This window comes from Mauremys reevesii, linkage group 9 (assembly GCF_016161935.1).
Source record: "Mauremys reevesii isolate NIE-2019 linkage group 9, ASM1616193v1, whole genome shotgun sequence".
In the NCBI taxonomy this organism is placed as follows: Eukaryota; Metazoa; Chordata; order Testudines; family Geoemydidae; genus Mauremys; species Mauremys reevesii.
This window is the reverse complement of record NC_052631.1, coordinates 37,115,420-37,403,777: the sequence shown is the minus strand read 5'-3', so window position 1 is coordinate 37,403,777 and position 288,358 is coordinate 37,115,420. Positions and strand designations below refer to the sequence as shown.

General features: G+C 41.3%; 1 protein-coding gene and 2 long non-coding RNA genes across 4 annotated transcripts; all 3 read right to left on the bottom strand.

Annotated features, from left to right (window-relative positions):
• Nucleotides 1–76,222: 76,222 nt before the first annotated feature.
• EPHA4 (EPH receptor A4) lies at nucleotides 76,223–200,429 on the bottom strand. Its single transcript, XM_039488402.1, has 17 exons — nucleotides 200,281–200,429; nucleotides 197,674–197,741; nucleotides 192,525–193,188; nucleotides 145,892–146,047; nucleotides 129,969–130,307; nucleotides 102,887–103,011; nucleotides 101,628–101,787; nucleotides 100,277–100,388; nucleotides 92,714–92,772; nucleotides 90,626–90,739; nucleotides 90,224–90,409; nucleotides 85,889–85,950; nucleotides 85,182–85,391; nucleotides 82,481–82,630; nucleotides 79,511–79,704; nucleotides 76,907–77,062; nucleotides 76,223–76,624 (listed from the first exon to the last, which is right to left on the bottom strand). The coding sequence occupies exons 1-17, from the start codon at nucleotides 200,369–200,371 to the stop codon at nucleotides 76,510–76,512; spliced, it is 2,961 nt and encodes a 986-aa protein (XP_039344336.1). The 5' UTR covers nucleotides 200,372–200,429; the 3' UTR covers nucleotides 76,223–76,509.
• Nucleotides 200,430–200,608: 179 nt separating this feature from the next.
• LOC120371505 lies at nucleotides 200,609–205,603 on the bottom strand. Its single transcript, XR_005584414.1, has 3 exons — nucleotides 205,526–205,603; nucleotides 202,969–203,045; nucleotides 200,609–201,580 (listed from the first exon to the last, which is right to left on the bottom strand). It is a non-coding gene; the product is annotated as an uncharacterized LOC120371505 (long non-coding RNA).
• Nucleotides 205,604–239,362: 33,759 nt separating this feature from the next.
• LOC120371504 lies at nucleotides 239,363–284,897 on the bottom strand. 2 transcript variants are annotated; one of them, XR_005584412.1, is made up of 4 exons: nucleotides 284,839–284,897; nucleotides 276,355–276,448; nucleotides 250,495–250,537; nucleotides 239,363–239,494 (listed from the first exon to the last, which is right to left on the bottom strand). It is a non-coding gene; the product is annotated as an uncharacterized LOC120371504 (long non-coding RNA). The 2 variants fall into 2 exon arrangements; XR_005584413.1 differs by lacking the exon at nucleotides 284,839–284,897 and adding an exon at nucleotides 280,937–281,049.
• Between the last annotated feature and the right edge of the window lie 3,461 nt (nucleotides 284,898–288,358).

Here is a 288,358-nt window from a genome sequence, read left to right as displayed (position 1 = left end):
AAGACAAGGAACATTTTTCCCCTTTGAACTTCTGACCTTTTCACACACTTAGCTACATATACTGCTTGTCCTTCCACCCTTCTTTTAAAAAGCCTTTCTGTGTCCCTGGTAAAGATGATTTCTTCTTACTTATGGTTTTAGATTGAAAAGGATCATCAGAGTTCTTAAAAAACTCATAAGAAAGAGATAAACAACTGTTGGACTAAATATGTGCATGCCACTCAGAACAGATCAAATTCCCCTACATTACAGAGAAGATTTGGTGTGAGCTCTGAAGTGATTATGCAGATATGAGAACTATGTCGCTTGGGAAGGGTTGAGTTGGCCTCATCCCTTTCTGACTGAATATTAATTGCTTTATAAGAGCAGCAACAATATCTTATATTTATATGACATCTTTCATCCCAAAGAATCACAGAAAAACCACCACACACTAGTTTATGACAGGAAACGGAGAAGAGAATAATGTATCCAATTGATACTACAGGGAGATTTGAAGGAGAAAGAATGTGCATTTGGAATCAGGCCAGGACAGTGGGGTTAACCCCTTACTCTTTAAAAAAAGTTCCATGGGATATTAACAACCATAAGTGCTCAGGACCTCAGTTTTATGTCTCATCTGAAATATTGTATTACATCGTCAGTTAATTCACATCTACCTTTAAATTTTCTTAATTTTTATTGTTTATGTTTTTCAGGCAGCATGCAAGTAATTAAAAATTGGTATGCAGTGAGTCAGGATGTTGGTGAAAACCACTTGACAGGCATATTTGTATTTTTTTAAAAAAACATAGACTGCAGTTTGTGCTGGGGTGTGTGTGTTTTCATTTATCATGACTCAGTGTGATATAGTCATAAGTTCTTTATGCTAAATTGTATCTGATAAATGGAATAATTAAAAAAAGAAATCACTGTCCTTGACACAGCCATGTAATATGCTAGTTTTTTAAACACTCCCTACAATATTTTCATAGCTGATTCAATATTTTCAATGCATATTGTATGATGTGGCTTACTGGATACAAGTGGAATCTGAGTGAGAGTCTAGAGATGGCTTAATTAGTGCAATGACATGTTTAAATACTGACAAAATGCTAGCTGTTATTAACTTTGTTTCTGGATCAGGTATGAAATAACACAATTAGAGCTAAGTGAATAATGGATTCTTTTGGTACAACAGGATGAACCAAAAAAAATGGTTTGATTCAAACTGAATCCCCCTCCCCTTTTTCCTCCCCCCAAAAATGTTTGACACATCAAAAAACTCAAAAAATGTGTTTGGAGTCAAACAAAACATTTTGGGTTGACAAAAAAAACTTTAGTTTGTTTTTAATTGATTCAGCCATTTTGTGGTGTCTTTCAGTGTGTGTATGTGCACACGTGTGCTCAAATTGGCCAAATCTGAGAACAAAATGCCATTTCAAAACAAAAAGTTGAAATGAAATGTTTCAGCCATTTCAACACAAAATCAGTGGTTTTTTTCAGCTGAAACTATTTGTCAAATTCAACCCAAACTTGCAAATTATTTTGAAGCCTCCAAAAATGCATTTTTCAGCAAAAATTCCATTAAAAAATTTGTCAAGCTCTACTAACACTAGATTTCTAGATGCTCAAAGAAACCATCCTTTTTTCCCCTGTGTGAAAGCATCTTGCTTTAGTGGTTTTCTATTGTAAATCCATAATTCTTTCAATTTCCCCAGCTCACTCATCTAACATCGTACTGACAATATCAAAGGATAAATTCTGCATTGCCAGTGACCTAACAGTTCTTTCACGTTTCAAATTTCTATGGGTTATATCATACTATCAGTTTTTAAGATAAACTCAGTGAAATAAAAGGACTCCTTTAAAAAGTAGTAGTATAATATGGCCCAAAGATTGTATTAACTGAGACTTTGGAAATTGTACAGTTTGGAGTATGGGGAAGCTTATAAATCATAGAAACTAAAAGATTGAAAAGACCTATTGGTCCTTCCAGGTCATGACACCGATCAAGCCTTTCTAGTATAGTATATTCTCTAGCCTTTCCAGTTAGACCAAATCAGTGTATTACCATTAAGATCTCTCATCCTAAAATACAGCCCTTTCATGACTAGTAAAATTATTTTTTAAATGGCCAGCACTTCAAAATGAGCTATTTAAATAGCTGAAGCTATTTTGGTTCATTAGGCTAAACACAAGGGGTAATTTTTTTCAAAAGCTGGAAAATGACAATTCCATTTTGTGACAACTTTCGGGGTTTTGTTTTCATTCTTCATTGGAAGGACATAAAACCTTCTGAATGATTTTGCAAAATGGAATAGGGTCAAAAAAGTCAGGTTGTCTATTCAGGTCTCCCTCAGTGGTAAGCTGGAGCTGGTTCCCACAAGTTCCCAAGAACCGGTTGCTAAAATTAGACCACCGTGGAGAACCGGTTGTTAAAGGGCCAGGGAGTGGGCAAAGAACTCCGGTCCGTGGGCTGGACCATCCTGTTGCTCCCAGGATCCTCAGCTGGGAAGGCTGGGGTACCCCTGGCCCCTCCCCCATTTCCTCCCCCAGCTGCAGCATGGCCAGCCGCCGGCACCAGCTGGGCGGCTCAGCTGAGCTCCTGAGTCGTCCTGCTGCTTTGAGCTGCAGGCAAGGTAAGGGGGGCTACAAGCTCCAGGGCCGCTGGTGGGGGGCAATTTTCCGCAGGCCCTGCAGGGGCTCCTGGTCCCACGAGTATGTCTCCCCCCGCCCCGGCCCCTCCCCCATTCCCCCTTAAATCAGAACTTTTTATAGGGAACCGGTTGTTAAGATTTTGGCAGCTCATCACTGGTCTCCCTCCCTCTTTTGAAGTGATGTCACAATCCACTCTGGACCGCCTATCAAAGAAGAGAGGAAGGCCTTCCTATCAAAAGTCCTTCATTGAAATTGATATGACTCCACAAAACGGCTCAGCTTCGATAAAACAGCTTTTAAAAACAATAATTCAAAAATGTTCTAATCAGTTTTACTTGGGACCCTACATCCCATTTGACTTTCAGTGAGTCTCAGACTCCTAAATTCCTAATACCAAGTTTTCCTTTAGTGACTAGTGAATTTTGGTGTCTAAATTTGTTCAGCATACATCTTGAGACACCTCGAAAAGGCCTAATTTTCAGTTAGTGTGTGCTCAGAACTCTCTGAAAATCAAGTCTCTTCAAGATGTCTCAAGTCAGCCTCCTGAAAATTGGGGAACACACAAATCACTAGCTTTTGAAAAGCTTGGCCTAAATTACTTCTGAAAATAGGACTTGGCCTCCTAAGTCCTTTAGGTGCTTTTGAAAATGTTCCTGTAGGGTCCTTTAGCACATTTGAAAGAAGCTCCTTGGATTAAGGAAAAGGAGAATTTACATTCATGATTCTTTTGGCTGGTATGGTCTTTGCTTCATGTATGTCTGCCGGCCAAATTTGCATACCATAGTGCAGGGGTGGCCAACCTGCGCCTGAGAAGGAGCCAGAATTTACCCATGTACATTGCCAAAGAGCCACAGTAATACACCAGCAACCCCCCGCCCCCCAATCAACCCTGCTGATCAGTGCCTCCCCCTTCTTCCCCATGCCTCCTGCAGCATGCAGGATGCTTGGAGGGTGGTGGGGAGAGCAAGGGCGTGGCAGGCTCAGGGGAGGGGGTGGGAAGGGGTGGAGTTGGGGCAGGGTCTATGACAAAATCAGGGGTTGAGCAGTGAGCACCCCCTCCCCACTGCCCAGCACATTGGAATGTTGGCACCTGTAGCTCCAGCCCCAGAGTTGGTGCCTATACAAAGAGCTACATATTAACTTCTGAAGAGCTGCATGTGGCTCTGGAGTAGGGTGACCAGACAGCAAGTGTGAAAAATCGGGATGGGGGGGGGGGGGGTAATAGGATCCTATATAAGAAAAAGACCCAAAAATCGGGACTGTCCCTGTAAAATTGGGACATCTGGTCACCCTACTCTGGAGCCACAGGTTAGCCACCCGCGCCATAGTGCATTCCTAGTGCCAGGGCTCTGTTATCAGAGTTCAGTTCTTCTCTTAATTCCACTGCACTTCCTGTGTTAGCTTTATTATCAGGGCTATGCATGCATATAATGTATGAGAATCGGGCACTGACTGGTTTTATTTGAAGAGCTTAATTCGAAACAATAAAAAAGATAGGGTTTCTGAACTTAAAAAAAGAACTTAAAGTCAATGAGTAAAGTTCAAGGGAGGTGAAAGCAAACATTGCACAGAGTTAAAATGCTAATATGATATTTTATTTATACATATTGTGAATGATGCTCACAAATCACACTTATTACAGTCAGTCACTCAGACTTATCAGATCAATGATGGAATGGCTAAATGTCAGAAAAATATCATGCTAATTTTAAGTTTCATCTCATTTGGTAGGACTTAAACAAACAAACAAACATGCATACATCAGCCAGGCTAGTATCTCAAGATACACAAGTGGGAGTTTACCCACTAGGCATTTCCTGTGCAGAAGTGGGGTTTAGAAAGCCTCTCTCTTTCCTAGGACTCTGCAGAGGGCTCTCCGTGGAATCAGGAACCATGCAGGGTGAGGTGACTGAGTAATGTTCTATTGAGTGGGGCCAATGACACACAGTCCCCTTTCTAGACCTGTGAAGTGTACCTTGGAAAATAAATACAAGAAAAGGCTCTAGTATTTGCTGTGTGGAGGACTTCTTTACCGCACCATGTCTCCCCAAGAAAGCCACAGCTGGGGGAAATCCCTGGTAGCATGAAAGGAGTCCCTGTATAGATTTCCAAAAGCAGCAAAGAGTCCTGTATAGATTTCCTTCCTCTTAGCCCCTTCTTCAAAGTTTTTGCTTTGGGTCCAGTCATGAAGCCTGTATTCAAGCAAATCTTCCAATTAAATCAATGGGAGGATTGGCCTGAGTAAGGACTGCTTGAGTCTGGTCTGCAGGATTAGTCCCATATATGTACATGTACCTCCAGCACATGTATATTATTTCAAGTAAGGGAAACTACAGTGTATATGCAAAGCAGTTGCATTCCTGCTACATAACTGCTGTAACAAAAACTTTCTGATTGCATCTGTGTACGCGGACAAGCATTGCAAATTATTTGAAGCAACAACTTCATTTTCGTTATCAACATTCTGAGCTATTTATACTTAGACTGATTGTTATCCTGTATTCCTTGCCAAGAAGTGTTTTGAGAGCCCTTTAGCCATCTTTGCTCAGCTCTTCAAGATTGTTATGCCAGCCTAGGTCAGATGCTGAAATATATAAACAGTCCTTTTGTGCTTGAACTTGAAAGAGAAAAATCAGTCATCTGTATATGATCTGTGTAACAGCAAAATGTAATTTTTCCCTCTGACAATGTTTATGGTTGTTAAGTTATCTTGATTGCCAAGAGAAATCTGTTTTCTGTGGCAGGCTTCTCTAACTTAAAATGTCAGACACTTTTTTTTTTCTTTCCATTTTAGTTTCTGCCTCCCCTTTCAACTAATTCACAAATTGAGTTGACTATTAGCTGGGTTAAAAAAAAATAAACAATTTCCTGAAAATTAAAAGTCTGGCACAATACTACACTAAGAGTCCATTTATCTTTTCTCTCTCTTTTTTTTTTTTTAAATAAAGCTATGCTGCAATTTCTGGCAAAGTTCCCACTTCCAGAAAGGAAGGTCCCCAAGGACATTTGGCACCTGAGCCCATCTCTTCCTGGATCCTGACTCTGTTACTGTGTTTAATCACACACAATTAAATTGCCTGTTAGTAGAGAGCTTATTATTATTTGTATTTATTACTGCAAAATAGAAAGAGCACAAAAACAGCTGTATATAAATGATATCATGAAACTTAGCCCAGTGACTTTGTAAGCTATGGCATGAATTCAAAAGAACTTATTCACCATACATATTAATTTTGTTACTCCCTTCCGAGAGGAGCACCATATTTTTCTCACATATATTGTATGCATTCACTAGACTGACAAGTAATGGAATAAGGTCATCTACATAGATATTTCGTGCAGGACATTGATTTAGTGTGACTAGGCCCTGTCTCAGATATAATCATCTCACTGTGTAAACTACCTGAAACTTTACACTGGTCTGCAACAAATCATGCCAAGACTATAACCTTATCTTGTTTAATCTGTCCCCTAAAGTCAATACATTCTGCTCCTTGCCTTCTTTCTTCACATCCAGGTGGCAGTCAACACCACTGCATGTGGTGCAGCTCTTCCAATCCATGACTTGATTGGGCTTTCCAGTTGATCTAAATGATGCATATTCTAAATGTAAATACTGTTTACTTTCTTGGGGCTCCAAGCAGCACTAACAAAATTACGACCCACATTGGCTCATCTTTCATGGCGTTTGGGAGAAATAGCATGTGAAGAATTGTGCATTTGCAATGGTTTCTAAAGCACTGAGCAGTTTTGGACATGGGGCTAGTGGACCATTCAAAAGTCTTATTGTGACATTTCCTTTCTTTTAACCACAAGTCTACTCACTAAAGGAATATAATCTTCCTTTTAGTACCAGTTGTGCCAATATAGAGCCACTTTGTCAAACAGGTGGTGACACTACAATTAAAATTCATTCTAGTTCAATCATTCATAAATCAATGCATCTATTCCACATAAGCTATAATGTCATTTCATAATGTGTACTGTATTTTGCAGTTAATAATACCATATTCCCACATGATTAGGGAATCACATTTTTCACTTTATTATATTTTGAATATTGTAGGATTCCCCCCCCACACACCCCTTTATTAAATTATATTGCATTAGAAGAGTCTGAAAATCCTCTGATGCATGAACAAGGACACAGTTCCAGCTGTTTTGTTTTTCTTTTTTGTAACATAGATGATTTTATTTTAAAAAGTACATGTAGTTCACTTTATGTTTGTCAGGATACATCATTTGTGATGGGTGGACACTTCACTGCAAAGCTTTGGAAAAAGATTTACGTCAATAAAACCAGCTTTTGCATAGTTCAGGTGATTTAGAAATGGGATATAGGTCTTCAAGTTACCAGCTTAAATCTAACACACTCCAGATAGCCATATCAAATCATAGCAATGTAGAGCTGTAAGGGACCTGGAGAGGTCATCAAGTCTAGCTCCCTGTGCTGATGTAATGCCGACAGACCCCGGTCGTCAGTGGGCAGGATCGAACCTAGGACCTCTGAAGCTTAGTGCATGAGCCTCTACTGCATTAACTAAAAGTCAACTGGCTGTTAGCAGAATCATTTAATTCTCTCTCTTTAAATGGTATTGGCACCACTAGATAGGACAGAACATCATACCCAGGAGGTGTGGGGATTACATACTTCCCCTAGCTGAGAAAGCACATCCCAAGCTTCAGAGACTTCCCAGTTGATATCCCAAAGGAGCCCCCTACTTGTAATGCTGACAGACCCTGGTCACCAAGAGGCGGGATTGAACCTGGGACTGCTGGAGCTTAGTGCATGAGCCTCTACCGCATGAGCTAAAAGCCAACAGCGGACTCATTGAACGAACGCGCACGCACGCACACGCACACCCTCTACCTACCTCTCAGTGGTCTCAATGCATTAGATGGGACAGAACACCACACCCAGAAGATGTGGGGTTACACTGAGGCAGGACCAAATAAACTTAGACCATTCCTGACACATAGAAGAACCATAGTGGCTAAAAGTCATTACCATTTGAAAGCTGTTTGGTGGCCTACATGAAATGAATGGGTTTCCTAACAGTTTCCTGTGCAGGCAGGTGTTCACATGACAAAAATCTACCACCATAATTGGTATCTTTGTTAGTCTCAGAACAGTAGCCATGTGTCTGATTCTGAATTCACTTACTGCTGTAAATCAGGAGTAAATCCACTGCTCTTACTATAGTTATGTTCGTGTAAGAATTATTTGTATTGTACTTGTCTCCCAACTGAGATCAAGTCTAGGTGCTGTATAGACACATAGTAAGAGACAATGTCTGTCTATGAGTGCTTACAACCTAAATGGACATGACATCTTTATCTTTGTTATGAGTGTCCCAGCAAGGTGGATCAATATCACAAAATTGCTTGCGATAGAGAGGCTCCTTGGTGCAACTGACAAAGGGTTTGCTTTTTTGGTGTGTGTGTTTCACAAGCAACTCCTGTCTCAGACCTGACAAACTCACTATGTCTAATACACCGCTTTCATGGTATTTATCCATGAAGGGTAGCATTTGAGGTCTCTACTGAAAGCTTGTAACTTATCAATAGACAGTTCCAAAGAGGATGGATCTAGACTGTTCTCAGTGGTAGCAGATGACAGAACAAGGAGTAGTGGTCTCAAGTTGCAGTGGGGGAGGTTTAGGTTGGCTATTAGAAAAAACTTTTTCACTAGGAGGGTGGTGAAGCACTGGAATGGGTTACTTAGAGAGGTGATGAAATCTCCTTCCTTGGAGGTTTTTAAGGCCCGGCTTGACAAAGCCCTGGCTGGGATGATTTAGTTGGGAATTGGTCCTGCTTTGAGTAGGAGGTTGGACTGGATGACCTCCTGAGGTCCCTTCCAACCCTGATATTCTATGATTCTATGATAATCATTGTCAGATGCGCAAACAGGTAATATTTAAGAAAGAATGGAACTATATTGAAAACTCTGCCTTACAGTCTTGGAGAAAAAGTTAGTCACCAGAAAAATCAGATGTCTCCGTGGAAGCCGTTAAAATGGGAGACAGTTGTCACCCACCCCCTGGTTAGCCAGTGATGTAATGCAAGGTTTACTTGTCTACCCTTGCCCCATCCCAGAGCAGTCAACGGAAAACCATTAAGACTACCGCATACAGTTGAAACCACTTGGAGGCAAAAAGGAATATTATAACAGACAAGGGATCACTTTGTCCATGAATGAAGACAAGAATGATTCAGTATAATGGAGTGGAGCAAGACTTTCTGCATCCATCCACTGAGGAGACAACTTGTCAAGCAGGGGTATTTCATGAAAGACTGGATCCTGGTTCCCGGCAAGCCAGCCAGCTCTGCAACAGACTGAACTTTGGGTGAATTGTGTGGGGCGGGAAACCTCCTTTATTAGATAGAAAAGGTAGTTATTAATAAGCTTAGTCTCTAGTTCACGTTTTATGATTGTTTCATATTATAACCATTTGCTTCCATCACTCCCTTGTTTCTACTGCAACTGCTATTCTGTCTTCTTTTGTTTTATTATCGGTACTCACAAGTCCTTTGCATTATGCAGGAGTGGTGATTTAAGATAAAACTGGTAAATTGGGGGTACACTGTTCCTTTGGGAACAGCAGCTCTGGGAGATCTAGGAGTACCCAGTGTTGGGGCTGGATATCACAGGGGAACAATTCAAGGGGACTCAGGTGCATTTATTGTTAACCTGCAAGGCAAAGATAGGGCTGGCATAGCCTGGAGGAGAGTGGCATTAGGGAACTAACAACCAGTTACTTCAGGCAAGACTCCCTCTTACTGGAAGCAGGGAAAAACACAGTGATTCAGTCCTGGTTACCCCAAGAACCATCATATTACTGCATTCATATAATTTGAACTTAAAATCTCAACGAGGACCCAAGCTGTGAGGAAAGCTGGTCCATGTGCCACCACCTGATAGATATGCTGCTGTCTGAGGAGGCTGGTGATGGTACTGTCTCACCTAATCAATACAATAACATTTAGCTTAAGAAGTAGGCAGACATAGTCCAGGTGATAACATGGAGGACCAGGAAGACTTATTAGAAACATGGAGCAACTAAAATAAGTTATTGTACAAGAGGAAAAGACTGAACCATTGTTCATGGTGGCACTTGGCCTCCTTAATTACAGTCCATTTGCGGCTGAAGAAGTGGAGAAGGGAAACAGGGACTGGAAAGAGTCCATTACTCTGAAAATAATTGTGTGAGCCATTAAGTCAACCAAGGTGTTCAGATCTTATGGTGATGGGTGCCACATACTTCAGAAAACAGACCTTGCTGGACTGCCAGAAGAATGTGGTATGAGGGAAATGGGATAACTCTCTGCCTCTCAAGGCATCAGGAGGGAAAGGGAGTAGTTGTTCCTGACCTCTCCCCCCAACACCAAGAGAAGGACCGGGATATCATACAGGGAGATCTGGATGACCTTGTAAACTGGAGTAATAGTAATAGGATGAAATGTAATAGTGAAAAGTGCAAGGTCATGCATTTAGGGATTAACAAGAACTATTGTTATAAGCTGGGGAGGCATCAGTTTAAGTAACAGAGGTGGAGAAGGACCTCGGAGTATTGGTTGATCACAGGATGACTATGAGCTGCCAATGTGATATGGCTGTGAAAAAAGCTAATGCGGTCTTGGGATGCATCAGGCGAGGTATTTCCAGTGAGATAAGGAGGTGTTAGTACCATTATACAAGGCACTGGTGAGACCTCATCTGGAATACTGTGTGCAGTTCTGGTCTCCCATGTTTAAGAAAGATGAATTCAAACTGGAACAGGTTCAGAGAAGGGCTACTAGGATGATCCAAGGAATGGAAAACCTGCCATATGAAAGGAGATTCAAAGAGCTTGGCTTGTTTAGCCTAACCAAAAGAAGGCTGAGGGGAGATATGATTGCTCTCTATAAATATATCAGAGGAATAAATAACAGGGAGAGAGAGGAATTATTTAAGCTCAGTACCAATGTGGACACAAGAACAAAGGGCTATAAACTGGCTATCAGGAAGTTTAGACTTGAAATTAGATGAAGGTTTCTAACCATCAGAGAAGTGAAGTTCTGGAACAGCCTTCCAAGGGGAGTAGTGGGGGCAAAAGACATATCTGGCTTCAAGACTAAGCTTGATAAGTTTATGGAGGGGATGGTATAATGGGATAGCCTAATTTTGGCAATTAATTCGTCTTTGACTACTAGCGGTAAATATGCCCAATAGTTTGTGATGGGATGTTAGATGGGGTGGGATCTCAGTGACTATAGAGAATTCTTTCCTGCATGTCTGGCTGGTGAGTCTTGCCCACATGCTCAGGGTTTAGCTGATCACCATATTTGGGGTCAGGAAGGAATTTTCCTCCAGGGCAGATTGGCAGAAGCCCTGGGGGGGGTTTCGCCTTCCTCTGCAGTGTGGGGCACGGGTCACTTGCTGGAAGTTCTCTGCACCTTGAAGTCTTTAAACCATGATTCAATGGCTCAGACACAGGTTTGATACAGAAGTGGGTGGGTGAGATTCTGTGGCCTGCATTGTTCAGGAGGTCAGACTAGATTATCATAATGGTCCCTTAGAAGCAGCAAAGAGTCCTGTGGCACCTTATAGACTAACAGACGTTTTGCAGCATGAGCTTTCGTGGGTGAATACCCACTTCTTCGGATGCAAGCAGTGGAAATTTCCAGGGGCAGGTGTGTATATATAAGCAAGCAAGAAGCAAGCTAGAGATAACGAGGTTAGATCAATCAGGGAGGATGGGGCCCTGTTCCAGCAGCTGAGGTGTGAAAACCAAGGGAGGAGAAACATGAACAGGTCTGACTACCAAAAGGAGGCCGCCAGACAACTCTCCAATACCAAATTTTACAGGCTACTTCCCTCAGATCCCACTGAGGAATACACTAAGAAACTGCACCATCTACTCAGGACACTCCCTACACTAACACCGGAACAAATCAATATACCCTTAGAACCCCGACCAGGGTTATTCTATCTACTACCCAAGATCCACAAACCCGGAAATCCTGGATGCCCCATCATCTCTGGCATTGGAACTCTCACTGAAGGACTGTCTGGATATGTGGACTCTCTACTCAGACCCTATGTTACCAGCACTCCCAGCTATCTCCGTGACACCACTGATTTCCTGAGGAAACTACAATGCATTGGTAACCTTCCAGAAAACACCATCCTAGCCACCATGGATGTAGAGGCTCTCTACACAAACATCCCACACACTGATGGAATACAAGCTGTCAGGAACAGTATCCCTGATGATGCCACAGCACAACTGGTTGCTGAGCTCTGTGCCTTTATCCTCACACACAACTATTTCAAATTTAATGACAATATATATCTCCAGATCAGTGGCACCGCTATGGGCACCCGCATGGCCCCACAATATGCGAATATTTTTATGGCCGACCTGGAACAACGCTTCCTCAGCTCCCGTCCACTCACGCCCCTTCTCTACCTACGCTACATTGATGACATCTTCATCATCTGGACCCATGGGAAGGAGACTCTGGAAAAATTCCACCATGATTTCAACAGCTTCCACCCTCCATCAACCTCAGCCTGGACCTATCTACACGGGAGGTCCACTTCCTAGACACCACGGTGCAAATAAGTGGTGGTCACATTAACACCACCCTATACCGAAAACCTACCGACCGCTATGCCTACCTTCATGCCTCCAGCTTCCATCCCGGGCACACCACAAGATCCATTGTCTACAGCCAAGCACTGAGGTACAACCGTATCTGCTCTAACCCCGCAGACAGAGACCAACACCTAGAAAATCTCCACCAAGCATTCTCAAGACTACAGTACCCACACGAGGAAATAAGGAAACAGATCAACAGAGCCAGATGTGTACCCAGAAACCTCCTACTGCAAGACAAACCCAAGAAAGAAACCAACAGGACTCCACTGGCCATCACATACAGTCCCCAGCTCAAACCCCTCCAACGTATCATCAGGGATCTACAACCCATCTTGGACAATGATCCCACACTTTCACAGGCCTTGGGTGGCAGGCCAGTCCTCGCCCACAGACAACCTGCCAACCTGAAGCATATTCTCACCAACAACTGCACACCGCACCATAGTAACTCTAGCTCAGAACCAACCCATGCAACAAATCTCGATGCCAACTCTGCCCACATATCTACACCAGCAACACCATCACAGGACCTAACCAGATCAGCCACACCATCACCAGTTCATTCACCTGCACGTCCACCAATGTAATATATGCCATCATATGCCAGCAATGCCCCTCTGCTATGTACATCGGCCAAACTGGACAGTCTCTAAGGAAAAGGATAAATGGACACAAATCAGACATTAGGAATGGCAATATACAAAAACCTGTAGGAGAACACTTCAACCTCCCTGGCCACACAATAGCAGATTTTAAGGTGGCCATCTTACAACAAAAAAACTTTAGGACCAGACTCCAAAGAGAAACTGCTGAGCTCCAGTTCATCTGCAAATTTAACACCATCAGCTTAGGACTAAACAAAGACTGTGAATGGCTTGCCAATTACAGAACCAGTTTCTCCTCCCTTGGTTTTCACACCTCAGCTGCTGGAACAGGGCCCCATCCTCCCTGATTGATCTAACCTCGTTATCTCTAGCTTGCTTCTTGCTTGCTTATATATACACACCTGCCCCTGGAAATTTCCACTGCTTGCATCCGAAGAAGTGGGTATTCACCCACGAAAGCTCATGCTGCAAAACGTCTGTTAGTCTATAAGGTGCCACAGGACTCTTTGCTGCTTCTACAGAACCAGACTAACACGGCTACCCCTCTGTTAATGGTCCCTTCTGACCTTAAAGTCTATGATTCAATGATTCTATGAACACACACATCACAGAAGAAGCTGACCTTGCTCAGAGTTTGTGGTTCAAACCATGCAAAACTCAGCATCCAGTTTAAGTGTTTCTATGCTTTTTAAAGTTTTTGTTTAACCTAAAACTCAAAGAAAACTCAAAGGTGCAAACCTACATAGATGAAAAGTGAAGAAAACTCTCTTCACAGGAATCCCAGTAAGAAAAACTGCTAAGTTTTAGCATTAAGGTTCAAAAGTGAAACCTAACAACAAAGGAAAGGAATCCCACTTTTCCCAATGCACACATTGGAAGTTCTTGGGCACTGAAGCAGACCTCAATAAATCATTTCCATATACAAAATTAACTTGCGAGTTAAACAGCAGTGGAATTCTCATTTCTTCCTCTTTTCTTTTCAGGTGACTGTTTATACCCCAAGCACTTAAAAGGAATTCCTTCTCAACTTCAGAAATGTGCTATTTGTAATGCTGCAACGTGTGTGCGTGTGCATATTTGTGGGTATATGTAACCTACTTTTTATTATACTGGCAGGTAGACAGTGATATACCTATTTTCCTTCCCCCCGTAACAATTATATTAACCGGCAAGGTGCATCTGCACCTCTCAAAAGATGGTGATTTGCTAGCTGAATATCAATAAGGATATTCCAGACAAAAGCGGAAAAGGATTAAGACTGGATTCATGCAGACCTCTGTTCTTGAGAGTAAATTGCAAAGCCATGAATATGTGAGTGCCTAGGTTTAGATCTCATTGCCCTTTCCTCCCCACCCTCAATGTAAACTCCATTTAGATCAAGCCATTGAAGAAGAGAAGTCAGGATTTCTTAACAGGATAGGAACAAAAATTAAGTGGATCTATGTCCCCCATTCCCTCCCTGCTTCACTTAGCCGTTTTACACTACTGAATGGAGCAGAAATTGATAGCTAGAGCAGAGCAGTTCTTTACATTGGCAGTTCAGTTGAACAGTGCCTAGTAAGAATCAGGTATTCCGATTATTTGAAATTACAGAAAATATAGAGCCATATCCGGAGATCTTGATGCTTTACAACTTTTCATACTTTTGGGGAGGGATGTTGAGGTGCTGAGGTAGAATAAAATGGGCTGGGCCAAAATCTGCACTCAGATGCACAAATGCAAATCCAGAGTCATTCCACTGAAGTCAATCTATTTTCCCACCAGTTTAAGAGAGTGAAAGTTGTCCCATTGTTCCCAGTACAGAGAGTCATATATACAAGTATTTGCTCAGAGACTGCCCTTGCCTCCTGATCTTGTTCTGATTTGTTCCATTAACGTCATCACAGGTCGCTATTGCTGAAATACAGGATAAAAACAATGGAAAGCAAATAGCTTTGAAGGCAGCCTTCTGTTTTTAACTGAAGCAGCCTTCTGTTTTTAGATGAAGCAAAATTTTCCTTTTTAGGTTTGGTATTCTGTGTCTCTCTCCATTTTAATGGCTTTGAACTCGCACATGCGTAAGCAACATAAAAGCAGCATGGGGGTTATTACCTATGAGAGACAGGTGGGCTGTTTTCCTGTAGCAAATACTATTTCCCAATCCCTTATGCCTTCCTGTAACTCCATCAATAATTAAGAGAATATTCCTGTTTCACAGAACTCACTCTTATCAACTGCCAGCTAGCAAACGCTTCCACTGCAAAGGTACTTACCATGGCATGTGCTAACAAACCAGGTTGCTTTGATATATGTGTGTGTGTGTGTGTGTGTGTGTGTGTGTGTGTGTGTGTGTGTGTGTGTGTGTGTGTGTGTGTGTGTGTGTGTGGAAGTGTTTGGCTCATACATAAAAACATACGGTGGTGTGCACTAAACCATAAGTCAAATGCCTTAACTTGTAAACTAGTTTAACAGCCATAAATTTAAGGGTTTTGTGCAGATGCTAATAAATTCCATTCAAAGAAACCTTCCCCCCGCACAAAATTTCACTGTGAGCCTTCACATCATACACCTGTTCTCATTATGGGAAACATACCCTTGTTCTGTGATAAAGCATTCCTTAGTGATAGAATAATTAAATATCATGTTTCTTTCATTCCTCTTTTGATCATTATGTAATCCCCTGTGGCAATAAAAACATATGCAGTAAATGAGTCGTATATGGCAAGATGCATTTCAATATACTGAAAAATATCTGATCCAGCAAATATATTTTGCAGAACTCCCTTAATGTAGCAATATATTTATAAATATCTTTGAAAAGTAGTACATACAGCTAAGTTTCTTCTGCAAAAAACTGTCTGACTATGTATAACTACTATACATAACATTTAGCATATGCGGAAACATTTTTTAAAAGAAAATTATTTGAAATAATGGCTACCAAAGAGGGAATGTAGGATTTGGATACATTGCTTGGAATGGTTATTTAAAATGATCTGTAATTAGGGTATGGCATAAGAAAACTAACAGACAAAAACCTATATCAATTTAAAATATTTGCCTTTGCTAATTTATATAAGGCTAACACAGCAGCATGTGTTCACATACAAATAAGTGTCAAGTTCATGAAAAGTGAGTGACAAAATAAGCGTGTTTTGGTTTTTAAAACAATAGTCCTCAATTCTCCACTATGATCTGGCTATTTTGCCCTAGCTCAGGCAGCAGAAACCATGCAAAAAGCCAGACCAATCAGCTCCAGGGAATTTCTTCTAATCCTCAGATGGTGTACAGCCAGAGTAGAGGCTGTGGTGGGGTAAGGGGAAGGGAAATCTGCTATGCTATAATCCATGACTTCTGGATTGGGTAGTCACACCTGTGAGATAAAGCTACCTTCACTGGCCCAACTAGTCCCACTCTGAGCATCTCTCAGCCAGATAATCAGATCAATTTAATTATTTTCAAGCAAGAAATAAGGGTCAAATCCTGCCCTGACTAGTGCAGTGAGGATGAGTAGTGACATTGCTCACTGTATGCTTTTCTTTATGAATTCTGCCAATTCAGAATGAATTCCATAGGGTTGGGTAGGTGAATGCCAAGTGGGACACACAGTACCACTCCTCTGACCAGGAACTTCTTGTCTCCCTGTTCCCTGATTTCAGTTACCATGTGCTCATGAATATAGCATATGCTCTAAGCAACCAAAAGAGATGGGCTTTCCCTTGTTGCTGACCACATCTCCTTAGCCAAATGGGTACAGATTGTCATCTGTACATAGGTTTTAGTGCTCAAGAAAGGGCACATCACTTTATGCATGCACTGATGCACAACTCTTGAGAGTCCACCTTTGAAAAAATCAGACCCCATTAATTAAAGGAGACTAGACAAAAAGTTGTAAGAATTGATTTTAAAAAAATCCAGTGGGGTATTAATTCACCCCATTCACCTAGTTCAAGGGCTTATATGGGACTTCAGTACCATCATTCTGCACAGGAATGAGTTTTAGCTGAAAGGGATTTAGACCTATAATCCCAAAAGCAGCTCCTAATTTTTGGAGTCTTAGTTATTGGGTACCCTATTTTAGATGCTTATTTGTGGCTTTATTTTCAGCACACTCTGCAATCAGTGGAGTTGCTCTGCATTGACACTGGCATAACTGAGATTGAAACTGGCCCAATGACAGGATTTTTCAGGCATCTCAGCCAAGAGGCTGAATTCCAAGGGCAGAAGATGCATCTTTGGGAAAGATTGTTAAGTGAAAAAGGAAGAAATTGGTGGAGTTTAAAATATGCCTTTGCAAATGTTAACATCCGCACATTAATTTTATATCCAGCTAAATGATGTGTGTTACACAGTAATAGATCTGCATTTTCTGGAATGGGAAATCAGTGAAACAACTTTTACCAGTCATTACATCTGCTGGTGCCCCAAGACATACAGAGTAACGAATGCCAGTAGGTCTGATGTGTGACAAATATGGGCAAATTATATATATTATATAAAATTGATTTTATTTAAATTGTGTTAAGTATATAAATAAATAGCTTCAACACATTCTAGCCAAATGAACATAACAATACTCTTAAATGAAGAAAAAAAATTGTCTTTTATTTACTCCCTTGACTGTGTCTGGTATCTGTATCTGCACAGAACCTCACATGTTGGACCATTATAACTGACACAATTATGGTTTTATGCAGTGTAACGCTGACAGTTCCATGTTAGTCAGCATTTCTCAGTAGCTCAGATATTAAGAAGTCTGAGCAAACCCTGATAAACTGAGTACTATTGTATATTGAAAATGCTGAGAATAAGCATAATTGCTTTAGGAAATCATCCCTAATCCTTTTGTTTTAATTGTGGTTTTGGAGAGCAGATAGATCAAGAGATTGGCAATAGGCTACTGGTTTAAATCTAGCCCCGGTCAATCATTGCAAAGTTGTCTCCATTTCATGACTCCCGGCAATAATCTTGCAGGCCTTCTTTGCAACATAGCACATCGGGGTCCACATCAGAACTGGCACTAACTGGAATCTCAGCAGAGAAAATAAGGCCCTGATTTTGGACCATGACCTGGTTCCTTTATGTTGCTCCAGTGGTGGGTAGTGACCAGAACCCAGATAGATCCCTTGTAGAAATTCCCCTGGTCCAGGGGCAGTCTAGGCAGCCCGACGTCACCTCCCACACAGCACCCAACTTGAGGCTGGTGAGGGAGGGTCAGTGGGGAAGGAGTGTGCCCTGAGCACTCTGCTTTCTGGCTATTCTAGGCTGTGGGATGAACTCCAGAGGGAGCTATGGGTCAGGAGCTGCAAGTCAGAGCAGCGGTTGCAGCTGCTCTGACTTAGGCCAGGGCCACATCTGACCTTGAACCTACCCAGAACTTGGGAGGCACAAATTGGCACACAGCCACCGTTATCCTCAGGCTGCACCTGCTGAGAACACTGCTAAGGAGGGGGCTTCTCAGAAACAGATCCCGAGGACTCAACCTGGAGAGTGAATAACTGTGTCTTGCTTTTAAAGGAGGTCCCTTAACCATTAATGCTGACACACTTTGGCTATGAAGAATCATGTACTGCGGTTATACCTCTTCTTTAGGTGAGCAAGAGATTTCACTCCCTGGAAATGAGTACAAAAAATACTTAACTTATAAAGATGGACTGGTTTAAAGTGAAATCTGCTGTTAGATAATGATTCCAATTAGTTTCCCCAATTATTTGCCCATGACACAAAATCAGCACATAGTTAGAGACAGTTTATCTTAGAACAATTGTCAAGGCCAGTGTTACAAGCAAACATCAAGCCACTGAGTATTTCATAAACACTGATATCATAATCCCTTCTTAACCTGCTGGATGTTTTCATCCCCTGATATATTGAAAAGAAGTCTACGAGACGCATTCTCCTGTCCCCCTGATAATTGGGCTTGTAGCATTCAGAAATTAACTATACAAGTGAATATTTACTTTCCAGGGTTTGTTTACAGATTTTGCCAGATGAATGTGTAACCTATGAACTATAATTAGGGATTTCCAGCTGTTACCAGAAAGCCTGGAATGCACACAGCTTGCAAGCTTGGAACATGTTTAAGAATGAGCTATTGGTAATCCTAAAATAATATTACTGACAGGGATGGAGTAACAGATTTGAAGGCTTATTAACCCTTTAAGGACAATAATTACAGGACTTGTGTATTAAGGGGTCACCTTTGGGAGACTATTTGTGAGCCAGATTGTGGCATTTAAGCACAGCCCAGAGTAAGTGGCACTGTGTAGGTGTACCGCCCCATCAGGAGCACTGGGTAGAATTGGGACTCTCTGAAGTTACTTTGCACTGGGAGGAAAGAAATGTACTGAAGTCCTGAAAATGGGTGTAATGAGTTTATTCTCCCTTTACCCCCCACACCCAGCAAGCTCTGCCAGCCAGTGCATAAGAGGGTGCAGCGACTTGGCTCCACTCAGTCCCTACCTGCTCTTTGCCACTTGCTTGTGGTGGGAAGCAGCAGCCATACAGCCTCTGCATGCTGGTGCAAAATCCCTGTAATCCTAATGCAGCTTGCTTCTCTACTCCCCTCAACCACCATATAATAGAAACTGCCAAGACCTACCCCTATTAAGTCCAATTTTGTCACTCCCTCTAACTTTCGGGGGGGGGGGGTAAATCCTTGCAGCATACAATTTCCTGACATGTAGTTTCTGCTCAGAGGCGGCATTAAAGTTAGACATTAATCGGGACAAGCCATTTCTGAGTTATGAGACTTGGAAAAAGTGGTGGTTTTTCACCTTTGGAAATTTGTTCTAACATTTTTTGTCCCCTCATAACTCAAAAAACTAGTTGGTGTAAAAACTTCAGACATGGTTTATACACTAATCCTCACAGAGAGCCAGAGCAAAAAAAGACACCGAGTGCAGAATTATAAGTTACAAGGGTTGAATTTTTGACGCCATGGAGTTAGTTAAAGGTTTTCTGTGTGTTACCACTTCCGTGAGAGGTCAGATAGATGTTCAAAGCTTGTTCCAGCTAATCTAACATTTCATTAAGGAGAAATGACAGTCTCCAGAATAGATGAAACAAAAATCGGAACTTTTCCTGCAAATAGGTATTTCTGAACTGGTTCTGCTATGGAATCAAGATACCATGACCCAATTCTGAGGTCATGAAGAAAATGTCATGATAACTCTGTTGCAGAGACAGACAGACAGACAGACACACACACACATTCAAGCATCAGGAATCTTAGGGCTTTTTGTTGCTGTTTTTTTTAATTCCACGTTTGATTTGTACTCTTGCTTTTGTTTTATGTCTTTTTTTTATTTTTTTTAAAGAGTGCCTTTAAGAAATACAGACATGCATAAGGTCCTATAAATCATTTTTTTCTCAAGTTACTAAGTATAGTAATTCAAGCTTTGGCTGTCTGCCTAGAACTACAGTTTCCTTAAGTTTTAATTCAAACTTTCATCTATAAAATTGATTGTACCATTAAAATAAAAGTGACATAGTCACCAACTGCTCACTACAATTAGATACTGTTAGGACCTTCCTTTTACTTGAAAAAAACATTCCCCATTTAATAGAGAGAGAGAGTTAGTGTTGACTAATGATCTACTTCATTACTAACTTTTACCAGTTAGTGGTAATAGTTGCATCAGAGCTGTGAACACTTTGGAATAGCCAGGAATTTGTTTTTGAGAACCAATCTGAAAGGTTCCAAGTCAGGTTTAAGTCTGGAGGTTTACAGCAAAAGGGATTCCTTACTCATGTCTCCTGCAAACTGAAAGAGAGACTAGCTAGATAAATATGGACCCTTGCATTTATTACATGCCACATTTTGAAAAAAAAAATGGGACAAGTTAACAGGTCCAGATCTGAATCAGTGTTTCAAAGCACTCTAACTTCAAAGATGTTCTGATCCAGACCCTATTATAAAATCTAGGGTATATTTTCAAGATGTAGAAATCAATCCCAGTTCAAGTTTTGTACATCCCCTAACATCAGAGTACACATCAAGTCACTATTATTATTATTATTCCTTAAGTCCTCTCTCCAGCCAGGCTATTTTGACTTGTAAATCAAAGGGATCCAGCCTCATAAACCTATTTATAGATAAACAGATACATACTACTAAATATCAGAGAGGTAGCCGTGTTAGTCTGGTTCTGTAAAAGCAGCAAAGAATCCTGTGGCACCTTATAGACTAACAGACGTTTTGCAGCATGAGCTTTCGTGGGTGAATGCCCACTTAGTCTTGCATCCGACGAAGTGGGCATTCACCCACGAAAGCTCATGCTGCAAAACATCTGTTAGTCTATAAGGTGCCACAGGATTCTTTGCTGATACTACTAAATGATATTTTTGGAGACAGAGTATATCATAAATAGAGGTCATTTACATATTTTAATACTATAATAGTATCTTATTGGTTTGCCTAAAGTTTTTGTTTTGTTTTTTTAAACCAGACAACTAGCTCCATATTAACAGCAATAGAAAATAATGGTAAGGAGGGAAGGGAGTGATCACGGACAAAGACAAGCTGCACTGGAAAGACCAAAGTTTGGCTTACAAACTCCAGCCCATACTGTGGGAGTGCAGAGGGGTGTCTCTGTTCTCAGCCACCTTTCTTCCTAAGGGATCCTAAACAGAGCATGCCCCAGGAGAAGGAAAGAGGGCACTAAAGTCAGGGGGGGGGAATCCGGCTGGTGAAGGCCACATGAGCTTCCCTTATACCATGAGCACAAAGCCCATCCACAAAATCCAATGTTTTTTACTTCTCAGAACTTTCCTTTAACTTTCCATGCAGGCCCAAGATCACACTCCCTGAGATGAATAACCAGGGCTTTAGGTGGGTGTACGTTACTCAATGAGTTCAGGAGAAGCATTGGCAGATCCCGCAGTATGCCTCTCCTGCCAAACCGGCCTTGAAGACCACCTGTGATCCACCTGGCTGCCTTCTTTGAAAGCCCAAAGCTCTATAGAGTACCCGCAAATCCAAGCATCAGCTATGCTTTGGATATCCCCAGGAATCCAAAACAGATAGGGTTATGTCTAGTCAAAACCAAAAGGCGGAAAGGACTTCTGCGACCTAGCTGCTATACTCGGTGCTCTAAAAGACCAGCACAGATCCCAAAATGCATTCTCCACAAATACTATTGGTTAGTTACACTTATTGCCAGAGGAAAGGTTATTGGAAATGGAGCAGACATAAGTCCTGTTGCAATTAGATTTCCAGTGCCCTAACCCCGTTGATACTGCCAATGTTGCTGCCCCAATCCTGAAAGAATGCATACCAAAGTTATGCTTTGCTGTCTCCACCCAGCTTTTTCATTATTGGAGCAAACTCATGTCTTGTCAGAAAGCTCCCATCCCCATGAATAACCAGCAGGCCCAGGTCCTTGTTCCACATGGCTAGGAAAGTTTACATTCATCCATACATAGCCATAACACCACAAAGGCCCCTTTCCCATTCTGGTTTGTTTCAGAGTACCTTGACTGTAGCAACACTGCTCCAGGTGACAATGGGTTTGTGGCTACCTGAGGCACCAGCTCACTTACCTTAAAAGTGCCAAAGAAATCCACGACAAATGCTGCCTTAAATAAAATGACCTCCATCCCAGAACTGCATATCCTGCACAGAGCATTTAATAATCCTGTAGAAATGGCTAAGAGATGTCTACTCTACCCGTCACCTCTGCACCATCCCTTTAACTGCTTCTGCACTATGAAATCTCTATGTGAGTCTGGGAAACATGCTATCCTGCACCAGAAGGACAGATCAAATAGCTCACCTGATACCAGAGGAAGCTAACCTGTGGTGCACCAGTGATACCACATATTTCATTGCCTGATGCCTAGGAATGGGTCCACAGACACTAGAGACCTTTCTGAGCTCAAAATTGCATGAACTCAGTATGGTAGGCCCATTCTTGGGGAAACTGCATTCTTAACTAATCCCATGGCTGCCAGAAGCTAAGCTTCCACAGGTGGTGGGGTGTCACCAGAGGATCTGTCCTGGCAGGTAGGGCAAGATCCCGAAATCTGCTAACCTGAAATTGAGACAGAACATCAGCAATGCCATTGTCTGCTCCTGGAACCTGCACTGCATAGAAAACAATGTTAAACAAGAGGTAATGCAATACCAAAGTCCTCACTAGCCTCATTACCCACGCAGACTGAGCTGACTGCCTATTTGCTATATGAAAAATAGCCTGGTTGCTGTACCTGAAATGAACCTTTGCATTCCTGAATGTCTGTCCCGGAATAGCAACTGCCACCAATATTGGACAAAATTCAATAGAGACAATGTTAATCATAATACTCTGGGCTACCGCAGCCGGTGGCCACCACTGAGCACACCTTTCCCCTTCATAGTACACCTAAGACCCCATTCCCTGTGGCAGCAAATTGCACCCGAAACTGTCCGCAGAATCGACTCCAAACACCAAATTGAGACAACACTAAACTGCCCGAGAAATTTCTTCCAACTCTCTAAATCTTCTTTCTTTTCCCTTGTCACTGACAAAATGGTGAGGTTCTTTCATTCCAGATGTGACTTCTAATAGATGAGCTCAAAATACCATATCATGAGCAGCCACCCAGCACACAGTTTAAGTGTCCCATGATCTCTTGGAGTTCTTCCAAAATAACCTTTTTTGTACTTTCGATTGCTCTTGTCAGAGCCATAAGAATATATAACTTATCTGTGGGTGGCCAAGAGACATCCTGAACTGTGTCCAGTTAACTTCCTAAGTATGTTAGCCTTTTTACAGGGCATTCTGTTTTTATTTTAATGGTCAGGGGACTCCAAAGTGCTCAGCCAAATCATGGAATGCCCTCAGTAGGTAGGCACAATTGCTCAGTCCAAATTTTCCCCAAAATAGGAAGTTATTAAGTGCACAGTCTTGATTATTCAAGTCTGTCTCTCTCACCATTACCCACTCCAACATGAAACTGAAAGTCTTAAAAGCTGCTCAAGAGACCAAGCACCACAGGGGCATGGCCTTATCAAAATAATAATGGCCCACAAACTGAAAACACAGCCAAGTTAAAATCTCTGGGGTGCATGGGAAGTAACCTGAATGCAGACGTGATATTGCGTGTTGCTATCATAGCACCAGGGCCACACTGTCTATCCATGGCTATTGAGGCATCAAATGAGGAATATTGAACTGAACGTAACTGCAAATTGATATAGCCAATTACAGAGGAGCCCTTGAGGTAAGATAAGCGATGAATAATCCTGTATTTTCCCTGTTATATCTCACTTGGGTGTGGTATCATGGAAAGCTAAGTCTGGCATTGGAAAGCTCAAGATTAGTCCCACTACTCTCTTCACTGCCACTTCTGCCAAAATTTTGTCCTGCATTATATGCTTGAATCTTTTAATGGACTTCATATTCTCAGCCCAAACATGGCATCTGGTGCCTTCATATGGAATTTGGAAATCAGCCCTAAATCAACTATGTCTGTCCTTTTAGGATAGTCCAACTAGCAACGTGCATAACGCTTGTAATTTAATTGGGGAAGGGACCTTTTCCATAAATGCTACCTCCCCCTTCTGGCTCTGCTGAAGTATTGAGCCTTGTTGACTTTATTACCACCTTTTTGGCTCCTCCTCTGCCCCTCATAGCAAGTGAGGGCACTATGCTGACTCCCCAGGCTTCCTAAAGAGGTGTTTGTACTTGCAGCGGAAATGAAAACACTTTCCATCATTCAATGCAAACAAACATTGGACTCTATATCCACAGATGGTGCTCATGGTTTTGCCACAGGCAACCCACTCTCTGTGAAAGCTGCCGGGCAGGACGATGAGGGGTCCTACAGTCCAGGCAAAGGTCCTGGTCTTTTTTATCCCATGGTAATTCTGACTCCTCTGCTGCCCTCTGTCTAAATTCCCTGTCATATCTTACCCATGCTAAATCTGCTATTCCTGCTGCTCATTCAGTTACTAGTAGTTCATTTTCTGCAGTGAAGACATAAGCATATGGGGCAGAAGTCTGCTCTTAGTTGCATCTGAAAACCTTAGCCATAGCTGCACCGCTTAAATTAGTAACATTTGAGTTTAAAGCTTCCAGTCAATAGCCACAATAATCCATTTTTATGCAGAGAAACAATTTGGAGAAACAATTCAAGAGTTAAAAAACTGAAAACAACAAATGGAAGAGTAGCAGACCTTTTATTCTGTTGATCATGTGGTATTTCCTACTTTAGAGCTTGTGATCAGAAGTATGTTTGTCCAGTCCGACATGAAAGGAATGGGGAAGCACTAACGCACAGATACATTTGCAATGAATAGGGCCCAGGAGTGGTTTTACCAGGAATTTCATGGGGCTCATTCTAGAAAACTAGCAAGAAAGGAACAGCAGTGGGAGGGGAAGTGTGCGAGAAGGACTGGGAGCACATTTGGATGAAAAACAGTTGTCTGAATCAATCCAGAGCTGAAAAAGAAGTTTAGTGTTTTACTTTTAGGACTGGGAGTTGAGGCAGGACTGGGAGCGGCTTGGGCTGGTTCTTATTTTTTTCTTTCTCCTCTTTTGTTTTTGAGCAGCGCCTAGACAAATGTCACACTGGAAAGACAAGTTCTGGAAGTGAGAGAGAAAGGAACCCTAACACCAGAGTGTTTTTTTTAAATTATCTTCTATAATTAAACTTGCTCAGTCTTGTAACCCCAGTGAACTTGGAAGAGTTTAGAAAATGTCAGTTGACTCATTATATGAGCTCACTCTCCTCAAACTAGAACTTTATCACTGTAACCACACATTCCTGGAGACCGTTACCTCTCCGCCTAATCCACAGGTATTAGTGTCCCAAAAGAGACACTCTGCTACCTGATAGAACACTAATCTTCCATAATCAGGTTACCTGTTAATACCTAGAAACTGTCTCCGTTTAGCTCTTTTTGGAGTCTCAGCTTTTTTTAATGTCTTTTTCCTCACTGGGAAAATGTAATGTTTTGTGTCTGAGAAGGGGGACTTCCATTCTATTTGCTGTTATGAGTTATATTGACCCAAAGTTATACTGTACACCTTACAGGCTAGGAGCCTGATCAACATCACTTAGAAATGAATATCAACTGGCAATAGAATCTAGAAAAAGCACAATTAGACAGGAATAAATGCTCTTCCTTAAATTAACCTGGCAGCAAATACTAAATAACAGAGTGTCTTGAAATACAGGAGGGGTAAGGGGAGTAGAATCATATATGCAGCGAAACAAAAATTCCTTATAGTGCTAATTACCTAAGTGCTTTGCGGAAGATGCAGGGCAAAATGAGAAGAATTACAGAGTTTTGAGGCTCTAATGTAGCTCCTTTTGTCACCACTACAGATGGCAAGCTGTAATGAGCCCAAGTTAATGCCTCCTGTAGACATCCTATACGCAGATATGTATTGCAGCTCTCTGAAATGTCTGCAGTGAAACAAAAAACCAAGTGTCATTGGCCTGGTTTCAGGTTTTGTTGCACATGTGAAATTCAGAGCTGGTTTGTTGAAAGATTTACAAGAGATTCACACATTTTCAAGTGATTCTGGAACAGACATAGGATTCTGGAACAGTCATAGGTCAAATTATGGTTTAGTGCTGAATCTATACAAAGTTCATGTTCTCATGATTTCAGGTGAAACCTACAGGATTTGACTGAATTGCTGTATCAAATTTTGGGTCTGATCAGGTTAAGAGGGAGAGAGAAATTTGGGGTAAAATTGTGATTCAAAGCCATATCTTAATAGTGTGTTATGAAGGATCTTCACTCCGGTGAAAGCTGCTAAAGACATCATGCCATTCTAACATATACACTAGAGTCCAACTGAAAGTCAATCCTAGAGAGAGTGTCTAAATACTGCCTTATAATGCTACACGATAAGCCAACAAATGAAGAGAAATTTCTTGTAAGTTTCACAACTCCTGGGAAAGAGTGGAGTAGGGAACAGAAAGAGACGATATGTTCATATATTGTATGAAAAATAAAAGATTACTCAGAGCTCTCTCCTCCTGTGTCAGTGAAGTGCTGGAAAGGGTTTTCAGAGAGTCACAAAGTCCCTTGGGGAAATGTCTCTTTCAGAAATGGCAGCTATCACTTGGAATCTGAGGGGACAATACATGCTATGGAAAATTACCACACAGATTAACAGGCAGATCGATTGATACATAAAAATAGGTTGAAGTCAAGTTGTTTATTTACATGTAGAGGGGCAGGATATTTTAAAAAAAAAAAAGTCTCTCCCCCCCCACCTTTAGATTCCAGACTGACACCTGTGCTATACATGCATTATACTCAGTGGGTGAAATACTGATCTCATCTACAGCACCTTTACACCAGTGTAATTCTATTGACTTCTGTGGAAACACTCCTGATTTACACTCTTAAACTGAGAGGAGAATCAGACCCAGGAAGACATTCTAAACACTTCCACCATGTGAGACTAATCATGAAGGAAGCAAGCTTATGCTTAAATGGGTAAACAAATAAATAGATCTTTCCACCTTCCTTCTGGGAGGACATGCACAACCATACATAGACTTATCACAAGCTAATGGGGCACATTTCTGTGGGAGCTCCTTGTTAAAATACCAGTTGCACATCTCTATCCAAAAAGTACATTTCTCTTGTCCTGCCACATAAAGATTCAATAATTTAACCTAGCTGTAATTCCTGATGTGACAAAAAATTGCAAGGAATCAATTTGTAGACTCTCCAGTGCAGTAGATTTCCTATATTAGGCCCATGTTATATAGAACTATGACACTAACTCGTTGGGTGGTGGGGAGGTTAGTCTTAAAAAAATCATAACATTTCCTTGGCTAATAACTAACTGTTAATGTGTTTCTATAATGCTCTTTTAAATTACTAGTTAAAAACACACATACACACAGTGCTGATTTCAACACTGCATTAATTATCTATAAATGTGTCTGAAATTTCCTAGCTCAGGATTTTCACAATCTCATTATTCCTGTACAGACAAATTAAACACACTGTAGCCATTCCAAGTTCAGCATCCCTATAATTTACACAAACCTGGTAATTGATATTTAGAAGTACAGCAAATCTGGAATGAAAAGAAATGTTAGATGGTCTGGTTTAAGTTCACAGACCTTTAATTTGAGCATATGTATTGAGAATTGGGGATTTGCATAGAAACAGGCACTCTCTGCCTTGTGCTCTGGAATGTGTACCTGTAGCCAGAGATCCTCCTCTTTTTTCCCCCCAGAGGGTGGATTATTTCTCACTGCTCATTCATTCTCTGGTGATACTTTAACACAGGCCTGATTGTAAGCAAAAAGTGGGCAAACCGGTTTGTAAAATGTATCCCCGGGAATGAGCACTTGTCTGGCTGTGCTGTAGAAATTATTTTTGGTTCATTCCAATTGCTCATAAGGGAATGTGAGTACAAGGTAAATTGTAAAGTAAGTGCATCTCCTTGGCCCAAATCAAAATGGTATCTGTTTTGTGAGGCTGAAAGACCCGGAAAGGCTGACTATTTTATCCATTTGATAAGAAAAACAGAAAAATGCTCATTGACCTGAGAGCAGGTATTGCGCATCCAGCCCTGTGCAGATTATTCCTACTCAGAGTAGGGATAACTGGTGGTATGTAAGTGTTCAGTGCAGAGACCAAATTTGGGTCATCCATAACAAAGCATATTTACAGTTGTCATCCCCTACCCATCCTCATCAAACTGCAACTCCCAAGTCCAAACTAAGGTAATAACAGTCTACGACTCACCTATCTCAGACACCACTTCAGCCGTATGTCCCAGCCTGGACTCTACAGTCAGTTGGGAATGCTTTAATTGTTAGTACCCAGGACTTGAGGAGTGTAGTATGTGGGTTGGGAAGAATTCTCCTTGACAGCAGCAGTCCCTGGGCACTGGGCTTTGACCCCACTAGAAATCTGTCAGAGCCTACATCTTACCAGGTATGATGCAAGATACATCTCTTTGTTCAAACTTTCCTCTAATTATGTTAGTTGAATTTCCCTGGTATAATCTCTGGGGTGGTTATTCCCCCATGACTGGTCTTTAAGAAGCTGTATTGGCTGGTGCAAAGAGACACAAAATATGATTCCTCATTGCATTTCATAACTCATTTATATAAATGGATCCCAGACAACAATGTGACCACATTAACACCACAGTAAAATAAGCAAACACCAAACAAAAAACAAACAAGGACCTGCTGACTAAAAGAAAACTTTCTAATTTTGGAACCCATTGAAGTTGCAGCACCATTCATGTTTCACCTGGTTGCCCCTCTGTCATGATGGAAGGGTGTCCAAATTTGAATGAGTGGCATTGCGGGGAGCCAGGATCAACCCTGCAGGACAGGAGCTGCCTCAGTGTGTGAGTGCAAGGAAACTCGTTCTCCACTCCTCTGGGGACTCCCTTCCTCACCAGGCCAGGATTAGGGTTGCAGTGTTAGGGCAAATGGTGCCACTGTGGGTGGTCAGTACCTCCTCAGAAGTTTAGTATAGTGCACCCATTGAATCATGAGGCTAACTGAGGTGCTCAGACAACTTAATGGCACCATATAAGAACCTAGGTAGATAGATACCATGTTGATGGGAACTAAATCCCGGTGTATTTATACATACATGTAGTATATGCTGTAATTATTGCTAAATTAACTCATTATTAGACCATTCAAGAGGATCACTGCAAGAGAGCAGGAAGTGGCTTTTTTCCATCCCCGAGACATGCAAATATTTTACAGAAGAAAAGAAGCCCTAGAAACCAGCTAACGTATGTAACCCGGGAAGTTTGTGCCAGACGAGGGAGTAGAAGCATATAAATCACATCAGCAACCATTTCTTTTCCACCCACTGGATTTTTCCATTTTCTGGGTTTCATGCTAATTTCCACCCCCTCTTAAATATTTTTCCCCAGATAGGTCTACTCTAATTAACCACATAGGACCTGATCTTGTTTTTCCTTTAAACAGATTTTGCACTGGAACCCACTTTTATTTTGATCTTTTGTATTGCAATGTTGTCTTTCCTACCTTCCATTAATTTTATTTTCTAGGCCAATTTTTGCTGTCCTCTCTTACAGAAAGCACCCATAGAATCTTATTGTTCATGTTAAATTCTACAGAATTTGGGAGGCAATAGAATTTAATAGAAAATGCTAATCTCTAATCTATTTTTTTTCCTTTTAAAAAAAATAGTAGCAGGAACATAGTTTTCTACTATATTCTAATATTGAAACCCATGGAAAAATTAGCATTTTCTATTAAATTTTATCTAGATACTTAAATGTCCCTCAGAGGTATCAGAGTGCCCAGCAATCATGAATGGATTTCATCCTCAACACATCTCAGAGGTAGGCAAATATTATCCCTATTTTACAGATGGAAACTTGAGCACACGATAGATTAAGTGACTAGCCTATGGTCACATAGGAATTCTGTGGCTAAGCCAGCAATTGAATTCTCAATTGCCAGTCCAGTGCCCTACCCACTAGGCAGTGCTTCCTACAAAATTCCATAGGATATTTTCATAAGTCATTGTTAATCAGACAAGAATTTGCATTAAAATTGAATGTGACATTTACATATGTAAGGAGTGTAGAATTGTGCTTTTTGGCTTTGTTATAATTTCTGTTTTCCTCATTTCTTATTGACCTACCTTGTCCAAACTGAGTAATTTGGTAGGAAAGGAATGGGAAATACAAGCCTGAATTCTGGCCTCATTTATACACCAACACTACACCATTGACTTCATTGGAGTTACTCCTTATTTTTGCCAGTGTAAGAGGAAAGACAAACAGGCTTCTTGGTTTGGGGGGCTTTGCAATCTGCTGTATTGCAGAAAGAAAAAAAAAGTACCCCAGAAGAATTGTTATAAGCCAAGAATAAATATGGTCAGGAACAGCTTTGCTGTACCCAGAGAGTGGGATGAGCTGCCTGAAAAGAGTAATTCCCACTTTTCCCACATTCAGCAGCACATTTTGAACAATGGTGCTGTTGTGAGTGGAAACTTTGTGCATTCAGTAGTATCTAACTAGTACTCCGTCAAATCACACATACGCAGTTAATGTGCTTCAGATTTCCCTTTTGTTTCCCTTTTTAATCATTATTATTTTACAAAACAGGATTGTCTTCTTCAGGATAAAAATGAAGCATTCCCTATTTGGAGTCCAGTCCAACAAAGTAGGCATCACATTCACTCAAGCCCCCAACAACCCAGCCCTGGACTGAGCTTCAAATTACCATGGATAGCACAAAAAGTTGATTTTTCATCCACCTTGTGATTTTTAGATCTATATTCATTGATTCCTGAGCTATCACACCCTCAGAAGGTCACATTCTGTCTCAGCTACAGGGTGATATACAGTACTCAGAAGGAATGTTATGCTGGGGCCTGATCGACAGAGATACAGCATTCGGGTGGGGGGGTATAAAATTCACACCCTCTGAGCACTGTAGCTGTGCTGACCTAACCTCTGGCATAAATGTGGCTAGGTCAATGGAAGAATTCTTCCATTGACACTGGTTGGAGAGGTGGACTACCTACAGTGATGGGAAAACCCATTCTGCACTGTCTGTGCTAAGGCACTACCGTGGTATAGCCGCAACGCCATAGCATATACAGGGCCAGACACAGAAGCCCCAAAACAAGCAGACTACTCTACAACTTGCTGTCGGACAGAAAGCTGATGAAGTGGCATTCACCCACACTCTTTAGTGGTCAGTGGTGTAACTTGGGAGGCTCTTTGTTCTCCCTCTCTCTCGCCATAAGGTTGTGCAACTAGACGTCCTCTCTACTGCATAGACACATGCTGGAAGGGTAGAGGCATATGGATTCCCAGGATGTCCTCTGAATCTGGTTTGTTTTTACATAGGAGTGATTGTTTTAACTTGAGAGATGGAGTCCTTCTAGGAAGAGGTCCCTGCCCTTTTCCCCCAATCACTTGATGTCCATATGTTGGGGCAAGTTCTGCCCCCCTTGCATGGCTGTGAGGGGCCATGCTGAGCAGAGGAGGAAGGATTTCTGGAGCTTGTACAAGGCGTCCGCAGGCATTGCAAACTGATGAGTGCAGCTCTATGGGGGTTCTCTGCACATCCCTAAAACTAACAGGGTTTAGTGGCAGGGAGAAGTGTGAAGTAGGCACTGTATTCTGGGCCCTAAGGATCTACAGACCGTTGTCCCCTGTGAAAAGTGAAGCAGCTCCACAGCCATTCTAGAGATGTTAACATTTGTTTGCACATAACATCCATGGAGTAACTATTGTTGGCAAATAAATTAGTAAAAATCACAGTTTGATCATGACAATTAGCAAACAGGAAAATGGGATAAAATCTTAGGATGAGTTTTTCCATTGTGAATTCTTTACCCTGTTCGAACAGTGTGTGTGTTAGATCACACTGATGCAGCATAATACCAACTAAGAATCTCATCTTTACATTTTGCCTTGTTTTTCTTCCTCTGTTTACAATGCTAGCCTCCCGGTGTAGGATAATTCCCTATAAAGATCTGTCTTCCCTTTACGTCCTGTGTTATTTCTCTCTCTTTTCACACTGCTAGCCTCCCTGGAATGGAATAATACCCTGTAAAAACATAATAGAATGTGTGCTACAAGTTGATCATTTGTGTATTGTGTCCCCCCCGATGTGGGATAATATCCAGTACAAATCTGTCTTGTGCTTCTTTTGTTGACATCACTGATACCAATGAGAATGCAAGAGTTACACATATGGAACTGGGATAGGTTTTGGTCGTAGGAGTACTATTTCCTGTTTGTAGGGAGAGTGCACTACTGTCACAAAAGGAGAGCACAAATAAAATAATTTAATAGTAATGTCCCTCCTTCATTTGTGGGACTAACTGTACCTGTAAGAGGAGGCTTTGTTCTACATGAGCCACTATTAGCAGTTGCTATTTGAACTATGGGGTGACTGAGGTACTCGTTCTCCTACTACTTTTGAGACCCTGCTAAGAATTGTGGGTTAGGTTTTCAAACAAATTAGGGATGCAAAATGCACACCTAACTGGTGCTTACAATTACAGTGAGGGTAAATGTGCCTAGTTAGCTACTAGCCCAAGGGATTACCCCATTTGCCTGTGTAATTGCATTAACTGTATGCACAAATAGGGAATGCAATTGCACACACACTGTGCAATGGCAACCCCCATCTTTTCATGTTCTCTCTCTCTAGATATAGATATATCTTCCCACTGTATTTTCTACTCTATGCATCTGATGAAGTTGGTTTTAGCCCACGAAAGCTTATGCCCAAATAAATTTGTTAGTCTCTAAGGTGCCACAAGTACTCCTCATTCTTTTTAGTCAAAACTCTATCGATCCAGTTTTTGGTTTAAGTTTTCATACCACACTAATCATGAGTCCATGCTTCCCTGTTTCTCTGGCTGTATGTAGATGTGTTACACATACACACACATTCTTCTTAGCAAAATATGTCTTCTTACAACTGTATAACTGAAATTCCAACAATATGGATTCGTATATTGGTATTTTGCTGTGTGTGTTCTCTGTAGAGGATCAGTGTTTACTGGGAAAGAATTATCTGTCCCAAACTGATGAGTGTGAGCAATGAGTGTGACAAATGCCACCATTAGTGATTGTGCCTATGTTAGGCTATTTCGACAGTATATGATTCCTGTGGGACTAGCCAAGTATATTTTCTTCTTTATAGATAGATAAACCAGCTTTACTAACTTAAAGTCTCAATGATAAAGTCCTATTAAAGATATCTTACCCTCTTGACTGGTTTTATTAAATTTTTTTTAATGTAATGCAAGTGGCTCTGATGCAGTGTGAATGTCCTTGGATTGATTTAATTGGGCAGAAATCTTTGAAATATGCCCCAGGCTAATTCACTTTGAGGGTTAAAACAATGAATCCCTGTAGAAAATAATATATTAGCAGGTAAAATGATGAATTAATGGCAGTACTCAAATAGCATCTCTTCAGTAACCAGAACAGCTGAATTAATAACATACTAGAGTTTTATTGTTTCCTGAGAATTACAGTTATGGTGACATTATAGGCAGACCAATCTTCCCCTTTATTGGACCTTGCTAGACATGGCTATACTCATGGCCTCTAGAGAGTTTTTTTTCTCTTGTGATCATCAAACAAGGTTACTCCATTTACAGTAGCATCTCCTTTCTTAGCCATCTCTCTCTCTCATTCCTCCAAGTTCACACATGGGCCACACACCTATGTTAAATCTGGGCTCAGGCAAAACAGTAGTGTGAAATTTGATTGGCATACCTTTAAATCTGACTTATTTGGTGGGAACTGTTAGAAAATGAGCCATCATTCTTCACACAAAAATGTTTTATGCAATAAACAAACATTCGACTATAAAAATCTTAGCACCACATGTATTGGTGGGCCAAATTCTGCTGTCAGTTACCCTGCAGTAAAGCTGGAGTGGTTCCACTGCTGTCAATGGAGTTATGCCAATATAATCCAGAATAAGAGGATAGAATGCAGTATTTGGTCTTATTTTTTAATCTAACCATACAGTCCAGTGAAGATAGAAGACTGTATGTATTTGAAATGGAAATATTTAGCCCAATGTACTTTTTCTAGAGAATGAATTTTAGGGCAAATCCACCAGACACAGTTGTGTCTGTCTACATACGACTAAGTGTTTCAAAGACCAATACTGCACCATTGAAATCAGTAGGAGTCCTCCCCTTCCCTCTGGTGAGTGCAGAATCAGGGTATTAGATTAGGGGTGCATTAAACGCTGCTCATTTTGGGGCTCGCTTTCTTGTTGGCCAAGAGTTTTACATTTAGCACTGGTCTGTGTGAACTGGTACCAAAGGAAAAAATAATCTTATTATGGGGCTTTAAACAAATGCAAGGGAAGAAGGGGATAAAATGTAGCTACCCCACATTCCCATCTTGCTGCTTGAGCCTGGCAGGAAAAAAAAGCCTTTGGTAAGACTGAGAAGACATGAAATTGTTGGTTGGGTTTTTGAATTAGGAAAGGAAATTCGTTTAGTGGATTTAGGAATTTGTGTAGCAAAGGCTTATTCAGCAAGCTCCAAATCATAATCTGAGCCTTACAGAACTGTAGGCAAAACCAGCCTCCAGTTCCATGGTCACCCAAGAGAAGGGGAGAGGAAAGATTTGAACTAATAGCAAAAATGTGGGCAGCATAAGGAATTTGGGTTATATCTTTACCTGAGAGCCCATAACCACCTTCTCCCGTCACACTTAAAGCCTCTTCCCTAAAATCATTGTCCACACAAAGGTCACTGGGAGTTATTATTTGGATATTTTTATTTTATTTCACATATAGGTAGCGTCTTCTATCCACTTTTAATGAGACTAGACATTAGAAAAACTAAATCATGACCCACTCCCACAATCTTCACTAAGTAATAGTTGGCACAAAGTTAGTCTTATCTCCCAAAACAAACCAAAAAGGTAGACATAGTGTGGTTTAGTGGATGGGGCATACGGACACAGCAGACTGGGTTCTGTTCCACTGACAGCATATCAAGTCATTTCACCTCTCTGCCCTTCCCACCCTTTGTCAGTCTGGCTTATTTAGAATGTAAGCTCTTCAGAGAAGGAACTTTGTCTTTGTTTTTTATAGTACCTAGAAAAACAGAGGCCTCCAACTGAGCTTGGGCCCCAGGCATCATTTTAAAACAAATACATAAATGATAGGAAAAGAAGTCAACTGACCTTTTTTAAAATTAATAGTTCTTTATTCATTCATGCCTTATAGGGAGAGGCTTAAGAAGCTCCATTTATTTAGTTTATCCCAAGAGGAAGTTAAGAGGTGATTTGATCATATTCTACAAGTACCTGCACTTGTAGGAAGAGATTTTTGGTAGTAGATGGCTCTTTAATATAGCAGAAAAAGGCATAATGAGATACAAGGGTTGGAAGCTGAACCTAGACAAATTCAGCCTAGAATTAAGGTACACATTTTTATAGTGAGGGTAATTAACCATAAGAGGAACAATTTATCTAGTGATGTGGTAGATCCTCCACCATTTGACGACTTTAAATCAAGCCTGGGTCTTTCTAAAAGATGTGCTATACTTCAAACAGTAGTTATGGAATTCAGGCAGAAATTATTGAGCACAGTTCTATGGCCTGTGCTATGCAAACATTCAGATTAGGTTACCAGCATTTTCCCTTCTGGTTTAAAATCTATGGCTTTCTAAGCACTAGTTGGATCTCGGAGCAGAAGCACCAGAAATCACGCAGGAAGGCTTGTCCTCATGAGATTTCCAGCCCAGGTTTGGACAAATATCTGAACTTTGGGGTGTTTATCTGAGTGCTAAATGCTGTGTGGTCCATTCATTGCTAACCTGCATCGGTGCTATGACAAGAACTGTGAGGAATTGCCCTTGAAGCTGAAATGGATGTGTGTGAATGGAACTGCGAACTGATTTTACACTTAAGTACTGTGATGATAGTGATGAGTGAAACTGGTATAGACAGATAATAGATGAGTTGTCACTCATTTGCGATATTGTGAAATGTACAATTTCTATCAGAAACAAAATGTCAAAGTGATGAAGTTCCATCCTCGGAACAAAACTTTGAATTGTTATGAATTTGCCCAAGGCAAATAGGTTATGAACAGCACATTGTGGGTTTGTGAGTGTAGTAGGAGCCGGTAATCCTCAGAAATTACAGGCTAAGGGACAGGTTTGCCATTTTACACTAACAAAATACTGTTTTGTTCAACCTACATATCTCAATAAACACTACCCTACATTCATTCTGAAGCCATCATAAATTGCCCCCTCAAAAATCAAATGTTTTCTTTGAGGTTCGGAGGTTGAGTTATTTGTGCTCCCTTGGGGAGTTGGGTCACTAAACTTGGAATCAGAGTAATCTGGAGTATTTTGCATGCCCATTTTCAGATCAGGTAGTTTGTCTAATGAATGAGATGTGAAATGAGTTCCTGGGCTCAGGAGAAAGCTGGAGGAGGATTCTTTGGGCTCTCTGGAACTCATTGTCATCATGTGCTATTGAATGTCAGAGCCTAGCAAACACCTAGACAAACCAATCCATCACTAAGCCTTCTGCAAAGCATTAAAAACCCAGGGCAGAGTGGTTGATTTGTGAATTCTAATAGTTTTTAGGAAAAGGAAAATGCACTTTTGCCATTATAGCACCGTCTGTTGGGGCAGGATTTTTTGCAACCTTTCTGTCAGGAAAAGCCTTTGTATAGATGCAGTTATGAAGTATAGAAGTGCTTTTGCTGGTAAATCTTATTTTGCTCACTTAATTGGGTATGATTTATACAGGCAAAAAACACTTCTATGCTGGCATAACTATACCAGCAAACATTTTTCTAGTTTAGATGAGGCCTTAGTTTGAAGGCATTTAAAACAAGCTGCAGGTATCAGATTATTAATATTTGTCATCGCTAGACCACTGCATGAAGTAAGCTTAATGGGCCAAATTTTTGGAAGAGTAGTTTCTAAATTGTATATTTTAAATTGTTTCTAAATTCAGTTTGCACAACTGCACATTTTGCCTCCAACACCTTCTGGTTGCACCCACTCATGCATATTTTGCTTAGACACTTAGTCCAAAGTTTTCGAACTCAGGTGACTGAGTGAGAATAGAAGCAGTAGGTCACTTATTTTGGTACATTAATGTAGATCAGAGCATCTGGTGCCACCATAATATCAATAATAAATCATAACAATAATGTCAATGATTTCCATATTGTGTACTCAGTATTTTTTCCAAGTTCTAGCCCTGCAAACTCAACCCTGCATCTGACAGTCAAGCTGGATTCTTTCCATCTCATCTGCATACTGCTGAGTCGGGTGCAATGAGACTCTGAACAGAGCAGAAGCCACAATAATAAAGCTTCTCTGGGCCAAATTAGCCCCAAATACAGCTGCAAAACCCACTGTTTTCAAATTATGCCCTTAGTGACAAATTATGCCTCCTGTGGGTTTGCACAGGTTATTAAATGCTTTTCCAATACAAAACTACTCAGCCATTGATACACAAGGTGGAATACAATCTAGCCCCCATTGGTCTCTTAACTGTGTTACCACTACAGGGCTAACGAGGCTAGAGTGCAGGGAAGTCAATAACAGAGCTAATGAAGAGAGTGACCTGCTTTGGGAAAACACTCCCCTTCTCTCTCCTACTATAGCACCAAGAAGGAATCAGACCTCCAGACAATCAGATCCACAAGTGGTGAGTAAAGTATTTGGGGGGGGGGAGGGCGGGGGAGACCTTACACCTCATTTTAGCCCCTGCCTAGTGCTGCCTCTGCTATTGTGTGTTTCTATAGTTTCCAAATATGGCACAGAGGTGTCTAAAACTTCACAGCCTAGGTGAAGTCTACTTTCTGGACAATACTAAAACGAGATTAGTTCCTCATGTTAATTTGTTAACAAGTGTACATAAACAATCCACAGCAGATCATCTCTTAAAAGGAAACATTCCTTATAGCTCAAACATGAACTCAAGTCCTAGACCCAGAGATCACAGTGACTGGTGCTTTAGAAATGCATAAACAGTAATAGTCGGTGTTTTAAGGTTTTCTAATGGCTCGCAGTCATTCAAGATTCAGATTAAAGATTCTTTTGTGGTTAAGGTCATTTTAGAATTTAGTGGTCTGCTTTCTGCAAGCGGAATGGAAAAAATATCCAATTGCGATATCAGTTTGTGAGTTAGACACCAAATCCCAATTCTTTTGAGGTTTGTCCTTCCCTTGAATTCAGTCAGCACATAGTTATTCAGTAAATAGCTGCTGTTATTAAAGTCACGGCGAAGCAGTGCTCCTATTTGTCATTTGCACTTCATAGATATAAGGGAGTGTAGATTAAAATCTATTAGTACAGTATGACACCCGGGAATGTTTCAGTGGCAGTAATTAAATCCTGATGTAAAACTACTGCAAATATTTCTCAAAAACTGAAACAGATGTTTCTGCAATCAAGCGATGAAGAAAACCTGAAAAGTTCCACAAACCACACAAGGGGGCACGTCGGAGGGAAACCTGCTGCACGACTTTGCTACCATGCTGTCTCAATTTCCCAGCAATGTTAAATAGATACAAGACAAGCAATTTTTTTTGGTATTATTATCCTGGTTTCCAGTAGCACGCCAGAAGTAGCACAATAATATGTGTCAGGGGACTTCGGAATAAAAAATAATGGTAATAATGAGGCACAAGGCTTGTAAATTTACATTTCAGTTTCCAAAACCATAATAAATTAGCACAAGTGCTCAGACTCCGTCATGAATCGCAAATCATATCCTTGTGTGGCTTTTAAGGGCTAGAATTATCTAATTAATAACCAGTAGTGGTTTATACATAAAAATATTAATGATCATTACTATATTCATTCAATTGGTGTGGAGTTAAATTAAAACACACCATGTGTTTTAAGCTGTGCCAAGCTGTGAGAGAGAGCAAAATGCAGGACCCTCTGCCCTTTATATATGTAACTGTTTCCTTGTGGGGGTTTTGTCTCATGGAAAGAGGCACCCCAGCCTTTCCTTCAAAACACACCACTTAGCTACCTTGAAGAATGGTTTTACTATGAAGCAGGCCTCTCCTCTAGTACCAGAGTGTGTATTCACCATGGAGTCGTCAGTGGAATGAGATGGAGAACTATTTGATCCACAGGGACATAAATTGGTAACAGAGATACAGTTGCTACTGTGACTCCTGAGTTTGAACATGGTAAGCATAATTCTCAGTTGAGCCAGTTTTAGCTTTAACAGAAAGAAAGGAGATATCGGGCCAGATGTTCAAAAGCATGCAGCACCCACAACTTCAGCTATCTATATCTATATAAAAAAAATTTAAGTGCTTAGCTCCCAGTTGGTCACATATAGGAACAGTGTTAGCTCCCAGATCTTGAGGACTTTTGAAACTCTCCCCACTTCATTTAGGTACCTAAATGGAAGCTGAGCTCTTTAGAAAACCCTCTCAATAACATTACCCAGAAGATATAATGCCTACACCGATTCCTTACTGGAAAGCACAATGAAAACAGCTGCCACTTGTTTAAAACTAGTGCATTTCATTATGTCAGGGCAATTGCTGTCCTGGTACTGTAGCTTATTAGTTCTAATTTATTATCAGTGTTAAAGTGGTTAACTGCACTGTTATTTCCTCTGCTACTGGGGTTTATTGCATGTCTGCCACAGTGTTCAGAGGATATTTATTATTAAGTTGTGGCCTTTGTTGTTTCCTTTGCTATCTGGGCTTACTCTGAAGGAACATGGCCACCAGGTAGGAAACAAAGCCCTGTGCTACTACGGGGAACCAGGAAAGCAAAACTATAGCAGCTTTTATGGATGCATGGTGAATAACTCAAAGTCATTTATCCAATGAATTTAGTGGAAATCACAATCTGCACAGCTATCTTACAAGCAGAAAAAGAGACTAGTTTAGTAAGTTTTCATAATTCTTTGATGAATAATCTAAATCTGTGGATTGATTCCTATCCATTGCTGAGAGCAGTCAATGCTTACTATACACACTGTATTAATTAGGTCAGAAAAAAAAGCACACTGTACTATTGCTGTTCCCTCATTGGCTGAGCTCCCAAGCACTTCCAGTGCCAATACTTGTAGTCAATGGAACTACTGATATGCTTAAAAGTTCAGTATGTGAATAAGTGTTGGCAGGATCAAGGCCAGGAAGTTTCCTTCCACCCCTCAAAAATCTTTACAAACACGATCTTGACATAGATTAGTGCCAGTAAAACTCAACCACTGGAAAAAAAGCAAACACAAACAAAGGTGCATGAATGTGGCCAAGCACATTAATTTAACATTAGTGGAAATATTTTTACATCATTCACTCAGCTGTGTATCAGCTACCAAAGCCAAAAAATAAAATTGCTTTGACTGCACAACACTGAAAGTTAACTACAATAGAAACAGACCATAGAGAGTGGAACAAATAAAAGCAGTCACCATACTATTACACCTGTAAACCAGCACATCTATAAGTATATGTATTTATATATACACACACTCATGGATTAGCATGTTAAATTCTAAATTAAATTATATACTGTTTAATCATTACACTCAATCACATAATTACAAAAAGTGCCACTCTGGAAATACACTGAGCAGTCATTTCACAGGTGAAGCCAGGCTTTTCTTGATTGCAACACTGAGGGTGATGCTTCCCTACTTTCCATTTAAGCAAATTTCAGTAAACAAGCAATGAGCCCATTTCTTAAGTCAGTGGAGTTCTCTTGATGTATCGGAGATCAGAATCAAACCCAATGTTTCTCAACATATCTCTATGTCCCAACAACAAAAGATTTCCTGTATCTCCAACAATAGACACTGAGGACTATTCTCAGTGCCCTGCAATCTATAAATGAGCATGTGATCCACAAATGGAGATTTACAGTTAACAATAACTATTTAGCTACTGCATGCAGTTTCTAGTTTCATATACACACATACCTTTCCAATGGAATTGGCTAAGCAAGAACATAGGACTATGAAGTAAGCAACTGTGACCACTGAAATCTGAAGTGCATGTTAACCAGCAGCTGGCATTCATTGCTGACCACTTTAAATGTTGACTTTTCCCCAACATAAAATTTGGGGAAATGTATGTTGAATTTAATGCTATAAACTCCACAATCACCTCCAATTCTGACTCAACCCATGGAGCTGCCTTTGTAATTGAGACATTAACTGGGCTCACGTGCAAGGACTATTTACCATTTTCCAATTTATAAAACAATGCTGCAAGGTACATACTTTGAGTGCTGTCCTTTATTCAGGCTAGTGAGAAACATAACAAGAGTTAATACTTACCAGCTTGACTAAAGGAACATACAGCACCATGAAGGTGTTTCTCCCTTGGCTCTGCAAAATATAAATGGCCAGCTGCAGAAAGGCATGCTGGGAAATACCATTCTTATAAAAGAGAAAAACCAGTAGGAACTAGGGCCCTGGTTCTCACAGGTAGGAGTTAGTCATCTAAATACCTTTGAGGATTTGGCCCTAGGTGTTTATCCCCTGTTTCAGCGAAGATGTTAAGTGTATGCTTAGGTCCCATTAACTTCACTGGGACTGAGTGCTTAAGTGTTTTACTGAGCTAGGTTAGTCTTTTGTGTGTTGTATGTCACCACTAAATAATTAGGGTGCTCTTTCAAAGAATCAGTCCACTTTCTGTGGCATTGGTGCAAGATCCCAAATACCCATTATTTATGGAAAAACAGTGTCTACAGTTTCCACTGATGTTTCTGATGCCATGTACTCTGAAAAAGGTGTTTTGTACAAGCAAGATCAAAGTGTGACCCTTCCCCTTTTTCCTTACTGCTTTGCATCTATCAGCTAATTGCAGGTAGGGCTAGTTTGAGAAATTTCACCTAGACTGTTTGCAGAAGAAAACTGGGTTTTTGACTAAACACAAAATGTTCACTGAGTGTCCACTTTTGGCAGAAAATTTTTTACTTTTCATCACAAAACTAAACTCTCAAAATGGAAAAGGTTTTGGCCAAAATCAGAAAAAAACATTGATTTGGAAATGCCACCACAATACCTCATGGCAGTAGTTCAGGTGCCTCCCTCCCATATGGGCTGGGTTCTACAGCTAGACAATAACGCCCAGGATACACCATCGTCAGGGACTTTCATGAAGCACCATAAAAGCAGCAAAGAATCCTGTGGCACCTTATAGACTAACAGACATTTTGCAGCATGAGCTTTCATGGGTGAATACCCACTTCGTCGGATGCAAGCAGTGGAAATTTCCAGGGGCAGGTATATATATGCAAGCAAGAAGCAAGCTAGAGATAACGAGGTTAGTTCAATCAGGGAGGATGAGGCCCTGTTCTAACAGTTGAGGTGTGAAAACCAAGGGAGGAGAAACTGGTTCTGTAGTTGGCAAGCCATTCACAGATTGTACAATCTTGCTTGCTTGAAGCACCATGACAACTCAGGAGAAAAGGAGACGATGATGCAAAATGGGAGATGTAGTATGGCCAGGAAGGCTGGCCTATGTAAAAATATGGGAGTATGTGGTGTTTAGATGTTGCTTGTGATTATTAGTGTAAGCAGAGTCAGGATGAGCTCTACCCTGACATCCAGTGGTAAATTATGAGGAGTGGGCAAAGGAATTTCAAGAATGTGCATTTGCATTGGTAAACCGACTCCACTTAGCATAACACACAGCAGCCTGGGATGGTTATTTTCATAGCTGTGGGTTCCCCAATTTCTTTGTTATTGGGGCAGGAAGGAAAAAAAGTGCTGTCACCTTAATTATGTGAATGAGGAACTATGAGACTGCTTTATGACAGAAATGACTCAACCTACATTAAATAGTACTTGCTAGACAAGGGACATGGGTTCCAAAACCCAATGAAGGGAGAGAGGTTGGGGACTGGTGCGTGTACCTGATGGTATGGGCCCCATTTAAGGGCCTGGAACACCAATTGCACATCCTCCTCTCTCCACTGTTAAAGAGCAGAGCTAATTTTGAATCCTTTAGGAGTTCATCTAGAGGCTGCTGACCTGAATTCACATTGGGGCAATGTGGCACTGGGGCTCCCCTACTACAAGCTGAAACCACTAAGAGCTGAAATCACTAAAAGAGCTAAGCTTACTGAGCTGAGATCACTGAGTGGGGGAGCCTGAAGATCGATCGCTAAGCGGCTGGCAGAGCGGAGCAGTCTGCAGCATGTTGGAGCAGCCCATAGAACAGTGAGCAGTGTGGAGCGGTTCGCGTGGACGGCTGACGTGGTTCACGGGTCTGCTGGAGGAACAGCACAGCTGGTGGAGTGGAGCCAGCCATGGTGAAGGCTGCAGCAGAACTCCACAGAGAAACGGGGCAGTCGGCCCTGGCCCACGTAAGGTGCCCCTTAACACCCTGTGTGTGCCCCCCCCATTTCCACCCAGGCTGGGTGGGGGGAAACTCTGCAGATAAACTTTTGAACTCTGGGGTGGCACTGACCAGAGACAGAGACTTTTGGGTTGTTTGACTTTGGAGTGATTGGACTTAAGACCCTAAGGGGGAAAGGGCAGTGCCAAATGTACTTGGAGGTGGGTTTTTTGCTTATGGTTTGTGTATAGTCCTGTTTGTGGTGTCTCTCCAATGTGATGCTGCATTGGTTCCCTCCTTTATTAAAAGGATTTTGCTACACTCGGACTCTGTGCTTGCGAGTGGGGAAGTATTGCCTCCTAAAAGTGCCCGGGGGGTGGTAGGTAATTGTCCCAGGTCACTTGGTGGGGGCTCGAGCCGGTTTTGCATTGTGTTATTGAAACGGAACCCCTGGATACTGAACCCGGCCCTTGTTGCTGCCAGCTCAGAGGGGCAGAAGGGTTACATTAGAACTGAGAGCACTGGCTGTTGGGAGTCTGAAAAGACAGGAAACAGGAAGGAGCGGGGAGGAGTTGAGGAGGCAGAGTGAGAGTTACAGAGGGTGCTGCAGCAACTTGGGAAAGAGGTTTCCACTTTAAAAATAAAGTCCTGTTGAAGTTTGTTAGTATCTTGCCTGGTTGATGCAACAGAGTATGACTAAGACATTCAAAATATAATTCCATGAGGCAATAGGGAGGAATTTCACCCAACAGAAATTTTCAGTTGTCAGCCAAAGTTCTCTTCTTTCTCCTGCCTCCCTTTTCTCTCACTGCTCTCATTTAATCTGTCTCTTTTCAATTTTGTACATTCTCTCATTGATGTACCCTACTAAAAATCCCCTTTTGGCTCCTTCCTCCCACCCCCTCAATTCCTTTTCTCTTCTCCTTTTCCCATTTGGTCTCTGAAGGACTGGCAGCAGTAATGCTTTACAGATGGAAAAGCTGCCAGCTGCACAGGGAAGTTAACTAGCATTCTAGTTGATTTTCCTCTGCAGCCCTTTCCATGTGTAAATCATAGAGGGTAGAGATGAAAAAGGGCAGATAGGCAATCCCTCTGGCCTGGATAATATTGTTCCCTATTGTAAATCTGATTTATTAATCCCAAAGGCTCAAGTTTTAAGTGTCCTCCCAGATGGGTCTGGCACAGCTTCCCTTGGCAGATTATTCTACAACCTAAGAGATCAGTCAGGATGATTTCCTAGCTATTCCACTGACATTTTCCCTTTCTTGCTTTCATCCTATTACTCCTGGTTGTATTGTATTGTCTATAATTTGTCTTGCTCCTTGTTATTTTGCATCCTTAGTTATCATTTAGCCCCCTTAGTTATCATTTAGCCAAGCTCTATATTTCCCAGAACTTTTTACATCTATTCCTGTGCATCAGTCTCTCTAGCCCCCAATCATCATTATTTATCTTCTATTAATGCCTTCCAATTTGTCAATTTCTTTCTAGTAGTGTGGAGCTTGGCTATAAATGCAGTGTCCCAGGAGTATCCAGGGGCAAAGAGAGCACAGTACCAGAAAGAGTGGTTGTGGCGGTGTACGGTACCAACAACCCAACACAGGCACAAATGGGTGGCAATAGATCCCCTGTGCCAGTATGTTTGAATTAAGCCCAGAAACTACTTCCTCTGTGCATGCTACCCAAACCTATGTTGCCCTTTCTTGCTGTTAGATCACATTGCAATCACATGGCTAATTTCCTGCACACCATCAACCCTAAGGTTTTTTCAGCATCACTCCTTTTCAGATTTCTCCCTCCCATTGAGTATCTGTGCTCTGAATATTTTTTCTTCGTATATTAACTTGTTTTTCAAAGATTTGTCTGGTTTTATTTTCTATCTATGCTTCTATTTAGTTAATTAATAACGTTCATTGGGTGAATCAGAATGAGTGAAAAGCATAAGAGATGGGTGAATAATGTAAAAGATCTCCTGTGAACACCCATTCAAATTTAATTACTTAGGTGCTGCTGCTGTTAGCAGTCCTGCTGTGTTCACTTTCTGCAAATATTCTTGCAATTGAGTTTTATTAGATTTACTGTGAATGCAGGTGGAACACAAATCTTAAATATGCTTTGTGTGAGCATTCACCTCAGAAACCTGAGGATTATGCTCATCCAATCAGGAAGTAGAAATAATACCATGCAACATGTGGTGCCAATTCAGCAACAAGATCTGAGCAGCAAAGTTATGAAGAGCCTTCAAGTCAATACATCTAGCTGCAGGATCAAAACCTAGGGGAAACAAACACACTTTGACATTGTTGAATACTGAATAGCAAAATAAAGGGTCCAACAAAATTCATGAAACATTTCAGCAAATAATTTTAAATGAATGAATGAAACAGGAGACAGATCCTGATCTGCTCCCAGGTTAGCGAAAACAGAAGAAGAGAACTTGTTCTGGGCATGTTACTTGTTCTATTCTATAAGTGAGCTGCATCAGTTAGGGCTATGGACTGAGAGACTGGGATCAGTGAGGAGAGTTGAGAGAGAGAGAGGAAAGGATGAGATATGGGGGTAGAATAACCAAGTTGGACTGGAAGACAAGAGGCAGGACAAAAAAACCCTTAAGAAATTCAGATAAGCAGCCAAACATGAGGCTTGTCTAAACCCAGGGGCAGATTCTCATCTGTGGGCAAGGAATGCTCAGTGCCACTAGGCAGAGGGGTGCAATGGTGCTCTTTGCACAACCCAAATCCTGGGGTACACTCTGCAATGGCTGTTCTAACCTGCACAAGCTGCCAGCAGCCCCAAAGGCCATTGTAACAGCTACCTTCCGAATCATACTCCTCTCCCTTGACCACACCTCCTCACTGGGGGAGAAAGTGGCACTGATGCATGACAACGGTGGTGATCGTCTGGAGGGTAGATCTGCTGATTTAGGGTGGCTTTGCACCAGAGGAGTGACACAAAGTCCTACAGAATGCCTAGAATCGGGGCCCAGATTTCCAAGCCATTTCTCGTGGAGATGAGTATGTCTCATGATTGAAGACGTACAGGTTCAGCACATGTTTATTGCAATCCTCATGACTTGGCTAGCTCCACAAGCCAATAAGTTTATGATTTATTGACAACTGCCCTGTGGTATTTAGCAATCTATATAGATCATTTTTCTGAAAGTACCCCTCTCTGACAGCAAAGTGAATTTGAGGTAACAGAGCAGGAAAATAAATTAGGAAAGAAATTGTTTGGTAGTCTTTTCTTTTCAATAGAGTTTGACTAACTGTACCCTGGATCTGTGTGTATACAGTAGCACACATGTAGTGCCCCCCTGCTTAAAATGAGCATTGATATGGAGCATGCATCAATCTGTCCAGTATGGGTACATGCTGTAACAGAATGCTAACACAATATCATCTCAATGGTACCTAGGATATTACTTTCATGCCACTCTTGAGTGATCATTCCTAAATGATTTGTAGTCAGATGAGCAGTTGTACAGAACAGGACAAACAGTTGTTGATGGTTTTAAACTTTACCTCAGTTAAGTTCTCAAAAGAGCTGAGACGCTAGCCAGATGTTCTCAGAAAATGCTGTTTGAGTGCCTTATGCCAACAGACTGAGTAATATAATGCTCCCATCTCTTTTGAAAAAGGCTGAGCCAGATTGTCAGCTGGTATAATATTGACTTCAGTAGAGTTATGCCCATGACTACCAGCTGAGGATCTGGCCCATCGTTTTTGCCTGGCTTGCTGATCTAGTGAGAGTGCTCTGCACCACTATGCAGGAGACCCCAGGGTTGATTTCCGTTAACAGTCCCTCATTTCCCAGTGAGGGCTCCCATACTACTTAAAGGGACACTACCTAATTCCTCCACACTATACACAACTCACATTTTCCCTTTGCAGCCCTAAGGGGCCAGTATACCCCATTACAAGAAAGAACTGGCACTGACTTTAGAGGCATTCTGGCAGGAGATGAAGCACCACATCTATAACAGTCTTGAAGGAAAGGGAGTTACAGTAACAATAAGATGACTAGAAATGTGAGGAGATTCTAAGGTATCCTTCAGGACTTGCATTTGTTCAACACGAGGAACAACTAAGGAACCCCATGCTCGGAAACCTAGCTGATAGCACATGTGACAATGTAAGAGAATAAGTTGGTGTACAAATTCTCAGGCTACATTATGCATTTCGCAGCATAGATTTCCTTCACTTTAATGCTGACAAGCTGTTGATTTTTATTTTTAATTATGAACTGCAATCAGGTTTTGCTGTCAGTTATAAATATAGCAGACTGCTGTTTAACTTCAGATTCCCTATCACTAATGTAAGTTGTAAGTATAGTCAGCTCAGTATCTTTAAAATAAACTATTTGCTGGTAGGAAAGGGAAATTTTATCTCATATTAAATAAATATAGAACGATATGATTGTTAGTGAAAATCTGGCCAGATGACTATTATTAATGTTGCAAGGGTGTTAAACAAATCCACATTTAGGAGAGATTTTCAGCACAGTTTAAACAGCAAAAATAAGGCAGGAAAGATGGCCTTGTGGTTAGGGCACTGGATTATTACCCAGAAGATCTGGATTCAATTTCTAGCTTTGCCACAGGTTTGCTGTGTGACTGAGAATAAATCACTTAGCCTGTCTGTGCCGCAGTTCCTAGTTTGTAAAATGTGGATCAAGATCCTTCCTTTGTCTATTTAGCTTGTAAGATCTCTGGGGAAAGGGCTGTATCTTACTAGGAGTTTAAACAGTGCCCAACACAAGGGAGCCTGAAAATTGGCTGGGCTCTTTTGGCACTACCATAATACACTTAATAAATAAAATAACACTGATAAAACAAAAAACAATTATTGTTCTTCCCTTTCATTCATTTCAGCAATGGGAAGCTAGCAAGCTGCTAAATAATTAATTTAATTGAGGTATCCTTGAATATCGCTTTGAGTGGCCCTTTAAAAAAAAACAAACAGACCTTTTATTGACTAAACTGACATCCTAAAGGAAAGTAGTTTCCCCAAGAAGTAAGCTTTATTAACAGACAGTATAACACCTTGCAATTATGCTACTAGTGGCTGCCACAGCCCAGTGTTCCGGTTACAGGAAAATGGGCTTGCCATAATTCAAGAACTGGCAAACTGGTTCTTATAATAGGTAGCAATGAATCATAAGCTTCCCACATCCTCATAGCTCATTTTACATTGTCTCTTATATCTTTCCAGAGAAATACAAGACATTTCTCAGCTCCTTTGGAACCTATGCATTATATTTGATTTCTTTTTCTCTATCTTTGGGCCATCAAGCCTCCCTCAGTGGCCAAAACAATATTCTTGTAATTTAGAATTAAATTAAACATTGTCTACGTGTCCCATCATTTTGGGGGTCAATAGAATAGAGAGGTAAATAATGGTGGAGGTTTAGCATCAGATACTTTTTCCATATTTATTATTATGTTCTCTTCTGTCTTACTCCATTCTGGCTTATTTCTGAAAGTAGGATGAATCTATGGTATTCCTGTAGTCTTGAAAGGTTCAAGAAAATATTTTACCAAGCAACACCTGCATAGTCTTTTCACAGGAATACATTAGGTTAAGAATCAAGTCCCTTCTACGCTTCCAGAAAATTGGTGTCGGGTGTGCTCATTACAGTTTCAGCACAGAAAGGAACCAATATGGTTTCATGTCTATGAGTCATCCTCATGCTATAACTTGGAAATGTCTATAGCATCTTTCAGGGAAACAATTAAAACACAGAGTACTAAGTAAACAGATATCAGAGGGGTAGCCATGTTAGTCTGGATCTGTAAAAGCAGCAAAGAGTCCTGTGGCACCTTATAGACTAACAGACGTATTGGAGCATGAGCTTTCGTGGGTGAATACCCACTTCGTCGGATGCATGACACTATTAACTTTAATGAAATGGATATTTCTTCTTCACAAAACAATTTTGTCTTTGTATTGCATTAGAAAACCAATTAATGGTATATTCACAAAGGGCCTGATCTTCTGCCCTTGAAATCAGCGGAAGTTTCCCCATTGAGTTCAATGGGAGAAAGAACATATACACAATTAAATAATTGGGATGATCCTTCCACTACGTTTATTGTTAATAATGCTTGTAATAGCACCAATCATTATTAGCTGTTGGTAAGCTGATCCACCATCTATTGTTGATAATAGAAAGAATCTCATGGATTTTGATGGCAAGTGGATAAATACCTATGTGTTCGGTGCTGTATGGGATATAAATAATAACGGTCCCTCTTGAGGAAGGCCAATAAAGCCATGTAGCTAAATTCCAAATTGTGATCACTATCTATAAGAAATGGGATCAGTACCTAGAGGTTTGTGATCCTTCCTGATCAGATTCATTACTATATTTTCCTTTTCCACCCATGACCAATAAGCCTTCTGCAATGTTATAAAAATATGTTACCAGCACTCAGCCTTTCCTATTAAAACAAGCAGCAGCACAGAGCTTTCAAAGAGCCATTCGGTAAAGTAGTACATGAAAGTTCATAAAGGAGACGTTATGAAGAAGGAATGTAGACTACACTTTTTAACATTTTTATCAATGATCTAAAAAAAAAACCCATAAAAATCATCACTGACAAAGTTTGCAGATGACACCAAAAAATGGGGGAGTGGTAAATAATGAAAAAGACAGGTCATTAGATTGCTTGGTAAACTGGGCACAAGCAAGCAATATACATTTTAATACAGTTGAATGTAAATGTAGACAACTAGGAACAAAGAATATAGGCCATAATTACAGGATGGGGGACTCTATCTTGGGAAGCAATGACTCTGGGAAAGACTTGTGAGTTGTGGTGGATAATCAGCTGAACATGAGCTCCCAGTGTGGTGCTGTGGCCAAAAGAGCTAATGCAATCCTGGAATACATAAACAGAGAAATTTCAAGTAAGAGTAGAGAGGTTATTTTACCTCTATAGTTGGCACTGGTGCAATTTCTGCTGGAATATTGTGTCTAGTACAGTACTGAATTGTGGGGTCCACAAGTGAAGAAGGATGTTGATAAGTTGGAGAGGGTTCAGAGAAGAGCCACAAAAATGATGAAAGAATTAGAAGACAAACCTTATAGTGATAGATCAGAGAGCTCAACCTATTTAGCTTATACAAAGATAGCTAAGGGATGACAAATACAATCTGTAAGGATCTACATAGGGAACAAATACTTAATAATGGACTCTTCAATCTAGCAGAGAAAGGTATAACATGATCCAATGGCTGGAAGATTAAGCTAGATAAATTCAGGCTGGAAATGAGGTGTAAAGTTTTAACAGTGAGAATAATAACCACTGGAACAATTTATGAAGGGTATTGGTGGATTCTCCATCACTAACCATTTGTTAAATCAAGATTGGCTGTTTTTTCAAAAGATCTACTCTAGGAATTGTTTTGGGGACGTGCTATGGACTGTGTTATACAGGAGATCGGACTAGTTGATCACAATGGTCCCTTCTGGCCTGGGAATCTATGAAATGGTTGATTCCAGAATACCATTTGGGTGTACTGAATGAGCAGCTGGATGGGAAAGCCTCCTGGTCAGCTAGGAGCTGAGGGTTGTTTCATATGCCCCTTGAAAGGTAATTTCCATTAGATCAGAGCTAAGATTTTACCTGTCAGCCATGGTGTTAATGATCTTCACATAACACTGAATACTGGCCAACAAATAAAAAAAAATGGTGGATATACTAGGTAGTTATTCAGTTGAAAGTGTAAACTCAGTTATTGGCACTCAGTGTCTAAACCATTACTTGTTTGAACTGAATATAGCTGTCCCTCAAACAGGTAACTCCAATGCTAGGATACAAATGCTGCGCCTGTATTATAATTCTGTTAAAACAGAGAGGAAATGAACCTAGCTTAGTCCATTATATGTGTGTACTCCAGCTGTATCAGTTCACAGCCTTGCCCACCTGTGCCAGTGCTCCTGTAATTGATTCCTACAAGCTCACATATGCCATGGTATTCAGTTCCATTTAAATGCAGATGTGGACTAATGGCAGGGCTGTGCATTTTGAACAGAAAACCAGGGAACATATTACTCACTTGTTCTGTGATCTGAATGCGTTTTGTCTTTTCCTTAACCACATTTATTTTGTTTTTTAAAAAAATAAATAGAGTGATTTTTTTCCATGCTCCATTCTGAAGGAACTGGGGGGGGGGGAGGGGAAGAGCTAATTATATCTGAACTGAAGTGTAACAGTGGCCCTATTAAATAGGTAGCAGTTATGCGCTATTGATCACAGTTCACAGGAAAAGCTTGTCATGTCGTGTCAGGAGGTTAATGTAATTACAAGAGCGGGCAGCAGGATCAGCTGTAGCCTCGAATAGGCGAATAACTAAAAGCTGCTTTAGAGACACATAATGTTGTCAAAGCATAAATAATTCATCCCAACATTTGAGAAGAAATTACTGCTCTGTTCCAGCGTATTATTCAGCCATTAAAATCCTGCCCTTGTAAAGACTTTTGATGTAGTCATATTTTCAGTTCTAAGAGCAGTTTTGGAGCATTCAGCTTTTATTAAGCTTTATATTGTGCCGTTTTCAAAGTATTAAAAAGGATATGAAATAGACTTACAATTTGTTTAATAACTGCATTGCAGTTCAGATAAGAGAGAACTGTATGGATTTATGAAGCTGCTGTGTATGTGAAGTGAGGAGGAAGCTGTGGTATAATGGGATGGAATTCTTGAACTCTCTTAATCTGGTGAGAGTTAAATTGACTTCAGTTATTTACTGGATGCAGTGTTGTTTTATCCGTGCCAGTCCTTGGATGTTAGAGAGACAAGGTGGGTGAGCTAATAGCTTTACTTGGACCAACTTCTGTTGGTGAGAGAGACAAGCTTCCCAGCTTAGACAGAGCTCTTCTTCAGCTGGCCACTGGCACTGATAGCAGCAACAATCCTTGCAGCATTTGGTGAGCCATTTCTTGGAACCAGATAAGTAAGAGAACCATGAGAAATATAAACATGCCCAGCTGCCCTCCATAACAGCTTATTGACTCCAGCTATTTGCTAGTTCTTATTAAAGTCTATGGCAATTGGGCACTGAATGGACTCCACTCTTCACAAGCATCTTGGCATCTTAAACTATGTGTTTCTATCAGTTGCCTTCTATTAAAATATCTGAGATTAGCTGTGTTTACAATCCCCAGGATCTCTATTTTATAAGAGATCACAACAAAGTAACCCTAAGTTGTGATAACACATATGTACATAGAGTCAGAATGCGGCTAATCCTTGTGCACAAGTGTGTGGGGCGGGAGGGAGGGTGAACAGGAGGAAGGGAGATGGTACACGGCATCTCTCTCTCTCCTGCAGTTCCTTCCCCACAAGAGGCCAACAGTGGTTGCAGCCCTTGTGCTATCCCCAGCACAGAAATTTCTGTCTGCTAGCAACTCATGGGGTACAATCCACCTCATAAGAGGGGAGGTCATGGACCCACCTACTTTCCCCCATCTGCTCCAAGACTTAATGGAAATGGCTGGCTGCAGAGGGAAGTGCACACAGTGCTCTCTTGAGATTCCTCCACATGTATGGCTCTCCACAGTGCCTCCTGATGCAATAATACAGTTCCAGAATCCACCCAGCAAAAGATAGGGAATAATTGTGAGGATCTTGCCAATATTATTTCATTTTCTTTCCTCAGAGGTTTGACCTTAACTTAAACTCTCATGGTGAAACAAACAAAACCTCATCATTTCACCTGGTTTTGATTTGAAAACATGCAAACCTAAACGTTTTGCATTAATTCAATAGAGGACAATAAATTGCTGGAAGTTAGTTTGGGTTTGCTTAAAAGTTCTGTGAGTTTTTCCAGTAAAGCTGTTCCACATTTCCAGTTCACAAAGAAACCTGAAGCCAGTCTAAAGTGGCAATAGCTGTGCTGCATTCTTTTAAAATAAAGGATCACTTATTGGCTAGGTCCTCCTATTTGTGTCACAAGAACTACAGGCTGAGTGTAGAATCCTGCCCCCATTGTATACAAAGACAAAACTCCCATTGACTTCAGTGGGCCAGGATTTCACCTCATGTAAATCAGCATAGCTCTACTGAGTCCACCAGAGCTATGTCGATTTACACCAGCTGAAGATCTGGCCCATTAAAAGCAATATCTAAGATTGGTTTCTGCTCACTAAGGATTCTATATATTTTTTGCCTTTCCCCAATCTGCCCTCCCCACCTCCACCATGCCCAACCATTTCTGTGCTCCCAGGTATAGCCTCGGGTTAAATATAGATCTGATTGAAGCCTTAAACCTATTTGGGGAAGGTCCTTTCATGGATTGAGAACTGGTTAAAAGACAAGGAACAAAGGGTAGCAATTAATGGTAAATTCTCAGAATGGAGAGGGGTAACCAGTGGTGTTCCCCAAGGGTCAGTCCTAGGACCAATCCTATTCAATTTATTCATAAATGATCTGGAGAAAGGGGTAAACAGTGAGGTGGCAAAGTTTGCAGATGATACTAAACTACTCAAGATAGTTAAGACCAAAGCAGATTGTGAAGAACTTCAAAAAGATCTCACAAAACTAAGTGATTAGGCAACAAAATGGCAAATGAAATTTAATGTGGATAAATGTAAAGTAATGCACATTGGAAAAAATAACCCCAACTATACATACAATATGATGGGGGCTAATTTAGCTACAACGAGTCAGGAAAAAGATCTTGGAGTCATCGTGGATAGTTCTCTGAAGATATCCACGCAGTGTGCAGAGGCGGTCAAAAAAGCAAACAGGATGTTAGGAATCATTAAAAAGGGGATAGAGAATAAGACTGAGAATATATTATTGTCCTTATATAAATCCATGGTACGCCCACATCTCGAATACTGTGTACAGATGTGCTCTCCTCACCTCAAATAAGATATTCTAGCACTAGAAAAGGTTCAGAAAAGGGCAACTAAAATGATTAGGGGTTTGGAGAGGGTCCCATACGAGGAAAGATTAAAGAGGCTAGGACTCTTCAGCTTGGAAAAGAGGAGACTAAGGGGGGATATGATAGAGGTATATAAAATCATGAGTGATGTTGAGAAAGTGGATAAGGAAAAGTTATTTACTTATTCCCATAATACAAGAACTAGAGGTCACCAAATGAAATTAATAGGCAACAGGTTTAAAACAAATAAAAGGAAGCTCTTCTTCACGCAGCGCACAGTCAACTTGTGGAGCTCCTTACCTGAGGAGGTTGTGAAGGCTAGGACTATAACAATGTTTAAAAGAGAACTGGATGAATTCATGGTGGTTAAGTCCATAAATGGCTATTAGCCAGGATGGGTAAGAATGGTGTCCCTAGCCTCTGTTTGTCAGAGGATGGAGATGGATGGCAGGAGAGAGATCACTTGATCATTGCCTGTTGGGTTCACTCCCTCTGGGGCACCTGGCATTGGCCACTGTCGGTAGACAGATACTGGGCTAGATGGACCTTTGGTCTGACCCGGTACAGCCATTCTGATGTTCTTATGGTCATTGAAAAATAATGTCACAAAATCCAAACATTTGTAGTTTTGTGAGGAACATATGTTTAATTTATGTCTTTTTTTTTTAAATATCTTCTGAAAGGAAGGATTGGGGTAGGGGGGCGGTTATACAAATCAAAAGAAACAATACTACAGATTGCCGATGCAAAATCAGATGTGGATGGGAGGAAGCATGTAATATATTACAAACATCCGTACTTCATCTTTGTTCAAATCTTGAGACTGTATCATATAAATTGTTCACATGGTGGACTCTCTAACCAGCAACAGATTTTCCATTCTTATGTATTTTTTAAATGATACGTAGTTCATATAGATAATATGTGGTGTGTTTTTCATTGAGCAGCTAGGATAAGGATTGAACACTATTCATTTGACTTCAGTCTTCTGTTATGACTACAAGGTTAAGAAAAAACTCCTCTTTCAAAACCTTTGGAACTTACTATTTCCCATATTTTGGTGTTTAATAATCACTTTGCATTACATCTCTAATCTGTTTCCCCTCTTCCTTAATCTTCCTGTTGCTACTAAAACTTTGGTTAGTTCTATTTGCACTGATCTTTTGGTCCAGCCAAACTTTGTACAGCCCAGGGCTAAAAGCAAAGAGGAAGGGGAGAGCAAAGGTAGCTTTATAATACCTCACGGCTGCTCTAACTTATATCCACTTGCAGTGCCCCTCCCCATATGTTCCCTAGGTCAGAGGGTATAATAAAATGGAGTGGAAGTGGCTATTTAGAACCCTATGCCAAGGAAATCTCCAGCTGACTTCTTAGGCTAGCTCTAAAGTTGCTTTGCACCACCAGGCCAGCACGAGGCAGACATTTTTGGGAAGAAAAATGATTCAGAGTAAGAACTGGATTTGTTTTTACTATAATCTTTTGTTGAGAAAGTTTCAGTCATCCAGTCAGGCAGCAGAGAAATACCTGTGATTCAGTTGACCAGTCACACACAATCAATAGCAAACCGCAAATAATTAAAGTGAACAGTTTGTGAACAGACCGAAAATTGTGCATCCAGCCTATTCAGCAAATGGTTGCTAATAAGGAATACCTTTGTAGTAATCTGGATTGGTTTCCAAATTATACATAAACAGGAAAAGGGGCTACATTTGCAGTGAATATTATTTGAAAACATACAAGCAACTCAGCTATTTCAGTTGAGTTTCACTTGAACCCAAATCTAGAAGCACAATTCAGGGATGCAAACACACCTGGGCTGAAAATGAAGGAAACCTTTGCAGAAACCCCAGCAAATTGAAGCCAGTGAATTTTGCACAACTGCAACTGTACCCCCCACCAGTCCAACTGTACACTAGGCAAATGTCTGATTGTGAGCTTTACCCCAGAGTCCCAGGGGGAGCCAGCTGATTATTAGGGTGAACTGCAAAGAATGGGGCAGACAATCCCCAAAGCCGGTGGATATTCCAATTCTTAGATTTACCAAGCCAGCACTAAACAGCTTCTGTTATACCTCACTGGTTACTCAGAAGTCCAAAACACATTTCCTTTAAAGTAACCCAGCCTCAGGCCTCCACCTAGTTACCCAACAGATATGATGAAGATTAATGGAAATCTTATTTCATCATGTAAAAATGTTCTACCAATCACATAGGATTGGACACATTACCTCCCAGGTTAATGAATATACCAGATTTTACCCAAATACATGCTTACAGCCAATTCTTATTAACTAAATTAAGATTTATATAGGGTTTTATATGGACCAGACATATTGCACAATCTTTCCATAAAATGTGCATGAAATTGAACCTGATGGTGGACACAAATCATTCATGAATAAGACCACCAGTTTCTCAGATGCACATTTCCATACCTTACTTTTGCTGTATGTAATGAGATTACTATAGATTATGAGATAAAATACCCTATAGCTATGATTCAAAATGTAAGCCTATAAATCCATGGAATCCCCTTTTTAATAGAAGCAGAAAAAGTTTAATTATTCACTTTAACATGAATTTGGGCATCAGCACAAAGAAACTTGAATAAATTCAGTAAAAGGTAGATTAGTTAAAATATTGATCTTTCGCCCAGAAAGCGAGGTTCGATATCACACAAACTCTTCTTATAATTTGATAAAGACGCCATGTGCTCAGAAGCAGCCCGGGTGGCATGCACTGTCCTGAATGCTCTACAGCAGCGAAGCTTTACCCCGGGTCTCAGAAGATACACATATCTCTTAACACTCTTGCATGCAGACTTTTTCTAGGTGCCATACTGTGGGCCAAATTCATCCCTGCTGTAACTTCTCTGCAATCAATGCACACCAAGTATATGCTTGCAGTAAGGTCCTGAAGATGATGTAGTCATTGCATCAGGAAATAATAGGAATTTAAAGAACGGACATAGATATCCTTCTAGAGACAAGCAATTTGTACTTGCACTGATACCCAGAATGTGGTGATGGGTGCTTAAGGCTCAAACCCATAGCCTAACATCTAGTCCAGTATCCTATCTGTGACACAGACAAGCACCAGATTCTTCAGATGGACATCCAAGAAACTCCATAGTAGGCTGCTGTGGAATTGTCTGAGTCCCATGATGGTTTCATGCTAAACCTTAATAGTTAGAGATTAGTTTAAACCCTGAAGATTTCATATCCTTATAAAAAATGTTGATAGCATTAGCTATTTTAACTCTGACATTATCAATGTAAGATGGAGAAGCCATTGGTTGTGGATACTTAACATCCCAATCTATCTACCTATCCCTCTCCACCCCTGACATCTGCTACAGGTATAGATGGGCAGGGCCAATTGGGACCCCCTGGCCCTCATTAACCCCCTCCTTGCTAGTGTAGCACCTATATTCCCCATCGCAAATTGGTATCCATTCTGGGCATCCTCCAAAACCAGGATCCAAGATCTCCTCACCAGGTATCATGACATCTATATCATATATTATTAGGAGCACATATCCACACTCCCCTGCACATAAGATTGACACACAGCATGGAGCACAGACATGGTACTGTGCACAATCATGTTATGTTCAACAACTGCTTTCTTTTTCTATAGCTTGGGGAAGCATTCTAGGACCCACCAGAGCGTTGTCTTTGTTTCATCTTTCTTTTATACGGTCTTGTAATTTAAACAGTGCACTGTTTTTCATTTATTTTTAAATACATTTGTATCTGCATTGCATGAAGTTGTTACCCTCTGTGTGTGTCAAAGACAGGCACAAGCCACTCTAGACCTATAACCAGTTCAGGATTGGTAAGTAAATCATTTCACAGTCAGGATTTGTGCAAATGGAAAATCCTAGCCCTGTGGCAATTTTAGGGTGAAGGAGGAGAGGAATTTAATGATGTACTAAGAAGAAACTGACATAAATGGGGGCTGGAGAGTAGGAACCATGAATTACTTTGGGTTGAGCATAGGGAAGAAGCAGTGAAAAAAACAATAAAACAGTCCTTTATCGGTCAAGCCCTGATCTGTGTAAACGGAGCCTTCTCTACATCAGGAATTTGCCTCAGTTTCAGCAACTGATGGCTGCAGTAGCTCCAACCCCAATCGTAGGCAAGGGAAGCCACCATTTGTACTGATGATGAAGCTTACTATGTGGGCTAATTAACCATAGTTATATTGCTCTCAGCTAAACATGGGGGATCCTTAGCAAAAAAAAAAAAAGGTAAGTGATATGAATTCCTTGCAAAATCTCAAATAATTTTCTATTTATTTCATTGACAGCCCAAGCAAGGACCTCACTAGCAGACAAATGACTCCACTCTATCTTGGGCACTATGATCAGTATAATACGTGCCAACACAAAGGTCCCCACAATGGTTTTATGTATTTCAGGAATATAAATAGGTTCCTATTAGGATTTCCTTCTTCCATTGTGAAGGGCCAGAGATTGTTCCAGTTGTCTTGATGTTCAGTAACAAAGATCTTTAGGAAAAGAGGGTAACGGAGCCCAAATCATCTTTTCATAAACTGGGAAACTGCAACCCAGAAATATTTCCTCACTTTAAATTAAAACACACCTAGTTATTTATATTTTAAAAGCAGCAGAATTTTGCAAGTTTCTCATGCAGCAGGGATGTTAGGCCCCACCTTCTCCACCCAGCTTCCTGCCCTGTTTGGGGTGGCTATGGCTTGCACCTGCAAGAGGATGACCAAACAAGGGGTGTTCCTTGGGCTCTTCCACACAGGCAGGGGCTTAACACATTCTGATCATTAGTGCATATGGCAAGTGCACTTTGCGAAGAGAAACTCACAGCACTCTGAAGAAAATGGGCCACATTCATGACTGGTAGAAGCAGGCACAACATAGTGAAATCAGGGGAGTTGTACCAGTTACTGCCATCCTCCATCTCCTTAGTCTACACCGGGTACACTTAGGTAAGGGATAGTCTGAGATGTGGTACAGAAGGAGTAATTTTACCAAGCAAACTGTGCATGAGGGAAAGCCCTGTTATCTCCCATCAGATGGCAAAATTAGAGATAGGAAGTATACTTATGCGTTAGGAAGAGGTGATATATTTTGAGGTTTGCTAGGAATCCTGGTTTGATCTGTTGCTGCATGTGAGACTGGCAAAGAACCCGGTTTCATGCAACACTGTTTTAAAAAAGGGAAAGGAAAATTTAAAACAACCAGAACAACCCCTAAACTGCAACGAGAAATCCAACCCATGTAGATAGCCAGCGAAAGACTTATGCACCACTGTAAGTCTATTTTTGAGGCCTTAGGTGAGACTCAAGAAATTCATAGCTTATGAAGCCAGATGGGTCCATTGTGATCATCTAGTTTGCCCTCTCATATGGCACAGACTATAGGCCTTCTTCTGGCCCCATTGCACAAGGGTCAATTTCACCTTCTGTGAAACTGGAAGCTGAAAATCTTATACTGTAGAGCAGAGTTAGAGGATTTTTTCCAGCAAGTACACCTGAAAATTGTTATGCCCCAAGGAAAATTGCTGGCTTGCAGTAGGATTACCTTGGCTTCTCCTAACACGCTCCCACTATATATAACTAATACAGTGAAGTCACCATGGCTGTAAGAGTGTCTAAGGAGTATTTAGGAGAAGGGCATCTACTATAATATTGCTTAGCTTCAAGGTGTTAATGGCTGCCATCTGCAGAGTCTTGGATTCAGACACAATCACAGACCTCATTACAGCAAATATTTTTGCTGAGTACCCTCCTTCAGGCTCAACAGAAGGCACAACCTAGCCCACTTATGTAGTAGAGACAGCTGCAAACAAGGGGAGCTACCACCCAAGGACTAGATTGCATGGCAGATCAGAGATAAACCATGTGAACTGAAGTGTTTCCCTGATTACAAACACAGTGGCCAGAATATTGGTTTGCAACCTGTGTGTGTTGGAAGCAGAAAAAGCCTAGAGAAGGGGTAGTGAGGGTGACCCTGAGAGGAAGCAAAGAGACGGAGCTTCTTGGGCACAGAGCTTAGTGAAGTCTGGAAAAGTAAAGAAAATTTACTTGCTGTTGGTCCTGTTTCCTTGAACACAAAGAAACAAACATGTGTACATTTTTGTTGCAAATAAACCTTTTATACCCGACTCTTATGAGCGATTTCTTACCCTAATGGAAACTTCCCTGCAAGAGCCTGAACTTCGACTAACCATTCAAGCCATGGAGGCAACAGCATCACCACTACAGACCATTCCTTACATGTAAAATAGTAGAAAATGTACACAAGATTCTCTTGCCCACTCCATCAGCGTCTGACTCCAAAGACAGGTCTAGCAGTCAGTCAACTAACTCTTTGGGTAAGGTGGCTTTTGCTTAAACAGCAAAACTGCATCTAATCCATCACCCAAATCAGTTTTCCTCCTATAGAGGTCTGTCATTGTAAGTAATTACTGCTGATTAAGGAGATCCAATGGAGGCCTCACAAGTTCCATCTGATTATTAATGAATGAGTGTAATTCCTTTGCTGGGTCCTGATCTCAGAATTGTACAGGGCTTTGTAAGTATCTGTTCCTTAAGCCAAATTTCTAACCATTCATTCATTCACCTAAAGGCAGATGAGGCTTAAACTGCTTCAATGCTTATTCCTGTCAACATCCTCTAACCTGAAGGTTGCAAATTGACTTATATTTGCATAAATCTAGCCACAAACCCTAGACACGTGTGCCTGCCCTTTTTTTAAGTTAGATTCTAAGGAAATTTTGCTGTGTGGTTTTCACTGAAAGAAGTCTGGGGCCAAATTCTACTCCCCTGTACAATGATTTATTTCATAGCAACTGAAATTTTAAACATCTCTCAACACTGAATAAATTCTTTCTAAATCCCATTGCCCCAGCCTGAAGCAAAGCAGCCACTATGTGTGTGCCTAAAATACAACATGCAGTACAGCAGCCTGTAACACGGTCCTCTGCCCGTCCCTCTGCCTGGGGCCCACTGGCTACCCCAATAAAACTCAGAGGGGCCTCTAGTTCTTCAGCACCCATGGCTTTATCTACACCAGGCTCTCCCACCGCTAGTGATATACTATATACAGCTTGTAGACCTTACAATCACCTCTTCCACACAGAGTCTGCCCTCAGCCTGGAGACTGACCTTCCCCTGGCCATTCCCCCTTCTTCTGGCTGCCAGCCAGCCTTTATAGCCCTTGAACCCTCAGGCCCGCAGGTGCAGCCAGTTCTAAAGGCCGGGCACCAGACTTCTCCCCAGCCCCAATCTATTTCCCCTGATTGGGGCTGGCTGAGCAGGGGCTAATTAGGTGCTTTTGCACCAGCACCCTGCTACACAGCCATATGACCTGACATTGCATGGGCCAGAACACAGCAACAAATGCTCATACTTCTCCCTTTTTCAATCTCTCTTTTCTAGCTGCTCCCTCAATACCCCCTACTTTTTCATCTCCCTAGGGTGACTGAGACCAGCACCTTCAAGAGTAGTAGCAGGTCTAGTGCTCCTACCCAGTCAGTACTTGTAAAATGGATGGGAACAAAGAAATTCTTAATTGTGCCCCTGCCCTCTCACCCCACTGAGCCATGTGTTGGAGTCACACAAAACATCAGCAGCAGCACCCACCAACACACACAAAAAAGGGTAGCACCATGTGTCCCTCTCCTACCCCCACCACTAGTGTCCTTCATAACCACCCTGGAGAAAGCCTTTTCATTAGGTTTCTTTGGACACCGATAGGAGGGACCAAAGAGCAGTCAAATGGGCAAACCCCCAGAACTTGTAAATCAGCTGTCACATGCCATAATAGGTGAATGAGGCAAAATATATCTTTATGGCTCACCCACATATCTGATACATCTCTGATGAGTACCTCCCTCAATTGTGACTGCAACAGAGAATAAATCGACCACTCTTCTCGAGGAATGGAAAGTGGAAAGACAATTGCTCACAACCAGAAACAGGAAGGTGAAGAAAAATGGAGACAAACACACCATATCCACACCAAGAAACCAAGAGGTTTCTTATGCCTATGAACAAACGACTGGGCATATTTCAGGTAAGTATTTATATAGATATACTCAGTAAAAATTGGATTGTGGGGTTGTGTGTTTATTGTTTCTCAGGGAGTAGAGATCAAATGTGTTCAATTTGCAAGTAAAACAATTTCCTCCCCACCTTTCTAACTACTAGTCATGGCTCTGAGATTCAAGCTGGGCTCTTCCCTTCTTGTGCTCATTATTAATACAAATTCTACAATCACAATTCTGATTCCTCAAAAGACTCTGATGCATGGGTTCTGCAGTGCTTTCTGTCCCTTTTCCTTTCATGGTATCTGCATACCACATAAATCGTCCACAACAATGGATACTTCAGCCGCACGCAGACCCCCGAAAAGTTCAGGTCGTTGTTACTTACATTGGTACTAATACATTACTTAGTGGGAGTAAGTGGCTATTTTATGAAAGTGGTTTTAGATCATTCTTCTGATCTCTTGCCATCACCACTGAGGAGAGCTTGGGCAAAAAGAAAGGTTTTGTGTCGTACCCTATAAGTGGTCTCTGCTGGCAAGGAAATCCACAGTCATGGGCCCTCTGTTGAAAATGCTCTACACTAGTCCCCAGATAGTTTCATTCTGGTGCCTTTCATCATGCATGGTGGGATGCAGAATAAGAAGAGTGGGTTCCAGCACACAAACAACTATGAAAATGAGGATGTAGGCTTTGAATCGGATCTGGAATGTAACCAGAAATCAATGAGGCACATGGTCAACATGGAATTCACATTCATTCCCAGCTGAGAGTAAATTGTCTAAAATGGGAAAATACTAATCCAAGTTAAAAGCAAAAGTAATGGAAATTTTACTTTCATCATAAAATTACAGATAAGTCTCCGACTATGCAAACTGTGAAAATGTTACTTTCTTAGCATTTTCAGTCTTCTGGGTTGAGTCTGATCTCATTTACACTAGTGCAAATGAAAAGTAACAGCAGTGAACTGACTTACTCTAGACTTACACGGGTGCCAATGAGATCAGAACCTGACCCTTTGGCTTAGTTTTAGATTTGTTTTCCTTACTCATTGTCTTTGAGAAAGCCCTTATTTACTAGCACCAGCTTTGACCTACAAGTCTAGAAATGCCAGGAATCCACCGACCCACCATCCACCCATATTAAACCAAACAAAGTACCTTACTGGAGAGAGAAGTAGCCCGGCTCTCTGTTAGAGCTCTATTGGATGGATGCTAACAAGCAATACACAAGGAAACAATTACCCTTATTGAGGCAGTATCCTAAAAATCCTTCTCAAAGGATCCACAGAAGTAGTTTTGTCACTCAGCTCATATTGAACAAGAAGAGAAAACACCTGTTTCCAAACTGGTACAATTGAGGAGCTCACCACCTCTATACCAGCTCAAACTCTAATTCAACACAATATTTGCAGTGTAATTCAAACACCAGTTTACTGTGTCATTTACAAGTGATTCCCAAAATTAAAACAGCAGTGTGGGCTTCCTTAATACATAAACTTCCTAAAGTCAATCAACTAATTAAGCTAAAGGTATTCAGTCAACCAGTGCTGATTTGATTTAGCAGTTGGCCATTGATTTTTTTTGTTACTTCAACTCCACCCACTTTCCAAACCAATTTAAAAAAAAAACGTTGCTGAGATTTTCCATCAGCTCAGAATGATAAGTGGGATCCAAAACTACTCAACTCTAAAACTTAGGGCCAGGGGAAGCTCTTCAAGGGGACTCATAAACCCTAACAAGAGTTATGGGTACCAATCTGAAGAGCAAAAGCAAATAAAAAACAAAGCAATAACTACATTAAAAAAGAAAGAAGAAGAAATGCTTTAATTCAATATTTCAGCAGGTCATGGCTGTTTGAGGATAGAGTGATATACCCAGGTGCAGGGAGAGTGGAGATGCTGACTTCAGGAATCTAGTAATTGCTACCAAATAGTTTCACCGACCAACATGAAACCAGCACAGAAGGAAAGCTATAACAAGAGCACACAATGCATGAGGAGTGAAACAGTGTCATTATGGGTAAATCATTTTAAAAATTGCCACTGATACTTCTGAAAAATAATAGTTGGCTTATTAGTTTGCTTACGCCTCTGTGGATGATCTATGGCTCAACAAAAGACTCTGTATTCTAGCTCTACCATTCACTGTGCCTCTTCAGGCATAACTGAACAGTCTGCTGCATGTTTGGATTGTTGGATAATTGGGAGCACTTCTTGTTCATGTACACCTGATGTTGTGCCCATGCCTGAAACTCACTTAATGGAAAGAGGGTGACTTCCCCTCCCCAATCTCCAGTATACTGGTGATCAAAAGTTGACGAATGAAACCTAGGTGCCCTGTCTCTTTAATAACCACAGCAGAAATGTGCAGAAATGACACTCAACTCTCTAAGGATCAAATACCAGTCCTAGCCCAGTTAGCCAAAGAAAATCCATCTGCAGTCATAATATGAACCTGAAAACAAATCTGATCTGAACAATGAGGGTATTTGTATTATTTCTCAAAAACCTATCTCTACTTGTGTAACTTCCCTCTCCCCCACTTTTAATGGTTTCAATAGGGAAAATAATTAAAGTCTATGATAAAGTTCTATGTTCTATAGTTAATGGGCAAGATCTCCAGCTGATGTAAATTAGTGTAGCTACATTTAAGTCAGTTTCCACTAAGTACAATTTTTCATTTATTTTACTGGTATATCCTAGTAGTGTCAGTTTCACTTGTTGGATGTGTCCATTTATTTGATGTTATATTTTTAAAAAAAACAGCCTTTGATTCATTTTATTGTTTTTTTTTTTAAATTAAAAAATTTTAAGTCACCTTTTAACCTGATGCATCACTGAAGTATAGCCACACCAAAGTTGAAAAGGGGGTAGTTGTTTAATACTTGTTGTTCATTGCAACTCTACACAACATTCTAGGCAGGAAGGAAATAACTTTTTCAGTGAATTCCCAGTGTGAGTTTACAAAGGGAGAAGTTGAACTGGGTGATTTTTTTTTAAGTAAATTTTCTGAAAAATACTTTTTTGGGTACCCAAACTATTTGTGAATTTAGCCAAAAAAACAAAACAAAAAAATTGAAAACATTTTTGGAAATATCAAAATAGTTTTGTTTTGAAAATGTCAAAACGAACTGTTTTGACGTTTGTTTCAAATGTGCTTTTTGGGGGGGAGGGGAAGGGAGTGAAATATCAATTAAGTAACATTTTCTAAACAAACAATTTCTCTCCTGAAAGTCAATCTTGGACCTAAAAAACTGCCCCATTAGAACTGTTGTCAAAATCAAACCATTTCATGAAATACTTCAGTTTTCCCAAAACAGCATGGTACCTTCTCAGTAGTCTAAATTCTACTATTAACTAAATCCCTGCAACCCAATTGACTTCAAGACATCCTGAAAAATGAAAATGGTAGTGGAACAAACTTTCAGGTGGTGATGTGTCCTTGTAACATAGCGTGCATAATGCAGCAGAATCCTTTGGCACATGATAAAGGCAATTAGCTCATGAAGTGGTTTCAAAGATGCAAATCTTTGAGTAGTTTATGACATGGAAAGACTGAACTAGATGTATAGCCTTGTAATTGTCACTTAATTTTTTAATACCTCAGTGCTTCTCCATCACTGAAGAACAATCATTTTCTATTCCAATGAATAGCTTCATCACTAATCTGTTCTCTGAGATCAGATTTTTAAATGTATTTATGTACCTAGAAATGCAGATAGGTGCCGAGGGGTATTTCAAATGTATCTAGCAGCCTAACTTCCATTGATTCTCTATTGACAGTGCCTGACTAGACATTGACTTCAGTGGAGTTGAGTTAGGCTGGTGGAAGTGAGGTGAGAATCAGATTCCCAATGTTGTTTTTGTTTTGTCAGTCAACTTTTGACAAAAAAAAATCTTCACAAGTTGAAGGCAGAACTTTGGCTTTGAAGTGTCTGCTGCAGTTTGAACTGTTTTATAGTGCATTTTATGGAACAGAATCCTAAATAAGTAACTAAACACTATGAAAAACATGGATCTCATTACTTTGTTGGTCTGGTTTCAAGCTAGTAAACCACAGCAGATTACTGGGATATAATTGGCTCTTATCTGTTATGTATATAATACTTGCTTTATTTATATATATTAAAACAAGTTAGTGAGTAGTCCCGTGGCTACTTTCTCCATCTGTGTATGTAAAATATATGCTTTAGTAAGTTGATTGGAATGGAATGCTTTAGATTTTAATTTTATTTTTTAGGCAAACTTGTACATATTCATAAAACTTTCTGTGAGGCTGCTGTAAACAAAGAATAATGTTCAGGGCCACTGCCAGAAATAAGATACGTCAGAGGTCTATTACCCATTCAATAGAGAATCAGTCAATGGCCCAAGGGTACTTCCTTAAAAGGGAAAGGGTAAAATAACTAAGCTCAAGGCCTCAAATGCATATAGTTTCAATCATATTGTTGATTTAAGAGTATCACGAGCATTTTTTGGAATTGTAAAAAAAAAAAAAAAAAGGCAAAATGGATTTTGACATGACTAGAATGGTCTCAGCATCTGAAAATAAATCATGCCTTTTCTCACATTATGCTACTCAAAAGAGTCCTCATGACGCAAGCTGCATTCTTTGCAAGTAAGGGACACAAAAACATGCTTTAGGTATACTAGCAGCTTCTTCCGTTTTATCACTCTTATTGTCCTCCTGCTATAATATTTTTAGGCGAGACAGAGAGAGGGTCTGAAATTTTTTGATTTTTTTTTGTCAAAAAAATGAAATGGAAACATTTTTTGAAAACGTGAGTTTTAGTGGCACAGTTTCTTAGGTGCAGGGTGGACTGTCTGGAGAGAGTGAAAGCCTAACCCGTTAGATGGAAAAAAATGGATGTTTTGACACAATTCCGGTTCACAAAAACCTTCAAAAGCTTTTGTTTTCATTCCAATGTAGAATAAATACAAATACAAAACCTCTAAAGTTTTCCGAATAAGGAATTGTCATCTTCCGGCCAGCATGCATGTTCTCTCTGTATAAATGGTAGGAGCATCCCGTTGCTTGATATTTCTTCCCAAGTACAAATGATACAAATTTCAACAGTTTACTACATATAAAGCATAATGTATTGGGCCTAATTCATCCATGGTGCAGTTCCATTGACAGCAACAGAGTTTCAGTCACGAGTCAGAAGCTAAATAAATCTTGAAGAGTAAATTTTCAGAAGGTTGGCCTCCCTTTTCGTGGTGCGTACAAATTGCATATAGTATTTAACTTCCTTGTCCAGGATGATTAAGTGAACACTGATGCGATTGTAACGTGTGGTTCCAGAAAGTCTGTGTATTCCAAACTTGATACTTGGACTACACAGCTGTACCCTTCAGCAATGTTTGGTTGCATTTGCTGAACGTGGGAGACTTTATTCTCACATAGTTAATAGAATTCCAAAGAGTTAAACAAATGGCTTTTTTCAGTCTATACTCATTCTTAAATAATGGAAAAATGAGACAATACCACTCAAATCTATTTCCAGAAGACTGCAACAGTAGTCTTAGCACACCTGAATGAATGCATTGTAGCCCTACAAGATTCTCCTTATACAATTTACGTGCGTTGGAGACCTTTTGTAGCAGAAGCCTTCATTATTACATGTGCCTTACTTCTTTTTAAATACAGTTAAAACTCTGTGAATTATACTTTGAGCTACTTCAGTGTTTCCTTTGTTAGTAATAGGGGCTCATAGCTGATTTAGTGGCACTAGTCTTTGACTAGTCAAAAATCTTCTCAAACAGGAGGTAATAAAGGAATTTGGTCATTTCAAAGAAGTTCCTAGTATGTTTCTCCACATCTCTCATCCACCCAATGCGCAGTTTGCCAGAAGTACCTTCTGCATATGAGAAGCCAGGTTTGGCAAATGGTAGGGGAGCCATACCTAGGTAATCCTGGCAAGTGACCCACACCCACATGCTGTAGAAGGCAAACAACCTCCCACCCCACAATTGGTCACTGCCAATCTGACCAACAGGGAAAATTCCTTCCTGACCCCACATATGGCAATCAGTTAGAACCTGAGCATGTGAGCAAGAACCAACCAGCCAAGCACCTGAGAGAAAAAATGCTAAGTGTCACCTCAGAGCCCTGAACCCTTCCCATCCAGTGTCCCATCTCCACTTGTGGCCATCCCTAGAGCTTTAGAGGAAGGAGATTAAGAAAAACCTTAAGAATACATGTGTGTGTGGCGGGGGGACTTCCCTTCCTGACCCTTGCAGGTAGTTAGCAGAAACCCTGAAGCATGAGCTTTTAGAACATAAGACAAAAACCAGAAGTGAGCCCCAGGGCTTTTGATCACTGCTCCCTGCCATCACAAGCAAACCCCTCAGACAATTGCATTCATAGCTTTCTCCAGCTCTCTCTTAAAACAGATTGTTTGCTTCCCACAGTTCCTATTGGGAGGCTTTTCCAGAACCTCACCCCCCTCATGGTTAGAGACATTCTAATTTCCATCACTACCACTTTGCTTCGCCAATACATTCTGTATCCACCATTCCTGTTCCCCCTTTTTTTTTACTTGTTTTCCTGTCCTATTCTTCACTCCTTCCACTTTTTGCTGTCTCACCACTCTCACTATACCTCTGTTCAATCCCCTATTCCACGGCCCCTAACTCTCTATCTCCTCTTTCTCTCTTCTGCCAAGTGTCTCCAAGCACATACCATTGGATCCACTCCTTATCCTGCAAATGTAACACAAGAGCAAAGCAGCAGTGTCCATCACCCGGTGGTGGACTGAAAGATTGAGAGTTGCATGGTCAGTGTTCCCCCATCATGTGTGAAATCCTGGCCCAACTGGAGTAAATTGAAAAACTCCCATTGACTTCAATCAAGCTAGCAATTTCACCTCATGAGCCTATAAATGGCAATATAGCAAGGAGCAGTCAAGGGAACAGTTGAAAAAGGGGCTGTTCTCATTGTTCAGGAAACTGAAGTCTTAATCAACCTTAATAAGACCCCAAAATAAAATCTTTAATGACTGTCACACCTCCCCCCACATAAACATCACCTGGAATACATTGGTATCTGTGTAAGGAATGGTGTACTTTAGTAAACGTCTGAATATTATGGCATTAATATGATGAGAGTGCACTTGTGTCACAAATACTGCAGAGAAATAACCAGTTTGGGGGCAGGGAAGTTTTGTGCTATGCCAAGTGCATTGTCAGCAAATGATCAATCATAAATAGTAGCAATAATTAGCAATAGCCACATCTGAGGTTTGTACAGCAACTACTTTATTGTTTTCAAATGCAAACTTCTGCGTTGTTTGCTATTTTACAATTTTACAAACTAGGTATAAAAGACCATAAATAAATGACATAAGTTATGTGTACCTAAAATTCATGGAGGGAGCGTGGGGGGGGAATTACAAATTAAAATAGAAAATCTATGTCTAACCCAGAGACTGTTCAAATTCATGAACCAAAAAAATGTTGTTAGAATCTTTTTCTCAGTATGAACTAAATTATAATATGCCTCATACATTCTACTTTTAACCACAGTCCTTGCATATTCCAACATACTTGCAGTGATACAAAAAAATAAATGCACTCTGTCTTTATTTCTTTGATTAGTATTCAGGGTTTTTTTTCTGGTTATGAAAATGTCACATAAAAGAAAAATACTGCTTTTTAAGTCCTGTTTACTGGTTAAGTACCAGCCTTTTTTTTTTAAATACATTTTTAAATACACAGATCCATCACAAAGTTAGTACAGCAAGAAACCTGGACGAACATCAACTGGTGGTGTGGTGAGCAGAACAATTTCTAACAAAGGCTTGCCATGCTAGAGAGACCTGTTGATGACGTCTTCTGTAAGGGGGAAAAGATGGCAGCAAAGTCTGTAGTAACTTGTTTACTTTTTAACCCAAGCTCGGTTTAGAACTTCAATTTGAATGTGCTGGGTTTGCAATGCACACTTCCACTCCCTGACTCCTTGAGAGTGTTGTATGGTTTCTGCCTTCAGCACAACTACATGAGCTTTTCCCCCATCTCAGCTATATTGATCTTTAATGTATGGTTCATGAGAGCATGTAACATCATTTTAATAATGGAAAATAAAGGGGCCAGGAGAGAAGGAGGAAATAGAAGTAACTTTGAGACATTTCTTTATGGCTCCATTCAGTGCGGCATGCTCTTTTAACGTGGCAACGTCCGTATTCTGTCTTGGTTTTTCCAATGTATGTTTGACCGATTGCTTGTCCCGTTATAGCTTGCTGTGCTGTACTGTGCTACCTCAGTAGACATCAGTCCTCTGCAACCAGAAAGAAGGTCGAGCATATCTGTTGCTGAATTCAAAATGTGGAATGGCAGCACATTCGCCAGACTCTAGCATACAGCTACACTCTAAGGATAATTTACAGTAAATAAACAGTGAACGCTCCACACTCAGTAAACTTTTCTAGGTAGTACCGGTATTGTTAGCACTGGTCTTTGGGCCACAGAAATTACCTTGTACATTAATTCACCTATCCTTTGGCTATGGAGACTAGGAGCATGACAAACTTTTGCAACCCTTTTGTTAACAGCCGTAATTGTAAATGTCTCTTGCAATTTAATTTCCTTAACTGTTGCTGGGAGAAAATGAAGTATTCGACTGTCAGCTACAGGACACATGGTTCTCACAGCTGGCACACTGAGCAATGTGCTTCTGTGAATGGATAAGAATTGCATATATTTGTTTGCATTCAACAAGTCTTTAAAATCTTATTTTTTCAGATAAAAAAGGCTACGTAAGAGTTCAGTTCAGAGTTACCAGTGGATGGATACAGGCACCGTTGCCTGTCAACTTTTCATCAAGAAACTGGTGTTTTTGATCATGAACAGGTCTTGATAAGAATAAGTGATATTGATGGAAAGCTTTATCACTGTTATGGATCTTATTCATCACTCCACAACTTAAGTGAAAGTGCCCCTGTTCTAGTCTGCAGAACCAGTTGTTAAGGTTGGTGTGGCAGCTATAAAATACATTTACAGATACAGAAATTTAAACTTTGTGTGTGTTTTCTTGCTACTGTTGCAGACATCATCTACTGGGCTGCTTTCTCATGTAACTTTTTGACTAGCGATGGATGGAATCCAGAGCTTCCAGAGATTCTTTCGGCACATTCACAGGCAGTTCTACACATGCAGTGATGCAGATGCACGCAAACACACACGCACATTTGGAAGAGATAAGAAGTCTGTTACCCATTTTAAGAAAAAAATATATATATATTTATATCACTGCAATGGCACATTTTGTGTAAAATGTCACTTCAGCAATGTATATAGGCAGCTCACGTGAACTGGGTTCTGTGTCGTGGCATCTGACTTGGCGTCCATGGTAATACCTGTAGTGCTCTGTCACTTGCACTCAAGATGCAGCAGTGACATGCAGAGGGTACGGTGCGGGGGAATAGGAGGAGAATCAAAATATATAAATAAAACCATAAGAAGGAAGAAGAGGGTGGGGGGAAATCCCAGAAGTCTGAAGGGCTTTGATACAGTACATTCTTCAAATGACAACTGGAGAACAGATATTGAACCTTATAGTCTTTTTGTTTTGTTTCAATGCAAAAAGGGAAATTAAAAGTCCCCACTCTTCAGGGACTGATTCCACTTATTGAGTGTCTGTGTTCCCCAGAATCAGTGCTGGTGAAGCAGGGCTTGTGGAATCTGGAAGGCTTCATGTCTGGTCTTTTGTTCTCCCATGGTCAATATGATCAATAGGAAAGGCTGTGAGGCCAAGGAAGCAGAATCTATTTTGCCTGTAAAAAGGAAACAGGAACACATTAGACCAAATACAAATTCCTGGACAAACGCAGCTACAACAGCACCTGGACAGCAGCCATTTGGATTTCCTAATCAAGTTGCCACTGCATTTACCCCTAGGTAATGAGGTTCCCTGCCCAAATAGGCAGGTGTGAGAATTGGCCAGTTTGCACAAGCACACAACTGTTATTTTTTTTCCTTTTAAATTACACTTGTATGGTTATTATCTGTATTTAAGTGTGAAGGCAACATTCCGGCTCACTGAATAGTTTAAAGAAATAATGTAGGAAGAAAAGGTGCAGGATTTCCAGTGACTGTGTTCCATCTGCACTGCTCAGAAATGGTAGTACTAATGGAAGTCCAACCACTAACAGTGCCTTCTGTTACCCAGAAGCTTGTCATTGTGTCTTCCAGGAGCAGTAGAGTTAATCCCACAAATCATAGCGAGGTGTAAACAACAGAGGATCTCCAAATGCAATGGAAGGAACAATTCCCAGAGAAGAGAGGTGTTGTAAATGGTTTATATTAGCAGGGGAACAGAGAACCACACCAAAGCCAATTGTGTATGTGCACGTGTGTGTCAGCAGCAAGGATCAACACTGCATTTCCTCGTAGCCCTGACCCACTATGCCAATTCCACAAAGCAAAGGTGTGTTCAGGTGCTTATGATGATGAAATGATGAATCCTGGACTTATTTGCAGGCAACGTAACTGGGTAACGTGGGTAGGTCCAACAGAATTAAAAACACTACCAGCAGGTGGGGAAAATGACTTCCAAATGAGACAAAGAGGGTTTTCTTTCAGAGTGGATGGAAAGAACAATTCACATGTATATATGAAGAATTCCCACTGGAATTCAGGAGCATCTTGTTGGCTAAGTTAATGACAGTTTAGCCTGCCAATGACCAGTACAAAGATCAGCCTGTGCTTCTGTGTATGCAATTTTCTACTAAAAAAACACACAAATGTTTAAAAATAAAAAAGCTCGTGGATTTATCAGGTGAATTTAGTGAAGTGAACTTCTTTTGTAACCCTTTTTGCTAAGAAGCTTTCATTTCCCTTGCAGCATAATTGACACCCTGCAGTTTCCTAATGCAAAGTCCTGAGTGGAAACATCATTCATTAAAAAAAAAGAAGGATAAATGGCTAGAGCAGTAAGCTATGTAGCACTGCCATTGTTCTTATTGATTTGCAGCAGATCAGCAGGATAAAGATAACTGACACTTTTTTAGTGAAGAAAAACTCAATTTTCCATTTAAGTTCTCTTTCTACTACCCCTTCAGTTTTACACACACACACACACACACACACACACACAGCTTTCCTCCAGTTAAAAACATGTTCATGTTCTTGCCCATTCACCACTCTCATTTGATCACAGTGAAGTTACAGTGTGAGTGGCAGCACTGGAAATTTAGTTTCTGAACTGCCTTCACAATTTTCATATTAAAAAGAAAATATTGAAATACTCTGACCTTATTGTTACTAGATGCCTACTACATAATTCTCCAAATTGTCCAGAGAATTGGGTACATTTTTTTTATTTAAAAGATAGCCTTGACTTTCTATAGCAGGTTTGCAGCAAGGGAAAGGTAAATGTCTCTGAACTGAACAAAGGATATTTGCTGGCAAAGTACAAATGTCAGATCGTTCAAATGAATCTCCAGGTCTTACATCCTCCAGCAAAATAATGTTAAAACATGATGGTCTAAGTAGTTTTTTAAACGAATCTCAAATTCCTCCCAAATAGAAAAGCTCTTATGAGTAATGTTGCAAAAGGGTTTTTACTAAGTTGTGATGATTTTACAGGTCCCAAATTTAGGATCCCACATTCTGAACAACTTGCTTTCAGAATAAGTTGGGACCTGAGGATTGGGGAGAAAGCTAGTGGTTCAAATCAGCAAGTTATTGTTACAAGTGACAAAAAATGATGAGAATGACTTTGTTGATATGGCAAGTTTGACTTGTTCAATCAAGTCAACTGTTTTGGGTTCAGAATAAATAGTGACTTTAAACTTCAACATATCAAACTCAGTCATTTTTTGAAGCTGCTGTCAGGTGTAGAGGTGGACCAAAAGCAACTGTGACCTGAGAGATGATCTCATCATTTTTGAAATGTGAAGTTCACCCTACTAAGACTCTGTCTGTTATTCACAAAACTTTGCAAAAATCAATGCTCAGGGGCACGAAAATCCTCTTCTCTACACCTCCACATCAAAGCACAAATGGGTCTGCTACTCAGGTACACTAAGGTCTGGCAAGGTACTCCTGCTCTGGTAGTGTAAAGTGGCCTTAAAGGGACTGTATGTGTAATTTATGCCCAATTTAAGGCCTCTTTACACCAACAGAACAGTGTTAATGGATCTTAATACAAATGCAGCAAAGAGTCTTGTGGCACCTTATAGACTAACAGACGTTTTGGAGCATGAGCTTTCGTGGGTAAATACCCACTTCGTCGGATGCATGTAGTGGAAATTTCCAGGGGCAGGTAGCCTGGAAATTTCCACTACATGCATCCGACGAAGTGGGTATTCACCCACGAAAGCTCATGCTCCAAAATGTCTGTTAGTCTACAAGGTGCCACGAGACTCTTTGCTGCTTTTACAGATCCAGACTAACACAGCTACCCCTCTGATACTTAATACAAATAAAATTCAAGCCCAAATGTGTCTGGAGCTCTCTTGATCTCACCAAACTGAATCCCCATGTGATCATATAAAAATGCAGGGATCTCCTAGACTAGAGTAACATTTTTGTTTGATGTGTAGCCATCACTACACACTAGCTCACATGTGCAAAAGGAAGAAAAAAATGCATGTATAATTCCATTTTACTCCATTCTTGGTCACACAACACCACAGATGTGACAGCAGAGACTGAACTTCAGCCTAAAAGAAGGTCAGAGGGTTTGTTTTGATTGTTTTACCTAAGTGGGGTATATCATGTCTCCAGAGACCAAGGGAAATCTTAGATCAGTGGTTCCCCTCTAATGGCACATTTACCAATCCTTGTGCTTTTAGGCATTAGTGCCTGTTTGTCTGTTTTCCCACCACTACTGCAGAGTCCAATCCTTCACCCACCAGTGAGAAATCAACAGGAACAGGGGCAGGCTCTTCATGCTGAACTGTGCACCAACACCATCTACTTCCCTTCATCAGTACACATTCCAACCCACAATTGAGCTTGCAAGTGAGACTAAGGTTTGGAACAGCCCAATTTCCATTGTCAGTAAAGAGTGCATGCAACTGAATGTGACGCAGTAGGAACAGTTGAGCTTAGTCTGGCAAACTAGTAACGGTTTATCCAAAACAGTCGGGAACCACAATCCTACATGCATTTTCTTCCACGCAGTATTTACAGGTAACAGTATAGTTTGAAAAAATAAAAACACCAGGAATAGAATGGAGGCTATACTTTCACTGACCTTTTCAGTGTTGCAAGAGTGATTGCTCCTTCAAAAGGGGAAAGGGATGTGAGTCTGGAAGTTTCACAGTCAAGATTGTCACAGCTGACTGTCAGATGTTTGCAAAAGGTTTACAGATTTACAACTCAGTATGGCACAACAACAGCCAATAACAAATCCCCCCAGAAGTCCAGTTTTGTCCAGTAATCCTCAAGGTGGGTTATGCCCGAACTCACCCTGTAAATGGGTAAATCACTAATTGAGAGGCACTGATCAGCCGAACAATAGTCTCACTGAGGTTTCTGCATGGTATCAGTGACATGCTGAGTCTGCAGAAAATATCCTGGGGTAGATTCTTCGTTCCAGTGAAAGATGCACAAGCATGGTTTATCCCACAAATAAAATACTGTGGTTGTAACCCCCAGGTCATTGGGGGAAGGAAGAATAATTATTTTTAAGCACAGTATCTGGCAGCAAACACAGCATCAAAACTTGAATGTGATGTTATATTTATATAGATACATGTATTTTACATATCGTTGATCAACAGAAATATATTCCAAGAAACAATTTGTTCCAGGTCTGGTTTAAAATGACGGCGTGTCATTTTGGTAGGACCCCCTCCCCACGGTTTCAGCAATCTGTACAGCAAGCAATGCTGCAGGTCTTTATTTCAAAGGGCAGGGAGACGAAGTAAAAAAAGTGCAGTTCTTCAATTAAAGTGCATGGATGAGGTAAACTAATTTCAAGAGTTTGAGTTTATTCAGTACTGGCTCAGACGGGAACCATTCTGCCGTGCATCTGTTGCATTTGGGTCCGCATTGCCTGGACGCTGCTCAAAATCTTGTTCTGGTGCGCAACGGTGGTAATCCCAATTCTCGTCAGATCACTGATTAAAACAAGAAAAGAAGCAGAGGGCTGAGAACGTCTGTTAAATGCTGATGCAAAGCAACATATGAGAGTCAACCACATGTAATACTGCAAAAGCAAGGCAGATGTATAGAAATGTTTAATTAAATAACTGAAGGCACTGTGGAGGCATTTTAAAGTTCTACTCCATCCAAATGAAAGGCATTCCATTCCTTTAATGAGCGTAATGATATGCAGCACAAAGCAAAAGAAGCCGATTAAATCCAGATTTACCAGTTTTTGTTATACGCTGAGTACTTACTCCTGGTTCATATGTACCACAGCCTCTAGGGTTGTATAGCCAGCAGCTGTGAAGTTATCCTTATATCGATCCATTTTAATGGCCTGAAGCCAATCTCCAACAGAAACGACGGCTGAGAATTCCGGAGAACTTGGATCCAACAGGGCAGTGTTTGGTCTAGGAACAGAAAATACATGGACAGATAACAGGTATTAGCTTGTTAACAGAACAAAGTTGAAGCTCTGCAATGATTATGCTGGGACTAGGCAAAACAGACAATCAGTTCAAATAAGGGAAGCAAGTTGCCTGTAACTAGGAAAAATTAGGGCTCATGCACTATAAAATGTAACCAATGGCAAATTTAGCAACCATATAAGAACAGGCCAATTTGCCCCAAGAATGAATTTGATCCCAGGTGTCTATTGTTACCTTCAGTTGTCAATCAAATCATTGTGCCCTTTATAGTTTAAGCCCCAGATGCAACAAAGTTCATGGAAAACACTTTGTGCTCAGCAAACGATGAGGTCCTGAATGCTGTAACATGTTCAGGCTACTGTGTCTGTATCCTGCATACAGCAATTCAAGTTCTTGCCAAATTTGCTTATGTCACACCTCAGTTCAGCAACTATAGAAACACTACTGAAGTATGGGCAGAAGAACTGTGAGCTTAGAACCTGCCAGACTGGATTGGAGCTCAAACCTCAGGGAGAGTTCAGCTCAGGCAGGTTTCTATCCAGGTTTGCAAGCAGGCTCAGTGCGTTCAAACAAACTCAGGACAGCAGGGAGTTAATCCCCTCTTTAATCAATCAATTCCTGATCAGCAGGTGTGCAGGGATTGGTGGGAATAATGGTAGCTTTGATCTTTGTTTGCTCTGTGGAATGTGCTTCTTATTTTCCATTGTAGAGATTCTGGAATAATTATTTTAACAAATTCAGTGCCCATTTAATAGCTCATTTATTATTTTATGTATTTTGAAAATTGCAATGTTTTTCATTAAGCCACTGTAAATTACTACCATAGATCTAAACAAAGCAAATGCCATCTTGATCATTTATTTTAAAATGTATAGCATCAAAGACTAGGTGTTCTGCAATGCTGTTATATATTGTCTAGAGGGATTGGGTTCACGTTGATAGCATTTAACACAACTTTTACCATTTCTTGCAGTCTGTTCAGTGCCCTTTCATATTACATATAATGCATACATAACAATTTGCAGTCTATTATCAGGGTCATTATATAAAGGCATACACATATATTTGCTCGGATTTCATGCTCCAAGGAAAAGAAGTCTACAAACGGGATTTGGACACAGGGAGAAGGGACACACAACAGGCTGTAAACTATTGTAATAACTAAATGTATCAAAGACATGTTATCTGTGAGCTGGAATCAAATCAAGTTGGAGGAGATTAAACAGTTGGTATTATGACTTTCTCCTTCTTAAATTATTTAAACCACAGAGGTGGATACACACGCCAGGCTACAACTGCAATTAGGGCAATCTGGAGGAAGTGTGGTGATAGTGGCCTCAGAGGGCTAATAACCTGTCTTTGGTAATGTAAATGGTAAGCAATAGTCACCGAGGGATCCGCTAGTTTAAAAGTGAAAAACAGCTTTTTCCATTATGCTGGCCTGCCAGCGGCTGAATCAGGAACTGTCTGGCCTCTGTTATTGCTCCACTGATTCTGGGAGACTCATTCCAGGCAGCATAGAGAATATATATCTTATTTCCTTTCTGTTCAGGGATCGGATCATGTTTAGGATTTTTTTTCCTCCACCCTCCCTCTCTGCTAATTTTCTTCTCCCTCCAGACCCTTCCACTTATTCATTTCAAGCAGACTTAATTTTGCTTTAAAACCAGACAAAAACACTCCCAAATAAAGGTCCAGATCCTCAGCTGGTGTTAATTGGTGAAATTCCAATGATTTCCAGAGTTCCACTGGTTTGCACCACCTGAATATCTGGCCCAAAATAAAGATCTCTTTAACAGCTTTGAAATTTTCTTTGCAACGTGACACAGGATCAGTACAGGCATGAAACTTTGTCTTGCCACAAAATCAAATTCAAATTCACATAATAATTAATCCACACCTTCACTGTGCCCACAAGGCTTTCTGTAATGCTGTAATGCTCATTTGCAAATCCTACCTAGGGTTTATAAAACTTGATGATGTACTTTTCCCTTTAGCAAACCAGGTCACTCCTGCTAGTTACATTGCACTGAAGCAGACCCCTTCAGGATCTTTTATGGAAAAAAAGAGAGACTCAGCATGTCTTGTTTTGTCAAGAAAACATCACTTAATTGCATCAGATCTTTTCAAAGCCACCCTTAAATCTATGTTATAAAAATATTCAGAGATGGTAGGATAAAGCAATTGCTTTTCTTATTCAGTTTCTGCTTTCACAGATCCAGGAGCATCTGGGCCCCACAGTGCGATAGGATGGAATGTCAGAATAACCGCAATGGGAAACAATCTTCCGCTGGATAAAAAAGGCTATGCAGTCTAGCAAGCACTATGAGGCATACCTTAATGTGAGCACAGAAGTTTAGGTGAGTTACAGCTTGCCTGTCACCTCTAATATATTCCCTCATAGATCACCATTAAAAAAGCACAGCTGACCTGGAGTTCTCGGTGCCTGTCCTCTTCAAGCTGTTCGGGTTGCGGATGAGTTTGTCCAGCATGTTGACAATCTGTCCGAATTTAGGCCTGTCGCTGCGTTCCTTCTGCCAGCAGTCCAGCATCAGCTGATGGAGAGCGATGGGGCAGTCCATTGGGGGTGGCAGGCGATACCCTTCCTCAATGGCTTTAATAACCTACCCACAGCACCATTAAAGAACAGTTAAAGAACTTCACAGACTGTAGCTGTGTATAAACCATTCTAAGTTGACCCTACGCATGGAAACAAACCCACAACAAAATGAAACAATGTGGAAAATAAAATTCAAACTCAAGCCATTGTTGAGGCCTACCTACTCTCACCATTTCCTTTTGCGAATTCAGAAATTAATTGTTTAAAGGCAGAGCAGATGAGCACATTTAGGGAACATCTATGGTGCAGGGAAGACAATCACATGCATTTCAAGCTCATGAGTGGGGATAAATATCACAAACATTTGTTGCATCAGGTATGGCTTCTGAAGCACACGTCTTCAAAGATGCTGCCCATTGACGAGCCACACACAAAAGTAACACAGATGAGGATCACTGTATTTCAGGAAAACAGTGAGGCCAGAGTTAAACTGCTGGTCATCTTGGATAGGGGTGAGGAGGCGCAATGCCACAGCAGGAATCCTGCAGAAATTTCAGCCAGTTCTGAGGGCTGCACCTCAGCGCCAGAGCTTCCCCCACCCTTTCTCAGGGTGCAGCCTGTGCTCTCCCTCCTCTTGAGCTAGCTCAGCTCCACTAGCAGTGCAATCTAGCACAGGGCCCGTGCTCTCTCCCCGGTTGTGACTGGCTGATATGCAAAGGGGAGGGGAAGTCTCCTTCCATCCTCTTCCTCCCCTTGCACATTCCCACCTGGACAGTCACAATCTGGCCTATTGTGTCAGTTAAAGTGTGCAGCTTACCTGTAACTATTAACAGCATGCAACCTGATCCAAAGCCTGACTCTATGCAACTACCTCACACCCTCTGTACATATGGCTCATTACTATCCGAGGGTAATTTGGCAATCTATGTGGTCATTCCAATCTGTGTGTTCTTACTAGATGGTACCCACATCACAACCCTTTCCCCCATCACAGCTGGAACTAATGGGCACCCTTGTTGGCAGACTTAGCAGAGAACAAAGATCAACAGTCCATGAATCAATACTCCAGTAGAATGAATTATGCTGTTACCCCTAGAGCTGGTCTCCAGAACAGTGGCTAAGACACGATGCCTGACAGTCTGGAGATGCTTGCACTGCCTCTGACCATTCAGAGAATAAGGAGAACTAGTATTGCCTGGGCAGTCAATCTAGTACTTTTCACAAACCACTCATCACCACTGCATTGTCTTTCCTTGCCTATGTAATTCTCTATGTATGAAGTGAGCTGCACAACACTTTTTCCTTTAGGAGCCACAGACAATACCATAGCTACCTCACCAGTTTTTGGATCTATCTTGACCCATCAGACAGGGAAGGCATCTGCAAACCCACTTCTGTATTGCTCTGAATTACCTATCATTGCTAATGAAAATACATTGTGTTTCCAAGGTGCATCTGGTGCTTTGTTTTCTTGTAATGCCTTGATGACTTCCTGTTGATACAGGAGGGCAAGGCAGGGTGCCAGAGGAGATATCCACATCAGAAGGAAATGTAATTAAATTCCCTTTTTTAGATTAAATGCCATCCATACATAAATGCTCTTTGAAAATGTTCAGCTCCATATAAGAAAGTGGATGACTTGTAAAATGTTATTTAACTCCCACCTTTGACTCCATGACCGTATATTCTGGTTAACTTTTTCCCACTCATTTATTTGCTTATAAAACCCTTGGGAAAGGGATCATAGCCAGCCTATGTCTCATTTTCACAGGAAATATTTATTTTATTGAGTAAAAATTCTATTAGTGCAGACCCTTATTAGTATTATTATTAAAAACTCTTCTGAAATAACAGTCATTGTGTGTACTCCCCTTTGGAATAGGATGAAGTAGTCCAGATGGTACTGTTAAAAGGGACTTGCATAATTTAAGAACAATCATTTAGTGAAGCTGCTTTTTAATGTCCTCTTGGGGCAACTATTCCATTGTCAAGGGATGCTTTGAGTGATAGCCCCAGTTATACCTTGCATGCGTTGGTCTGAATATTGTAAAAGAAATAAAATTATATGAACAACAAATACTAATAATTTCAAGTATACTAGGGTTTGGGAAATTAACTCTTAATGGGAAGCCCCATAAATTCAAGTGTTTTTTCCCCAATAACCCTCAGTGAAGTTTAATATTAATATTCACATTGTCCTTCTCTTTTTAACATAATTATTTCTGAAATATTTTAAATGAGAATTTATGAACATTTCAGCTCCATTCCTCACTCTTCTAGTTCCTTTAAATTTTTTTCTAGAAATCATAACACATTGCAGAAAGTATAGAAGTAGAGCAATATACAACATGTAGACTCTGATTCAAGAAAACGTTTAAGCACACACTTCACGTTAAACATGCGGCTAAGTCCTATTGACTTTTAGTGGGACTTAAAAACTTGCTTAAGTGCTTTTCTGCATAGGGATCCTTTTTTTGGATCATGGTCATTGTGTATTCTGGAATTCACCTAATCAATGGGTTCAGAAGAGTGCCTCATTTAAGTCTACAAGCTCAACTTCATACAACACTTGCAATAGATGCACAAATAGATCAATTACAGGTCACTTGTGGGTGCAGGATACCAGACATGATGAAGCAAGGTCTGATCCAAAATGGAAAATTTTATTTAAGGGTCTGATCTTGCAAAGAGAAACACATGGCAAAAGAGTCCATCCATGCTACTCCTTTTGCAAAATTTGGGCCTAACACACCACCACCACACTTGGATTGCGAGGAAAGAAGAAAAAAATGAATCAAAGAGGAAGAAAAAAAATAAACCACCACTATAAAGGAACTCACATCTTGATTGGACATATCCCAGTAAGGTCTCTCTCCATATGACATCACTTCCCACATTACAATGCCATAGCTCCACACATCACTAGCTGATGTAAATTTACGATAGGCAATTGCTTCTGGTGCAGTCCACCTGATAGGAATTTTGCCACCCTGTTAAAAGCAGAAGAAGACAGAGGCTGGTAAGCAACTGGACTGACACTTCATGTGGATGTCACTGTGCTATGTCACTGGCTTCAAAACTGCAAGACAGAGCCCTGGAGACAGATGCCATCCATCTGTTTTCTTTAGTCACAGGGATGCAAATAAGTAAATTGTTAAATGTATTTTTATCAGCCCACTGCCAGATTTCTGCTTAGGGCTACAGTGAGCATGGGAAAAAGCCAGGAGTTTATAAAGGCATATATTAGAGGATTAGTATACAAAACAAATAAGTACACACTGTTAGTGCAAGGGCTTGACTATTTTCTTGCTTGTCCGTCTGACCTACTTGTCCCAGCTCCAACAAAGTGTGGTTATAGACTTTTTTTTCCCGCCCAGAATAGCAAAATAAAGAGAAGATCATCGGGGAAGCTGTATGAAATACTGTGCTTTTCCCTCTGGACGATATCCTGCAGTGATTTACTCTCAGAAGTAGAGTAAATCAGCTTTCAGGCTGCTACAGTCAGTATAGGAACAGTTAGGTATAGTATCATGTAACAGGACCACTTCTGATACCAGCTAACTTTGGGGAGAGCTTTTTTTATTGCATTTTTTGACACGCACAAATAAAAAGGCTCGGGCATCTGAATTGGGCCATTGGGGTTAGTTAATGTTTTAAAAAGAGCTCCATCCCGTTTATCTGATTTTGCCTCAAGTGATGCTGTGCCAGAGATTTCTCTTTTTGTTTATGCTAATGCACAAGGTGTTTTTAATTGAGCTTTAGGTTTCCTGCAGTCCCATCTGGGAACACTACTGAAAGTTGAACAAAGATGTTTTTTCTTCTTTGTTATAATTTATGTTGTTGAGTTTCTTTTTCTTTGCATTTTATGGAGACACCTTTTGTTCCTAACTGCTTGTCCTTTGTCTCTGTTTACCTGGCTGATAGTTTATTGTCCTTTGTGTATCTGTCAAGTGTTTAGTATGGGGCTGTTCCAGACCCCATGGAAAGCAATGGGAGTCTTTCCACTGACTTCAAAGGGCTTTAGATAAGGCCCTATGTGAATGCATATATGCATTAGTATGGCTTTTTTGTTTGTGACTACAGCTTTAGGATGCTTTCACTTCAATGAGTTAGAATCCTGATGGGGAATAGAACGGACAATTATGTTAAGATAGGACAAGTGCTTTAAAAAAATAAAAGCACTTCACTGTATTATCTATGAGCGTGAAGCAAACTCCCTTCTTCTGTCAAACACAGATGTATGGACACGGCTTATATGCGCTTGTTATTTTAAAAATTGTCAGTAAGCTCAACATTTTTTTAAGCTGCTCGAGTACAGTGGAGCTCATCCAAATGTTCCCGGCACTTCATTACTGATACTAAAAGAAGACAATGCACTGTAATGCAAATTACATTGATTCACTACAGTTTACTCAGAGAAAACAGAGTACTATATTTGCACTCACTAAATTCAAAGGGAGGCTTTTCAGTAGTTTCTGTCTTGCCCTGGTATATTTGTCTATACTTTTATTTGGTTGAATACAGCTTTCCAGACCTCTATTTCAGCCCCCCTCTCTCAGCACCCTTATTAGTGGGAAATACCAGGGTTGGCCAGCGTTTAATACTACAATATTACATAAGTCTGTCTTTCCCCATAATGAACTGTGAATTCATTAAAGGATGAGTATAGGGATTAAACCACAAAAATTGAATACTGTAGACAATCTCTGCACTCAGGAGAACAGATGGAGAATGGCAGATATTTAAAAATGAAACAACAAGCAATTAAAAAAAGACTTTATAAAATCTCTAACTTTTGCCTGGTGCATGTTAATTTCAAAGGTGTTGGTAATGGCAGAATATTGCTGGTGAGCAGCAGTGTTGGTAGCATTACATGCAGAATACTAAAACTAGGATCGCAAAATTAGGAGCACTATGCTGCTAAAATTCGAATGGTATTACATATCTACCCCCACTTTTTCATATTTAAATATTAATTTGCATATTATTAGTAATGAACAGAAAATCTTCATCGTGTAAATGGTCTTTGTAATTTATCAGGCATCTATAGCATAAACTGCTTAGGGGTTGGACATCTTGAGAAGTTCTTAAATAACAATTAGAACAGAATCCATTTTAGGGGCAGGAAGAGGCCATTCACATCATCTAGGCCCAGATTCTGCAAACACTTAAGCGCACACCTATATATGCACACATTAGTAGTTCCACTAAATTCAATGGGACTATCCACATGCACAAAATTAAGCACTTGCATAAACATTTGCAGGAGTAGGACCCAAAACCCTAATTCCTGGTCTCATGCTCCTGTCACCATCTCCTAGTACACTGAAGGCAAGAAAATGGGCTGGAACCTAACAGAGGTATATTGATGTAGCTGCATTGAAATCAACGGATCTACAATGATTTACACTGGCTGAGATCCTGGCCCAATGTACACTTTTATGTAATGAAACAGGTTTTCACCTTTGCCTGAGATTATTTTAAAACAAAACAAAAAACAAAACCACTTTGTAGGGAAGAAAAGGCCCTTTCCTGCCTTACCCTAGTAGTATAGGCTGCTTCAGGATCATCTTCCAGGACACGGGACATGCCAAAGTCAGACACCTTGCAGACCAAGTTGCTGTTGACTAATATATTTCGGGCAGCTAGATCCCGATGCACATAGCTCATATCAGACAGATACTTCATTCCAGAGCCAATGCCACGAAGCATTCCCACCAACTGGATTACTGTAAATCTGCCATCATTTTTCTGTAGATGGGGGGGGGGGAATCACATAGCATTAAGTTAAAAGCTACATTACTGCCACAGCTGAAGCTGGCAAAGAGCACACCTCTAGATCTTCATCTTGTTTGAAATGAAATGCAATGTTATTTCCTCACCTTCCTGACTAGTGTCTATAATTCACTAGTAAAGTACAAACCCAGAGGTTTTGTCATTGCTTCCTGTGATGTATAGAATATATCCAGTTTTAATGAATCTACAGCATTGCAAGGCTTTCAAAAATGGAATAAATCAAAACTGCTCCCTATTAAACATGGATTATTTAAGAGCCTACATTTGAAATGTTACATCTACTCTGTATCCCTTCACCAGCTAGATAAAGATATTAAAAAGCATTTCCCAAGTACAAACATTCTTAGATTTATATTCTTTATATCCCTCCACCAACTAGAACAAGAAAAAGGAATCAAAGTGCCTTTCCCTGTGCAAAACCTCTTTGGGTTTATTATAAAGCAATCACCTACCCTGAGGAAGGCATCCAAGGAACCATTCTCCATGTACTCAGTTATGATCATTACCGGTTTACCTAGAGTTTGCAGAAAGAAAAACACAATTCCTTGATGAACACCGATGTTAATGAGATAAAAATGGGTTGCACATGATTTTACTGCCAAGACACCTGTCTTGCACAATCTAATTTAATTTAAAAAGCGCCAAGCTTGTGCCTCAGCTGTAGGGTTCTGGAAAATAAATATTATGGGACAAGAACATTTAAGGGTTCCATCTGGAAGATTAACTCTTTGGGTGACTTGCTGACAAGGTCTTTAACTAAAGAGGCCTCGGGTCTCCAGGGAACCTATGAATGGATAATTGCTTGCTAAAGAAGTAGAAGGGAGGGGGAACCAGATAGAGTTGTTCAAACTTGAAAAATTGTTAGGATAATTAAATTCTTTGCGAGAATATGCATTTTCTTTTAGAGGCAGTCTCAGTGAGCACTTGGATCCTTTTTCTTCTTTTGAAAAATCAAAGCTTCAGGGGAGTGGAAAGCTGTCAGCAGCTAAAAGATATTCAGATGCAGCTTGAGATTTGAGCACGCAAAATATAAACTCCTTTCTCCCGCCCCGTCCCCGACTTTCTCAGTCCGGAACCTGTATCCTGTATGTCTCACTATTTCTAAATGAGCCTTCTCCATTTCCCACATAAAATAAACGATTCAATGAATTGTGTCAAATACGGGGTCAGATGCAGTAGCAGCACTCATCTTTCCATAGTGCAATAGGGAAAAGCTAACTTTAAGAAATGTAAAAAGAAATATTGGGTTACTGACATAGAATGGTGACTAGAAAAATGGCCTATCTCATAATAATAATAATAATGAATAAATATGCACATATAGAAAGAATGCTTGACATACAAAGTTATATGGCTCTGATCCTTCAGGTGAGAAACCCCAATGATTTCAATGGACTAAGCACGCATCATGTTCAGACTCTGTGTTTGAAGGATTGAGGCCAATCTAATTACTCCTGTTTTAAAAATGCCCAATGACAGGCATACAGGGCCAGCTCTAGGCACCAGCGTTCCAAGCATGTGCTTGGGGCGGCTCTTTTCAAGGGGCGGCACTCCATTTTTTGGGGGGGGGAGGGTTGTTTTAGCGGCGGCACTCCCCCCCCCCTTTTTTTTTTGTTTGGGGTGGCAAAAAACCTGGAGTCAGCCCTGGAGGCATAAAAAGATTAAGTGATTGCCAAGCGCAGTCCCATGAGAGGCTGTGTGAATTCTACAAAGAGATCAGCTCCCTCAACCCCAACCAAAGTCAGAGACTTGGTATTGTTCAGCTCCTTGGAGGGTGGCAGTCCAAGGATTCCTGACTCTCTGCTCTAATCGGTAGACAACACTGCTTCTTCCTTCAAAAAAAAAAAAATCCTGTCCCTGAGAACATTTACTTTTGTTTTTATACCGATAGGAACTGCTTCGAAAAAGGGAATTTTATAGGGGAGAGAGGGTTCAACCAACCTGCGACCTAAACTGCAGATGCCTTCAATATAAAGATAGAGCTGAGTTGGCAAAAACACACAACTTTTCCTTGCTCCATTCACCAGCAGTATCTGCTCAGAACAATCGACTATTAAAATTGGCCATCTGTGAAATATTTTAGCACTGAAAAGCTCCCATAATTATTTCTACATCAGTGCATTTTTCACTCAACAGAATGCCTCCCCCTTGTAATTCTGCCAGAGGTAGGAAAAATCCCCATCCCTGAGCGCTGTAGCTAGGCTGACCCCCAACCCATGCAAACGGTGCTAGATGATGCAAGAATGCTTCCATCAATCTGGCTAACGGTGTTTCTACAGCATGGAGAAACCCCCTTCCTTTGATGCGTCTGCACTGCAAAACGTCAGCGCCATCATTATGCCACTAAAGTCCCTGTTAACATAGATGCAGCCTCCGATTCCTGATTCTCCTACCATTTTAGCCAATGCCAAAAACTCTCATTATCATAATCACATGCCACCTTTGCTCATGTAGACCAACATGTGTTTGAAATTGTAATCAGGCAGCTGGATACCTACTCATCTGATTTGCATGAACAAAGGTAAGCCTTGAGCAAAACAATTATGTGTGTGTGATCTTAAAAGCCTTGGCTGAATATTTGCATTCTTACAGGAAAAGGCTGGGATAAGATATCACTCCCCCTCCTTCTCCATACAGGAAAATTCACCTATCTGAGCATTCATCAGTAAGAATGGAAACCATTCTAATCCAATCTGCATATTTCCCCATTTCATTTACCCTTTGCAACTGTGACCGGTCATTCGACAGAACAAATACATCTAAATGAGTTTTAATTAACCTCCCTCAATCAAAATACACTTTGTCAATTTAAAAAAAAGGGAGACTCTCTTTCAGTGCATTAACACATAATTCCATTACTCAGGCGCTGCTTGAGTAGTGGGGAAGTGGGAGGGGGTGAGAGGCTGCGGAGGGAGCAAGTTACCATCATCTAGTCAATTATAAAAGTACTTGACTAACAGCCAATAATGCATTCGTACTTTCCTGCTTCCTCTCTTCCAACACTCCACCTCCACAATTCATCTTGCATTTTAGTGTTCAGTTTATTAAATGCATTCATTTATCACAATGTTCAGAAAACCTACAAGAGGAATTGAGATGAATGTCTTATTAAGTAGCCCTGTTTACCAAACAGCAACAGCTCTGAGGTGCCCGAGCTGGCTGGTAGCAGAAGCGCTGCTTCCTGGGAGCCAGATGACAGGACACACTGGGGTCAGCCTACCACCTCCTCAGTGAAAATGTTAAATCATTTTAATTCGGTGAGAACTGCATTATGCAAATGCCTCCAGTCATTTATAACTGTTACAGCTGTACTAGCTAAGGGGTTTTAGAGCCTTGGTGGGATTCCAATACAAAGATCCCCCTGTTGCTTCTCTCTTTTCCAGAAGTGCTATGAAAATCAGTCTGCAGCAAACATATCACCACCTACTCAGAAACGCTCCCCCCTTTTTTTTTAAAGGGAACAGACCTGCAAAGGTATTTAATTATAATATTATCTTTTAATTAAAGTACTCAGACACTTAGCAAGGCCTGATAAGCCATAGGCAATAGCAGTCTGAATGACTTTTTTTTCCTTGTGGAACTTGTATTTAAAAGAAAACAATGATATTCTATACTAATTATATTTCCAGTCACAGCAAATATCCTGCACATTAGAAGGGGGGAATTCAAGGATATAAAAGGGAGAGTTTCAAAGGCACAAATGGGAGAGTTAGGAATCCAACTCCCATTTGACATTCCAGAGGGGATGGGTGTCTAACTGAGATCTTCCCTAAATGAAATATTCTTATTGTCACTGATTTTTTCCCACCCTAAAGTTAGTTCATTAAAAATTATGGGCTCTCCACTCTCACTTTAATCAGCCACTTTATTTCAATATCCAGAGATCTTTTAAATTAAATGCCACGCATTCTCATTGCTATGTGAAGGGTTGAATGCACAAACCCCATCCACTCACAATAATGGATGCAGAGGGTTCGTTCTGCTACTACACTGCACTGAAAATGAACCCCTAAATCTAAAGAATCCTCTACTTTTACCACTCTGCAGATTGTTCTGCAGCTATTCTATGCATTGTATTTGGAGCACAGCCATCTTAAACAGTAACTGTCTCCACTACACAGTCTCAGTGGTGCTTTATGAAGTCAGACCCACATGGGTCTCGCAGGTGTATTTCAGTTCTGGCTTGGAAATGGCATCTGTTGAGCTTTGTCGTATTCTTATTGAGACAGAATTCAAATACTAAGTGAATGTTAACAGGCTTTAAACAAAATGATTGACCAGGTGTTACTGTAAATGGAAGCAAAGCTATCAGAGTCATAAATCAGAGACAGCATATATGCAAATCATACTAAAATAAAGACTACTTTATTTCAAAGACCTGCTCCTCACAGATACGCCTTGTACTTCAAAGCACACCGACACTGTAGTTTTGTTTTGATTTTTTTTTAAGTATTTAAAATACTTTGCTTACCATCTGCCTTCACCTATCTTGTAACAAGCAGCTCAGTCTAGCAAAGGTTTGAAAGATGCCTGCCTCGCATACCAAAAAAACTGCAGTATTAATTCCCCCTAAAAAATCTTGCACAAGCTGCCTGCAGATAGGGTATCAGTTGAAACTATAAACCCATTTACAGCTGACAACAAGATTAATGACTTGTCCTCCATTGATTTCCTCCTATTAGCTATCAGTGGATCTGCTCCATCTGTCACTTAACAGGGAAAAAATATGCAGATTTAATTTCTCAATGACTTCCAAATTGGCTTTGTCACAGAAATGACCTACTTACATTTGGTAACTACGCCTTCCAAATGGATGATGTTGGGATGGTCAAATTGTCCCATGATGCTGGCTTCACTTAAAAAGTCCCTCCTCTGTTTGTCAGTGTACCCAGCTTTCAGAGTCTTGATAGCAACACAGATCTCTCTCTTTCCTGGTACTTTGAGACGTCCACTGCACACTTCACCAAATTCACCTGCAGGAAAAAGACCAAACAGTCAGCCATGAACATGAAACGCATGTGACCCTGTGTAGCCAAAACGTAATTATCAATGCACTTCTGAAAGTTCCTGTTTGTTTTAGGGAGTTGTTACACAAACAACAGTTAGATCTCAAGGTACCTAAACACCAATGAAAGCTATGCATTACAAAAACAGATTTACTGCACAAACACAGATGTCCTGAAACTTACCCACACCTATGACTTTTTCAATCTTTATACAGGAGGCATCGATTTCTTTGGCAAATTCCCGCACAGCTTGGTTTGGATCCTCATATGTAAAAGGATCTACATATGTTCTCACACCTGCAAGACAAAAATGCTTTATTTGATGTCACTGATCTACATGCTGCTGAGCACAGAACATACAAGGAGCGAATTCTTAATGGTATACAACAGCAAAGAAAGTGTCCAGTAAAGATTCACCATGTCGGCACTGACTGAATAAAGAAGAAAGGACTTAAGGAGATTCCAGTGTGCTTTATTTTTAAAGGCAAACATTTAATTTCCCATCTATTGAAACACAGCATCAAGCTTTTGACAGTGAATGAACTCCATATATCACTGATATCGGTAGCAGGCCAACTAACTGTCTGCAGCCCTGTGACTTAGTCCTGTTCTACACTACACAATTAGATCAATGCAAGGCAGCTTATGTCAACCTAATTATGTCAGTGTACACACTACAGCCTTGTCCCGCCAATGTAAATGCCCCACTACGCCGACATAACTCCACCTCCATGAGAGAGGTAGGGCTTCTGTCAGAGTAGTTAGGGGGGTGCAGTGTCTGTTTAGATACTGTTCCTTACATTGGCTGTTGGCTATCTTGTCAATTTCATGGCTCCATGCTCGGGCTAGAGACCAGCTGCCCTCGGCTCCCAGCTCCCAGCTGGATTGTGCCTGCCCGGCTCCCCACTCAGGGAGCTGAGAAGCCCGTGTGGCTGACACCCCCCCACCCCACACACACACTCCTGGTAGAGTATGGGGAGCCAAGAAGCCCGGGCTGCTGCCTGGCGGGCAGCTGGGCTCCCGATGGGGAGCTATGTGGAACTGAAATCCCTGTCTCTCAACCCCCGACTCTGCCCCTCTTCAGTCGGTGGAAGTGCTCCTAGTAAGGAGGTGCACCACCGACAGAGGGAGGGTAGTGTGGACATCAGCCACTGCAGTAATTACTGTGGTGGCTGTAAGTTGACCTAACATAGGTCAAACTTAAATCTGTAGTGTGAACATGCCCTCAGAGAATAAAGTATGCATAACTTCCATTTTTTGGGCCAGGGGAGTTCTGAGTTCAGAACCTAAGCTTGATCCCTCACTCAATAGAACTAGAAACAACAGCATGTTCAATCACTGAGACTATATCTACACTACAGTGCTGTACTGCTTGTGGTGGAGATGCTCTAAGCCAGGGGTTGGCAACCTTTCAGAAGTGGGGTGCCGAATCTTCATTTAGTCACTCTAATTTAAGGTTTTGCGTGCCAGTAATACATTTTAACGTTTTTAGAAGGTCTCTTTCTATAAGTCTATAATATATAACTAAACTATTGTTGTATGTAAAGTAAATAAGGTTTTTAAAATGTTTAAGAAGCTTCATTTAAAATTAAATTAAAATGCAGAGACCCCCGGACCGGTCAGCGTGAGTGCCACTGAAAATCAGCTCGCATGCTGCCTTTGCCACACATGCTACTGGTTGCCTACCCCTTGCTCTAAACCAATGGGAGAGAGCTCTCCCGGGGGGTTAATAGCTCTTGCCTCTGCGAGAGGCAGTAGCTATGTCGGCGGAGAAGCTCTCCTGCCAACATAGCGCTGTCTAAACAGGCACTTAGGGTGGTATTTTATGTTGCTCAGGGGTTTTGATTATTCACACCCAAGTGATGTAAGTTATACTGAAGTAACCTGTAGTGTAGACAAGGTTTGAGGAAGGAATGTATGCCTCATATTTCCTCTTAAGCACCTCCTCTGGGCCATCCTGAAGCATCCTTGACATATACTGGGCAGAAAAGCATGCCCATCATCTTCAGCCAGAAGTAGAGGTCACCCAAACCTTTGAGTAGGAGGGAAGAAAAAAAATCTCCCCAAAAATCCCAAAGGTTTTTTGAATAAAGCCTGCCATTCAAAGTTTCCCTGCTACTAGGTGCTTCATTCTGGCAGCAGAGGGTTGCAAACAAGGAAAACAGTGAAATATTCATCTCAAGAGGAATGTCATTCTTTACCTTCTAAGCATAAGAACACAGACATGCTTTGTGAACCAGATCAAAAAAACCAAGCACCACTGCCTTTTACCTTGATTCAAATGTTTCTCCTCATCTGCCTCTTGCTTGGCCTTACTGTATTTACTGCGTCTGTCGGGATGAAAAAGAGCATTACAATTCAAAATAAATCTCTTAATTTAGGAGACGAACTCAGAATCTTCTTGACCTGCCAAGACTTGAATTGCTGTACCTGACAAGACTTATGTTCTGGGTTTGTCCTACAACAGTTGATAACCTAATTTATAACCAACAGCAATGCAAGAAGCTGCATTCCCTACACAGCTCTAGGGTGTTACTGTCATCAACAAACTTTCCAAGGGAAACAAAAAACCTCGAATTTACATCTTTCCATTCAAGAAAAAGAAGGAGGTTTGTTTTGTAGCTACTTTCCTTTAAAACACAGATCTTTGTAATTCTGAAGCCAAATTTTGAAAGCGGACCCAATTAGGCCTTCGGTTTTTTTAGCATAATTAAATGTGGATGCAAATGCTAACATTTAGATGTCTAACTGATTGATTTGCAAGCACAATCAGGCGGACATCTAAATACTAGCCTTTGTACCACTCTAATTGCACAAAATTAGAGGTGGAATTTAAAAAGCAAGCCTGTTCAGTCTACACAGCTGTGAATATTAATATGATAGGTGGTACAGCATATTAAGTTTATACATTATTATTTCTACACGTAAACACACAACCATTTATACTATTTATGTCTTTAATTTTAAAAAAGCATTTGAGTTTAGCTTTAAGCATCAAAAGTTTGTGTGGATTTGAGAGAAGTTAGTACCAGAAACATCTCTGTAGTGAGGACTTTTATACCGAAAGCTGCAAGTTTGGATCTAAGGTTTGGTTTGGCCCATTATAAAGAGCGGGGGACAGTTGAAAAGTACAGAGCCAGATCAAAAGTCAAAGGAACCTGAAGCTGGGGGTTGTTAATGCCCAACTACTCCACTTGCTTGCTCCTGTATGGGCCTCCTAATCTCTGATCTCATGATACTGACCTCCTTTGTAAAGCATTCTTGAGACCTACTACATCTGAACATAAGAACAGCCACACTGGGTCAGACCAAAGGTCCATCTAGCCCAGTATCCTGTCTTCTGACAGTGGCCAGTGCTAGGTGCCCCAGAGGAAATGAACAGAACGGGAAATCATCAAGTGATCCATACGCTGTTGCCCATTCTCAGCTTCTGGCAAAAAGAGGCTAGGGACATCATCCCTGCCCATCCTGGCTAATAGTCATTGATGGACCTATTCTCCATAAATTTATCTAGTTCTTTTTTGAACCCTGTTATAGTCTTGGCCTTCACATCATCCTCTGGCAAGAGTTCCACAGGTTGACTGTGCGTTGTGTGAAAAAATACTTCCTCTTTTTTTTAAAACCTGCTGACTATTAATTTCATTTGGTGACCCCTAGTTCTTGTGTTACGAGAAGGAGTAAACAGCACTTCCTTATTTACTTTCTCCACACCAGTCATGATTTTATAGACCTCTATCATATCCCCCCTTAGTCATCTCTTTTCCAAGCTGAAAAGTCCCAGTCTTATTAATCTCCCCTCATATGGAAGCCATTCATTTTTGTTGCCCTTTTCTGAACCTTTTCCAATTCCAATATATCTTGTTTGACATGGGGCGACCACATCTGCAAGCAGTATTCAAGATGTGAGCGTACCATGGATTTATATAGGGGCAATATATTTTCTGTCTTATTATCTATCCCTTTCTTGATGATTCACAACATTCCGTTCGCTTTTTTGACTGCCGCTGCACATTGAGTGGATGTTTTCAGAGAACTATCCACAATGACTCCAAGATCTCTTCCTTGAGTGGTAACAGCTACTGATGAAAAGTGCTACACATCAGAGCTAGGTATTGTTATACAGTATTAAATGAGATCAAGTACTGACATCAATGGTGAAACTTCCAACAGTCCAGACTGGGTCTGGCTGGGCAAGGAGATTGGGACTGGAAGCCAGGGGGACTAAACGCAGATAAGAAACGTGTGTGGGGAGACTGGGACTGGCTAAGTAAGGAGACTGGGACTAGTAGCCCAGGGGTAGGGGGGAGTAAGGAAATGAGTGAAATGAACCACATGAGGAGCCTGGGGAAGAAGACTGGAGTGGCTAGACAACTAGAATAATACGGAATTGAGGGGTGAAGCGAGACCAAAACTTGGACCTGGACCCTGGAGGGAGAAACAAAGACTGTCTGGGCAAGGAGACTGGGATTGGAATGAGAAGCATTAGGAATGAGGACTAGGACTAAGTTGGAGAGGAGAATGGGACTGGGTTGAGGAGATGGGGTGGCAAAAAGACAGGACAGGGGCAGGTTAGAGGAGATAGGGTATTAGGAGTCACGTTTGGGGAGAACAAAAAGAAGGATCTGTGACTACCACAAGACTCTCCCCTCCAGAGCCTGGAATGAACTCAGAATTCCTGAAGGCTGTCAGCAAATACCTGTGACATGCATTGACAAAGTACGTCTCATCTCCTTTCGGTGTTTCTCCATACAGAAGATGAGAACCTAAGTGAGCTTATCTGTTTCTCCAGTAGCTAAAGTGGCATTTCCTAACTTCTGAGTGCTTGCTTTTGCAAACATAAGGTTCTTCTAACACAGTTTATCGTGTGCAATATGCCAAATAATTTGCCAACAACATTGAGGGGAAAAAACACCAAACAGTCCCACGCTGCCCTTGATCCAGGTCTCACAGCTCCCTATAATGTCCAGGGAATTGTATTAATACACCAAGGACCGCACATGCCACAAATGCCTGTGAACTTCTTTCTTTGCTAAGTCAATTAGAAACCAAAACTTTCGAATACAAGGAAACCATTAAAAAAAAACCTCTAAATCCAAATGCCGAGTAAAGCCGTTTTCATTGCCTGGGGACTGACTGTTGCAGTGAATCAAGGGACCAAATTCTGCTCTCATTTATGGGGGGGAGGGGGGGGGGGCGAGGGTTGCACAGGGTGAAAGTCAGCACAAAATGTGACCCAATGTCTATAAGTGTATAATAGGAACGGACCTTTAACAGAGGAACATGTGAGCAGTGCTATTGTTGTGCATGAATAGAACGCTTTCAGTTAAGTAAATGATCACCATGCAGCCTAACTTAGGAAAAAAGTTATTCTGAATTTTATGTATGACCCCTCCAATCTAATTCAATTAATACTGAAATGAAGAAGTGAGAAATGCAATGCAAATGTGCGTTACATGAAAGAGACTTAAGTATTAAAATATCCCTTTTGTCTTGTTTAAAAACTTCTCTCTAAGCCCTACACAAAAACTAGCCCAAAACACCCTAGGATGCATAACAGGTAAAAGGAAACACAGGAATTACTGTTCAAGCTATATAATTGTAGCTTATTAGCTTTTAATAATACCTTCCGAACTAACTACCTGCTTCCACTTCTATCTTTGTCACCTGTTGACCTTTTCTCCTTGGCTTGGGGCGGGACACTGCTGCCTACAATGGTCCCTGGGGAAAAAAAAAAAAACCCTGGAAGCTCATTATTCAGTCATTGAGCCATAGGGAGGAAATCTGGACATGAACTGACATCCACAGAGAGCTCACCTGAATGACAGAAGGAAACCTTTGTCCCAGGTTTGAATTCTATAATTATAGGGATTTCAGGGGTGGTGATTAAATAGGGGCGGTGTTCAGGAAGAGAATACAGAAGCTTTCACAAACTGCAGGGGTCAGAAATGCAGGCAAGCCTACAGGTGGGACTTGGAGATAAAGAAGGGGTGGGGCTTTTTTCCCTATAGGCCTACCCCACAAACAACAAAGGTGGGGATTAGCATGTATTGTGGTGAAGCAGCATGCACTCTGGGCTGCTCTCTCAGCCTCTGCATGGCTGCTGGCACCTTTACCATTTACAAACAAAAGGGGAGCTGAGGGTTAGAGCTGCTCTGATTAAAATACTGCCTGCCAGGAGAGCACAAGGCTATGACTGAGGTAGCATGGTGTTCCAAGGCTCATTAGCAAAAGGTGGACAACTCATTCTAAATGCCCACCACCTGTCTCAGTGAGTAGGGGAATTTGATGGGGGCAGTTGCTGAGGGACACCAGGTAGCTCCTCCTCCTGGGAGTCTCTGGCACCCACTGGCCAGCTGGGGGGCGGGGCAGCATTCCCCAGCTCTCAGGATTTAACCTGGAGTGGGGGCCATATGGAGCCTCTTTCAGCTCCATTCCAGTAATCCCACCCTACCCATCCTGAACTAGGAATGGGCACCTGGCCTGACAGATGTTGCTGATCTGGCTAAATCGCCCATTTGAGGGGTCAGGAAGGAATCTTTTCTCCCATAGGCCAAGTGGTAGAGGACCAGGGAGTTTTTCGCTGTCCTAGCTGTACCGTCAAGCCACAGTGGGCAGGGGCGGCTCTAGGCATTTTGCCGCCCCAAGCACGGCAGGCAGGCTGCCTTCGGCGGCTTGCCTGCGGAGGGTCTGCTGGTCCCGCGGCTTCGGTGGACCTCCAGTAGAAGCCGCGGGACCAGCGGACCCTCCGCAGGCAAGCCGCCGAAGGCAGCCTGCCTGCTGCCCTGGCGTGCTGGGGCCTGGAGCCATCCCTGACAGTGGGCTAAGTAGGAAAGCGCTTAAGGTTGGATTGTTAACTCGTCACAACCTCCAGCCACTTTCCACTGCAGACAAAAGACTTAAATCAACAGTTCCCACAGTAAATGACCTGGAATTTGGTGATGGGCTTTGGGCTCATGGTGAGTCCTTGTGGCCCTCAGGGTCCCCACCCTTCTGCACCCTCCACCCCCCTTGTAGGAGTTGTGGGGGGAAGGGTGCTAGGACTCAGAGAGAGAGAGCAGAATCTGGGAGGGGAAGGTGTAGGCTAAGGAGAGCCTACCCTAAGTTACAGGTTATATGGTAAGGAGCCCTGTAACCCCTTCACTGGAACCAATTAAATGCCTGGTATAGGAGAGTGTGGGCAATGGGCAGATAGTACTTCTTGTCTGTGCCAAAGTTTAATAAAAGCTGCTGCCTGCCACATAATTCCATGCCTGAGTCTGTCTTCATTTTGCTGCTGTGTCTGCAACAAATCTGGAGAGTGGAAGGTAAACCAATCTACCAGCCAAGAGACCTCTTTACATGACACATTTGTTAAAAAAAAATCATAACCAAAAAAGGATTCATAAAAGCCATCTTTCTCCACTCAACTCTCCTCTGAAAATAAAGCCTTATCCTCTTGCTCCAAATGTTCCCCAAAAGCTACATTTGAAATAGTCTGAATTTAGCGGTGTGCTTGTAGGAAAGCTTTGTAGAAATGCTCAAGCTGCCATCTGTCCTTTGCTGTATGAATTTACATGACTTAATCTACGCGAGTTTAAACTAACACTTAAGTGGATTAATCCTAATGTTAACAAACTCTCCCAGGGACAGAAGAGAACAACATATTCTCGGGCTGCCGGAGGTAGTAGACAGCAGGGTCCTTAGGAAAGTTTCTGCCATGAAGATTAATTTTGGTTTTTTGAGCACTGATTTGATTTAATGCTAAATGACAATATTAGTCCCAGTTTCAAACGTGGGCACTCTAAATGGAAATCCCTACCCCACATTAGGATACTGATATGAGTACAACGGCACAGAATGGAGGTTTGTATACGTAAGTGCAGATCTGATGGCACAACTATGAGATTTAGGCCAGGTGTACACTAGAAAAGGGTTTGCTGGTGTAGTTACACTGGCAAAGCCTCTTGGTGCAGGTGCTTTGGTGAGCAAAATAAGCTATGCTGGCAAAAGTCCTTTTATGCTGGTATAACAATGTCCACTCTTGAGCTTCTGTTGGTATAGAAATGTCACAAAAATTCATCTCTCCTACCAATATGGCCATACTGGCAAACGTTTCTAGTGCGGGCTTGGCCTTGGGTGCCCCATTAAGGCACCCGCTTTTGAAAACTGGGCTCTGTTTATCAATAGCTACTCCCAACTACTGGAGCTAAATGTATGTAGGCAGGTAAGTGCTATGATAAACATCCTAAATGCACTGATATTCACAGAACATCCCATGAAGGGGCCTCATGGTTTTTGCTGCCTTAGCATTTCATTTAGTTTGTTATGTCTTTTCTCTTCCGCAGCCTCTCTAAAACCTAATGAGGCAGAGGTGTGGGGCATCTTTGAACCCACTGCCACTTGACTAACTTATCTGCATTCCCACCAGCACTTAGGCCAGCCTTTGGTCCTGGCTACCAGGCTGCTCTTTATCTGTGTTTTGTCCAATTTAAACACTTCTAGGCAGATATAACTAAACAGACAGCCTGAGTGGGGAGAAGAATTGGCTGAGTACGCATCAGCATCAGCGAGTCTGTCAGCTACCAGGCTCCAGGCAGCCTTTCCTTTGACAGCTTTATGGCCGATACTAAAGAGAATCAATACTAGGGCACGGGGTTGACATTTCATTTTCTAAAAAGTGATCCATTGAGGGCCAATCACCAAGCCATGTTTATCAGCCTTGAGAAGTGACATTTTTTTTTTATTGGGGGAGGTGGGGAAGGAATCATCTCAGAACAACTCGACAGGCTCAATTCTCCAAGGTGGCGACTCATAATTAGAAATCCAATGTATCCCGCTATCAATCTGGCTTTAAATAATAAAGTGATCAATAAAAGCAGAGAGGAGATTAAGTCATCAAGCCCTGGTGATGCTATTTTCTGTTGCAATGGCTTTTAATAAACCTGTCTCTCTGCATTACATTTTCATATGTTCTTTTCCTCTTTTTTTCCTGCCAGCACGGATGCTTTGAGCTGAACACCCACAGAAAGCCATTACAATGCATGACTACTTACCAGATATTATAATCACACTGATTTAACTGCTCTTTTTAAGATGATTTGAAGTGAAAGAGTAAATCAAAAGGAAGTTGTGCCCATTTATAGCTAATGCGATCAGACCCTACTATGGAGAGTGGGCCAACTTGTATTCTCTCCTCTCTGATACGAGATGCTATAGTGATTTTTCTAAGAGGTAAACCTTGTTTTGGGGGCAGAAGCGGGTGCTTGATAGGAGATTATAGTTCTGCCTGACAATGTAAGCAAAGGACCCAGTCTGGTGTGTTACTGTATACAAGTATTGAGTGCCTATGGCTTCTCTTTATTGTCTTTCTTCCCCACAACGGAAGAACTACCCCCATGGCTGATGCAGACATGTACAGACAACTGGGGGTATTAAAACCAAAAATCAAAAAAACCCAACCAAGACTGTTTGAGGTTCTCCATGCACGTTACTTCACTGCAGTACTGCTTTCCTTCCCCTACATATAACAAGCCAACCCAAGAAGATCCCCTGTACTCAGACTCATTAAACTCAGCATCAAATTACAATATCTGCAGCTCTCCAGTTGGCTTGTTTCTCAATCCCAGTTACAGAAATCAGCTTTGCATTTGAAGGGCAAATAGCGCTGGAACTATTACCATTACATTACATACTGCTGTGGTACTAATGCTGAGAAGATCAAAGCTACATGGGAGAGGGCTTGTAATGCAAATGCACTGTTTATGATGCTAATCAAAGAATTCAGCTTTGTTTGGACGAGACAAAAAGCTCCCTTATGAAAGAGAGAGGGAGAGAGAGAGAGGCTTAAGTTCTTACCTCCTGCTGATGACAAAAGCAGCAATGAGAATGACCACGAGAACAACACTGCCAGCCACTGAGACAAGAAGCACTGTGGGATTGGTACCATCACCAATGATGGGGGAAGGAACTAGAGACAGAGAAGACATCAGTTAGTGTCACACACCCAGGGCACAGCCACCTACAGTACAAAATTGTCACGAGCAACACTTAGTGCTGTGTTCTGGTTTGCAGAGGCAGTTCAGGGGTATTACTCAAAGCCAGTCTCAGGCCTTCATTATGTATTCATTCAACATAATTTTCCAGGAGGGCCCTAATTAGTTAAAGACATTATGTTTGATAATGGTTTGGGGAACTTCAACTCACTGAGAACAAGGACTTCCTCTCCTTCACCCCTCCATTCTCAGTCAGAGGGTATAATGCCTGTTTTATTGCCCACTGAATTGCTTCCCAGTTTACTTTATTTTTTTTTAATGGACCAGATGCTCATTCCTCACTGACACAAACAGAGCAAGTTGTTTTTAAAATGTCTTCCCTCTGCCTGGTGGATTGACTATTTTAAGTTTTCTCATGCCATGCCTGAGGGAAGTTAACAGAGTGACGTGACCTGAAGTGATTTAAACAGACCTGAATAATGGAAATTAAAGAAACACGTTCGGTCATATCCTCTTCCTTCCGCTGTCTTAGGAAGCAAACACTCCATTCACATTTTTGTGGACTATTACATGTTACCTTGTAACAAAACAAGTGAGAACCTATCCAGAGACAGCACAATCTACAAATGCCTCCCTTTGCAAAATTGTCTAAGAGACAACACAAAGCAAGGAGACACACACAACATACCTCACTGATTCATATAAAAAAAGGAGAGTACATTAAAAAAGGAGAGTAATTGGGGTTTATCCTTCTCTAGATGAGACACACTGGAAATGTGTGCAAATAATTCATATTAGCATTAAAAGAAGTTGAGAATATAAATCTCCATGAATCAACGAGAGAAAAAACTTCAGAGCATTTATAGTGTGTGCTTCTACCACACCACATTCAGATTTATTCATTAAGAGTTGTAAGCATCTTGCATCCAGTATGCGGCATGTCCAAATAACTGTGCAATGTCACATTTACTAAGGCCGGATCAGAGAAACAACAGTGGAAATGGCAGTCAACAGCCATTTTTACAAATCATAGTGTCACGCAGGAGTATGGCACAATATGGATGCCACATTCAAGTGAATAAATGAAGTCAAACTCCCAATGAGCAGCTCAGTCAAATTCAGTATAATCTGAGTAGAGTCAAGAAAGAAAGAAAGAAATGGGGGAAGGAATGTATCTACTGTCAGCCCTCTGCCAATGATGCACATGTTGTTACCTGTGTTAGTTGTGAACTCAAATGGCCCACTGAAGTCCCCATATCCCGCTGCTGTCCTGGCTCGCACATGAAACACGTATGAAGTCAAAGGGTTCAGGCCTTTGATATCTGTGTTCCTGGCAGCTGTCTTCACAATGCGATAGCTGCGCTCATTTTGGTCCTAGGAGCAACAGAGCACAGGGGTGAGGCACACAAAAATGTCTCCCTGCAGAGTGAACCCTGGACCCCCAGTTCACTGCCAAATCTGTCTGAGGCTATGACAATAGCATTTGACTTTTCAAAAGATCCCTAAAAATGTTTTTGTTGTTACCCTTACTAGTACTGGGTTTAAAAGGGGGTCTGGGGGATGGCCAGAAAGGATGATGGGGATGGTAGGTCTAATGTTGAGGTATCAATGACTGTTTCAGAAATCGAACAGGAAAATTCTCTGGAAAGTAGCCAGGTCTTCAATCATGATCCTGCTGATGAACAAATATAATTTTATTCTTGCTCACTCTTTCTTTTTCCCCTCTTCCAGCCAGGAGCTACATAGCCAAGAAACCCTTGGGAAATGTTTGCCAGAAAGCCTATGTCTTAATGTCTATTTCAGGCTGGAAAATGTGTCAGAAAATGTTGTAATCTAGTTTCAGTGAAAATCAGCTGCCCTTTTCTGGCTTTATTAGGGAGGCAAATAAGCGATTACCTTTAAAAAAGGAAAAAAGAGAGAGAGAGAGAAAGAAAAGGTAATTGTTCATTTTCCAGGCAACCTTGAAAGCAAATAGCTCTTTTCATAGTTCTGTACTTGAGGAGAGACAAATTATTTTGTAGAAATAATGTCTCCCTATAACTTGGAAAGGCTGAAGAATGTAATTTTCTTTCCTTATTTTCTATTAAAAGCCATCAAACCCACACCATCACTCTAAGCAGAAGCCATTGACTTAAACAGATCTTATTATTATTGCTGTGTTACATACTTCATTATTACACTTCTATCTCTGACGTAAGGCTAATGTATCACTACTTCTCAGCTATATTGATTCTCATTATAAATATGCTTGCTGTAAAAACCTGGTTCTAAGGGAGAAAAAAAGAAAAACCCAAATACACTGTTAGAGCAGAGTGCAGTATATTAGTCTCATTATTCAGTGTAACTGTTCAAGTGTATGAAATCCCTAATTGGTTATGATTATGAAACCAAACCTATTTGGTCCCGATAATGAGATCCTATCTGGGAATGGCTGTAATGGAAACAAACCTCATCTGATCATTTTGAGTAATACCTTCTCATAATATTTGACTTCATATTCCAAGATGACTCCATTAGGCCTGTCAGGTTCCAGCCAGGCCAATGCAACGCTGTGCCTTGTTATTTCTTTAGCCTGGATCAAAGCAATTGGAGACGGAGCTGACAAGAAAAAAGAAAAACTGTATATTAGCAATATTTTATTTTTAAGTGAGGATCATGTATTTTTAATTGTAGCTTTCCTACTCAATGGGCTTTGTGAATCTATAGCACTGCCGGGAATTAAAACGTCTCTTGAAGAAAAGACTTGTGTTTGAGCATAAGGCTGCTATTTTTGCTGCTATTACCTACAGCACAGTGAGCTTTTATTCTTATAGAAAGATTCTCTAACAAGCCCATTCTTGGATTCTGGTCCATACTAGAGCGGGAGTCTCCAAAGTAACAGCATGGTGGTCCAAGTATTGTCACGTTATACCATGCCTAGAGCCAAAGCCCTGTAAAAGGCTAACATATTAAAAGATGGGGTTGTGAGTTCAATCCTTGAGGGAGCCATTTGGGGATTGGTCCTGCTTTGAGCAGGGGGTTGGACTAGATGACCTCCTGAGGTCCCTTCTAACCATAATAATCTGTGTTGGCTCATTTCTGAACTTTACTAAACGTGCAGCATGAGGCCTTGGAATTGTTAGTTCTGGCTCCATAGCAATTCTACCTATTCACCTTCCAATATTAACTGGTGTCATTTCACTAGCTATTAACATTACAAGAAATGGGATATTGAACCTTTGGATCAGTCCTGGTCCCTCTGAAGTTGAGGGAGTTTTGCTTCAGTGAGAGCAGAATTGGGCCCACTGTGTACAAATTCAGCTTCTCCCATGAACAACACTGGGATACTTGCATCTCAAGTATATAGGCCAGGTTTCTGCCACCCTAACTCATGCTGTGAAGTACCATAGTTTGTGAGTAGTCCAACTGAAGTCAATGGGCTTACTCCAGATGGTCAGATTCTGACTTTAATGGGACTACTTGGGGAGCCAGGTGCTACCCACCATGAAGAAGACATCAGAATCTGGTGTACTGTGAATAAGACTCCAAAGGTAACTGTCCCTATATAAAAAGATAGCTAGTTACAGTTGGATTACAGTACCATACACTTCCAATTCCACTGACAGGGCAGAAAGGAAACATGATTTTGGAAAATTAGCCATGTATCCAACAAAATTCAACTCAAATTTACATCCTTGTTCAATAATAAGGGCTACAATTAAAAAGACAATGGAATATTTCTCAATGTGCACTTCAATTGGGCCCTTGATAGTGTTGAAGTTCAGTTTTTGACTTGTTGGAGGACAAGGCATTTTCCCTGGGACTATGACAGTAACAGATTCACAGCTGTGCTGGGGGAATGGGTTTGCTGAAGATTTATGAACCAGGCTGCCTGGTTCTTGTTGTGTTGCTGTGTGGTCACGTCTCTAGCCAGCTGTTATCAAGCCCTGCCACTACTGACAATAGCTGATACAAATGGTGGGGTCTCCGGGGATGAAGAGGGACATTCAGGAAATTTTTAATCTTATCTAACAAAGCCGTTCTGTATAACCAGAGATTAGAGGTCTTCCTAAATTGAATGTATTTCCTCTTTTGTCCCTGAAACCCTAGAAAAGTACAGAATTTTATTTTTATTTTTTTAACTCTGGGATGAAGATCCATGTAAGTAGTCAAAGGAGAAAGGAGGATGTAACGTGTAGCCCTGAAAACTACAGAGAAAGACAGAGAAATAAAATAGTCACAATAAATGAAGGGAAAATTGAACGTGAAAGCTTCAAACCTACTTGACCGTATCGGACAGCTCTGATGGGAGTGAAAATAACCAGTAGGCACCACACACATAGTCACAAAAGGGAGTCTTCCTGCTGAAGTGAAGCCATCAGGGAGCCTCTTCCTGATTTATTATTTGACAGCTTGGCATCTCTGTTAGAAATGCCTCCAGACCCTCTCTCTCTGTCTGTCTGTCTCCGCGTCTCATGTGCACAGACAGATACCAGATGACAGAGGAGACTATAAACATAAACCAAGAGGGAAGATTCAGGTGTGAGCCATCAAGTTATAGATTTGACATGACTGGGATTGGTAATGCAACTCTCCTGCTTGATAGCCCAGTGGCTTCTAAACCAAGGGCACATTTTCCGCCCTTTGCTCTGCAGTAGCATCACTGCTTAGCTAATAAAATGGGAATCAGGTTCATTTTCTGTGCACGCACACAAACACAGCAGATTAGCAATAACCCAACCAGAGAGAAACCTGCTTAGTTAACCAGTGCCACACAGAAGGCAGAGACACCATTCTTTCGCAGGGAATCTGTCACTTACTTTGATCTGACCCCAGCAATCTCAGATAGAAAATTTGTTCGCTTTATGGTTTCCCTCCCTCATTATTGTTCTAACGGCCCCACTCTTCTATTTCATTTTTCCAGGCCTAGATATTGGAATATAAAGAGCTCTTTCCATGCAATGGCGAGCTACAGAAATACAAGACAATGTGGTTTAGCTCTGCAGTAAAATGGCTATTCACGGCACATGAATACACACTGATCTCCTCTTTACTTAGAGCACTCAGTCCCTATGGGTTAGCAAATGTTTTTCCACCTGTCCACATTATATCTCAAAAATTGTTCACTTACTCTCATGCATTTCAACATACTGAAGAGAACAACCTGGCGCTAAAACAGGGATGGATGGGCTAGATACCCTAATAGTTCATTTCTATCTCTAATTTCTATGAATTAAGCTAAAAGATGCACCCTACTTTCACCCTCTTGTTCCTTACTGGTCATAAGTTGATCATAATACAGCTTAATTCTACTTAACCCTTCATCCAGCCTTCATTGTGTTAATACTATGAAATTAAATCTTTCCAGTCCTATCAGTGCATAGAAAACCTAACAGCCCAGATTCAAGTGTTGGTCACTGCAGTCTCCTTTATGAGGGTGGAGCTTTGCTTTTCCAGGGCCTCTCCAGAATCTCCCTTTGGGGGCATATCCTGCTCCTCCACACTCTGCGTGGAAAGCCCTGAGCACGTGTAGTACTGGTGCTGCATGGTATGCCAGAATGCAGGGACCCCTTGCAGGGGTTCCACACCCCCTTGTGTGTTGTAGAGCTGTGAATAAGTAAAGGGCAGCGTCTTTGGGGAGGATCTGGTGGATCTGCTGTTGTGTGGATCCACTGGTTGATCACCCTTGCTCCTGTGTAAGTAGTGGCTTCAACGGTCACAGGGACTACTATAGCCCACTGCTTGGGGAAGATGGAAATGTTCCTTCTCACACTGAACCCCACTCAACTCTTCCAAACACAGCCATTTTCTTAGGCTTTGTGCTGGGCCCACCTTTTGGCCCATAGAGAGTTATGGCTATAAGTGTGCCTTTTTTGAGAAAATTGGAGTTTGGGTCATCCTAGGGCTTGTCATCCACATTACCAAGTCAGACACAATGCTGGCAATGACCAAACAATTAGTGCAGGCCAGGACAAACTGTGTTCAGCAGCACATCAGCTAATCATGAATAGAACCTAGGGAACTAAGAATACATTGTGTCAGCTAATTGTAGTAAACTTTGACAAAGGAGCCTGTGGAGATGTAGGATAGTCCAATGGTTTTGGGACTACTTTAGGATTTGGGAGACCTGGGTTCCTTTCTCTGCTCCGCCACTGACGTCCGGTGCAACTTTGGGCAACTCAATGTGCCTCAGCTCCTCAGCTGTAAAATGGGGATAGCTCACAGCTGTGTGACGATAATAAATTAAGTTTGTGAGGTGCTCAGACGCTACAGTGATAGGGGGCACTAGAAGTATCTTAGAGAGACGGACTCTTCACAAGCATGTTTGAACAGGCTAAAATGTTGTAAAGTACACAATGCCTCCAGGCCTAAAAAGAATAACTTGACCAAACAGGATAACAGAGACGTTTGGGTCATTTGATATAGTTTCACAGATGTGTGTGTGGGATATGAAGGAGTCATAAGAGTTTTTGGCAATTCTTTCCCTGCTCTCCTCCTTCTTTACCTCTATTCTGGCTAACCCTTCCACTCTCTCTTCTTAATTTACATGCTATATTGGCGATTTATTCCCACTGATTTATAAACAAGATACAAAGAGCAATAATACAAATGAGGTAACTCTCTGCGCAGTGGAATGGAATTCCAGTGCTGCTTCCCTCCACCACCACCCTTTATCTTTTTAAATGTCATGATACTTTCCCCTCTTATTTACATTGCTAATGCTGTACAGCAGAACCCCATTTATTCAAATGGAATGGCATACATGGATTTCATTCAGATAATTGAGGATTCATATAAGTGATACATATTGGAGACATAACCTCCATTATTCAAATTTAAGTTTTCAGATAACTGTTCTAGTGTACTGGAAAATTGAGGACCTGAACTCATTTAAACATCTTTGCTGAGACTACTCTCTTGTCTGTTAATGAAATACCCATGTGGGGTATCGTCACACAGTTACAACCCATACAAGACGGGGACCCCATCCTGAAAGAAATCTTTCCTGAACCCCCTCTTCTAGCCTTCTTCACCCTCGCTATCCTCCCACTCACCCCCATCTTGCCAAGCTTACTATCAGAAGCAAGCTCCCCACAGACCAGGACACACCAATTCAAAGTGGCGCCAGACTCTGCCAGAACAAAAGATGTAAAACCTGATAATCAACAACCCCCACAGTACACCTTTCAAGATCCATGGGTCCTGCATATGCCCATGACAACACGTGGCGCACAGCATCCAGCACACTAAATGCCCCAATAACAACTATGTAGGTGAAACCAATCAGTGCACTGTCAAATGAACTCATGCAGAAAAATTATAAAAGACAAAAACACTATATCACCCGGGACAAAGTAATCACTCTATATCTGACCTCTCAGTCCACATCCTCAAAGGAAACCTGCACAACACCTTGAAAAGACGAGCCTGGGAGATGAAATTCATAACTTTGCTAGACACTAAAAATCATGGACTGAACAGAGACAGTGGATCTATAACCAATCCCTTTCCCGTACTTCTCTTCCCCCTCTCTCCGACCCCCCCATTACTGGAGAGATGTTAATAGGCTACTTCACCTTAAATGGTCCCTTGAAATATGTGTTAACTACTTATGCTAAACAATGTATTCCACCTTATATTTAGCGGAGACACTCTGGGTACATTTCCCAGACCTGAAGAATAGCTCTATGTAAGCTCGAAAGCTCCTCTCTCTCTTGCTCTCTCTCTCTCTTTCTCACCAACAGTTGTTGTTTCAATAAATTATATTACCTCACCCACCTTGTCCCTCTAATGAAAAAAAAAGTGTTTTTTATTTTTTAATTCAATATCTGGGAGAAGCAATTGGTTGATCACAAACTACCGGTATGTAACTGAAAATGTTACTCCCCAAGACATCCAAGCAGCACAGCTATTGTGGACCTCAATTTCTAAAAAAGAATGCCTCATTAAATCTGTATTATTGGAGGTGCTCAACACAGAGAAATACATCAAGTAGTATAAAAGTGAAACAAAGTTAACACTCTTTGTAAAGCTATTGTTGCCATAATAATAATACAAGTTACAACTCCCCACACCCAATATACATGTCTGTAGGCAGACACATACATACTAGAATGTTACATACTGTGTAGAAATTCTACCAAACCAGTATATTTCACAGTGAAGACTGACTGGAAATACTTTGGTGTGAAATAAAAGGAGATTCCCTTTGACAAAATGGCTAAGTATAACTTTCTTCAGTTCAAAGCTCAGCAGTTCAGCTCCCTTAAGAACTTCACCCCCCCTCCCCCCACTGATGTGAATGCGGCAATTTTCTTTTATCTACTTCCTCAATAACCTGCCATTAAACACCTACTAGTAGTTTTATTACTGCAGTTCTGTGCTTGTGGACTACAAACAGAGAGAGAGCAGATGCACTACAAACATTTCACCCAAGTGCCATAAAGACATTTCCTAGGGCCAACAAGCCCTGAATTATAACAGTTTTGGGGCAATTGAAAGGAGGGCAGAGACAGCGTGACAGTGTTTCATTACCGGTTCATATTAGTATTGGGAGGAGGACAACAACAGGAAATAAACAGTTGCAATGAGAGGTCTCTGGCCTGTAAGCAGCCATGAGTGAATACAGCCCTTTATGAAAGTACTTGAAACCTGAGCACTTGGATGTCAAAGACACACAATGCTCAGTGTTTTAGTCAAGTTACCTACTTAACCGCAGCGGGGTTTACTTTCCACTCCCCAGAATTTGAATTTAAATGTATCATGCTTACTGAAGAGGTCTTTCACTGATTGAAAAATATACCCACAGTTTATACATTACCTCAGCTAAATTCAAATGACATATTTAAATTTAATTACTTGAAGTTTAGGGTTTTTCATGCTTCCCCCTCAATTAAACATAACAACACTTATTTGTTCTTATCAATGGCTATGTGCTTTAAAACGCTGTCAAGCATCAAAATTAAGTGCTTGAATGCACTAATGATGTTATTGTGATTAAGGGTTTTACCTTCCAGGGTAGATGCTAAAAGCCTACTTCATTATTAATGACTTTAATGTATTATACATATGAGGGATTAAAGCAAAAAAAAAATCTTCAGAAAGCAAAAGAGACATAAAATAAGATCTTCTATTTATTGAAATGAAAAGCTAATGCAAGAAACCTAATATGCACAAGGATTTTTCTTTGAATCTACCCCTTGTAATACTTTTAAATCTGATTTTCAAAACTATATAAAGTAACCTCACAGCATGAACAGGATGGTTGAAGAGAAAGGATTCATGCATGTTTTTAAAAGGTTTCTGAAAGTAAAAATGATATGCGCCAGATTCTTGTAACTTACTCATGTTGGATAGCACCTTCATTTGCGAGACATCCCGCTGATGTCAGGAGTCAGAATTTGGCCCTGTATTTTTACATGAATGAGACTTTAAAATGCATCTGCTCTGTCCTCTCTTAAACTAAGGTGTTCTGTTGCATACCAATCTATAAGCCTCTTACCCACTCCAGTCTCTTCACCACAGTGCTTGGGCAAGTGCTTCCAAAAGCTTGGATGAGCTTTACTGAGTGAGCCTTATTTGTGAATGACAGGCACTGACACCTGACTGTGAGTGCTTTGGGCTCTGAGCAACCACCTTCTAAAGGGGGGACTTCACATTTTTCGCCTGCAGGACCAAATTCTCTTCACAGAGAACTATCAATGGGAACTATATGAGGCCAAGTTTTCAAATATATGCATGACAACGTGCCTGTGTGAAACACCCAATGCACATGAGCAAAGTTATGCACATGTGAATCCTAATTACAAGCTAGATGTGTGCGCTTTTGAAAAACTGGGCTAGAACTTGGAATAACCACCCCTACTCTGTGTGGCTTGTGTCTCTCATGAACAGAAGTTGGTCCAATAACAGACGTTACCTCACCCACCTTGTCTCTAATATTCTGGGACCAACACACAACTACATTTGCATACCCCTCCATCCCAATGACTGTTAACATTTTTTCCCAGGGCCATTTTCCATGCTGGGGATCTGGGGACAGTGCATGCAGCCCGGTAAATTTTAGGTTATTTTTAACGTGCATCTTAATTATCAGAAAACAGTACCCTTCCCATATGAACCCACTTCCTGTGTTACTGTAACAAAACCTATGAACTAGTGAAAGAAGAACTAGTGAAAGAAGTTTGGTCGCTTATCTGAGCCACAGAAGGCCTCACAAAACACTCTATTATCCTCTGTCTTCACACAATCCTCCTTCCTCTGCAGTCTCCTGCTAGCTATTGTTGTCTCCTGGCAGGAAAGATGATTGGTCAGCTACTCTCCTCCATTTGGAAACTGAGGCACGGAGTGCTTAAGATCAGCATTTTCAAACACGATGATTAAAGCGAAGCATCTAAATCCACATCTTTGGAATTAGATGCCTAACATTAGGCACCCAAGTTTGAAAATTTTGGTTTATGTGACCCAAAGCTGGGATTAGTCTCTTGCTCTTAATCCTTTGCCTAGACCAGTGGTTCTCATGCTATACAGCTTCCCGGAACCTCCTTGTGGCCAGAGAACATGCTAGCTGTTCAGCAGAAGAACTGACTCAGAGAGTTAGCTGACTAGTAGCAGGTTACGGTGGCTCTAGTGCCATTAGCAATAGCCTGGGTGGTACTGCCACCTATACATGAGGTCAGCCCCAAAACCAAGGGACGTATGGTTATGTTTTTTCCAGACTCCAAAAGCCAATCACTGTGAATAACCTGTGATCTTTAGGGTAAAGGAGTGACAAGCTCTCGGGTCAAATGATTGGTTCACATCAATTATATTTTCCTTCAGAAGGAAAAGGGATAGATATGTATTTTAAACAAGAAGGCTGAAATTTTCCTTTCAATTTTCTTGCCTACTCTAAGTAAGAGCACTCGCCTGCTTTGGGAGTGTTGCAGAACCTCAAAAGCTGGCTCTCACTCCCATCAAGTTAAAAGTTTACAGCAAAACTTGGGTCATTAACAAAAAAAGTCACTTTTGAAAGGAATCTCAGTTTGAAATTTGCAAAATGCCATATATGACGGTTGATTCCTGAAGCCATTATATAACCTCTGCCACACTAACCAGGGATTTTTCCGTTTTTAAATACATCTCACAGGCTTTAAAATCCACAAGCAGATATTTAGGTGTGACAGAGCTCTGCTGAGCTTACCTGAGGGGGTAGCCAACGTGACTTTTCAGCAGCTTCCTGACTCCTCTGCCCACAATCAATGCTGATAGTCAGTCTGGCCCTAAGGCTGCTCTAATTTCCATCACTGGAGTGCAGTGCCTCTTACCATCCTGTCCTGGCAGAGACTGTTGATAGTGGGGAGAGGGGCACAATTTAAAGGTTCTGGTGGTATGCAGTAGGGTTCTGAGGGGGAGGGGCATGTGACCCTGTGCACCCCCCCATACACATGTTGCCTCTGTCCTGGCCTATATTCTCTGAGGCACACCATATCTGCTGAGAAAAGAACCACAAAGAGCCTGTTGTGGATCCCTGAGTGAGACTGAGTCCAGTCTTGGCATAGATTAGAGCAGCACTGGGGCTGCTCTAAATGACATGAAGCTGGTTATGGAGCCTCAGGGGTTGTCTGGTGATTGTCAGAACACACTGGGTACATCCACACTGAGAATTTAAAAAGACCTGCAGCAGCAAGTCTCAGAGCCCAGGTCAACTACAGGACTAAAAAAGAGCCAGGTATACATTTGGGCTGGAGCAGGGCGGCAGGTTTGTATAATTTTTGGTGGTGCCCAGAATGGGTCCAATTCCCTCCCCCCTACACACACACACTTGCCTAAGGCACTGGGAGGGAGTTTGGGTGTGGGCTCTGGGCTGGGGTCAGGGGTTGGGGTGCAGGAGAGGGTGCGGGGGGCAGGCTCTGGGAGGGAGTTTGGGTGCAGGAGGGATGTGGGCTCTGGGCTGGGGTCAGGGGTTGGGGTGCAGGAGAGGGTGCGGGGGGCAGGCTCTGATCTGGGGCAGATGTGCAGGAGAGGGTGAGAGGTGCGGCTCTTACTTCGAGTGGCCCCCAAAAGCAACCCACACATCCCTCTGGCAGCGGCTCCTAGGCAGGAGAACTAGGGTGAAGTGAACATGTGGGCAGAGGAGAAGAAAGGTGCCTGGCTTCTTCCTGTGAGTAGGTCCCAGCCCGGGCCCATCTTCACACAGCCCTGGGGATCGTCTCTCAATCCCCTTCCTCTCTCCTGATCCCCCTTCCCCAGCCCCTGCAGCTACAGAGTTGGCGCTCGAGACGGGGGAAGCGTGCGGAGACACACACCCCCTACGACCCGGAGTTGCAGGGACGCGCCGGCCGCTTCCGGGAGTGGCACGGAGCGAGGGCAGGAAGGAAGCTGCCTTAGCCCTGCTGCACTGCCAGTGGTGGCGCCGGTGGCCAGGGGCGAGACCCAGCCCTGAACATTGGTGGAGCCAGGCCCCTGGGGCACTGGCACCATGGGCCCATATAACTCGCTGCCCCTGGACTGGAGCCCAGGCTCTGAAACCCAGTGAGGGAACAGGGTCTTGGAGTCTGGGCTCCAGCACAAGCAGGAATGTCTACTCTGATATTTTTAGTCCCAAAGTACAAGCCCGAGTTAGTTGGCCCAAGCCCAGAGACTCCCTGACACGTTCTTTTATTTTATTTATTTATTTGCTATATAGACATACCTACTAGTGCCCTCCTGTAGCTTATATCAGAAGCTTCAGTGGCAGAGGGGTGGTGCAGGAGGCAGCTACCTGGGCTTTGCAACCACTGGGGACAACAAAAATTAAAGAACCTGGCTATTAATCTCTGAGGGCCAAATTCTGATCTCAGTTACAATCGCGTATATCTGGAGTAACTCCAAAGACTTGAATCTGTAATCAGTACTCCACATTCCCACAGAACAGCTATAAACCAAACGAACACAGAATCTGCTGAGCATCATTTAGGGGAGCAGTGTTTAACAAGAATCCTGCATTACACCCAAGCATGGGGTCTGTTTAGTCTGAGCACCGATTGTTTTCTTTCTGCTAGCTTGCTAAGAGAAATCCTGTTGGCATGTTCTGACAAGGATAACTTAATACTTGCCAACAGAAACATGGCAGGATACTGTGTGTATTTTTCCTGTATGTATGAATGCCAGTTTAAAATAAACAGGAAAACAAGTCTTTCAGTTTGAAGGCAATTTATAAAAATCTGTCTGAACATTACAACTGCTGGGGGGAGGGGGGGAAATAGGCAAAGAAATATTCCTAAATGCCTATTAACACAAAAGGGGTGGATGTATTTAGCAGTGCAAATTGCTTTAAAGAAATTCTACAGCCATAAGCAATTTGTTAGATTTGGAATTAGCTGCCAGCTCCCTAACCTGGGCAGGTATTGAGCCACTGGCCTCAGTGGAGTTACTTCTACCTGTAACCAAGATTAGAATTTGCCCAACATAAAAGAGAAACAAATTCTGCAGCCTAAACGAAGCAACAATGCCCCTTTAATAAATTACAGTGGATAAAGAAAATAGTAGAATGTAGGACTGGCAGCCATGATAATGGGAGATAGCTGGGGCATCCCTTAACATTGATTCCGGGTTTAAAACCTGTTCTGAGGGACAGCATGAAACGACCACACTGAAGTAGCATCCCATGGGCTGAATTCTGGTTAGGGCACATGGAGAGCGCATATTACTCTGTCATATTAGAAGATGCACCAGAACCTGTTCTCCACAAGCCACCCATTCTACTTGTTGGTGTAGAGGGTATACCAACCTCATTCAGTCACTTCTCTTTTGGGAAAGCCAGTACCACCACCAGAGCTACCCAGGGGCTGTGCCTGTACTCTCCAGATTGAGTGCAGCTAGTCCCAAGGCACCAGGGTACGAGGTGAAATCTCCTTGCATCCTCTCTTTCACCTTTATATCTATGTGCAGGACCAATCAAAATCTACTCTGCTATTTTTAAAAGCAAATTCTTCCACCGGCACCTCTCCTTTTTACACATGTTCAACCATCTTGTCTTCACTCTCAAGGCCAAGGTGGTACTGTCACTGCCTAAACTTCAGCTCCCATTTCCAGCTACTCGCCTTCTCACGTCATGTCACTTGCCAATCCCTCAACTCTCCCTTTTTTTCTCCTTCCACTCAAAGTCTCAAGAGTGCTCTATGGTATAGTTGCATGTATATGTAAATAGTTACCGGGCAAGGTTCCAGTAGATGGCCCTCAAGAATGTGAAGCATTGTTTCTGGGTTTTGTAGGACCAATAGAACTTCCTGTTGTTGTGCTCCACATATAGCTTCTTGTATGCAGCTTTTAAACCACTTCTGACGGATACAGTGTATCAGGGATCAGTAAAACTATGTAAGATGTGCTAACAATAGTCTTTAAATACCAGAGTGACCACTTATCCCTTATTAAAAGGGATAGCTCTGGCTCCACGCCTAATATCTCAGATCTCGTGTGTGTCAATATGGAATTCTCCTCCTTTCCTTAGTCCTTATTCTGCCTTTACCACCATGACATCTGAGCACTTAGTTATTTCAGCAGTAATCATGAAAGTTTAATCCACTATGGCACAAATGAATGATTTTGTTTCCAGGGCACCATACACTTCATGATGATATTCCTTAATGAGACACATTTTCTGCATTTCCCATACAGTTGTCTTTTATTTACTTGGAACGCAGATGTCCAGATGATCTATACCTGGTGAATAATTTTCTTTGCCATTTACTCTCAGCATTAAGAATATTAGATTTTATAGACAGAACTGTTTAAGAGCCTGCCAAGAAATTCAGATAAATACAAGCCTTTTGCACTGTTCACTTGTCAGCTTTTGCAGGTCTCCCACACAGAAGTACCTTTTAGACAAAAATATAAGATGTTGATTCTTCTAAAGCAGCTTTTCTTACTTGAGTAAATAGATTTGGTCAGGTGGTGTCATTCTGGCTTTGAATGTGCTATGGCTACCTCAAAAGAGTTAGGCTGCACCATTTGTGCTTCTTGAATCAATCATACATCATCAAAAATGCCAAGAATCTCAGAGGAAGGAAGATAATAAAATGATAAACATTTTTACCCTAACAGTGATACAGGCAGGTCACAGGCTTCAACAGCAACTGAAGGCTTGATTTCAAATATGCACTTTTGAGCATATGGTGCCTGGAAATATCAAAGAGCAATATAAAGCTTCAGCTCCTGCTTTACTGCCTGAGGGTAGAAAGGAGTTTTTAAAGCCATCAAAGTTCCTCAAGCAAGTTCACATTTAAGTATTTACATTTAAACTGAACAATCCAAAGATTTAAATTTTATTAGCTCTCCTGCCTAAGTGAGGCCACTGTCTTGCGCGCAAAGGTTAGATGATCTTTTTGCACATGGCATGATCTCCACTGCAGGCTTTTGTGAACAGTTGAGAAACGCTCCACACTGAATCAAGCTTGACGGTTTTTCATACTCACAGCTTTTAAAAAGGTAACATAGTGCTTTGTGCAAGGTGCCAGTATGACAACACTAGAAGATGGATCCCTCGGTTCTTCTGTGAATAGTTACAGCACAGATACCAGCAGTGCAAGCTTTGCCACACTGCCCTGCCAATGTGCCTCATCTCTCTTCCTGAAGGACCACCTCAAGGGATGAAAGGGGAGTCTGTGCTTTCAGAGAAAGCCGTGCCACTAGTTAGACTCTGGTATGCCCAATTCTCTTGGACTCTGTCACACACCTCTTTTTTATTCCCCTATATTTCTCTGGAATTGAACTAAGTCCACTTTTCTTCATCTGAAATCTGTAATTAGCCAATTATAAAACACAAAAAGACTAGATAAGGAAGAAACCCTCATTCTGTACACTCCATAGTTTTGTAAAAATAAGAGCAATCTTCAGTCAATTCAGTTAAAAACAGAATAGGAGATGGAAATGTGAAGAGTCTTCAAGCCTTGAAACATACAGCCTTATAATTAAAATCTTGCTTTAGGGTGTCAGTAACAGATTAGATCACAGGTGCCACATAATTTCAATTCATGTAAGCTTTTAGCCGTTTTGATTTTGGTGTTATGTGTAGTGCTGAAAACAACTGAATTATTCATTTTAATAAACCACCATTGTGTCAATTACAAACTCCCCAGATGGAGAAAGCGCTTAAAAAAAATCAAGATGGCTGCCTTAACAGAACTGGTCAGGAAGGTGAGATAATTGCTAGGAATTTTTACTTACTGTTAGTGCTATTTCAAATGATTTCAATGCTAAACTAACATCCCATGAAGTCATGAAGACATGGGGGATTAAAACAGGAAACAGAAAATTTTTAAAAATTACTTTTTAAACTGGCTAGAGACAACACTGAAGACTGCAGAGTCCAAATGGTTGTGCAAACAAAATTCAATGATAATAATGATCCTCAGTTTGGCCCAGCAGTCTCATGGGCTGCCAACCACAGATCAGTTTGTATTCTGATCGTAGCCTTTTATTTCTTGGCCCAGCATGCGCCTCGGCTGAGTGAAGAGACCTCTGAATGATCCCATCTGGCTGTTGATCAGAAGAGGACTGATCATTTTTGGTGAACTCCTTAAAATGCAAAGCAAATCTCTCTTCTTCTGAGAGTGAAGGCCCCAAGTTTTAGCCTGAGGCTCATAAGGGAGAATTAGGGAAAAATGAGAAGGGTGGGGGGAAAAGTCCCCTCCCATAAAAAAAACTAAAATTCCAACATTGTTTCTTTTTCTAACAAATTGTGAACCGTTTCTCATTTTTTAAGTCTCAACTTCTCTTATATCCCCTCCATCCCGTTTTTCAGTTCAGTTTTCTGACAGACATTTCCACAAATGTGATCCTTATTTATGCCCAGAGGAAACTGGTGACATCTGAAAGTGAATACACAAAATGAACAATTTACCACAGTCAGTAAAGATCATTCTGTATTTGACTCAAAACAATGCCTACCCTGCCGAGCCTCCACTGTTTGCGACATTTGCTATTCTTCAGTTTCTAAAAATGATCTCCAGTTGAAGAGTAATCGCACATTTGCCACCAGCTCTAAAGCTGTCTGCCTTTGCGCCTGGTCCACTCTCTTCAAATCACTTCTCTTGCTGTTTTCTTCCCAGCGCTAGCGTAATTGCAGCCTTTTTAACTTTCTGCACATGCAGCAGCAACAGCAACAGAGTGCGACATGCTCATGGAAATGCACTGCAGGGCCCAGCACATGATCTACAACATTCTATAGAAAACCCACAAAATCCTGCAGCACCCTACAAAATCCCACCAATCACCATGGCCCCAATTATCCTTGGAGCTGAAAGAATATTTGTTAAGCCTGCAGCTACTTGCATATTCAATTCACCTATAGTCTTATTTATGTGCGTGCATCAAGTCTTGATAACTAGAAGGAAAGATGCAGCCCATCAGTCCGCATTCACTGTTATACTAAGAAAGATAAATGGAGGCTGATTCAGAGGACAGATTTAAAGAATGTGGTATGTTATCTAGACAAACACAGTCTTCCCTGGGAGTCATTGTTCTGGGTTGTCTTGAGATCTTGCCTTTGTTTGCTAAAATGAATGGATGTTACACAAAACTTGCTTCATATACTAGGCAACAGTTATGTACAACCCCTCTCTTTTGTACACTACCCAGCCAAATCTGCTTTATTCTGTTATTTATTAATGTGCTCCTATAACAGGATAGGATAGATTAAAAATAATAAAAAAGTTATTGAACATTTTAAATTGTTTTACCACTAATTTTCAGGAATCTTTGAAAGGATATTTATGTCCACTACATATTACCATTTAACTCTAGCACTTTTGCAGTCTGCAGTAATTCTTCATGGAAACCTCTCACGGAATTTAATACTGATTAACCCAAAAGGGTTCTATCAAAATTAAACATGGTTTAATAGAAATTATGGTACTCTAAAACCTACAGACTTCAATAGAAAATGATAGTCGTGTGTGTGTGTGTGTGTGTGTGTGTGTGTGTGTGTGTGTGTGTGTGTGTGTGAGAGAGAGAGAGAGAGAGAACCAGCCTATAGTATTCAAAAGCAGGAATATATTTTTTATTAAATTCTATAGGATAGTTCAACAAGCTTAGAGAACGGTTATAATTTTTTTCTGTTAAGTTCTATAGACTTTTCCATATGGGAATCTTTGAAACAAAAAAGAGAGAGATACGCTTTGGTTTCCTTTTCTCCTCTCTAGAATTATTAAAAGAGAAATGTCTAAAAAACACTACGTTTTTGTTACCTAGAGATTACAAAATATTACTCTCAGAGACCCTGAATCAAAGTACTTCAACAGCCAAGTAGGTTACTAAATCAGAGTTTTGAGATACCAGCTCTTGAATTTAGCAATAAAAACAGATTACAGTAATCTAAAGAGATGCCATGAAATCTTTCAAGTGTATGCAGAGAGCAGACATGCATTTACATGGTTTGTTTGGGGAGGAGGAACCCACTGGAGTCCTGCCATAATAATAGAGACTCTCTTCATGCCAGTTCACATGAGGGGCCAAATCAGAAGTGACAAATCTGAGTGAAAGAAATTTCACTGGAAAGCTCAGCACTATGATGTCCAGCAAAACATTATCACTTTGATTATAGAGACCAGTAGACATGCTACAGCTCTATTTGGCCCTCATGGCTCAATAAATCTCTCTGCAAAAAGAAAAAGAAAAACAGAAGACATCAAAGAATGAAATCCTTGGGAGTGTTTTTCGTGCATATGGATAGATCTGAGACACTTTTTTCAACAGCAGCTACAAACTACCCATTAAATATATGAATGGAACAGGACTACCCTTACCCAGGTCAATTTACTAACCTGTTCCTCAAATCAGGAGTCATTGCAGAAACTGTGGAATTCAGAGACAGGCTATGTTTATTTGTGCTACATTGCATGGCATTTTAATTAGTAACTGTGCGGATTTAAAACCTCTGAATGGACACACAGGGGCAGTTGTGCAGACTAGCTTTTGTGTTTCCCCTGTCTAAAAGAAATCCTGTTTTAGGACATCAGCAGGGGGTTAATGGAAGCTTTGATAAAAGTTCCCTGAATCCTTTTATTGTTGCTCAACTACAGACTGGATTTTGGTGTCTTTCTGGCTGCTCTCTGTAGATAGTAATTAATTAAGTCAGTTGGGAAGACAGCTAGAAAAATAAGAAGCCCATCTGAACATTTGGTAGCCACAAACCATCTTTTATAAAGAACTGAAAACTCTTCCATGCAGTGCTTTTGGGGAATGACTCAGATTAGACTACAAATGGAGAGAGTTGTAGAGTGAACAAGCATCGCCAAGAAGGGGAAATATGCAGCTAACTAATTCATAGTAAATAAAGACCCATAGGGTCTGATCTAAGTTTAGTTATTCTGAATTTGCTCTGGCATAACACAGATCAGAATGGGGTCCGAGGTATACTTCTAGCTTAATGTTAATAAATGTAAATAAAAATAAAGGTTGGTGCTGCTCAGTCTTGAAGATGAAACAATCTTTTCTGCTGAGGGCATGTAAAAATCTTCCATTTCCCATAGTGAGCCATCAGATCTTTTAAAAAATGTGACCAACTTTTATTTAAATGCTGCAATTACTTTTTGGCACTATCTGACATGCAACTTGTCTAAGCTGTTCACTGAACCCTGAAGCTGGTTATTTACTAAGACTCTTTAGAAAGCTTTTCTTTCCCCCCTGACCGGGACTTATATTCCCCACCTTGAATACAAATTCATGGAAATGGGTGGTGCAGATGGCTTTGCCAGAAAGTAGGCAGTTGTTATTTTTATTTCTTTGTGTAAAACTGCAATTACCTTAAAATAATAATTTAATCTCTCCCAACAATAGTTTTCCTGGTTTCGCTTTTAAGATGGTAGCACATAAGCTTAGACTTATAATTATACCTTTCTTATACACCATCAGTAGAAGCAGCAATCTGTGTATGAACACAGTGAGTTGTTAACGAGGAAACGGCAGTTCCTTATTTCTACACACTCTTTTACACACATAATTAAATGTGCCTGGGAATGAATTTTCAACTGGCCATCACTCTGTATCTCTGATGTACTGACAGATCTCACATGTAAGCATTTGAGACAGCCAAATGCAAAGTATTCCTTACCTAACCACTTATTTTTTCCTTCCACGTAATTTTGTCTTTTATGTGTTGGGATTATTTCTTTGTGGCCGTCTCCTACAACAGTCATTTGAAAGTTCTGTGGTTTCCTCAAATCCATTATTTGTATTGCTTTAAAACTCTTTGTGGTAATGCAATGTGTTACAAGCCTTCAAACATCCAAAAGCAAAAACTTTCTCAGAGAGAGAATATGGGGGGAGGAGGGGGGAAATGGGGCAGATTCTCAGTTGGTGATAATTATAGCTCCATTGATTTCAATAAAGCTAGGACAATTTACACCCGCTAAGGGTCTACCTCGACATATTCAATTTAAAAAAAGAGGTTGTTGCTTTTGCCTAGTAGATGAATTCCAAGTGTTAAAAATTCACAAAAGTTTAGATTTAAAAAAAAATACATACAATGTACTTGAATCTCTGCCAAATCCTGCTGCAAAGCATTCAGTATTTGCCACTCTCACCATGTCACCCCTTCTCCAAATCTCCCCTTCACTAGCTTGGAATCTCCTTTCCAATTGAGTTCAGGAGTGATACTCTGCTGAGGAGACTGGGAGTGCTGCTCCACCTCCTTTAACATAAAATAAAACACTTCCCATTCCAATCCCCTCTTTTCATGATTCTGGAATGGAACTTTTCCAGCTCTGCCCCAACTCCACAGCACAAGAGCATAACAGCCAGGGGGGAGCACATGTCCCATGCACTGGGCCTCTGGCATGACCCAGATGTTCTCACTTTGTCTTTTGGAGACCAGAGCCATTCTAAAGAAACTATATTGTCTCAATGCAAAACAGAGTCTATGTAAGATGCTCCCTCTCCATTTTGTGGTCATGCAAAGGTCTCTGTTGCTGGTCCAATACTTGACAACATAACATTACACTCTGATGTACCCCAGAACTGCAGTTCCAAAACACAAGGAATCGAAGCAAGACACACAGATAGGTGGTCAATAAAAACGTGTAATAACCATGAGCCACTTGAGTCAGCAATAGCCTGAACAAAACATAATAACAGTCCAAGTGGCAGGTCTGGAGCTGCAGGCTCTGAGTAACTGCACACACCCAATGCTATGTACATACATACAGGAAGAGAAACTGGAACACTGAGTTCAGCAAGCAGGAACCAGGAATCAAACAAGAACAAGGAGCAGGAAGCACTAAGCAGGAAGGTAACACACCCACACCCACGACAGTCAACCTAGTCTCCTACAGTAGATTGTCTGATCCTGATCCCTTTGGCCCATTGGGAGCAGCTAACTGAAAAGGAGTGGTAGAGAAAGGTGGGGTCATGGTGGTAGGAAGATGGTAGGAGGTGGGGCCATGCTGGTACAATGGAATTTATATATATCTTTTCTCTAACTTCTCCCAAAATTGAGGGCATCTGATTGTGACTAGTAGACTGGTCTGTCCTGGGTGTCCTTCGGATACCTCATTGCTACTTGGATCTTCAGCTACGGAAACAAAAAATTACCCCACCGACTTATATCTGCTATTGGCCAGAATACTGCACATCAGACACAGGTCCAGCCATGGCAATCCACTCATTCATTGCCTCCAGGCTTGATTATCAGTCACATCTTGAAAAACCTGGTACAATATGCAGTAGTCTGTCTACTTGCCAATACACTGTCACAGTTCAGGGCAACTGTACCTACATTCCCACATCGTGTTCCACCAAGGGAACCCACTGAAGGCTCCCAGCTACTCATAGATCATTTCTAGTGTAGCGACCCCACCTCTCTCTCTCTCCTGACCAGGGATTTTCCAGGCTGCACAGTTCCCTGCCTTCAATGTGAGTTCCCCAGCAAGTCACACTATCTAAACAGACTTGTGTTTGCTTTGCTCTCTCCTCAGAGGCTATGAACATTTGCAAATTGCCTGTTATTAGAACTTACCTCACAGCTCTTTATAAGCAAGCACATTAATTCTTAAGATGAAAGCATTACAGAGAAAACACATTAAAAACAATATAAGAGCCTGCACGCATGCTAGATGTTTACCAGAGATCACCCATCAAGTCTTATGGGGACTGTGCAAGTCAAGTCCTTCCAACCCCTCTGCAGGGATTCTCCCTCTCCCCTGCCTCTTGGACAGAAAGACTTGTCCATCTGCAGGATCAGAAAGAAGACCCTGAGTCAGTTTAAACTCAGGTTATTTATCTAAAACTCCTTTCTTTGGGTATGTCTATACTAACCCCCGCATTGGCAGGCAGCGATCGATCCAGCGGGGGTCGATTTATCTCGTCTAGTCTAGACATGATAAATTGACACCCCCCCCCCCCGAGAAGCACAGTCCGCATCGATGGGGGACCTCTAGCAGTCAACTCACCGCAGTGAAGACACCACGGTGAGTAGATCTAAGTACGTCGACTTCAGCTACGTTATTCACATAGCTGAAGTTGCATAACTTAGATCAATTCCACGCCCCCCATCCCCCCGCACCCTCCAGTGTAGACCAGGCCTTTGTCTGTTGGTCTCTGGAAAATCCAGTTTGAACTAGTACATGCTAGCATCTCCAGGTAGTGGTTACTTCTCTGGAGGTGCTACAACCTGCCTAATCACCCCCTGCTACTGTTCTTAGTTCTTGGAGGAGTTGTGGTCATCCACAACACATCCCACGAATACATCATTCCACACACTGAGGAGTCCTACTCAGTTCCCTGTCCTGATAGTCAAAGCTCTCCTTCCCTCCCTACCTGTGCAACCACCGCTCCCTCAAAGGACCATGACCTTCCAGAAAAACTACATTCCACTAGAACGATGAACTGTCAGCCAACAGGTGGAGGCTTGTGAGAACTTCTCACAGTAGTTGGAGCTCACCCCTGCAACCTTGGCCCTCACAACTTTCAGAATGAAATGTAAAACTCCTTTCTGTGACTCAATTTCCTTTCAATAATATTTTCAACACACTCGTGCCCACATGCCTGCCACCACTCAGTCCCCCATATAAACAGGCATGCAAACAAAAAACCCTGTAAACTAACTGGGCTGTTTATTCTTCCTGTAAGGGATAGTTATTGTGGTTTCGATTTTAAAATAGTTAGGCTGTGCTCAAGTCCTGCAGTGACAGAGACAGATAGATTAGTTAGATAAACAGATCTGAAGAATCAGCTGATTTTATTTTCATATGGACATGAACATTATATGACAGATACAGTTTGTGGCAAGCAGGGATGTGACTCTACCCTGCATTATCCTGCCATACACTAACTGTCCATGGGGACTCTGCTGCCGTGCACTGTTTTCTTTGTAACAGGAGCAGATTAAAGTGCCCTAAGGTATGTTAATGCTCATTGGCAAGGTCCACATGGACAGTTAGTGCATGGCAGGATAGTGCAGGGTAGATTCACACCAAGGCTTGCTGGAAACTATATGTTTTTGTAGGCAAGCCCTAAGTGTATCCATGTGGTTGCTGCTACTTCTTTTAATTCCTGCAAATTAATAACCTCTTTATATATATCTATATTTCGGTGTGGAGCAATTCTTTATGGATGAGTTATGAATACCTAGGGTGTGGGGGGATTCAAATGGAAACACTGACAGACCCTTAGTTTTAGTGGCATTGGTATTCAAATGGAAAACACTAACAAGCCCTTAGCTTAAGTGGCATTGGCAGGTTTTGCTCCAAGTATGGGAATCAAACTAAAGGCCATATCACGCTCTTGATCTCTGCATGAAACTTCTATTGTTGTCAATGTATGCAGTGTACACTGTCTGAGGGCACAATATATCCATGGATCCTTATTTGCTTTTGCACAGGCTAAATCAGACTGGCAGAACATAGGACCCTATATGCATTTTCTGTGCTGCGTGATGCAATGTGTGTGGAATGCTAATCAACATCTGAAAGGAAAGACTGGCTTGAAAGAAGTTACTCCAAAAGATGGAATAAGAATTTGTTCCTCTATCATAAAATCCTGTAGAGATGATGAGTCATTTGGAAACAAACAAACCACCCTGACCTCTTTGATTTTCCAAAAATTCTAGTTGTTTAAATAACGCTCCTTCGAAGGGATCATTTAGATTTTTCTTTGTTTTAGTAATTGTGCCTCAATAAGGAAATGGAGGGGGGGGAGGGGGGAAAAAGAGTGTCCGCCACTGAAATGAGGCCCCAAGGAATACTCAACTCATTTGAGTCCATGCTGCAGTGGAAGGTGTCCAAGCACTGATGACTCTATGACCTAGATAGTTACTACATAAAATGGAAGGCAAATAATGGCAGGGTTCTGTATGATCCTGAGGGACCAGGAAAGCATATGAGGGGGCAGGGGTGAAGGCAGAAAGACTGGAGCATGATCTGCCACAGTTCTCTGCCGCTGAGATGAAGCATCTTTGAGACGGGCAAATAGACAGCTAGACAGACTGGGGGAAGGGAGGGAGGGAAGGCAGAGATGGACAGAAAGTCTGAGATATTCATAAGATCCTTTCTTGACTCTGATCACCAGCACTTTTTAAAACATCCACAGTCTGGTGAGATGAGGGAAAAGACCAGGTCTGCTTATTTATACAGTATTTCTGTCCTAATTGGCATATCCCAGGATTTCTCAGACAGGGGTCGCCATGCTCTTGGCCTGGAGCAGCGATCCGCGGCCAGTGGGAGCCGCGATTGGCTGGACCTGCGGACGGGGCAGGTAAACAAACCAACCTGGCCCGCCAGGGGCTTTCCCTACACAAGCAGCGACCCCTGTTTGAGAAACCCTGGCATATCCTGTATCCATCTAACTGCCATGGTCCACTTAAGGAGAAACTGAGCCAAAGGTAACAAATCACCAGGTGGCCTGTTTACATCTATTCATAAACATCAACCATGTAATTTCTTCAAGAAAAGGACCGAAAAGAGAACCTTGTCCCCCATAAAATGAAACTGAAAAAAGAGGGAGGAAGGAAAGCAGCATAAGGAGCTTCTAGTTTGAATCTCATCTGAAGTTTGTTTGTTCCTGTTGACCCTCATTCCACATGAACTGCTTCAGCATCAATGCAGAACACTGCCCTCATCGCGCTATGCGGCCATACACACAGATCAAGGAATATTCCCAGTGAACTGGGCTGTCAGATTTGAGACCTAAACAGCTTAGGCTGTATTCTAATAAAAATATAAACTATACTGTGCCTCCATCCATGAAACAAAGGCTTCCTGCTTGCCATGAAAAGTCTCTTTATTGAGAGATTTACTTTTAATTTTGAACAGCTTCGCAGCATTATTCTCTGGGAAAAAATAAGGCTCTGAGATTTGTGTGTCATTCAGTCAACCTCCTGGTAGAGTTTCCCAGTCAAAGAGAGCCTCTTTTGGCACAGTACGAGAATGGTGTCCCTGCAGCTCTTCCACAAGTGCTTTCACTTCACTTTTAGATGATGGACTAATTGTGATTTTATTTGGTCATGAACATAGACAGCAGGCCTAATTCGCCATGGGTGTTAGAAACCATTGATAACAGACATTTGTTGTGCTCGTTGCAATAATGATACCACCAGTAGGTTTCAACAACATCCCATTTAATGTTTTGCTTCTCTAAAATATATCTATATTTCCAAGTTTAAATGAGGGGAAGTGTCCTATGTGTCAGTCTCCCAGGTACTAAAAAAAGTATCATTTTATAGCCAATGTGCAGAAAAGCTGAGCTCAATTCTGCTGCCAAAATTCTTAAAATGTCACCACGTTGAAGTTTTATTTTGAACATTAAAAAGAGATTTTCAATTGGTTTGAGACCAGAAATTTAGCCTTAAAAGGAAACAGGGATTTTTAAGGAAGCAGGATCAAGGACTAGTACATTTTTCAATATATTTCTTTCCTCCCTTCCCCCCCCCAAAAAAAAATCAATGACAAAAGTTGTGTTTATTTTCATATAAACATTTTCCTGCAGCACTGGAAACTGAGATGGGCTGCTGCCTGAAAAAAATATCTATATAGACAAAAGTGAATAGCCTAGTTCAATGTCTCAGCTGAGTTGAGTAAAATGGCAAAAGCAAACAAAAAGCACCTGTGCTCTTCAACTGTACCTCTTCTGTAGCTGCAGTACCTATCTTCCAGCTCATATCATGTACAGTAATAAATATACTGATTTCCCAGTGCCTTCCATCTGCCCCTACATGCTCCTTCCTAAAGAGGCTCACACATACAGATCATTTTTATATCAACATTAAAAAAATTATTCTGAGATTTCAGGAAATTGCACATTTTGTAATTAGTAATGAAACATTTTCTGAGAATGGCATATCCGAATCCCCTTACCAGATACTTGCACATTTAACACACAGCCCCCACCCTGCCCTGTCCCACCCCCTGGATTCTGCTCACTCGCTTAATAGACTCAGGGCCATATGCAGTCACAGAGTGTTTGCTTGAGTGAGGACCTCAGGATTTGACCCAAGAGGGCTGCTCACGTGAGTAAATAATCATGTTCATGGAGTGCATCTATTTTTTCTTCTGTCAAGTGTTGGAATGTCTTAGGATACATAGCAAAAAATGTGTAGGGTGTTTTAAATTCTTTCAGTTTTAACAGCTAAAGTTAACAAAACAGCTTTTTTATTGAGTCTAATCTAATTTATACTAGTGTAAATCGGGAGTAACTCCAGTGAAATCAAGGCGGTTACACTGGTATAAAATGGTGTAAGAGCAAAAACATGCCCTGTGGATGGATATATATATATATATGGTTATATATTTAACCATGGCAGTGTCTCTTTATAATGAAATATTACAACAGAAAATTGCTGCCATAGGAATTTTAGTGCACTCTAGACTCCCATTTACAAAGATTACATGAATAACTATTTGTAAAACCCAAGAGCCCAACCTTGCAAACCTTTACTCAACCGTGCAATCCCACTGAAGTCAAGGGACTGTTTGCATATGTAAGGATTAACTCCTGGGAGGAAAGGTTTGTAGATTCGGGCCACAAGTTCTTACTTTTCACATGGCTATCCTAGGATGTGTGACAAAGTTCCTCCTCTGCCTCGGTGGGTCCTGCACTTATAGGCAGATTTGCTTGCCCCAGAGATTCACGGCAGCCCTTAGTTTGGCCATTTTTGCTAGTGGCTCAAACCTGCCGTCCACTCAGCTAACCTCATCACTGGCCAGCATGGGGGAAATGGAGAACAATCCCCACAGTCTCTGTATCCCACCTAGTGGGTCAAGGACAGGCCATATCCCGTTCCAATTTAGACCTTCCCTTCTGGTGTTTCTCACAGACCAGGTCAACTCCTCCTGTGTCCGATCGGGAGTTGGGGGAATGGGGGGGGGAACTAGGGCCCACCCTCTACACCGGGTTCCATCCCAGGGCCCTGTGGACAGCAGCTGTCTACAATGTTCCCTGTATCAGCTGCGTGACAGCTACAACTCCCTGGGCTACTTCCCTATGGCCTTCCCCAGCCCCTTCTTTATCCTCACTGCAGGATCTTCCTCCTGAAGCCTGACCATGCTTGAACTCTTCACTGCTCCAGCAGCACATCTTCTCACACTGCTCCTTGCACACACCCCCTACTAACTGATGGGAGGTCCTTTTAAAACCAGGTGTCCTGATTAGCCTGCCTGCCATAATTGATTCTAGAAAGGTCTTAATTGGCTCCAGGTGTTTTGATTAGCTTGCCTGTCTTAATTGGTTCTAGCAGGTTCCTGATTGCTCTAGGGCAGCCCCTGCTCTGGTCACTCAGGGAACAGAAAATTGTTCATCCACTGGCCAGTATATTTGCCTTCTACCAGACTCCTGCACCCCTGCAGGTCTGGGTCCGTCACAGATGTTATATGCCCAATGTGATGTGAAGTGCAGGGGGCGCAGTCTGGCACCTTTGAGTTCCTTTTCATTCACACTAGCATAGTTTTCCCTGGCCTCCTGAAGCATTTGATAGACTAATGGCAGGAAATACTGGCAACAATACATACCTCCTGATGTGAAGAACTGCTACCCATGGATAATAAACAAAATCAATTCTGGTTTGCATATTCAATCAGATTCCGGTTTGAATATTAAATCATAAGATGGCAGAATTTTTCACACAGTAGATGGATCCCACTTAATTATTCATGCATACATGCATCCACTAATCCCCACACATGCCAAAAAAATCAAAAGCGGTTTCTCTGCTAGGCATTCACTGCACAAAACACAAATCCTGCTGCAGTCCTCAACCTTGGTGTTTCATATTCTGTATGGAATGCTCTCCTGAAGCTCCCTCCTAAGATTCTCTCTGTGTTTTCTGTTAGTCCTTTTTTCTGTTAGTGCTGGCCAATTAATAGTTTTCATTTTGAAATCACAATCAGTTAAAAGGTTCTACGAAAAAACTACAGGACCAAATTTTCAAAGGAACCACGACTCTAATAGCGTATTTGTAATTTTGCCTGCATAATTAAGTGTATTTCTAACTGGTTAGCTATTTATACAACAGTGTGTACACAAAATCATGATTCTGTCCATAAATGGTAACTACGGACCCATCCTAGAAGTGTTGGGTCCCTTCCACTTTAATTAGAGTTGATGCCATTTGGCACCTTACTGGATCAGGTCATATATCTGAGGGTCTGGTAGCAGGATGTCTAGAGACCTGAGTTGTACAAATGCAAGTGCATACGTAAATAATTTTGCACACATACTTCCAGTGTGGAGGCTGTATTTGAAACTTGTCTGTGTCTGAATAAAATCAATTTTCATTAAATTAAAATTTAAAAACAGAATCTGAACTGAATACTGTAGTTCTCCTGCAGTACTGCAAAATCAAACAAAGAGAACCAAAACCAAAAAGTGGAATGGAGTATAGTCTAAACAGAGATGAAACTTACAAATCAAGTTTCACTGTCTTGGCAGGATGACACGCAAAAAAAGCAAACAAAATAGCATAAATGGTGAAAAGTTCATTTGATATTAAAAAACTATTTCAGCGTTGATAAATGGAAATGTTGTTAGTAACTTGGTTATAAAGATATTTAACAATGGGCCAGATTCTGCTTGCCATTTGTAAGGGTGCATAGTGTAGGAGAAGCGTGCAAAGGGTTACTACCCTGATCCTTGAATAGCCTCTGTAAGTGCCAGGCAAAGCTTAGGGAAGTCAGATTGCTCCCCCTGTAACTCCCATCCTAATCACTTCCACTTTTAGGGTCTCTCCCACAGGATGCAGAGAGAAGGCAGGGCCATAGATCCACCCCCTTAGCATGACCCAATAATGTGAGACTGGAGACAGACCACTGTCATGCACCAATAAAGTGCTGCATTGGGAAGGGGGCACTGCCGCTGCAGAATGCCTCCCAGTGTGGTGCAGATCTGCACTGCGCCTAGCGCAGGGCTGTACCTAAAAGTCCTAATCAAACCCTTCTGTTTTTCTGCCCACAGCTTACCTTTGAACATTAACATTACTCCATATAAATGATCCTGAAAATATGGATACGGATCAGTGCTATATATTTTGGGTTCTCTTCATTAATTTGATTACGAAGCCATGAACTGAAGTCAGGGCATTTGCAAAAAGCAGACGGGGGAGGAAGAGGAGAAGAGCGTGTTTAGAGGCCTACCTGCTTGGTTGGTCGTCACAGTGACTGAGACAGCTTGCTCCTGGCTGGGGTTTTGCTTGGAAACCCCGTTCACTGCCCAGATTTCAAAGGTGTAGTTAGCGTGGGCCAGAAGGTCAGTAATAGAGACCTTGGTGGTTTTCAAGCCGTTCTGCTGGGGGCTGAAGTGCACGCCGCTGCCACATGACCGACAGCGGTTGAGGTCGCCAGCCCCACATCTCTTGCACACCACGTTGTAGGAGATGTCGTCACGCCCGCCACTGTTCTGAGGGGCGCTCCACTCCAAGTTCACGGATGTCTCATTGACATTGGAAATCAGGTTCAGGGGAGCGGACGGAGGGCCTAGAAAACAAAAATGCCTTATCTTAATAACACGTGAAAATATTCCTTCAGGACATCTCAAAACTCTGTCTCCAGGAGGGGCTGAGTGCCCCAGCTCCCACTGCAGGCAATGGTAGTAGAGATTGTGCAGCATTTCTCACTGTATTGGTTCCTTAATGAACATGAAAAATTAACTCATTACTAAATAATAGCGATACCCTGTAAGGAGCACAACGCATCTTTCAGACATTAACCAAAGTTAACTCTTGATGTTTTATCACAGGTTTTATCACAGGTTTTATATTAATTTTTTTAAGTCTCTTGTGATCTCCTGTTGGTAGCATCAAACTCACAAACTTTTGTGCTTATTCAACATCACCGGAATTCCCCATTACATATAATGGGAATAATGCCTAAGGCAGTCCTCGGTTAAGATGGCCACCATCTCCTTATATCTTTCACTCGTGGAAAGATCCCACTGTTACCAATTACACTGAAGCCAGTCTGAGACCCCTGCCTAGTAGCCAATGGACAGGCCTGCATTTTTATTTATGTATTTAAGGCAGGTGTCTTCCTCCACAGGCTCAAAAGTAACAGGAACATCCAAAAATTAAGTTTTAAATCACATGATTTTAAAGCTGACCTCATAATTTTTGAGGTCAGACTCATGATTTTGGAAAACTTAGATTTGGCAAGAATAACTCAGAACACCCTTATGTGGTAGGTAAAGGATTTTATACCCTAAGGAACACTTTACTAACCAGTGAAATGCAGCCACTTCTGGGGGATGGAACACAGTAGCTACTTAGCAATGCACATCGACATAACAACAACTGAAAACAGGAAATAAGGAAGAATACTGTCTCTGATGCAAATGTAACTGCAGGGGGAATAAGGTAGGCAGAAAGAAAGAAAGAGAGTTGGTAACTAACTAGGATATTGAAGGCCCTTCTCTGAAGGACATGATCACATGTGCTTAACAGTCTCGGATTTACATTTTATGACCCCAAAAGATATTGGGGAGCAACACTTTTCTAGAAGGTCACAATCTAAAATAGGACTTTAGAGCTAGTCAAAAAATGGGGAAAAAAGTTGGCAAGTTTTCCTGAAAATTCTCTCTCTCAAACTATGTTAGTTCATCAACATTTAGAAAATTCAAAAACTTTCAACCATCTCTACAGGGAAACGGAGGGAGGCCAGGAAAAAAAAATAACACAAAAATTCCATTCACATTTTTCATGGTTTTTAAAAATTCATCAATTGTTTTAGAAAAACAAGTGTTTTTGAAAAAACTGAAAAATTTCAGCCAATTTTGTGATGTGTAAAAAATAAATTAATCATAATATGACAAGTGGCAAAGAGGTAGAAACACCCATCAGGCAATGGCCACAAACTAAATGAACAGAGCTGAAGTAGGATTTATATTATTGACACTGCAGGGCAACTCAATAGTAGCAGAAGGTAACAGTGAAGGGATTATCCAGTTTAAAAGGATGGTAAAGGGACAGGTTTGATCTGCTTGCCCAGATTCAATAGGGATAAGAAGGCCTCAGCTTTGGAGCAGACTGTAGAGGCAGTATCCTCCGTTAAGGAAGGGGAGATTGTTAGGGCCATGTCATATCCTCAGTCCACACTTGAAACGTCTCATGAAGCCAGAATGAGCTTTATATACAGAAAGGTGCCATCCAGTCCTGGGTCTTTAGCATGTGAGGCAGGTGGGTGAAGAAAAAAGATCACACATACAGAAACTAGATCAATCTATTTATCTATCTATGGTACCGAGGTACTCCATCCCCCTACTATCTGAGCACCTCACACAGTAATAATTAAAGAGCAACCCCTCAGACTCAGCCCAGCTTGTGAAACATTGCTTCTCTCTCTCTCTCAGAGCTAAACCTTCTACTTCTGGGCCCGAAAGGCAGTGGAACTGGTGAGGTCCAATGAATAAGGTGGTCAGGCCACAGGAAGCCTCTGCAGGAAGTAGTCTGCACTCTTTATTCACCACAGAACAGTGCTCCATGTAGGTTTTTATTTATAATTTATTATTTGTACTATGGTAGCACCTAGAGGTCCCAGCTGAGATCAGGGCCTCAGCACTTTAAGATCTGGACTGTACATATACACAGTAAGTGACAGCCTCTGCCATGACAAAGGGTAGAAAAAAGGAATAGGTATTATCTCCGTTTGACAGTGGGGAAACTGAGGCATAGCCAATCAAGTGAGGGGCCCTAGGTCACACAGGAAGTGTGCTGCAGAGTCAGAGACAGATTGATCCCAGATGTCCTGGGTCCCAGTCCAATGCCTTAACCACAAAGCCATCCTTCCTCTCTGTAAAAGTTGATGTAAAACTCCATGAAGGGGGGTGTTTCAGAATCAAGCAAGGAAAAAGCATATCCAGTGGGTGTATAAGTATTCAGATCCACTGGTCAGAATAGCCCCTGAATGTATTAAGGGTGATGGCAGGGCAGTGGTCCAGGACACCATTGTAGCCATGAGCTGCAGTAACAGCCACAGAACTACTCGTTGGGCACTGAGCTATGGGCAAAGGGACGATTCCCATTCACCCTCCAGAATCAAAAAACTCCTTTACACAAAGCCCATTTGCTCAAAGGTGACAGCATTTGTCCCTCAGTATTTCTGTCTTGTGGGAAATTTTGCCATTCCACCTTCCAGCAGTTTCATCACAACAAGAGAGTTCAAAAGTTAAAATGTCTTTTGGAAAGTAAATAAAAAAGCATCCAGAAACAAACAGCAGAAGTACATCCCAATAAACTGAGGGCAAACAGACCCCACTCTCACCTGCTAAGGAAGTTGAACACCCATGAAGATCAATGCATCCCCAGAAATGCTCAGTACCTCGCAGGACTAGGCCCTGGACAAACACAGCTCCTTGCTTCGTGAAAAGGCCGAAGTGTTTTAAAGTGAGACATTTTCTACAGACTTGCCACGACACTTACTACAACGCCACCACCTTCGATAGCATCTGCCCAATCTTGTTTGCATGTCTGGAGAGCCGTGAGAAGGGCAGCCATTAAGGCAAGTCTGATTAGTACTTTGCTACTTAAAACAGCTTATAAAACTACTCTCAACAAGTAGTACCGTACTCTTCAAAAAGTCTCATTGACTTCAGTGGGGGCATTCATGAAGTAAGATACTGAATATGAGCAAGGTTTATACTTCAAATATCCTAAACAGCTGCATCCGGCTCAGATGCTGCAGCAACTTTTGGGTTAAACCTAGAGTTACTCTGAAGTCCATTAAGGCATTAAGACACTTTTCCAAGGCTCTATGTCCAGTTTCACGTGGGAAAATGTGCCAGAAAGAATCAAGCTCCTCAGAAGCAAAAAGTCAGTAATTAGTATGTGGGACGGGGCATGGCAGTGTCTAAACAGAGAAGCAACGAAGCGGAAAACTAGGGAAGCAAATGCTTGCAGGTCGCAAAGATGAGCACACCACCTCCAGCATGAAAAGGAAGATGTGGGGGCGTTACCAAATGATGGTCTGACATTAAGGCGAGGGGAAAGGCAATTTCCTTTCCTCCTGAAGCATATTTGCTAATGGAGCTATAAGAATTAGGAGTGGGCAGAGTTTTCAGATTGACAAGAGCAGTTTCAGTCTGTTTTATAAAACACAGGGCATTTTTCTTATCTCATCTGCGATCGGCACATCCTTTGTTTCGGACATGCCTAGAGCTTCCTGTGCCAGGTCAGAAGAAAATGCCCGTACAATGACAGGGAAAAATCCTTTCATGGATACAGAGGGCCCTAAATAGAGTGAAGCCAGTGTTTTTCCACTGCAAAGCAAGTGGAGGGAGCAAACACGCTACTGGGATCACACAGGGAAACGGCACCTTCTGCAGGCCAGAGAGCTGCATTCATGGGGGTTCCCCTTCTGGGCCCTCATGGAGGAAGGTTTGGATATGGGACAGGAGGGGTTGGGGTGACGGCTCTGCGCCGTGTTGCCAATTCTTGCGATTTTATCATGTCTCGTCATTTATGGTGTTTTTCTAAAAGCTGTAGGTGCAGGAATCATAATAATGCATGTTACACAGACAAAGAGGGAAGGGAAGTTTTGAATGTTACTACTTCTTGGACCCCATAAATTCCACTTCATAACAGTCACTCTACATCAGTCTAACCCATGAGGTAACTTGAAGCAAACAGGGGACCTTGAGCGTAGCAGGAGAGGTACATTTCATCGCACTGCATTGTGTCTATCAATTTCCTAGAAAAGTATTACAAAGCTCTCTGTTTAGGAAGAGTTTTTGTTTAATACAGAAATGATCCTTGTCAGATGACTAATGTTGTCCCTAACCTTGAACCACCTAATAACAAGAAGAGATGCCATTGTGTGCACGTGACAAAATGGTTCTGTCAGAAAAAAATGTTGCTCTGTGAGTGCGCTAAACCATTGCAAAAGGCAAGTGGTGCAAAGAACATTTCATGCAATAGGATGAATGCTCCTGCCATGGCTTCCTCACATAGGGATTGATTATGCCCAGTCCTTCATGCATGCACAAGGGAAAGTAAAGGCACCATGCCCCGTTTGGCTCAGAGATCTGGCACAATCACAGTCCTGGCACCCAAATGTACCAGGACTGTGCAAATCTAGCACTACTGCCGGCACAGGACTCCCCAAAGGGAGTAAAGAACGGGGCCACGACCCCATTACAGGACAGCAGAACAGTTCCTGTGTGCATGCAGGAAAGTGAATACTACACTTTGTCGAAGGGTGGCGCTGTGACTGCAATCTTGGAAACACTATGCTGACCTGAGGTGTTCCCACTAGGGCAGTGCCTCTTAGTATTACCCACTACCATGGCCTGTGACATACAGGCACAGTCTGGCACTTCACATAGACGTACCTTCAGAGTCCCAACCTACCCTGTCTCCCTGCTGCTGTAAATCCTCCCTGACCTACATGGCCCTTAAAAGCCTTGAGAAATAATCAGCCCGGGTGCATTCGGGTTAGAAATTTGAATACATTGTTTTAGGTGATTGCATGTGAGCTCGTGCTGTGACTAAGGTTTTAATACCAGTGATTTTACATATTGCATTTTTATTAGTGATCTGCCCAATAAGGTGTTTCTCTGAAAGCCTCCCTGGGTGTGTGCAGACAGTAAATTCAATTATACCTTTCCACAACTGTACCCAGACAGACTTGTTTGGCATAGGAAATACTTTTTTCACTAGACCAGCTAATTTAGTCCAGCAACAATATGTGGTTAGAAGGTTTGGATTAAAGGACAGTGAAAGAAGAAAAGAAAGAAAGGATTCCAGCAAAGCAGCTCCTGAACCACTCTGTTGTTCTGCATAGTGAGACGTCACAAAACGATGAATTTATAGCATGGGTCTCAAGCCATCAAAACTGCCTCAGCCTGACAGGATGTCAGCATTCCATCTTGAAACAACCAACATTCTCAAATTCTGGATGGTCTTTTAATGTACATGTACCATGCGGGGGTGTTTTATCCAGTGATGATATACACCTCTTCTTACCAAGACTCCTGAAAGGTTTTCTCTTACACAAAAGCTATGGAGAGGGTTTATTGTTTCCCCTTTTTCTTTGGATTTACATGGACAAAGCATTTAAGATAAAGTGTTTTCTTTTTAATGAACCTGAAAAGTCATCATAGGATATCTTAGTAATGCTTTTTCTATTAGATAAAAAAAAAAAAATCAATTCTAGGATCCAGCATGGGTTTAACATCCAGGGGGAAATACGCCTCTTATGCTTTTAAAGTGAATTTAGTGCTTGTGAGAGGTGCTAGATTGATAGCACTGACAACTAATGTCTATTTAGCCACAGAAGAGTAGCTGTGGAAGTTGCTCCAACTGCCCTGCCGAAGTGACTCAGCCCTGTTACTAGAAGGATCAGCTGGAGGGCACACCTTTCTCTGTACCAATTCAGTCCTTGGCTTCTCTGCTGAGGGTGTCTATAAGGGTACCTGTGTTGGTGGGTTTTATGGTTGTGACACTTGCCCATCAGGGACTACACTGATACCATCAGCAATCAGATGGTAACCATTTCTGTCTACTACCAACCTGGGCTAAGATTTTGTTTACTATCTTGAAGGAGTGCGTGTGTGTGGGTGCAGTTCTATTAAAAAAGCAAACAGAAACCCACGCTCTCCACAGACCTGTTAATGGAGGTTTTCCAAATATACACGATACAACAAGACCAGGCTTTATCTTAAACATCTGCTCAGTCACTGACATTATTGTCTTTAAAGCAAGGCACTCTTTCTGTTAGTCACTTTTAAAAGAGGCGGGGATTCCTAACTGGACTACTAAATTACACAAGAGATTTTCTCCTGACTTCAGTGGATTGTGGATCAGGCCCTAACAGAAGCTCATCCTTCCAGTTTGACTCTTATCACATGATACAGTGTGAAATGAAAACCAGCTATTGTTGTGCAGAGCCCAAAACACCAAAAGGCTGTATCCTGAAAGGTACTGAGTGCCTTCTACGCAGAGAGCCTTCTGGGAGGTCAGCAGGCACTGAGAGCACTCAGGCTCAGATTTTTAAAGGTATTTAGGTGCTGCTCTGCTCACTGTAGCATCTAACTGGTTGCGGAGCCTGTATTGCATTTTCAATGGGACTCAGCTTCTAAGTCCTTCTGAAAATGAGACTTGGGTGTTGCAGTGCTCAGTGTTGCAATGGTTAAATACATTTAAAAATCTGGGCCTAAGTACCTATTAAGTATCTGAGTACCAGGCCTTCACTCACTGGAATTCAAATCCATTCATTCGCTGGGTATATGTGTGTGTGAAAGAATATTTCTCCATCATGATACCTGTACAGAATGTGCAATGGATAATTATTACTTTTGAATGGGTTCTCACCCAGCATTCAGTCTACTTCTACTTTGTATTATGAAGTCCAAAAAGGAAGCTGTAACTCACTGGCAATTCCCACCAAACATTAGGAAGCCTCATACATGCAAAAAGGACTTTTATCTTCTTTAACTATCCCTATGCTATACTTTGGGGGGGAGGGGAGATCATCCATCCACCCTGGTACCTAACTTGACAGACCCTAGCTCGATAAGGATTGTTGTGATCCTAGCACAAAATAAAATGTCAAGATGCCCCGCTGTGGTTTAAAGCAAGCCTAATCTTCATCTTTAAACCAAGGAAGTCTTATCGAACACTTGAATTCAGCAAAATGTAAATTATGGACCTGATCCAGAGCTTATGAAGGCAAGGAAAAAACTGATTGGCTTCCGTGGGCTTTGGGTCAGGTTCTACAGAATGATTTTCTTATGGGCCTGATCCAGCGAGATGCTGATCGTTCTTAACTCCAATGCCTCAGGAGTAGGCCCTACATGAAGGAGAGCCTAGTCCGCTGCGTAACAGAGTCATACAACAGAAAAGACCAGCCAAGACTCACTGCAATCTACAAGGGACCTGGTATGAATAGGACTGATTTGAATCAGCAACTCGGCTTTGAGTAAACCAGGGGTGGCCAACCTGTGGCTCCGGAGCCACATGCAGCTCTTCAGAAGTTAATATGCGGCTCCTTATATAGGCACCGACTCAGGGGCTGAAGCTACAGGAACCAACTTTCCAATGTGCCGAGGGTGCTCGCTGCTCAACCCCGACTCCATCCCTGCCCCCACTCCACCCCTTCCCACCCCCTCTTCTGAGCCTGCCGTGCCCTCGCTCCTCCACCCTTCCCCCCAGAGCCTCCTGCACACCACGAAACAGCTGATCGGGAGGTGCGGGGAGGGAGGAGGAAGGCGCTGATCGGTGGGGCTGCCGGTGGGTTGGAGGCACTGGGAGTGCAGGGGAGAAGGAGCTGATATGGGGCTGCTGACATATTACTGTGGCTCTTTGGCAATGTACGTTGGTAAATTCTCAGGCTCAGGCTGGCCACCCCTGGAGTAAACTATAGGAAAGCCCTGAAGTTTTTTATAAGATACAGGAACAACTTTGCACTCTAGGCATTTGGGAGTAAATGTCCAGATGTCAGCTCCTCTAATGGCAAGAAAACCTAACTGGACACATATTATTCACTGTACAATAAGTCATAAAAAATCAAATACATCTTCTATTGTATTAGGTTTGGAAGCCTGACATTGCATACGATATAGCAGGAATAAAAAGGACTATATAAAGAGATGCAAAGAGGAAAGAGATTCATATCTAGAACAGCTCTCAGAACCCAAAGTCTTTTAACCATAGTATTTTTTTTATCCATCACAAGTCTAAAATTGAACTCCCTAGAGACAAAGTTCAAGCGCGAATGCAGATTGCAGTGTTTCCAATTGAGTGCACATTAAAAAAATCCTCAAATAAATAATAAGATAAATTCCTTTAAACTCCTGTTGCTGCCTCACTGAAATGCTGGGGAAACTGGTGCAAGGACAAGAGTTCAAGAAGAAGCACCTTGGTTCTCCTCTTTCTATTTTATAAAGCTTCGTTAATCATGTACAACTTTGGAGCTGTCAATAATGCTTCAGTGTCTGGGCTGTGAAGCCCTTCAGATAAGCCTTTGTGGTTAATCTCTCCATCTGAAAGACAGGTTATAATGCAGAGTAAACACTTGGGATGTGTAAGTTTTGACTCTGAAATAAAGCCCATGCTTTCCCCTGACAGTTGTATATGTTGCTGCCACTAATTGCTTTCTTTCAGCAGTTGTGGACAGCTCTCTGGCTGCTGCAGGCTAGTTTACATAAGCGTTGCCATTTAGGGCAACAGTTGCTTCTTAGCTGCATGGACATACTGGTCATTTATCATTATAGGCTATGTGTTTTTACAACTGTGAGGGCTAAAGTCAACAGTCCACTAAACGTAACAACCACTTGAGATATCAATCATCAGCTACTTTTCTTTCTTTTTAGGCACAGATTAATATTAGTTCAGGTTTTTAATAGATTCACCAGGGCATCTGATTGGGACACAAGGGCTGGATTCCCAAATTTTTACTCAGGTAAGACTCCTTTTGATTTCAATGGGAGTTTTGCCTAACTAGGACCTTTGGTCCATTTTCCTGACATGTATTATTTCCTATTGACAGGCCAAAAGACCTCTTCCCTTTGGGTTACTTGATATGTAAGACTTGGTTTCTTTGATTTAAAGAACAATGCAATTGATATTTCCACTTCTCTGAAGCTAAGCTAGTTACCGCAGAGCTCTAATTATTAATGTGCCGTTGGAGGTTTGAGACACACATATCACCACTGTGTGGGCTCTTTGAATTCCCGCACCAATAGCTACTCTAGTAACAACTACTGACCTTCCTAAACCAGCATTTGTGGCAGCTCATGCTCTCATACAGCCTAAAGAAGCACAACCACATCTTCACTAACTAGCTTAACTGCAGATTAAGAGCAAATATCCATCCAATTGCTTTTTAGATTAAAAGCAATGAACCCCATTATGAATGGCAAAAGGTTCTTTGGACACTGGATAGGAAAAAGTCCAACCTGGAAAAATAGGTCATGTCACTGCAACAAACTGCTGAATCCCTTACTTTGGCAAAACTTGATTTACTTCAATGGGAATTTTGCTGGAGTATGGACTTCAGGACTGGGCCAAATCGGAGTCCCAAATTAATCCAGTAAATGTCTGTACTAATTTAAAGATATAGAGAAAGAGAGGCAGAAGCTGGCTAATATCTCAAGGGGATATTATTGCCTTTAATGAACTGTTGATTTTAACCTTAATTATAATAAAGACACAGCCTTGTACAACTCCCCTGGCTCCCTATTCACATCAAGATCTGGTCCAAAAAATGCCCTGTTTTTAAAATGTTCTACAGACTTGTTCCAGCGAGTCAACCCCTCTCTTTCTCCCATACCCTCCTTACTCACTTAGCCTCTTCTCAGTCCCTTCATCCAATCACACTGTTTGTGAAGAGAGAGCCTTCTCCTGTGAAACTCCTCTCATCCCAAATCCCTTCCAATATAGCTGCAGCTTACTGATGACATCTCTCTAAATCTCATCTAAAAACAAAACCAAAAAAATCCCCCAAACCACTCTTCCCTATTGCCTCTGCAAAATACAATTCTTTCTCCCGCCTCTGTTATTTTTGTATAAGTTTGCATCTGTAATATTTTACCCTAAAAAGTTTTTCAAGATAACGGTTGGTATGAAGGAAGTTCTACACAATACAGTCATGGGTTATTGTTCCTTAAAGATGAGGCAGCATTTCATATAATTAAATCTGTCTTAAAGGAATAATAAAATCTGTTGTTTAATTATCTTCTAATAAGGTGAGGCAGAATTATTACCTCAGTATTACCTCAGTATTGGGAAACTCTGCCTCTTATGACAGGAGGGTGCCAAATAAGGGTAGTCTCTTGTATAGGTTTCAATGTCATTTACACTGCTCCTCATTTGCTCTCTCATAGCATATGGTACAACTTCCCATTGAAGGCCTCAGAGTGCATTTCTAGAAAAAGTCTGGGGGAAACCCTGGGAAGAAAATATGGAAAAGTCCATGCTAAAGCTGTCTGCAACACACTACCGCTTCCATGGCCACATGTTTTCCCCTACTATCTGGTTCTTCTGCACCAGCAGTTGACCTCAAATTATAAACAATTAGAAGAGGTGACAATCAGAATTTGCCTGGATGTGCAGTGAAGGTCTAAGTTTAAGAAAAAATGTATGTGTGTGTTCTTTATGCAAAAATGTAAGCAATTGTAGTAAATATACTAAATACATGCTCAGATGACCAGCTCTATGTGCAATTAGTCATTTGAATGCAGAGTTATTGTGAATGTATTTGCAAATAGGTATGTAACTGCACCCACATTTTTAAAAATGTAGGCCAATGTTTATCTTTGCGATATTTTAAGTGTAACAGAGGATGGAATCAAGGATGTGAGAATGTAACATTTGCAAGATTAAAGTGTTTAGACCTTAGAGACCCTTTTTTAAACCTTGACCTTGGAAACAAGTAAGGACAGTGTTATTTTAATTTACATTCAGATTTTAACAACACAGTCACACAGCACTAGTGGAATCCACATTGAGTTTCCACTGTAGATTGTTCATCATTTCATTATAGTTCATTATGTTGATAACTGTCAGAAAGCATTAGAAGCAGGGGGCTTGAGTAATAGGACTGAAATGGTAATTTAAAAACAATATACTTTCTGGAGGAAATACAGAAGTGCACTAAATTCCATTAGAAGAGGTGAATGTAAAGACAAACTAAGTGATGTTTGCTGTTTGAAGTTAAGGCTCTTTTGATTTCTTGATGACCTAAACTGGAGAAAGCCTTTTTAAAGCAGGCACTTTCATCACGCATCTTGCTAAATTTGTCCTCATTAACTCTAAGCTCTTTTGGTATAAACTGTCTTAAAAAGCAGCTGTTTAAGGAATATTTTAGGCCAGGCTAAACTATCAATCAATCAGTCCTTGTTTGGGTGGCACAACGGACTAAATTATTCAGGGTCATTTACTTAGACAGATCTCAAGCTGGACAGTCTATGCTAATCATCTCTTTTGTAAAATGCTCCCAATCACAAACCATTAATAATCTTGATCAAACAGGCAATATAAACAACACAAAAGTGCCCCATGCCAGCTTATAATGTGTGCACTGTTTTTTAATAAACAGTGAAAGAGACACATAGGTAAGCAAGAGCAACTCTCAATGACTTGAGTAGGAATTACACCTGCCTATGCCAGAATGGAATTTAGCAAGGCGGAATAAAAAGTCTAAAATCGGCATCCTCACAGATTAGAAAGAGAACTGTTACATTGGTGGCTTTTTTCCTCTCATAGCTTTGTTTATTGTGGAGACTATTAATACCCCATTTAAGTGCTGACTTTATGCAGACCCATCTTCTCAACAAGTACTGAAGTATAATGAAGGTCTGAATAGTTGCATTAATATAACTTTTGCCATGCTTCTAGAGGGGGGAAATCACTGTTTTCCACAGTTTCTGCTCAAGTGTACTATAGGTCTACCATACCATTTCCTTGCCCTAGCACACAGCTGAAAAGCCCTGTCAGCTTTAGAACTGCAAGCTTGAATTCTTGATCCAAAGTAAGAAGGAGAATTTTGTCTAAGAAAGGAGGAGGTGATTCTTTTCCTCTGCAATGACACAACATCAGTGATTATCCCTTGGAGACGAGACTGAAGTGAAAGTTCCCTTCTGTCCCATAAGTAAATGTGTGTCTTTGTGCATCTATGTCTGCCCTATTCATGTGTCCCAGCTACAATTTGTGGATCAAACTCTGCTGTCATTCATACCCAGGCAACCCTATTCTGCTTTCAATTTTGTAGGTGTAAGTCAGGAGTAACTACTGATATCAGTAGAGCTATACTGGATTTCTACCAGTCAAATTTGGGTCATTTATTTAAAGGAGGCATGAGCAAGAGTTAAAAAGTGGTTTGTATAATTTAACACAGGACAAAGAACATGTAAAATATTCCTCATCAAATCTTTGATGCAGAGGGATAGTGTCAGAATATTCCAAGCTCTGGGGACCATGATCGGCCCAGCACATCAGAGAGTAGGTGCAATTTTCATTGACGTTAGAATTGTGTAAAAGGGAAGGGAGGAAGATCTCTAATTCCCTCTCATCCGTAAGAACAATCAGGTTAATGGAAAGCTGTAAGAGTCTTCCTCCCCAAGCCTGCAAAGGGTAAGATACAAATGACAAGAGAGCAGCTGATATATTACTAAAAGAAATTGATACCAAAGGGTCAAGGATCTACAGAAAAGAGTCCTGAGAAGACTGAAGTTCTTCATCTTAAAAAAAGATTTAGAAATGATAATATATAGTTTAAAAAAATGATCAACCCATAGTCCATTCCAGGTGTTTCCCTCCAAATTACCCCACACTACTTTTGTTCACCTGGTCTAATAGTTCTCCAAGTGAACAGAAACCTGATTTTACAAGCCACTGGAGCATAGTCTATCTTTCTGCTAGAAGAATGGATCTCAGATACTGTGTTTTATTTCTTCATTAGTGTGCCGTCACACTGAGCGATTACTAAATGCAGGGCTGAATGAGAATACCAGGGTTAAAGAGAGCATAATGAACAAAGAAGGTGCCTGATTATTATGGCTGTCCGCACAAGGGAATTGGCTTTGTCACCTGGTTTAACCAACTGGTAAGAACTGATTAGCGTCTGAAATCAGTTTGAAAAAAAAACTTCTGATGTTTATGTTCTTCATCTCCACATCTTGTCAGGAAAGGCAGACTAACTCGGGGGTTCTTCTGGAGGGGTTACTTACATATAGGCTCCCTAAATGGCTTCCGTCACTTGCCCAGAAGGAGTTGGCCAATGGCTATGTGGAGTTGGTTTCAGAAGGAGAGGTGGGGCGGGTGTCCTCTTGCAAAACATGCCTTGCTGTGAGACGATGCCTTAACATGCTCACACAGGGATACACTTCATGATCAGAGCCTTGTCTGTTGTAATGTCATAAGCATACACAGTCATAAACAACATTAGAACATAGCTAAGCCAAAAACATCAGAGGAGGGGTGTGCTGGAGAGTGAGCGGCATGCCGTATGTGACTGCCCTCTCAATCATAAACGAACACAGAAATAACCTGGTTGTTCTCCTTCACGTTGGGTCACATAGAAATAAACCCTTTAACCTTTTTTTAGCAATCCAACAAAACAAATCCATTTCACATTTCTTACAGACCACATGCAAGCACACGCATGCACACGCTTTCCTGTAATATATACAGGCTCAAATCATGGCACGGGGCTACAGTGGGTGCAGTGTACATCCACACTGTTCCAGGCAGAGCTCAGACCTGGACCATCATTCTTCCTCTAATGCTCCAGTGCATTTGGTACTGTGCAGCCTCCTTGTTTCTGTGTGCCCAGAAGTGAGGAGTGGGGGCAGGACTGGGTCCCCATCTCTTCATCTCCAACTTTCTGGGTTAAGCTATAATAACCCTGAGGGGAATCCCGAGAACAGCGACTGAAGTTGTGACCGAGTATCGCGCCAGCCTCAGCCCCACTACACACACAAGCTGGTCAGAACCCCACCCACAGTGATTAAACTTAGCAAACATGGACCCTATCCCAAACTGATCATCTGCAGGAACATGCTTCACAAGAAAGAACTGTACTTGTAAATATACTTGTTATCCTTCCACACAAAAAAAATTCCTGGATATGACTCACTACCCATTAGAACCCTCTCTTTGCACTTTGGTCACTTGCACATGCTGTGTCTCCTTACCTCAAACCTTCGATTGATAGTTTCATTTTTGGTTAGGACTTCTCTCACTAAGGCCAGGTTTTCATTGGAATCTTTAGCTGCTGTAATAATGGTGCTTAGGGGTGCGATTGTTGGAAGGGAAGGGCTGGAATTTAGGGAGGATGCTATAACAGTGATGGACAAAAAATGAAGGGGAGAAACGAAGAGTAAAAGGGACACTATAAAATGTCCGGCGGCACCTTAAAGACTAACAGATTTATTTGGGCATAAGCTTTCGTGGGTAAAACACCCACGAAAACCCTTCAGATGCATCATCTGAAGAAGTGGGTTTTCTACGCACGAAAGCTTATGCCCAAATAAATCTGTTAGTCTTTAAAGTGCCACTGAACTCCTTGTTGTTTTTGTGAATACAGACTAACACGGCTACCCCCTGATACTTGACACTATAAAATGTGACCTATCTCCTCATAAGAAATTTGGATTACAATAAAAACAAACAAAACAAAGAATATCTCTCGCTCGCTCTCACACACAGACACCACCACATCCTGATTCTGGATCCAAAAGCAGTCCCTATAGACTTCAATGGGAGCGGTACAATGGGAGCAATAGATAGCCTTTATGTTTATTAACTCGGAATATTATATTCATACAGAAAAAAACTCAATTATCAAAATATTAGGCTGAGGGAAGGTTTAAGTCTCACTTCTTAAACAGCATGACCCACTAACACATACCCAGATTGATATGCTGGTTGTACCTACCCCTGTAGGCATGCTCTCGCTGATGAAAACATCCTTGTGGAATTAAATGTCATCTCCTGTGTCCCCACAAGTTGGAGCGACTGGAGGATTTACAGATATTGCACAGATTTAATTGATATAGATTTGCACATATGCACTTATAAACCATGTATGTATCAGGGGCACAACAAACTAAGCATCTTGGTATTTAAGACTGCTACTGCCATCATTAAGGAGTTATGCTGTACATTTTAAGCTAGTCAACTCAACACTGATAGTCTCATTAAATATCCAAATATTTACATTCATCCTTGTAACTGTGAACAAACGTATCACAATTTCTACATACATTAAGGTTTTAAAACAGAAGAGGCTGTGTAGTTCAGAGGATAGTGCACTGGACTGGGACTCAGGAAATACGGGCTCTAGTCCTGTGTCTGCCACTGATGATAATGGAGCATGAGGTCAAATATCTGATTATTACTGAGCTATTTATTTTTACAGCAATGATTTCATCTCTCATTTAATTATAATTTCATGTTATGTTTTGTGTTGGGAAGAGACCTGCTTTCGATACATTGCGTTTACTTGGCTGAAGAGGAATGGTTACTGAATGCTGCTGCCACACACTTCTCAAAGCGTGATGTGCATCTCAAAGGAACGTTTTTCAAATTATTGAGGCAGAAAGAATAAATAAATATCAGAGTCTGACTTACGAGTGCAGGGCATGGAGGCAGCATCATTTTCAGCTCGGAAAAAGCCCCGATCACAAGTGCAGGAGGTAGAGCCTTCCCAGATGGAGTAGCTGTGGGATGGGCATTTGGCACAGGAAACATCTGTGGAGAGAGCCTTGTAGTATCCGATTTTGCAAGCTAGAAGGAGAAAAGGGAATGGAGAGTGTTATTTGCCCAGTATGTGATAATAAAATGCTGTCTCCTTTACTCAAAATCTAGGCTGGAGACATTTTCAAAGAATAACAAACCATGCCCAGGTGAGAAGTTAACAAAACAACAAGCTCTTAGTCGCTAGCCCTACACTGAGGGATACAATTTCTAATTCAAACAAGGGCCCTTTAAGAAGCTGGTCTGGTGCTATTACAACAGCACCTATAAACACATTTCCCTACCAACTTTGCTGGAAAACCTGCTTCATCTTTGTGTTATATATGGTCTTGCATGTCACTCCCCATTCCCACCTGCGTGCACACACTCATACAGCACAGTAACAGCGCATAACTGTTTAATTCTACGGCCACTTAAGGAATGGCAGCTGATAGTCTGACAGTGCCAATTTTGGAGATGGAGTGGAACAGGCACCCACTGTGATTGGCAGGGAGGCTCTGAGTCTAACATGCCCGGAAATGGCATGTCTCCCTCTGGCAAAGGCAGGATTAATTTGGCTCCTTCTCCCCAAGGGAGGAAATAAGCATGTTCTTCCCTCCTCGAAGCTAGGGTATCCAATAGCTGCACTGCTGGCACTGAATCCCCTTTCAGTGACATCATCTTCATAAGGGCAACGCTTACATGGATGGCTACTTTTACATCACTTGGAAAAAACTCATTACTGTCGTTAAAGTTTTAGTAGGGGCCCCCAGGTATGTCATCTTAGAAATCTGTGCCTTGGCAAAAGAGAGAAGGCAGCCAACACCACTGGCTTTCAACCCTTCAGAGGCCAGAGCAAACATCCAGGCTTTTTAAAATAAGAACAGAGTATAAGGGGGAGGGTTATTCCCCATATTTACAGCATGACTCACTCTCAAGGCTCTTCATTTGGCACCTAGACTATCTTTAGAGTTCTTCCTCTCTGCACCCATCCAGTTATTGTTGTTTTTCATTTATTCTTTAATTTTTATGATACACACCCTAGACAGGGATTTTAACGACACATTTGTAAAGGAGCATGTTACTTCGCTCTTCCTAACCAAAGCCACTGATGGAATTTCCTTAACGAGTCTAAACTTCATGATGTGTGGAGCGCTGTCAATAAAAGCACTGCGAGATCAATCTCGGCCTCGCTCACTTTGGCTGTCACTGGACCAGTGAATCTTATAATAACATGTTGCTCCAATGACTAAGATTTATGCTTCCAGAGTTTATACACATCACATAATTAGATAAGGTTCAGCTTGCAAGGTGCTTTTTGGCTAAATGTCAAATGGCCTTGGGGTTTCGATTAAAATCAGAAACTGCTGCTTTGGCAGGAAGAAGCTCTGGGGTCAAGCCCAACCTCTCCACATCAAATACAATTAGTCCCCAAACACAAATAGAAACCCACTGGGTACAGGCTGTCACTCAGTCAGTCACAGTAAACAAAGGCAACTTGTGCAAAATGGGTTATTCTGCTTGTAGTACAGGCTGCCAAAAAAAGGGAAAAACTACCTTAATATTTTTTTACATCGGAGTTGCAATGTTTGATGAATGAGCTCAAATACTGCTAGCAGCCTTGATGCATTTGGTTTAAAACCACTGACGTGACAGACTCTGAGTTGAGTTACACTGGTGTAAATTGGTAGTAACTCTATTGAAAATGGTGGTGCACCTGGTTTTTATTAGCATAAGTCAGATCACAATCATGCCCTACGCCTGAAAATGACAAATACATAGATGCAGAAAGAGAGCACTTTTTTGCAACGTAAAAAAGGGAGATGAAAAAAACAGAATAACCAGCCCCACACAGGGGACGAAAATTCTGCTGTGGTTTTAACATTTTATCACAAAAACAGGAAGATACAGCAGTTACACATTCTGGGGGAAAATTCCCACATTATACCCTCTTTTCAGACGCTGGGGCTAGGAAGGGATTGAGGGGATGCAGTAGGCATGGGAGTGGGGTTTGAAATTCTACAATTCACAGGAATTTTCCCCTTTTTCTTAACACAACATAATCTTTTGTTTTCTACTACGTTAAACCTTGGTCATTAATATTTCAGGACCTGCAAAAAGCTCTCTCTAAATGCAGTGGCAGCTTCTGAAGCACAGAGCCATTTTGCTTCGGCTATACAAAATCACTGACTACTGAACCAATGGTTTTCTCTACTTCAGCGTGTTCACAGATGCACTACATTTCAGCACTTGGCACATAAGAATACTTGAGAATATATTGCATTTATTCAACAGTTCTTTGCACCTCGGAGTTCTATTGTATTTTCACTTAAAAACTTGATCCTAACCCTGTCAAGGGTATTCTTTCCCTGAAGTACAGCTGACACACCTACTATGACTGGTACTGGACTTTTCTTAAAAACTAGGATATTATACAGTATTTTTAAATGTTAATGAATTAGTAGACAAACAACAAGTGTGAATAGAACCCCTTTCTTGAAAGTCTTTATTGCTTGCTCATGACAATCCTTCATTTTGCTTCTTTTCTGGGGAGGATTTGCTAGATAGGACAGAGCATGAATGGTATTCTTACACAGCTTTCGAAAGATGTCATTGTAAAAAGATTAGTTTACATGTGCAATACAAACCCTGAATTCAATTCCTTTAGCTTTCCCTTAATTAGTTCTTTCTATCAGTTTAAAAAAAGTGAGAGAGAGAAAAAGAGAGAGAGAGAGAAATCTTTTCTTCCATTCAGATCACCCACCAACACCCACCAAAAATAACAAAGTTATTTTTAAAACAGAATTATCCTTAAGATTTCCAAGGAAATTCTTAAACAAATATTTTCAGTGTGAAAAAACAAAATTTTTCTGGGGGAAAAAAATAATTTTAAGTGAAGATGAGCCTAAAACAAAACCTTAGACTCACAGCTGCACAAATCCGGCTTTTAAGCAGATCTATTTTATTTATCTTTTCATGACACTCAGCAGAACACCGTCAACCTTAGCAAGCAAAAAAATTAGCCTGCCATTCTTATAGTTTTCACTAGGGATATCCACTAAAGTACAGTTACAATTGTAAAAACAGGAGTTTAAGAAAAGTAGGAGTCCAGGTCTCACTGAATATCAAAGGGATTTGGGTGTATAACTTCCTTAGACTGTTTTAAAAATCCCAGCCTCCCATTATAAACCTGTTTTCAGAAGCTCATGACTTCCTGAAACAATTTATGTGCAGACTGGAGGTTGCTTTGCTTGTTTTCATTCAACCTTTTCAAAATTAAGTGAGGTTGAAAAATAAACAAAATAGTTCTCCTAGCTGATTCTCCCCATGCTTTTTTTTGGGGGGGGGGCAATGCTACAACTAAATATGTTGAAGTTATTGCATGTAAATTAAAGCCCAAAATACGGAGCAACACTTTTGATAGGTTTGGAAGAAAAATAATTAAAAACTAAAAAAATTAAACATCAATTTATTTATATATTAGTTTTATTTCAAGCTGGGAACAAATGCAAACATTTTTACCCAAAATGCACTCCTTTTTTTTCCTTGTTGAAATTTGAATTTAGTATTTCATTAACATTTTGAAAAATTTGATAAGCTCTACAGATGGTGGAAAATGAGATTAATTTTTGGCAAAAAACTTCATGAAAAAATTCATCCCAGTTTTTTCACTGAAATTCAAAATAACTACAAAATATTTAAATCTGGGAAATTTAAGACAACTCTATTTATATTCCTTTTGGCTCTTTCTTGGTTTATTTACTTCCCTTTGCCCTGGTGACCCTCCCTCCCTGACTCTGCATTCACCAGAAGGCTAACTACTACTTTGGGTGTGGATAAGGGAGTTTCCATGGGGCTAGACTTCTTTGTGGCAGATTTCAGTGGCATTAAAGCCGAGAAAATGAGAGTTATTTGGGTTGGCGGGCTGCTGCTTAAGCCCATAGCCCTCTTTATGGCCCTCTCTATATGGGAGCTGCCCTAGCAGCCAGATTATTTAGGGGGTGATACAGAAGCTAGAGGAAAAGACTTAAGGAGCTACCAGCTAACTGACTCCAACTGCATAAGCATATTTTTAATGGGGTAAAATGGGACAAATCACAGCTTCTGGTTTTGAAGCTAATAAAGAGGAGAAGGTAGATGGATAGATGAAGGGCCAAATTCTTTGCTGGCACAACTCCACTTAGTCAATGAGAAGGTCTGGCACATAAAATGTTAAATTCTTAGTTCAATGTGCAGCAGCAGTAAAGAAAGTTAATGGTATAGAGGCTTATAATGAGGACATTACGGGCGTGTAAACCCTAGAATGTTGAACTGTGACTCTATAAAGCATGGTTAGCCTGCATTTGGAACACTAATCCTGTAAGTACAGTATGGCTCCCGGAGCCTGCATGGAACTCACTGCAGGATCAGGACCTTAGTGGGAAATTTATCCCTTTGCAGAGGGCTAGCAGAGGGCCAATGCACCACTTAAACCTTCATTAATGTGACTGAGTGAGTGCTAGCGCAATAACCTTAAGATTTGTGTCTTCTAGTGTCTCCAGTTAAACAGAAAACAATAATGTTGCATTAATGTATTTGATTGCATTTTTATAGGCAGAGCACAATTGATCTGCTTAATAGAAAAACAGATCAGCTGTGTAAATAAACTTAGAACTTGTTTACACTTCCCTACACTTGCAGCAGATGTAGGGTACATGTAGATACATGCAGCAGTGAAAAGGTCCAGCAAGGGTACACAGCGGGTAAAGGTTCTAGCAGTGGGTAGCTGCTGGAGCCTTTCCCCACTGTCTCCCTCTGTCAGAGCCTCTCTGTGCTACCAGAGTCTTTCACTGTAGTAGTGTAGACATGGAAGGCATTGTTTGAGCGTGTAGAGAGCCACATAGAGTATATATCCTTCGGTTCAGGAGGAGTGCAGGCCACACTACTCTACTCTGTTGTCCTCTAAGCCAGTGGTTCTCAAACTAGGGCTGCCGCTTGTTCAGGGTAAGCCCCTGGCGGGCTGGGCTGGTTTGTTTACCTGCCGCGTCCGCAGGTTTGGCCGATTGCGGCTCCCACTGGAAGGGTGGCCAGCACATCCCTCGGCCCGCACTGCTTCCTGCAGCCCTCATTGGCCTGGAGCGGCGAACCGCGGCAAGTGGGAGCCGCAATCGCCCAAACCTGTGGACGCAGGAGGTAAACAAACCGGCCCTGGCCCGCAAGGGGCTTTCCCTGAACAAGCGGCAGACCGGCTTTGAGAACCACTGCTCTAAGCAGTGCCTCCCAGTCTACACTCTATTTATACCCATGCTAGCTGAGCATGCAGTGTCTGTACTCTATGTGCTGCCACACGTGTAGACCTTAGTTTCTAAAGTCCACAAAACGCTCTGGATGTGTGTTGTATCAACCAGGCAAGGTACTAACAAACTTCAACAGGACTTTATTTTTAAAGTGGAAACCTCTTTACTAAACTGCTGCTGCACCCTCTGTAACTCTCACTCTGCCTCCTCAACTCCTCCCCCCTCCTTCCTGTTTCCTGTCCTTTCAGACTCCCAACAGCCAGTGCTCCCAGTTCTAGTAATTACAAGCAACATCTAAACACCACAATATGATCAAAAGAAATCCCAAAGCAACCACTGTTCTTAAAGCAGCAACAGCCCAACTTTCATGAACAACCCTACAGTTACACACCAATGTGTGCAACAAAGGAAAAAGTAAATTCTTGAAGGAAGCAGATCTCAGCTTCAAGCTTCCAGTAAATTAGTTCTAATTAAGAATGGGAAAAGGAATTGTTTTTAAAATGATTAAAAAAAAATGATACCAGCCTCTTAAAACCCATTTCAGATTATTGATGACTGGTTCCCTTTTCAATCACGCCTGCTACTTCGGAAATATTTCCAGCTTGTATTCTAACTGCACACCAGGGAATAAAAAGTTTTCATTTTTCCCTCTAATGTTCTTTTCTCTCTTTAAATGGATGGTTTTCTCAAATTTTAACAAAACCACATCTGCCACATGAGTAGGCAGCTTCTTCTTAGCTCTCTTTTACTGTTATTACCATTTCTGAACAGATTTTTGCGTGTTAATTATAGAACTCAATTGTTTGAATAGTCTCTTTTGATGAGCTTTCTGCCCCGCGCCATGAACCCCTCAGTGATTGTACAGCTGTTTTAGTTCTAAATGCTCATCAGGATTTTCTAATTGTCAAGCTGTCCCAGAGACCAGGTCTTTTGACCTAAAAGTCAAAGAAAGGGAGTCACCCTTGTCTCTCCAACATGAATACCATAGGACTCCCTATGCCTCCTCCCCCCATTACCTGTGAGACAATGCCTGTCCCAATCACTGCCAGTCCAAGCATAATTGGGTTTTGGGTGAAATGAGAAGATTTTAAATAGAATGAGTTAATAAGCTTCTTGTAAAATTAAGTCGTTCTTCTGGTCCAAACTAGTTACTCACTGTCATGCCCTTGAGGTGGATAAAGATCCTCAAAAGCCAGAAGAACAAAAAAAAAATTGTTAACCTTCACTCAAGCCCGTCCTAAAATGCAAGTTGTAGAATTCAATGTGATGAACCCAATGCTGCTTCCAAATAAAGACAGCTTCGTTTGATGTTAGCGCTGTCAGATCTGTCTCCTTTTGCTAATGACTTCATATTTTCTACAAATTACAATCAGTTCCATATTTTTAACTCATATCACTGATGAGAAAAAAAAAACAGATCACTTGTAGTCACCAAGGATAATTTTTAACTGAATGAATTTAAATATGGATAAAGAAATACAAGCACCAACAAGAGCACATTGGAAGGGTGGTTTAGATTTATTAGTTGGTTTTGGTATTCTTGTTTTTAATTGAGTAGGTATCTAAGAAGGGCTTGAAGATAACCTGGAAGTAAAACTCAGGGGAACTAAGGGTGCACATGGAACTATGATCATCAGACTGAGTCCAAGAAGTTCAGCTGATGTGGACTGACACTATTTGTACATCCCACCGGGTCTATGTCTGGTCTTCCCTGCCTTCCCCACCCTTATCATTCTTGTCTTCAAGGCAGAGGGGCCTCGCGTATAGTAGCTTGAGCACTTCCACAACTTTGCTTTCAGTTGCCCATTTCCCCCAGGAAGTTCAGGGGTGCCAGTTGTTGTTCCCTTCATCTTGTACCTCTGGGGGTCACCAGCTAACACCACTGTCCTTTTCCAAATATAGATTTTTCTATTGGGAGATGGATAGGAGGAGGGTCCCAGAAAGCAGTCAGATCCTGTCACAGAGCAGAAGAAGGAGCACAGCATTGCTCTCCTCCAGTTAAACTGACAGTTGGAAGGAAAGTATCCCAGTGCAGCTGGAGGCTAGCAAAGTGAAGCCCCATAAATCTGGTACTTGATTGGTTGCTAAGGAAATCCTGAGATTTCTCTAACTATAATGCTAGGGATTTAGGGGAGAAGCTATTTACCTATGTTCTCAAATCAGGTTTTTTTTCTGGCCACAGAGTGAGGGTTGTTCCTTCTTCCACTTCCCTGTATGTATTGGGGGCTGGTCTGGCAGCTTCCAGTCCTCTTTCCTCTCTCCCCCGCCCCTCACCAGGACTTTTGGATTTGGAGGAAGGGGACCTGATGGAAGGCCCCACTCAACCTCTAGAAACAGCAGATGAAGTGGTTAGGCCAGTGGGTCAGCAAGGGGAAGGAAAGGCCTGGCAGTGGTTGATATGAGGGAGTCACTGGGAGGAGGGTTATGAGAATTCCACCTGCAGGTGTAAGTTGTACAGAAGCAAACCATCAAGGGGTAGTCACTTGCCAGCTCTTGCCTAAACTGAACCTGTGCAAGACGAAATTTGCCTAGCCCACCCACATGCATCAAACCTTACTCAGCTAGATTTTTCCAGGAACTTGTCTACATGGGAAAAAAGCCCACAGTAGCTGGTGCATGCTGCAGCTAGCTGTTCTAAGTTCACTCACTCCCCAAGTGTACCCTTTAGCTGCACACTAAGCGTGCCTCTGTGCACATTAGCAGTACGCTGAGCTGTACACCTAAGGGTGCTCACTGTGCAGTAAAGAGCATCTACACAGGGAGTATGTGCAGAGTAGCTAGTGCACTTTACATTCACATTTTAGCTCACTATGCACTAACCTCCCTGTGTAGACAAGCCCTGGGACTGCCAATTTTCATGGCCCTTTAAGTTTTGCTAAATTAACCACAAGTTTAAAAAAGTTTAGAAAGGAAATTTAATAACGAAGAATCTGGGAAGCAGTCATCTCCTGTGTGTGCCAGCTCCACCTACCTAATGTACTTGGGTTGTTGTAATACAATGAATCAGCTGTCAATAAAAGATGACTCTGTGGGTCAATCTGCTGCTGCTCTTTCTGCCAGCAAGGGAAGAGTCAGTGGCAGACAGAAGGAGGGCTGGTGAGAAGCAGTTCACAGGCACAGGATGTCTGGGGTTACCCTAGGAGAAGCTACATGGCTGCAGATTGCTGGAGTGGTATCTGGGACCCACCAGCTGCTAGAGTCTTGGTGGTATACTTGACATGCTACCAGGGATTGGTGTTCAACTCATCACTGGCACACCCCACACCACCCACCCAGAACTGACGATTTCACAGGTGGCAAGATCTCTTTACAATCCCATAGGTCCAAAATCCCCAATTGGCTTTTGCTGGCAGACACTAGGGGTGAGCGAGGTGGCAAAAATGCTAATCAGTGGGTGGAAATAAGTAACCCTGACAATCCAAAGTGTTTCCTTGGATTGAGATGGGGCACCAATGCTGACTGCTACTGTGGTCTGCCGTTTGCTTTCTGGGAGGAGATTATCCTGGGCACTAGAGTTACCTACTGTGTATTAGTTATATAATCGTGTATTGTTCATCTTCCTTTTCTGTTGTATTATCTTTAACATACAAGAACATCAACTTTAAAAAACTGTGGAAAATATTGTGCCGCTGTTAGCCCAATCCGGTGCATAAGCATAACAAGAGAGGAGATATGGAAATCTGTTTGAAAAAACACCACAGACACAAACCAAAGCAGTCAGACAGACGATGCTAAAATTAGAATGGTATGTTAATCCCGCACATGAAGGACTTATTTGCCCTTTTATCATCTTCAGATCCAATTTTCAAGACATACTGATTTCAGACCATATTCAGTGCCCAGTTTGGGGGATCTGGGCCAATTTAGGTGCCCATGCTTGGAAACTGTGTTCCGTAAATTCAGGATCATCTCTAGCCCAGTGTGATTGTATGGCATCATCACATTTCAAAAGAAGCCACTCCTTGCATTAGGACTTCAATCAGCCACCATAACTCACATTGTGCAGCCCTTCTCCCACAAACAGTCTAATTTGCTGAGTACTAATTGAATGCACTAAAGTAACCTATTCTGATTATTAATGCATTTTAACCTTTAAAAAAACAATATAAAACCAAAACCAAAATTAGTCTGATAACTCAGCCAACAGTTCATTTTTAAAACTGCATTCCCCTTTCCAGCATTTCTTGAGTATTTGTTTTTTTCCCCCCAGTAGATCCCTATGCTTGTTTTGAGTCAAAACTGATATATCTAGACTTACCTGGTATCTGCTACCAGAGAAGACATGCCTGAGAAATTGACACTGACTGCATCATAGTCCCTTTGAAATGATTCAACAGGTCTAGGATCAGGCCCTAAATGGAAAATGCTACTGCTAAAAAGCATGCAAAGAGGTATTCTGAAGCTCATAGTTCACCAGACAGTGTGTCATAACTGCTGAACAAAACTAGGAAAGGACTGCAAGGGTTGCAATCATCTCAAAATCTCACTTCTCTATGAAAATGTTGTACGTACTGCAGCCAAGAGTAACACCTAATATTACTAAAAAAGGGAGAAGTTTTGGGGAAAGAAATACTCTCTCTCTCCATTATTTATTTTGTGCATCTTGACGGAACTGTTTATATATAGGCAGTTCCACTGTTTTGTTGGTGATCATCTGTACACTTCCCGTCTCAGACACTGGCATGATCAACAACACTTTCAGGAGCTGCTTCTAGGCACTCTCTATAGCACTGATTGAAAATACAGTTGTGCTGGAAAATTTTCTATGAAAAAACTGGGCTTTTGACGAAACAAAATTTCTCCTGGAAAGTCCCTGCTTTCCTCAACATTTTTTGATTTTTTCCTTAGAAAATTTTTGATTATTTGATGAAAAGTCAAAATTTTCCATGGTGGAAAAAAAATTCAAACCAGCTTCATTCTCTCAGCCCAGCACTACAAAGCTAGGTCTACACTATGAGCAACCACAAAGATGAACTGAAGAGAAAAGAGGGCAGGCACTGAACAGACAGGAAGGAGAAGGAAAAGGACTTGTGCACCTCAGCGCGTGTCATATGGCTGCTCCCTCCCTTATAAATATCAGTAGGGCCCCAATTCAGCAAAGCATTTAAGCATGTGTTTAACTTCAGGCATGTGGGAAAGCGATTGCTGAATAGGGATGGATTGCTGAACTGGGGGCTAAAAGAGAAGAGAAGCTCTTAGAGACTATTTTTTGTTAAAAAAGATTTAAATAATAAATGCAGGCTACACCTAAAGGGTGCCCTGTCAGAAAACTGAACTGTTTGAAATGAGCGGTTTAGTCATTTTTTAATGCAGACCTGAATTAAATACCAGCTGATGTTTGTGTCAGTAGCAACAAGGCCTTTAAACCATTACTGTCAGGGCTAAGTGTTAAACCTTCTAATTTTGAACTGTTCAAGCTGCGCCTGTGCTCTGTCACAGACTTCATCTGACTTTGGAAGTTTAGTAGCCTTTTTCTAGGATTCAGGAGCTATTGAGATTCCAGGGTCAGTTTCAAATAATTAGTCAATTAAAAAAAAAAAGTTGATAGTTTCCTTTGAGCAAGAGTGGAAAAAGAAGCTCTATGATGCAAAGTGGTTTGTTTGTTGTTTAAAAACAACCATAATCAGCAGCTAAGGCTGTACACAACACACTTTTTTATTTTGTTCTTAAAACATAAATTAATGCCATTTTTATTTTACGAGCGGAAGATGCGAACATTTACAGGACAAACCACTAGCTACATTTTTACAATATACTCTGGTGAAAGCTGATTAATTGGCTGAATGTCCACTTTAACAAGCTCTAATCCTTTTGTCAGGAGACCTGCTTACAAGCTTCCCTCCCCAATCAGTGAAAAAGCACTGATGGGAATGGAGATCTATATCTCAAAGCACTGGCCAGTCAGCCTGGGATTATCTCTCATTTCTTAAATCTTAACAGCTCTGTAAAAAGGCAATTAAATTTCCAAAGTTAGATGAAGTCTGCGATAAAGCACAGTAGCATCTTGAGCAGTTTGAAACGGGAAGGCCTAACACTTAGCCCTGACAGTATTATTTAAAAGGTCCACTTGCTACTGACACAAGCACACAAGCATTAGCTGTCATGAACCAGATGTCTCAAAAGAGTTTGCTAATACAGTATATAAAATAGCAGAAGAGTGTCCAATACATATTAGTATGAACAATTATTTTTAAGTGCACCAATAATTCATATGAAGTAGTAAGAAGTCCGAAATTGTTTGAAATCATATGACTCTTAAAATTTAATTGCCTATTCTTTTTAATAATTATGGCCTTGGCCCATGGCCCGGATCCTCTAGCACAGACCTCTATCCCGAGGCAGAATCCCACTGACTACAGCAGAACTCCACATAGGTTCAAGGGTCTGCACCATTATTATAATGTAACACTCATATGGCAATAGTGCCTTGAGGCCCACTGGGTTTAGGTTGAGGACCAACTGTGACAGGTGCTGTACAAACAGAGAAAATTATAGTCCTCTCTACAAAGACTAGCAGATCCCAGGCCAAAGTCAGAGCCTAACAGTGCACTGCAAAGCTGCCTCGGAAGGAAAAAGGCAAACTGACTGTTTAAAAAAAGGTCACAGTTTACATCTGCTAATGTATCATTTTAAACTATCGGTCAACAGAGGTAGCATGATGCAGGGGATCGAGCACTGGACTGGAAAGCAGGAATCCTATAGCCCAGTGGCTCTCAACTGGGGTCCGTAGAAGCCAGAAGGGGTGCAGGGCTGAAGCCCTGAGCCCCAGCGCCCTGCCTGCGAGGCTGAAGCAGGGAGCAGCATGAGGCTGAAACCCTGAGCCCTGGCACCCCGTCCTGCCATGGGGCTGAAGCCGGGAGCGGCGTGGGACTGAAGCCTTGAGCCCCGCCCCACAGCCAGGAGCGGTGAGAGGCCGAAACCCCGAGCTCTGCCCTGTCCCCCTGAAGCCAGGAGTGGCAGGGCTTGAGCCCATGGGCAGAGCTGAGGGGGCACAAGGGTGTTGCTCCGCAAAACTGCAGTACCTTACCCAGAGTGGGGTAATGCTGGGGGCAACTCCACCCCCCGCCCCCATCTCTTCCTCTTCCTCAGCCTGCTCACACAGCCAAAGGCACCTCGGGGCCCAGCAGAGCCCTCGGGGAGTAGCCACCAGCACACAGACCCAGAGAGGTGGGTGGCCTGCTGAGGTGAGTCGGGGGGGGGGGAGATGGCACTCCCTCTTTGGACCGCGCTGTGCAGAGCTGGCCCAAGCCCTACCAGCCCTTGCACCCCACCTCCCTGAAATAGAAGTCCCATCCTTGGCCCGGGGCCACTCTCCCACTCACCCACCCCCGCTGGGCCCCGGAGTTTTTCTAGCATGTTGACGGGGGGCCTCAGAAAGAAAAAGGTTGAGAACCGCTGCTATAGTCTGTGCCTGGCTTTGTCACCAATCTGTTATGACACCTTGGTCAAGTCACTTCCCCTACATGTTCCCATTTCCTCTCTCAACCTTTGTCTGTCTTGTCTATTTAGGCACCGATCCTGCAAAAATGTATGCACGTACTTAATTTTACACGCTGCTAACAGTGATGAGACTACAAACAGTGCATAAAACAAAGCACATGCGTAAGTGTTTTCAGGACGAGGGCCTCAGAATGTAAGCTCTCTGTGGCAGGGACTGTCCCTTACGACATGTGTGCACAGTGCTCAGCACAATGGGGTCACGATTTCAAATGGGAATCTCTAGCTGCTACTGTCATGTTCATTTGTTTATTCTTTTTTTTTTTAACCTTTGGCATTAATATATATTAACGCTGTCGATTAATCGCAGTTAACTCACGCAATTAATTTTAAAAAATTAATCGTGATTAATCGAATGTTAAACTATAGAACTCGTGAACATTAGAGCAAATAGATGGACATACTTCTGAAAGACACACATAAGCATCCCTGTAAAAACTATCAGTCCTTATCTAATGTACCATCAGTAAAAATGGTGGCATGGAAATCACAATCCATTAACTATCCACACTTGATTACCCATGACATTTCAGAGAGGATCATACATTTGATGAGGTGCTTCTGTTTTCCTCACCTTTTGATATTTGGGGTGCATGATCAGTACTAGATCATTACAGATGCAAAGATTAACAAACATCACACGGTTTAATCTAAATGAGTAAGGAAACAGCTGCTTTGTGTTTCACTCCCTTTTTCCTAAGATTCATGCAGACACATTATTTTTCTACATTTCTGTGCAATTTTCATCTGTAGCAACAAACTTCTCATTCTCAGCCTGCTGGCTTAGATCAAGTTCACTATCAGTTTAATACCCAGTATGTTCTTTATCAAAGGACTATATGCTGCAGTTGCAAGGGATGGACTCAAACAGTTGAACAGGCTTGCTCCACATGTGACTTCTCCCATTCTGTCCTATAGTCCTATACATGTCAGATCAGTGAAAGGAGACTGAAAACCTGCTCCACAATTTGTCCATCTTGCAAATATTGCAATTGCATGATGTGAGCTTTTCAGCTTTGACACTCTCCCTCAGCCAGGTTTTCCTGAAATGGGGTATGATCGGATGGTTAGAGCAGGAAACTAGGAGTCAGGACTCCTGGGTTCTATTTTTGGCTTTGTCATTATGGATTAGATTATACCTAATCTATGCACAGCCCTGCATAATCCTTTCCTGATGTGGATGGAGGGTGAGCAAACTGTTCCATCCTGAAAGGACAGTACAGCCTTCACCACACAGTCTGCCCAGTCTAACTGGTGTATGATAGAAGCATGGCCCAGCCTTCTCCTTGACCAGTTTCAGGTCACTTCCTGAGCACAGGAGCTATAGTTGTGGCTCCCTTTCCTAATGCAGGCTGATCACAGTGGAGGGGGAGGTGGGTTAACTGAACCCTCTCTCCCCAGTGCACCCACATAATGGCAAGCCACATTCTGGCTCATAATCTCTACCTCAGTTTATGTATGTGAAAATTGGCCATACTGTACATAATAACTACGTCATACGGGTGCTGGGAGGCTTAGTTAACTAATTAATGTTTGTAAAGCACGTGGAGATCCTCAGATAAAAAGTGGCATATAAGGGAAGTGATACACATATCTGTGTCTTCTCTTATGACTATGATGGTGAAGCTTGTAGGGTCTCAGTTCACCAGCTTTTTATATCACAGAGCTTCAGCAGAATGCTCGGTGGGGGAGGGCAGAGAGGGGAAATCCTGTAAGTGCTTCACATTCCCATCTCTGAAATTCACTCCCACTAGAATCAAAAGGAACAGGAATCAGATCCCGTTGAAGATTATTTCAGCCAGGAAGAGCAATATAGCAAGGACAGATGAAACCTCCCACCTCTGAGTAGCTATAAGGTGGAATGCATTCTGGCAGCTTTTGCATTCTTTTGTCATACTTTGGTTGTCTGGGAAAGTACAGGCTGCCAAAAGCCCTTGCAGGTGAATTCCTTGGCCCTTTCAAGTACATCTGATTTAGAATGATGAGTTGAAAGTGTGTTTATCTAGCTGTTTGTCTGATAATTAATGAGATCAGCGAATCCCTTCCATGTATAAATTATAAATCACCTTCAGCGATGCCTGGCAAATTATCAAGTAATGTGAGAATATGCTCATTTGCCTGTGACAGTCCTTTGCCACAAATAAGCAAAATGCGAGGCAGGAAGTTATCTGGGGAGAAATATATCACTTGTAACTCTGAGACAATCTGTTATGTCATGAATGGAAACTCTGGTACTATTAACCCCTTTTAAACTGGGCACTGTGATATATGGAAGGAGACACCAAAGTTGGCACACTCAGAATACTGGAAAAAGCAGGAAAGTAACAAAGTATTGTAACCAGCATAATATAAAACATTAGTACTGTCTCTGTTCATGTTTTATGCACATTCAAAATGATTTTCTTAATTGTTGTTCTGTCTTCTAGCATTCTCTGTGTAAGGACTGCACCTCTCCCTGTCAGAGTGAAAATGCTCTCCCCTCCCACACATGCCTCCTGCAGAGGATAAGGAAGGGAAATAAAGGTGTTGGAATTGGATTTGTGGAGCTCTTCCCTCAGCGCCACCTGCCCAGGCAACAACCGCTAGGAAAAAAGAACAAATTCTCCAGCTAGACTCTGACCACATCAGTCTTTACTGTAGGAAATTCATGAGACATGGCATTAGAATATGGGCCTGATTTAATCTCTGAATAGTCTACGACCCTGAATTTTGCCTCAGCAAAGAATGCCATGTTTTTGACAGTTAGTTTTAAGTGTCCAGATTAAGTACTGATTTACAAGCCAGCTGACAATACAATTCTGGCAATTCAAAGCCTGCAGAATTGTGTGCAGGCCTAGGCCATTTTTTTTTTAGGAAGGAAAAAAATGGAAAAATGAGCTTCCCAGAGCACTGGATGGGCGCTTTCATTACAACAAATGTGAATAAATATATAGGATTAAGTGCGACCCTTCAGAAAAACAGCTGCTAATGTGCATGAGGCCCGAATCGCACAAGATGAGGCACCATTCTCTTCCTCACTGGCTTGGTCTTCAACAAGCCATTCTAAGATTCCTAATGCAAACAGAACAATCACTTAATGGAAATGTGAACTGTGAATGGAGGGTTGTATGGAGACATCCAAGATACCAGCTTGTGTGCCTGTTCCCTGACCAAAGTCAATATTTAACATTTACACTGCAGTAGCACCTAGGCTCCAGTCAGGGATGGAGGCCCCATTGGGCTGGGTGCTACACACACAAAGAATGACCTTACAATTTAAGTACTTAAAATGCAATTTCAGAGTTCTCAAGGTGCTGGTTAATGTTAGCAGGTTGCTGGCATGAGCAAGTGAAAAAGGTGCTCTCCCTTCTTGTGCATCAAATATAATTGTTTACCGCACTCAAGTCAGTGACACCTGTGCAAACCCAAAGATGGCACACTGGGACTGCACAGGTGTCACTGATGGCATAGTTTGAAGACAATGAGGCTGCACAGGTGTAAGTCAGGATGTAGTTTGATCTACAGAGTCTTTATTACTGATGATGGTGATGATGATTGATGATGCATGAGAAGGAAAGAATCCAGGTGGACTTTCACACCCATGGTTGATGTTGCTGGGCTGATAGTTAGAAAAAAACCATGATTTTACTTGTAAGCCAAGGAATGCACTCAGCTACTGAAAACAGTAAAAAAGAATGAGCACAGTAATGACTTTAGGTTCTTGGGGGCTTCATCACTGATGTGTTAGCAACTTGTTCAGACATACATTGATATGGAAATTAGTAAAAGATAATAAACATGGAAGCCCAGAATACCATTTGTACAGAGTCATTTCCAGAGCAGAACTGCATTAAGGGCCAGATTCTCAGTTGGTCCAAGCTCCATTGACTTCAATGAAGCCATGACAATTTACACTAGCTGAGAATCTAGCCCTATGACACTCTCAGACTCCCTATATACCCACTTACTGACATATAAATCACATCACCTATGAATTTGGCCTGGTGTCTTTTTGAGGTGATTAAAGCTATCAGTTTACAGTTCTTATGACATTACTTTTATCTAGTTTCAATAACCCATATTAAGACTTAATTTTGCTGCAATGATTAACAGAATGCTATCAGTAACATCCCAACTGTGCAGGAGACCGCTTTACACAATGAGGCTTTAGTGTATCACTAACAGGGTAACCTTACACCCAACAAAACAAATAAATTAGCTTTTGTGTGCACAGGAGTGTCACTTGCGAAACACATATTTCAATTTCTTATTGATGCCAAATTCACATGGAAAAATATCTGCTACCAGATTTCTGCCAAGAGACCGCAGATGTTTTTCAAGATGTCTCGCTTTATATATCTACCTGCTGAAGGATTGTTATCAAATCCATGTGAAATTTTATACAAAATATTTCTCCATTCTATGTAATTTTGTGACCAAACTCAAATGAACCCAACTTCAAATACAGTACCACTACTGCAATGAGATGTGTGCACAGACATCCAGACAGTGTAAAAGACTACTGTACGCAACCTCAGATGTGTTGTTCTCAGACATGATTACTCTCTATAAATACTTAAGAAGGGTAAATAACAGGGAGGGTGAAGAGCTATTTAAGCTAAAGGATAATGTTGTCCCAAGAACAAAGCTAGCCATGAACAAATTCAGGCTGAAAATTAAAAGAAGGTTTCTAACCATCAGAAGGGTGAGGGTCTGGAACAGACTTCCAATAGGAGTTGTGGGGCCAAACAACCTAATTGGCTTTGAAAGAGAGCTGGACAAATCTATAAGTATGATTGTATGGGAGGGTTGTTTGTGAGAGCAGCGGGCAGGGCTCAGCAGTCCTGGGGCTCACATTTGGTTTATGTCTTATGTTCTTCAGGGTTCCAGTTGGGCCACCTGCAAGGGTCAGGAGGAGATTTCCCTCCACTTAATGTATTCCAGTTTTCTTTCTTTAAGATAATCTCTTTCCTCTGAAGCACTTAGGATGGCTGGAGATGAAGACACTGGTTGGGAGAGCCAGGGCTCTGAATGGCACTGAGCTTGCTTTCTCTCAAGTGCTTGCCTGGCTGGTTCTTGCTCACATGCTCAAGGTCTAACCAATCAACAGATGTGGAGTCGGGATGGAATTTTTCCCCGGGGCAGATTGGCAGTGACCTTGGGGTTTTTTCACCTTCCTTTGCAGCATGGAGTGCAGGTCACTTGCCAGGATTATCTGGGTATATCACAGTTAACTACTTCCCTGTCATTGCAGAGGCCTTAGACATTGGTGCACTTCAGTCCCTCCTATTCTCTGCCTGTGGTACATATCTAGTCTCCTGAGAGTTGTAATACTTTGGGCATGGCTACACTTGCAGATATAGAGCGCTGTGAGTTAAACCCGCCTTTGTAGAGCGCAGTAGGTAAAGCGCTGTCAGTGTGGACAGACTGCAGCTTCAAACACACTGGCATGGCCACATTTGTGGCACTTGCAGTGGCATTGGGAGAGGTGCATTATGGACAGTTATCCCAGCATGCAAGTGACTGCAACGTGCTTTTCAAATGGGGGGGGGGGGGTTGGAGTGTGACGGAGTGTGTTGTGTGTGTATGTTCTGGGGTGCTGAGTGTGTCTCAGCAGACTGTCTTGTAAGTTCAGACCCCCCTTCTCCCCTCCCCCGCCTCTCTCTCACTCACTCAAAGCAAACAGTAAATGCTTGCTTTTGTAGGAGCTGATAAGCAGCCGTATGGAGCTTTGAAAGGGCATTTCCACATTCCTGAAGCCGATTTCACAACAATGACAAGAGTGGACACTTGACTTAAGGGGATTATGGGACATTTCCAGAGGCTGATCACAGCGCAGTAACGCAACACCTCGTTCACACTTGTGCCGCAGCGATCCAGCGGGGGCACAACAAACGTTATTCCACTCGCTGAGGTGGAGTACCAGCAGCGCTGTAGCTGCGGAGTCAGAGCGCTCTACGTGCCTTGCCAGGGAGTGAGGGCGCCCAGGGCTGCTTTACTGAGCTGTAACTCACAAGTGTAGCCAAGGCCTTTGGTCTGATTTCCACTGTTGGGTGTAGTGTGTGAGTGTTGGTGGCCTGTGATATACAAGAGTTCAGATGATCTGGTGGTCCCTTCTGGTCTTAAACTCTAGGACTCAGTGAAGTTTGTGAAGATGCAAAGTAACATTGCACAAAACACTGTTTTCACAGAAGCACAGTGAGCTTAGAAAGGGCAAATGCTTCATGTTATCAGTCCCACTGTAAGCAGAGATTTTGATATTTAGTTTTTTAGATCAGTAGCTGGAAATTTTCTTGTTCTGTGAAAAAGAAAATGATTACCAAAAAAACAGCTTGCTTCCCATTTCATTAACTGGGACCTGATGCTGCTGCTCTTTTCAGGTGAAAAGTCCCATTGGCATCAACGGCAGGTTTGCATCAGTACAGAGCATTGCATTGCCCTGAGTACCCCAAACATGTACTACCAGCTGTAGTGCTTACTACCACTGATTTTCTTTAGCATTCTTTCTCTCTGATCCACATCAAAGTGAGATCTGACCCCAGTTATCCCAGAGATAACAACACCATAGTTCCCATATGAGCACAGGAAACGTGTCTACACACACAAAAAAAATAGCTGTAGACGCCGGTGTTCTCTGTCCCCGGCAGGCGTGGGGCCCGCCTAATGCCCAGCAGGAGAGAGAAGCCGGGGCCCTGCGCCTGCTGGGGATAGAGTACTCTGGGGCTGCATGCTGCGGGCGCCGCTCTGACTCTGCAGAATGGACGGAATGCCGCCCCGTAGCATGTGCTGCCCCAGGCATGTGCTTGCTCCACTGGTGCCTGGAGCCAGCCCTGTATGTGAGTATTCTTCTTGCGCTGATACTGCTGTTTTCTTGTGCTTTGCAATTTATTTATTTTTTTAACATTTTTCCCCAAAATGAGTGGTTCAAATAAAAGACAACTTATGTATTATTTCAACGCAGAGAGTGGGAAGAATCCTATTGTTTTATTGAAAATAAAGGGAAATGTGTTTGCAACAGCACCCCCGCACAATAAGCAATGATGAAAAAATATAATGTCGAACGCCATTTCCAAACTAATCATGGCTCTTTTGACATTAGCCATCCACTTAAATCTGAGTTGAGAAAGAAGAAAATTAATCAACTCAAATCAAACCTATCTGCCCAGCAATCTGTTTTCACTAGACAAGTGGTAAAGTCTAAAAGTGCTACTATTGCTTCCTTTAAAATTGCTCATCTGCTCGCAAAGAAGAAAAAACCCTTTCAGGATGGTGAATTGTTGAAGGAAGCATTTTTGACTGGTGCTGACTGCCTGTTTCAAGGATTTCCTAACAAGGGTAAGATTTTTGTCGGCAATACAAGACTTGCAGTTATCAGACAACACAATTATGAGGTGGATACATGCAATTTCAAGCGACATGCAAACTCAGCTAAAGGATGACTTGGAAATATGTGACTGGTTTTCACTGCAGTTCGATGAGTCGACAGATATATCAGATACAGCGCAGTTGGCAGTTATGGAGAGGATGGAATTTAGTGACTTCACCGTAAAAGAAGAATTACTAAAAGTATTGCCTATGAAAGGGCGAACAAAGGGGAAGGACATCTATAATTTATTCAGATCATACACAACTTCAATTAGTATGCCACTAGCTGTCTGCGATCACCACTGATGGGGCACCAGCAATGATGGGCAGCGCCAATGGATTCATTGCACTCTCCAAGAAGAATGAATCCTTTCTGAACTTTATCTCTTATCATTGCAAGAAGCTTTATGTCTTATCCACCAAGAAGCTTTGTGCATCAAAGTTCTTTCTTTTCAACATGTCATGAATGTCGTTATTAAAATAATTAATTCTATTCGAGTGAAACCTTTGCAACACCAACTTTTTAAGGCCCTGTTGGAAGATGTTGATGATAAAACAATCTTACACACAGAAGTACGATGGCTGAGCAAAGGTAAAGCTCTTGCACGTTTTTTAAGCCTAATTGAAGAGATCAAAGAATTTCTGTAGTCCACAAATCAGAACTTCGAGCAACTAGAAGACTCTAGCTGGTTAATGGACTTGGCTTTTCTTGCTGACATCACTGACAAATTGAACATTTTAAATCTTGAGCTCCAGGGAAAAGACAAACATATGGCTCAAATGATAAGATTCCCCGTAAAATCATTCAAAGCAAAACTGATCTTGTGGATGTCACATATGAAGACGAAGTCTTTCGTACATTTCCCAAGTATGAAGAAAATGGTATGTGACAGTGATTTTAACCCATCACTATTTGTTATCCACATTCAAACACTTCTGGAACAATTTGAAAAGAGATTTCAACAGTTCACCATCATTGAGCCTGTAGTTGCCTTTCTTGTGAATCCTTTCACTTGCCAAATAGAGGTAACAGAAATGGCTACATCAATTGCAAGTCTCATTCAGGTAAGAACAGAAGACTTGGAACTGGAGAGTTTGGACCTTCAAAATGATATTGTTCTAAAATCCTGCGCAACAGATGAAAACTTTTGGAATCTTGCTGACCGAAAAAAGTTTCCTGCCTTAAAAAATGTAGCATACAAAATAAAACTTATTTCGGTTCCACTTATCTATGCTAAGTTCTGTTTTCTACAATGAACATCATAAAATCAAAATACAGATCTCGACTTACAGATGCCCATCTTGACAATTGCTTATGAACGGGAATATCATCCTACTCTCCCAACTACGAAAAACTGGCTGAAGAAATGCAGTGCCAAAAGTCACACTGACTTTATTAGAAAAACCACCTGAATTAATGATACCTATTTTCCATTAAGTGCTGATGAGGCGTATGATTAACTTGTGTTCAACTTTTTTTCATATTTGTTTGTTTGTTTATTGAAATCCAGATACAAGTAACAATACAAAGAATATTTTTCATTAACCATAACTGGCTATCTATGTTAAAATAAGAATAATAAATATATTTGGACCAGCAGTTCAACAATGTTTTACTTTTTTAAAATAAATAAGATGAAAACTGTTTATGATATTTATTTTGTAAAAACTCCTTAATTTTTCTTACAGGTAGATAAAAAAGTGCAAAATCACGTGGTAAGGTGAAAGAGTAATTGCCGAATAATTTAATTAATACCTTTTACATGTAAAATTACCTTTTTATCTTATGGATCATATATTATGTAATATTAAATATGATTTTTTTGGTATTATTTAATGTACAAATACAAAATAAGCCTTTAAAAATTGTTGGCGCCTGCCACGCTCTTCTGAAAACATGAATGTGCTACTGGCCACAAAAATGTTGAGGACCACTGCTGTAGAGGAAGGAGAATGAGGGACCACTCACTGTAGTACTTACTGTGACCAGCAGGAAGTGTTTGCAAGATCATGCCCACAGTAATTTCCTTTACTGGTAGCATTTTCCCTTAATGGGTAATCAACATCTTTAAAGTTTACATATCTGAAATATATCCCTACATATGCTGTCCACAAACCCCTAAAATAATTTTTCATCTGACGTATTTACCAAAATGTTATTTCCACCACTTTCCCTCTGGATACTGCAAAGAGAACACTGGCTTTCTGTTTAATTATAAACTAATAAGAACATAAGAACGGCCATACCGGGTCAGACCAAAGGTCCATCTAGCCCAGTATCTGTCTGCCGACAGTGGCCAATGCCAGGTGCCCCAGAGGGAGTGAACCTAACAGGCAATGATCAAGTGATCTCTCTCCTGCCATCCATCTCCATCCTCTGACGAACAGAGGCTAGGGACACCATTCCTTACCCATCCTGGCTAATAGCCATTTATGGACTTAACCACCATGAATTTATCCAGTTCCCTTTTAAACATTGTTATAGTCCTAGCCTTCACAACCTCCTCAGGTAAGGAGCTCCACAAGTTGACTGTGCGCTGCGTGAAGAAGAACTTCCTTTTATTTGTTTTAAACCTGCTGCCTATTAATTTCATTTGGTGACCCCTAGTTCTTGTATTATGGGAATAAGTAAATAACTTTTCCTTATCCACTTTCTCAACATCACTCATGATTTTATATACCTCTATCATATCCCCCCTTAGTCTTCTCTTTTCCAAGCTGAAGAGTCCTAGCCTCTTTAATCTTTCCTTGTATGGGACCCTCTCCAAACCCCTAATCATTTTAGTTGCCCTTTTCTGAACCTTTTCTAGTGCTAGAATATCTTTTTTGAGGTGAGGAGACCACATCTGTACACAGTATTCGAGATGTGGGCATACCATGGATTTATATAAGGACAATAATATATTCTCAGTCTTATTCTCTATCCCCTTTTTAATGATTCCTAACATCCTGTTTGCTTTTTTGACCGCCTCTGCACACTGCGTGGACATCTTCAGAGAACTATCCACGATGACTCCAAGATCTTTTTCCTGACTCGTTGTAGCTAAATTAGCCCCCATCATATTGTATGTATAGTTGGGGTTATTTTTTCCAACGTGCATTATTTTACATTTATCCACATTAAATTTCATTTGCCATTTTGTTGCCCAATCACTTAGTTTTGTGAGATCTTTTTGAAGTTCTTCACAATCTGCTTTGGTCTTAACTATCTTGAGTAGTTTAGTATCATCTGCAAACTTTGCCACCTCACTGTTTACCCCTTTCTCCAGATCATTTATGAATAAATTGAATAGGATTGGTCCTAGGACTGACCCTTGGGGAACACCACTGGTTACCCCTCTCCATTCTGAGAATTTACCATTAATTCCTACCCTTTGTTCCCTGTCCTTTAACCAGTTCTCAATCCATGAAAGGACCTTCCCTTTTATCCCATAACAGCTTAATTTATGTAAGAGCCTTTGGTGAGGGACCTTGTCAAAGGCTTTCTGGAAATCTAAGTACACTATGTCCACCGGATCCCCCTTGTCCACATGTTTGTTGACCCCTTCAAAGAACTCTAATAGATTAGTAAGACACTATTTCCCTTTACAGAAACCATGTTGACTATTGCTCAACAGTTTATGTTTTTCTATGTGTCTGACAATTTTATTCTTAACTATTGTTTCGACTAATTTGCCCGATACCGACGTTAGACTTACCGGTCTGTAATTGCCGGGATCACCCCTAGAGCCCTTTTTATATATTGGCGTTACTTTAGCTAACTTCTAGTCATTGGGTACCGAAGCCGATTTATAGGACAGGTTACAAACCTTAGTTAATAGTTCCGCAACTTCACATTTGAGTTCTTTCAGAACTCTTGGGTGAATGCCATCTGGTCCCCGTGACTTGTTAATGTTGAGTTTATCAATTAATTCCAAAACCTCCTCTAGTGACACTTCAATCTTTGACAATTCCTCAGATTTGTCACCTACAAAAGCCAGCTCAGGTTTGGGAATCTCCCTAACATCCTCAGCTGTGAAGACTGACGCAAAGGATCCATTTAGTTTCTCCGCAATGACTTTATCGTCTTTAAGCGCTCCTTTTGTATTTCGATCGTCAAGGGGCCCCACTGGTTGTTTAGCAGGCTTCCTCTGTAATATTTACTTAAATTTGTAACACGGTAACCCTATATTACTTGAAACATTCATTTACCTGTTAAACACACTCAAATAAAATTGGTGCACAATACTGTAACATGAGCATTGATTTCCCTGATTTTTTAGTGACAACTAGTTAATAGACAGAGTTTTCCTTGTTTCTGTTCATTTGTTAAAAAATGAATTTGATCTGAGGAAACAAAAACAGTGTTTTCTATTAAAAAGCTACAGAAAAAAAACAACAGTTCAGGAGTGCGAGGAGTAGAGAGGGAAAGTGTCAAGTATCAGAGAGGTAGCCGTGTTAGTCTGGTTCTGTAAAAGCAGCAAAGAATCCTGTGGCAACTTATAGACTAACAGGGAAAGTGGTGACTTCAATGAATTAGTTATGGCATGTCTGATGTGTCAAACTTTATTCGCTATGCAGTTTTTTTTCTCTACGTCAAGGTGGAGCCAAATAGCAGCCAATAATGGTTCACTAAATTTATACTGTGCCAGTGCAAAACTAACTGTGCATGTGAGATCAATCACTAAATGGGGAGAAACCATGGATATTTTCCTATATTATTTGTATGTTTCTGCCTACATTTTGTTAACATGCCACTTAAAAGGGGCTATTTTTTAAATTGTGTCTAATTCAGTGGAGAAGGTACATCAATCTCTTGGAACAACGGCATAAATCACCTTTATCAACATAAAGCGGGGTCTGACCATACCAATATTTAATGACAATTCTAGTTGATGTGCTGCATATTGAAAAATACACCATCACCTGGATGTTTGCTTCAGGGTTTCACTGGAGTGTGATACTTGAGTGCAAATCAAAGTGAGAATGGATTCTAGCTCCCAATTGCTTTAAACCAGTAGAGAAAGGAGAACAAAGGGGGTCATTCATGCGCAGCAACCGCTCTGTTCAACTTGTTTACAGCACAAAACTCCTCAAAACCAGGCTTGTGATGCTGTCCTAATTCAGTGCATCTCAATTCTGTGCAAGAGAACTGAGGTTCCTCATTGAAAATGTTGGGCTCTCCATCAGAATTCTGATCTGCGGTTTGCTCTGGTGAAAGAGCAAGAATAGCAGTGATCCAAGAGAATTCCTCCACTCATGTAAGCACACAGCATCATGCAGAAAGTAAGTGTTACAAGAGGCTGAGTACACAAGACAAAACAGCTGCCCTGTCACAGTAAAAGATTTCCCAGAACTGTTGTTAAGCAGCAGCCTCAGCATCTAAATACTTTAATAGCTACCTGCACGTTAGCATCATTAATGCTGACTTGTAAGTCAGCTGTGCACAAAATTCGCAATTGGGGGTTTAAACATACTGCTTCAGAACTTATCCACCTTAACTTGCACATACAGAGCCAATAAAACAAAGCATTTGCAATTCAAAGCACTCTAGCATTCAAGGTCAGAGTTTTCTAGCTCTGTAATCCTTCCCTATGTGCAAAATATGCAGCAGCAATTCTATGAGACTGATTTTTACCATCTACCTCCTGAAAACAATACAAGAATGAGCACAATTATAACTTCAGGTTCTTGGGGCTTCTTTGCTGATGTGTATTAGTAACTTACTAAACTGTTTTGCAGCAAATTACATGGAAATGTGAGCTCAGTAACTGCCACAGGCAATGACAGTCGGATATAAATGACAATTAGAAAGGTGTGTCCAGATGCTTGAGATATGAGCAATGATTAAATGCTTGTGAAATTTCACCTGCGTGGGTTGGAAGCAGGGGGTGGAGGGAAAGGGGGGAAGAAAAGGTGCTGCCTTGAAGAAACAAAGTGTCAGGTGTTAATAAAGTAAAAAATATACACATCACATCCACACATTCCAGCCTCTGCGGGTAATAAATCATAAAGCTTGTGGGAATCAGTCTGAATCAGATGTTAGAGACATACACCAAGGTTGGAACAAGCAGTACAGTTGCACAAACTGATGATTAGCACAAGTATCTTTTTAAACTGGTGCAAAGTCCAAATACTTTTTGTGTAATAATGAATTTTGGCTTCATACTTCTACAGGTCTTGGCAAATTCCTATCAGCTGTTATTTATTTTTTTTAGAAAAGTACAAGGATCAGACAAACATATACCTGTTTTAGATTTAGAACAAAAGAAGACACTGATGATATAGTCACTTCTGTCTGATAAAATGTTTAAATGTTAACAACATCCATTATAGCCAATAGCAGCCAAAAATGACTAACAAGAAAGAACATGAAATCACATCACGGACCTTCAGCAAGGCATTAAAATACGCCACTTTTCACAGTCAAAAATAGCGTATCCTACCAGCCTTGATTCCATCAGTCCATTCTGTCAGCAGTTAAAGCTGTTTTCTGGGGCATGGCATTTTCCATTAATGCAATCTGATTTGCCACTGCATTTTTAGAAAGCTAAGGTGAAAGTGAGATACAGAAAGAGGGCAGTCAGTAATCCAGATAAGGAAGTCTAAAATCCTCATATAGGGCAAGGTCAAAGAATAGCTGTCTATGAAACACCCCACAAATAACAGCTCACATACTGTGTCACGGCAGTGCACTCCCAGGATTTAATAGCTATGGGGACTTTAAACAACCAATAATAATTCCACAAAATGTTAAAACAAATACAGAATATGACTTGCTGGCTTGGTTTTAACACCAGAACCCACTTTTAAATCTCTGGCACGGATAGGTTTAGTTTCCACATTAGTTGAATTACTACATATGCCTATAAAGTTCTGATCACCGTGCACATTCTGCATAGCATTAAGCCTGTTTCTACTTCCAAAAAGTAAGAAAATAAATCAAACCAAAAGCTCATGTATTTTTGAAGCTACAACAAAATAACATACAGCCAGGTCTTAAATCCTGTCTGAATATTTCCAGGAATTTTGGCACTACACAGTTCAGTAATGGAAGAACTAGCAGCAATTTCCTATGGAAGGGATAATGTAATTAGTTAGAGATAGGAATTCTAAACAAACAAAAATAATTACCTCCATATATCCATAAAAAATCAAAAGTCATTTTATATCTTGATAATCTGCTTACTACTCTAATGGGACCGTTCTAAAAATAGGACGTCAGATTCTTCTCACACTTACACCAATGTACATTAGGAGTAACAAATCAACAGACTTAAAATCAACGGAGTTACACAGATGTAAATGAACAGAGAATCGGGCCTTTGTACTGTGCCCTGAGAAGACTGATAAGGAAATCAGATTCAAATGATACATGGAAACTGGCTACCATGTGTTGTATTATGGGTAAGGGAAATCACTGTTGCCACCTCTCATGGATGTTTTTTTAAGCCTCAGATCTGGGAGACAACTGGATTATGTGAGAACCTCAACTTTCTTTAAAAAAAAAAAAAGAACTGAACTTTTTGGCCTTGCTGATTGTGGAGAAAAGCTTGAAAACATGGCATGAGTGATAAAGGCACAAAACACTTCTTTCTTTCTTTTTTTATTTCATGTTTTTAAGATTTGGAGTTGCCAGTACTGTCCTGGTTTCTACTACAGTGCTATTCTTGAGTCTTAAAAGGTAATTCTGCTTCTACAATTCCATTTGAATGAAAAAATTGTCCCAGTTTGAAGAGCTGTCATGAGCCTTAGTAAAATAACCCAGGACAACAAAACTGTAAAAAAAATTTTTTTTAAATAATTCAAAAACAATGCACGCTTTAAAAAAGGTATCAGTGTGGTGGTGGTGTTTCTAGAAAACTGTCTAAGGTCTCAGCTGATAGTATACTCTGCACTATCAAAGTGCACTAATTCTGAAAGAGCTTGGAATGCAAATTTGGGACGACTAAGGTTCTCAGTTGGATTGCTAATTCAGACAATGGGTGTTCTTTAAAAGGGGAGGGCATCACTGAAGGACTCACAACGTGAATTTCAAACACCAGGGTTGTCACTGTATGATTTGAATGGTCCTCTTGAAAGATGAAACAAACTGATAGATTGTTAAATTTCAATCTAGCTTATCCTCCAGACTTCATGGACAGTCTGAGATCAGCTTTTAACTTTCTATGCAGGCAAATGGTTCAAAAATTAACTAGATACTTTGTCAATATCAATCACCGCCAGTGTCTATTTCCTCTTCCAGGAATGGAGCAGTTATTTGTCCTTCTTATGAAGCTTTTATACCAATGACAACCCTATATTCATGATGCTTTGGCATCAATACTGCATACTTATTTGAGACACGGATTGCTTTATAATAAAAGAGTACAGACTAATGTATAGCACGTACAGCCACTGTAACACATCTCGCATGACCAAGCTATAGTTTGGATTTAAACAAAGTAGTCTAAAAGTAGCCAACAATTTGCATTAATCCAGCTAGGAGCCAGTCCTGCAAGGTGCTGAGCACCATCCACTCCCACTGACTTCAAGAAACGCTGAGGATGTTTGCAAGCTTTTGCCCTTGGTATGAATGACTAAAAAGCAAACATGTAAAGTGGTCTCTGAAGAAAGCTACTTGCTCCACACATTTAGACTACTTACAATTCTGTTGTGACCCACTATTCGAAATTAACATCATTTCAGTCTTTAAACTCCAACTGCACCTGTGCTCTGAACCATCTGCGCAGACCTCTGACATTGTATCTTTTTAACAAGTACTCACACACTTCTGCTGCTCCCGAGTCTCCATCCCATAAGAGCCATACTGAATACACAGATGGAGGAGAGAAGACAGAAGTGGCTCAGATATCAAGATGATGGATGCACTGTAAGAACCTGGATAAAACAGAATTTCTGCCACCTTTGTAGCTCTCCATAATCTGGGGATGGCAGTGAACTAATTGCTTGGTTCCTGGGTTGAGTTAGAGCAACTTCAAAGCTACTCTGATTTATGCTCAGCTACAATGACCCCTCTAGACCATCGCATCCACTGAAAATAGAGGATTGCACTGGTGTGCCAGCTATGCCCTTCAGCCACACCCTAGCATGCTCCTTATTCTATGGATGGCAAGGGGGGCAGAGCATTGTAAAGTCAACACTACTGGCCTAGATGCCATTCAGGGAAACTACAGGATAGGGGTATTTCCTGGTGGGAGAATATACTGTCTTTTATGGCACTTTTAACCCACCAGAGATGTGTAAAGTGTACCAATTTATCACAATGCAAACTCAGTCCTGCTATGCACCTGATCCACAACCCAACTCTTTCCTTTAATTTCAATGGCCTGTGTCAGGTGGAGACAAACATCGTTGCCATCCTTACTTGCTCAAGTAGCACTGATTTACGCAAGTTCTCCTGCCCACTACAGTCAGTCACACCAATCACATAAATAAGGTTTGCGGCGTCAGGCTCATACTGCAGTTGCCATCCCACGCTTTTCAAAAATACTTAAAGTACAGCTTCCTAGGATGGCTTTGGGGTGAGGCTGGAGAAACAACCCAGTATCTGTTCCCAAAAAATACTTTTGTTGACTGTAAAAAATATTTGTGTTGACTTGTAGTTTTTATAAGAGGAGCGGCAATATAAAACAAAACCAAAAAAAGCTTCCAATTTTCACTGTTCAGCGGATTTGCTTGCTCACTTACAAAAATCATGAACACTTTTTTATCAATCAAAACCAACAATTCCATAAACATTAGTTCAACTTAGCTCTTCACTTTTTCTAGTTCTTGGAGGAAGAGAGGACTAGCATAAGAATCAGGAAAAAGATCACTACGTCCAAATTACAAATTATGTTCTAATGCAGGGATCGGCAACATTTGGCATGTGGCTCACCAGGGTAAGCCAGTTTGTTTACCTACCACGTTGACAGGTTCGACCGATCGCGGCTCCCACTGGTTTGCGGTTCACCGTCCCAGGGGGCGGCAGGAAGCAGCGTGGGCCGAGGGATGTGCTGGCCGCCGCTTCCCGCTGCCCCCATTGGCCTGTAGTGGCAAACCACGGCCAGTAGGAGCTGTGATCGGCAGAACCTGCGGACGCGGCAGGTAAATAAATGGCCCAGTCGCGTGCCAAAGGTTGCCGATCCCTGCCGATTCTCTTAGAATAGCATCATGAACCCTTATCCTTATTTCCTGCTACTCCCTACTTACGGTAATGTGACTCCAAGCAAGAGAGTTAAGGAACAGCCAGGGATGCAAGAGAAAAAAAAATAAGTCACTAACCCTTTACATTTCAAAAAGTCATAAATAAAAATCTCCTATTGTCTGTAAAAGCATTTATAAATCATTCCTGTATTACACTACCTATTATGCATTTTTCTGTGAAAGGGATGTTTTTTATACATTGTGAATGCATCCTGGTACAATTAGCTGACAAAACTTTCTTCATGAACAAAAGTCAAGTGCATTGTGTATAACCATCATTTGAATGGAGATACCGGTAAATTCTAGGCTTGAGCCGTTTATCCAGAACTGCCAAATGACACACTATTACATAGCTGGACCATACTGCATGCCCTATGATATCCTTTATATGAGCTTTGCACCTGTTAATATTATAATCTGTAGAACATGTCACAACAACAAAACCAGTCATTTGCTAGAACTAACATAATTCAAATTATCAGTCCTTCCTTGGTACTTCACTAAACCCATGAGTTTTTGCTGGCAAACAGAGCGAGTGTTGTATGCACGTCACTCTTTGATCTGGTAAATAAACCTGTAGTGAATTCAGGTTCAATTACAGTGTTTAAATTTATCACATCTACCGAACTGTAAAAACCTGGTGACAAATGCGTTTCATACAGAAAACGTACATTAACATGCACAAGCTGCAAAAATCAATTGGCCTTCTACACATTTATTAAAACATATTTTGGCACTTTCTATATAGCCCTTTATACACACTTGTCAATACATCTGATTGCAGCTCTATTTAACATTATCAGTCCACTCTTACAGGAAACTTTCATTTTGACGTACTGAATGGAAAAAGAAATTTGCTTTACTTGACATTTTCATGTGTTGTGCATACGCACAAGCCGTGGCTGTTACTATTATTTTAATTTTATTTGCATCAGAACATCTCATGCAAAGTACAAATGGTGCAAATTACCAGCAGCATAAGGGACTCCATGAAAGTTAATACTTCAAAGGATCTGGTAAAGCAATTTGCACTTGGGGCCTGATCCAAAGAACAGTGAAGTCAGTAGGAGTCTTTCCATTTGCTTCAGTGGATTTTGAATCAAGCACCTTGTGCTGTTTGTTGTCTACACAGTGGCAGATAAAATGACTGTTAATTCTGATGGGTACTGGCTTATCCAGATGATCTCATGACTGCTGGTGTCAGAGTCCAAAGCTCATGAAAACTGCAACATGCTTCTTATGTCTCTCCATCTCTACTCCACGCTTTACTGCAAACACGCTTTTCTCCCTTGTCTAGAACATTTAATTTCTTTCTCCCACTCCTGATACTTTGTAATATTATTATTTAATTCTGAAAAGTGTGTTCAGATACACAGTTTGCATGAAAGAGTATCTAGTTGAGTGCACAAGATACCAGCTGTTTGTGATCCTTGGAAAGCCCTCTATGTGCTTCTGTAGATGAGTGCTCACCTCACTGTGCCCTCTGGTGGTCTCAAGGCAGCCCTGCATGGACCTCAGTTTCCTTTCTTGGATGCCCAAATAAACTCCACACATGGGGTACGTCCATACTACCCGCCCGGGTCGGCGGGTAGCGATTGACTTCTCAGAATTCGATATATCGCGTCTCATCTAGATGCGATATATCGAACTCCGAACGCATTCCCGTCGACTCCGGAACTCCACCACCGCGAACGGCGGTGGCGGAGTCGACGGGGGAGCCACAGACTTCGATCCCGCGCCATGAGGATGGATAAGTACTTCGAACTAAGGTACTTCGAGTTCAGCTACGCTATTCGCGTAGCTGAACTTGCGTACCTTAGTTCGAAACGCCCCCCCACCCCCAGTGTAGACCAGGCCATGGTTTTCCCAGTCCAATCACAGCAGTCTGGATTAGGATCTGATTTATTAACTTAAGGTTCAAAATTAAACTCAAAAAAGTCTTCCTCCAGCCTTCCGATGGGTACAGCTGAAGCTTCCCTGGTCTGGTCAGAATCCTTCCTGCCTTAGCAGGCTCCTCCCATCCCTTCCTAACTGGAGCAATTTCCCTGATCTGTTGCAGCCACCTCCTGGTCTTTATAGGGGACTCATTCTGTAATCAGGACTGGCTGGGTCCCAGACTCTCCAGCCCAAGGGCAAACCACCCTGTTACAGCTTCCCAACACGGAAATAGATAAGTGCTGCCAATGGTCTATTTGAGAATAATCAGTTTGCTCAATATTGCTTCTGTAATCAGTTTGGTGTTTCCAACACAGATCTTCATTTGGCTACAAATACAATAATACCCTCCTCCAAAGTGGCAAGAAAAGTGTTCTCAAAGAAAGTGATAGGAAATTGTGAGGCAAAGAATAAAAATTATGGAGCCTGTACCAATGCTTACCAGGTAGATAACGAATCCCATGTTGGTTTCAATGAGCTTGAATCACTGATTTAAGAAACAGACACTTTATTGGCTGAATGGAATGCATCATTAAAAGAAAGCATGCTCTGATGTACACATTAATGAATGATGTGTCTGTTCTGTATGTGTTAATGGAAAACACATACACGGGAACAGGGCAAAAATATACTATGCTGTGTGTGTATTTTTCCTTCGTCTCTATATTTCAAAGACATAAACACTCCTCATATATCATGGTTAAGGGTTTTATTTCTTGGCTTCCACAGCTCAGGTAATGATATCATAACTCAAAAATGGTGCAAGGCCTGATACAGCTCTGAACTCGTAAACAATTTTAATATCCCTTCACCTCCTAACAGATATAGGTACTGAACCTGTACAGCCCACATCTCCTTAGTAGATATCTACTTATTAATTATCTACTTAGATTAGTAAGTGGATACACATGCTGTGCATTAAAACCAATCTGGGTGCAAATGAAATGTTTCTGCTGATGTAAATTAGGCTATTTTTCAACGTGATATGATATAACCTAACAAAACAGGGGGGAGGGGGGGAAGGGTGGAAATGTGATATTAAGCCAAAACAGGTCACACAGTTAAAGCCATCAGCACAGTAACGTGGATCTGACACATGAAACCTGCAGGGGTCTCCAAGAATGAACCCACAGGCTGAGGACCTTTAAAAGGATCACACACCTTAGGAAGCAGCGGCTGGCTAACTGCACCAAAGCAGAAATGCCAGCCAGCAGCCACAATGGAGCCAGCAGCACAAAGATTCTTCCCAAGGCAATTGGGGAGGGGGTGGGGGAATGTAGGAGTCAGGGGGCTAATGTCTCCATTATTCCATTGTAACCATGAGCCAGGATTTGGACCTGGATTAGTTAAAAGAACACCATCTAGGTATTTCATTATTTTCAATTATTTTCCACAGTGTTGTGGACAGATTCTGATATCTCAAGTCGCACTGAATAGTATTTTATCTGAGCAGACCCACTGAAGCCAAAGGAATTGCTTGTGGAGTAAAGTACTACTCAGTGGGAGTAGGAATATCAGATTCTGACCCCTAATGATAGCTCCTTTAGAGATATTGTATTTCCTTGTATCATTTCAGTGTACTTATTTGTAGGGTTACTTGTGAGATTTATGACTAAGAGCACAGGGCATTAAAGAATTTATTTTGCGAAATCAGATATAGATTGAAAAGGGAATGATGAAGGCATTGCAAACTTACATAAAGAGAAAAGACAGGTCAAACCACCTTGGTGGTGACTATCTGCTATACAAAAACACTTAAAAAGACATCTCCAGTTAGCCATGCAAGAACGAAATTAATTCTACATTAGGTTTCTGGTTTTTCAACATGTTATTTGCTGAAAAATCTGAAAAAAGAAGAGGCTATTTTCCAGCAAATACAGAGCTATGGAGCCTAATTTTCACAGTGTTTCTTTGGTATGAGTCATTCCCAATCCACAGAGACCTGGCTGCCAACTTCTCAGTTAGAAATTGATTAGAGAACCCTAATGCCAATGCTCAAGTCTGCAGGCATCACAGGAGACATGGGAAATGTTCAGAGTCCACGTCAGTGTATGCTAGTATTTGCTGGTAAATCTAGTTGTTCTTTATGGCAGGTTTTTAAAAAGAAATATTTCTTTCGACACAAAACCAGACACCCTAGATGTGACCTTTTTAGTCATCTTTCCACCCTCCCATTTAATTCAGGTTGTCCTCTGATGACCAAATTCTGTCCTCCGTGACACCTGTGCAATCCAATTGATTTCAATTAAAGTGACACAGGTGTAATTCACAGCAGAATTTGACCAAAAGTCTGGAGAGGATTCTCTTTGAGGACTTAAGCTGGAGGAAGAAAGGTTACATGTTTGTTTACCCGACCATAAGGTTACTGTGATGTGATAACTATTACATGTCGCAAATTTTCAAGGTTATCCCTATCAAGCACATATCTTCCTTGTTATTTAGCAATATTGAAGGACACCTTACTGTCATTCATTCGAGATAGAGGCAACAAAATGGTAATTACTCCATGCTCCTTAAAACAAGGGCCTTTTTAAAAATAATTGCATAACCATCTCTCTCTTTGCGGGGGTCATCCAGAATTTAGGAAGAGACAGTAGTGGTTGACAGAATGCATTTGGATTTCCAAGGGCAAACTTCAAACCAAATAAAAAGGTAATGCTTACACAAGAGTCAACTTAGCCAGTAAGGGGTGCTGAGCAAACCTGCATAAAAATGCCCATTCATTAGTCTGTTACAAGAGTATTCTTAAAACCAGGTTTCAATACAGGTGTACTCAGAGGTCAAATTATCATGAACTCTCTAGAAGTTTAGCCAACAGCACATTATAAAAATGGAAGTTAAAATGAACTTTAAAGAAGCTGAGAAACACTGCAGGCTAAATCCTGGCCCCTGACACATAGGTGGCAAGGCAAGGGGATGACACATGGCTGGAGTACTCCTGAACTTCAGCAATACCTGGCTGGCAAAATGACACCTTGCAGCCATCAGTACCAAGGGCTGTTCTAACTTGCGGAGCAAACAAGCTTCTGGCAGCCCCAGGGAATGGGGGGAGCAAAAAATATTGGTATACAGTCATCTTTTTCCTCCAGCTCCTTGAGGTCCTGTGCCTCGCTCAGAGAGCTGACCCAGAGTACTGACACAGCATATCCCTAACAGGAAGAGGAAGAAATAATCCCTTAATAAAGCCACAGGCTGCTTTTGGTCTATGCACAACTCCCATGACAACCTGGTGTGTTCCACCATGAAAAGAAGAAGATGCCTCAATTCTGCTCTCAGGTACTGCCAATCGGGATCTGATCTAAGGTCTATCTTGTTCAGTATTCTGTCTCTGAACATTGTCAGCACCAGGCTCCTAGGAAAATGCAAGAAACCTCTCTCTCTATGGCTTTCTCTTGCATCTGTTTTAGTCAGGTACAACTACCCTTGCTCCCTATGTTACTGACAAGTTCAAAAGCTCTTTTGCCTCCGATATTGTAAGTGGTTGTAGATAAACAGGACTGGTGTTATGTGTTCTCTCATAAATTCATCCCCTTTAGCCTCTCCAGACTATTTCTAAAATGGTGGCCCATTTACAGCACTCGATATTCACAACACCCAAAATCCCATCTCTGCAAGAAGTGGGTCCAATGTACAACCCTGCATGGATTTTCTGGAGCAGTCTCTTCTTTGGTTATTACAAAGCTCTAGTCAAGACCGAGAAGGGAATGCATGCCGAACACTCAATTGTGTACATCTGGGACTCAGAGGGTATCTGTGCAGGGTTTGAGAATGCCCTCAGTATCACACATATCATGCAAAAAGAACTTTCAGTGGTGTAATTTTTGCTAATCTGTAGAGGGCCCAGGGGATGCTGCTTGATAGAGGGCAGGGAGAGACTGGAAGGATGTCTAACTCATGGGCTGCTCTACATAGAGAAACTCTCTCTGCCTCCCAAGCAGAGGGCCTGGGGGTGCAAGCCTGCAGGGAGCAGGATCCAATGAGGAAGGCTGGAGCGGGGAGAACAAGTCTGCTAGAGGAAAGCCTCAGCAGAGACAGGACTAAGAACCCTGCACCAAGTGTTGTGGGGCAGCCAGGAAAGCTGGCTGGGAGTTCTTGCATTTCCTTGTGAACTTTGTTAATAAACCCAGACCCTGTAGGTGTTACGTGACACATGAAAACCTCTGCTGAAGTTACTGGGGAGCCCAAGAGTGAGAAACTGAGGCAATAACTAACCTAAGGTCAGACTGGGTAGGTGGCACTGTGACAATCTGATATTAAATATCATGGGTGAGATACTATCTTTTATTGGCCCAATAAAAGATATTACCTCACCCACCTTGTCTCTTTAATATCCTTGGCCCAACACAGCTACAACACCACTGCAAACATTAGAAGTGTAGCTGTGTTTGTCTGGATCTGTAAAAGCAGCCAAGAGTCCTGTGGCACCTTATCGACTAACAGACGTATTGGAGCATGAGCTTTCGTGAGTGAATACCCACTTCATCGGCTGCAACCTGCAACCGTTGGATGCAATACTGCAAACATTAAATATTATCTCAATCATATTGTTGTTAACTGCAGAGCCCTTTATTAATGAGTGACTGGATTATATCTAGGGACCAGCTCCTGATCTTAATGATCTTATTAGCTCTAACTTGGACACTTACAATCTACAAAAAAGGAATGAGGAAATTCAGTAATGTAATTCTGAGTGGGCAAAATGCACCAGCTCATTTGTGTGTGAAGGCAATGGGATGAACAGAAGGTTCACAGCTGGAGGATAGGATGGCAAATATACAGGTCATTCAAAACAATTTCAGGTAGAAAAAACGAGACTGATTTGCTTTCCTGCTATCATCAATCAGCCACCCCGCAGCATTTACAACCAGATGTAAATATCATCCAAAGGTTGTGAGAGTTGGAATGGCTGTGCTGAGAAGCCACAATGGTCCCTACATTTTAGGAAGACTAGGATGTAATTTGGATAAATAAGAGGGTTTTTTATGCTGGGGAAAGGACAGGCAAAGCAATGATTTTCAACAAGCAACATTTACTAATTAGATTGCCACAGTGCTGTCAGGGAAGTGGTTTTCAGGTAATGATGCCCCTGTTGGTAAGGAGGTACTGTATAACGTTTAGCACTTCACATCTTCAAAGCACTCTTGGGAGGGAGGGAAGGCAGTGAACTGTTAGTCCCATATGACAGATGGGGTATTTGAGGCAGGGACAGCCCAAAGGCTGCAGAAGTAGACAGCATCAGAATTCAAGCGTCCTTGGCTCCCAAAGACAGAAGCAGGCAAGTTACAAGCAACCAGAAAACTGGGTTACAGTTCTTAAAATAAAATAATGTTCACAGAGAAACCAGAAGTGGGTTCTGCAGTCTGTAAACTAGTACTTTTCAATGTAAGCATTGCTGCATTCTCCTGTTAGAACTACCTAGAAGTTTGCTGTCTTTGACCCCACTCCTTTTTAAATTTTTGTTTACTTGCCTCTTGAAAACAGTTCAAGAAATCTTCTACATGCTCAGGCTAAGCATTACAAATGGAGAACTGCAACATCTAAGGAGTTCAGTCAACTTGTGCCCTTTATTGATCTCCTATTTCTCCCTACACTTTCCTTCTAATCCTCTCCATAATTATATGAGCTGCTTGAGCCTTCCAGAGCTGTCAATTTCTCTTGACTCCATTTTCAAATGGCCATCCTTGAAAGAGTCTGGGCACTGGATCAAGCTGTCTCGGCTTGATCACAGTATATCCATGTTGCCCATACTGCTATCGGCAGTTCTCCTGAATCATACTGGCACAGCTGTCAAGAGGCTTCTAGTGCTGCTCAAATTCTCTGCTCTGAAGAGAGAGAGAGAGAAAGAGGGAGGGGGAAAGGGGAAAGTATTGATCCAATTCTTTTAACATGCTAATTTGCCTAGAGGCTATTTAAATCATTGCCAGACTGGACACTTCAAAAGGAAATTGTTTTCAAAGTGGGGATGTCTTTTTCAACTACAGAAAACACTTAAAACTGAAAACAAATGAATTCAAGCACCAAGTTCACAGAAGCCCTCCTCGACACTTTTTTCATCTCTCCAGCCAGATATGTTTTATGTCTGGAAAGACAGACTTGTTAATTAACGATTTCACAATCTGGCCTGGCAGGAAGCCTCTGGGATTTAAAAAAGACTGTTCCACACCCTTTAAGTCAGACACTTTGAAACTAATACAGATTTTTTAAAAAATAAATAAATAATTTGTAACCTGTTGAAGAGTTTCATTGTTTTTTATTTATTTATTTTTAAACCAAGCTTCCTGCTCTTCCAGGATAAAAATTAATCTAGCAGCAATTAAACTGCTATAATTCATTAACAGCATCAATGCTGATGAATGTTTGAACCTTTCTTAAAATGTTGATAATGGAGAAACGGAGCTAACTGTTGAACCCATTCATTCGGACGCTGATGAGAATGCATGGCAAATGTTAGGCAGAAAGCACCTGTTTGTGACAGAGGCATTGTTAAAATATTTAGGAAAGATGCAGCCTCCTTGACTGATGCTTTTGTTACCAATATGCACTGTCCTCAATCAGTGGATAAATACAATGCAAGGAATGGATATGTTGACAAGATTTAATTAATGGACTTTGGAAAGTCTCAACTATGCTACATATACATAACGTTTATGAAATAATTGAAAGCAATGAGTGTTTTGCATCTGTTTTCAGGTCATACGTGGGCTTCTGGTAGAGATGAAACTGAGCCTGAGCTGTGAAGTTAAGAGGGGTTTCTCCAAGTTCAGGGCTTTTGGAGCTGGGGTTCCAGTTCTGGCCCATTACAGAGACTGGACGGAACTAAGAGTTTAGATCCAGATCTTAACTTTTCCAAAGTGAAGAGGGATTTAGATGTGGGATTCTAGATCAGGCCCTTATAAGGCTATGTTTCTCATTATGGAAATACAACAAGGGAAGATCAGATCCCTTTAAGAAAACTATAATTCAGAAGAACAGTAGATGGGAAAATCTAGCCCATTTATCTGTAACAAAGTCCTGCAGATAAGCTCTCCAGCCAAGACTGTATCTTAACAAAGCACCAGGTCTGTCCATATTTACCTTTCGTCAGTATTGTGGGTGGAAGTCAGTATTCTGTTAACCTCTAAGCCCCTGGAACTGAAGGAGACAAAGAGCCAATCTGGAGTCATGGGAGAGCGTAGCCAAACAGCAAATGGCAGAAAGCCAATTGTTAAAGCGACATTTGGCTCTGGACTAGGCAGCTTCATTGGGGCAAACTGTTATTCACAGAAACAAGGCATGAAGAGATAACACCATAAAATATGAACAAAATGGAACTTGTTTCCTTGCCACTAAATTGTTAGTTTTATAGGACTTCATGCTGAACAGTATGAAAAAAAAAATCCAATTTGCTTTGAAACGCATTAGTCTAACATCCTAATTATTGTTTACATTGCCATTTGCCTTCTATTAAGAATTGAATAATTACCCAGCGCTTCATAGTTTAAAAACACAAGCAAACAGGATTATCTGGGTAATTGAGACACTGTACCACAGCCTTGTATTGGGGCTGTGTATTCGCATATATAAGAGAAATGATTACTATCAACTAACTTGGTTCAAATGGTAATTTAAGATTTCAAACAGATGGAAATCTGTAACATATTAGAGCATTGTTCCTAGGATCACCTTTGAGAAGCGTGGATCTGTCTGAGGGAGGAAGACAGCCTGATGGCTAAGACACTAGACTAGGACTCGGGAGATCTGCATTCAATTCCAAGATCAGCCACAGACCTTGAGCATGTTACCTAATCTCTCTGTGCTTCAGGTCCCCATCCATTAAAATGGGGACAGCATTACTCCCTTCTCCTTCCCCATACTTTGCCTGTCCTGTCTATTTAGATTGTAAGGGTGTTGAGGTAGGGGGCCATCTTGTGCTAGACACAGCAAAACAAGGCCCTGATCTCAGTTGAAGCCTCCAAGTGCTACCATAATGAAAATACTACTTTAAACCTATCAGAGGAAGAATTTTCTCTCTGGATTTTCTCTTGGCACTAATGACTAACTCATGAAGCACATACCAAGCACACAGTGCCTCTTGGTATTATTTAACCCTAATAGTCCATTCCAATTGTACTTTGAACAGCACCATCTCACTTCCTGAGGTATTGCACAGGACAAAACCAAAGTTTCTGCACGTTCCCTTGTTGTTTTAAACAGCCCTGCCTCCACTTAATTGTGCCACATGGTCTCACACTGTGCAGTTTACGGCCCTGTGAAATTATCTTTAAGTTAAACGCTAATTGGACATCTAAAATTGTATGATTATAGTTGCAACGAAAAACCCTGCCTTTTTCAGTTTATAGAATGCAGCCCCTAATCTGCTCACAGTCCTAACTTCATATTGTTGATTTATAAAACACAAAATGAAAAATGGTGCTTTTTAAACAAATACAGTTCATGCATGCAGCATGTGTTCTGACTTAAATCAATAAGCCTTTCAACAAATCCGGTCCCAAACAAACCTGGGTTCGGGGAGCATTTAATGAGCCTCAGCTTTCCTGCAGGCCAAAGGCAAATTTTAAGTAAAGTTAAAGGGAAAAATTAAAAAGGGAAAGCTACTTAAACCAAAATATATGGGTGCATTTGTTATTAGGAAGCTTACCAAAGGCAATAATTCTTTTTTCAGGGATTATTTTCTTTTGATAAAGAAATGTAGCAGTTTCATTTGTGCAAGTTTATCCAAGCACTACAAGCTGACTTCTCTCCATCCCCCAAACTAATAATTCTGGGCCAAATTCATTCCTGTGGCAAGTCAAAAGAATTATACCACATTTGAACTGGCCATTTGCACTGGAGTCTTCCCAAAAATAAAAGCATAAAGTTGTGTTCTCAAGAAGTTCCAGTTCCTGAAGTTGGCTCCCTTGGAGAAGATGTAGCTACAGAAGGTCACCCATAAACACTGTGAGTAAAAATCACACCCAGCAACATGCACCGCCCTCCTTCCCTCAATAAAAAGCACCTGAAATGAGTGATCAGTTTACAAACAAGCTGAGAGTTTTACCAGAGTGTAGCACTTTCCCATATGTCAACTTGAATTGAGCAAGTGGGCTCCAACATTTAGTAGAGAGTGACAATCAGCCATATTCAGAAGGAGAAGAGCCGGGGTACAATACAAACACTGTACAAATATTGCACTCTGTATCTCTTAAAGAAAGAGCTTAAATCAAAACGGAATTAATTTGCATGAAATCCAAATCTTCAGGGTCTGCCTAAACAGAAGGAGATTTTGGCCAGCGTCTCCAAAGGAAGCTCTTTGTGTATACAAAATATGCAAATGATGAATCTGCTGCATGCAAAAGGCAAACTGGGCAGACAGTTGACAATCCCCATTCACACAGAAAACTTTCCTAGTCTCCAAAAGGAGTAAAGAGAAGGGAACCAACATGTTTGCTTCCCAGGGAGGTGAAACAGGCTCTGAATATTCATAAAATGTCCATTTAGTCATGGGAATGTTAATTGTCTCTGATTCATGAAACTATATGATCTCGCCTGCTGTCCAAAAACATATAAAATGATGCATCATTATGGGATGAAATGAGAGAAGATATTTAGATCACAAGTTGGGAGGGAGGAGCAGAGTCTCAGAAGAGACAAGTGTACAGCTGAGCTTTTCCTTAATCACTCCTCAAAAGCACAATAAAATCTAAGACCACTGGACCATGTTATTAGACACCGATAAAATAACCCCTCGACAGGCAAGACTATATATCTAGGTCTCACCACATGTAACACAAGCTAGGTTCTGGAGATTTTTTATCAATAGAATTTATCTTACAAAAACAACCAAAGGCTGCTATCCAGTCTTCTAATAAAGTAATACAAGATTTTTCTTTATTTGGTTTTAACATAGTTTGTTGATCTTCCTTCTTATTAATAACATCCCATGTAATGACCAGATCTTGCTCTCACATAAATGAATAACAGTTTTGTTACTGATTCCGAATGGAAGCACACCCACAAATATGTGTCAAGGAATATTTTAAAGGAACTTTTTAGACTTACATCTAAGGGGGGATTTTAAGTGTGCCAAATATTTAAGTGGACATCTTGCACCACACTGTGGTACAAAATCATATAGGGAGCTATCCTAATAAGATGTGGTGGGCTCTGCTAAAGGAGAATATGTTCAAATCACTTATTTTATAGAGATAAGTCTTTAAATTAATTTGGTTCAGACAGACTGTCTCTCTACATCTCCCCTTTCCCCCACCCAGCAGCTTCTCTCTTCTACTTTTTATTTTTTCTGCGGCCAAAAAACCAATCCGTTTGCACACCTTAAATGGCAAACTCAACTCTCCCCTCTCTGGGTACCCTCCACGATTGCCCTTTGTGCAGATGGAAAGAGCAGCGAAGTTATTTTGGCAAAAATTTGGCCGCAACCAAATCAATGTGTTACAGAAAAGGAACAATAATTAAACCCTGATCTTCTGATATAAAATGAATTGCTTCTCTCAATGATCACAGCCATTATTCAAAGCCACAGAGATAAAACCAATCACATTACTCAAGGGATTGCTTCTTAAGGTTGCCATTATCAAAGGTAGGAGGAAAATTCCAAAAATGGCAAGGATATGAAAAGGCAACGCTCCAAGCCACATTTTAAATGATGTTGCATTTTCTGCCAATAGGCCTGTTCAGAACTCACAACAGCAAGTGTGTATGAAGACAAAGCACTTAGCTCTCATAACCTTTATACAAATCATAGCAAAAAAACCCCTCTTGATTGTCTCACATATTATACTAAATGGCAGGTCTAAACTGAGACTTGTAATTTCACAGCATCAGAACCATCCCAGATGGTTACAATCTATTATATTTATAATTGGTCTATTTTTTTCTTTTTACTCCCCTCCCAAAATATAGACAGCCATTTTATTGTGATAAGAAAATTGCTTAACTAAATCTAAACCACATTATGAGTTGACTTTCCTTGATAGGTAATTACCTTAGCCTTGAGATAGGTCATAAGATAAGATAATTTAATGTTTCATTAACAGTATTCCCCATGACTTTTTTTCTTTCCTAAAACCTTGGTGGGGTGATGAGAAGAGGACAAAAATCAATGTTAAATTTACCTTCTTTCTCCTGGGTGTTAAAGCTGAAACCCTATCATGATAGGAGAATGACTGCTCAGCTAACCAACTTTGTTTGTGTGCATCAGTGTCAAATATTCCAATGTTCCACTGTATCATATCTGGGAAACTTCCTGAGCTTCATAAAGTTTAAGATGTTATTTTTTCCCCCTTCATTGATTTTTGACAGATGACAAGGTCTCGGCAGAACAATTATCCTCAGGAGAGCTTGTCAGAAATTTTCCGACAAAAATATTTTGCAATACTTGTCACCAAAAATTTTTTTTAAAAAATCCTGTTTTTCTGACCTGTTCTAATTCTCAGCATCAACTATTCAACAGGTTCAAACTGCTGTTAACTACAGACAAACATTACCCTTGAAAGAAGAGTTGCTTAACACTATGTGGTTGTCTCCCACCAAAGACTGAACAAAATCAGCTCACAAAATATTATTCAAAATCAGGAGCTGGAATGAACTTGCATCTGCTTTTGGGGCAATCCAGCCATCACCTTATAAACTCTGACATGTCTCCTCATTCTTGGCCTCCATTAGCATACACTGCTAGAGATGAGAATGGCAAGAGGAAGTGTAGTTCTGTCCCCAAGGCTTCTGAAGTCTCCAGCAGATGACCAGCGTTAGATCTCACAACAACAGGGGTGCCCCCCCCCAACCCACCCTGACTATTCTTGCCCACCAAGCCTTTGTCAAACTTTTAAGATCTTAATCAATCAACTCTGACCTCGGGATCACAGGAGGAAGATGGATGAGGAAATGGCTGACCTCTGACCTACTCTTGTATTTGTCCTGCCACAGTCGACCCATTGAAAAACAATTGGGGTGGAACCTGCTTGCAAGGTTCCAGTCATAGGCTGGTGTCTTTTTATAGGCTTTCATCCCCCCCTCACCATTCCCTCAAAATCCATGGGAAGCAATTCCCCCTTTCAAGCCTCCCCCCAGAAAAACCTGTGAAAGAAGTAAAATTGCTGAACTGTAAAATTAACTAGACTATGGAAATGGGAAATGGGAAAACTTCTCCAGCAATGTCAAAAGCCTAGTTGGCCTTAACCTCAGTAGAAACCAACAGAGAGTGAATTGTGAACTTTATTGTAAACTTCATGAATCAGAGGAGTTTCCTGGTAAACTACTCCGACTTTGGGATTGGCAATGCCAAAAGGGAAACCACAAATAATCAGTGATTAAATGGTTTTAACTACTTAAAATTACTTGATGGCTTGCATCCTCTGAAAATAACTTCAACAGGCTAGCTTTACACAAGAGTTTCTTTCTCTTTTTATACATGACCCCCATCAGATTTCTCTTTAGCTGAGGAAATGGAGAATCAGGTTTTGTGGTTCCAACTTTCATGGGTCCAGTGGAGAGTTTATAGGGAATGTGTCTGTAGACATTAATTCCCAATACCTATTCCAAAACTGCCCCACCATCTGTACTGCCCACCAGTAAAACCTCTAGAATGAGTTCCCTGGAACAACACAGCATTTGTCATGCAATTAGCTCATCGCTTCTGAGCCAACAGCTAAAAAAAAAAAAAAGTGTTAAATTTGCCTCAGTCAGTGTGACCCACTACTGACCCAATAGCTCTTGAAGAGAACTCAGGATAATCTCCATGCAATAAACCAAGATCCCCTTTTCATTCACCTCCTCCTCCCACAAATTGGGTTGTAAAAATGTCAAGGAGCCTTGCCTGCAAGTTATTGGGCCATTTCAAAATAATAATAAAATCTCTCCAGCCACTGATGCTCTCCTATAGTCCCCAGTCACCACATCAGCCACATTTGTATGTTTACTGACATGCAAAGAGTTCCAAGCTTCTATTTCACAACATTCCATAAGACAGAGTAATTTACTGTAAATAGAGTGCCCTGCCATTGTGCTGTTAATTTTTCAATTCTCACAGCAGCCCATTGTAATTTTGTGGCCGATAAGATATGCTTAAGTTTTTCTCCAAATGAAAATGCTAGAAGGACGGCAGAGGCTTGTGCTTAGCATTGCTTTCCTGCCAACCGTTAATTTCAATGCATAACAATGAACTTCACATTGACTGTAAATTATCATCTAAAAGAATTTCTGTAGGGCATTTAAGAAAAAAAATAGCTCTTTTCTTATACTGGTCTAGCAGAAAAGCTGTCGGTTGTTTGTGTTATTACCTCACTCTCAATTTCTTAGTCACAACAAGATATTAAACTTATCCTAGGAAACAAGCACAAGTAGAAAAACAGAAGAGTGTCCATTATGATGAAAACTACCATTTCAAACATCTTAAAGAATAATACAAGGCCCAATCATGCAAGATGCTAAGCACCCTCAATTCAGCACCTTGTAGGATTGGGCTCATTCATCCGTACAAGAAGCCATTAAAGGCTGATCTTTATTTATGCTCACAAATAAGGGTTTAGAAGATCAGGCCCAAGATTTCTAATAGTTTACTTATAAAATAATAGTAACATCTTAGGGGGAAATGTAAATCTTTTGGAGATAATCTGCCTTTTATATGAACTTTAATCCCTAATTCTGCAGAGCCTAGTATGGGGAGGGGTGGAGGCCTGTAGCATTTCTAAGAGTATCCTAGCACCTCCATTGTAATGACAACAATAGAGACCCTCTGAGAAATGAAAATATTTAACAAAGGCAGCAGTATCAAATATCAAATGGTATGTAATACAAAAATTTGCAACAAGTGAAACACCAAAGATTTACACTTCCGGGAGAGCTAAAATCATCAAAATAAAACCAAAGTTTCTCTGACTGATTCTTCTCCCGTTTTAATACCGAAGTTCTCTACTGCATCCTGAAGGAGAAAAGGAATACTTTTCCTTCCTAGAGTTTTCTCTGCTTAACAAACTTTGCTTGTGAAAGAGAGATCTTTTCTCTTTAAATGATGGTGGCTCCAGTGCATTACTTTTGCATCCAATTTCAGTGGCTACACCAAGCTAATTCAAATCTAAGTGCTTGTTAGCAAACGTGTTTTGCCTTCTGCTGATTGCAGTGGCATCATTTGTTTTGTCAGTATTATACACTTCTTAGCCTTGCCACCTGGAGCTATTGCACTCTCTCATTAGACACTGCTGTCCCATTGCATCCCACAGGGGCTGCTAATTACTGGCGTTACTCCATTTACTTTAATCTCTCATTCAACTACCCATACTGAGCCCTTATGAAAAGTACAATACGACTGGTCCTACCTTGGCATTCTCCATTGTGCTCATCATAGCCAGCATTGCACAGACAGTTGCCAATGGGTACCAGCCATTCGCCATCTGCCCCACAGTACATTTTTGGCACATCCTTCTCTTCTGAGTTGTTCACACAGGAGCCACGAACTTCCACTAGAGAGGACGTATCAGCCCCAGTGATGGTGTCTGGAAACTGAGCCAGGTTGCGTACCGTCAATGGGCACTTCTTGTAGAAAACACGAACAGACACCAAGGCGATGCAGGCACCTACATCCTGAAAAGCCAGATAAAACCCCTTCTTGCTCAACGGGCCCACATCACGTATCTCTGTGTTCAGCTTCATGATCCTGTCACCGATGTCCACCTGAGTGAAGCTCTCATCAGCAGCAATGGTGTCGATCTTGGCAAACTGGCTCTCCCGGATATAACGCTCCTTATCATTGTTTGATTCATAGTAGTAAAGGTTAAAAGTTTCTTTGCAAGTTCCCATGACACCTGGCAGACTGTTGCAGTCTCTCAATGTGAATTTAATTTCAATATATACTCTCTGAGCCCCCTCGCGGGGAATCCAGTCAGTTCGTAACCAGTTGTTCTGACTTGGCTCCATCACATTGCAGACTTGATAGGTGCGGATCGGAGTGTTTTTCTCATCCATAATGCTTACTTCCTCCCACTGTGATGAATCAAAGCAAAAAGTACATCAGTGTTAACAAAGGTACATCAACTCTTCACTACAGAATTAATCCTTTTGCTTCCACTGGTAGCACGCAGCTTTCATTTGTTTTCATTTATAGAAAAGTCGTTAAACCAAGTCATATGTGTTAAAGCAAGTACCTAAAAAGCAGTCTGTTACAGGGAAAGCAAGTTCAAAATTAGATTGGTAAAATACTCCAATGAACATATATGTAAGAACAAAAAACATCACACTGAGCTAGGCCAACAATCCCTAAAGGCCCCCACCCAGATCTGGCCCAGATTTGCTAATCACTGCAAAAACACATACTTCAAGATAGCCCTTGCACTGGAAAGTGTACAATATCAAAAGACAGGCAAAGTATTAATTATCCCCATTTTACAGATGTGAAACTGAGGCATGGACAGAGTAAGTGAATTGCCTAAAGTCACACAGAAGGTCTGTGGCAGAGCTGGAACTGAATCCAGATTTCCAGAGTCCCTGTCCAGTGTCTTCATAAGGATGTTTTTGTAGTCATTTCTCTATGCTTTCAAAAACCAGCTACAACCAAATTCCCGCATGAAACCATCCTCAATTTGGAGTGGCAACAGTACAAATGGATACCTATTATTGTGAGCATTGCTTTACTGGAGACCGGGGGCGGAAATTCTGGCCCCAGTGAAGTCAATAAGACTTTTGCCATTGCCTTCAATGGGGGCAGGATTTCACCCTTGGATTGTTAAAGACAGGGAGGGAGGAATGCGATATTGTCAGTTAATTAGACTCAATGACAGAACTTTGCTTCCTGACACCAAAAATAAAAACTCTTATTTACCGCCTTTTGTTTTCATACCATCCTGGAGTTAGAAACCTCAGGCAGTTAAATTTACAGTCTAATAAACCCTAATATGTTATAATGCTGTAGGCAGGCTTTAAACTTGCATTGATGTAGGGATTTCCCTCTCCTGAAGGGAACGGAAAGTAGGGGGAATAAAAAGCAACACAGCTATCGCGTTGGAGCAAATTCAGTTCCTGAAGTAACTAACTACATTCGTGTCAGAGAAGTTCTGTGAAGGATGAATTTGGCTCCCATGTGTGTGAACCAATGTTTCAGCAAAAGTGTGATGAACATACCATAAAAGAAAGGAAATGGTGAATAACAGCTTTGAAAAAAATGTTAGAGATTATGATAATCACATAATGCAGAAAAGAAAGCCACCACAGTGGCCTTCTTTTGTCTCCTTTTCAGAAAAAGAATCATGGTTCTGCTGAATTGGGGGGAGGGGGGGAAATCCTTTTTTAAACATTTGTATTTGATAAAAGCTACATTCTGGCTCAGATTCCAGGCTGTACAATGAAACACGTGAAAATTATGCTTGGAAAATTGTTATAATGCAACTTTCCAGGGGCTTCCTAGAAATGCCTTTGAAAACTACTAAAGGTGCTGCTTTGATAAACGTCAATATTCTTAACACTGTAGACCTCAGCATATAATATCCTGCATTATTTTTATAAGAGTTGCTCTTTTGCAAGTGCTCTTTAATTTAAAAGCCTCCAGAGCAGTTGAATCTGCTTATGGATCTATGGCAGTTAGCCGTGGCACCATGAGGTAAAAGTAGTAAAGAGGGTAATATTTTAGTTTCTGCCTAGAGATACTTGTGAATTAAAAATGAGGGAAGTGGGTGGAAAATCGATACACATCATGTCACACTACATGTTGCAGAAAAGGGAAAAACTGGAAAGTCATCTATCAATGTAAAACGTAACATGGAGTTAGTAACCAGATAGAGTTCTTTAATTCGCAGCTGCCGTGAAACTAGTTTTGCGTTACAGTGCTGTTTTTATGATCCATGACTTTCCATTCTCTTTATCTTCCGATGGCCTGCACTACCTCCTGAGTGTGTGAGGGGATGGGAAATAAAGAGTTTTCAAAGGGATTTCCTTTAGCATGTTCATACAATAGACGATGTAGTTATAGGATTTGATCTGAAGCCCACTGAAGTCAATGAAAAGACTACAACCGAATTCAGTGGGTGTTGGATCAGGCCCTCAGTGCAAAATACATGCATGACCTTTTTTAAAAAAAAAAATCTGTTTCTTATTTAATTTTTTAAAAAATCTGTCAGCAGCTGAAAACAATTAGAGTCCTAAATTTCCAACCACTTGAGATTATATGCAACTCTAAATGTGTGGTCAAAGAAATATCTTTTTGCTTTCCCTCTAAAATGAACTTTTATAATACAACTCATCCCATGGTTTAATGGTGCATAGAAAGCATTCCAGAAACAGAACCTCTCTTTCAACTGTGAAATTTAAGAGTAATTCATTAATTAAATTTATAATGCAATACTTTATTTCCTCCATAGTTACTATATATATATTTGATAATGGTTAGTTCTATTCATTGGTCAATACCCTATTTTTACCTCCAACACCTCATATTAACAAATAAAATGCTTAACATCTAAAGGTCTGTTGTAGATCTATCAAACAGGATTTTTTAAGTACATACAATAAGCTACACACAGTTAAAAAGAAAACAAACTGGCCTGGAAGGATAGAACTTCAGGGGTTATTTTCGAACAAAGAAAAAAAGAAAGAGAAAAGGGTGTTCTTTTCTGCTGCTTTGAAATAAATTTGCAGCCTATGAAGTTATAATAAATGCTTTCCAAGCACTCTATTGCACAGACAGACCATGTACTCTTAAATTTTTCACTACCAGCTTAAAAATAGAACACACATAGGTCGGTTTAGTCACGTCCACAATAAAACAGTACCCATTTCCTTCTTAAACTTGAGAGGAGTCTTCAAAGATGACTAAGGGGAGTGAGGGGGAATCAAGTAAGTATTAAAAACATACAGAGCTCCTTTGGTCATCAATTCTGCTACTGACTTATTAAAAGACTCTAATATATTTTAATCTACACTGTAGGTACCCCTTGGTGAAGCATAAGAAAGGCTCTATCTGAATCATTGACCTTTCCAGGGTATAGAATTAATAAGGAAGCCTGACTCTCACTGAGATAAAGCTGTACCTTTCCCCACTGTCAAAAGATGAGGGCAATTGCCTGCAATCAGCAGTGAATGTGTGCTGTCTACATCGCCAGAGGCCTGCCAATCATTCCCCCTCTCTTTAAAAAATGGTCTCAGGGACTGCGCAGTGTTCTGCAGTCAAGTTCAGGCAGAACAACAATGGGGGGCAAAACAATCCTCCATTTTCCCATGTTATGGTTAATTCAAAGCTTATGCATAATGCATCACTAAAATAAATAGCCTCAAATTCCTTCCATTTGCTACTGTTTCCTTTCCTTCTTAGCAGGGGTGAGGGGGGGCGCAGGGTGGAATGTTAGTCTACAGTGTGTTTCATTAAGGCACTGGAAGAATCCACTTATACAACTACTTATTTTTGAGCCCCTTTATTTTCACTCATTTTGACTTAGTAATAGTTGTGTATTTGTATGTAAGAAGGCTTATTTGTTTTTTTTTAAAAAGGATCTGAGTGTATTTTAATTTGATGGGAGCAGGATGTACATTGCCAACATTTTTTCTTAAACTGTTCACTTTTACAATTTCCTGCAGAGAAAAAGGTTCTGATACATTTTTTCAGTCTTAAATGGTCCAATCCTTCAAGGTGTAAAGTGCCCTCAGCTCCTATATAGTCCTTGATTGGGGGATTTGAGGGTTCTCAGCAGCTTCCCACAAGAGGTGCTCTGCAGCTTGCCTGATTGGGCTCACTGCGGGTAGCAGCCAGCTTGTGCCTACAAATACTTAGTTAAATTAGCAGTGAAGGTTTTGCATACAAGGGACTATGCTGAAATCTCCCTAAATCCAACCCCAGAATGTGTGACCCTTCCTTTCAGGATCTGAAACATAACATACTGTTGCTTACTACTCTTTTTATAGGGTCCTCAAAAGAAATTCATATGATTTGCCCACTGTACAAAAGAAAACCCTAAAAAAATCTGAGATGGGGGTTTATCTGTACAGGGATCAAACTATGTAATGTTGTTTTCACTTTGAAATAAATCGATTTAACTACTGTCCCTTCACATCATAAGAAAGGTCTGTCTTGTATCTTGTCTATTGATTCCTTCTCCCCCACACCACACACTCAATTTAGAAATAGAACAGCAATTGCTCTGAACGGAGACTGTCCATGGATATAACAATTACAGGGATGGATTCCAGTTTGGTCGCCAGATCACATTTCTTGTTGGTATTTCAGTTTTAAATAGGCATCTAAGTCCATGCTTTGACCAATCTCCTAATTTTGAAACCCTTTTTCTGCCCTTTTGGTTTCTAGTTCTTCAATGACAGAACTATCCGAAGGGAGTATAAGGTTTCTCCAACAAAGTATAATTCACTTCATAGGCATGGAAAAAATCTGACCTCCATAATCAACAATAATCGAGCCATTAGGACTCTGTAGAAACTTACTAATCACTCCATTTTACCCTTTTGATCAGATAGTAATTCAGAACTTACCCCTCCTTCCAAAGGACTTGCTATCCACCCAAGTTCCCCCTGAACTGATCTGGAATCCAATAGGGTAACTGCAGAAAGACAGAAAAAAATGGATTACTTTCCAGTTGCCAAAGGTCAAAATGACAGACAGTATTTACCCAAGCGTTTCTATACATGCAGAGCATGACCATATCCAACTTAGATCTAAACCAAAACTTTTTTTCAGTTAGGTGAATATCTACATTAACTTGATCTTCTCTCACTTTTAAACCTGGAGCATTTTTGAAAGCGTGTTTAACCTCCGTAACTGTTAAAATTTGTTCCAAGGATGATGATCTAACATTGTTAGTACTCAAACCCATCTGTTAGATGGAATAATTCTCAATTAAAAAACAAAGACAACCAGAAATGATAGAAGATATACCGCAAATGATGGGCTCCCAAATACTCATTTATGTAACCCCTGTATTTTACATTAGGCTACACAAAAAGAGTGGGAAAGTACTGTTTGTTAAGATTTAGGATGATCACATAATTCCTGACTCTTGAATGTGGCAAAGCCACAAGTGACTTTGTATGGGACTCCCTTCAGACCAAAATAAACACCTTATTTGTTCTGTTTGCTATTCCAGTTTGATATTCACATCACTTATGCATAGGTGAATATTTTTTAGAAGGAGGCTTCAATAAACTGCTTAAACATTCAGCATATTTGTGACATCACAAGTGTCAGATAACATTGTTCTCACATTCTGGATGTTTTTTCTGCATTTGCAGAAAAATGGGTTTGCCCTTTAAAAAAAAAATGTTTTGAGTTCACCAATCTGTATTTGTAGATAAATGAACACATACATACGCACTTCAGTTCTAAGAGTAAAAAAGAACAGAACACCAGGTGATTTTAAGTGTGCTGTAGCCCAATCTTGCAATTCCTTGCACTACCCTACACTCCCATCAAAGGTAGTGTGATTTTGTTATGTGCAAAGAATACAAGATCATTCACCTAATATGGAGTTAATTACAGACTTCGAACCAGACCCAGTGAAATTGGTCTTTTCACCACAGCGATCCTGCAAAACCACAGATTCTGAAGACCACTATAAATTAAGGCTCCAGCTGTAACAATCAAGTGGCAAACCCCATTTGAAAGGAAGGGCTCGATTATATTAATCTGGCTGTTTATGGCCGTCAAGGACAAATGTGGAATCTTTGAGTATTTTTTTAAATAGCTTTAATTAAAAATCATCCTCTCCCACCCTTCCATCTTTCATTCCAGACAGATGTTGTATATTTAAGATGACATTTAGTCCTGTAACTATTTTAAAATGTCGCTATCTCCTTCTCAAAACTCCCCTTCATTCTTCTTTTTGCCCCTGGAGAAAAACCCCCTACATCCATTTGGATTAATGTAAGGTGGATTAGGGAGACAAAGGGAACAATGCGACCCAATTTACCCAAAAAGGGGGGGGAGAAAAAGGGGGAGAAAAGGAAACGTGAGGAGAATCAAAAAGAGACACGAAATGAAGGGGAGAGGGGAAGAGGCCAGAGCAACCCACAGCAGCTCTAAGCAGCAGCTTTTCATCTGCAACTCCTTCCATTCTTCTCTCAAGTTTAAACTCTGGGAGCCCAGTTTGTGTCACATACAGAGCCTCCTTTTAGGTCTTTAATTTTCAAAAAGGCAGGGTGCGTTAGGGGGAATGCAGGCAGGACAATGAAATCCCCAGCTAACTAACACAAGGCTTCGTCCCTCAGTCGTCTACTCTGGGGGCCGGTGGCAGCAGAGCTGAGATTCCAGCGGGCACCGGCTCAGAGAAGCAGCACCTCTCTGCAGCCAGATGTGCCCAGGTCTATTGCAGGGAGCGCATGTGTGGGTCCATGCGATTATGCAACACTCTTGCAGCTTCGCCTCCTACCGGCGCCCCCTCCATCTCCGGGGCAGGGAATACCCCATGTCTCCCTCTCTCTGATCAGCACTCGCCCACTCCCCACCAGCTCATCAATAAGAAATTACCCCAGTTCTCGCAGCGATCCCACCGCCCCAGAAAGGGGGCGCGTGAAGAGTAGGGAAACTGCTGCGCGGCGCATTTTAGCGTCACTAATTGATTTGCAACCTCGGCCGCTCGGGTCCCAGCTACGGGGGGCTGGTCCCTGGCCCAGGGTGCGTGCGCGCACGGTGAGGGGAGCAGTGCAAGGCGCATTGCCCTGGGAACCCAGGTCAGGCTCACACGCGCGCGTGTGCGGAGCCCCCGTCCACCCGCAAGGGGCTGCGCCGATGCCAAGTCTGCGGCAATCCGGCCGCAGGGGGCCCCGCGCCGCAGCAGCCCGCGTCAGGCTAAAACTTTACTCGCCCGATGCTGGGACAAAAGTCTCCGGAGGAGGCGCCGAGCGAGCCGGCTGGGAACCAAGTCCCGTCCGCAGCCAGCTCCCAACCCCAGCAGCTCCCGCTGCATCGGGGACCCTGCACCCACTAGCTCCCCCCGCGGGCGGGCGCCCAGCCCGCAATGCCCCCGGGTGCCAGCGGCTCGCCCGCTGATGAACTCCGCTCAGAGCCGCAACTTGCCCCCGGCACACATGCCCCCCGCAGCCCCGAGCCCCAGCCGAGAGCCCGGCTGCCCCCTGCCCACCTACCTTCATTGGCCGGATACACCCGAGAGCCGGTGACAGCGCCGCAGAGCCCCCAGAGGAGCGAGAAGAGGGTGAAATAGACAATCCCAGCCATGGCTCGCCGGTGCCAGCGCCGCTCCAGCCGCCTCTATCCCAGTGGAATAAATGCTTCAATGGGGAGGGCAGCAAGCTGTAGACATTGCCAAGGGGGCGGGGCGGGCGGCTGACGTCTGCCCGTCCATCAGCCCCATTCGCCATTCGGAGTAGCCCATGACAGCTCAAACCCCACCCTGCTGCCCAAACCCGCCCCACCTCCCTCTTGGCCCCGCCCCCACCTGCTTCCCTGGCTGGGCTCCTCCGCACGGGGCGATCGGCCGGCGCGGGGTCTGTGCCACCCTCCAGGCAGCACTGTCCTAGTCATAATGTGGCTGAAGGCTCTTGTCTGTGGTTTGGCAAATGTGGAGGTGGCTGCGATGCTGCTAAGCCCCTGCCTCTCCTGAGCCTAAGCGCTAACAAGCGATCGCCGGACAAGTATTAAGAAGGCTGCGATTAGTAAATTTGCCCTAAAATTAATGGGCTGAGTTTTTGGTAGTTTGTTTTTTTGTGGTTGGTTTTTTAAAAGGAAAAAAACTCTTTCAACCCAAGAGCAAAACTCCTGAGCGCGAAAGGAGCTGGACTTGTTTCTGACCGATCTGTATTATTCTCGATTTCATTGTGTTTAGTAAACGTTTGGTAGGGGAAGTGATGTGCAAAAGGGGTATATCGAATTTTTGTTTTGTAGAGGTTAGCTGTTAATTTCATGCGATTTCCCCCAGCCCCCAACCCTCAGTACACACACAAGTAATTTGCTCCAAGACGGAATAAATGTTTCTTCCTTGGGAAGCAAAACAAACGAACAAAAATAAAACCCCACTACTTTCTTGAGCGTCTGGTGACAGGTAACATATTTGATCTGTCCCCATTAATCCAGCGAAAATGTCAGCACACACAGATTTTGTTTGCACGTTCTGACTCAAAGCCAGCGAAAAGAAAAGGGATTCAAAGTGTGACGAAATACAAATGAGAAATGGGGGAGGAAGTGTGCAGGTTGTCATTAACAGTAGGGCATTGAGAAATGAGAAGTCCCTGAAGCTAACAACTCCTCAAAGTCGCGCTACTTATCTTGTTTCCAGCGATTTCCTTGGAGGATACTCAAATAGAAAAATCGAAGAGACGGTGCAGCCTATGCTATCCACCCGCAGCGATTCCTCGCAAAGACTTCAGCATCTGCAACACCCACACCGATTTCTTTTGCTTGGGGGAGGATGATCAGTGAGCTCCAACCCTATTGATAATGCACATTGCAAAAAAATAGTGTCATACCTCAGAAGCCAGGGCAGGGTCTGCTTTTTCCTCTGATATTTGCAAATAGTGTTACAGACACACTTATTCATTTTAAGCTGATAGTTGGCAGGAGAGGACATGCCCTTTGATGTATATTATTCTGGAGCATCCTCGCCTAATCAGGACGAGGAAAAAGTTTGCAGTTTCTTGCCTCTTTCCCATTAGTGCATGGACTGGGGTCAGGATTTCCTCCCCTCATCCTGCAAGCTCAGGGCTGGCTTCACAGAAAAGCGCCGGTCTCATTCACCGGCGAAGAGTTTCTCATCATAAACCAACAGCACCACCTCGTGGATTGAGGGATAGCGGGGGAACCCAGACAAAGACGTCAACGTGACAAGTCAAAGGATGGGGATTCTTTTTTAAAGGTGTTTGCATCTAAATAATTGTCTGGTGCCTAGAAATGAACGATTGCGTAATATGTGCAGCACATTCACTCGTTCCCTGCACATTTTTAATGCTGGAAAAGGTTAATGTGGAAGGGGTGATTTTATCAAGGGAAAAGAACCATCACTTCTGTAAATAGGTATGTTGAATAACCCACAATATATAAAATTAGCTGATTTCACACACACACAAGTGTTGGAATAACAAAATGTGGGATAGTTCTGAACGCGAGAGAAGCTTTAGTGTCTGCTACTGCTGATCTGGTGACGAAACTGTCGGGGTTATTAATTATGATTAGCCCTTATTATTTCCTTATCCTTCATTATTGCCAGAAGCTAACAACTCGCCAGTTGCAGCCTCTGCAAGCTGCGAGCTGGAAAAGTGGGGTTGGACTATTTCGGCTCATTTTTTCCTAGGTGGAGAAGAGCATGGTAACAAAAAGTAGGGGAGGGGGGAATAAAATCGTAGCATTTAACATTTACAAATAAATGCAGCTGAAATATACAGTTTTCAGATGCTGTTTTCTCCTCTTACAATTAAAAATAAATAACAAAGGGGGTTGCCTTCACTGGAATTTTAAAAGGGCGCCAGCCCAAACGTGTACCGGAGTCTGCATCTTTATGAACAAACACCCAGTGTTCTAATTGAAAGGGGGTGAGGGGTGGATGGTGCGTTTCTCTGCTGCCGGGGAAATTCATTCCGATCTCTGGGCGCTGTTAAATCATCCCTGGACCCTACCACAGATTAATTTTATTCCTTTGCTCAGCAAAGGTATGTCTGAAGCTTCTCTCCCCCCTCCTGCATCCCCCACACACTTCAGAATGTGCTAGATTGCACCAAATGGCAGGTATTTTCCAACCAACGCTATACCATCACCACCTGCTCTTCCCCCCCTTCAAACGATTCCGGTGAAACACATGTAATAAACAAATGTAAAGCAATTACCATGTGTCATTTATGAACGCAAGGCTCGATTCTGCACACCAATAGGAATGTTCCCTGAGGAGGAGACCCTCAGTTTTCTGAAAAGATGTAAATCCAATCATTTTTTAATGCACATGGACAGCAGCCTGTGGGACTTAAAAAAAAGGCAATGAAACTGTAGTAATATGACTTTTTCCCACTCCTTTGGAATATGCACTCTGAATATTAAAACCTTTCCCATTGCAGCTGCCTCAAATCAGTGTGTCCTTCTCAGTTACATGCAGTGAGTTTAAAAAGAAAAAATAGCCCCTGCCTCAGACAAATACTCTGCTGAACCAAGAATCTGTAAACACTCACTGGAAGGGCAAATGTAACAGCTCTTTTGAAGGTGTTATGGTCTGTAGGGAAAAAATCAAGTTTTTGTTCATTATCTGAACATTATGGACCATTTGGTTAAAGAGATTCACAGATACAGACACACACATATATACCCACTTTTATTTATTTATTTTTTAAAGCAGAGATTCAGAGCCTCTGTCAATGAGTAAAAATAGAATGTGTTGACATTTTCAAAGCAGAGCAGGGGATTTTAATTTTAATGGGAGATCTGTGGCTGAATCCCTGCACTGCTTTGAAAACTCTCAGCCAGGAGAGGTTTTTTTAAAATCTCTAAATGCACATTTACAATGAGCCCATGCTTTTAAAGATCCCTCAGTATTTGGTTTATTAGCCAGTGTCACTATGGTAAACAATGCTCTTTAAAAGTATATATATTTTAAAACAGTCTGAACTTCTGCTTTACAGTGGGAATATTTCCTTCCTTTTAAAAGAGAATGTAAGAAAAACCTCAGACTAACTTATTCCAATGTGATAGCTTGCAAAATGTTACTAAATCCTTATATGTATAAACCTGTGTTTAATCACTGATTGTATGATAAATAATACATATAATAATAATGATAAATAATAATGATTGGTGTATATATATTGCTTTTCTTCTTTAAAATGCATTGCAAACACTAGCTAATTAAGGCCCTGCAGCTGCTGGATACTAACCACCCTTTCGTTGTGTGGAAAGCAAATGGTTTTGGAATGCTCAGTTTCTTTGCAGAATTGCACCCTAAAGAAACAATTAAACTTTTAAGGTTTAGTTGAGGCTTGATAAGGATTGGAAGTCCATTCTTAACTCACCCTATGCATCAAGGTATTGCTGATATCGGGGGTTAGTGAGAGTTTCGCTGCACGTGGAATGAAGAACCTGGCCTATTATAGTCCTCTCTGCTAATACAGCATAGCAGCAATAGATGATCCTACATCTCAAGTTTTCAGTGAGACTACTTAGCACAATAGTCACTGCGCATAGCATTACATCTTGGCAGGATTGGGCCCCACATAAGCTGTAATAGTTAAGTCTAATGGGCAGAACCAAAGACAAGAAATGTGTGGTGAAATCCTGGCTCCATTGAAGTAAATGGCAAAATTCCCACTGACTTCTGTGTAACTAGGATTTCAGCTCTAGTCCTGATCACTTCGATCTTCAAAACTTCCTTTTAATTTAATAGGAATTTTGGGCACAGATCAAATGCAAAATTGGCTCAGAATTTGATTCCCTCGGCGAGAGATTTGTTGGAATAAGCGTGCAGGATCAGGGCCTTAATATCTTCAGTCAGATGTCTTGGCTTGATAGCTCAAATCCAGACCTTTTAAAAGATTTTTTGAGTGATGTAAAATGAACTATTGCTGTGAGTATTAACTCTAGTTTATTCAAAAAAGGCCTATAGATGCAAAATTCTTCACAAAACTACAGCTGTCGATTTTGAAGTGTGACTATGGTTATTTTGTAAACACAAGACAGAAACATAATAAGAATCAACTGTTTTATGATTAAACAGAGCTACATTTTCTCAAAAACTAATATTGTAAACAATATTGTAATATAACTTTATGCATCCAAAGACAGAGACTAAGTTGTTGTTATGTTTTGTTTTTGTTTCTTAGGATCCAGTTAGTATAACTTTTGTCAACATTTTTAAATGGCAAATATATATATATGCATCAAGGTATTGCTGATATTGGGGGTTAATGAGAGTTTTGCTGCATGTGGAATGAAGAATCTGGCCTATTTTTATATATATATATATATATATATATATATATATATATATATATATATATATATATATATATATATATATATATATATATATAAAGTGTGTTAATGTTGTTTTTGTAATGAGGTTGCTAGGGTCAGGATATGAGGGGGAGGGTTTCCCACCAAACATTTCTTTTGAACATGCACCACTAGCAGTATCCTAAAGATAACTCTGATAGCTAGTATACTTCATTCTTGCAGTAGAAAATAAATCCTTTAAGTGGCTGTTCAGATAATGGAACTTTGAAAATAGTCCTTGCAAAGCAAATGCAGCTTTTAAAATGTTGTACTTCCAGAGCTTAATTATCTACAAGGTTTCTTGGCCTAATGTGGGGGGAGAGGCGGAGCTTATCTCTTTTTTGGCTATTTATACAAAAATTAAGCCAATGATTAATTAAAGCAGTCTGACTATTTCTATTTTCATACCTCAGAGACATCCAACAGATCCACTCTAGGTCAATGGAAACTTTATGGGAGCCATGAAACAGTCAGGAAAAACGCCTCCCTTTCTAGTAACAAAACACAGACTTTTGTAGTAATGTCAGAGAAATCAGTCTGAGCTACACAATATTTTTAAATCATTCTAAAATTATTTTATTGTATTAGGATCATTTACATTTATTAGGATAAAGGATTTCCACATAAAATCACCACAGACAATGCAAAAAGGGACAGTAAATGGAATGCACTAAAAATGCACAATTTTACCAAAACCCCACCATACTTCCCACTACCATCTAATATTTTGGTCCTAAATAAACTTTCTTAAAAATCCCTGCCAAGATAATCACAATTTCCTTGCTTTTGTATCTTTTATAACAACTCTACACTCATCTTAGCTCTAACATGTGTAATTGAGATTTAGACCAAATTCTGCTCTCCTTACATTAAACCAAATTAACTCCAGATTACAAGGAAAATCTCAGAATTTAGCCCTTAACATTTTGTTACAGAAATTGGGATCTGTTACTTTTTTTAAAAACTGTGTATTAACAGAGCAATCTGCTCTGTTTTCAACCTGCCTAGTAATATTATTGTGACCCACTATTAGAAGTGATTCAACTTTGATGGGGGCTAATCATGTTTGCACCATAATCAAGTTTACATAATTTAGATAGGCAATTTAATGCAGCTCAGCAAAGCATAGCCAGGTTTGCTCTATATGTCTTATTATTTACATTCAAAACTTTTGAAACCACTTTTACTTGAAGGACATGTTGTAATAATTAAGGTGCTGTGTTAAATGTTTGGTCATGTCAATTTCATAGAGGTCGACCAGCACTGAATTATTTAGAACAGTTTATAAGTCTAGAAATCAACAAACAGTGATGCATACACACATACACAACACATTTCAAGATGATTTAGATTTTTGAAAGACTCAATTAAATATATTTTACCCATTATATTACTTTTATATTACGCTTTTTATTTTTATAGTCTACTTTTTTATTTATACTTTTATATTACTTTTTTCTCACTTATTACAATATTCCAAAATATTCTCAGACTATATTATTAAGATATTTGGGCATTTACATATAAGGTTGGTCTTAAATATATTTTTGCAATTAGTGTATTTCTTGTTAAACATTTGACATTAACTTGACACTAAAACTAATTAATATTTGCTGAGTTATTTTACATGACATGAATATATCTAACAATTACAATAACCATGAATGCATTAGAGATCAGTAAAAGAGCTGTGATTTAGTACTAGCATTCTGGTCTTTTTTATTTAATCTTTTCAGTCCTTTATTTTTCCCTGTCCACCTACTCATGTCCGTCCATCTCCCAAGAAGCTTTTTGCTGTCAGTCAAGTGACAGCCTCAGTAGGTGGTTTTGTGTGTTCACGGGCCTCCTGAGGCCCAGCACAACATTTAGATGGAAAAAGGAAAAAAGGAAACACAAGCTCTTCTTTAGTATGCAGTTCCACAATCTGGAGGGAAAAAATCACCTGAAAAGTGCTTTCCCACAAAAATGCAAGCCCATTTACTGAACTCCCACACACCTTAAGCCCTACACAGCTATTTGGAATGGAGTGTAAAATCACACTAGGAAGTTTAGCACTCATAGTCTAGTTGTCAAAAGGAATAATGCACAAAAGATGGACCTTTACCAGGCTAGTCACCAGAGCATTGCTATAGTTTCCTTCCCAGTACAAGTCTTCAGATGTGCCTAAGCTTTCCCTTCTTGGATTTACAGATTCTTAACTGACTTGTGAGTATTCATATATATGCTGATAAATTACTTGAGGAAATTTATTACTAGTAATGTGAGAATAACTGTTGCCTTCTTTATTTGTTATGAGTAAGATTTTACTCCTCATTATATAAAGTTGTACTAAGTGAACATCTACATGTGGATAATAGTTTAGTTCTGCAAAAGCCAAGCTAGGGGACTGAACCTTACTGAGGTGAACAGGCGTTTTTCCATTAATCTCAATGGGAACAGGATCAGGCCGTTAGCTCATTTTAGAATCCACACAACTAAAAATCATAGCATGGAGTCAGACTTAGGCATTTCAAGTTGCTTTTATTATTTTTATTAGTGATAGCCTTCATACAGCTTGCAGAAAATCTGATATTATGATTGTTATAACTAGGCACATGTGACAAACTGAGGATAGATAATAGTTTTGCTTTCTTTTCTGATCAGCACTAGTGTCTAGATCAGTGCATAAATAGATAAGAACCATAAATGAAATGTAACAAGATTTTAACAATAACAATAGAAGCACTAGTTGCTACCCTGCTATTTACAATACTCTTCTAATCTCAGTGTTAGAGTGACATTTATAATATACCACTGTCAGGTCCTAGAAAGAAAATTGGGTCACTTAAAAATATTTATGAAGACAGCAATATTTATGATGCACTTTATTCTTTTTATATATATTTATAAATTTATATTTATATATATAGAAACACACACACTGATAGATTCTGATAAGGGAAAAGGGTTAGGGGAAAAGTGAAAAGAGATACAGATCTCTCAGAGAAAAGAATTATATACCAGAATGTCAAGTCTGGTATTATAGCTTTTCATATAATAACCATCAAAAATAATAAATATAAGAGCCCATTTCTGCTAGATGTCTGTAAGCACAGTTCATTATTGCAATCAGCCTTGTTAATACAGACAGGCAAAAGGCAATCTGCAGCTTTTTGATGTAGAAGTGTGACCAATAAACCTGTGCAAATAACTTTATAACCCTGGAGGTTGTTCACGGTGCTGGCACAGATGCTTGGCAACCCAATGAGAAATGTTTGTGCAGACATTTGATTTAAAGGTTATTTAAAGTTGAAGTTAAAGAGACCTCAATTATTACAAAATGCTTTTGGAATGTCATTGGCTTCATAGTGTCAATCTATAGACATTTCTTTCCTTGACATTGCTTCTTTCTAATTTATTATCATTTGGGAGTATAAACAGCCTTCATGAAACAGAGTTATTCTGACTCAGTTGTGCAGCCCTTACTCACCTTGGCAAGCTCTTATTCACGTGAGCAGTCCTATTGGCATAAATAAAATACCCATGTGAGTAAGGGCTCACCTAGATGGGTAACGATTACACAATCAAGCTCTGAATGAGAATTCCTTGGAATGTTTGGAAAAGAGTGCACACAATTCACAAAAACAAATGTAAGTGAAATAGTCTGTGCAAAATCATACAAAGTCTGTTTCCAGCACATTTAGACATGTCAATTAAATTCAGACTGAAGGGTAAAAACAACAGAGTTGCAAACTGCATGTGAACAATTTTTCTTTTGAAAATCAGAAGCTCACATTGTGCCATAAGAAATACAGGGTTTAGTCTGACAGTTTACCTTCCCCTTTCAAGAATAAGATTATCTTTTAAGAACTCTGGGCCAGACCCTTCCCCTCTTGCTCAGGCAAAGCTACATCTTACTCCAAGAGCAATTTGATTATTTACTAAACCTAAATGGAGCGTGGGGAGGGGCAGAATTGGATCATCTATCTGGAAAAAAATACATTTGCAATTAATATTACTGAGATATCCAGTTTTTAGATTTGTTTTCAGATTGAGATTTCATTTTTTTCTTGCATTATTATTAATAAAGCACTATTATTACTAAACCAGCAGATATTCCATATAAACCTCTATTGATAGACAATGCAGTGAAATTGCCTTTCTATGAGTTATCTTTTTGGTAAAACATAAGGAAAAGTGTGACAAATTTGTGAGCTGCAGAGCTCTAATTTGTGTTTATTCAGTGTATTTTGAGACAGAAATCTTCATGGGGATCATTTATGCAATGACAGAAAAAATCAAACCACACCCCAGACAGGCTCCCTACAGAGCACTGGAGATTTCTGTCATTCCTAAAGGAGTGTAAATCCTAATGAATGCAGATTAAACCATTCTATCTGAGATAGACTATCCCACTATCATGAATGAAATATTTGCAAACATGTGGATGAAAACCAAATATTTCTGTAGTGTAGTTAGAATAAAAGATTAAATACTCCTTACTTATATATGATGTGGATTTTTGTATAACTGTGGAAAAAAATAGTCCTAACATTCCCTTTAGGCTAAGTATATAAAATTAGTATTTGCCTCCTAGAAAGGAGAAAGGATCTCTGAAAATTTTCCAGATATGTAAGAGGGATTTGTATTCAGAGGGCAAGGCAAAGATGTTTTAGTAGTTAGAGCCTGGAACTGCATTTTGGAAGCCAAGGATTTCTCTACCTAGATCTGCCACAAACTTCCTATGGTACTTTAGACAAGTCACTTACACTGAGATTTTCAAAAGTGACTAGTGATTTTGGGTATCTCATTGTTTAGACATCCAACTTTAGATGCCTTAAATGGTCCTGATTTTCAGAAATACTAGAACACATGCCTTCTGAAAATCAGACCTCTAACAATGTCACAAGTTAAGCATCTGAGAACTGAGACATCAAAAATCACTAATCACTTTTGAAAGTTTGGCCTAAGGCTAAAACTTTGAAACTTGGCATTTGAGTTTGTCACCAAAATCTATAAGTAAATAGCCTGATTTTCAGAGGTGCTAAACTTCAAGACAGCAGGGAGCTCAACACCTTCGAAAATCAGGCCACACATTTAGATGCCTCTGTATGAATTAAGGTGCTTAACTTCACGCACCCATGTTTAAAACTTTTGGCCTTAAACTAAACATGCCTCAGTTTCCACTCATCTCTAAAAAGGGGATACTTTCTTCATAGAAGTAAGGCTTAATTCAGTAACATTTGTAAAGCACTTTGAGATCTTATATTGGAAGTTGCTATGTATAGTGGTTGCTCTTAAAAACATACTAATTTTGCCTTAGATAAACTTACCTCAGAATCTGCAACAGTCTCTTTATTTCCCTATCCTTGTTGTAGGAAATATTGCAGATATTGCAGATATTGCAAGTTAGTTATCAAAGAGAAAATTGGCATGTTTTTAAGTGTGACCACTGGATGGAGGGAGAGAGAGTGTGTGTGTATGTACACGCGTATTTTACCTCAGTATTTGGAATGTTCTCTATAGCAAAGAATACTACAAATACTGAGGAAACCTTACTTAGGGCAGACCTGGTAACTAAGTGTGAGAATTGTGTGTAGACCTTCCACCTGAGGATCTCCAGGAAGGACAATGGGAGAAACTGGCCTTTTATTGCAAATAACTTGCATTCATTTTTTCCTCTGTGTTTTAAATCAATCTTAGAACTGTTCTGTGCATAAGTTAAAGATATCCTCGGGCCAGTACTTAATCAGCTCACCCCTTCACTCTCAGTGACCTTGACAGCATTCCATGTGCACAAACTGCTTTTGAACAATTCCTCTAATTTATGAGGTACAAACTGGCTTCTCTCATTCCATCCATTTATTGTATCAAATATTTTGTCTTTATTTGTGGCCATTGCTTGAAAAATCCTATTCCTCTGTCAGGTTTGAGTTTCCCTTTAGCAGCAATTCTCTCTCCTCATTTTAATGGGAGTCATATAACAAAACACTGTTCTCTTTAAAATTGTACAGGACTATGTAAGGATAAAAAGAGCAACAACTCATTCAGCACCTTTCTTGGAGGATTCTACTTTAAGTCCAGGGCTACACTAGCAAAGGTTTGCTGGCATAGCTTTATTCAGTATAGCAATACTGGCAAACACTTATTGTGTAATTGCAGCTTCTACTGGCAAAAAATGGTACAGTGGTTTGCCCAGTGAAATAAGCTATACCGGCAAAAGCACTTTTTTCAAAAACAGCTGCATATACACTAGAAGTTTTGCTGGCATGAAAATGTCACCAAAAACCATACCCTTAACCAATGTTATTAAACCAGCAAATGTTTCCATTGTAGACTTTGTGTGAAACATGTTCTCCACCAATAGGTCCATTTTGAGGAAAGGAGATTGTGAATGATTGTATTTGCCATGACCTGTCAAGATCAGCTGTATTCTTCCTTGTCTACCATTCCAAAAGTTTGCAGGGGCACCAATAGTAAGAGAATTGGAAGCAACAGTTTGCAAAATATAGGGAATATCATCATGGATTAAGGGTGAAGTGGTAATTTTATTAGCCATTTTCTACTAAAGGGAGTGGTTACTCTGTAACCATCAGTGAATGTTTCCTCTTGGCAAATACCATGGAAAGTGCAAGCATATAAAGACTTGCATGTTTTCCTTTCCCAAATTATTATGATACTTGCTTCCAAATACATCTAGAGAACAAATTAGGGGGTGGAAGAGAATAGAGCTGCCAAATTTAAAATCCATTCTTAATCCTAGAATACCTAGATGCCTTTGCAAAAATGATCTGCGGTAAAACAGCAGGTAACATTTGTTACCATTAGGGTTCAGAGATAACACTCATGCCTCAGATATTTTTCAGGCTATTTTCAGACTCAGGAAGACAGCAGTTCATCAAGTCACATGTAGAAAGTTTTCTTCGCAAACATAATGGAAGTTTCTCTGTGGTCACCAGGGAATTTGCTGGGATAGCATAACACCAAAAATCAGCTCAGGCCAATCCTCTTCATCAACTAAATTACACATAAAAAGTGTGTTTATGTATTTTGTTGATACCATGCATCTAACATGCTTGTTCTGCCATGGAAAGAGATCCACAGCAATGCAAATCTCTTGTATAGAAAGGCAGTGGTTCTCAACCAGGGGTACGTGTACCCTTGGGGGTATGCAGAGATCTGTCAGGGGATACATCAACTGATCTAGATATTTGCCTAGTTTTACAACAGGCTACATAAAAAGCATTAGTAAAGTCAGTACAAACTAAAATTTCATACAGTCAATGACTTGTTTATATTGAAATGTAAGTACAATATTTATATCCAATTGATTTATTTTATAATTATATGGTAATGAGAAAGTAAGTAATTTTTCAGTAACAGTGTGCTGTGACACTTTTGTATTTTTATGTCTGAGTTTGCAAGTAGTTTTTAAGTGAGGTGAAACTTGGGGGTACACAAGACAAATCAGACTCCTGAAATGGGTACAATAGTTTGGAAAGGTTGAGAGCCACTGTACGAAGCAACCTGCTTAAAATGAACATGGATTTAGTGAATTCATATATATGGTGAAGTAGAACAAAATTGTTTCAATGCTTTTAAAGTGATTTTCCATGTTACGTAAACATCATTTGATTGGTAGACATGGCTTCAATATAAGAGTCCCACTGTAATCAGGATATTTTACAATGGATTTTTTAAAAATAAATTGTGGATGAAATTATCTGCTTTAGGTATACATACACACACACATACACACACACACACACACACACACACACACAGTTTAAATAAACATGCTTTAGGTAGGGAACTTGTATGTAGGTTGGGGGATAGAGGTCACCCCCTCACTTACAGGCAAAGTGCAAGCAACCCTACAACCCTCCACAGCTGCTACTGACCATGTCTTTCTCCAAGTCCTGAACACGCTCTTCTGGGCTGGTCTAAAGAACTGGTGAAAAGTCAACTTCTGCCATGAGCAGTATTTGTGGAATTCCCCCAGTGTGTGCAGGACTTCATTATTACCTCTCACACATTGCTAAATAATTGAAATCACTGGAGTTACACCAGTGTAAAACCAGTGTGAGAAGACCAAGCTCTGGCTATGCAGCTGCCTGTCTCATGCATAGGGACTATGCTGGTTTCTTTGCACTGGGGCCTTTTCGTCAGTCCATATAATGATGGGTGAACTTCACTTTACATTAATAATGCAAACATATTTTCAGCACAATTAATGCATGCACTAGTGCTCGGTAGTGTTTACATGTCCTTGGGCAAACTAGTGCTAAATTTAATCGGGTGGATCAGCACAAAACATTGATGAAGTTCAAAATATTTACTGTAAACAAAAGTTACTCATGTTTCCAATGTGTGTTACAATTCTATGATATTTTAAGTGTTGATTATGTTCCCTTTTGATTGTCGTTAATTTGAAAGACACTTGCCAAGGTAAATATTGTTTTAAATACCAGCTATGCAGAATCTCCTTAAATGTCCATCATCAACATGGAACTACTATACATAATTGTTGCATCTTTTAAACAAACTCTATTGGTTTTTAGGCTGTCACCCTGCAACATACTAGCTGGCTGCTTTGTTATTTTGACTATGAATATTAAATGATTGGAAACAACATAATTAGAGAGGTCCTCTGTGGACCCCATTTTCTAAATTTTTCCTATCAGTTATTTAGAACCCCAGAAAAATCTATGTGTATCTATCCATCTGCACCTACTTTTATTTTTACATGTTTACGAGTGCAAATCTCTCAGTGTCATAAGGTCTCCATAAATAAAACAACCTACTTAGATCTGCATGTTTTGAATAACAAATCAGGCACCAAACCAGCAGATGGATACATTTTTAATTAGTTAATCGGCTGTTGCCTTTTGGTTTGAAAACTCTCTTGTTTCGTTTAAAGAGATGGAAAAGTAATCGAGTTAATTCCAAAATCATGAAGGCCCAGTGTGTTGTACATCAGCTCAGATCCCTGGCTGTGTGATAAAGGGAAATTAATGCAATATTTTTATATCGGGGAATGTTAAAAGTGAAATATTTTAGGGGTCTTGCAAGAATATGCTATCAGCAATACTTTTTTAATGTCATATGTGGCTACTTATACAAAGTATTCTCATTTGAGGAAGACTATATGGTCCAAACTAATTCATTATGTTGCCACTGTGACAGCTTTTAATCTACATACCAGCCATCCTCTTGTGATGAAACATAGAAGGATATGGTCATAGGAACAAATACATTGTGTTGCTTAAAAATAATCCATGGAAAGAAACTCTTTGTGAAAACAAGGAATGCGTGAAATTTAAAAAACGTTTTTGGTTTGGGATTAGGAACGAAATCTAGTATCAGTAATGAAAACTGCATTCCAGAATAAAATGTAAAGAGAGACCCCTTTAAAATATATGTTTAGGGTCTCTCTAAATTTCCTTGATCGGTGCAAATCTAGCTGTAACCCATGCCGCAGAGGTACTTTTGGCACCAGAAGAGTAGTCTACATGCAGAGTTGCATTTAGTTTCTATATTAATTTTCAACTATTTAGTTAAACCAGTGCAAAAGGCTGTGTGGTGATGCTTATTACAGTTTAAACCAGGTTTATTTTGGATTATATTAAATTTATTAACAGTAGGTTTAAATTAAACTGAAAGAAGCTACTATTTTAATCTGAAATAAGAGCACCCGCACAAGTGCTTGTGCTGATTTAGCTAAATGTGTAGACAAGGTCAAAGCCAGTGTAGTTCCACCATACACAGTTAGGGAGCTATATTTTTGCAGAATTCATCTCCTGTGAGGTGCAGAACCCTTCTGTGGGAGTACACAGAAAACAAGTATGGAAATAGCAGGGGTACTTGGAAAGGGCTGGGGTTAAAGAACTTCTGAGTAGATCCCCTGATTCTCAGCCTCCATACTGGAGTTGACTGGGGACAAGGAGGGCTAATTAAGTCATAGGGTTAATGCAAGCCCCACGTACCAAACTCCCAAATACTGTAGCTGTTCTGTGTCCTTTTGGGCCTGATCTTGAGGGGTGTTGAGCAAGCGCATTCCTGTTGATGTTTCCAGATCAGGCTCCATGGGTCTTACCATATCAAACTTCCCACAGCCTTCTGAGCTTTGCTGGTTGCAGAATGTCATGGACACTGGCTACAGAATAGACCAACCTATTGAGGAGACAGGTGTCCTTATCTGGAGGCCCAGTTGCTCTAGAAAAACAGTATACTATGATGTTGCAGAGCATCTTAGCGCAGATAGGTGAGGAGAAGTCATGCATCTCCTCTGCAGGTCCCTATTCTGGATCTGTCCTCTCATTAACCTCAATGAGGCCACACAAATAGCTACAGTTCTAAGGATTCATTTATACCTAGAAGAGACAGGTAGGTCCCAAACTGCTTATTATAGTGACATCTAAAATAATATATTACCTGATAAATGGAAGAGTAGCTTAACCTCCACAATGAGACCTTTCTAGCCTTTTTTGTTAGGGGAGCTCAGAAAACACCTTTGGCTTAATGGACCAACCCGTCATTCTTCTTAACTGGACTTTGAAATAGGCCTAGCAGCCTGGAGGATGTAACAGTTTTGGCCCTGAGATGCCTTCAGAATTCCTCCCCAGCAGACTAAATCAGGTGCCCCTTCGCTAGGACATTGGGGGATGTGCTGAGGATTCTCTTGATCACCAAGTTCACAATCTCCTTTTGCAAGGAAGGGGACAAGCAACAGGATAGTGTAATAATCGGAATGAAGATGTTGTGGCTGGTAGTCCTGAAGTTCCATCTATGAACTATTTCAGCAGTACGAGGCAAGCTCATGGAGTTTCCATGTCCAGGAGAATGCTTTTTCCTAGCTCAGGCCCTAAGTGCAACGAATTGTTTACATATATTGGCCCTGATTCTGTAGCTACTCCATGCACAAGGGCCAAGATTTTAAAAGAATTGGGTGATTAATGTTTGGCTTTTAAGTTGCTATTTAGGCAACTAAATAAGGATTTAGGAGCTTTACTAAATGTAGGCTTTTATTTTTCAAAATCCTGGCCAAAAGAAAAAAGTTTCTTTTTTACTATTAAAACAAAACACCACCCACATACCACAACGAAAATCTGACACTACGGGGGAAAAGCAACTGGTAAAAAATGGACCAGACTTATCCCTGTTACTTCTTTGGCTTTAGTGGCACAACACCAGAGATAAAAAAACAGGAGTACTTGTGGCACCTTAGAGACTAACAAATTTATTTGAGCATAAGCTTTTGTGGGCTACAGCCCACTTCATCGGATGCATGCAGTGGAAAATACAGTAGGAAGATATATATATATATATATATATATATATATATATATATATATACACACAGAGAACATGAAATAATGGATGTTTCCCCTGCATGCATCCGATGAAGTTGGCTGTAGCCCACAAAAGCTTATGCTCAAATAAATTTGTTAGTCTCTAAGGTGCCACAAGTACTCCTGTTCTTTTTGCGGATACAGACTAACACCGTTGCTACTCTGACACCAGAGATGAATTTGTCTCATTTTGTCTCAATGTGCCTTTAAGAACTTGCTGCATATTCAGGGTCATGTAAAAATACCTATCAGTTTCTCATAAATTAAATAATAAAACTTTATTCTATTGTTTCTGAAAGCTCCCTTCATAGTCCTTTTTGACTAACTAAATGGAAAATTCTGTATGCCCACAGCTGATTGGAAGAAAGGACCTGATTCTGATTTCATTTGTACTGGCTTTACATTGATGTAACTCCTTTAACTCCAGTGGAGTTACCTTTTATCCTTCCATTGTTGGTGTGATCGGAATCTAGTCCTTAGTGTACTTTGAAAATAGTTTAAGTCCGCTAAAAGATTCAAGATTCTTCTCAAAGGTTTGTTCCAGTGCCGTCTAATTATAGTTTATAAAATGACATTTATTGAGGCTCAGAAGCCAACTATGCAAACAGTGATTAGCTGAAACTTTAGAAAATAATAATTGCCCACTGTTCTGCAAGGATTATAGCACATAAAAATTGTACTGGGGAAATCAAGTTTATTCTAAATTAGATATTGCTGTCTATGTTCATATTTAAATAGAAAATACAGGAACAGAGAATATTACAAGGACATACAGTTTGAGAGTTCTATTGTGTAGGGATTATTTTTTTCCCTTTTAGCTTTATAGCTCTCTTACTGTGCTACAATTTTCCATGGGTCTATTTCTAGACATATTCTACTTCAAAATCAGGAGGAAAGGAAAATCCTGTAATTTCACTATTGCTTCTAACCTCCAGCTAAAAAGGAGGTGAAAATCTGGATGCTCTGGGCAACAAAATGTCCTTGCGAACCCCAACTCACATTGAAATCAGTAGCAACTTCAGGAGCATATAATAGTGACTTCATTGAATGCAGTGGTCTGACCCTGCTTTAATTTACACCAGGGTAAATCAGGAGCAAATCCACCAAAGCTAATGATGCTATATTAAATTGTAAAGGTGATGAAAACAAAAATAGGATAGGCCAATGGCAGTTTTGGGTGTGCGAGGACAGAAGAAATGGAACTAAAATGTCCTTGCTCTATTTCAGCTTTAGCTTAGTAAATTACAGCTCAGTTTGACAAGATAAAGGATAATTTAGCTGCAGTAATTTGCATAGAGTTATTTTAATACTAGGAATGGGAGTCCTGTCAGTCAGACTGTCTATAGACAATCTATAATGATAAGACTTCTTTCTAACTCATATGAGTGTGTCCCATTAGATGAGTGCCACAGCCATTTTACTTCTCTGAACTCTTTCTTGGTAGAATTTGCTCAGTGTTGTGGCCTGAGTCTCCTACTACATACTCTAGTGGATAAAGATGGAGCAACTTCATTGAAGGAAAGAGAGATATACCCGTGTAAAAATAGTGCACGAGAGGAGGATTAGGCTTGTTCCATTTAAGAAAGCTGTGTCTTGTAACAGAAGGAGGATCTGAGTGAATTTCAGAGCAATCTTTTTAGTGTCTAAACTGGAATGTCATTCTAACCTACTCTAACAAGTATAATTAATATTATTATTTACTACAAATGTACAACAGCTCAAGGAACAAAATACTACTGCTAAACCTTGTCTGCCTCTCATTAACATTTGTATGTGTTTAAACCATTTATTTTACTGTTTCCCAGATGATTAATATTATTTTAATTTTGCGCAAAGAGCATTTTGCTTAGAATCAAGGAGAGGAAATTAAGTTTCAGATCTAAAAGCTTTAGGCAAAAATGTCAGGCTTGGAGCAGATGACCACATGAGAGTTTCATGGTCTCTTTTGTGCCACTGACCAGCCTGTATTGTTTGGATGCAGTTACTCTGGTGCAATAGCGCTAACGTAATTATGAGATCAAGCAACATCTGGCGGATTCGGCACCCGGCTCAAAATCGATTGTTCATCTGTGTCAAAAGATGAATGTGCCTCAAGTGCACGTTAGGGTGCGCAATCATAAAGCTTACATTAGTGAGCAAGGGAGACAGTGACATTCTTGGGTCTCATCACCCAACAAAATTGATGGCCCACAAAAGAGCAGTGGCAGAAGGCACAAAAGTGCTGATGCCAGAGAGATTGACACGCTGTGGGCGGTGTTTGACATCTCCTGGCTGAGGGCTGTTGTGTGTTGTGATTTATGTCACCATAATGATTGATTATTTCAGATCATTCCCATTCTATCATATCTCTGAGAAATTCTCTTCTCTTCAAACATCTTTTTGTTCCACCAACCCTAGGCTGCAGATGGTATCAACCCACACATCCCCATTGTTTGGAGCCCACAGAGAGCTCCACCATTCTTTTGGACGGGTGCTTATGGTTGAACTGCTAGTGTCCAATTAAGGCCTGAAAGTATGGCTTTGGGCACTTTAAACTCTTTGTTCCTCTGCTCCCTTAGGAATTTCATTAGGTGTAACAAATATGGTTCAGTAAGGCCTAAAAAAGTAATCTGAAAAGAAAGTCACAGCATTCAATTCCATTGTGTGTTCAGCTTTAAAAGAAGTCATGTATATATCCATTTCAATAATGCTAGCTAGTTTAGCTGCTTTATATATAACAAAATAAGTTGGCTCCATTATATATGCTAAGGTGTTTGTGTGCATATGTGGAATGAGATCTCAACTTCAGGATGCAACTTTCCCTTGTCATAATTCATACCATCGAAAGGTTACTTGTAGCTGTTAAAATAAAGTTGAAACTTCGCTATTCTATCAGCTCAGTGACTTAGATTTTGCCCACCTAATTTATGAACTAAAATTTTTTCCTTGAGGAAATAAATTTTTTAGGTTATGCGAAAATTCTCACAGTGGTTGCTATTGCTGCATCTGTCACACCTCCAAAAAGGTCCTTCTTCACAAAAATAAATGATCATCTCTGGCATGCAAGATCCCAGCAGACTCAGCACAAAGGCAATAGGCTAAGCCTTCCCAACTAGGAAAAAACAAAGAGCCTCCAAGTGTCCATGAAAATCATCAGTTCATTTAATAACTCAGCCATTCTGTGTGACCTGAAATATCTGTGACTCAACATGCATCTATTGCGGACAACACAGACTCAAGAACCTAACCTGCTCTGTTTCTTTTTTAAACTGAAGTGTACACATTCTTCTTGTTCGGATGGATCTTTAGCATGAGTCTGTGCCAGCTTACCATTCATAATATTTAGCATGTTAGATGTGTCACAGTCACACAGATCTATGGGTGGGCTTGGTAAAGAAGTGGAATTAACTGGACATTTTAAATATGGTTAAGAGGATTCACTTCTTCCAATCACAACACACACAACTCCTAAAGGTTGTATTTTATCCTAGGTCCAGTTCCTCAAAGGTTTTTGGGTTCCTAACTTCCATTGATTTCAATAGGAGTTGGGCACTTAAATATTTTTGAGGATCTGGGCCTTAGACTTGATTCTACATATGAGTGAAAAATATACAAAGAGCAAATTTGATATTACTTTGATATTATTAGTGGCGTGTGCATTTTTTTCCTCCTTCATGAAAGTTGTAGAAAGTATGAATGAATACATGGAGCATCCCAGACAAAGTTCCCTGGTTGAACTTTCATCAGATGACATCAGCAACATCATTTGAGAACAATATTAAAAAAAAACAACAGGAGAAAAGACTTCACTTTAGATAGATTTAGAGGCAGAGCGAGTAAGTGGATGGGCACAACTGCTCTGAGAGGGACTGAGGGAAATATGTCCCCCCCCTGAACATTTTGCTTTCCTGTTTATGTCCACCTCAAACCAACTGCAGGTCTCATGCATTCTCAATCCTTGGCCCCCCTCAACATTTTTGACATAGTTGCACCTAAGGGGAAAGAAGACTGAGACACAAATGACTTAGGTATCTAAATCAATTCACCCTGCTTGCTGGCTCCTTTGCTTTCACATGCATCACAACCCCACTACTTTCCACTCACATTACACTTGTGGTGTAATGGCGCTGGGTGAGTTGGGGCAATTTCACATCCCCACTTTGGTGAATAGTTCTACACTATGTGTATTGTTAAGGTTTGTTTAAATGTTTCTATAGGCAGTGGTACCTTTTACATATTTTTATTAGTAAATCAAGGAAGCCACAGAGGACAGAGCAAGATGCAGCCACATCATTAATAAGGGCCCTTAGGAAAAAGCTGGAGACCAAGAGGATTCAAAAGGAAGGGGGTGTGGCCTTCTCTTGGGAGAAGAAGAAGAAAGAGTGCAAGCTCTTTGGGGGCAGGGACCATCTTTTTGTTCTGCGTTTGTACAGCGGATAGCACAATGGGGTCTTGGTCCATAACTGGAGCTCCTATACATGGCAGTAACAAATAGTACAGAAGAAGAAAGGTATAAAATAATATATAGGATGCAGGACAAAAGAACTCATCTTTGTATCAGTAACACCTTAATGACAAACATCTTGGCCAAGATTTCTCACACCTTGCTCCACAAGTGATCTCATTGACCTCATTGAGATCACTTCTGGGGTAAGACCTTGTGTCACTACTTACGTTTGTGTAAAATGAGTGAAAGTGCTCCCATTTTGTTTCAGTACTATTCTATCCTGTCTTCTTCGCACAAATGTCAAAGACTGCACAAGATACAAGAAAGTGGTGAATCAGGCTCATTCAGGGCAGGTGTAACCAGTAGGCGAACTAGGTGGCCGCCTAGGGCACCAAGATTTGGGGGTGCCAAAAAGCAGTGTCCGGCGTCACAGGAGTCAGCTGAGCGAGGCAGGGTGGGGAGCGAGGCCTCCATAACAAACCCGCCCCTGCAACGAGGGGCATTGCACAGGACGGTCAGTGGGAGCTTGCGGCGGAGCAAGGAGGAGACAGCCGGCCGGGTGCGGCGACCACCGTGGCCGAGGGACAGAGCTGTTGTGGGAGGCAGGATGCGGTCCTGAGCTCAGGTGAGCTTCGCCCTCCAACGTGCTGCTCCTGGGGCCATGTGCAACCGCCTCCTGGGGCGAGGGAAAGTGAAACTAAACCCTGCAGCGCGACGGAGAGGAAAGGGCTGGCGCAGATGCTGCTTCAAACACTGACCCCACTCCCCTGGTGGCACTGTGCCAATGCAGGGAGCCAGCCCTGATCCCCAGGGAGAGCCTCACCTGCTCCCTGGGAGAGCCTGGCTCTGCCCCTCCTTGCCCCTCGGTCCCCCCCAGAGGGCGAAGTACTCAGAACTTGGGAACATTTAGGCTACGTCTACACTACCCGCCGTATCGGCGGGTAGCGATCGATTTTTCAGGGATCGATATATCGCGTCTCATCTAGACGCGATATATCGATCCCTGAACGCGCTTCTATTGATTCCGGAACTCCACCGCCCCGAATGGCGGTGGCGACATCGATCCCGCGCCGTGAGGACGGGTAAGTTATCGATATAAGATACTTCGACTTCAGCTACGTTATTCACGTAGCTGAAGTTGCGTATCTTATATCGATTTTTCCCCTTAGTGTAGACCAGCCCTTAGAGACCCTGTGAGCTGGGGGCATTCTCAGCCTCCTCCTTGCTCATAGGTTTCCCCCAGGCCAGAAGGGACAGTTGTGATCATCTCCTCTGACCCCCTTGTATTAATTCTAATGAACAATGCCACATTATGCAGTATTCATTTTTGAAAGTTTACAATAAGCGATGCTCTGGGGGGAGGGAATGGAGGGGAGGCACAAGGTGGAAGTTTTGCCTATGGCGCAAAATATCCTTGCACCAGCCCTGGGCTCATTGGGCTACATTTTGCTTAAATGATTCCCGAATTTATGCTGCCAAAGCAAGTTCACTGCCTATTCATATTGTATTTCACCATACTGCATTTAGCCAGGGACCCCATCTCCAACCTGGACACATTTATCAACAGCACATAGAACCTGCATTTTGGAAAGATAGGTGCTTTCGTCAGGTTACTCAATGTATATATGAGAACATGTGGATCAATCCTGCTTGGGCCCAGTCCCACCCCAGACCACACCACCTGCAGACACACGTTGGCCTGCAGATTGGCTTCCACATGGGTCTTAGAAGTGGGTAAAATCAAGGTGGAAAATGTCTTCCTTGGGCTCCTCATTTGCTCAGATATTTTCTGGTATGTTCCTCTGACAACATGGCCACCAAAGATGACACATTGATTGGGGGATTTTGTGCCAAAAATACCTTTTGCCCCTATTATCCACAGTTTAAATGTCTTTCTTATATGAAGAGAATTTAGCCAAGGGGAGTGATAAAGGTTTTCACCTTTAGGTCACCATTAGTATAGGCAGATTATTAATGACTGAGAGCATTATACCATCTGTCAGATGCTCAGCTGGCCATTTAAATTCAGTTGTTGGTCTCAGCCCAGTTCTTACTGACCACCAGAAAAAGCATCATAATTTACACTTTTCTTGGCACTCACAGCCCAGAGGATTGAACGGGCACAGAGCCTAAACCACCCTTACATCCTTTGAGAGGAGGTTTCCGGCATGCTGAAACTGACACCTCCACTGCCCATGCTGTGCCAGTATTATGAATACAAAGAGGATTTCCATTTCCAGGGTTATCTGGTACCTTTCCTGAGCAACAAAAGTTACTCAGATTAAAGTTCATATTAGTAAACTAACAATAAAAGCCAAAACACCACCACCTATAATAATAAAGAATTCAGAGGATTGCAAACTGCACCTCTCTCTCTAAAGAGATGTGTGTGTCTGTATAGAGATAGCTGTACATCTGTTTGGAAAGTGGGGAAAATTTTCAGCAAAATGTTTGGAAGGAAATGCATTTTTTTTTTCAAAACAATTCATGGAAAAATTGTTGTTTCAACAAAAGAACAACAAAACAAATCAGCTTTCAAAAACTGGCAAATGCTGGTTTTGATTCCAGTCAGCTATGGTCTTCATGCCATGGCTTTACGTGATCTTTTAGATATTGAGCACCCGGCCAGTAAGGTCTGAAACCTTGAACTTAATTTGTTACTCTGTGGAAAGCCAGTACAGGGTGCAAAGGACAGGTCTCATGTGTTTACAGGCCCAGTATTGCTGAAAACATTGGGACAGAGCCTCATCTGGTGTAAATAGGCACAGCTCTGTTCAAATCAACGCCTCACCGCTGTCAGCCCAGACTGGACTGATGGTGAATAGCCAAGCTTAGGTCTTGGGAAGTAGGGAAGGAGCCAATGTTCCCCCTTCATTCTGTTCCCTCCTGCTTTCTGTTACGAACAGGATTAGATGACAGGGTTGCCTGCAATAGCAGGAAACTAGAGTCATTGACCCATAAGGTCCCTTCTAGTCCTATGTGGGGATTTGGGTAGAGGTTACCCTACACCATCTGTCCCTGAATGGCTGATTTAGGTGAGGCAGGGTTCATTGATTGGCTTCCCTTTCCTTCCCCCACTCAGGGGGCATAAAGAACTTCTGTAATGTGGCTCTTTGCTCCTGCCTACCCACCCATGTGAATTGCAGTTATTTTAGCAGGTCCCCAGGTGTGCTGTGTAACAATGACAGACCCCAATCATCAGCAGGCAGGATCAAACCTAGGCCCTCTTGAGCTAAATGCATAAGCCTCTACTGCATGAGCTAAAAGCCAACTGGCTGTTTATAAAGACTGTAGTACAGACTCATTTTATCTCTCTTGCTAAGTGGTCTCAGTGCCACTAGACGGGATAGAACACCACACCCAGAAGGTGTGTGCATTACACCTGGCCAGATTATCTTTTTGGGACTAGAAGGAATTCCCCACCTAGTCTAGACTAGGAGTGTGTCTGGTGCAATGCTTCCAAGTCTCATGTTTTTATTGCAAGCCTTATAATTAGTGTTTTTCTTAAAGCTCCAGCTCCTGGAGTCATAGGATTACAGGAGAATCAGAGCTTTTTTAAAAAAGAAGTTTATAACCCTCATAGTTGTGAAGAAAAGCTTGTAAACAATATAATATGAAATTGGAGCTATACCAATCTCCTAGAACTGGAAGGAACCATGAAAGGTCATCAAATCCAATCCAATCCAGCCCCCTGCCTTCAGTAGCAGGACCAATTTTTGCCCCAGATTCCTAAGTGGTTCCCTCAAAGATTGAACTCACAACCTTGGGTTTAAGCAGGCCAATGCTCAAACCATTGAGCTATCCCTCCCCAGCAAGACCCAAGAGTGTTATAAAGGCTCAGAAGGCAAATACAAAGAACACACTTTTTTAGAAAAAATAATCATGATTTTTAAAGCAAAATCAGGATTTCGGTGTTTGGGGGGCTGAGTCATGGTTTTTGAATGCTTGGCAATACCACTAGTGGAGGTCTGATGATTAGGTAGGATATGGGATAGGTTTAAACTTTGTCACAATTTATGAGCCGTGACCGGTGTGAGTGGGCCAAGTATGGGAATCACCTCCTGAGGTAAACCTGAGCATGGAACCCAAAAGATTAGTAACGTTAACCTCTGGTGGTTTCAAAGCAGAGGGTGGCTTAAGTCTCAGGCAGACTGGGACACCTTGTCAACATGCTTAGCTCCCATATGAGAGGAGAGTGCTTAGAATGAAACGTGGGCTGAACTGAACATCTGGCTGAGGGCACATGGGGTTAGGATGAGGTTTGCCTATATCACTGAAGCTGTTTATCTCAATCTGTCTCACACTGGAGCCAGTGAATTGCCTGGTAGTCTGTTGTGACAGAAGTGGAAAAAGCTCGTTTCACCTCCCATTTCCCTGTCAACTCTTTATTAATAAAGTTTGCAGTTTAAAGCCATTTCTTTGTGTTTGCGTCTTATTTTCTCATGTGTCAAGTAGAGCTATAGGCAAATTTACAGCAGTAGAGGACCTGGCTCACAGTCTTTTCTTTTTTTCTCCTTAAAAACTGTTTTAAAAAACACTGTTTAGAAGGAAATTCCGTGTAAGCATTCTTTTCTAGTGCTGCTCATCTATTTCTTTGTTTCGTTTTCATAACAGAGTGACTGGGGATGTGAGATGTATATCAATGGCTCTGGGACTAGATCTGTCCACTGAGTGAAGATTAGCAGGATTGATCAGTCTTTGAAATAACTGAGGAATTCCAGTAGAAGCATTTCATGTAAGTGGGTCAAAATAAAACGAAAGCTGTCCTTGGGCAGCTTTCAAATACACATGGGTTTGGTTTTTTCCCCATATTTCCTTTTACAGAGGGAAGAAAAACATAAGCCTTTTTTTGCAAGCAGCATTTTATTTTTAGTATGCTCTCAACCTCTTTAGAAGATGTGCATTGCCCCTCATGTTATTCAAATGTTCCTTGAGATGCACACCCCTAGGCCTGATTCTCATTTACACAAAGGCCCCTTTACATTTGTATCCACTTTACATTGCCAAAGTGAGATAAAGGGCTTTTGTGTAAGTGGGAATCAGGCCCAGATAGCTGTAGAGGGAGAATTTTATTTGTCTTCACTGATTAAAATGGGAAGTCCATTTTACAGGTCCAGGACTCCCTCCACTGGAGGCATAAATCCCATTTTCTATAGTAGCGGACCTGGCCCTCCTGGGATTATCTCATTTGAATTATAGTGATGGCTGTTGTGAGCAAGCACAGAAAGGTGGTCCCTTGGTCCAGAGAGGAAGAGGATGGGACTATCCACATTGCTATTTTCAATAGCGTCAGAGTTTATAGCCCCTTTGCCAGTGAAGTACATTTAGTGGCCCAGTTCTTCGACTGTGCTGTGGCTGCTTTGCACACCTCTGTTCTTATAAAATGGCCCTAAAACCAGATTGGTCCCCCCAGTGCAGGTTATTCTTCTGACCTAGAGCTGGTATAAATGCTCCTACTCTACCACTTCTTGGCTGCCCATGTTGGGGGCTGGCCCACAAACAGGAGACATAGTCTAGGAAGAGGGTATATAGCTTGTGGGTTCTTTTTTCCTCAGTGACTCCCAACTGCCCCATTCTCCTCTTGGGGCTGTTGGTAGCTGGCATAAATTAAAGCAACTCTCAACCTGCTCTAATTTATATGAAGGAGCTGGACTATTTCTCAATTGGCTCAGAGTCAGTTGAGTGCAAAGGTGGCATCTCTCATGGTGCTCTGTTCATAGAGATCAGGGATTATGTCCAATATCTCATACTCACCAAAAAAGGAGCATGCTGTTAATGGAAGTCATGGGTATGGTTCTGATTCAGCAGAATCAGCCACCCTGATTTCACTGGGAATACTCACATTCCTAAAATAAGGCTTGTGTTTCCTGAACTGTGGTCCATAACACTATCTGTAATGAAAATGACTAAATATAATGCACAATCATGAAAAATATTCATGACCAAGTCCAAATGGAACCCATTTTATAGAATAAAAAAGGATAGAGAGTTATATGGTTTGACACTAAAATAAATATATTGGAAACGTTTCAAATGTGTATTTACATGGACACTGCCAAGTCCCTCAGGCTAAAAAGCTGTCATTAATTATTAAGTGAGATTATTTCTCATTGACAGATCTGTAGTATGAAGTCTAGTAAGAATTCTCAACAGAATAAGGGGCCGTATTGGAAATAGGAGGACACATTTTCCTATTCCTCTCTATCAATGTGCTTCAATCCTGACCAGAACAGCACCACATGTTTGTATTAATGAGATAGGCCATTTTTGTCCTAAAGAATTTGACAAAGCCTTTTTTCAAGTATTATGAACTAAATAACATCACTAATAAAATGGGACAATTTATTCTTTCAGTTGCATTCATGCAATTCCATTGATATTAGTGAGGTTGCCTGGATATGACTGAGGATAGAATCTGGTCCACTATGTTTAACTGAGTGAAAAATAACGAAAATGTTGACCCTTTTGTCATATGAAACTAGGCCAGTCTAATTTCATGCACTCTCATGAACCATCGAATTCTTTAATTCCATGCCATAAAAAAACCCAACCCTCTGGCCCTCATTCTGCTGCTGCATACAAACATCTGCAGTCACTGTTATCACCAAGGAAGTCAATCAAATCTGCTTACATGCAGCAGCTGCAGACTGAAACTCCATGCTACTCTAGACACAGAATTGCACATAGGTGTGGTGATGTGATTTTGAGCAGCTCCATAAAAGGTTATAGAGACAACATATTTTCAGACAAAATATTTTCATGCATGGAAACAATTAGCATCCACCCTAGCCACATGCACACACACATAAATTAGTTTTACAGTTTATAGCTAGACCAGTGGTTCTCAACCTGTGGCCCAATCAGCACATAGCTGCAGCCCATGTGACATCCTCAGGGCCATACAGGTAGTATATATATTGTGTAGATGCAGCCCACATAACACACAGAAAGCTGCATATGCAGCCACAGTGATAAATAGGTTGAGAACCGCTGACCTAGATAGATTTGAGGCTCTAACACAACAAATACATTCATGTTCCTTGACTCAAAACACAAGCTTCAGGGAACTCCGCCACACCTGCCAGAAAACTAATGAACTACAGGAATAAAATGAGTGGAGATACCTTTTCTGGACTGCATGTGTGTTATAGGTGCAATAGCAAATGTCTCTGCAAAGATACTGTAAGCTACTGTTTGAAAGAACATTCATTGACATGCTAAATACAGTTCCGAATACAGTGGCATCTTTAGAAAGTGCATGCATGCAGAGTAAGCACCGACAGAAGGCTTTTCATATATTCCTACGTGGCTTTTTCTGGGCTTGAGACATAAAATTTCAATCTAGAATCAGACTTCAAACTCCCAAAAGTCCAAGGACCTTTATATGTGAGGTTTTGATTCAAATCACTGACAGAGAAAGGTGCCAGCAAAACTAGTTCTGTAGCTGGGTTCAGATTCCAATTTTCCCCAAGTCTGAGGTATTCAGTTGCAGGCCCATCTTTATCTGGGAGCTAGACAACTTTGTTTCAGAGAGCAAATTCTGTGTTCAGTAGCAAATGGAAATAGAAATAGCTTTACTTATGTCCAGAAATACCCTGGTATAACTGACAAAAATCTTTCTCCACCCTCTTTGTATGGGGAGACTCAGCACTTCTGAATTTTCAGCTCAGTCACTATTGTATCATTTGCTGGTCAGGTCCCCTGAGCAACTTCTTTCAGTTCATTTTAAAAAGTCACATAAAGGCCTCTGGGCATAGGACATAATGACCTTAAAAAATCACAAACAGAGTCAACTCCTGAGTGAATAGATTAAATAAAAAGAACCCTCTCATTTTCTACACAATTCTTATATGCATTACATTATGTCATTGTAATCAGTGCAATTCTTTCTACTGCCCCCTTATTTTGAGTACTGCATATACCCCTAAAAAGAGTCTCTGTGTGAACTAAGCATTTCTCAAGATTATTTTTTTCCCCAGATCAGGTCTTTAACAAAAGGTTCTGATTTTTTTTTTTGAGCTGCTCTGATGACTTTTGCCTTGCGTTGGGTCCGCGTGTTATTAGCAATACTACATTTACAGTGGACTCAACATGATTTTTTCCACTCACCACAGAATAAATGTCTCTCTCTCACATTGTAGAGTGCTCAATTTCCCACAGAACAGTTTTTGTTTTTGTAGAATTCTCCATGCACAAAACATTCTGTTCTGGGTGAGCACTGCACTTCTTATTCATGGTAATTACACTCACATCTTTGATCTCAGATGAGATCTCTTATGCATATTTTGTTCTATTTATGTCTTTGATCTTATTTCTTGTCATCCCCCCACCACCCCAATAGGCTGCCTTTTCATTTGAAAGACGTTCATCCTACATCTCTTAAAAGAGAAAAAGTGAAATGTTGGTGGATGTATACCATGCAACCCTGCAGAGCAAAAAGTAATTTGAGCAATTTTTTTGAGCAGGGTGCATCTGTTTTTTGTCTCCTTGTTTAAATGAATAGTAGCACACCATGCTGGTAATGTCAAGCATTCACCTAGGTAGCTGAAAGTGATATGTGGTACTGAGAAGAGTATATTTGAAAAAAACCCACCAGCTACTGCTATTACTGCAGTGACAGCAGATTACACTGGAAAAAAGGAGACATGTGGGACCCTCTAGTGTGCATGACAAAAAATGGTTTCCATGACAACATCTGAGTGTGTGGGGAGGGGGCAGCAAGAGCTGTGCAGATCAACACAGAACTCCAGCAGCCTGATTGGAAAGAGTTGTCTGTAATTTAGCTTGACTGCCTTGTTATGTAATATATTCTTTGAACTATGTAAATGACTTTGGAAATTTCTGCATCAAAAGCACCCTGACAAGAGAATTGCAGCAGGGACTGACACCTTCACATGAAGGAAAAGGAGAGTTTCAGATTTGTGGAGAACATCTGACCTTTTGCATTATATTAGTGTTATTAGATTATTAATATAATATATATCACAGATCTCCCTACAAGACTATTTTTGGAGCTGAGGGGCTACATTTTCTTGAGAAGAATACAGTATTGTATAATGGACTTTAAGGTAGTGAGTCAGCAAAGCCCTTAAGCCCATGCTTATTGTTAACATCTGAAGTCAATGGGACTTAACCTGAAGTATGTGCCTAAGCCTTTAATCAGAGCAGAGAAGCCAAATTTACATGGGTCAAGGGACCGATGCTGTGATGTGGCCTAAATTTTATTACCGTGTTTCAAGGGGATTCAGTTGAAAGACAAGGTGCTTCTTTAGTTATTAGAGAAAGGGCAGGAGCAGTTAAGTAGCATATACAATAGAAAAGAGGCTAAAATTCATTTAAAATCCAGGAGAGGTTTCTTTGTCATAAAATGAAACCATGTAAAGCATTTTCAGTGGTTGCATTGTGAGGACTGATGTAAAGCATATAGAGGACAGCCAGGGAGTACATAAGAAAAAGAACAGTAGGTGAGCATGATCTGCTGTTCCTCATCTCCCTCACACATAAAATGCCATTGTTATGGAATCATGTGAGGATGAATGAGAGTTTCCATTCTAGCTTCCTCATCACTTCAGAAACCACTTTTTGGGCAGGGGTCGCATTTTCTCATTCTACAGGAAATGTGTGTATTTATGGTGGGGTGGAGGAAATTTGATGTTCATTGGCAAAGCCATTTTTGAGTTTACTTTCCAAATTTAATTATTCAAGATAAACTCCTTCATGTCGAAAACCATGTCAGGTCCCCTGGTGCAGACTTGAACTTCTAGCAGATGATTTAAAATAACATGTTGCTCTGCGTATGATAAAGGACTGTAGAAGTAGGTCTATGTTTTATCTCTTGATCTGTCCATTTACAGCATTTCCAATGCACCCATTCTCTTACTGTAGAGGCACTTTATAGCTAACTGGTTTACGGGTGGGATTTAAACTGATACCACCTAAAATGACAACTGTAATGTGCTTATAGCCTTCTGCTAATACCATGAATCCCATGCAAGTGAAGACGTAATCACCAGAAACCATATGTGCTATGAGAGACCTGAAATGCGGCTCTCACTGTGATTACTTGGTCATCATTGACAGGAATTGTGAGGCTTACAAAGGTTACAAGCTCACTCAACTATCTTCAACTTCCATGAGGTGTGTGTGAGCCTTATAGTACTGGTAAGTTCAACTAGCAATGCCAGAGGGAAGCTTATAACTTTGGAGAGGCATCACATGCTGTACTTATGCTATATACTTTAGCAGTGGATCTTGTAAATCCCTATTCATCTGCCCTTAAAAGCACATTTGAAGCTTCACTGAAGTTGTAGACTCTGCTAACACACAAGCCTCTCAAGATTTACAAGCTCTGCTGCCTGGGCATGTGGAGCTTATGATTTCTTTGAGGTTTCAGGTATGGATGGCCTCATCTAGTTATAAGAGTGGAGTTTGTATCCAGTGTGAACACACTTATTTTTCAGGGGTGGGTGGGAGGGAGAGATAATGCCACATTTCTCACTTTGTTGTGGGTCCCTGCGTGTGGGACTAAACCTTTCTTGGATCGAGAGGGACAAGATTCACTTGTTGAAAGCTCTGCTCACACAGCTGCCAGAGCTTGTAACTCTCAGAAGCATCTCTGATCCAATACAGGTGCCACAAAAATTACAAGAAGAATCTGCTCAATGATATTTGAATTATGCATGCATGAAACAAACACACACAAAAAACCCCCCACATGTTGCTACATGAAAAAGTTAAGAAATTGCTAGGCAAAAACTTTAAGATAAAGTTAAGACAAATAACAATTAACCATTAATAGAATGTTTTAGTTTTTTAAACCCCACAGAAATGTCAGGAGATTCAGTTAATTACCAGCCTTTATTTTAGTTTCATATACTTGTCCATCCTCCAACAACAGGCCAGAGAGGCCTCCCCTTTTTCCCCCCTCCATAGAGACCAACCCATCCCTCCTCATAAGTGCCAAAACACTAACATCCTCCATCCTACTTTCCACATGCTGGACAGAGATGTGACCCTTTCACAACCCAAATCTATTTTCCATCCAACATCCTACTGTGATTGGGATACCACACTCACTTCAATCCAGTGAGGTCGAAATCCCCTTGTAATTGTATCATTCATCTGCTTAATAGGAGTTAGACACCTCATCTACTTTTGCAACAGATGCCAAAATACCCATGAGAAGGTCCTTCTTCCCCTATCCAAATGATGGGTGCGGGAAAATCTACATATGCATAGTACAGAATCATAGACGCAAAACATCTGTTAGATCATCTAGTCTAACCCCCTGCCCATGCAGAATTATTCCCTACAGTATGTTTTATAGTGCTTTTGCCTGTCTAGTTTTCAATGGTCCAAAGAGCCTGACTCCTACCACTTCCCTTGGGAGACTGCTCCCCACTACAGTCTCATTGATCTCATGGTCAAAAAGCATTCCCTGATACTAAGCCTGCATTTTTGTTTTTCATCCCATTAACCCTAGTTCCTCCCCTCTATTCCATCCTGTACCCTCTCCTGCCTTCATATTAGTATCCTGCTATTAGTTGTGGCTTTTATCCCCCTCCATTTAATCACCACGTATGCCTACTTTTAACTTCTCCTCACAAGACAAAATATTTCCAGTCCCTGATAATTTTCTTTGCATTTCTCTGAACTGCCTCCAATTCATCAATCTGTTTGTGGTATAGAGATACCCAGCCCTGAACTCCATATTCCTGGGGGACACTTACCAGAACTATACAGACTGGGCAGTCTCCCTATGCCCCAGGCAGTACATGAGCGCCATCTGCTGCCTGCCTTCTGTCTTTCCTTCCAGTCAGTTGCCAAGTCAACTGATGTGAGCTGACTATCTTAGATATTTTTAAGGTGCCTGGCAATACAGTATTTAAATGTCAACCGGAGGGGCTAAGATGTATCCAGTACATCTCCTTCTCCTCTGTCCTCTCTGCCTGAATCCTACATGCTGCAATGGAAGCAGGTGGCTGGCCAGCAGTAATCAAGTGTCTGCTGCCAGCTGACAGATCCAGGGATCTCTTCCAGTATGGGGCCTACATCCTACAGACCCGCCGTTAATCTGCCTCCACGGAGTGTTATTATGTAGCATCAGTTCCAATACTGGTTAGGAGACTGGGTATGGATGATATAATCATATAACAAAATATGCCATAGCAATTCCTGAACTCAGATGGGTAAACATGAAGAATTGTATTTCTAGCATTAGAACTTTCATACCATTGAAGCCTTCCCTGGGCTCCAACTGAGGAAGAAATTATCATGATGTAATCCTTAAAATTGAAAGGTGTTATGAATGGTGGGGGTCTCTTGCACCTAGGTAACAGGTGGGTGGCTGAGAATACTAGCAGCAGAATGGTGATGGCTGGGAAACATAACTAACTTTCCAGACTTTATAGTATTTACAGGAATTTGTTACTAAAATACTTTAATAATGTTGTTTTTAGGAACATCTTGTATATAATTTGAGTTTACCTTTATTTAACACTGTCTCTTTTTATGTGTCTGTGCACTGGGGAGAAGAGAGAGCATGAGCAAACAATTTAAATCTTAATTTTCACAAGGAAAAACATAGGTTAAAAACATGCCTTCATAGGTTGGAAGAATTCCTATATAACTAACTACGCCTCTTCCTTCTCCTGTGGCAATAAAATTCATAATTCTTCATAGGACCTGAAGAAGAGCTGTTTGAAGCTTAAAAGCTTGTTCCCTTCCACCAACAGGAGTTGGTCCAATAAATGATACTACCTTGTCTCTCTCACATCCTTGGACCAACATGGCTACAAAAACAGTGCAAACAACTATATAACTTCAAGCTTTTATCACAATATCAAATCACCACAAAACTAAATTAGCTAAAATGTGATACAAAAATTAAGTAACTAACAAGCCACTCCCCCCCCCCCCGAAAGATTTCTGTTAATTTTAGACATAGAACGATTTGGTCTTTGTGATGTTGGATTTATATGTGGTTTGCCCTTTCACAGAGCCCTTCGCAGAACTATTCACTCAAAACATTCCAGCTGCAAAGAAAGTTAATACCTTTCAACTGCAAAGAATTACATCATGATAATTTCATGTGCTATGAGAGTTTCATGTCTTAGAAAAGCATTTTAATTCCAGGTTGAACACAATGGTGCGAAAGCTATAATTACCCGCTCTCTTCCTTCTCCTGAGGAAATAAAATTCATAATTCTTCATGTCATTTTTACAGTATTATACTCATGTCATCAATAGTTTTAAAAGTTTTATTTTTAAGAAAGTTATTGGTAGTGTAATAAAAGTGAAAATTAATTTCCTGCGGTTTGAATCAAAGTGTCTCAAGATGCAATGTTACAGTAAATCCGGAAAGTTAATGGAATATTAAAATCTGTCAGTTGATCTTCTGGGGGTGGGGGCAGAATGGTTCATCATCTGTGGTTTGAGAGCTTTATGGGAGTAGAGACTATGCAAATCACCAATTAACCATTCCAAATTAAAAAGCAAGTGGACCTGTCCTTTCTACTTACAGAAACGAGAACCGTATCACAACGATCAAAGGCTCCTTCTCGTTTTTAATTCGTAGGTAAATAACAATTACCCATTCCTTTTCAATATTGGATGGCAATAGCCGTGTTCAAAACACAAACATTTATTCTGGGCCTTTGCTGGAGTGATTAAAATTTTGAAGGCGTTGCAGAGACTCCCCAAGCTCCTTGACAGCTGTCATTGCTATTGAACCCAACTCTAACAACCGAAGAGAGCTTTATTGGTAAACTGTTTTGTAGGGCCACAAAGACACACTCTCCATTTCACAGAAGCATCTGTTGCCATATTTTGGAGCTTTATTCCTTCCCACTTTGACAAAGATGATGATTTGGTACCATGTGCCATTTCTTCTTCCTTATTAGCACCACTGGGAAGCTTTTTCACCACCATGACTTGAAGCTTTTGTTTCCAGGAAATGAGCAGGGGAGATACATTTTTACCAAGTATAATTGTCTCTTTCTGGTCTAGTGATGTGACAATGGAGCCCGTGGTTTTTTAATAGGGAGTGGTGTGACTTCAGTGTTTTAAAGACAAATGCAAGCAGCTTTATATAAATGCTGGACTCTACCAATTTACATCATTTTTACGGTAGGAAAATGAGAAAGCTTCACCACAATAAGGTGAGTTCTCAACAAAAGATAGGTCAGGGGGGTCCCAAACACCCATCTTGATCAAACTAGGCACTACTACAGCCAACATATTTTAATAGCTGAGCCCCTCCCAACCTTTAATGCACTGATCCTCTCAACTCCCCTCTCGTATAGCGAAGTGCTGTTATCACCACTTCACAGCTGGGGAACTGAGGCGCAGTGAGATAAAGGCCATGTCTACACGTACAGGCTTACAGTCACCCAGCTGTACCGATTGAGCTGTGCGCTGTAAGAGCGCTCATGGAGTCGCGTTATGCCGACAGGAGAGAGCTCTCCCGGTGACGTAATAAAACCAGCTCAACGAATGGCAGTAGCTATGTCAGCGAGAGAGCATCTCCCGCCAACATAGTGCTGTGCATACAAGCGCTTATGCCGGCAAAACGTATGTCACTCGGGAGTGTTTTTTCACTCCTCTGAGCAACAAAAGTTTTGCTGACCTAACTGCTAGTGTAGACACGGCCTAAGTTACTTACTGAAGGACACACAGGCAGTCTGAGGCAAAGCCCATTTCTCTTGAGTACCAATCTAGTGTCTTAACCTTGAGATCATCCCCCTCTCCAATTGGCTAACTCATCTTGTACCTGTAAAAAGTAGACTTGGAATCAGAACCCACATTAATTATTCAAAAATGAGTGCATAAGATTGGGGCAAGCTATCTCACCAACATTCAGCATCATTACTGTGTAATGAAGAGTGTAAAGGCATAATCATGAGAAGACATAAGGAATGCAGTGAGGAGAAAACAATATACATGATTTTTAATTCTTATGTACAGTTTAAAGATAAATTATGCTCTTGGCTAGTTCCATACAAAGTAGTTGACCTCACCAAGGTCACACATTCTCCAGTTGGATTATTGGCTCTGTACATATATTGTACACAAGTAATAGTTGCCATCTAGCCAGAAGAATCCAGATGGTGGATGGGAGGGACAGGGCATGGGGATGCACAATTTTTGCACATAGGGAGAGATCCACTAATCCTCTTTCATAAAGTGCATATGCCCTAATCTATTTTCACACCATGCTCTGAGCCTGAACCACAGCCACTGCTCCTATTTGTGCCCTCTGACTTTGAATCCCTAACAGATTCTTCACCTTTAACCTAAGAACATAAGAACGGCCTATACTGGGTCAGACCTACAGTCCATCTAGCCCAGTATTCTGTCTTCTGAAGGTGGTCAGTGCCAGATGCTTTAGAGAGAATGAACAGAACAGGGCAATTTTTAGTGATTCATCCCATCCAGTCCCAGCTTCTGTTGGAGATTTAGGGACACCTAGAGCATGGGGTTACATCCCTGAACAACTTGGCTTACTGATGGACCTGTCGTCCATGAACTTATCTAATTCATTTTTGAACCCTGTTATAATTTTGGCCTTCCTAACATCCTCTGGTGACAAGTTCCACAGGTTGACTGTGATGTGTGACTTACTTTTGTTTGTTTTAAACCTGCTGCTTATTAATTTCATTGGATGGCCTGTAGTTCTTGTACTACATGAAGGGGTGAACAACACTTCCCTCTTTGCTTTCTCTATACCATTCATAATGTTACAGACCTTTATCATACTCCTGCCCCCACTCATCTCTTTTCTAAGCTGAACAGTTGCAGTCTTTTTAATCTTTCCTTGTATGGAAATTGTCAATACTTCTAGTAATTGTTGTTGCCCTTCTCTGTACCCTTTACAATTCTAATATATTTTTTGTGAGATGGGATGACCAGAACTGCACGCAGTATTCAAGTTCTGGGCACACCATGGATTTATATAGTGGCATTATGATATTTTCTGTTTTATTTATCTATCCTTTGTGCTAATGGTGCCTAACACCCTTCTCTCCAACTGGGCAGGAGGTTGCTTTAGCGATATGGGAAAGGGTAGGAGTGAAATGCTCAGTACTTCTGCCCAGCACACCTGCTGCAAGTTCTTTCATTCTAACTTCTGTGGATATAATTATGAAACACAAGCTTGTTTCTTCACAGCTCCTCAGGGGCAGAAAAGCAGGTGGTATGGACAGCGGGCAAGTGACAGTGCTTGGCACTATCACAGGTTTTCTCACTTACAAAAAGTGTGGCACTAAGAGGTGCTACTTGGCTGCATGGTGCTGCAGTGGCAGGTATTTTGGATGACTGAAGCACAGACAATAGCTTTCATCAGCTAACACTTCAATTTTGGTTATTTTTCCCCCCACAGTAGAGGTAGGGAAATCAAGAACCAAAGACATATTAATGGAGATAGAGGGTATTGTAATGCTCATTACACATATCCACTTACTGTACTGCATATAGTTAATAACCTGTATTTATGTAGCAGCTTTTATTGCAAAAGGATTCCAAAGCACAGTATGATTTTAACATAATATTTTTATTCTATCAGTTCACATAATGCATTGCTCAAAACACTTTTGGTGCATGAACAATGCTCTTTAGTAAAGAAATCATTCTTCCTACAGTGTTTTAAGTGATAGAAAATAAAAGGCCGAACTGTTCTATGTACTTAACCCATAAATCTGTAAGAGTACTAGTATGTATGAAATCCTTTAGCTTTTCTGTGTTTATTGTTATCATTCATGAGTGCAGACACATACATTGTAAGTATCTATCTCACCAATATTCAGTATCACCACTACATAATCCATTGTGAATTCTGTCATGGAGACATTAGTATATTCTTTCTTGTTTGTTGTTTTTAAATAACCTAAAATAAAAATAATGCAGATTGCAATGATCTGTTTGTTGTTACATATCTCCATACACAAACATTACCTACTCACCATGGAAATGCATTCACCTCTGGGGTGAAATGTGGTAGCTGTTTAACAGCACACAGCAAGACTAGAACAAGCAGAGCAGAGCTATAGGGCTGGTCAGAAAATAAGAATTCTGCTTGTGTAAAATTTGGAAGTTTCAGCATTTGTTTTCATTCCCCATTGGAATTAAAATTAATATGAGAGAGAGAGTGTGTGAAAAAAAAAACCACAAGGGAGACCTACTCCAAGACAGTCATTCACGTGGATGTCAGAGACCCAAGTGCAAGTCCCCGTTCTGGATCTGGAACTGAATCTGAACCAGGCTATTGGCTATTCTGGGGTCTGTCTCTCTGGCCAAATATTCCATTCTGGACCTAGAAACCTTCCCAACAGGAAGTTAACCAAAGCAATACATTTCTGCAAAAAGTTTCAGTTTTCATGAATCAGTGAAAACATGTTTTGTGATAAAATTCCTGACACAGCAGTCCCCCTGGACAGATCACAACACAGGTTCAGTGTCCTAAATAGTCATTCTCATCTTATCAGCAGCTACATCCACATTTGAGAGGTACGCAGGTGTCTCCAAAACAGCCACTTATTTTGACCCTTTCAGACTGCTAAATTTCCACAATATAAAGAAATGAGCATAAATGTAGATTTATATCAAATATCTATGGAAAATTCAGTAAAGGCCCAGAGAGATTAGTCCCATTTTTTGGTTAAAGAACATGTGAGGATAGGCACTGGTGCATTCAGATAAATGAAGAAGCTAGCAGCCTAACTAGAGCGCTGCTATCTGATGCCTGAAAACAAATGTGACCAAAAAGGTATGCTTTCAGACTAAGTAAGCAGGAAAACTAATTAGACAAGAAGCGACCGTGAACAAACATGTTAGCAGAATCAATAACTGGAACTGATCAGCTATTTCTTTAATTGTGCCAGCTGGGCTGTAGCGATGTGCTTAGCAGAGCTTAATTACCGGTTTCAGTTGTACAGCAGAGTTCTGTTTGTACCCCTCCTCCACACACACACTTTCTTTTATATCAGTAGCTGGGCATATGCCATTAAAGAAAGAAAAGACAGGGTTGAGAAATTACTGGAAAATGGGCCATCCTCATATATAAGATGATATTATATGAATAATCAAAAATAGCCTAGAAGACTTATGCCAAATGTGACCTAATAAGAAAGTGAGCCATCAAGAAAATGTAACTAATTTCTTAATTTAAAGGACATTATGCACGCTGTATAATGCATGCAAAGCTGCATTATAAAAAATTAGGATCCTTCTCTTTCATATTTCAAATGTGTGCAGTGTGGATTGTTCTAATTTGTAAAGCTATGATTGATCCAAGCGTAGAGTTCTGTTACTAAAGCAGTGAAGTCCACGCAGTACAGCTGCTTGGTACCATTAGTAAGAAATAGGGCAGACATAAAGTAAAGCAAATAAAGGGAGTAGGGAAGGGAAGGCGCTCACTGATTAATTACCAGGGGGGAAAAAAAAATCTCGATTGATGTTTACTCCTCCTTAAGTGACAACAAAACAAAAGGGTTTAATAATTGTAAGGCTCTTATGAGTCAGCTACATGGAAAATCCATAGCTCTTTGGCTGTAACGGGCTGGAAGAAGCATAGCATTTCTGATCTATAGCAGTGCATAAACAGGTCTCCTTCAGAGCAGTTGTCACCTGGAAAAGTGAAAATTAAAAGAAATATACATTTTAATCAGTGATGAGTGAACATCAGGAGAGTCAGATGTCTGGGCCAGGAGTCTGATTCAAAGCCCACTGAAGTTGGTGGAAAGACTCCAGCCCCACAAAAACTTCAGTTCATAATCTTGTCCAAAGCTACCTACACTTTTTTCCCCCCTCCTACTGTTTTCTGGATCTGTCAGGCCACATCACTGCCACAAGAACAATGTTTTCTGGAATAATTTTCACACTTATAGTGCTACTCCCAGCCCAAAGCAGGGAGTACAAAGGTAAGAGTGAACTGATTCTAAAATGTTAGGCTGCATCTATTTGCATGGGAATTCTGTCCCAGCAGCTCCCCCTGCAGCTAGTAGAGAATCCACCCATGTGAACTCAGCTCCTGCTATGAAAGCAGCACAATGAGGGCTGCTACTAATCCAGATTGCACAAGACAAAGGAAAGAGGTAGAAACATGCATATGCACCTGTCCCTCTCCCTTCTCTGAATTTACTGGTACTGAAGGGGATAGATATCAGTTCTGGAGCCCATCCCTGTTTGCTGATATATGGAGGAGGAGATATATGCAAGCAAGTTAAAAACCTTTAAAATGAGCCACACTGGGATTCAGACTCAACAGTACCCAATAGTTGGCACCCCTAACCTTGACATCAGTCCTGGAGCAGGTCTCCCCACATACTACAGAGCTGGAAGTGAACAGCTAGCAATCCCTGGGCTATTCTCAGCAAGAGCTCAGTGCATATACACATGTTCGGTGCTAGCAACAAGGATCACCGCTCGCTCAGAATTCCAACAATTAAAGCTATGTCCTAAAAGTTAGCAGAACTTTTTCAAACTTTAGCAGTTCAAGATTAGTTTGTATTTTGCAAGAAGGTTTGAGCAGGTTGTTATTTTATCCAAATCATTTCTCCTATGCTTCATTTTAACTTGCTGGCTGAAATGGTATCACCTAAATGATATTACTTTCTTGACCTGGCATGTCTTTTTCATACACATGACTTTTGTGAGGAGCTATTCAAAGGGCTCTGCGTTTGTGTGGGAAGCTACAGCTGGCAGATGTCAGTTCTTTACAGAGAGAAGAGGTGAGTAGCTGGATTTATAGCAGGTTTGGGAAATTATAAAACAAAAGCATATTCTGCTAATGATAACAGAATCTTCAATCAAGAGCAGTCAATTATCTTGACAAGGAAAATAATTTGATATTACTTGGTGATAGGATAAAAATACATGAGATGTTATATCCCACCAACAGTCATGTCTTTTTTTTTTAAACACATAAGGTGTTTTTTGTGAGCATTTATATGTATTATACAAGACACAGAATAAGATTTCAGGAGCTATGAATTTCATCATTTTAAATGCTTCAGAAAGTGACTAAGTTTCCAAGCATTTATGGCTGATTACACATTGCAGCCACATTTTCATATGTGAGAAATTAAATCTGGCTATTAGTTACAGATTCACACAGAGACTGCTAGTCAAGCAAATTAAGTTGTGCAGAGATTCAGTGGAGGGCAAATGCACTCTATGCTTACCAGTGGGATGAGCTCCACTATGGCCTGACACAAGCTTGCACAAAGGGTAGTGCTGGGAGCAGAGCAGTGAAGAACTAATAGCTCAGCAATGACAAAGATCTAAGAGCCCAACACCTCACAGAAGTGGGGCAAAGGGCCATGTCTGACACTTCAGAACACTTCACCTCAAGAGGCCTAATTACTCCAGTACTTTACATGGGGGAGAAGGAATTTCACCTGCTATGAAACCAAAGGAGCTCCTTTCCAATTCAGTATAATATTTTTTTCACAATAATGGCAATCTAGGCCCAATCCTCCCTTCCTAGTACACTCCTGTAGAGATGTAGACTCACCCCTGGAGCGCCTCCTGCTGGTGACTTCCAGGAATTAGTTCATTCCAGCTCCAGAGTGCTCTCTGCAGGCCAGTGATCTGCCTTACCTCACACTGGCTCCTGTGTCCCTCCCAGGACCGCAGTGCCCCTTTAACTGGGGTGCTGCTCCCTGGCAGTACCCCACCAATTTGGGTCTCCCCTCCCTGGGGAACCCCCAACCCACTATCCCTTCACCTCAGTTTTGGCTGCTGCCCGGTCTCCATCTAGCCCCAATTCACTGGAGAAGACTGCAGTATCAGCCACTCATCATAGGCAAAGGGGCCTGGACTGGCTGCCTTTACCTACCCTCAGGCTGCCCCTCTGCAAGCCCAATACCTAGGTGGGCCTAGAACTAAGCCCTGCAGCCTGGGGAATTACTGGCCTAGGGCTTCCCAGCTCCTAAGGCCTTTCCTCAGCCCTGCCTCCCTCTAGGTCCCCTGGGTGAGTTTCCCCAGCAGCCAGGCCTGTCTCCCTCTCCTGTCAGAGAGAGACTACTATTTCTGGCTTCCCTGGCCTCCTTATAAGGCCCAGTTACTTAGTTTGGGATGTGGTCCCAGCTGCAGCCACTTCCCCCAATCAGCCAGGGTTTTACCTTGCCCAGCCCCAGCCCTCTGCAGGGCTTTTCCAACCCCTCCAGGGTAGGTGGGGGTGCTCACCCCGCTACAACCCCAATCTCACTCTAGTGGGAGTTTTGGGTGCAAAAGGGTCATAGAGTCATGCCTTTGATTGCCTTTGTGATGGGTTGGACCCCCCTTCTGATGTACTGGGATTTCATGAGCCTGTCTGCTCCACTAAACTGGGCGTCCTCTCCCTGTTTTGCTGAATTAGGCTCACTGGCCTCTGGCAGCACACACACACAGCTAAGGACGCACCAGCTGTAGAATATCAGTCTGCAAACAGCTCTCTATGAGAAAACTCAGCTAGGAAATTTCCCAGCACTCAAGTGCAGCTCTCCTCTGGAAAATACACCCAAAATAATATTGTCTTGCGCTGTAGAGAAATCTATACAACGTAAGCTCATAAATTCACCCCCTCCCTCAATGTGGAGGAAGATATGCACTTCTTCCCCCATCCCCAGTTAGAAATTGCACAAATTGGGTTTAATAATAAACAAAAACAAGTTTATTAACTATAAAAGGCAGATTTTAAGTGATTATAAGGGATAGCAAACAGAACAAGGCAGATTACTAATAAAACAAAACACGCAAACTAAGCTTAAGATCTTAAAGAGACTGGTTTCAAGAAGTAATTTCTCACCCTAAATGTTTTCATCCTTTAGGCAATTTGCAGAGTTTCTGTAGCTTAGAGTTCAGGTATTTCTCTTTACAGACTAGACTCCTCTGTCTCAGTCTGGACTCAGCCCTTGCCTTTCCCACAGCTCAATTCCCTTATCTTTTCAGGTATTCTCAGCAGTCTTTCTTCTTGGGCAGGAAGGCAATGGAGAAGAGTCCTGTTTTTTGTACTCCCCAGCCTCAAATAGAATTTACGTAAGGCAGAAAGCCTTTGTTTCCAGTGGAAAAGTACTATAAGTGTCCAGGGTGGCACTTTTTACCAGGTGACATTATCACCTCACCTTGCAGTATCAAAGCAACCATGAAACCAAATTTATTTGCAATGTCCACAGGAAGGAACTTCCGGAAAATGGGGAATCCACATCTTTGAAGACTCATTGTCTTTTTCCTAATGGCCCATTAAGGCTGATTGCTTACTGTCTGGTGGGCATCTCCAAATATAACAGTTGCAATTGTTACATAGTCAATATTCCTAACTTTAGATACAGAAATGATACATGCACACAAATTGAATAATCACATTCAGTAAATTATAACCTTTCCAATGATACCTTACAAGACCCATCCTGAATAAAATACACCTCAGTTATGCCATATCCATATCATAAGCATATTTCCATGAAGAATATGGGGTGTAACGTCACAGCCATTACTTTACTAGGGTGACCAGATTTTCACAATGACAAACCAGGACTGGGTCATTGTGGGATTGGGCGGGCTGGGGAAGGTTTTGTGGTGATCAGAGAGGAGTGCAGGGGAAAGGCTTGGGCATAAGGAAGAGATGAAGAAGAAACTCCCCTCTGTCTCTTTCACCATCACCCTGTGTATTTGACTTCATATGCAGGGGAGGGCTGGCTTGAGGGGTAGCTCACTGAGAAACCTTGTGGGAGAGGGTGCAGGGCACGTAGAGTGGTGGTGCTTGAGGCAGACACACATGCACTCAGCTAGCCTGTATTCAGTTTCATTGTCTCAGCTGGCCAGATGACAAGTCTTGAGGGATTTACAAAATGCTGCGGGTTTTATAAAGCTAACAGGGAACCCACAAAACAGGGACCTGCTCAGTGTTCAGGAGCCCGTGATCAGGGCCTCCCAGAGGATTCAGGGGGCCTGGGGCCCTCGGTGGCGGGGGGCCCCCGCTTTGGCGGTAATTCGGCGGTGGGGGGTCCTTCCACTCAGGGACCCACCGCCAAAGTGCCCCGAAGACCCGTGGCAGGGGCCCCCCACTGCCAAATTACCGCTGAAGGTCCAGCTCTTCGGCGGCAGGTCCTGGGGTGGAAGGACCCCCCGCCGTGGGTCTTCGGGGCACTTCGGCAGCGGGTCCCAGGGCAGAAGGACCCCCTGCCGCCGAATTACTGCCAAAGACCCGGAGCGGAAGAAGCTCCGGGGGCCCCAGGCCCCTGCAAGAGTTTTCCGGGGCCCTCGGACTGAGTGAAGGACCCTGCTCCAAGGGCCCTGAAAAACTTTCATGAGGGGCCCTGCGGGGCCTGGGGCAAATTGCCCCACTTGCCCCCCTCCTCTGGACGGCCCTGCCCATGATCATCCAGTTTTTCTTGAGAACTTAGTATGGATCACTGGGAAGGTCCTCCTTCATACTATTATTTGTGTGACAGTAGTGCCTGAAGGATCCAACTGAGATTGAGGCACCATTGTGCTTGGCAGTGAACAAAACTGTGGTTAGAGATAGATCCTGCCACAAAGAGCTTATACTCTAAGTAAACAAAACAGCGAAAGTCAGTATTAGAATCCCTATTTTACAGATGAGTAATTGAGGTACAGAGAGATAAGTGACTTGCCCAAGTCGTCCATAGGAGAGACAGGAATTAAATTCAAGTCTTCCAAGTCCCAGGACAGTGCCTTAAATCACAAGACTCTCTTTCCTTTATATACTAACTGAATTTCATTCCAATTATCTTCCCATATGAAAAAGTGACCTGAATGGAATTTGGGGGTTTGGGATGCACAAGGAATATTTGGCTTTTGTGCATTAAATCCAGCTACAACATTACAATCTGCTGTAACAATCTGACAGGGATTTTACATTTGTAAATGCAAAGGTGAGAATTTACTTTGAAAGGCAAAACATATTAAAAAGCAAATCAGCTTTGAGAAATGTTAGGCAAAGCTGTCGTCAGTAAATTTCTGCAGGTACAATTTTTCCTCCTGTAGCATGATCAGAGAGCTAAGTACAGCAGTCAATATGTAGTAATCAGCCTAATGATTGCCTAATAGCTAAATTAGGAGAGTGACTCTTAATCATGCAATATGATGCCAATAGTCTAGCACTGAAACTTAGACATGAAGCAAAACTCTTTGATTACACTTCACATTTCTAAAGACCTAATTAACTTTTATAAGACTTCTTGATTTTTTAAAAATCTTACGTAAATAGAGTATAATATGAAAACTATATAGAAAGCTGCAAGTGTATTTCTTAGTCACATCAGTATGCTAACTCCATGAGGAGCATAGGGGCACATACAAATATATAGATCTATTACAACGATGGAATCCAGGAACATTAGTATTGTTAAAAATCTTTTGCTATCTTCTTTTTAATACTTTTTATTATTTTTCCATATAAACTTAAAACCTCTAAAAATATATTTCACTTAAATGGTTTTACAGAAATACAATCAAAATAGCACAATGTAATCTATTCCAGAACCATTTCACAATGAATTTGTCCCATTGAAACTTAGAGAAAAGGTGTAAAGAAAATGAAAAAAAATCTAAAATATAGACAGTATAAAACACCAACAAAAAGACAAATGAACCAACGTAATCTCCCCTGTGAGCACCAATATATTTGATTAGTTATGTACCAGTTCTATTATTCTTTTTAGAAAGAGATTCCATTAAAAGTACTGTGATTTAAAATCCTTTAGCTGTCAAATTTCCTTAGTGAATTCAGAATAAGCAACAAAATCCCAGAAACCACTTTGTTCAGTCAAGTCCATTTGACTTTTCCAGCTTCAGTAATTTCAACCATATTATAGATCACTCTGTCACAAAGCAAAGGAGCAATAGTTTATTTAATAGTATATGCCTCCTAGTGGTAAAGTGCAATTTTGCAGTCTTTGCTCAGGGAAGATCTTTATAGATGCCAATGGGAGTTAGATACTGATATAAGGTCTGATCCAATGCCCACTGAAGTCCATGGCAGTCTTTCTGCTGACTTAAATTAGCATTGAATCCAGCTAATGCAGCTAAATCCCATTTGTCTTATTCACAGAGTAGTCCTGTTGACCTCAAGGGGACTATTTGTGTGAATAAGGCCCTATGGAAAACCCATGCAATTAGATAACTTTTCATAAAGGAAAAGACAGGGAGACATTTCACACAGTGGTCCCAATCTAACTTCCATTGAACTGGAGTATGGGGGGCACAGGGTGTCCATCAGGATCATGCACAGTACATTTTAAATCCTTTGCAAGCAACAGTACACCTTTTGATTTCCAAGACCCCCATGTGCCTAGATAATGAAAACAAGATCTTCAGGCCCTACATTTTAGAAATCAGATAATGAATTGAAATCATATCTTATATGAATTAGACTCTCTGAATCAATTTATATTAGGTCTCTTGCATGGGGGCTGATCCAGATGCTGTACATTTTTTAATTGATGGAAAAACCACATCAGCCAATTCTCCCATTATGGAGGATCTATTTACCTGTCTTCCAATATTAAATCAAACAGGGGTGGGGGAGAATGGAAATAAATGAAAAGGTGTAGGAATTGGTATTTCATTCTCCCAAACTACTTTCTCCAGAATCTTACTGTATGTTTATGCCTAGTATTTAAATGTGATTACTTTGATGGATCATTGAATTGCCTTCACAAATTCTTAAGGCACAAATTCTAGAGCCTGTCTTCTATTATTCTTGTTTAAAAGTTTGGTGTGTGTGTCTGTCTCTCTCTGTTTTTTTAAACAAAGGTGCAAGTCAAAATAGTGTTTTATAATATGCATCTAATATATTTTCCTGGAAACCTGCCCAAAGTCATTTGGATAGCTGGCATAATATGGAATCTGACAGTACAGGAATTGAGTGGACAGTTTGCCATTCCTAGGGGGATCTATCTTTGGCAATAAATTTGGATTACGTCTGTTATTTGAGTGCATCAGAACTGTGCCAAAAGCACTTTGGGATGTATAATAATAATAAAAAATGAGTGTTGTTCAGTTAGCAGTGGAATTCTAATAGAGGGTGTATAATTTCATCATAATCTCTTTACCATGTGACTGAATTTATGTCTCATAATAGATTAACCATATTCAATACTTGATCCCACAAGTTCAAATAAATATACACATAGAATCTAATTGAACTCTGTGCCAGCAGTGGAATGCCCAGATCACAATGATTTCCTTCATTACAGAGCCAAATGAAAAGAAAATTTGATGATAATGGCCAAATTCACTTCCGATGTAAGCGGGCACAATTCCATTGCAATCACTGGAGTTGAGACTGCTTATCCCAGCTGTCAGTTTGTCTCTGAGGGCTGCTCTTTACTACAGGGAGATTGACACTGCTGCAATCGATTGCAGCAGGAATCAATTTAGCGGGTCTAGTGAAGACCCACTAAATCAACAGCAGAGAGCTCTCTGGTCGAGCCCGGTGATCCAGCTCTTCGAGAAGAGTAAGGGAAGTCGACTGGAGAGCATCTCCCATTGATGCAGTGCAGTGAAGACACCATGGGAAGTCAACGTAAGCTACATCGACTCCAACTATGTTATTCACATAGCTAGAGTAGTGTAACTTAGGCTGACTTACCCCTCTAGTGAAGACAAGCCCTAAGTCCGAAATGTCTGAAGAAGTCTTCACTTAATGGTGGGTACTAATGATCATTCCACATTCTACTTTATTTCAACTGTATCAGCCAATCTAAAGAGGTTTAGGTTTATTAAGTTCTTCAGACTGATGCAAAAATTTGTTTAGTCCTGCAAGGGCTGTGACTATAATTTATAATATAGCACTTTGAATGTTTATAACGAATAGCAACTGTGCACGTCTCAGAAGTGGCAATCCAGTGAATACATAGGTTATATCTGAAGGCTATTGAAAAGCTTGCTAAGATGTGCAAATATGCACAAATGACTTTGGCACCTCTGAATAACGAGAGTCTGTGTAGAACGTGTATAGCAGTGGTCTCCAACCTTTTTACGCACAAGATCACTTTTTGAATTTAAGTGCAACCCAGGATCTACCCTGCCCCTTCCCCAAGGGCCTGCCCTGTTCACTCCATTCCCCCCCCCCATCACTTGCTCTCCCCCTCTCTCACTCGCTTTCACCGGATTGGGGTGGGGGAGTGGGATTCAGGAGGGGGTGAGGGCTCTGGACTGGGGCCAAGGGGTTTGGAGTGTGGGAGGAGGCTCTGGGCTGAGCATCGGGAAGGGGGTTGTGGTGCAGGAGGGGTAGAGGATGCAAGCTCTGGGAGGAAGCAGGGCCGGCTCTAGGCACCAGCAAACCAAGCACCTGCTTGGGGCGGCACATTTTCAGGGGCGGCATTCCGGCCATCTTTTTTTTTTTTGTGCTTCGGGCAGCAAAAGCCTAGAGCCGGCCCTGGCAGCAGCAGCACGTCATGCGCAGGGGGCACCCTGGGGCTGCTGCGGTTCTCACCGTGGGGGAGCAGCACCCGCACCTTGTCGCTGGGCTGGGCAGGCTCTGAGCAGGGGATACTCAGGCTGGGGGCTGCCCCGCTGGGCACACAGAGCCACCTGCAGTTTCCACAGGGACAAACAGTCAAATGTGGCACTATCCCAGGATAGCATCCAGATATGAGGTCAATATTTCCAATAGCCTATCTGCAGCCCCGTTTACAGCTTTAAAAGATTTAGCCAACATATTCAAACGTAGATGTCTCAAGTTAGGGTATGAAATCCATATTTGGGCATCCACATAAAAGTGGTCTGTGTTTCAGGAAAGAAGAGCACCCTAAAAATTCTATCAGCGCCAATGGGAGCTGCAGCTGATCAGCATTTCTAAAGACCAGACCACTTTTATTCAGGTGTCCAGGTATAGATTGAAAATGCCCAAGTTCAAAAGTGGCTGCAGGGAATTCCAAAGGGATGACCACAAAGGGTGTGTGAAGGATTTCATGCTGGCAGGGCAGGACATGAAATTTATTCTGTTTTGAACTAAGAGGAGTAATTGTGTGCTGCACCTGTTGGAGGTGTAAGTGGGGCTACAGTTGCTTTAAGCCATCTTTACACCTTTCTGATACTGGCTGTTCTGGGCACCAGTGTGGCCTCAGAACAACTCTGTCCATTCATGGATGTCTATGGGCAGCAGCACTACCCAGAATCTCAGCAATGCTGTGTGCTGTGGCCTGCCCCACACAACCTCAACAAGCACTTTCTACCCCTAACCCTATCTCCTGCCCCTCTACCAAGGGTTGAGACACATCCTGTGCAAGACCTCTACAATATCCTTTCATGGTGCCTTCATTGGGGGACTTACAGTCCCAGAGAACTGTACAGGGGATGAGCTGTGGGAGACAGGATCCTTGCCAATATCTCCATGTGTTGTGTAACATTGTCCAGTGCATAACCACTAGATCAGATAAGCAATGAATAAATTCTAAGTGATATTACATACTGCCAGCTCTCATAATGGTGCAGCATGATGTTATTCAGCACAGTTAGGGCTCTGATTGATGCTCACTTTGTTTGCTTTTGTGATAACCTGGAAATATTCATGAGAGAAAATCTTCAGTGTAGTGAGTGGGGCTTCTGCTGTGCAACTTCCATTAACAGTAACCAGTCACATGGCTAAATTCCTTCATCATACATTGAAGAGGCACACCCTGGTGTTCAATGATACTCAACCCCAAACGATCATCTGGGTGATGTGTTAGTATTGGGCTAGCACCTCTTGCTGTGTACTATAGACCATATCTAGTAATAGAGACTGAGATCTGCACATATTTGCCTAGGTGTATTTCTTTGTACATTTATTATATCAGGAGTGGATATGACAAGGGCTACACTGTGTGCTCACATCATAATCAAACAAGGTTTATAAATAAGGGAAAGATTGTGGACCTGCCTTTATGACACAGAGCAGACTGCAAGACCAATGGAGTTAAATTGAAGCAGAGGGAGAAGTAATCTGCTACTGGTATACATCAACAACAAAATATTTCTCCACTTAAAGCAAGAGCAAGGAATTGAGATTATATGGGTTAAATCCTGGCTCCACTGACATCAATGGCGTAAGAACATAAGAACAACCATACTGGGTCAGACCAATGGTCCATCTAGCCCACTATCCTGTCTTCTGTCAGTGGCCAGTGTCAGATGCTTCAGTGGAAATGAATAGGACAGGCCAATTTCGAATGATCCATCCCTCATTGTCTAGTTCCAGTGTCTGGCTGTTGGAGCTTTAGGGACATCCAGAGCATGGGGTTGCATCCCTGACCATCTTCGCTAATTGTCATTGATGACCCTGTGACCCAACAATGACAAAAATACCTCTGATTTTACCCTATAAATATTAATTCTCTCCCTGGGCTACTCATGGGGCAGCTCAGCTATGGGTTGCCCCTTATTAAAAGGGGGCTGAAAAATACAATCAAGCCCTACATTTTGATCTTTATTAAAGGGTAGGAGTACTCACTTTCTCTCACTTTCTATATTTGTACAGGTATTAAATTTGTGTACACTTTAGCAGCTATTTAAGATGTCAGATCACCCACTAAACATGGAGGTTTTATTTCAGCAAGTTGTATTTTCATACATTTCTAGATGAATGTTTGCATTTTTCATAATAACTGTATAATACCCAAAATATATTTTATTACCTTTAAAGCTCTTTCATTGTCTTTACTTCCTGAATGCCGTCTCCTTAATTGAGATGCAAAAAGATTGCATGAAATCATTACTAAACCTTCTAAGGAGAATACTACATATTTCTTAAATGTGTCTCTTTGTTACAAGAGGATAATAAAAAAATCATAATAACAAGTCACAACACGGTGATCTTCACTTACTGTAATTTCTTTGTAAAAACTAAACAAAATTAAATAAGTTGGCTTCTAGTAAGACAATTGAAGCACTGAGCTTTAAACTGGGATGTACTACATCACCTAACCCCACTTGAGATCCGATATACTATTTCTTTTCATAGATGAGTTGCTAGTATCACTGAGTGATGTCGTGCACTCTACTCCCTAATGATTCAAACAGACCGTTATGTTTCATCCTAATTATGTTAATCAATTATCCTGTTTACCTGATTAGATACTCTGGGCATGATTTATACTGGCATGAAAACCAGAACTTTGGAAAGGTACAGCAATGAGCAAAAAGATGTAATCACAGGAAAACAAACTTTTCAGAACAGATTCTTTCTTCGTCTTGATATTTGTTCCCCAAAATAAAGTCTGTTTCTACTTGGAAGAGATGGGCATATGGATATGACCCTAAAGAACAAGGGTGCCTCAGTGGGATAGTCCCCAAAAATAAAGATTTATGGGCAGATCTCAGCTGGTGTAAATCAGCATAATTTCAGTGAGGTCTGACTGATTTCTCTTTGACCATGCTCATTCTATTTTTTGAGGGGAAATATTTTCATAATTATGAACTTGTATATTTTTCCCCTTTATATATCTCATGTAGGCGTTACACAAAATCCTGCATATCTTACCAATGAATGCTTCCTCTGAAGTTTCAGAGCATACAATGTGACTAAGGTGAGCATGATAGACAACTAGTCCATTTGTCCATGGTTATGATGTCATCCATATCTTTGTGCGTGCTATCTGTATTTTGGCCCTTATTTTTAAGCATCTCAATGCAGCCTCTGTTTTTGCACCTTCATTTTTGCACCCACAAGTAGTAGAACTATAAAATAAGTCCACAAAATTGCCAAGACATCATATTACCCAATCTGTGAGAAGAATTACCCCAGAGAGTGGCAGGCAGGTAGAGATCTAAGTGCTGTGAGATGTGTTGGCAATTATTTCTGGGCACAAAATCGTATGCACTAATTTGGAAACAACTTTTCCAAATCAAGCCCTTTATATTTCATATTACTAATATTGTGCTAAATTATTATTATTTTTATTATTGGATGCATATACCTGTCACCCAATAGCATAAATAATTCAATTGTGGATACCACCTGACACTGCTTTAAAAACTGATTAATCTGATTCCAATATTGATCACCCAGTGACTCTCACTAGTGAGGAGGAATGGGGGAAACTTAAGCCCTTGCTAGTAAACCCAAAACCTTTGAAGATTGTTTTAGTATGTTACTAACTTCTTAGCGTAATTTATACACGTAACTCTTAAAACTCTGATTTTCTTGATAACCAGAGCTGGTTTATTTACTTGACATTGCTTGATACTGTTGATATTGTGCATAAGGACACCTATTAGTACCATCCTCTTAATATATATGAGACATTTCACTCACTCACTCGCTCAGTAAAAGCTTTTTGTTCTTTTATAAAGTCCACTTAATGTAAATTGTAGATATCAATGACTGGGGACATCTTTATTCAGTCTGACCCACATCCTAAGCTGTTGCCAAGCAGCTCAGGACAGAGAAGATTGCAAAGGGTGGGTTAGCAAGCGGCTCTAGTTTGCACTGGTAACTATCACAGTTCAGGGCAACTATGCCTGTATTCCCTCTCCAAGGTCCAGCAAGGACTCCCACTCTCAGGTTTCTGGTTCTCCAGTCATTACCTCTCCTGGGCAGACACAACCACACATCTGTCTCTCCTGACTGGGATATTTCCAGGCTGCACAGTTCTCAGCCTACCTGTGAATTCCCCAGCAAAGTCAGACTGCCTTAGCAGGCCTGCTCCACTTTTCACCTCAGGCTATAAACAGCACAATTGCCTATCGGTATAAGTTACCACAGAGCCCTTTCTAAGCAAGCACGTTTATTTTTAAGGTAAAAACATTACAAAGAAAACATATTAAAAGCAACAAAAGAACCCTTCCCTAAGGACTGGGCATTCCCCTGGGAGGGACAGAAGGTCCTGTCCATTTGCTGGATCAGAAAGCAGGCTCTGAGTCAATTTAAACTCAGGACTTTTGGATAAATAACCTTTGTTTGCTGGTCTCTAGAGAATCCCGTTTGAATCAGTTTATGCAAATCTCACCAGGTGGTAGCACCTCTTGGGTTAGTTTGCCTAATTATCCCCCCACCCCCAAACATCCTGCTTTTAGTTCTTGGAGGGCTGTGGTCCCCCTCCCTTATGGAATTACATACAATCCCTGGTTTGTCCAGGCATTAGCAACTCTTGGAGAGAGGATGTAGGACCAGAGAGATCATTAATCTTTTCTTATGTGAAGATTTCTATGCTGAATGGAACATTGAAAAAAACCACCTGTTTGTGGAGGGCTGCTACTAGGCCTCTGTGCCACTTATGCCTTCAAAATCAGGGTTCAGCAGAAGTTAAGTGATGCTTAGGGCTCATGCTAGCAGCCCTAAACAAGGATGTATATGTTCCGTGCCTATCTCCAATGCACTATTTTGAATATGAGAACCATAAAGTGTGAAAGAGTTAAAAATATTTGGACCAGACTGTGATCCAGACCAAAGTATTGCATTGTCAGAGATAAATCTATATAATAAGTTTTGTGAATTAACTGGGGGGATGTTTTCTACTGGTCAGGTACTGAATGAACTTGATAACTTTGGCCCCAGTTCAGCAAGATACTGAAGGACATGTAGAACTAAGCACGAGGGGCTTCAGTGATTTCAATGGGATTGCTCACATGCTTAAAAGTTAAGTACATGCTTGTGTTTTATAGAATCAGGTCCTTAATGCATGAGGCTTTTTATCTGCTTTGACTTGATCTACCTCTTCAGCTCTTCTTTAATTGGGTGACTGTTCTTTGTTTTTTTAATCAATTTTTAATGTAACTTGATATGTGCCATTTAATTTATCTCATATTGCCTTATGTGAAACAAAACCTGCTCCTTCTCTTGTAGTTTCTTTTAGTAGATTTCTCTCTTATTTGCTTAAGGTAATAGATGTGGCTACGTCAGTATGTGTGTTATCTTGCATTTACTATAGGAAAGAGCTAAAATATTGCAGAGCGGGCCTGATCCAATTCTTCCACTGAAGTGGAAGACTTTGCACTGATCTGAATGGGTGCTGGATCCAGCCAACGCTGAGCTTAGCTAAATGCAAATCTTAGTTATTTAATGCAGCTAGTAAGCTTTAAAGCACCATCATTGTATATTTTGTTATACATATCACAGAAGTGGTGACAGCAGCCCTCATTGATTCATACATCAACTTGTGATATTTGGCTCAGTCCAAAAAGCTGCAGAAAAGGTATGGGAAGTCATAGAATGATGAAGTATGGCATGCTTCATGATGGTGTGCACTTTATATACTGCTATTCACTTCAGTGTTATTCTCACACTTATGTCAAGGTAAGCTTTTGGGGAGTTTTTTTGCATGCAGATGAAAGGAAAATCCTGGGTTATGTCCAGCAGGGTATTTGTCTAGTTTGGATTCAATCTGAAACCAAAACCACCTCCTTGTTGTGTCTTTTTTTCCCATAATACCTTGTCTTTTAGAGGCAGAATGACTATTTCTACCCCACCACCTCTACCCCTCCAAACACAGCATGGGAGAAATTCAGCCTGGGCAGAAGGCCAACACAAAATGATCATTTATGAGAACTATGGGCAATGGACCAGATCCTCAGCTGGTGTAAAGCAGCATAGCTCCACTGAAGTAATTGATTTACACCCAGTGAGCTTCTAGCTCCATAACTTTAGAATGAGGCTGATCTTAAATTCCCAATAATCCTACAAAACTTCTGCAAGTAAAACAAATTGGCTCATACTTCAGTATTTTATCTGTAGCCATGTTTTATTTTCTGTATGTTTTTAGACTGTTTAAATAGCTATGGAACCATATTAACATATGGAACTGCAATTTTGTTTTATTCACGTCAGTGTACTTTATCAGTTGAAGCTGACAGCTATGGCTTTTGAGCATGATGGTAATGCAATAATTAAATGTATATGAGAGCAAATGCAAAGTCTAAAAATGTATAACTATCTTCAGAGGTAATGTATATATTTCCAGAATAAAGCAATTAGTGTTTATTTATGAATGCTATGTCTTGAAGCTACAAGTTTATAATATTTCTGACTGCTTGCAATGGAAGTTATTTAGTATTAGCCAGACAAGAAAAAGCTACTTTGTCTGCCCAAGTGATTATCACATAAAACCTAATCTGAAATAGCACCTGAATATAAAGAATATAAATCTGCCAGATAGATATAAACACTGTGTCCCAAAAGGCAAAACAACTTGTGCAATTGTCAGTCTAGACAAGAAAAGCTGTTCTGAGATTTGTTTTTCAGCACCAGATTATATAGCATGTCCAAACAGAGCAAATTAAATTATGCTGCATCTAAATTAGACCTCTTCCAATGGCAAGATTACTTTACATCAACAGAAACATTGATCGGAATTAACAGCAGCAACTAAATACGACAGCAGAACCTACTGGAGAATTTAGAAAGCCATTCATATAGCTAACACCCCCCACCCCCATCCTTAAGGTAAAAACATGATGGCTTTGAGTTAGGACAATGACAAATCTCACTGCTCCTGTAATGTTAATCTGTTAAGAAATTCATAATGATATCTGGTAACTATGTTCAGATGTTATGAAAAGTAGCCTATTACAGTCTACAGCTCAGTTCATCTGTTCTTGACAAGCCATTACTGTATCTACTACATTTATTATAGCATTTACTGACCGTACACTTGGACAGAACTTTATGATCTAAAAACATCCATAAAATTTCAGTTTAGTAAATCCTAACACACAAAGGTTGATTTACTGTTTACTGATTTCTTGTCCATTAGAAGTGATCAACAAAGGGAAATATTAAAAAAGGGATGTGTTCTATTGTGCTTATTTTACGATGTACAAAGAAGCCCCAAAAGGTTTAAGTATGCCTGTTTTTTTAATCATAGAATACATTGTCTTGTCTTTGGTTTAGCTGGAGGTCTCCTGGTAGGAGCAAAGAACCACAACGAGCGCTTTTCAGCCTTTAGCTGAAGGGTGCAGAGTGGGTGATTTGAATCTTTACAAATGAGATCTTTGTTTTTCAGGCCCTTGAGTTAAAGGCATTACATTAAAACCCTCCACCTATCTCAATTGCTCAGAGTTATGTTTCTTGTTAGATGCAATTTTGTAATGTTACTAGTTCTCCAGTTATCCATTGAGACTCCAAGGGAGACATGGGTAGGCAATTCCTGAACTTCTAAGGGAAAGGAACAAGCATGGGGGGGGGAGAAGAAAAATGCTTAATAATGAGCTCCCCATGCTTCATCCTTTCAAGACTTTTTTATACATCATAAAGAGAAGCAGGGGAGGGGCAGGTTTCATCCCTCCAAGATATTGCAGGTCACTTTTAAGGATGTGCCCATGAGGGATGTTATGCATTTGCAACACTGACTGATTTTAATGGGAGTTTGAGCTGGTGAGCACCAAGATCAGGCTGTGACACTATACCCCATATTCATCCTAGTAATATTATTATATGATATGATTATGGCATAATTATGATGCATGTTGTACAGGATGGGTCATGTAAGGTGTAATTGGAAAAGTAATGATTTGCTGAATGTGATTATCCTATTTGTATGCATGTATCATTTTGTATCTGAAGTTATGAATATTGACTATTTAGCAATGCATTTGCAGCTGCAGCAGCAGGGTGTGAAGCAGCACTCTGCTGCAGCTTGCTGGCGCAGCAAAGCGCCAGTGCCAGCCCCAGCCAGCAGCGCTGACGCGCCCCCAGCGCGCCGTCGCCCCCCCCCACAGGGAGGTGGACGGCGGACAGCGAGGGGACAGCGCTGGCGCTGGGCGCTGACACTACGCCTGCTCAAGCGCTGCGGGCAGCGCTTTGAAGTTTAAGTGTAGCCATAGCCTATGTATCTGTATTTCAAATGTAGTTACACCTGGGCGACACCCACTAGGCAAGATGCTTCCAGGCTAGATAGCTGGTTGTCAAGGGCCTATTAGGAAAAGGTAATGGGCCATTAGGAAAAACAATAGGCCTTATCAGAAGCTTGTCCCCAGCCTAGTGAGCCTTCCTGAGAACTCTCCAGACAGCTTGTAAGTAATGGCCGCTATGACTCAGCAGGGCATGCAAGGGCATCTGACCAGACCACGTAACACTGATCTCCATTTTGGGTACCTGCATTTTTCCACAAACTGGGCTGGGAACTGATTTTGGAACAAAGGGCTCCCACCCCTTGTTAAAGCTATATAAAGTGGGATGTAATTGTGACATCATCAAGGGCCTCACTTTCCATACAAGAGAACTCCTGGAAACACCTGAGGAACAAAGACTGGACTGGGGGAAGTGCTGGTCCGATGCTAAAAGGATTTCTAGCCTGTGTATAGAATTCTTGTGAACTGCTTGTATCATCAGCCAGGGTAAGAGAAAGATTAGATATGAATTAGCAACTTTCCATCTTAGTTTATGGTTTTGTTTATTTGCTAGGTAATCTGCTTTGATTTTTTTGCTATCATTTATAATAATCTTTTTGTAGTTAATAAACTTGTTTTATGTTTTAATTTAAACCAGTGTGCCTTTGACTGAAATGTCTGGGGAAAATCTCAGCTTGGGTTAACACAGGCGTATTGTGCATATTCCTCTCCACATTTATGGGAGGTGAACTGGGTAATACATTCATACTGGTTGGGATTTTGATCAGGGCAGGATGGTACAGCTCTGGGGTCCTCGGCTGGGGGTCTGGGGGTTATTTTCTCTGTAGCCTGTCTATTGTTGGTTCATGTAGTGGCCAGTCAGCCTGCATGTAACCCCAGCTGGGTGTGTCCCTGTCTGTGTGAATGCCAACGGAAGTGTAGGACCAGGATCACAGCAGCACAGTGCTGAGAGGGAGCCCAGGCTGGTGAGTCAGAGGGCTCACTGATACCCCAGTTCCAGGTGGCACCCCAGGGAGACCCCACCACACAGACCTTAGATGCATCCTGTAGGAAAAGTGTAGGACATTTTTGAGGCCTACTGTGAAACTATCTTTTAAGCTTGCGAATATCAGCATTTCTTAGTTTTCTTAAATGCACAACATTGAAATCTAGCCTCTTGGTACTTTCCCCCAGCTTAATTATGTTTCAGTTGTGATCAATCACTTTGCAATCAATACCATTAAAAATGAAATAAGATTTTTTTGGGGGGGTGGGGAGGAGATGTTAAACAATTATGGTCAGTCCCTCAGCCGGTGTAAATCAACATTCTTCAGTTGAAGACAATGTTGCTATGCCAATTTACACCAGGTGGCCTGAGGTAGCTAATGAACAAATTCAAATCCATGGTAAATTTGCATCCGCCTTTGATTTTAAGTGATATTTGCCCTTCATTTCTCCCCACTTTTGCAGATATATCAATTAATTAAAAATGGACAAAAAACTACTCAATGTAAAAAGGGCCTATGTGCTATGTTCTAGGTAAATAACAGTTGATCACTTTACTAGCTGTCCAGTCAGAAATAACATTGTCAAATCTGAGTGAATCTTTAATCAGAAAGGCACATTTTAAATTTGCAGAAAAGCTTGACACAGGTCATGAGACTGCACAATGATATGGGACTGGAAATACGTTTGAAATCCTCTATATTCTGGAGTAAAATCAGGATAGTCTTCCCAGTAGCCAGAGAATCTCAGAACCACTTTCAGAGGCTCAAGCCTCTTGTGTTCTCAATCTGATGAAAAGAGGATGGTGGTGGGAGGAAAGTAGTTATTAGACCCAAGACAGTAAATCACTGCTTTTAATGAAAAAAGTAGATAGGTCCTATTTGGATGACTGACACGGAGCCCATAGAGATACCAGTTCTCGATGCTGATTTTATTTGGGTATTGTAACCTTGTTGAAAAAACTCTCCTGTACTTGATTGTGTTCCTGAATGACTAATCACCCTGAAATCACTACACTGAGCCTCAGAGACATTAGCTGCTGCAGTTGGAAAGATTAATCTTGAACTGTCTTCCCTCTGCATTGAGCCGTTCTTCAAGAAAGCACAAAATCCACACAGAGCATACAATCCAAGGCTATTATATGCCTTAAATTAGTAAGCAAGCCAGCAATCATTGAAAATACATTTTTCTTTGGGTAATGGACACACCACACATAGGAAGTTTTGTTCGCTTTTTTGGTGCAGTGCCAGGGGTGCATTGTATTAAATGGAATTATGTCCCACCAGGCATGATATGAGAGTAAGTGACATAATATAACCCAATACAATAAGAGGAAATGTGCAGATGTTTTCTTTTAAATAAATGTATTTTTTGTTACATAGTTCCATTCTACCTACTACCAATCTTATATATGGGTCATAGATAAGAGGATGTGAAGTGCACAAAGAGAACTGCTAATTATTATTAAATATTTATATTTCAGTAATGCCTAGAAGACTTTGATCAGGTCAGGGCCCCATTGCATTAGGTGTTGTACAGATATGTAGTAAGAGAGCATCCCTGCCCCATTTTTAAAGTTAAAATGCAAAAATGGGAGAAAAACAAATGGACAGGGGGAAAGGAGGACAGGGTAACATTAGAAAGTGTTTTTTGGATAGAATAGCTATGTGCACATTTACAGTTCACACAGTGCTATAAAATACATCCTAGAGAGAAAATGCTAAAGCAGGTTAAAAAATGAAAACAAAAATAACTCAAAAATGTGTGAAAAATTTCAACAGTGCTATGATTTCTCAGGGTTTGAAATTGAACCATTTGGGTTTTTTTGTGAGTTTTTTTTATTGAAAGAATTAAAGTTTTCATTGTTTACTGAAAACTCATTTTCAATCACTTTACAAAAAAAGCTGGGTTTTGGTAAATGAAAAATGTACACCTTTTCAGGAACAGGTTTGATATTGTTCTCAATAAAAACTTAGATAAACCTCACAACAAATCTTAGGAAAAACAAAAACAAACAAACAAACACACATTTTGTAAAGGCCAAGAGGATTTTTTTAAATTTTCTGTTTGGGAAGGCACAGCTTTCCCTACCCAGCCTCCATACAGTTTTGGAACCCTGATATGGCCATACGGCAAAAAAGTTTGCCCACCCCTGATCTAGAACCACTGTCACTAGAAAAATATGTAAAATTCCTGCTGACACCTGCAACCAAGAAAAGAAAGATAATTCTTCACTAAGATCCTTTGTTGTCCATTTCAAGGTATGTTGTAAAGTTTTGGGCCCAATGAATCAAAGCCTGAAATGGTTGGTACAAAAAAAGAAAATCAGGTGAAAAGTTAGGCCTGGTAAAAACACTGAAGAATTAAGATGGTTCATTTTGGGGCTGTATTTCTGGAAATGTTCTTGGAGAAAGCAAGAGCAAATTGAAGTATACTGGATCAGAAGATGGAACTGTGTGTTATGGAGGGTGGGGGCTGCTTCTGGAAAACAGGTGCTGTATCATAGGTTGATTTAGCAAGAGGAGAATGACACCAAACATTCTTCTGCTCTGTCTACAAGGATATTTAACAAAACAGAGGAATCTGAGGAACTCATTAGGATAAAGTCCGATCCCTTCAGACCCCTGACCTCTACCACACTCAGAAAAGAAGGGGTAAAGACAAGTCTTAAACAACCACTAAAGGTAGTCTGTGGTATGAAGCATTGGATACCATCTGTCAGTCACGGAAACCCACTCTAAGGAGTCTCTCAATACATGTATGGCCTTTCTGATGTCATTCCCAATGAGGCAGAGGCAGATCAGCTGGAAGGAAGGCAGTATCCAGCTGCTATGTAGCTTACCTTCTGAATTCCAGCTGTGCTCCTTGGTCATGAAACCAGATCAGTCCACAGAGCTTCAGGTGGCTTTCTGCACTGTGGGGATAGGATGTGCCCCATAACTGCCACATAGTGAATCATTTGAATGGGTAGGTTTGGTAAGTACCATGTTGTTAATTAATCAATGTATCCATTTTAGGGGTTTCTATAGGGCTCACCACCCTAATATCCAATGATGCTTAAAGATAAAACCAACTATGTACCAGTAACCAGAAAAAAATATAAAATATTTTGTAAAGTGCAAATATACTCTAATTTCTTAAACTCTACAGACAGACAGCTGCTCTAAACTAATGGATGTTATTTATAATGTAAGATTGGTTGAAAATATAACAGATCATATACCAGTAAATGAAATAATACATTTTCATCAACTTTTGAAATGAGTCATTTATCTTCTGGGCTATATACTGAATCATGACACCAAACGATAGGTTCTCTCTCTTTTACAGTGAAACTAAATCTCAGTCAGGCCCCAAATTACTGGGAATCCAAGTGAGGAGTGTGTTTTACTCCTGAATGAAAATGTAAGGGAGGCTGGCTTGCTGGCTTTGCCCTAAATGGTTTTAATCTTTTAGAGGCATGGCTTAAATGAAAACGTATGGCAGTGTCATCTTAAAACAGTAAAGCACAGACCCATAAACAATACCATTTACTCACGGTGTTACCAGTAAACTGAGAGTGTTCTGTTTGTTATGACTTTATTTACCCACTTTACCTCTCCACATAAAACATTAACATTCTCTAGGCATCTTTAGCCCTCTGGCTATGCATTAAGTGTATGCATTTCTTTTTATTACCCTCTTCTAAGTACAATCAACCTTCCCTCACACCACACAATTAAAACCCAGGCCTGTGTTAACCCTTAGTAAACTATATCTAACCTACGGGTGCACGCTGGCCTGACTAATAGATGGAACCTATTGGGGGATGGGAGGCAGTGCCTTGGAAAAGCAGGGCTTTCTCGATTCTACCGGGGAGATTCTTGCCTGGAAAGAGTTCCTCCCACCCATCCTTTCCGTAGGCGTGCACTCTTCATGTTATACTCACACTGTGCCCTATGTTCCCACCATCTGTTTTTGACCCCTTCCCCCAGAGACCTGAGTACCATGCCCACCTTATTCTCTCTGACCTCTCAGGACAAACAAACCAAGTACCAATCCATCTTTTCAGTCCCAGCCAGCCTAGCAGCTGTTGTGGAATGTGGGCCAGACTGGGCTTGCTGATAGTCTAACGTATCTGTGTTAAAATCTAAGGATGTATTTATATGCGAGGCTTCTGATAGATTTTTCAAAAACAAAGACATCCATGTTTATATCGATAGTGAAAGAATATCAGCTACCAAACACATGCTGAGCAACCTTACAACAACAAACTGGTTTGTGCTTATTTTGAGGCAGCAAAATGAACTTAATAAAACAGATTTAAATTCCCATTTCAAGCATCCAAGGGCTTATTAGGTAAGGTAAGTTAGGTAAGACTCAATGACTTTTAAAGAGACCTTGACCTTGACCAATGTTTAACAGCAAGGTGATACTTATCAAATTAATATTTCTATAAGTAAAATTGTTCCAACCATTTGCGTAGCTGGTACATGACCAGATCTGGCAGATATTTGTACATACATACCAGGGATGTACTAAAGTGCTCCTTATGGTCTGTAAAATAATCTAGGTTTTTAATGCTGGGACAGATTTTCAAAAGAGATCAGAGCCAGACTGTGGGGGATTCAGTCCTTATGAAAATCTGGCTTTAGATGAGCAGACTCACCCCTGCAGCGCCACTTGCTAGTGTCTTCCAGGAATTAGCTTGGTTCAGCTCTGGATCACCCTCTGCAAGCCGGTGATCCGCCTGTCCTCTGGCCCCTGTGTCCCTCCCTGGACCTGGTGCCCTTTTACATGGGGTGCTGCCCCCTGGCAGTAACCCCTTTCTCTCAGGGTCTCCCTTCCCCAGGGAACCCCCACCCTCTATCCCCACCTTGCCTCAGTATATGGCTACTGCCAGTCATCGTCTAGCCCCACACCCTGGGGCAGACTGCAGTATCAGCCTACTCATCACTGGCAAGGTTGGGTTTGGACCTGCTGCCTTGGCCTACCCCTGGGCTGCCCTCTGCAACCCCCAGTACCTGTTAGCCCAATGCTAGGCCGTAGCCTGGGGCTTTCCAGACTGGAGCTCCCCGGCTCCTCTGCCTTTCCCCAGCTCTGCTTCACTCAGGTACCCTGTGTCCAGCTCCCTACAGCCAGGCCCATCTCCCTCTATAGTTAGAGAGGCTCCTGGCTCCCAGCCTCTTTATAGGGCCAGCTGAGTCTGTTTGGGGCATGGCCCCAGCTGCAGCCACTTCCCCCAATCAGCCCAGCCTAAAGCTGCTTTCTCCAGCCACAGCCCCCTCCAGGGCTGTTTTTAACCCATCAGGGCAGGAGCAGGGGACCACCTTGCTACACTGGCCTGCCATAATATTCATTACTGTGTTGTGTAAGCACCACCATATATTACCACTGGTCAAGCTGCTCACCCATCCTCACCCAGCCACTCACACAAGTGACTTAGAAGTACATTATTTGGCCTTTGTTGATTCTTAAATGGCTAACTTATGTTAGGCTTGGTGTCACTTCTTTCCCCTACTGTATCACATTTCACATTCTATTTTTAAATATTTTCTTGCTTTGTTTTTTCTTACCATAAGAGTATTTACAATTAATCATTTCAAGAAAGATTTTCTTACGATGATGTAATGTCCTTGTATGTACTTATCACTATAAATTTTACTCCTTCTTTTAGGGTAATTTCTGCCAACCTTACTCACACTAAGGCCTGGTCTACACTAGGACTTTAATTCGAATTTATCAGCGTTAATTCGAACTAACCGCTCAACCGTCCACACCAGGAAGCCATTTAATTCGAACTAGAGGGCTCTTTAGTTCGAATTTGGTACTCCACCCCGGCAGGTGGAGTAACGCTAAATTCGCACTTGCTAGCTCGAATTAGGCTTGGTGTGGATGCTAATCGAACTTAGCAGCTCCGGGAGCTATCCCACAGTTCACCACTCTGTTGACGCTCTGGACAGCATTCCGAGCTTGGATTCTCTGGCCAGCCACACAGGAAATGACCTAAAATTTGAATTCATTTTCCTGTCTGGGCGGTTTGAATCTGACGTTCTGGTTGCACATCGGGGCGAGCTCCGCAGCACCTGCAACGATGCAGAGCTCTCCAGCAGAGGAGTCCGGGCAATCCCAGAATAGAAAGAGGTCCCCAGCATGGAGTGACCGGGAAGTCCAGGATCTGATCGCTGTGTGGGGCGAGGAGTCTGTGCTCTCGGAGCTGCGCTCCAACAAGCGGAATGCGAAGACCTTCGAGAAGTTCTCTAAAGCCATGAAAGACAAAGGATACAGCCGGGATGCGATGCAGTGCCGCGTGAAAGTGAAGGACCTAAGACAAGGGTATCAAAAAGTCAGAGCGGCAAACGGACGCTCCGGAGCCCAGCCCCAGACATGCCGCTTCTACGAGGCACTGCATGCCATTCTAGGTGGGTCTGCCACCAGTGCCCCACCAGTGACGGTGGACTCCGAGGACGGAATAGTGTACGGGACAGTTCCTCCCTGTTCGCCGATGGGGAAGATGAGGAAGGGTCTTTAGAGGACGGCGCAGGCGACATCGAACCCACTCCCGCTTTCCCTGACAGCCAGGATCTCTTCATCACCCTCACAGAGATCCCTACCAACCGTCCCCGCCCGTTAACCAGGACTCGGAATCAGGGAAGGATCAGGCGGTAAGTGCTACAAACAGGGAAACATTTATTTTTTAAGAAACAGGGATTTATATAAAAATAGAAATACTATATAAACATTTTTAAATATGAAACTAAACAAACAGCAGGTCTACACAAACAGCAATGGAGCAATAGTCCTCTGGGGATATTTCAAAAGCTCTCAGAGAGCAGCTGGAAAAGCCTCAGCAAGAGGTTTCTTGGGAGAGGTGCTTTATTGGGTGCTCCGTTGAAGCACACTCTTCCGCGCCATGCCATCCTCAGGTAGAGGGGGACCATCGCCTCACGAGCATGGCAGCGTAGGGTCCTGGTCTGTGCAGGGCTTCTATTAACATCCGCTCTCTCTGTGTGCGCCTGACACGCCTCAGGGTGATGTCGTTGTGGAAGTGCTGCATCTAATTAGTGGAATTAGTGTACTGTTACTATTGTGCATGGTAGACTTTTACTTTGCATAAGAATGACCCTCGCTTAACAGAGTTTTACTTTGCATAAGAATGACCTCGCTTAACAGAGTTTTACTTTGCATAAGAATGACCCTCGCTTAACAGCCACGTGTTGCAGGCCTCAGAGGAAAAGCATACAGGGTCTTTCGCGGTCACTGGCGGGAGATGCCGCATAACGCTCATCTTTTCTGCTTTGCACATTGCCTCCAGCAGGAGAGCACAGCTAAGCACTATCTGATAAGCAGTCTGTACTGTAAGGCTTACCAGGACTTTGTGCAAGAGGGATGCAGCTGTCTCTCCTCGCTTGTGCGCTATCCAGTGCAATCGCGCCGCCAATGAGAGCGTATTCAAATCTCGGACTAGTTCCGAGATCTCCTGAGACTTGGTTCCCTGTTTGGTCTTCTTAACTGAAAATGACTAGACTGTGTTTACTGTTGGCAAACATGTATTTGTTCAAGGAAATCACCTACTTTTTCGCATCACACAGCTTGGCTCCTTCACGGACTGCCCCGCCATCCCCTGCAGAGGCTGGCTCAGATTAGACGCCAAAGAAAAGACAAGGGACGACATGTTCCAGGAACTGATGGCCAGCTCCAGAGCGGAGGCGGCAGAGCAGAGACAGTCGAGGAGAGCCTGTGTCAGCAGCATCGCACACACCTGGAACGGGAGGATAGGTGGCGGCAGGAAGACCAGCAGGCGACTCAAACGCTGCTTGGTCTAATGAGGAGCAAACGGACACGCTCCGGCGCCTTGTAGATGTTCTGCAAGACCACAGGCAGGAGGAGAGCCCCCTGCAGTGCATCTGCAACCGCCCTCCAACGCCAAGAAGTCCTGTCCCCCTCACCCAAAGTGACAAGAAGGAGGCGGTAGGGGCCGTGAGAACTGTCACTGCACCGCAGCAGAGCGCTAATGTACAAGACACCTCTCGCGCTGTAAATTTGTAGAAGTTCTTCCCTTACAGGATCACCCAGTCCCAAATCCAAGTTTCAACCCCCCACTGTGTATAACATTATTAAAAGCGGTTTGCTGTTACTCTCTGTTTCCGTCACGTTTCTCGTGTCAGAAGACTTTGTGGGGGGGGGGATTTTTAATTACAGTGCATAGCCCACATTACCAGGGTACAGACTTGGGGGCAGGGTCAACTGCAGGGCACACACAGACTGCAGTCACTAGGCACCAGGGACAGTCTGTGTGGTGTATGCTGCCCCGGGTCTTTCCTTGATGTGTAGGGTCCTGGTGCCTGACATCCCGAATGTAAAGGCAGGCTTCCTTCACATGCATTTGGACCGTAGTCACGATCCTCCCGGTGCCCGAGCCCCAAAAAGAGACCTCATCCAGGGGCAGATACTCACCCTTCCCCACACCCCTCACCTTCCAACGCCCAAACCCACAGCCGTCATTGTAACCCCTATGCAAGGACGTCACCACTCTCCCCGTCCTGCAAACCCACCCATCAGTGCACACCTTAACCAGCACAGAATGCTTCCATGTTTCAACGAAGAAACAGAAATGCAAAGTCAACGAAAGATTTATTATTAATTACTAAAACATGTCCTTAGTTTTAAAACGTCCTTGGGAAGTGGGGAAAACTTGGTTTATGATCAGGCTCTCTTAAAATCAAGTGGACAGTCACAGGTTACCCTGCTCTGCGAGGAAACTCGCTTTCAAAGACTCCTGATGCATATCGCTTCCCGCTGGGATATTCTCTCAGCACGGGTGTCTGGCTGATCATAAACAGCAGCCAGGCGATTTGCCTCAACCTCCCAAGCGGCCAAAAAGGTCTCGCCCTTGCTCTCACAGAGATTGTGGAGCACACAGCAAGCAGCAATAACTACGGGGATATTCTTTTCGCTGATGTCCGGCGAGTCAGTAAGGTCCGCCATCTCCTTGAGACGTCAGCACACTCCACCACCATTCTGCACTTGCTCAGCCGGTAGTTGAAGAGTTCCTTTTCAGTGTCCAAGGCGCCTGTATAGGGCTTCATGAGCCAGGGCATTAGCGGGTAGGCCGGGTCCCCGAGGATCACTGTAGGCATCTGCACATCCCCAACCGTTATTTTGTGGTCCGGAAGAAAGTGCCTGCCTGGAGGCGTCTAAACAGACCAGAGTTCCTGAACACACGCGCCATGAACCTTGCCCGCCCACCCGACGCGTTGATGTTGGTAAAACGTCCCCTATGGTCCACCACAGCTTGCAGCACCATTGAAAAGTAGCCCTTTCGGTTAATGTACTCGCTGGCCTGGTGGGCTGGTGCCAGGATAGGGATGTGAGTCCCATCTATAGCCCCACCGCAGTTTGGGAATCCCATCGCGCGAAGCCATCTATGATGACCTGGACATTTCCGACAGTCACTACCTTTGAGAGCAGTTGCTCAACGATTGCGTGGGCTACTTGAATGACAGCAATCCCCACGGTAGATTTGCCCACGCCAAAGTGGTTCGCTACTGACCGGTAGCTGTCTGGCGTGGCAAGTTTCCAGAGGGCTATGGCCACTCGCTTCTGCACAGTCAGGGCTGCTCGCATCCTTGTGTCCTGGCGCTTCAGGGCAGGGGACAGCAAGTCACACAGTTCAAGGAAAGTGTCCTTACGCATCCTGAAGTTTCGCAGCCACTCTGTGTCATCCCAGACCTGCAGCACTATGCGGTCCCACCAGTCTGTGCTTGTTTCCCGGCCCAGAATCGCGTTCCACACCATGAACTTGACCCATTGCCACCATGATCTCCACTGCCCGGCGTACCCTGCTTTCTGAGAGGTCTGCGCCACTCTCCTCACCGTGCTGCCGGAGCCTCCTCGCCCGGTTTCTCAGCATCTGACTGTGGAAGAGGTGGACGATAACGCGCGAGGAGTTGACAACGCCATAAGTGCAGCGATGATCGCAGCGGGCTCCATGCTCGCAGTGCTGTGGCGTCCGCGCTGTAACCGACCAGAGAAGGGCGCGAACAGATTTCCCGGCGCTTTCAAGGAAGAGAGGGAGGGCGGGATTGACGGTTCAATGGCGACACATTTTTCCCCAGCATGCATTGGGGAAATCCCTAATTCAATGGGCAGCGGGAGTGCGGGAACTGTGGATAGCTTCCCACAGTGCACCGCTTCCAAAGTCGAAGCTGGCCCCGTGAATGTGGACTCAGAAGTTCGAATTTGTGTATTTAGTATGGATACACAAATTCGACTTATTAAGGTCGAATCCACAAATTCGACTTAAGTAGATTCGAAATAGTCCTGTAGTGTAGACAAGCCCTAAGTAGTACCATTTCTTTGCAAGTAACCTCATTGAAACTGATGGAACTACTCATGGAGTAAGATGCTCCACCCCATGAGTAGCAGTGGCAGAAACTGGCCATGAATATCCCTAACTTAAAAGCATGGAGATTACATTTGTTTATTCATCTAATAGCTATAGAGGTGTATGAGCATGTGTGACAGGATCTAGAGACCAAAGTACTTTATGGTGATAGTTTCCGTTTGTGTATACTTATTTCTAAAATGATAACAAGTAAACCACCTACTTGATCCTTCTTCTGCCAGTGACAGCAGATGAGCCCATTCTCTTGTTAATTTATTTCTTTTTCACCTCCTCTAGCTTCAGCAGAAACTGATGTCACATGTGATCTATCTTTGCTATAAGCTCTTGTGGCAGCCTGTTTTGCATTATCCTTACATATAAGATGAATCAATCATGAATGATAGCGGTGTCACTGTCTCTGCATTTCACAATGTCCAATTCAATATCAAGAACATTCGCTTTTTTTAAAAAAAATCTATACACTTAAAAGAGTGGCAAAGTAATTTCAAGATGTTTAGCTAACTGTCCAGAGGTCTCGAGACCTAGATGGGAACATACCCTGTTACAGATGGATTTTCCAATCAGTACTCACATTCTAACCTGGTGTGTAAGCACCAAAAAAGCCATCTAACAGCTGTTGGGTGCTGAAATTAGGCATCCATTACACACACGGTCATAGTAATGGTATATACACATTAGACCCACAACTGTGTGTGCATTTCCGCAAGGGAAATTTAGAAAAATCAGGCCCTGAGTGTTTTCCATAAGGTCATTGCTATTGTAAAGTGGGCTCAGAATAATAAAGCTTCAAAGGTTCCCATAACAAGTCAAGAGGATAAAGATAAACAGTGGATCTTATCCTGCCCTAAGAAAAATGAAAGAACAATGATTAATATATTAAATGGACCCTTATCTCTTCCAAACTGTGGAATGTTATTTCTGGCATAGATATTCTTGGTTAAGTATGAAGAATCATTGATTGGGTAAAGTGCTTGATTCAGCCCATTTTTATTCTATTATAGAATGACAGAGAGAGGTTTTAGACAAGAATAAAATCAATATGGGGGAAAAGTCGAACTTGGCAGAGTGGCTATAACTCGGAATGAAAATGATCTATTGGTGGGGTTGAATTTTGAGGTGAGAATTAATAAAAAAAAAAGGAAGACAGATTACAAGGAGCTTATAAAGCTTTTAGGATTCACAGCCTGCAATCTTCATAATCAAATCATTATAAATAATATCATCTTAGATTTAAAAAGCACCCTTCAGTTGGAAGAATCCCCAGGTGCTTTACATGCACTAACTGAGAGAATTAGATATAGCCCCACAGATATGCTTTGTGACATGAGCTAAACCTGAGTATGTGGGTCCTTGTGTGGATGGGGAGCGCCATCTCTGCTGTGTGCTCCCCTCTACAAGGGCTCAGGCTCCTTGAGACATAGGGGTGGGGAGGCTGGCAGGTCTCCATTAGATGCTATGGAGAGTCATGCGCGTGGGGAATCCTGATAGCAGAGCTGCTAAAAAAGAGGCGGGGAAGAGGAAATGACAGCGCGTTAGGAGCTTGCCTTTATCCACACAAAACTAATAGAGTTTGTTAGATGCCATAAATCGTAAGGAAAGGCACATAGCAGATGCATCTGACTGGCTCAGGCCAGATTCCTGGCCACAAGCCTAGGATGAAAATGATCCCTCCTACTTCTATAGCTATTATTTATTTATTTATGTTTATTTAACATAAATAAATCCCTCCATACTGGTACTACAGTATCCAAAAGCTCCAGTAACGATCAGGGCCCCATTGTGCTATTCTCTGTACATACCCAGAGGTAGACATGTTCCCTGCCCCACACAGCTTACCATCTAATTTGCAATTAAACAATCCTAACAAATAGTAGTATCAGAGTGGGAAAGGAGAATGAAGGAAGCAACAACAACACAGGCAATTGCATAGACTACTGCATGGGTCCTCAGCCATTGGAGAGTTTTTGTGGAATAAACATGGTGAGTTGATGGATTTTTCATAGGCATCATAGTCTGTGTGTTTCTTGAGTAGGGATTTGGAGGAGGAGAGGGCAGTGGCCTTATGGATCAGCAAAAATCTGGCATTCCATATGGAAGGAGCAGAGTGCCCTTTCCACTGTGGTTCAAGGGGAAGATTAGAAGTTAAATACGACATTTAGCATTTAGCTCCTGGTTTTCTGGAGAGCAATTTGCCTACATGGGGAAAAAGGAATATTTGTTTCTCATGTTTCTGTTGATGAAAGTTATCACAGAGTTATACTGTGCAAATGCATGCTGTGGTTGGGATGGAGCACATTGGTACCCAGGGTGTGCTGGGTAGGGGTGGGGGGTCACATTGCCTCCTTCTATCTAGTTTGCACCCCACTGTGGTGGGAAGCAGAATCACACCAGCCACATGCTCCAGAGCACAGGGAATACGATTCTCAACAGCCCTTGTTCTGCTGCATAGATAGGGGGAGGTTTCTTGCACTCACCCTTCCCTCTCGTTTCTGCAGCCAAGCAAGGGCCATCACAATTTGGCCCAGAACTTTGCCAAATATCAAGTTCATCAGAAATAGCCAACAATGACTTATTCTTCCTGTGATCAAAATTTCCAGAGGAAGATGAATAAGAAAAGCTGAGTGTTATTGTTAACTAAAGCAGATTAATCTCCTGTTTATTCCAGGATAACTGATAGCCTGAGTCAAGTTAGAGATAGAGAAATTAGTTTTCTATCTTTGCTTAATATTGCATTAAGTTTCTTCTTCATCAAAACAGGACTGCAGCTCAAAGGGGAGCAAAGCCTAAATCTTAACTAAGGGAAGGGGAAATATAACAAGTAGTAATATTACAGGAAAGGGTTGGGAACCCAAATTTCCCATACAAGTTGAAGAGGCGGGGAATGTTTTAGGTAAACACCCAGATATGCAGAAAATCCCTCCGTACTAGTACTAGTGTTAAAATAGATTCATAGAGCCAGAGATCTTTAAGTCCAGAGGGATCATTATATCATCTAGTCTGATTTCCTATATAATATCTTACATAGAATTTCACATCTAATCACTCCTGCATGAGCCCAATAACTTGTGTTTGACTAAAGCATATCTGTTCCAGAAGATCATCCAATTTTGTTACTGGTTGTTAACTAAAGCAGATATAGATGAGGTTTCTGACACCTGCTCTGGCTCCTGTATCTTTCTCCTGTAATGAACAGAGACCATAAACAGCCTTCTAGAAGATGGAGAATTCCCCAGGGGCAGGTACTGATTTGGATAGTCATAGGTAGACCTACGCTGGCCACTCTGCAAGTGCAATTTAAGATATATGCTTTTAGCTCATGCTGCTTTGGTCTTTCTTGCTTGCACGGCAGGCCTCAGGCAGCTGCAGAAAGGCTTCAATAACTTAGGCAACCCTGGAGGCTGCTCTAATTTATGTCAGCAGCTGAAATGGTCCATAATCAGCAGGACACAAAGGTGGCTTTGCTCCTTCCTTTTGGGCTGCACCTTGTGTGCTGCACCTCAAAGAGGTGAACATGCCCCACTTCATTTACACTCACTCTTCCATCCAAAACCTTCACTGACTGGAAGACATTGTTTTCATCACTAAAAATCAGTCTACATTGTGTCATGTAGGCACAGCCTCGCACTGTGGGAGGGACAGAAATGCAGTAGCTCAACTGGAGCCTGTATCTCAAGGTAGGTCTACACTACAATTAGACACCTGTTACTGGGCCATGCCAGCTGATTCAGGCTAACGGCCTCGGGCTAAGGGGCCATTTAACTGCAGGGTAGACATTCACTCTCCCGCCTCACAAGGTCCTAGAGCCCAGAGTCCAGCCCAATCCTGAAATTCTACACCACAAACAGCCCATTACCTCGAGCCCTGAGAGCCCAAGTCAGCACTGTAGACATACCCTCAACCCCTTCTCACTCTCCCGTTAGCAGTCCCTGGTGCAACAATGCTGCTCCACAAACAGTTTACAGCGAGATGCCACAGCTCAACCATCTAACCAAATGATTCACCTTCTCCCTTCCCCTATCAGCCCTATTTGGCTTGGTCTCCCCAGGAGGAGGGACCGCAAATGCCCCTCCCCCCAAGCTTTTTTTTTTTTTAAATCAGGGGAGGCAGGGGTCAGTTCCATGTGCCCTTCCCACTGCACACCCATACAAAGGCCAAGGATGATCCCCCTCTTTGTGACAGAGACAAAAGGGGCAAGTCGAGCTCCCATTGAAGTCAATGAGCAGGATCAAGCCACTAATCTGGGTAAACAAAGTGCAAAAAAAATCACATTGATTGTGGATTGGCTTTAACAATGAATAATTACTCTGATGTGCACATAAACATGATAAAAATCAAGGCAATAAATTCAAAACAAAATAAGAGAGAAAATTCAAAGGGATATTTTACAACTAGGCTCCATTACCATCTATCCTAAGCAGATTAAATAGTAATTGCTGTGTCAAGAAAAAAAACATACTGGGCTTTGTAGAATGAAAGATCACTGTAGGTTCCCATTTTATTACATGGCCTGGTACTGGCAGGATAGCAGTGATGGGATTTTTCCACCACTGCACATTCAATTATTTTTTCAGTATCAAAACCTTTTTCCTGGAAATATTCTTCTGAATGATGATATGAGGCTTTCTCTACACATTTTCTGAAGTTAACTTTAGTCTTTCCATGTTTTTTTCATTTTCATTTTGAAATATAAATATCTTGAAATAAGGATTGATTCTCTGCAAACTCTGTATTCTCTCAGGTTTTAATGTCTGAGTGTACATCGTTTTCTAATATGCTTTAACATACAATACTTCCTATTATCCATGAACATTGGGCTCCAGTATAGAGTAATATAGAGTAAGTTGCTTATGTTGTTAGAAATTATATTGCCCATATGTTTATTTTGCCTAGGATTTCCAGAGGCCTAAAGGAGCTAGGCACCCAAATCCCATTGGAATTCAATGGAAGGTGAGCAATTAAATTCTTCAGGCACCTTTGGCAATCACTGCCTTAATACTTTACTTGACTGATATACTGAATACAAGACTGATGAAGGACAACAGCTGAGTTTAGTGACCAGCACTTGATAAATTTTCTATAAGAAAAAGATGTTGGATGCAGTTATTATAGCATTACATTTTATGGAAATAATAAAATGAATGTCTATAATCTACAATTAAACCGTATACCAGATGAAAAGGACTGACTTGTTTCCTTTCTTGATCTTTGTTGCTACAAGAGAAAAAATCTCAAAATCTCACAGCCTTCTAAGGGTATGTCTACACTACCTGCCGGATTGGGGGGCAGCGATCGATACAGTGGGGTCGATTTATCACGTCTAGTTTAGACGCGATAAATCGACCCCTGAGCAACTCCTGTACTCCACTGCCATGAGAGGCGCAGGCAGAGTTGACGGGAGAGCGGCAGCAGTCGACTCACCGTAGTGAAGACACCGTGGTGAGTAGGTCTAAGTACGTTGACTTCAGCTACGTTATTGACGCAGCTGACGTTGCATAACTTAGATCGATCCTCCCTCCTCCCCCAGTGTAGACCAGGCCTTAGCCACCTATCTTGAGAACTACCTACTCCAAATAAATGCCCGCTGCTAAGTAGTAGTGAGATGGCTCACAGGAGTAAAGTAAACACAGTATGGAAGTGATAGAATAAACCCTCTGTCACAGAGTGGCAGACACTAGAACCTTGCATAAGGATGCAAGGCTCATCTTTTGAGTCACTCTGACACTAGGTGTGCTTGACCCCGTGTGAAAATACAGTGTAAATACTGTAAGATCCTGAGGAAAAACCTTAGAAAGAGCCAAGCTTGGGGAGAGAAGTTAAACTTGTATTTATGTTAGGTCCTTATTATTTGAATTACCAGTAAAGTCAAACCTCAAGAACTATAATGGCCCAGATTCTCAGCTGACATAGATCAGTGTAGCTACATTGACTTCAATGGATCCATGCTGATTTACAGTAGCTCAGGATCTGATCCAGTATATATATATATATTCTGTTCAGAGCAAGATGGAAACTGTGCACGCTTAAAACGGTCCTCTTCCACATACCTTTATAAAAAGCATGAATTATAACAACTGTAGAGATATGCTTTGTACTTGTCTACTAGGGGTTATTTTGCAGGGATTGAAAAGGAGCAGCAGAGGTCAAGCTAAAGATTCAAGTTTATCGAGGTATTACAAAGAGCAATCTAAAAATCTAGTAAAGAAAAATGCATTGCTGCAAATCAATTTTGAGATAGCTATTTCATGAACAAAAAGTCATGGGTAAACATTAAAGAAGAGAGAGCACTGAAAGCAATATACCTGATGGTGGGACTGTTTGTACATAAAGGGTGGTTAAATATATAGCAAACTGCCACCATCAAGAATAAGGGACTCAGGAGGGTTTTTGGGGGCAGCCAGGGAGGAGGAGAGAAGAATAGAATAAGAGGCAAAAGATGGTTAAGATGATTGTGTAACACAGATGAAGTGTATTTCCTTGGATCAGACTGAACATTTTTGGTTGCTAATATGCTCTTCCCTAAGACATTTATGTGTTCTTTTATTTTGGTGTGCTTGTAACTACAGTTAGATATCTATTGTATTGTTTACGTATTAAAGTGCAGTGGAATACACTCACAGGCTCCTAGGCACTATGGTAATACAAACAACAGCAAACTATTTTCATTTTTTAAATCTTATTTTATGGAATCATTTCTATCAACAGAAGTAGAGATGGATCCAAACAGTTAACCCAGATCCAAACTTCCTCAAACTTTGGGAAAACTCTAAATCTGGATACAAAATTCACAGTCTAAATCCATTCCTAAATCTTAGATTTTGTAACCCTTTACCCATCCCTCCCCAGCTGAGTCTACATTTCTTAACATTTCTTGTTTAAACACTGAAGTGCAATGATCACTACTTAAAATGTGCATGTTAGAAGTTACATATAAGCGCAGTTATGGGGAGGGTACAGTTTGTCCATAGTAAATTGTCGGTTTATTAGTAAGTTGCAGCACTAAATCAAGCAGTAGACTCCAAAAAAAGGAGAGGGGTGTTCAAATACTCAGGGGTGAGGGCGTGAATTTCCCTCTACAGTAACCATGGAGACACCAGGGAACTACTTACAATGGGTTTCATGCTGAGAGAGGATGAGCACCTACAGCTCCATGGAACTTGCTGATGCCCAGCAAGTCTCAGGACTAAGTCTATTGTCCCTCACTAGTCCAGCTATTGACTCTAATTCAGCAAAGCACCTAACCACATGTATAGTTTTTTACCAGATGGGTTCAATGAGACCATTCATCTGCTCTAAATTAAGCATGTGCTTAGGTGGTATGTTGAATTGAAGTTTGTGTGTCTGGGCAGAGATATTCCAAACTACCGGGAGGCCCACTATGTATTCATTCTGAAAATCTCAGCCACTGACTTGACTGTTTAAAATCCTTCCCTCCTTGTGGAGCTGCTACCTTTAGAAAAAAATATTTTAAAATTTCTCTCTCGGGTTGTTTAAATCCATTTCCTTAATGAGGCTGCTCTGACTGTTCTGGAGTCAATCACTGTAACACCTTTATACTTGATTAATTAATTACCCCAGTAAATGGTAATCAGGAAAGCATGCAACTCCCCCTTCCCTGTTTGAAAACTGCAGTTCAATGCTGGATGACTGCAGAGCCAGGTTGAACAATGACACTTTGAAGTCTATAACTCTCTGTGTTCTGTTCAGTGAGAGAAGCAAAAAATAATAATGCCATTCCTAAAAGCTCTATTTTATCTTAGAGGCACTTGAAAGCTCATAGCACTGCAAGAAAAGAAAGTGTTATTGCTCTATCCTTGCCAGTAGCTGCCATTCGGTGTCCTGTTAAAATTAAGTTCCTGTTACAAAGGAGGTGTTTATGACAGGATTCACTGGCAACCACAGTAGTTTTATGTAATAGGTAACTATAACTTCATAAGCCTTTCCTACTAAAATTTAGCATAACTGAATGTGATATGAATAATAGTAAATCTTGGGTTCCAGGACAGTAGTTTTATGTAATAGGTAACTATAACTTCATAAGCCTTTCCTACTAAAATTTAGCATAACTGAATGTGATATGAATAATAGTAAATCTTGGGTTCCAGGAGTCTGCGATATCTCAGTAAGAGGATGAGTAATATTTTTCCCCTCTGAAAAACAACTAAAGGCTGATCAGAGATGGACTATAAAACACAAACCCATTTTATTTCCATCTTTAAAAAAAACACTTTTAGGTTATATTAACCACTAGCTAAAGTAATAATGCTTGCTAATGAAATTCAGAAGATACAGATTATTCAGTGCTCAGACAGATCTCTTATGAGACATGTAAATGAATTACCTTGAGTTTGATGGCAGCAAAAGAAGAGACCCCAAGATACTAGAAGGCGGTGATGGGGCTGTCAAAGAGGAATAGATCACAGAGTGACAGACAGCTGCAGATGAAAAAAGTAATTTTGGGGTTAGTGAATAACTCAGAGGAATGTTATAGGAATCGGAACTCATTTTAGAACAGTACTGCAAAGGTGCCTCTTGTTCCAGCTTGTGAAAACTGAGAAAGCTAGTCAGAGAATTTTATGTGGCATGGAGATCCACATCTAGTCCGGTGAGGATTTATTCCGTGTCTTATATAAAGTGAATCAGACAGTGATGTTAACACTTCATCCCCGTTCCCACGCCCCTCCTTTTTTTTATTAGTGTAATGATACCTATGGTCTGGTCATCTGAGAAGACAGAGTCTGGCACCTCGGATCTAAAATCATGATTCTCTGCTGCTTGAGCTAAAATACCAGGGCCCGGATCCTCAAGCACCAACCCCTCAGACAGAGACAAACACCAAGATCTCTATCAAGTATTCTTACAACTACAATACCCACCTGCTGAAGTGAAGAAACAGATTGACAGAGCCAGAAGAGTACCCAGAAGTCACCTACTACAGGACAGGCCCAACAAAGAAAGTAACAGAACGCCACTAGCCGTCACCTTCAGCCCCCAACTAAAACCTCTCCAGCGCATTATCAAGGATCTACACCCTATCCTGAAGGACGATCCATCACTCTCACAGATCTTGGGAGACAGGCCAGTCCTTACTTACAGACAGCCCCCAAACCTGCAGCAAATACTCACCAGCAACCACACACCATACAACAAAAACACTAACCCAGAAACCTATCTTTACAACAAAGCCTGTTGCCAACTCCATCCACATATCTATTCAGGGGACATCACCATAGGACCTAATCACATCAGACACACTATCAGAGGCTCGTTCACCTGCACATCTACCAATGTGATATATGCCATCATGTGCCAGCAATGTCCCTCTGCCATATACATTGGCCAAACCAGACAGTCTCTACGTAAAAGAATAAATGGACACAAATCAGATGTCAAGAATTATAACATTCAAAAACCAGTTGGAGAACACTTCAATCTCCCTGGTCACTCGATTACAGACCTAAAAGTCGCAATATTACAACAAAAAAACTTCAAAAACAGACTGCAACGAGAGACTGCTGAATTGGAATTAATTTGCAAATTGGACACCATTAAATTAGGCCTGAATAAAGACTGGGAGTGAATGGGTCATTACACAAAGTAAAACTATTTCCCCGTGTTCCCCCCCCCACCCCCGCCCCATGGTTCCTCAGACCTTCTTGTCAACTGCTGGAAATGGGCCATTTTGATTACCACTACAAAAAGTTTTTTTTTCCCCTCTCCTGCTGGTAATAGCTCACCTTAACTGATTCCTCTCGTTATAGTGTGTATGGTAACACCCATTGTTTCATGTTTTCTGTGTGTATATATATATATATCTTCCTACTGTATTTTCCACTGCATGCATCTGATGAAGTGGGTTTTAGCCCACAAAAGCTTATGCTCAAATAAATTTGTTAGTCTCTAAGGTGCCACAAGTACTCCTGTTCTTTTTAAGGTATTTAGGTTACCCAAAAATTTCAGTGGGAGTTAGGAACCCAACTACCTTTAAGAATCTGGGCCAAGGTCCATTACCCTGGAGACAGTAAAAGATTCATAGAGCTCCTACATGGTCCAGCCACTGGGTGAGGAGGAAAAAGATGCACTGGATTTATATGGGTTACATTAACAATGGTGATCTATTGTCTGATGTTATAAAGATTAGTATTCTGGAGTGCCTGAGGATTTTGTTTTTTAAATTTTAGGGCCTATTTTCCAAAACTGCTAGAAAAAGTGGTCTAGTTTGTAATGGTTCTATGGCCAAGACTAATAAATATGTCTAGTAGTATCACAATGGGTGAGGTAATATCTTTTCTTGGACCAACTTCTGTTGATGAGAGACAAGCTTTTGAGCCACACAGAGCTCTTCTTCAGGTGTGGGAAAGGTACTCCCAATCACAGCAAAATGCAAGGTGGAACAGATTGTTTAGCATAAGTAGTTAGCACATATTCCAAGGGACAATTCAAGGTAGAGTGGCCCATTTTGTCATAGGACAAAAAGGGGGGGGGTTAGACCCACAGTGCTACAACTACATTATTGCAGGATCATTTCATCCTTAGGGCACGTCTACACTACAAAATTATGTCGACCTAAGTTACATCAGTATTGAGCAGCCACAGGAATGAAATAGTTTTTACATGCCCACACTATGCTCCTTGTGTCAGCGGTGCAATTCCTCAACAGGAGCGCTTACACCAACTGTCAGTGTGGGGGCACTGCTGGATGGCTTCTGAAAGCCAGTCATATAGTGTCTACACTGACACTGTGGTGACCTAACTACATCAACATTGACTCTATGCCTCTCGTGGAGGTGGAGTTAAGGGCAGTTATGTCGACGGGAGTAAAAATTTTATGTGGACACTTAAATAGGTCAATGTAACCTGCCTTGTATCGACCTAACTCTGTAGTGCAGCAGACCAGACCTCAGACAAACTGTCCCAAGTATGACAATGGCAAACCGATAGATAGAAAAAGGTATCGGAAACAGTATAAATCCATGGTATAGCAAAAGTAGTTGAGATAGGGAACAGCCAAGCATTTCTGTCCTAATAGGTCCTTTCTGGAAGGAGACAGGGTGCAAGGAGACACATGTATATGTGAAGTGAAAGGGAGTTTAACTAACTAAACTTCAGGTTAGCATTAATTAGGCAGGTGTCACATTTTGACAGGGTCAGTTCAGCATTTCATCTTTCCAAGGAAAATAAATTGAGTACCATGCAGTTTATTGAATGTGGATCTTTTAGATGAGACCTCTAGAAACCAGGAAGAATCCTTTAGGCTCTGCATAAAATTAAACATCTCATGGTACTTTTGATTAGAAATGAAATTTACATTAATTTTCTGGGCCAATAATTTCTCCTCCTCAAATGGTGTGTATTTACCTCTTTGCTCCACCCCAAAGGCCAGTGCTTTTGAGCTATATGTACTGTTTATAGTTGTAAAATGCTTTACAAAGAGTAGGGATGAACAATTATATTGATTTAAGATTTTATTACATATGTGCCTCAGTCCAATCTTATCTTTGAGTTATAGAATTCCCTCTGAGCAGCTGTGACAATTAAGTGGAGTTCATTAGTTCTGTACCAATGTTCAAAGATCAGACGAAAAACCTTCAAATAGATGTAACCTTTCTTAAAAATTATTGCTCTCCATTCCATTTTTTTTAAATCCAGTATATCCCACATCAGTGGCAGTTGCATGCTTGTTACAAAGGTCATAAACACTGTGCTTAATGCCTTCTATTAAAATTCATAGATCAGGACTTCTCAGCTAATGGTGTGATCTACTCTGCTGAACTTCCTGGAGCATTTTATAATGCTTTAATATAAGGTAATCAAATGGTATTGAATCCCTTGCAGTGATGAGAGAGCTCATTACATAGGGCTCTAAGCTGGAACTCTTTAATATTTTGTCCAGGCATCACTAGACTTGTATGATACTGGCATTTCATTTGTCTGTGAGAATGAGCTAGTATTGTCATATCCTCTTTTTGTGTGCTATCAGCTAACCAGTAGTTTGTGCCCCATTTTGGCATGACAGTGCTTGCACTACCTGAGTGGAAGAACAGAATACTTATTCTCCCCGCTATGTGTCCTAGTGGAGGAACAAGGTGAGATTTCACTCCTTAATAAAGACCAGGGATTCTAACAGAACAGAAGGAAGGGGTAGAGCAAAGGAAGGAGCATAAGTTCAGCCCTGTGAGGCTGGGCCAGTGCATCAGATGCACCCCTCAGGAGATGCACTATGCATGACTGGAAGAAATATTATGTTGACTCAAGTACAGTGCCTCAAGAGATGCGGCTAAGGCAATGTGCCTCCACACTCCTCCCCCTATGGGCTGTGGTACAAAACTACTATCTAGCCCTATATACCTTCCTTCCCAGCATGCTGCAATAGTATGCCTGGTAGTATCCTCTTCTGAGGACACTACTGTTGGGGTTTATGCTGAGAAACACAAGCAGGTGATGAGTCACAAAAGGCTCGGTTGATCTGAATACCCACCAAGTCATGGAAGTCCCACCTTGAGTTTCTACTCACTGAGAGTGGAGATTTCCCATAGTTTTACCTGGCCAATAAAAATGACCGGTATTTTTAATAGTACAAATGTGAATAACTACTTATCCTTTTCCATCTGTTATTTAAGGAATGGATATAGCATCAGCCTTCTTGAGATATGAGGAGTGGTGTACAGGGATTCACATAGGTTTTTCTGTGCGAGAGACAACTCTTCCTAATGGGCTCAGACATGAGCCACATAAATGCAATGACACAGTGGTCCAGGAGATACAAGGTATCCACTATTCCCTATGTGGGCAGTACACGAGTTAGTATGTGGGGTGGAAAACCATCACCAGAGGGCTACTTCCCTTGGCAGCTGAATCAGCACACAAGAAAAAAATCAACGGCTGTAGAAAAAAAAAAGAGCTAACACCTTAGCTCACCTCACCTCAGGGACAATCCAAGTCCTTGCTCTGCTTCCAAGACAGAGCAACTATGCTGCTCCTTAGCGGGAAGTATTGCAACATGCCAATCCAGCAAGAGAAGAAGTGAGTCAGCCAGGGTGCACAGCTGAGTTGTTTGGAAGTTGCTACTGTGACAAGAAATTAAAGCACTGGTTTTGTTTGATGGAATCATTATCCAAACTGCACTCTTGATTTTTTTTAAATGTCAAGCTTCAAAATAATACTAAAGGAGTTTTACTTTAAGAGTCCCATTGTAGGTTATTAAAAATCACTAACAGGAGCTATGTGTGCATCTAAAACAGAATTGGGATCTTCATGGCCACAGAAGACTGAAATCAATGGGAGCCCTCCAAAGACAGAATTTTTAAAATATATCATTTCTGTAATGCTACACCTCATTATTACAACAAATACAATACAAAATAATCATTAAACAGAAAAGAGTCAAAGCAAAACTCCAGATAAGATCTATGTAAGATAGGCACAAGTAGGGTGACCATACACCCCGTTCTGGCTGGGACAGTCCCTTTGTTAAGCCCTGTCCTGAAATCATATAAGCACATTCATGGATGCAACTGGGGTTTTTATGGTAATGTGACATTGAAGTTAATGGGAACTTTATGTGTACATCTAAAATTGAAATACAATCCTGTATGGCAATAGGACCCTGAAGTCAAAGGGAGACCAATCCATACAACTGAGGGCATTATTTGGACCATGCTGCTTTCACAAGGGTAACTATAAAACATTCAACTATTAAACATGAATTTTCTATGCAAACCTTAAATGTTACAAGGGAAAAATGTTTTCACAGAATATAAATGTTAAAAATAACCCTCTACTATTGTTTTTAATAAGTGAGAAGTTTAAAAAAAAACTTCTGACTTCAACAAGTTCTGAAATAGTATATCTCAAAAAGGTATTCCTGCTGAGAGAAAATGAATTTAAAAGTGGGGGGAGGGAAGCCAACTACTCAGGGTCTGATTTACATATTCAAACATAGTCTGCTAAAGTACTCTATTTTCCCTCTCAAAAGTACATGAGGTTCTGTCTAGCGCAAACTAACTCCCCGTTTTCTTTTTGAAAGGAGAAAATCATGATTACCCTTGGAATTTATTTCTAAATAAAAATGAGTTGATAGAGTCAAAGGCTTCTATAATAACCCACATTTCAGAAGAGAATTCAAAGCACTTTGTTTTCATTACCTTTATGTTAAATTTACTATTTAGCTTAGGCTGACAAATGCTTTCCCGAGGCAAGGCTGGAATACAACCTAAAGGCAGCTCTGAAAGTTGCTGAGTACCTCCTGAGCAGTGCTAAGCACCTTTCACTTTCATGGAGCCAGAGTCCGCTCTCATTGACTTCAATGGAGGTGCTTAGTACTTTGCAGGTTTGAGCCCTAATAAATATAGCACAGTGTTGTCTTGCATAAATTATAAATATTAGAATAACGTTGAGACACTTTAGGACCAATTTTACAGGGGTCCCAACTCAACCTCCCTTTTGGGGGTTCACTCAGGTGCTTAGATATCTGAACGGCAGGGTTTTTGCACCCAAAGATTAATTGCACTGGAGAGTCTTGTCCCATATATTTTAACATTGCAAAAATGAATCTTTAAAATATTCTGTCTCATATGACTAAAATATGTAATCATCTGTCAATGACCTGTGAGGTGTCTTTTTTTAAAATGTGCATTTGCATTGTTTAATTAACTTTCTTCCATATACATTACATTCTCCATCCTGTAAATCACTACAAGATGGCAGTTCTTTGTCTCTTCTGGAAAGGCAAATTGCTTCTTTCAATTACACATTTTCTTCCTCACTGGACCAATACACACAACCAAGAATTATCTTATTGCAGATGTAAACATCTCTGTACATCCCCAGTGTGCTTCCTGGCCAAGTGCTGATAGTCCCTACATTTTGTTTTGGGTTTTTGTCACCACCTAGATAATGAAAGAAGTATTCATTGTCTCTCACCATTTAATCAAGGTAATAATTACAGGGACTGGATCTGAGACTAAAGAACAAGAAAAAGGCTTTTCAATCACTGCCCCTGCATTTCAATAGAAGCCCTATGCTGTAGAACAAGGTGTAAATCAGTTTAAGAACACAGTTCTGCATTCAATGCACTGTGGTTTACAGCTCCCAAATGACCTTCATCTATCTTCCTTAGCTGTAGAGGTGTATAATTGAACTAAAGAGAGGCTTGAATAATGAGGTTGAGAGAGGCAGCTTCACGGCTGCTGCTTAATAGTACAACAGCCTTTCACTCCGCCCCACCCCCGCGAAAATGTAACAAACTACTCTAGTGGGTCCAATTCTTCAGGGTGACACTTGCTGATAATCCATATTTTAAAACAGAAAGAAGCAGGTTGTTGCTAGCAAAAAAAATTATACTTTTTTACTGAAAATGTGTTCCCAAAAATACAATTATGTGAGCCATTTTCTATTCAATATCTGCTCACAAAAGCCTGGAGACAAATGGAAATTATCTTTACTTCTTTCAGCCATGGATTATTTTTCTAAAAAAAAAAGACTATCTTTCTCATGAAAGTGAGAGTTTTTCCTTTCCTTTCCTCTCAGAGGAGCTTAAGGTGACAGTGGCTCTAGGTTGCCTTCTGTGGTGGGAGGTTGTCAGGACCTGGTAAAAACTGAGATGCTGAGACAGAAAGCAGTCCTTTGAAAGACAGAACTTGTTGCCAAACAGTGTTTTACTACAGTTATGTGTTTTATGTAGCTAAGTAATAAATTGCCCTGTTCATGACATTTATATGGGCTTTCCGCAGTCTTCTCACCTACTCTAAATCCACTTTGTCACAAGTGGTAGCCAATTAGAGGTTTATTCCCCTCCGGGGTTGAGCCTGATGCAGCCTAGTAGCGCTCAGTGGAGTGGTATGTATGTAGAAGGCTCTAACAGTGTCCTGTGATTAGGTGGTCAGGCTCTAGTGTTTTCTTAAAGTGGGGGGAGGAATAGAGAACACGCTTGCCTTTTAGAGTATATCTAAATGCAGCTGGGAACGTGTCCCAGCACGGGTAAACAGAAACTCACAAGCTCTCCTCGAGCTAGAGCAATAAAATTAGCAGTATGCTGTGGCAGCATGGGCTGCAGCTCCAGCCACCCACCAGGGAGCTGGGTGGGTTTGTACTCTGGTGGCTAGCCCGAGTCACAGTCAGACTACTTTTAGCATGCTAGCTTGGTCAGAGTTAGCGTGTTTCTGTCTACGTGTACTGGGAAGCACACTCAGAGATGTGTACATATCATAGAATCATAGAATCTCAGCGTTGGAAGGGACCTCAGGAGGTCATCTAGTCCAACCCCCTGCTCAAAGCGCTCAGTGGAGTGGTATGTATGTAGAAGGCTCTAACAGTGTCCTGTGATTAGGTGGTCAGGCTCTAGTGTTTTCTTGAAGTGGGGGGAGGAATAGAGAACACCAGTGGTGGGATGTTTCATTCACAAAGAGTGATGCTGAATGCAGGTTAAGCTGAACAAGTAGAACTTTATTAAATCCTGTGCACTGCCTTGTCCATGTGGCAGAATTGCTTCAATCCAATTTAACTTCCTCGCATTCCATTTCCCTGCTGTCTCCTGAATAACTGTGCCTCTGGGGAACATAGACCCTCTGATTCCAGTTCCACAGATCATGATATACTGGAGGCCAGCCCAATACATGACAAACTATGGCTGCTGCTGCAGACAGACATCATGGTTGTTGTCAGCTAATCACACATATGAACCACAGGGAATTAAACTGCCACTACCTGACTCACTATACTCTAGAGCTGGTCAAAAATGTTTTATTCTAAACATATTTGTTGAAAAATGATCACTTTTCAAAATGATTTTTCCCAAAATAGCTTTAGTGAAAAAAATTAAACTCACATTTTTGGGTTTTCAGGATGTTTTTTGTTTGTTTGTTTTGTGGAGAAGTTTTTCCTTTCTCTTCTTTTCCTTTTCTTTCATTTTGTTACTGAAAAATGGGGAGAAAAGAGAGAATAAGGAAAAAACCTGAACACTGAAAAAGGTTGGTTTTTGGTTGGGAAAAACAAATCTGAAAATTTCCAAGTTAAAAAAATTGCAACATTTATTTCCACCAGATGGACTCTACTCAATGCTCAATTTACTCAACCACTACAGGAATGCTATGAAAAACTGCACTGGTCTGACACCTAGTCCAGTAAAGAGGCACATTAATCAGTTCATTAAATCTGCCTACCATTAAAAAGAAAAAAGGTCTGGAGCTCAGAAAGGAAATCCTATCCAATACTAACAGGAGTACTTGTGGCATCTTAGAGACTAACAAATTTGAGCATAAGCTTTCGTGGGCTACAGCCCACTTCATCAGATGCATAGAGTATGTTTCACACTGTGCATCCAATGAAGTGGGCTGTAGCCCACGAAAGCTTATGCTCAGATAAATTTGTTAGTCTCTAAGGTGCCACAAGTACTCCTGTTCTTTTTGCGGATACAGACTAACACAGCTGCTACTCTGAAACCTATCCAGTACTACTGATCCAGCCTAGGGTGACTCTTCATAGTCAGGTGACTATTCAAATGAGAATCTAATGTTCATCGGACTATAGCATTTCTAGATTGTATAACACTGCAGAAGTCTCATTGTATAGGTACATCTGTATCCCTGAGCCAGTCCTGCAACTCGCTACTTACATGAATAATCTTTACTCGTGGAAATAGTCCCACTGAAGTCAGTGAGTAAGCAACAGTGATTAAATAATTATTTGTGTTACTATAAACCTTAGGAGCCCTAGTCATAGACCAGGACCCCATTGTGCTAGGTGCTGCACAAACACACACAGAGAAATGGTCCCTGATTTAAAGCCATTTGAAGGCACAGAGACAGAGTTTAATGTGAAAGACCAATGACTGGCAACAGACACTGACTCTTAGAGACAAAAGGGGCTCCACCATCACATAGCATCCCTCGCTAGTGGAACTGTTATGGTTCTGCTGAGCAAAAAGAGCAGGATTTGCGAAGGCCATGAAGGGTTAAGCACACCCCTTGTGCAATAGAGTTCAGTTCTCAGGGGGTGAGTAGAACAGGCCGGGCAAGCTGGGAGGATTGGGACAGAGAATCTGCTCCCAGTATCCTCCAGATGAGGGGTGCAAAGGGCTAATGAAGCCATACTGCTTTGAATCACCAGCACCAGCCTAGCTACTCCAGCTGATTCTGGGTGCTAGATTTGTAGCTTGTTGTGCTTTATATACTGTGTGGGGAAGCACCTGACTCACAGAGAGGTAGGTATCCTCTTTGCATGGGGAAGTTGTAAATTTAAACTCTGTTGTAAATGCAGGGGCGGTGTGTGTGTGTCTGAATTCTGATCTTTGAAGTAGAGAGAATGCACCAAAATGCTCCCCCCTAGAATTTGATTTCTTCAGCTTTGGGCAGCAGGTAACAGAAGAGAGAAAAAGTAGGACTAGGGAACAGGGGATCCAAACAAATAGGATGAAGTAAAAGCCAAAAGGCTGCTTTGCACGGTTTCAAATATTGCAGTGTCTTTCCAGGGGAAGAAACTGAGATAGATGTACACCAGGTAACAGCTTAGCAAGGCACAAGGAACCAAACTGTAGAGCACTCTCTCTCCATTGATACTTTACTGTGCAAAATCCGCTTTAGACTTTATATCCTAGAAGCTCTTCTAGATATCATATCCTCAGGTAACTGTGGGGAAAGTCCATTTGCTAATCTAACACATGTCCTCCTTAGACTCACATAGAATTTAAAGGCCTGATCCTGCATAGGGCTGAGTGCCTTTCTGAAAAGTACTGAGCATCCCCAGCTCTCGTTTACTTCCCCTTACCTTGCAGAACTGTGCCCTAGTTGTTGTTGCATGATTCAGTTATATATTAAATTCCAGTTTAAAAAAGTCACATATAGCACCAAAGGAAGCATATGCAAAGCTGTGAGAGAAAGCTGTGCTCTCCAGAAAGGCCTGGGGATTAGGTGACAGAGACTCTGAAAACCTCTAAGGTTCTCTTATGCCATCCTTCATTATGTTGGCAAGCACTTACTCATGGGAGTAGTACCATCTACTTCAATGGGTTTCCTTACATGAGTAAGGGTATCACAGTCTGGTCTTAAATCTTCTCTAAAATAAGATTCTGAGCAAAAGTTAGTCCTAGTGCAAGTGAAGAGAGAGAGCTCCATTGACTTTAATGGAGTTTTGCCCAGGCTTAAGTTAGCCCCTTGAATTCTGGGAATGTACTATCTCAAAACTAAGTTTTAAGTATGTTAAAAGAGGCTGAATACAGCTAGAGTCACTGCCTCTTCAGCAAGCCATGCTGACTGGGGCAGGTACCACATCTGTGATATGGAATGTGGCTTCGCCACACATCTGAAAATCTCATTAGAAAAAAAGTAATAAAGGTGCTAACATTTCCCCTTGGGACTTTCAGCCTTTAAGTAAGTACAAGAAATCTGTCTGGGAAGAATAAGGTAGGAGACGTTTGTGACTTTTCCAATTTCACACCTCCACTACACCTGCCTACATTAGTTAAAAAGAATATTGCACTTTGAGGCTGATGATCTCCTTGCATTTGCTCTGACACGTGGCTGTCCCTTATAAAGAAAGCATTGCTTGGTATTTCTTTTCAGCTCCCAGCCACTGACACACCTGGTGCACATGCCTGGAGGTAATAGAGAAATCAGGCAGCAAACTCTCACTATCTGTCTAGCTTTACGCTGCTTTAAAGAAGTAAAGAGTAACTCAGTTTGCCTTTTAGATGTGCAGTCTGTGCTTTTGTGGGCCAGATTCTGCTTTCAGATATGCCAGTGTAAACCTGCATTGACCCCATTCAATGGAGCTACTCTGGATTTACACCACTGTAACTCAAAGCAGGATTTAGCCTTATTTATTTCCTTTCAGATTATACTGTATTGTAGGACATTAAAAAGAACAACCATTACCACCAATGAAAAGCACAACCCAACATTTAGTAAGTGTACAGCAAGTTATAGGAGTATAGACAGGTTACATATAGAAACTCTTGAAAACAATATGAAAACTTTAGGAAATGATGGGCAAGGCTGTGAGAACATGCAGGAAATAAACTCCTTTTTGCAGAAGAATTTCTTGCACACCAAAATGGGGTCCCGTGTCGAGATTTAATGTATAGGGTCAGAACAGGATTGTGTGGAGGTGTCCCACAATCCATATCTAAGTTCACTAAATGCTTCACCACAGTGGGGTCTCTGACATGCTCAAATGGATTGTTTAGGTTATTTTGAGGAAATTTCATTGCCTGTGAGGAAGTTACTGATGCAGCATATATATCGGAGAGCACACAAGATCTTGGGACAGACCTCTAGCTTAAAAAGCGATATTGATTGCAAAGGATATATAACAACTTAGACAATTTGGCCCCTTACTTTTATGAGAAAGCT

What these genes read in the sequence shown, in the direction of transcription:
- EPHA4 (XM_039488402.1), bottom strand. Translation starts at nt 200,371, where the DNA reads ATGGCTGGGATTGTCTATTTCACCCTCTTCTCGCTCCTCTGGGGGCTC. An exon ending in CCTTGGATGCCTTCCTCAGG is followed by an intron (nt 85,392 to 85,888) that starts GTAGGTGATTGC and finishes CCCCATCTACAG; the next exon opens with AAAAATGATGGCAGATTTAC. An exon ending in ACAGGCACCGAGAACTCCAG is followed by an intron (nt 77,063 to 79,510) that starts GTCAGCTGTGCT and finishes TTCTGTTCCTAG; the next exon opens with ACCAAACACTGCCCTGTTGG.